The sequence below is a fragment of the Acipenser ruthenus genome, chromosome 3 (assembly GCF_902713425.1).
Source record: "Acipenser ruthenus chromosome 3, fAciRut3.2 maternal haplotype, whole genome shotgun sequence".
Classification (NCBI taxonomy): Eukaryota; Metazoa; Chordata; class Actinopteri; order Acipenseriformes; family Acipenseridae; genus Acipenser; species Acipenser ruthenus.
In genome coordinates, this window is record NC_081191.1 from 34,950,782 (window position 1) to 35,239,139 (window position 288,358).

General features: G+C 38.0%; 1 protein-coding gene across 5 annotated transcripts; it reads right to left on the minus strand.

Annotated features, from left to right (window-relative positions):
* Positions 1–74,855: 74,855 nt before the first annotated feature.
* On the minus strand, positions 74,856–196,199 carry LOC117435601 (zinc finger protein 385D-like). Of its 5 annotated transcripts, XM_059012829.1 has the most exons (11): positions 149,486–149,750; positions 149,291–149,376; positions 130,494–130,555; positions 127,061–127,197; positions 104,389–104,478; positions 96,270–96,374; positions 88,922–89,084; positions 82,578–82,832; positions 80,938–81,119; positions 78,135–78,236; positions 74,856–76,261 (listed from the first exon to the last, which is right to left on the minus strand). In XM_059012829.1, the coding sequence occupies exons 6-11, from the start codon at positions 96,372–96,374 to the stop codon at positions 76,025–76,027; spliced, it is 1,044 nt and encodes a 347-aa protein (XP_058868812.1). In that variant the 5' UTR covers positions 104,389–104,478; positions 127,061–127,197; positions 130,494–130,555; positions 149,291–149,376; positions 149,486–149,750; the 3' UTR covers positions 74,856–76,024. The 5 variants fall into 5 exon arrangements, with proteins under 5 accessions (XP_058868812.1, XP_033914812.2, XP_058868813.1 ...); XM_034058921.2 differs by lacking the exon at positions 130,494–130,555 and having other exon boundaries at positions 149,486–149,752; XM_059012830.1 differs by lacking the exon at positions 149,291–149,376.
* Positions 196,200–288,358: the final 92,159 nt, after the last annotated feature.

A 288,358-nucleotide genomic window follows, 5' to 3' on the forward strand; every position in this document is an offset into this window, starting at 1 on the left:
TTCCAGAGCTTTAAAAAGTTTTCCAGAGGCCATATGGAAAACAGAAATAATGTTAGTCTCTTTACTGTGTCAAGCTTGCTGTTCTTGGGTGGGTTTGGAAAAGAAAACTCCATACCTACTGATCCAATGGAATTTTGAGACGAAACAGAAACTTTAATATATTTTATGTTTGGGCTTAGTTGACTATAAATTAATCTCATCATAGATAACATAATGGTGAATCATTGCTATTCAGACCTTCTAGTTCAATTTACAAGTACTGAATGCTGCTGTTTCCATTATTGTTTAGTTAAGTTTTTCAGGATGTCTACATGAACAATGCACAGTGATCCAGGTCAACAGTAACCCATTAATAAGCCAACCAAAATGTATTTTAAACTGACAGAAGCCATCATCATTACTAAAGATTTTAAAAGTGCAACATGAAAATAAATAAGGATCTAAACTTAACTCAACATCTGTGCATCTCATATAGTGATTAAAGTCATGGTAACAAATAAGCTTTTATGGGTTTCTAATCAAGACTTCCAGCTCAAGGACTCCCATCTGCTTAAGATGAAATGAGAAAAACAATATTCCCAGTGAAGAATAGGAAAAAATATACTGACAGTGTGGGGGTAGTTTGTGTGTGGGAGTGGTGTAACTAAGGTAAATAAAATCTATATTTAAAGAAAACCTGATTTTCCTGACTCACAACCTCCAGAGTGTGGTGTGTTTACTGGGAATTATAATGACTCCCTCTTTATCTCCGCCTTATTGAATGACTAAATTGTTGGAAATCAAACTTACAACAGCACAAAATTGCCTCTTTATTAAAAAAACAGTACCTAAAACAAGGAAAAGTCTCAAATATTGAAAGTATGTGTATAAATGTATATATGTGTGTGTATGTGCATGTTTCTATTTTATTTCTTTATACAGCTAGACCTATATTATAACTACGTACATGCCATTTCCTAAATAATTAGGAAGTAGCGGATGAGACTATTTTTTTATATAAGCTAATTTATTTATTTTTTATTTTATATCTGTAATATAATATCATGGCGTTTGCAAACTGATGAGGAAGTGCTACAGGAGTTACTGATTTCAGATTCCTGGGCAGGTATATGACCAGCCAATCTCAGATACTACACAGTATGTTAGGACTGTAATGGACTGAATTCCATTCCCAACGCAAAGGCATTATAAACATTGTATATAGCAAACATGCCGCAATACTGACTTCCTTATATGTATACAGTTTTAAAAGAAAAAAAATTCTGAAAAATAATAAAATGTGCACTAAAAGATAAGCGTACTTACTCGGAAGGGGCGTTGGGGTCCGGGGTCCGGGAGGAGGTGGAGTTGATCGGATTCCTGGAAAAAATGAATACATAAATAAATAGAAAATCAAAGTTAAATACAGGTAGTAGTTGAATGGCTAGTCATACAGGGATGGTGATCTCAATGAATGGAGGCCTACATGCATTGATCTCGCAGCGTCTCTGTTAGCAAATAAACAATTTACTTTTAACTTTAATCTGGAGAATAAGGATTAGGTTCGTTTTTAGGGCAGTAAATGTGGTAATGCAGTGATATAATGTTATTAATGGAGATTGGGAACAGATAAAGAAAGTGAATCCACAAAAAGGGAGACAAAACCAAACCAGGTAACTACAGACCAATAAGCCTGACTTCTATTATATGTAAACTTATGGAAACTATAACAAGATCCAAAATGGAAAATTACCTATATGGTAACAGTATCCTGGGAGACAGTCAGCATGGTTTTAGGAAAGGGTGATCGTGTTTAACTCGCCTGCTTGATTTTTTGGAGGATGCAACATTGACAATGGATAATTGCAAAGCATATGACATGGTTTATTTAGATTTCCAGAAAGCTTTTGACAAAGTCCTGCATAAAAGATGAATTCTCAAACTGAATGCAGTAGGGATTCAAGGAAATGCATGCACATGGATTAGGGAGTAGTTAACATGTAGAAAACAGAAAGTACTGATTAGAGGAGAAACCTCAAAATGGAGCGAGGTAACCAATGGTGTACCACAGGGATCAGTATTAGGTCCTCTGCTATTCCTAATCTACATTAATGATTTAGATTCTGGTATAGTAAGCAAACTTGTTAAATTTGCAGACAACACAAAAATAGAAGGAGTGGCAAACACTGTTGAAGCAGCAAAGGTCATTCAAAATGATCTAGACAGCATTCAGAACTGGTCAGACACATGGCAAATGACATTTAATAGAGAAAAGTGTAAGGTACTGCACGCAGGCAATAAAAATGTGCATTATAAATATCATATGGGAGATACTGAAATTGAAGAAGGAATCTATGAAAAAGACCTAGGAGTCTATGTTGACTCAGAAATGTCTTTGTCTGTCTAGATAATGTGGGGAAGCTATAAAAAAAGGCCAACAAGATGCTCAGATATATTGTGAAAAGTGCTGAATTTAAATAACGGGAAGTAATGTTAAAACTTTACAATGCATTAGTAAGACCTCACCTAGAATATTATGTTCAGTTCTGGTCACCTTGTTACAAAAAGGATATTGCTGCTCTAGAAAGAGTGCATGTCATATGCAGACAGGCTAAAAGAATTGAATCTATTCAGTCTTGAACAGAGAAGACTACGTGGTGATCTGATTCAAGCATTCAAAATTCTAAAAGGTATTGACAATGTCGACCCAGGGGACTTTTTCGACCTGAAACAGCCCTAACAGCCCTAAAAATAGTCAGAAGAGGACACGCTTACCGTGTTATAGATTAGAAAATAATGATTTTTGAAAAATGTATTTTATTTGTTCATGAATAAAACTTTGATCATCTTATATACGATTATATTATATCCTACCGTGTCTGGGGGGTCTAAAAGTGGAAGACATAATGGAGCATATACTGTAGATCATTGTGGGGGCAGGGCATAACAAATGACGCCCCTCATTCCATGTGTATTCCAGAGTTGGGTGGAAATTTGCTATAGACTGAATGAACTATTTTAAATCTTCATTAGTTAGTTGAAATTCCAAAGATGTCGTTGACGTATCTGAGATATAGCTTTGGTGTGTTTCCATTGTATTCATTACCATTGGCACGACACCTAGAGGTTTATTGTAAACCCATCTTAAAATAAAAAACAAAAGGGTTGAGTGATTTTTTTTTTGTTACAATAGTGCATCTATCATAGCGTGCTACCTCTAATTTTGGAAAACTGAGTCCAATTTACAAATAATGAAGAATGATTTTATATTAGTGGACGCTTTTAATATCTGCTTTAAGCATGCTGACCCCATGTGACCTATCAAATCTAATGCACATATTATAATGATCAAGGACAAAGGGAATTCACTGGTCTCCCTTAGTTAACCAGCTACAAAATCAAACCACTGCATTTAATTTACAAAACCACATTTCCAGGTATCCTTGAGGACACAGATAAGATGCATGATATTTACACTAAGAAATAGAAAAAAGAGAAAATAACAGTTTTTGCAAATTCAATATACGGTATGTAGCAGTTAACCTTCCAGAATATTAAAATAATTCCTACCTAAAGGTTAATAACTAATACAGACAGAGTGGAATCTGGAGATTTTTTATGATAATCTCCAATGAAACTAATCTTATCTTTATGGGCTGAAAAATAACATAAGTATGCCTGACTTCTGAGGTTATAAGAAGTCTGTTCTAATATTGCTTTGCCTTTGTTGTTGTTAAATGTCGAATTCCCCAAAAATATGAAAAATGTATATACAATAAACGTTGGTAAAACCACTCACTATTTTTAATTTTCGTACCAAAAATAATCATTTAGAAATCATCTCTAGTTTGTGTAGTTTTTATACTTATGCTGTCTGTCCCGTCTCCGTTCCGCTGTTACCAAATGTTATTTCAATTAGAATGTTGGTAACCATGGTTTTGTTGCATGTTGAATATGATAAAGGGGTTTCGCTAAATGGCATAAAAAGTCTGTTTATTTTTTAAAAGCATAACGGTCAATTTCACTCATTCTCTGCTTGAATTGAAAAATAAAGATCGAAAGAAACGGTAAATTCTTTCTAAAATAAACGTTGATATTAGTAGTTGATTTGGCAAAAAAATTAAAATCGAACAGTACCAAGCTTGATTATGGTATTTCATTGTGGAAATGTTTTAAGATTCTTCTAAAATTCTGGTAATATTGTAAACAAATTAGTTGTAGTAATTCAGGTTTAAAACAGAGGCTTGTTTTCCAAACCCAATATATGTTTCACTGTGTAGTCACATGCAAGCAAAGGGAACATTTATTAACCTACATTTGCTTTATATAATTTGAATAGCTTGTTTTTCTGACCTCAGCACTTCACCACTGAGGCAGACAGATTCTAGACCTATTTTTGGATGGCACCAAAGGCATGTTGGCACAATATGCTACTATAATCAGCTGCCACTTTTCCCCAGGAAGGAATTAAGGAATTGGCAGATTTAATCTCACAATAAAATGATTAGACCCTAAGAACATCCTGTAATTTTATGTTGGCAAAGGATTTCGGTACCAGCGGACTTCCTCTCACAAAGGTGCTTTATTTCGTTGTTGGTTACAGTTAGGAAGATTAATGCTGTAACCATTCTTTTTGTAAGAATTGATGCCATTAAAAAGATGCATGTATCACTGTGGCAAAGTGCCCCGCCCCTGTGTGCATTTGTGTGTTCTATGTTGTATGTATGCGTGCGTATGTTAATGTTGGTGTATAGATTGGTACACGGGATATAAACAGGTCTGTGTTTCACGTGTGTTTAAATTGTATATTTGTATTTAGGCACGGGATTGCACATCACGCACGTGCATTTAAAATATAATATGTGAACACGGGGTTTCACGTAATGAATTCACGTGCTGGGATTCAAGTGAGTAATTAATTAGTAATTGAATCCCAGCACAACAGTATATATAGATGCACGTTTTAGTCACTCGGGGTTAGGTGTTCGGTGAGTGGAGAACGGGATTGGAGCTGAGGTAAATGTTAATGAAAAGAGCAAGAATTAGTAGTTGTTTTCACTCACCGTGTTTGTTTGTTTGTCTCTCCGTGTACCGTTTGTTAAGTGTTAGTTCGTTTTGTTTGTCTGTTTATTTTGGCTACCAGTGCCGTGTCCTGTGTTTCGTGTACCGTTTAAAACCTTTTATTTGTTAATAAACGCTGAGTGCAGCCATTGCACTCAGCTCATCACAACCAGTGTCTGTGTTTGAATTCCTGTCTGGTCTGACGCAACCCACTCTGGCCGTCTTTGTGACAATCACCCTCTCAATAACTGGTATGTTTTGGAAACCCAACTACACACAGCACGTGTTACTCAACCAAAGACACTAAGGGGTAGGTGTACTAAGATGGGCCAGTCGCAGCACAAACATACTGCAATTTTCATTTTTGTTACGACAATTCGCAAAGTGCACATTTTGTCATATGTACAACAAATATGTCGATAAAGAGAGCTGCAATATACTAATTTAAATATTATTTGCGTCATCTTAGCAAGAGTTGTGTGACATTTTTTTCAAATAAAATAATGGCAGTTGAGTTGTGGTTTGCTGCAGCAGAGAGTGCCCGAAGGCTAACGTCTATACATGGGTGCAAGAATCAAAATAACATTGTTTTTGTTAAATGTAAACGTCATCTGAACAATGCATTCTGTTCTGTCTTCATTTTACCTATTTTAATACTGTTATATATATATATATATATATATATATAAAATGAAAGGCAGTTTAATCCCATCAGATTCTATAGTGGGGCCCCAACCTTCACCCCCAGAACGATTTTCATAATCATACAGTAGCCCCTCGCTAAACCAGACATTATTGTCCGATTCGACATAAGGAGGTTGGGTTTAAAAACAATACAATAAAATCGTACACACATACATTTACAGTTCTCAATGTATTTTAAATATAAATCATTGTGCTGAAATAACACTAATGTGTTCTGGGTACTCTACACATTACATTATGTAAAAATATAAATCTGTACAGTAGGCCTATACAGTATACAGTACAGTAGTAAAATCAAATGAATAACTAGTGAACTTTTTTCTTTTTACTTTAGTCTACTGGTAACACAAAATAAATTATGCTGCTGCATTGTACACACTGGTGTACAATGCAGATACAAGATTATTTTAAATTGAAACTAAATGATTTTAGGGTTTTTTATTATTTTATTTTAATTATTATTATTTTTAACTTGGTCTAGTAGCCTAGACAATTAACACACAATAGATCACGGTCCTATACAGATGCTCTGAATGAGCTGGAGGGGTTAGTGGCACGTGTGTGCAGTCTATTGATCCCAACACGCTGGGAAAACCAGAAATGTCATAGAAATTAGTTTTCAAGGCTTGTAAGTACACCCTGACTTTAATGAAAATTCAGTACTTGGGTGTTTGCCTCAAAAATACATTGAGCACAACTGGCAACACATGAGAAAAAGCGGACTGGGAAATGCCAGCAGGAGGTGACGGCAGGAGGGGAGCCCCCAGCCAAGCAAGAGGCAGCAGGAGCTCTACTTCCACCCCTGGTGAGGCGGGAGCAACAGGCAGCCCTCCCATGGCGGTGAAGATAGGAGCGGCAAGCAATCCTACTCCAGCCATAGGAGGGTGCAAGTGGTCATGGCTCTTCCCGTCTGGACGCTGTGCTCCCTCTCCTCCTCCTCCTCCTCTCGGAGGGCGGGGCAGCTGACCACGAATTGGCTCCATTCACCGCAGGCAGAGAACAGGTTTTCAGCCTTGAGAGCGTTGAGATAGGCCTCTCAGCCACCCACCGGTCATCCCTCCTCCTATCCGGGCCAGAGGCAGTTGAGGATGGAATGGCCCTTCTCCTCAAAGAAAAGGCACCAACTCGAGGCCTCCACCAGCGGAAGTATTCGTCCCAGCGGCCCCTGCTGGGCACTGGATGCTCGTGTTGCTGCTGCCTTCTGCCGTGATTTCCCATTCTTTTTTTCACTTTCTCTTTCCCTTTCAAAAACAATAAAAAACGCAATCCTTCCCTGGTCTGACTCTCTGGAGGCTGTGGTTTATTGTCATTATTATTATTATTATTATTATTATTATTATTATTATTATTATTATTATGTATTTCTTAGCAGACGCCCTTATCCAGGGTGATTTACAGTCGTAAACAAAAATATATCTCAAGAATCTCAGTACAAGTATTAATACAATTAAGAGCAAGATAAAATACAATGACTTTGGTTCTAGCAAGTACAAGTATATGACAAAATATGATTCAATAATGGAGCAGATAACAGTGTCAGTGATAGTTACATTAGGATATAATTAAATACAAATGACTAAATAACAGATTACAGATTACAGGTGACAGATTACAGTACTCAAGTACAGGATTAAATGCAGTAAAATAGGGAGCAGATAAGAGCAAGTAAAGCGCATTAAGGAAGAGTGATAAAGTGTCCAGAGGGTTTATCCCATGCAGGACACCATATGTGGCAGTGAGGGCTGCAGGGGTGACGTCAGACCAGGGAAATGAAACATAAATACAAGTAACTGCAGGGCGAAACTGAAGTGCTATGGCTGCGTTCTGCGCATTTATTAATTAAACAACAAAAAACAAACAGTTTGAACAAAACACAAAACAAAGTGCACACTGGTCAAAGTAAAATAACACACACAATAATAATACTTTCTCAAAAATGAGTACCTTTGTCCACTTGGCATTCGCTTTCGCTTGTAACACCTCTTCCAAACTCTCAGCTCGGAGTGGGTCTTTTATACTGTGGCTGGAGCCTTAATTACCCATTTAACAATTTCGGTCTCAAACAACAATGACAGACGGTTTCGTCTACACGCACACAAATATATACAATAATAATAATAATAATAATAATAATAATAATAATAATAATAATACAATACAATTTCATACATGTAATGCTCATGTGTTTTATTGGCACCTGACTTGTAGGAAGGTGACAGAGAGTAATTTGATCTGCAAAGTCTCTTCCTGCATTGCCTTCTAAAAGCTGTAGGCTAACAGGGAACTTATTATCTTACTGTGGGAGGGTAGTGGGTGGAGCTTAGGGAAGGACCAGAAATGACAGCACACAGGAGCTGGAAGTGACGTTTAGTCCTGGAGCCCTGTACCAATAATGGTATCTGGGCAGGATTTTATTTTAACACACAACGAAAATAAACAGTCCAGTATTGCAGAAAACAAACAAGAAAACTACCTGGAATACCAGAAATGGTAAACTCAGGTTTCAAATAAAACAAGTAAACAAAAACTTTGTGGTTACAAAAACAACAAAGTAAGCATGGGGTTTTTCTGTGCTGCTGCAGTGGGTTTCCTCTCACCACCTCTTGGCTCCCTTCCAAGGAATAAAGACTAGTCCTAGGTTTTTTCCACCGCGGTAATCCATCAGGGTTTTTCAAAGCTTCAGGATTCTGTGAATTACAGCAGGTTTGTAAAAGCAAAACAACAAAGCACAGCGCGTCTCTTCCGTGTTTTCAGTTCAGGACAGGGAGACCGATTGGCAAAACCACCCTGCCTAAATACTGCTGAGTCCCACCCCTGCAATCAGTACGCTGCCCCTCATCAGCCAATCGACGAGCACAGCACAGCTGATTGCAATAATGGGACTCGTCGGCCACATGGTTACACCTTGGGCCAAGATGACCACCCGACCCGGAACTTCTGGTCTGGTCAGAGTTCAGCCTCCTGACCCAATCATGGTCAGCCCTACACAGCGCTGTCAGTGGTCGGGAGGGCGAATTATGACAGGGACTCCAGAGTACAGAGAGGAGAGAAATGAGAATAAGAGCACCCAGGAAGTTGGCCATGTTTTTTTGAACTCCAGCAAGGGGATTGCAAGGAAGAAAAGGGGAATCTGGCTCGGAGAGCTGCCCTTGATGAGGTGAATTATATACTTCCAAAGCTGGGATGGAGACGCACCCCCAGAGAACCTGAAATGAGAAGAGAGCCTCGTGTTACGAAGGAAGAGCTCCTACAGCAAGATTTAGCAAGAATAAACTTAGCTCCTCAGGTTGCGAGGGTAGTGATAGATCATGAGATGCTTAAAGCCTGGGTTTGGCTGGGGGTCCCTTCTGACACGTGGCGAACCGTCCTCTCAGAGTTAAACGAAGAGGAGCTTAACCAAGGGTTGGAGAAAGTGAGATCACTAACCCCCCAAAGAATGGACCCCTGGCTCCCCGCTAAAGATTCCTACAAGTGCATACAAACAAAAGAACCGCCAATGCAAATACAAAGAAACAAAGAAAGAAAACATTTAACACGACAAAGAAGGTTAGTGACTGGCTCCCTACTAACTATGTGAAGACCCTCCGCTCAGTGGAAAGGAAGACCCCCCTTTCTTTTTAGGGGGAAACCTTTGGTGGCCCCAGCAGAAGGGTTGTCCCCACTCCGGACATACTAGCAATAGACTGTTGTGCAGAAGATATCTCAGATGGGGAAGAACGTATGTAAGATTAAACTGCCGATGAGGACCAGCACCCCATATTTTTAATTAGATGCTGGTTAATCTTTGCTCTTGCTGCTGATGTGGCTGCACTGATTCTGAATGAATGAGTATAGAATTGGGTGGAGGGAGTCCTGCTCTGGAAATCAATGTGAACAGATGAGATGTGAACCAGATGTGTCTGGATATAATAGTCCGGCTTGAATTGATGAACAGGGGGTCGGGGAGGTAATGGACATCAAGCAAAATTACTATTGTATTCCTGACAGATAGGATTTGATTGTAGCTAGTGCAAGATATAGTCATTTGCATGTACTATAAAAGCCATACTCCAGTCCTGGTTGAATGGAGTCGGAATAATCCTGCTTTGGGAGCAGAAAGTCAAATAGGTGGTCGAGCCGATGGAATAAGAGGATCTGGTGGAAGGAGCGAGAGCTGCAGCCGTGTATGCTTGCGCTGCATTGAGTAGCCACTGATAGTTGGGTTCAGTTGAAAATTAGCTGGTTGAACAGGGGTGTCACTGCTGGAGTTGGCAGATCTGTAGGGACCAGACTGTGAAATCTGGGAATCTGTAAACAAGCAAGAGCGTCAGCTGCATTATTATAAATGCCCGGTAGATGGTGCACTTGGATTAGAAAATTATTTGATACTGAAATCCATATTAACCGCCACAGTAATTTCATAATAAGAGGTGAACTGGAATGGCCTTTATTGGTAATATGAACTGTAGATTTATTATCACAAAAGAAAAGTATTGATTTCTTTGACCAAAGATGACCCCATAGATGTGCTGCAGCGACTATTGGGTAAATTTCAAGAAGAGCTGTTGAATTTAGATGCAGTGATTTCTAGTGGCCATGCACTAGAAAACCATTGATTGTTTAAAAGACCTCCGAATCCCGTAAATGAAGCATCCGTAAATAAAGCCAAGTCGTGAGGTGCTGAAATTAAATCATCATAGAACATAGACAGGCTGTTCCAATGCTATGTGAGAGCAGACCACATTTTAATGACTTTCCTAGATTCTGATGGAATATGAATGTAGGAGTCCAAGTTTTTTGCTGTTGATGAAAGAGCAAGTAATCAAGATATAAATGTCTGTCCCTGGGGGATAATGTGAATTGCAAAACTGAAATGACCCAGCAAAGAAAGTTCTGAATAAGAGAACGAATATGATCAAGTTTATTCCAGTGAATGAAGTGGGTCGAATATTTTTTCATCTGAAAGCGGGACGCCAACCTCTGAAAATAAACTTTTAAGATTGGTGATCGCTTCCGCTGGTGGATCTGAGGGAGGAGAGATCAACTGAAAATCATCAAGTAGGTGGAGCAAAAATGGAACATGATATGAATTAAGAAGTACCCAGCACAAAGTGTCCGAGAGAGTATCAAATATTTTTGGGCTGCTTCATCAGTCAAAAGTTAACTGAGTAGAAAAAAAGAATTATATTTTGATATTATAGTCTGATATATAGTTTGATATATCTGCTTTTGCTAACCAGGAGCTGCGACCTGCCAATTTAATTGAATGAATTGCGTCTAATATGGTAATGTATTGTAGCGAAAATTGATCGTGAGGAATGAGCAAGTTGATGCTACTGGTGCTTGATCCCCGTGGTGCTAACAAGTCAATGATTAGGGTGTGACTAATTATTTAAATAGGAAGTAGATTTAATTGATGATAGGAGATGAAAGGATAGGGTGGAGCCCAGCTTCCGCTCCCCGAACCACAGTGATAGGTTAACATGTTATGTCTGACTATATATATACAGTATATATATATATATATATATATATATATATATATATATATATATATATATATACACACAGGTAGTGGACAAAAAATGAAAACACCTGGGTAAATGAGGGACACGAAGTATATTGAAAGCAAGGGCTTCCACACAGATGTGGCTCACGCGTTAATTACACAAATAACATCTCAGCATGCTTAGGGTCATGTATAAAAATGCCGGACAGATAAAGAAATAGAAGATGAGTCTTATTTTCATATATATATATATATTTTACTTTGCTTCCCTAACATGTACATATTTTCTGCCATTAACTCTTGGCTGTCTCAGAGAAGGGCTAAGATCAGGAACTGAAACCGTTTATCTTAATGCCACCACTCTAAAACTTACACAGACCTCTTTCCATAATATTTACATAGTTATTAAGGGGGCATTGGCTGTGAAATAATGTCACAGGTATTATATTGCCTGGTGAAACCTCTGAGAAGAGCTTACCAGTCCTACTGGATTTCATAGTTGTTTTCTAAATAAACCACATTCCATTGTATTGGTAGAGTTTCCAACAAACAATTGGAAAATTGACAACTTGCAGTTGTGGTACAGTAATAAAAACCATGTACCAAATTTAAATATTTTTCTCTCATTTGTTATTCTGTAATAGTAAGTTACTTGTATTAATTATGCTTCACAGACACTTTAATCAGCAAAGAATGAAGAAGTAGATAATTTTCTTTTAGAAATAGGTTTTATTAAACATTTCAGTCTGATCTGATTGCTAATTTCGCTTGAGGCACCCAATTTGCATTTCTCTACAGCTTATTGACTGCTTCATCTCATTTTAGTTGACACTTCACCTGTCACACTAACAGTCGCAGCCTGTTATTTTTAATAACTTTTTTTGATTGCATGTCAAAATTTCTGCTGATCAGTGCTCTACCTTAACAATTTTAGCTTCCATAAATAAATTTAACTTAAAAATTGCTTTGTGGAAATGGAGCAGATAAATTACCCGATAATGTTTTCTGACACAAATTGTCAAGCTATGGAAATGCTGTCTAGAGTAGTTTTTGCAATACCAAAGGAATTTACTGTAATTTAAGATGGGGAGCTGTAGCAGGCAACTTAGAGGGCATGTTAGTTTATAGGGTTGTGACAGAGCGAATGAATCCTAGTCAACAATATCCTTCCCTTCCTGTAAGGGTGTGGTATAACAGGAACAGTGTGCCCTGAACTGGATGGTTTGGCAGTTCATTCCGGGGTCAGTTGGAAGTCGGCCATCCAGAAAGGGGGCGGAATCACAAAATCAGAAGTCATCGCCTTAATGTGGTAGGCGATGTGTCAGTCATGGATTGGAGGATACATGATTGCATTCGCTACTGAATGGGTGACTGAAGGAATATCAGGGGAGCAGCCATTTGGGGTGGACAGATGAAGTGAGTGCTTATCATTTACAGAGTGCCAGGTTTCTGCTAGACAGAGAAGATCAAGATTAGTGTCAGTTATAAGTTTGTTGAGAAGCAGAGATTTGTTAGTCAGAGAACGGCAATTTAGGGAGGAAAATTTACAGTTTGTAGCAGGCAGTACAGGGGGAAAGGAGTTAGTAATGGTATCTGAAGCAGGTACTTACCAGTGTTCATTCTAGGAGAGGAGAAAGAGTGAGCATGGTTTGTCCAGGGGATCCAAACGTTAGGTGTCAGAGTGAGAATGAGGCCTCTAGTAGCGATTGGGAGAGATTTAGAAAAGGTCCGCGCTCTACCTGTCCTCGCTCTGACTGCCACAGCTCAGACTGCCCTTGGACGTGTGGCCCTTAGACTGCCACAGCTCAGACTGCCCTTGGACGTGTGGCCCTTCACCTGCCTGGCGCTTAGAATGGCTGGTGTTCTAAGACACTGTTTGCCAATTTATACTGTCCTACAGGTCTAGAGCTGATCCAGTTTACACACTATCTAAATTCAATTCAATCTACCATAGCTCTGAACACTTTAGAAAATGAATTACTTCACCCAGCTGATGTAGTTACATCAGCAAACAAGCATTCAAATTTCCTTACCAATCGTTATTCTGTTCCCTTCCAACTGCAAACAGCAACACAATCCACATTGGTGTGTAGAATCAGTTATTATTATTTAAGAGTTGCAAGCACGCAACCCAGCCAAATAAAAGAGCTGTTTTTCAACTGTCAACTGTCTTGTGTCTGGTATTACTGAGCACTGAATCACCTCTACACCTGAGCACTGCAAACCACTTTGCCACAAGGGTATACTATGGCCTCTTGGGGCACAATTGCTAGTCACTCCCAGGGAATACTTTTTTAGGCATTCTGGATGAAACAGAATGATTGAATTGCATACTGGCAACTGAATTAAGGTAATCAGCCAGAAAAGTGACTTCATAATATTCCATTATTTATGAATGTATGTGAGACACTGCTCATTGATATGGCTCTAGACCTGCAGAAAGAGAAAAACAAAACAAAAAATTAGACCAGATATTCTATAGGCATTTTTGTTGTTACATTTCACATTGACAGTATAAGCACTAAGTTTTTACTAAACTGATACAGGGAAGAAAACTGAGCCAGACAAGACAGAGTGAATTGTTTTCTCCTTTTAAGTCATGTGTGATTTATACCAAAACTAGAATAACTGGAGGGAAATCAGATTATTTATTGCATACAGCGGAGACATTAATAGAATTGATGGCTATGATAATGGAGTACAGTGAGAAAGTGGCCTAGTGAATGAGTTTCCTTTTGTTTATCAAAGCCACACAGCAAACCCCTTTGACAGTGACATACTTGCCATAATGTGCTTTGGTAGGTTTGGGTGTTTTTTCATGGTAATTGTGTACACTATACAATGTCATGTTATTACTGTACACTTTGCTAAACTTTACTATACCTTTCACAAATTACCATATTAAAACTGGTATAGAAGTGTTAGGATTAAAGTTATGTCTCTAGCTTGGTGCACATGATACTTCTGTGAATCTTCAAAGTAATATTAGGATGAAAAGGGTCACTGATATGTCACACCACTTTCAGCAGGTCCCTCAGGTCTTTTACCAACATTCATAATGTGTTCTTCCCTCTCTTATTTTGTATCCTTCATTATTTCTCTCTCAATATACAATAGGAATTGAATATACCAACTATACACATCAGTTATTTCCCTAATGTTAAAAAGGGTGGAATAGTGTTGTGACGATTAACTGGTGTTCGTAAGAAGCTGATAGGTTGTGTGGTATGGTGGCCATGTTGCATGATGCCCAAATCGCACGGTACAGACGTCATAATCACACACCGCTAGTCCGATTGAAATAAACCCAATGGCACATATGATCGTAGTGTGGTTGTCTTTAAAGGGTGTTAAAGGGACGTTACTACAATAATAAACATGGCAGTCACGTTGGATGATATCATCAACATACAAAACTGGCTTAAAAAAACGTCCTCTCTGAAACCGCTAGTCTAATTGAACCAAAAATTGGCACACATGATCCTAGTGTGGTTGTCTTTAAAGGTTGTTCAAGGGAAGTTGCTACAATAAAAAACATGGCTGCCATGTTGGATGACATCATCAACATACAAAACTGGCTAGTAACTCCTTATAGAGTACAGATAGGGTTATGGTTACTATGGAAAACATATAGTAACCCATGTATGCTCTATAAAAAAAATGTCATTGCCCGTGACCTCTGACCTTTCCTAAAAGTCAAATGTAAAACTACAAAATAACTCCTTATAGAGTGCACATAGGGTCATGGGTACTATGTAAAAATAGCATTCTGCACTATTCCTAAAGTGTTTGGAACTGGTACTGGCATTCTGCAGTATTTGCTAAAGTCTTTGATACTGTTACTGGTACTGGTACTGGAAGCCGTAAAGTTGCTGGCAACTCTAGTTTTGTAATTGTATTATTATTTAAAATGCAAAGCGGACGAAAATCTGTCCACCATTATTGTTATTATTTGTATTTTTGTATTTAGTACTCTCGTGAGACTGCGTGACTGTCAGCTACTGATTATTGAATTAGCTGACAGTCATGCAGATTTATTAAACTTGTGCAGACTATGGCTGAGGGGTTAATAAAATAATTAATAGTTAGTTAATCCCTGGGCCATAATATAAACGACCTGCAGCTTTGGCTTTACGAAGAGTGTGTTCAGAGTGGAGAACAGGAGAGATGGGAGAAAGAAAGAATAATCAAAACAATTGCTGCTCGTGCTAGAAGGACCAGCACGAGACTTGTTTGGGAGTGTTCTGTTTTGTCTGTTTCTTTTGGCCATCGAGCCATTTATTTTGAGTATTTTGTTTTTAATAAAACACACAAGTAGCGCTTTCATTACCGCAGCACTGTTTTCTGTGTCCACTGTCTTCCTGGTCTGTGACGTCACACCATAAAGCCAACCTGCCACAAGTGTCCTTCCAGTTAATTAATATCATTAATTTGAATTACTAGCCCAATTATTTTTCTTTAATAAATTAAAACTGAAAAAGGAATGGTATTACACTCCTGAATAAACAGTAATGAAATATCACATTTTTTCGTGTATGCTGTAAACCAGCGACTAGCTATTTATTTACTTACAATATGCAGGACTCATCCAAAGGGGATGACTGCTGGAAGGTCAGGCTTGCTGTATGCTCTGCAGCTGTTGTTAGTATCAGACATTATGTTTTTGCTGACTGTCTAATCTGCTTGTTGTCAAAAGCATTCTCATTGCCTGTGCACTAAAGAAGTGATATTCCCTCTGGGGCTATCCTTGCTATGACCGTTCGATATGTTTCTAAACAAAGATTTAATTCCAGATGAACACTGAAATACAACTGCAATTTGTATGTTGACTTAATAACTATTTTGATCCAAGAATTTGCACACTTTGTGCCATAAAAAAGAACATGCATTAATAGATCTCGATTCCATATTTGCTTAGTTGATGTGTTTTTACTAAACGTTACATAGTTTGCATTTACTGACGATCCCTAGGATTTCATTTTAATTTTGGCTCTGTAATATAGAACTGTGTATTTACTAAATGATAATGTTGAATAAAATGCCCACAATCATGTTATCATTTGTTATTTAGACTTGCCATTGTATTTATGTTATATGACAGAGGTGGCCAGACCGTGGCTCATGAGCCACATGCGGCTCTTTTGCAGTTCAAGTGCGGTTCCCGATGAAATGCTGGGCGACGTGCGCTTTGTGGCACAGCTAGAATATTTGCGAGCGTAACCGCGCTGAGGACACATTCCCAACAGGCACTGTGCGCAAGCCAGCTATGTCATCACCTTGCTGCCTTCCCGTGATTAACTAGGTGTGACAGAGAGAGAAAGAATCCAAGCTGCAAATCTCCCTCCCAACCAGAAAAGGCGCTGTGTAAGGCTGCAATCTACGGCCGGAGCTTTGTTTGTTTGTTCACTCATAACACTTCCTTCCAGTTTTTAGGGCCTTTAAACATGTCAGAGAAGCCATACAAGCATGAAATTGGTACTTTGTTTCCTGTACAACACAGTTGCAATTAGTATTTGATTTCCCCATTTTAACATCATAAGGATGTTTCTAAAGGAAAGACATAAAATAGAAATTTGTCACTATAACACAAATATGCTATAAGATGTTACCACGAGCTGTTGCCACGGAGCCAGCATGAATCCCTGATCACTCCCTTCACCACATGGCACTCGCAAGCTCCACCAGTTTTGTGCACTGGAGACATGGGATTACTGTATTTCTGGGTTTGCAAAGCCCGCCGTGTTCCCCCCGTTGGTAAAGGGGTGGTTGCAATTGTGTATGATTATTTTGTTTGTTAAAAATAAACACGGACATTTTTAGAGAACAATAACTTGGTCTGGACATTGTATTCACTGCACCATTTCACTTCCTGTTCACACTAGGCGATAGCATTAAATATTGTGATTAAATATTCACTGTGTTATACGTTACATGAACATAGTAAAAGTAAAATAAGATTAAATATATGTTGCTTACTGTAGCAGGGTGATTGCCCTGCACATGTCAATTAGTGTTGGTGTAATTTTATATGGGGAAATGGGTTTATTGTGTGTCTTTTTGGAATTGATTTGTGTGATTGAATTATTGTTTACAGACAGGCACTCGATTGAGCCTTGCTGCCTGCTAGGCTTGGTTGAGGGGAAGGGCAGCAAGTGATTGGCTGTGCTGGTCCTCAATCAGCAGGTGGGCAGGTCTTGACCGAGTGTCTGTCAGTTTAAAAACCTCCGCGGGAGATGGCTCGGGGCGATTGCAACGCCATGCCAGAGAGGAGCAGTGTATACTCGGGAGGAGAGGGTCCGCTCTGCAGGAACGACAGCTACGCAACCCTGAGACTGCAAGCGGTGTTTGTGAAGGCAATGCCCAGCCAAGGCTGTATGAAGCAGCAAGAGTCGTCGTATGAATACCAGCTCATGAGTAGGTTAATTTAGAGGATAGTAATCCTATGTGATGTATAGCAAGGGTTACGTAGAGTAGCCGGTTCCTGGAGCGGGACGCCTCGTTTTATAAGGCTAGCGCTCGCCCTGTGTGGCACCTTTTATTTGAAGTTTTTGTACTGTGTTTTATTTTGTATTTTTGTACAGCTTGCTGTATGTGTCCTCTGTGCGTTACCATGACCACCTTTATTTACTCGCTGTTTTTGAATAAATCCTGCGAGCCTGTGCCACCGTTTTCAACTCCACCTCCCATGTCTCTCTGTGTTGCTTGAACAGTGGCTACCCACACACGTGACACGAGCAAGACCTTGTCACACTTACCTTTCCAAAAGTTTTTCTAATCCTTTTCATCAACGTCCACCGCACGGACAGAAGGTAGGATTTTCAAATGATGGCAGTCGATGATGTCATAATTATACCATAGTGTCAGACATCTTCACCTTACAAAGTCTGCATGCTGATTCTCCTCTCCTGAGAGAAGTATCCCCTTTAAAGTATTGGCTGAATTGTTGAGTAACTAAGCTAATTCTTGAATGGAATGGAAAAACTATATTATGACCTCTTAACTTTCCTCGATTCCACATTGTACCTGGAACCATTCATACTGATCTCCGTTCTTTTAACCAATACCACATTTCCATGAACCACATAACTCGGGAACGTGCTCAAGGTGCCTGCATATCAATCTGCCAGATTATCCTTGTGGGTTGCAGCTAGCACACATGAGGGGAGGGTTGTTGTACCAAACACCATAGGTCTATAATTGACAGAGTGGAGAGAAGTGGGGGAGAGAAGTGCGGGGTAGCCAGAACTGAATGGTGGTTAGTAAAGAGGATCAACAAGAGCGGCACAAATACTATCTTGGCTCTGGTCTTGAGCTCTGCTATGTGTCCAGCTCAGAAGGCAAATCCCTGGCTTGACTTTTCTTTTCATTTTGTTTTGACCGGCGAAAAAGCCGGTCTTGTAATGTTTAGGTGGCATGGATGGGGTTAAATCCCCATCCCTAAAAACCTTGTGGGAATGTGGCTGGAGCCTTAATAAGGTAATTATTTGATTAATAGGTAATTAAGGCTCCAGCCGCAGAATATAAAAGGACCCACTCCGGACTCTTAAGCTCTCCATTAAATGGAGAGCTTAAGAGAAAGATGTGTGGAGGGAGGGAGAGAGGGAGAGAGAGAGTGTGAGAGTACTACCATGACTACAAGGTTCAAAGGTACTTGTTTTAGTAAACGTTTAGTATTGTTTGCGTTTGTTTTGTTTGGCCAATGTGTCCTTTTCTGTGTTTGTTTTATTTTTGTAATAAATATACGTCTGTGGTTGTTTTAGCCCCATACTCACGCCACTCAAGCCATCCTTGCCACAAGCTTGTAAATGAGTATTTCTTTATGCATATCATATCTGAATGAACATGCTATCATTTTTTTTTAATAAACTAACCCACAGGTTACTGATGGACTTGACATTTCTTTCTAACTTTGCACTTCTATTTTTATGTCCGTGCCTCTGTAACAATTTATTTTACCTTCAAGACTTTCAGTGAAGCTATTTCTTTTGAGTCATGATAGACAGTTTCTGTTTACAAAGTGTTGTATCATCTAGGAAATGCATCACTTACGTGATGATCTGAATAAAACAAATATATTTCATTTCAATCTTAACTTGCCAAAGGCATGTTTTGGTTTCAATGATAGCTGTATGCTTTGGACAGGTTCCTGAGACATCTCATTTTACCTTAGTCTTTCATATAGCGCCTTTCACAATAAGAAACTGCCGCAAAGCACTTCACATGAATAAAACATTGACAAATATTAATAAAAGAATGCAAGAAAGCAATAAAAAACTAAAGAAACACATAGAACAGTAAAACAAGGCAGAGAATAAAAGAAACATAATTTTAGCATATAATGCTACATTATAACATTGTGTTTTTAATCTTGTTTTAAAAGCAGTAACACTTGGTGCTTCCCTTACAGAGTTTTGGGGCACTATAACAATGTTCTGCCACGTTTGTTTGCAATATTTCCAATTCCATTCCCATTCCAAGAACAAAACAGCAAATACAAGTTGAACTCAGAAACATCATAATAAACTTTAATGATCTGCCTTTTAATATACTTTAGAATAATACCAATAAAATAATACCAATAAAAAAAGAGGTTCTGCCTGGACTTGTAAAAGGGTTTGCATGACATCATTTGGGTTAATTGAGGAGTTTCTAGTTTGGAGACAGTGGGAAGTAACAAGATGCTCTGACCAGTGGATCTGCTACATGAACTAATTTAACGTTTTCCAACCAACTAAACTTAGAGGTTAGAAGTGTGCAAGACATTAAAAAGGGGGGTTCCTGAGACCTTATTAAATGTGTTGGAAGAAGAGAAACTTTAGATGGGGCCCAGCCTCCACCCCTGTTACATTGTTGTTGTGACTTGGATTTCCAAGGTTAAAAAGGGTATAATTGTAACAGGCTGTGTTGTGTGATTATGGATTCGGTCCCCTATTGGTGAAAAAAGATGAGGTTAAAAACTTTATAAATCACAAATGCAGAAGAGTCCAGTGGGCAGGGTCATTGGATCATGGACAGCCTCCTGCCTCTTACACACACAAAGATTCTCCAAGAACTTGCTGCAATCATTTGGAGCAGCTAGTTGCAATGTATTGATTTTTCATATTTAGTCTTCAAAACTATTTGCAGTTTATATAAAAAACTGTATTTTTAATCTGGTTTAATGGCATCCACGGGACACTTTAAACACCACTCGCTGAAACATTCAACATGAAAGGATGAACAGTACCATACAGATGCCTTCAATGTGGATCACTGGGAAGACAAATTCATAGGCAAACCATACCACTTATAAAAACATACATCTTGGTTGCTCCACAAAGCAAGCTTGATTTACATGAGTAAATCTTGAAGTACTTTACTTTGAATGAAGACAGGTCTTTTTTTATTATAAATTTATCAACTTTTCCAGTCGCATTATGTGAATTAATGTTCACTCATAACACTTCCTTCCAGTTTTTAGGGCGTTTAAACATGTCAGAGAAGCCATACAAGCATGAAATTGGTACTTTGTTTCCTGTACAACACAGTTGCAATTAGTATTTGATTTCCCCATTTTAACATCATTAAGGATGTTTCTAAAGAAAAGACATCACTATAACACAAATATGCTATAAGATGTTACCATATTAAGAGGAACCATATTAGTTTCCATTCCATTTTTGTTAAACATAGTTTTATCATTGTGTCTGGCACTAAACAAGAAGAGTGTCATATAAAGTGATCCCATACATGAAATTCCTTTTCTAAACACTGGAACTGGTATACAAACAGTAATTCCTGCTGCATTTTTCCTCGCCCTAGTCAACACATGCAGTCACGCGGATCCTACAGCCAAGCTCCCCTTCCCAGACAGTTTGTATCCCAGCTTGAAAAGCAGAAACTGGCTTTTCAGCCCCCTTTTAAAGGCATGTGACCAGAGTTAATTGATAATTAGTCAATCAACACCTGGCCACATGCTGCACATGAAGTTCAATTCGGCAGGGAGGGAATTCTAGCCTCTCAGCCCTGCCATATCTAACACACACTTTATTTGGAAAAAACCTTCAAATTAAACACGTTTTATTTACAAACAAAACAAACATGTTATTTACATGTGCAGGGCCTCAGCCCTGCCACAGGCACCATACAGACTAATATACACTGGAAGGCGTGACTAGGTCTTTAAGTCTATATTAATCTAGCTAGGGGTTACTCCCAGCAGTGATCCCAGCATCTTATTATCATTGCTACATAAAATAAAAATCAGGTATACACATTTTAGAGCGTGGTATTAAGACCCATCATTGTTCTTAGATCATTAAAATCGATCCAGCCGTGCAATAAAATATTCTGTAACATTGCAATATTGTGCATCGGTTCAACCAGATTTGTAATCTTATTTTTAGAAAGAGTGGCATTAATGTGTTTATTTTTTCATATATACAGCATATGTACAATAGACAGATATTAGTCTTGTTCCTCCTCTAAGTTGATTGTACAGCATGAGATTAAAGTTTAAAGTTGCATAATAGAACATAGCTTCCACAAGCAATCTCTCCTCCTGCTGCCTAGAACTGTCAGGATTCTAAATTGTGATTTTTATGCTGACAAAATGTGTCATTTCGGCTAATCACCCTGTTTCACTGAAATGTAATGTATGTAAGGAAAAAATCTACAGTGATGTCTAGTTCATTTCATCAACAGCAATGCTGGCCAGTTTGTGAAATTCAGGCAAATATATATATATGTGTATAGGCCTGTTCTGTTTAATATATTACATACATGTAATCTTGTAATGCAAATATACTCTCATATACATACTGTACATTTAACATGCACATATACCATAAAAGCATCTCTTTCCTAAACATTAATAATACATGTTCTAGATTAACTAACATATTTAAAAGGTTTCATGGTGGTTGTTTATCTTAATAGATGACAAACAAATCTCTTATATATGGGTTAAAATGCAATGCTAGAAATGGATTTAAAAATATGATGAAGATCCCAGGAGGGCTCACACTGTGGTTTGAACATAACAGAAATTAGATTTCGCAGGCTGCCTAAAGCATTAATTCTTTAAATATTCCACATATATTGCCTGCTGAAAGTCCTTTTCTATGTCTACAAAGAGCAAGTGATGGAAATTATTGTAAATAAATTTGAATATGACTTTGTAAAATATAAATAGACCCAAGAGAATGGATGTGAAGCTTTTATATATTTAAGGATTCTTCATACAGTGCTTTCAAAACCATGACAGCATTGTTTAAAGCCCTTTTGAGTCATACTAGGTAAGCGTTGACGACCAAAAAGTATTACACTGTTGTTCCTGCTTGCTATGTTTACAATATTGTTGGATTTATGTGTCTCTCAGCACTTTCAGTTTGTTGTTTTGTAGACAGTAAACCATCTGTACATTATGGATCTCAATGTGTTATGTATTTAAATGTCAATACAGCACCCACATAATCTTCAGATGCAGTATATTTATTTAGAATTGTTTGCTTTGCAGGATGTAAATAAATTGTTGATGTTTATTGAATGATTCATGTTACTTTTTTTCAGCTTTCTTTCTATTTTAATTCGACATAACAATCTTTCTATTTGATCACTTTAATATAAAGATGGTTTTGCCTTTGAACACCTTACTGAAAATGTTTCTATTTTATCAACCTTGATTGGACAAATGTGACTTGTGTATTCATGACTTTAATATTGTTATGATGATGCTTAAAGTAATTGTAGCTACCAAAAACAATTCCATAAATCGTACCTTTTTTGCGCTTCCATTCGCTACATGTCTCAAATGTGCAGTTTTGAAAGAAACACGTGGTATGTGTAGTTTAGGATTTTTTTAACAATAAATATGTCGCACTTGCTTTTCCTGAATCATTTCACCTCAGCAGTGTCTTCTGGATAATAATATGTTGAGAGCTGAAAACATGTCAGTCAATAAGAGAAGCAGCTGATTGCTTATTGACAAGACAAGAACCATTGCCGGCGTTGGGAGAATTTCATCCTCTAGGTGAAATGACCAAGCAAGCTGAACACTATGTGAAAGCATTTATAAAGCAAGAGGTTTATTTCACAATGCCTAGGAACAGATACCATGTTTTAAAATAAAAAAATACATGTTTACAATACATTCTTTCAAAACTGAACAGTTGAGACTTCTATAATGAATAAAAGTGCACAACAGGTAAGATTTGTGGCATTATTTTGTTCACTACAATCACTTTAAGGGTCAATGTGGCCCCCTCTCAAAATTTTAGGGGGACATTTTTTTATTTCAGGAGGGCATTGGCGCAATGGCGCAGCTAGCGCGAACACTGCCTAATGCAGTAAGAAACTGAGTTTCTCACATGGTACAGTATCTCAGCTCATTAAACAAACCCAATGGAGCAACTCAGTGTTCATAAAATGTGCTTAATGTTATTTAAATGAAAATGAAATGGGCAAGAACTTAAACTATAAATAAATCTTACAAACGTTACCTCTGTGACAATGAAATGTGTTGCCACTCTTTTTATGATTAAATGTATAATATATAATAATTAATTTCCATAAAAAAATATTGACTTTACTTCAATAGCCATGCCTAGTTAAAAAGTGTTGTTATGGCTAGAAGAGTTCTCCATAACATACAGGTATGACACAATTTCGTTGGTGTGTTTTAGCAAGCCATAAAGGAATCAACCTACCCTTTTTGGTGTATCACTCTTTTTTATTATTCAAGTGTTTGACACAACAGTTTTTGTAATCATAGCCAGTGTACCAAGTTTCTATTTTACACTTGCTTATAGGCTGGCCTAGAAGCCAATACAAATTCCAGTGCAGAACAATATTATTTTTGTCGAGTACACATAAATGTTTACTGTAAATGTATTTGCACACTGTAAAAAAATACCTAAAGCACATTATATTTAAGTGGGCTTCTTAAGATGTTGTTGGCATGCTACAGTCATGGTATTGAGAATGATCATTATAATTCCACCGGGGAGTCATAAAACATGTGTTATCTACTGCAAGACCATTAGTGTGAGCTGAAATGCACCATGGGGAAGAACCGAATAAGCTAATGTACTGTTTTTCTCCAAGGCAAAAACTTGATCTTAACAAATATAACTAAAGCAAGTTTTCAATCTGCCATGAGCACATTAATCAATTGGCAAACACTCTCCGGTCTTGTTAATTTTGTTATTTGCTTAGAAAATACAAGCTTATTAATTACAATATTATTTAATAAAACATGTCTGGCCTAAAATTAATTTAAGAAAAATAAAATTAGAAAATGTAACCATTTTACATATTAAAATGGCATTATATAGTCCCTCCATAATTCCGCTATAGCAGAAAAAATCACGGAATTTGCTCTCTCCCGGGGAATTTTCAATTTTTTGCAAGAAAACGAAAACTCAAACATTTGCTCCCTACTATCACTGTACATGTCACTAGAGCTCACACATACTATTTGTTTCAAATACTAACCGCTTACACCCCGCATTAATCCAGTTACTTGAGTATCATTTGTTAGACATACAGGTCAAGTAATTAACCAGTTGCAAGCAGACTGATTGTTGTGTATACAATTGCGAAGAATGTGATCCCTTTTTTCCTTAATACTAGCAGCTCCTATACAATGTATAACTACTAATACAGTACAACAGTCTAGTCTTGTTAAGTGCGGTGCTAGATATATAATAGCTGTTTCTTTGTAGAAAAAAGGCTTTCACATTGTATCCCAAAATAAATATCATATTTTACATACATATCCTTAGGTAAATAAAAGGCAAATATTTCTGAGTGGTGTTCTGATATGGGAACTTATAATGTTAGATCGTGATAAAAATTTCTGGAGATGGACATGGTCATTCACTCTGGGTTCAAGCAGTAAAAGTTCAAGAACAATATACATTTTTTTGGGTCGTACACTGCTGCGAGGTGGTGGTCTGTCTGTCTTTTTTATCGCTGCTTCACAACTGTTGATGTACGTCCACCAAGCAAAGCAGTGCTTCGCCGCTCATGTGTGTCCTAGGCTTTAGACGACTGTCCACATGCCTTCCCAGAGAGCGACCATCCGGGCAGACTGAGAGAGCACAGCACACCAATCCAGCACTGTGTGAATGAGAGTGTGAATGCGAGAGCTAGTTATCCATTTTCCAAGAGCTAAAGATCCTATTCTAAAAGAGCTAGAAATAAACTGTGGTTCTAACTGCCTTCAACCTGAAATCTGCCTACAGTGTCTACACCCGCTGGGAACCCACACACAAGGCTGTTACAATATTATCCGATTATTTGGGATTATTAAATCATTACATTCCCATTTGTTTTGTGGTGTGTGATGGCAGCACTTTTACATCGTGGTCTTGGTCAAAGACACAAAAAAGCTAGTTTATCAGCCAATCAGTGTCGCCTGTCACTGTTTCCAAGCGCTTGTCACAGTTTCCAAACTATTTCTATGTGCTGTCTTGATGTGGATACGTTTTAAAATTACAACATTTTGGTGAACAACAAATGTTTCTAAAAATACCCTGTTACATTTGTACAAAATGCTCCATGTCTAGTACACATTTGTAAAACAGTGCATTTGTAAAATGTACCAATGCTAATTTGAGTCCCAATGCACAACTACAAGATTTTAGTATGTGATTCAATAAAAAGTTGCAGATTTTAGGAAATTGTACTGTGGATTTCCATGCGGACTAATTATATAGAATTTCTTATTTCCTATAGTGGTGAAGTCTGACAAGCCTAAATCCAAAACTATACTCATCATCATCCTCAGTTGTACGTGACTTTATTAGTATATTGTTAGTTGAAGGTATGCTGTGATTCTTGGGCCGAAGCTACAATCAGACTTCACTATCATCATTGGTTAAACTACTTCTTAAATACAGTGCCTGCTCACTCTCAAAATGTCCTGAAGTTCTTTCTCTCCTCTTCCTCCTTTGCAGTGGCATCTATCATCTGGGGTGTCGATGTTCCATCACCCCGCCTTGGTTGAGGGCAGCTCAGTCCAAAGTGCCAATCTTTACCACAGTTAGTCCACAATACCTATGTGAGTGTTGCCTTGCCCTCTGAATTTTATTCTAGAACAAAGAAGGTTTTGAGAAGTTTTTAAAACCCTAAGTTAACCCTAGTCACAATTTCAAGCAAAGTACAGAGACCAGCAGGTGACACATATAGTACCAGTACACACATGAGGTTCTTATGTCTAGAGACTACATTTTCATGTCTGCCATGCTCAACATGGTGCGTAACTTCTGCATCTTTTTCTTACCAACCTGCTGCTTTCCAAAAAGATTCACCTGATTTTCCTATAAATTATACCAACATTTAGTATTAGGTAAAATTATGAACTTGAAGAACCCAGTAGAGCACATTTATCTTTGTGTACATCAATTAGTATGTGTTTAAATAAATAATGACATGCAAAACATTTGCACAAATTACTTGGAAATCTAATGATCTTTCAGAACCTTTTTGACAGCATGATCGTCATGTCATTTTTGGTAGCATTTTAATCAGAAAGAAATAGGATAATGATGCATGTTGGTAGTTTGTGTGGGTATGGGCTATTATAAAATTCTAATATGCATCTGGTTGGCATTACTTTATTATACAAACTATGACATAAATTGCAGTGAAAAGACTTGATGCCTTATAAAGGTCTTTTAATTATAACAACTGTTTGACAAGTGATTAACACCGGTTTAATCACTGACCCACTGAATAACAAAATCAGTGGAAACAGAAGTGTGCCTCGTTCGTAATCGTTTTAGTTTTTCCAAATACATTACTGGTACAGCACATTTATTTGCATTATCCCTAATCAAATAATTGTCTGTTTTGGGTATGTTATTTAAAATTTTGAAATGTTCCATCACTAGATGGTGCTAGATGAACAATGCCAAACAAAAAAAAAAACTTTTCTGATCAATGAAAGTACTCATTCCATATAGTGTATACACTATTACAAGGAGAAGTTTTATAACTTGCATGCTTTATCAATTTATAAAAAGAAATACAGTAAGGACATTGAGAAACGTTTTCAGTAATATATATCCATGGTGATGACATAACAGAAAATCTACGGAAACAAACAAAAAAATACAACATTAATTGGACATGTCATTGTCTGCCATGAGCAAGGATTTGACAACAAAAACAATATTTATCTGCCATACATCTGTCTTGCTTTCTTGTCAAACTCAGTATTACAATGGCAAATCATTAAATACTTGTCACTTTCTCTGGGCCATACATATCATTATTTTCACAGTAGCAGCTCTGCAAAACCAGCATGCCAGGTTTTATAGTGCTTTGGTGGAAAAAGAGAAAGATGTAACGCTTTTGTAGCTTGTACAATAACAACAGACATGCCTAATAAAATGTGGGGCGTACTATTCCGGTTCTGTCTGTTAGCAGTTATGTGATCTTTCAGCTGATATTTCTATTACTACAAAGCTAATTGAGCTGCAATACAATATATGAATATGTTGCAGAACCATGAAGTGAATTAATTTAAATGAGCACACAATGATTGACCTTTTCGAGCTTGGAGAATAATTGGATGTACCTTATGAAATGTGTAGATTTCTCAGCAGGCAAAACAGCTCAAAGATTATGGGGGCACAGATTTACTGTTTTGTATCTACTTTACCAGATACTGCAATGGTTTGTAAATATGTTTCAGCACTTACAAAATGCAGAGGCGACCATGGGCCCTGTTTTATGAATCAATGCATTTGGATGCCAAATGTACCATTATTTTATAGAGGGCACATGGAGCTACAGACATCACCTCTTGGTCATTGCAAACTCCCTTTGCATCTCTTTTGATTAAAATGAAATGGAACTAAAGTACGCTATAGTATTAGTTACAGTGACAGAGGTTGAAATGACTTTACAAGATCAATTTATATGGAACAGTCTGATATTTTAAGTTAATGTGACAATCATGCCTGCAGCAGATACATGATAGATGCAAGTCAGGAAGGCGGGACATTGCCCAGCAGCATTGGGAAATGTATTTATTATTATTTATGTAGTAGGTTTTATTTTTTAATGGGTATAGGGTAAAGTCAACGTAAATTGATTAACCATTTCCACAGTTTTTTCGGTGCATTCCGGTGTTTATTGGCTATCCACCGATTTCATTTTTTTTTTTTGTATCGGGAGGTGTTTTATCGGGTTTTATCTGTTAAATCCAAACAGAGATGAGAATATATGTAAAATAAATAAATAAATAATAATACGTTTTTCCGAAATAATCATGTTTGGTCACTGCTATATATATTGTAATCATAGATGGCTAAAAAAAAACAAAAAAAACACTGCACCATTGAACCTCAATATGAAATTAACATGAGGGGGAAGCTGAGCTTCTCAGCTTTCCAATGATACTGCCCCTTTCAGTCTAGCTGCTAAGGAGCAATAGGCTCAAAAAGAAACCTAATCTGTTACATGATGAGAGGCTTAACTTCAGGCAGTCGTAGTTCCGGCTAGGAGTATCGCATACACACACTGAATACTGAATGGGCTCATAGTGCTTTCGTCACTGACACCCACTTCCTTATAGTAAAATTGGGTGAAAAATACAGTAGCTTGGTGTCTTAAAATATCTCTGCGGGATTTTCTCACACTTAAATGCAGATATACAGGAGCAACTTCTAAAATGCACGATTCCCGCAATCCCGTGCTGAAATTCAAGCCCTGATCTCTATTAATTTCTTTATTCTCACCCTCCCGAGCCATTGTTTTGTCAACATTCAGACTGAACTTACCCCTGGGATCCGTAGCAAACAGCTATTGGGTAGAAAGCCGAGTAAACTTATCAAGTCATCCATTTGTTGTAACTGCAATGCAATATTAAATAATGCAGGTGTCTTTGAGACTGGATAAAGTAGGACAGTCAGAAAAAAAAAATGGCTACAACAGGCTTGAAATCGTGTGTTGCTGAATTTGGCAAAATGCATTGCAATCTCAATGCTGAAAAATAAACCTAAATATGTTAAAGAAAAACAAGCTGATAGAGGAGGAAAGTGTTAATGGCCCAAGGTAGAAAACATTTTGTTTGAAAGGAGTACTTTTAATGATACATACTGTAACTCGTTCTACATGTCAGCGCAACTCAGTGGTACACTTGTAAAGTATGTGTATGGTTAAGGTTCTGATTAAAAACAAAACAAATGTATGTGTACAGCTGGAAGTTTAATGCAATTGTACTGCACCGTATGCAACACTAAGATGTTTTATTTACTGGTTATCAGATGGTGCACTGTTTAGTTCATTGTTTTTTTAATTGATGCAAGCAGCACTGTTTAATACTTTTCTTTTAAATTTGAATTAATACAACAAATTTGTAAAAGCCAATGCACCATTTGTCGGTGGTTTACACTGTTACTACTGGAATGTACAGTACCATAGTAGTATTATGTCTATATTTTGATTTATTTTGACATTGCTCTAAAATTTACTTGAACCAATTAATTAGAAATTTTGAAAAACTGAACAGTTTAACTAAAACACTGTAAAATATTAATGGAATAAAATATTGCAAACAACGGTTATTTCAAAATAAACCTGTGTATTATTCTTTATTTACCGGTGTTGAGCATGTAGGGAAAAAACACAAAAAATGTGTTTTTCTAAAATCAAAGTCTCAAAAAGGGGGTAGTGACTTTTAGAAATATAACAAACATAAGAAAGTTTACAAACGAGAGGAGGCCATTCAGCCCATATTGCTTGTTTGGTTGTTAGAAGCTTATTGATCCCAGAATCTCATCAAGCAGCTTCTTGAAGGATCCCAGGGTGTCAGCTTCAACAACATTACTGGGGAGTTGGTTCCAGACCCTCACAATTCTCTGTGTAAAAAAGTGCCTCCTATTTTCTGTTCTGAATGCCCCTTTATCTAATCTCCATTTGTGACCCCTGGTCCTTGTTTCTTTTTTCAGGTCAAAGAAGTCCCCTGGGTCGACATTGTCTGTACCTTTTAGGATTTTGAATGTTTGAATCAGATCGCCGCGTAGTCTTCTTTGTTCAAGACTGAATAGATTCAATTCTTTTAGCCTGTCTGCATACGACATGCCTTTTAAACCCGGGATAATTCTGGTTGCTCTTCTTTGCACTCTTTCTAGAGCAGCAATATCCTTTTTGTAATGAGGTGACCAGAACTGAACACAATATTCTAGGTGAGGTCTTACTAATGCATTGTAGAGTTTTAACATTACTTCCCTTAATTTAAATTCAACACTTCTCACAATATATCCGAGCATCTTGTTGGCCTTTTTATAGCTTCCCCACATTGTCTAGATGAAGACATTTCTGAGTCAACATAAACTCCTAGGTCTTTTTCATAGTTCCCGTCTTCAATTTCAGTATCTCCCATATGATATTTATAATGCACATTTTTATTGCCTGCATGCAATACTTTACACTTTTCTCTATTAAATTTCATTTGCCATGTGTCTGCCCAGTTCTGAATGCCGTCTAGATCATTTTGAATGATCTTTGCTGCTGCAGCAGTGTTTGCCACTCCTCCTATTTTTGTGTCGTCTGCAAATTTAACGAGTTTGCTTACTATACCAGAATCTAAATTATTAATGTAGATTAGGGATAGCAGAGGACCTAATACTGATCCTTGTGGTACACCACTGGTTACCTCGCTCCATTTTGAGGTTTCTCCTCTAATCAGTACTTTCTGTTTTCTACATGTTAACCACTCCCTAATCCATGTGCATGCATTTCCTTGAATCCCTACTGCGTTCAGTTTGAGAATTAATCTTTTATGTGGGACTTTGTCAAAAGCTTTCTGGAAATCTAAATAAACCATGTCGTATGCTTTGCAATTATCCACTGTCAATGTTGCATCCTCAAAAAAGTCAAGCAGGTTAGTTAGACACAATCTCCCTTTCCTAAAACCATGCTGACTTTCTCCCAGGATATTGTTACCATAAAGGTAATTTTCCATTTTAGATCTTATTATAGTTTCCATAAGTTTACATATAATAGAAGTCAGGCTTATTGGTCTGTAGTTACCTGGTTCGGTTTTGTCTCCCTTTTTGTGGATCGGTATTACGTTTGCTATTTTCTAGTATATCGGTACAACCCCTGTGTCAAGAGACTGTTGCATGATCTTGTTTAGCGGTTTGTAAATAACTTCATTCTTTCAGTACTATTGGGAGGATCTCATCCGGCCCAGGGGATTTGTTTATTTTAAGAGCTCCTAGTCCCTTTAACACTTCTGCCTCTGTTATGCTAAAGTTATTTAAAATTGGATAGGAACAGGTCGACATGTGGGGCATGTTGTCCGTGTTCTCCTTTGTAAAAACCTGTGAAAAGTAATCATTTAACCCTTTGCGGTCCATTGTCGGACCTGGTCCGACATTGCAATTATTCCTATCTGGTCCATTGTCGGACCCTGTCCGACATCATCAAAAAAACGCAAAAAACAGGTTTCTAGTAGTTTTTTCTCCGGAAAAATGCGAGAAAACCATTCAATGGCCGAGTGGGAGCGACAGGAGCCGAGACAAGCCGATTAAAAAAATAAATAAATAAAACTGGCGTATCTCATGATTAGTCATACCTGCCCCTGGCATCCCATATGGGCGGTCATAAGGAAACAAGCTGGCTGTTACTGTGTCAGCGCACAGAGACTATCACGGACATTTGCAGAGCTTTTTTGAGATGTTATAGTAATAAAATAATCTATTTTACTCCAATCTACTTCTGTTAGTCTCTGTTTCATACCTTCATAGTTTGCTTTTCTAAAATTGTAAACCTTAGCTTTAGTCATTACTTTTGGGGTTTTAAAAAATATTTCAAATCAGACCATGTTGTGGTCTGAGTTTGCCAATGGCTCTCTGACCTCTTTTTTAGTTATTCTGTCTAAGTTATTTGAAAAGACTAAATCAAGGCATGCCTCCCCTCTAGTCAGTGTCTTGACAAATTGCGTTAGGAAGCAGTCATTTGTCATTTCCACCATTTCAATTTAGTCCGTCGTGCTCCCCACCGGGTTCTCCCATTTTATACGGGGGAAGTTGAAATCCCCCGTTAGTATGGCTTCTCCTTTTCTACACGCATTTCGAATGTCATTGTATAACAGATTATTTTGCTCAGCATCTGAATTTGGCGGTCTATAGCATGCTCCTATTATTATGCCCTTTGAATTTGTGTCCATTATTCTGACCCATATTGATTCTGCATTGTTTTCTTTGTTCTGATTTAACACCTGGGCTTCAAGACTATATCTTATGTATAGCGCTACCCCTCCGCCTCTTCTGTCCTGCCTGTCTTTCCTATACAGTGTGTACCCACTAATATTATATTTGTATCCATCACTCTCAGACAACCAAGTTTCTGTAACACCTATCACATCGTAGTTACTTGTTAGTGCAGTAGCTTCAAGTTCTAACATTTTGTTTCTGAGACTTCTAGCATTAAGATAAATACATTTAATAGTTGTCTTACCTGAGTTGTTGCCCTTGTTTTGATGTGGTCTCCCTTCTGTTTTTTTATTTTCTCCCCCCTTCCTTTCTAGTTTAAATGCTTCTGGACCTCCTCAAGGATCCTTTCTCCGAGTAGATTGGTTCCCTTTCTGTTTAAGTGCAGTCCGTCCCACCTATATAGATAGTCCTTGTTGTAGAATGTGCTCCAATGTTCAAGAAAGGTGAAGCCTTCCTGTGTGCACCACGATTTCAGCCATGCATTTTGATTTTGTATTTCCAGCTGTCCATATGGTCCTTTGCAAGGTGCCGGCAGTATCACAGAAAATACCAGTTTTGGTCTTGTCTTTTAATTTCCTTCCTAGCTCTCTGAATTTGTTTTGCATGGATCTTGGTCTGTCTCTTCCAATGTTGTTTGTACCGATGTGGACGACTACTACCGGGTCGTCTCCTGTTCGTTCTAGGAGCCTGTCCACGTTCTCAGTGATGTGCTTGACAGAGGCTCCTGGAAGGCAGCACACTGTTGTAGTAAAGGGGTCCAAACTGCGAACTGAACTTGCTGTGTTTCTCAATATGGAGTCCCCAACAATCATGACCTCCCTTCTTTTTGCTGCCTGGACAGCACTGTTTATAGGGTCCTGGATGTTGTTCCTTTCATTCTCTTGATGTTGGTTTTGGTCATCTAAATGTTGAAGAGGCTCAAATTTGTTGGATGTTTGGATTTCTGGTGGTGTTTGACGAAGTTTCTTTTTTTCCCTGCTTCTGCCTATCTGAACCCAGCTATTTCGGCTCTCTTCCATCTCCCTGGTGGCTTTCAGTCTGCTAGGGGTGCAGACTTCCATGAATTGTGGGTGTGTCAGCTCCTCAAGATCCTGTTGCTGTCTCATTTCCTCCAGCTCCTTTTCTAACAGACTTACTCGTTGAAGCAAGTCCTGGATCGTGCGGCACTTTACACAGACTTGGTTGAGCTCTGTTGGGTTTTCTTGGATTTCCCACATCATGCAGTTGTCACAGATGACTGGCTTGAAGACCATGTTCTTTTTTTTTTTTTGGAAGTTCAGTTTAGCTTCTGCAGCTGTCAACCTGCTTTCAAACTGCCTCTAACTGCGTGTACTTGTCCACTCGTACTCCTCCCATGCTGCCGCCTCACTTTTACGCCAGTACGATCTGTACAATAATTTTTACTGTATGTTGCATCAGTCAGTACACTCAAGAAAGACGAACAGTTGTACAGTTCAGTTGTATTCAGTAAAGGGGTCGTCCACAATTATCATAAATGTTAGAGTTTTCATGCATGTTTTTTTTTAGCTCGAGACATTTGCTCGAGAAAAATGTCTTGTGTAAAATGCTTTTTTTGGGTTTCCATGCGCTCAGTTTTTACTCGAGTAAACCAGGCATTTCACCCGACATCATGCAAATGAATGGGAAAGGTGAGGGTTGATATGTAAATTAACTATGCGTAAGGTACTCATGCTGTTTTTGAAGATTACTAGTTAAATTTTATGAAAATGTGGTTTCCATGCGCAGAGAACTGGTACACGAGTGAATCTAAGCTGCTGTAATAAATCAAAATACCTCATGCCTAGTTGGTTAATAATGTGTTTTACTGCTCTTGCCCAAATTGTTTTTCAAATGTCATTAGTGGGGTGTCATGTCGTTAGTAGTGAATACTGTTTCAACTAATTTATCTTACGACTCATTAATTAAAAATGAACTTCGAGGTATAAAATGAAACTGACCAACAGGTATTGCAGATCACCATGGCTGAAAACCGGTGGAGATGTTTTATATACTTATATATACTGAACTTGACCATTGCTAGTTTTGTTCAGGAGTTTCTTTGTGTTTTTGTTTATTGCAAAGTATTTTAACCTGGATATAACCATTGCTGGCTAATCCATTTTTTTTTGTTGTTGTGTGCAATAAAAGCACCCTTGATATGTTTGAGGGGTTTATTTTGATTGGAAAGCGGCTGTTGTGACGCCATTTCTATTGCACCACCCACTACATCCTGACAAACAGTTACAAGTACACACTTATAATGTTAATCTGTTAATACACAATCCAGAAAATAAGAGGAATAAACAGTATTGTACATGTCTTTATTTCTTTTGTAATTGAAACGTGATGAAATGCAAGCCTGTGTCTTTAATATTTCATTAACAAGGAGGCATTACTCAACTTGACAGAAAAATTGAACGTACATGTTGCACCCGACACTGAAGTAAGGCAGCCTTGAAGGTGACTTCTCTAAGTTGTTGATTAGGCTTCCAGAAATACATTACTCACTGATAAGTCACTGAACATGAATAGTGAAAATGCATTGTTAACTCTGCGCTGCCTTTTACCATGGGGTAATAAGGTCAAAAAAATACACAAATCTGAAATTTACAGGGCTTCAAGACTTGCAGTTTCCTGACTGGTTTTCAGATAAGATCAAAAGTTGTAGCAAAGTGTTGATAAAGCTAACAGTGCAGGTGAGAAAGATTATTTGTCTTTGGGTACACAGTACTCCCAAGAATGAAATTTGATAAACTGTCTGGTATTCAGTTTGTCATTGTATCCAAGATGGAGATAACAAAAATGTTCATAAAATGTAAATGTTAAAATACATAATAGATTTTTTAGGACTGTTTTGCTTTTCTTATATAACCGTGAAAAATAGATATAGATACTTTCAGATGTCTAAATATTATTGCTAATATTATTTTCTCAAACCATTAAGCTGTATACTGGTTCTTGAAGTTTATTATATTTTAACTACATTCAGTCACAAGATATGGAGATTTTCCTAGGCAAAGGAAAGATTTTTCTTACAACTTAAAATGACAATTTCTAAACCCAGAATTATTAGCGTCCATCAAAAGAACATGTATTTTACAATTTAACCTAAGCCTCTCAGCACTACCAATCATAGTGTCAAAGTTAGAGACAATGCTCAATCATATACTGCCATATAATCTGAACCCTGGTGCTTTGAGACTGTGGAGAGAACAAATATAAAAAAAATGTGCATTTAGACAGTCTGGAAGGATGTGGTATGTAGGAATCAAATTGTATTTATTTTTGAGGCTTTGTGATTCTGCTCACTACAGGTTCTGGTGATTGCACCTCAATATAATGACAGTTCTGTCTACAAAGCATCTTTCCTGATGGATACAACCAAGGTTACCGGATCAGTGGAGCTCCCATTAACTTATCTAGAGGGATCAGGGACTTGCCCTTCACCAGATGTTGCAAACAGCATCGTCCACAAAGAAATTGTGAAGGTCGACATAATTAATTATTCAGCTATGGAGGCCTCAGTGAATGTTGTGAACTTTATTAACATCATTTAGAAATTAAACAGTTTCTCGCAATACATATTTAAAAAAAATATATATATATTTTTAGCAGATGCCCTTATCCAGGGTGACTTACAATATATCACATTATTTTACATACAATTACATTATTTTTCACACATTATTTTTACATACAATTACACATTTATACAATTGAGATTTTACTGGAGCAATCTAGGTAAAGTGTCCCCACACCAGGGATTGAACCCACAACCCTCCGGTCAAGGGTCCAGCGCCCTAACCACTACTCCACACTGCTGCCCCATCTCAAAATTGCCTCAAACCAGCAATAATGTTGGTCAAAGATTGAATACATTGAGCTCTGCAAGACACAAAGCGCATTACTGAGTATATACAGTCGTTCAACTGTAGGTTGGTAGAGAAAACTATTGAAAACAACCGAAGCATGAAGAAAGCAAAACAAAGACTAATCGTCAGGAAAAAATAAGAGGATGGGACTGTTATCAAGAACCGCAAATTAATTCTGAAGAGAGTCAAAGACTTTTACAGAAAATTATATCAAGATGAAAGAGCAATGTAGCAGATGATGAAGACGAGACATACAAAATGCAACCCGAGGAACAAGTTCCAGACAATCTACCGGAAGAAGTGAAACATGCTTTTCAAACATATAAAGACAGGAAAGGCACTCTGCGATGATGGCATAACAATTGACAACGTGAAAGAAGGCGGTGAAGAACTGACAAATACTGTTGCGTATTTTTACAGATTGTATTAAGCAAAAGAAAGTACCAAACGACTGGAGCAACGCATTGGTGATACTTTTACATAAGAAAGGAGATAAAGAAGACCTCAAGAACTACAGACCTATTAGCTTACATCCTATAATCTACAACATTTTTACGAAGATACTCACCAACAGACTTCAAAATAAATTTGACCCGGCACAATCAAATGTGCAAGCAGTATTCAGGAGTTGATTTAGCACAATGGATCATCTTCAAGTACGAGTACGAACTACCACTTTGCTTGGGATTCACTGATTATGAAAAAGCCTTTGAATCTGTTTACACAAGATATGTATTAAGCTCTCTGAAAAAACAAGGAATTGAGAAAACGTACAAAGACTTGATCATCACCATATACAAGAATGCAACATCCAGGGTAATAATCCATAACAGCGACAAAATCAAGATTAAAAAAGGAGTTTGTCAAGGAGATACAATTTCCCCAGAGCTCTTCACAGCCATCCTAGAAGACATTTTCAAAACACTGGATTGGGAAAATAAGGGGCTGAAGAAAATGGAGCCTACTTGAATCACCTACAATTTGCTGACGACATCCTCATATTTACAACATGCCCAGAAGAATTACAGACAAAAATGGAAGAACTACACAAGGCTAGCATCAAAGCGGGTTTGAAAATGAACCTAAAGAAGACAAGTCATGTTCAATAAATATACCACTCCACAGGCAATTGAAATCAGTGGGATCAAGCTTGAATCAATCCATGTTTATTTTATATATCTCCTTTCATAGTGGACCACCATCTCAAAGTGCTTAAAGAAGTCAATAAGTACATATGTGATCCTCAATTTAAATCATTAATAGGTTCCCCTCTGAGATTTGGTTTTAGACGGGGGAGAAATATTGAAGATTTTGTAGTTTCGTCTTTGTATAAAACACCAGCAACTAATGAAAATTGGTTAACAAACTCTCTGTATGGCAATTTCCGATGTGGTAAATGTACACATTGTTCAAATACATATAACACTAAGCATTTTAATCATCCACATACAGGTAAAATGATTTATTAATTGCAATACTACTCATGTGATTTATATGCTTAAATGTCCGTGCGGATTGGCGTATATAGGACAAACAAAAAGGAATCTGAAAATACGTATTGGTGAACATAAAGCTGCAATTCGAAACAACAACATGGATTATGCTATAGCACGACATTATAAAAAAACTGAATCATGGCTCTGCATCAAGCTTAAAATATAGCGATTGAAAAAGTGACAATCTCTGAAAGAGGAGGTAATATAATTAAAACACTTTTGAGAAGAGAGTTTTTTTTGATTTTTACTTTAAAAACAATGGAACCATATAGGTTAAATGAAACCCTGGATCTCAGTTCTTATCTCTAATAATCTAGATATATGTTATGTCATTTGTTAAGAATTGAACTGGATTATATGTTAAGTAGATACAGCTGATCTGTTTATGTAAAGGAGTGTTTAAAGCATAATTGTTATTTAACTGAAGTTGATGAATGCACAAATGAATATTTTGGTGTGTACGAGTACTGATAATGTGAAATGTTCATTTATTCGGTAACTTGTTGCTAATCACATTCTGTTTTAATATTAATGGTTGTAGGCTATACATGAGCAAGTATATTTGGTAATTGACACAGACATAAGATATTAAACTAATTTAATTTAATTGGTATAAATGTAAAGCCTACTTCCATTCACATTCAATGTGAACCTAATGCGTTTGTTGCTACAATCATGGTTTTAAATTAATAAAGATACATTTTATGAAGAACATAAATGAGCAGGAGTTTAATAATTAATCCTTTTGAAGAGAAATGACGAGAGTGCGACCATGAATGTCTCTACGAAAACTTTTTGGTAAGCCGTTTAAACTGGTAGTCTGGCTGAAAGAATTCTGAACTTTGGTTTTTCAGTAGAGACTTCATTTCTTGTTGCATGTAATTACCTTATACTGGTCAGCACCTCGTCAATATTAAGCATTGTAGTGCACAAATGCCTTTTTTGCTATAATATACATATATGCATCTTTATATATTATATATGCATATATATGCATCTTTTATATTATTCCTTTATATATCTAGATCTGTATTATAATAACCATGGAAATGTGTTTGCTGAATGATTAGGAAGTGCTATTTTTTATATAGACTCTCTCTCTCTCTCTCTCTCTCTCTCTCTCTCTCTCTCTCTATATATATATATATATATATTGTGAAAGATCTTCCAAGTTTAAGGTTTGTTTGCACCCTTTAAAAGCAGATCCACTGTACTTTTTAAAGCACTTTCGTGCACTTTTTGATATATACATAAATTGAAACCAAACAAAAACAAAAGCCTATCTCCACTTAGAGACCTAGACTAAATACAGCTTTTCTTAACTAAAGGGTTGGGACGGCTAAGCCATTTACAACAAAAACACTCTTAACTTTGAATACCAATAGACAGCTAAGCTGTTTACAGGTCACACACATTTACTTCAGGTATAACTAGGCTTGCTACTATTTTTTTTTTTTTGCCAAATCAACGATTAATATCGACGTTTATTTTATTTTTTTAAAGAATTTACTGTTTTTCAATCTTTATTTTTCAATTCAAGCAGAGCATGGGTGAGATCGACCTTTATGCTTAAAAAACCCCCCAGACTTTATGCCATTGAGAAACATCTCATTTAGAGAAACCCCTTCATCATATTCAAAATGCAACAAAACCATGGTTACCTTCTAGATGAAATAATGTTTGGTCACAGCAAAGCTATACCTTGTATAGCTGAAGTTCCTACATAAATTAAAAAAATGTCTCAAATAAACCGTAGGAAACGCAGCATATAAAGTATTACACAGACTTTTATAGCTTACATTTACAAGTAAAAGTAATATGTACAGAACAAAACATTAGATAGTTGAACAGAACTAACTTGCACTTATTATTCTGAGCTCCGCCCCTCTCCTGCTTCAGCACTCAGAGTCACTGGAGGCAAGACAGTCTGGCCTGCTTTGTCCTGCCACGGAGACTTCAGCCCTTGATCAAGGTATTGTGCACAATACTCAGTGTTTTCCTTTTACTCCCCGTTTTCAAATCAAACTAGTAACTGTCATTGTATATATCTATAATAACAAAAGCTTACCCACATCTTAACCCGCTAATTTCAAAGTAGGCACATGGCAAATGAAAGTGCACAGTCAGTCTTGATGATTGACAGTCATTTAAACAAATGAGAGCATTCTAGCGCTGCTTCAGCCAACAAACTCTGTCACAACAGAATGAAATGACTGACGGTGAAACTACACTAGCCTATTAAAGGGACCCCTAGCCATTCAGAGTGGAACAGAGGAAATAGCAAATCTATATCCTATATAGATTTATTTCAGTCAAACTGATATTTTTTGAGAATTCGACAATTAAAATAAAAAAGTAGCAAGTCTAGGAAGGTATAACACCTTATTTTCTGGACACACAGCACTCCTTGGCTGAACATACAGTACCAGCTCCCTGGCAGTCATCCTAAATGGAGCTTCAAACTCTCTTTTTATTCTCTGTGGCTGTTCCCAGTTAACACCAGTTATCTTACTTGGGAACAGCCACATCCTCAGATTTATTTGGCAGGGCTAGGGTTTAACTCCACCCCAGCCAACTACCACCAAAACACATATAAACACCAGTTTTATATATTATGTAAATTAGCCTTGCGGCTTGGGTTCATTTCACCCTTTAATAGATAGACCCAGACACAAGATTACACAAGATTAACAGTTTAAAGCGTGGATGCGCTATTATTAACAAAAAAAAAACGAAACAAAAATGAAAACAAACACCTAGCTCTTACGAGCCCTAACTAAACACCAGCAGGAACCTACTCTAAATAAGCCGGACAGCTAAGCTGTTTACCGGCTGAAAACAAAACATGCAGTTTTCTTTACGTTAAACAAAAGGAACACACAGTACCTCTCTGTGCCGGCTCGGCAGCAGGGTACATCTCCTGCTTACGTCTACTCAGCCGTCCAGTGCAGACTAACTGCACCTTTTAAATACCCTGCACCTGGTTCTAATTTACAATTACTTCCAGGTGCAGGGGATAATTAGCAATAAAATAATAATGTTTTTAGGCAGGGAGGATATTAACCCTCACCATGCTCACTATATATATATATATATATATATATATATATATATATATATATATATATATATATATATATATATAGTAACACATGCTACCTCATTTGCATGATGCCAAACTGGGCTATAAAGCATGACAGACACAAATAACTTCGGTTAGCCAGCAGAGGGCGTATTTATTTGCTTTCAGCACAAAGGCTTCAATAAAGAAAATAAAAACCTAACCCTCATTCAAGGCACGACCGGAGGGTCGTGGGTTCAATCCCAGGTGGGGACACTGCTGCTGTACCTTTACCTAAATTGCTCCAGTAAAAACCGAACTGTATACATTTTTAATTGTATGTAAAAATAATGTGTAAAAAAATAATGTAATTGTATGTAAAAAAAAAAAGAAATAAAAATAATGTGAATCTTGTAACAATTGTAAGTCACCCTGGATAAGGGCGACTAAGAAATAAATAATAATATATATATATATATATATATATATATATATATATATATATTTATATATATATATTTATATATATATATATATATATATATATATATATATATATATATAGTGATAGAGAGAGAAAGGATCGATGCTGTAAATCTCCCTCCCAATTAGAAAGGGCGCTGTGTAAGGGGGAAGGTAAGCTGCCTCCTAGATCTGCTACCTCGGTGGTAGGTGACCATATTAGGGGGGGGCGCATAGCTGCAAGTACTCAGGACGATTCCATTGCAGTCAGCTGCGGGGCAGCCCTCTATTGGAGAAACCATGGCGACGTGTTGACTGCAGGGAGGAGTTTGCTGGGTACAAAGGGGAAGCAGCTACATCAGTTCCTCCTCTTGCGCTGAGAAACTGAGCCACCAGTCGGAGCGTTGTATTTTTTGGATTACGTGTTTGTTGTGTGTTTTCAGAGGCAGAGTAGGAGCGCGGGACTGCAGCCACGGAGCCAGTTCCAGATCACAAAGCACTACCTTCCCTTCACCAACATCAGCACACCCCATGTGGATTACAGAGCACTCTCATGCACAGGACACTCGGGATTTCATTGTGGACACTTTCTGTTTGTTTTTGTATTTTTGTTTGTCAGCCAGCTGTGTTCCCCCCCATACCCTTGCAGGTAAAGGGGAGGTTTATTTTAATAAACACAGTTGTTTTTGTGGGAGAAATACTGTTTCAGGACTGTTATTTATTCACACACCACTCACATCCGTCACATATATATATATATATATATATATATTTATATTTATATATATATATATATATATATATATATATATATATATATATATATATATATAGTGCCGTGAAAAAGTATTTGCCCCCTGTCTGATTTTCTGCATTTTTGCATATTTTTGACACTGAATGTTATCAGATCTTCAACCAAAACCTAATATTAGATAAAAGGGACCCTGAGTGAACAAATAACACAAATATTTGATACATATTTCATTTATTTATTAAAGAAAGTTATGCAACACCCAATGCCCCCGTGTGAAAAAGTAATCGCCCCCTTAGACTCAATAACTGGTTACGCCACCTTTAGCAGCAATAACTGCAACCAAACACTTCCTGTAGTTATTGATTAGTCTCTCACAGCGCCGTGGAGGAATTTTGGCCCACTCCTCCATTCAGAACTGCTTCAACTCAGTGACATTTGTGGGTTTTCGAGCATGAACTGCTCCTTTCAGGTCCTGCCACAACATCTCAATGGGGTTTAGGTCTGGACTTTGACTAGGCCATTCCAAAACTTTAAATTTCTTGTTCTTCAACCATTCTGATGTAGACTTGCTTGTGTGTTTCGGATCATTGTCTTGCTGCATGACCCAGCTGCGCTTCAGCTTCAGCTCACAGACGGATAGCCTGATATTCTCCTGTAGAATTCTCTGATACAGAGCAGAATTCATGGTTCCTTCAATGATGGCAAGGCGTCCAGGTCCTGATGCAGCAAAGCATCCCCAAACCATGACACTACCATCACCATGCTTGACCGTTGGTATGAGGTTCTTACTGTGGAATGCAGTGTTTGGTTTTCGCCACACATAACAGGGCCCATGTCGGCCAAAAAGTTCCACTTTTGACTCATCTGTCCATAGAACATTATTCCAGAACTCTTGATCATCCAGGTGCTTTTTGGCAAACTTGAGACGAGCATTCATGTTCTTAGTGAGCAATGGTTTCCACCTTGCTACTCTGACATGAATCCCATTTTTGCCCAGTGTCTTTCTGATGGTGGAGTCATGAACACTGACCTTAGCCGAGGCGAGAGGGGCCTGCAGATCCCTGGATGTTGTTCTAGGGTTCTTTGTGACTTCCTGGACGATTTTACGCCTTGCTCTTGGAGAGATTTTGGCAGGATGGCCACTCCTGGGAAGATTCACTACTGTCCCAAACTTTCTCCATTTGGACAATATGGCTCTGACTGTGGTTCGGTGGAGCCCCAGAGCCTTAGAAATGGTTTTGTAACCCTTTCCAGACTGATAGGCATCAACAACTTTTTTCTGGAGATCTTCAGGAATTTCTTTTGTTCATGGCATAGTGCCTGTAGAACCTGTGTGCTGACAACTTCACTCTGATGGTAAGGGCCAAAGTTAGTCAGATTTATATTGGCAGGGCTGGCCCAAATCAGACCTGGTTGTTAACCAAAGTATTCAAACAGCTGACCCTAATTATCCCTTTAATTGGGTTGAGTTAACTAGCAGGGGCAATAACTTTTTCACACCTGAAGATTGCATGTTTGATTATCTTGCACACCAAACAAATGAAAGAAGCACCAAACTTTGGTGTCATTTTTTCTCTCAGACTCCCTCTATTTACTACTACCACCCACAAAAAATTATGACCAAATACAATGTGAAAAATGTGCAAAAATGCAGAAAATCAGACGGGGCAAATACTTTTTCACGGCACTGCATGGGCTGAGATGGTTATATAAATAAATAGCATTACACTTGCCATTTCAATGAAAGTACATATGCTGTGGAGCTTTTTAACATTGAAACATCTTTCTGCAGTTGCAACTATAACAGGTAGTGTGGGCAAAAGCACCAGTAGGTGGAATACATCAGGATACAGAAGACTCAGGTCGTGTTCTTTACAGACCTTCATGAGTTCTGGCAAAGAAATTGCATTGTCCGATTGCCGAGCGTTAAAATAGGCTCAATGTGGTGTACAAATAAATCACACTGCATTTCAGGGACTCTGCGTTGAAATTCTTGATTCAGATTCACAAGTGCTTTCCCTTTAGTATATTAACAGTTCTCAGGTTTTCAGTTCAGCATAAAATAGCATAATTAAAAAATGTGCGGTCTTTCCACTAATTGTACTACGGCAGTTCAGGTTGTGAGTGTCAGTGACTGAAAGGGCAAACGCAATACATTGATAAGCAGAAATCAGTATTTTGGAGATGATTATTGGAGGGGGCCAGTGCCCCTGCACTGATCCAATATTATCTGTAAAAACTCAATGAGTGACCCCCGAGTGAAATAACGGCAATCCAGCATTTTTTTTTACTTTTTATAAAACATGTTTTTAATAAGGATGTACCTGGTACATCTGGCAGCAATGAGCGAGCGTTTTTGAGCAGTCAAGTGGTTAAGGGATAAAAGTAGAGTGATAATATAAAAGTAAAAACCCTGTTAGGAGGAAACCCCCTTCCAAGCAAATTGATTACACTGTACAGTATGTAACCTTTTAATCACGGTGTGCCTGAGGGACTTGAATGATCCGTACTGCAAATGTCTTTTGAACTAACTCAAATTGCACACAACAAAGGCCATATATGGAAAATTATTAGGAAAAAAAACCTACGTCCAAAAATAATTGAGCTGCTTCTGTTGAGCTTTTTACTTTTTTTTTTTTTCTTTTTTTTTTTTTTTAAATTTAGTCGTTGCCAATTAGTTTTTATTATTTTCTCCCCAATTTGAAATGCCCAATTATTTTTTAGGCTCAGCTCACCACTACCACCCCTGCGCTGACTCAGGAGAGGCGAAGATGAACACACGCTGTCCTCCGAAGCGTGTGCCGTCAGCCGCCCGCTTCTTTACACACTGCGAACTCGCCGTGCAGCCGCCTCAGAGCTACAGCGTCGGAGGACAACGCAGCTCTGGGCAGCTTACAGGCAAGCCCGCAGGCGCCCGGCCAGACTACAGGGGTCGCTGGTGCGCGGTGAGCTGAGGACACCCTGGCCGACCTAACCCTCCCTCCCCCCGGGCGACGCTCGGCCAATTGAGCGCCGCCCCCTGGAAGCTCCCATCCACAGTCGGCTGTGGAATAGCCTGGACTCGAACTTGCGACGTCCAGGCTATAGAGCGCATCCTGCACTGTAGCGAGTGCTTTTACTGGATGCGCCACTCGGGAGCCCCAAGCTTTTTACTTTCAATGATGCATTCAGTCCTAGAAGCATTTTAGAATGCATATTGATTCAGAGCCAAATTTAGATTTTTATTACATGAGAGTAGCTGCTATTAATTTCATGCTAATATTGGACTCGGCTTTAGTCAAGACGCAGCTTTGCTGTAATATATGAGCCTTCAGTACCTTTCCTCCGCCAGGTAATGTGGATTTCCTATTGGCCTGGTGTTGATGACTGAATTGTAATGCTGGCTCCAGGGATCAGCCTATTTGCGGCCTCTATGGCACATCAGCATGGCACCCATCTGGAATGGGCTGGTTGGGGCACTCTGCAGGGGTCATCAGATGGGCACCGTCCCGTCTTCAGTGTTTTCTCGACTAGTCAACCTTACGCTGGTCCACATTCTCCCATCTCAACCATTCCTCCTGCTTAGCCTGGGACACCGCCTTGACACATCACATCCTCGCCCCCTGCTTTTGCGCTTCAGTAACTACCAACTTCCTCCTTTCAGCTGGAGATGACATTTGACTACATTTATCCTACAGTACTGTATAGACAAATTAAATTGAAAAGGATCATGTTAAATATACATCAAATATTATAATACCAAAAATATGAAATATCTAATTAATGCTATGAGTGGGAATATGCAAATTCCAGTTAATTTTCATTACTTCTGTGCTTATTGAATGCTGTTACATTCTATACTTTATCATTTTTTAATTTGCAGTTATGACAAGATACCTGATATGGTTTGCATTTACTCATGAGGTTGTAGATAACTGGAGGCTTATGGGTTACTCTGCCATCTTTATTGTATGATTACAGTACTCCATAAATGTGCAAATATTTATACAGCTGCATATTAAAATCTTGTTGTCAGAAAGATTATAGAACAAAACAATGTACAGAACACTCAACAGTGTATTATTATTATTTATTTCTTAGCAGACGCCCTTATCCAGGGCGACTTACAATTGTTACAAGATATCACATTATTTTTACATACAATTCCCCATTTATACAGTTGGGTTTTTACTGGAGCAATCTAGGTAAAGTACCTTGCTCAAGGGTACAACAGCAGTGTCCCCCACTGGGGATTGAACCCACAACCCTCTGGTCAAGAGTCCAGAGACCTAACCACTGCTCCACACTGCTGCCCTTATTATTATTATTATTATTATTATTATTATTATTATTATTATTATTATTATTATTATTATTATTATTATGTGAAAACCCAGCTGTGGATGCAAAACATATGTTTCAATGGCTATGATTCTTTTACTGTCCTTTAATCTGTGGGATCCCTCAGGTGAATTAAATACTCTAATTTGGAGGTCAGTTCTAAACAAAAGACAGTGAAGCCAGAGTAGTGAACAACAGGAAGCCAAAAGCTTCATACAGTATGTTAAACAGAATATCACTGCTGCCAAACACACAGCTTAAAAAACATGCAGCTTTGAAAAATTAAGGCAGCTAAAAAAAAAAAAAGCAGGCAGCTTGAACCAACATGAAAATAAATGTAAGCATGTTAGAGGTAAGAGTGTTTATATTTATTATTTGTGAGAAATGTTTACAAGCTCCTAATTTATAAATACAATACAACGTCGCACAGGTGTTCCAGCGGCCGTGTGCTCACTCAGGAAGTTGCATTCGAAAAGTATGGGATGCTGAAAGCGGGCAGACTTAACAATAAGGGAATTAAGAGCAATAAACACCACCCACCATTGCAATGGCAATGTAAGTAACCTCTCTGAAGCTTTGAACTTGTCGCATAAGGATATCATTGCTTTTTGCATCTTATTACTTGTTCAGTCAAGAGATAAATGTAATACCATTTTTATTTAGAAAACTAAAGACCATGGCCCATATGCATAAAACTTACCGTCTCCTTTACCGTGCCAGTAATAGTGTTTAACAAGACAGTATTTCATCGGGTAATGCATAAACGCTGTTTACCGTCCAAAAAACATCACTCATTGCAACGTTAGAATAATGTGCCCTAAGAGACCAATTTTCTCATTAACATATTATTCGTCTGATTCATAAATCTGTATTGTGCCGTTAATTGACCCTTACCGGCATCATAATTAACACATGCCTCAGACCAGGAGGAGTATGAGATGTGTCTTAATGGTATAATTTCCTAGCATAATTTCTGCATTTAGGAACATGTATTTAAACCAATAGTAATAATAAAAAGCCTATGTTTAATTATCCAATAATTATGTAATTTAAGTATTTTTATTTGTAACGCATACATGAAATTGCATTGTTAACTCATCTGAACAGGACAGACTGCTTACTGGTTGGAAAACATATAAATCACGTTTGTAAGCATTCGTTGCACTAAGTTGAGAAAATGCCAGGCTTCGGTGTGCTTGTGTGAGCGGTACATCAAGAGGAGGGAGAGATCTTGGAAAATGAGAAGACCCATCAGATTTGAGCTGCGACTTAATCTGGATTACTCTGATGATGTGATTCGTAGCAGGTTTTCTAATCCAATTTCGCTATGAAACCGAGTAGTATTCTGTAACGGGCAGGATTTTTTAATCTAGCTTTATTTATATATTTTAGTTTAATAGAAGCTTTTTGTATGGTTTGGTGTCTGCATGAGAAACAGGTTTGATATGTATTATTATAGTATGAACTGTATTGTATTTGAATGAATTGTAACAGTGTCCCCCAGCATGCACTGCTCCGCAGTTCATGCAAATGAGCCTCGTCTGTATGGCCCGGGTCCTGGCGGCTCTGCCACATCAGGTTCTCCCGCTGATGTATTTGTGGGGAGACAGTCCGACAGGTGGCGGTAGCGCGAGTGATCGCTACAACATGTTCATGTTATAATGCATAGTTATATACAGGGTAAAACAAAAACCTATTTAATTTACTAAAGGTTATAGTACCACATTGTGACCTCAGTTTTTTTTTAAGGTACTTGCACAACCGTCTGAGTACATTTAGCTTTTGTATAGTTAGTTGACATTTACAGTTGGTTAGATATGTGAGTTTAGCGTGAAACATCTTTTCCCTGCGCACGCAGCTGGTTGAGCTCAAGCACAGTAGAATGTTCGGCAAGACGCTTGGCTTCAGAGGAATCACATGTTTTAATTTAAACGGTCCAGTCTGTCAGGACCTAGCCTGTCAGAGGCAGCGATAGAGGAGCCACTCCTGAACTCTCCCAAATGTCATCCCGGCTATTCCCCATCACTCTCTTCCCTGGTTCTTCACCGATCAGCTGACCATCCGGCCTTCAGTCTACTTGGACTGGTACGCCACTAGTTATTTATAATATCACCCTTCTTGGGTTCTTTTTTATACTTAAACAGGGTTGGCTGATTTAAATCAAGTCGATTTAAATCGCTGATTTAAATCATGATTTTAATCACTTGCTTTTTAAATCATTTTTTCATTTACTACCAATTTTATATAGTTTCTCAAGGAAAAGACATGAAAAGTGTTTTAAAAACCTTTTTTTAACACAAACATCTTAAACTCTTAGGGCTGTATTCTGATCACAGCGCAAATGCGAGTGCAAGTGCAAACGACGCTTGCCCCAGATTCTGTGGCTCAAAAATGGAGTGGAGATGCAAACAAACCCCACTGCGCTGGTATTCTGAAGACATGTCTTCCGCCGTTATAGAGCGCCTGCCCCATCGCCACATGTCGGCACAAATTTTGGGGTGTGGTATCATTAACATATTCACCAAAGCGATTCTGATGACAGAGCAGTGGGGTCCCAAATAGACAATTGAGCACTGTGTTAAGACCCGCTGAAACCAGGTTTATTCAGTGGTGCAATCAGGAACTTTAACAATTAAACACACAATAAAAAGCAAAGTAATCCTAAGTCACAACTGCGTGTGTTTGGACTGACACAGAAAGAGGAAATCAAAGAAAGAAAAGTAAAAGAAAAGAATGACTGGGATGAGTGAGGGGGATTTTTCTATGGCGTACTCCATCGCTAAATTCTTGTAGTTTACATATTGTAGTTCACATTTAGAGGATGCCACAATGATAAATAATTTTCTTTATTTATGTATTAATTTAAGATTGAGTAATTTAGTTTGATATACTATTCACAAAACACAATTTCCAACATCCTTAAATTTACAGTTTGGAGGTACTGTAGAGTTACAACTACAGTACTACAAAAAAATCCATAATTAAAAAAAAAAAAGAAATAAAAAAAATTGATTTAAATCATATATATTTTTTTAATCAAAAAAATCGCCAACCTTGTACTTAAATAGTATTAATAAAGATATTTTGGACTCAATGTAATTATTCTCACTTATTTTCCCCATTGTATTCAATCATGCTAAAATGTTATATCTTATTTCATTTTCAGCTACAATACATCACCAGTTTTCAGAAATTAATGAGTCACAGATTAAGTCAGAAATTAAATACGTGTTCAAACATTGTTAGGAAAACAACTGCAAACTGTGAGAAGAATCAGAAATAAATTATCAATCATGAATTGCAATGAACTAATTCATGTTTTTTTTTGTGATATCATTTAAATATTATTGTGTTAGTTTATTAATTGATTACATATATATTTGTGATATACTGTAATTGTAATGTTCTTGTGACATTTTAAATGTTAATTATCTTATATTTAATAAATTTTCCTGGTTATTAAAAATGTTTTGTTCTGTGTTTGATTTTAAATTCTATCTATATCAGAAACCCTACAATATATACTATAGCACATAGTAGGTACTATAGTATCTACAACAGTATAGTACTACAGTACAGTACCCTCTGTTGTATTTACTACAGTATAGTACTGCAGTTCACACAATAGTATATACTATAGTTACTATAGTACTGTACAGTACTACAGTACTCACTATAGGAACTAGAGTATATACAACGGTACATACTGTAGTACAGCAGTACTACGATGGGTACTATATATATATATTTTTTTTTTTTATTATTTTTTTTTTAATTTTATTTATTTATTTATTTATTTTTTTAAATTTAGTCGTCACCAATTATTTTACCCCGGTTTTCACCCCAATTTAGCATGCCCAATTATTATCTGTATCCTCGGCTCATCGCTTGCAACCCCCCTGCCGACTCGGGAAACGGAGGCTGGAACACGCGTCCTCCGAAACGTGCTCCTGCCAAGCCGTCATTTTTCGCACTGCAGATCCACAGCAATGCCACCAGACCTATAGTGCCGGAGGACAACACAGATCTGGCGGCTCCACTGCAGAGCCACAGGCGCCCTATCGGCCACAGGGGTCGCTGATGCGCGGTGAGCAGTGGATTCCCCTGCCGACCTAAGCCCTCCCTACCCGGGCAGCGCTCAGCCAATTGTGCGCCGCCCCCTAGGAACTCCCGGTCACGGTCGGCTGTGACATAACCTGGATTCGAACCAGCGATCTCCAGGCTATAGGGCACATCCTGCACTCCGTGAGGAGTGCCTTTACTGGATGTGCCACTCGGGGCCCCACGATGGGTACTATATAATTCTATAGATTCCGCAAAAATACAATGGGTACAAACTGTAGTAAATACTACAGTACATCCTATAGATTTTTTTTTTTATGTGGGTATTGTAACTCCACAATCATCATGCATGTACTTTGTTGTAAAAGAGTAAATAAGAGAGACACAATGTAAAGTGGAACAGTGGAATGTAACTTATGCAATACAAATATGTATATAATGTTCAGGTCTGGTGCCAATATCCAAATGTTAGATTAGGTTTATTTTACAGTGAGTCGCTCACCAAAACCAAAAGGACTTAGTAGTGCTGATATGGAGACACTCAGACAGATATGGCACTATAGTACTGCAATGCGCTACAAAGTGTGTTTTGATTCATACCACTGTGTTACGATTCCACTAACACTTATGCTACTAAAATTGTGCATGTGTGCTGAAAATGTAAACTGATAAACAGATAAAAAACACACCACAAGTGACTGTCTTAATCAATATGCAGAAGAGTCAGGGTCATCTGCAGGTGTTGTTATAAACCTTTGTTATTATTATTTGAACATGTTTGTTCAACCTCTACTAGCTACTAGTAGTACAGTGCTGCCTGAGATGCGATGTTCAGTGAAGGTAAAGGGGTAATATTTTATAAATATCTTTATTATTTCTTTATAATCTGTATTTTCTTGAATTTCCCTAATAAGGTTTAAGGATTACAAATCTGGCAGAATTTCACTTTTTTAAATATGTGAGTTAAGTGTAACGTAACCCATAACACTGCCTGTTACAAAAGGTTGCAGAACCATTTAGAGGCTTGTCTGTTGTCTGAAATTATAGCAGACTTTTTGTCTGGATTTATTATTATTTTTATTAAGAAGCCTGTTCACCTCTTGATACAGTGCTCATAAATATTTGGCATAATTCTTGCTCCTGGAAAAGATGTTTTAAGATTTTTAGATTGCTTTTTTTGTAGATATATACTTTCTTCACTGTTCTTTTGGTATATGAGCTGTCACAAAATTATCCTGATATCTTTCACTGAGATTATTCCCTTTTCCTTGTGTTATGATGTTTTTCAAATTATTACCCTGACATGCATATTATGTGAAATGCTGTTTGTATTCTCAAATTACATTTATAAAAAGTATTTTTCAGATGTCACCATGAATATAATTAATATATCGACATTCTCATAAATGTATAAAGAAATGAAAATACAAGATCACCCACAAATTGTAAACAGGATAAACATGATTGTCATATTGTAATATTTTGGAAATGAATGGCACTGATGAGCATTCACCTCCTTCTTTCACATGATGAAATGTCGGAATTCTTTGATTTGCACTTTCACTGACCCTGTTAGCCCAACCAACTGAAAAATTGAATTTTAACAGCCACGTTCCTTAACCGTGATGTCATCTTGTTGGACAAGCTACAAACCATCTGCCTTTTGACAGGCACTTATTTAAAGTCAAATGATTTAAGTTGTTGGACTCTTACAAACTTCCTGAACAGTATAAAAAAGCTGTCACACAGATAGATTGTGGATTTCTTCAGTAAAAGCTTGAAAGTAATATCAATTATAACTCACAACTCATGACCACATAATACTTTCAGGGTTTTAAAACACAGTATTTAGCTGAAGATTTTGTTGTTTTCTCTTTAGATTAATTGCACATATGTAAAAAAAACAAACAAAAAAACCTCTCTAGATTAAGAACATTTTCACGACTGTTATGACCTCTTTATTGGTTTTGGTTTTAGCAGATACATATGAGAATTAAAAAATCAAATCAAATCAATGCATATTAAGCATTAAATAATCCAATTGTTTTGTAGTCTGTGGCTAATTCAGATGTGTTGCAATAGGTGGGGACATTCCTGTGCAACCTGCTTAGTGTGCAATTATGTTTAAAATCAATATATTACCATCAGTAAAACTATCAATAAGAACCCCTGTAAGATTAGAGTAAAAAAACATCTGGAGGATAAATGTGTTTCCTTTGAAGAATGTAGTCAGGAAAATGACCCAGCTGTTTCTCATTCAGTATTATCATGCCATAACATCCCCAGAGTAACACTCTAGAAAACATTACAGCTACATTTCCAAAACTAAAAGGAAAACAATGGTATGTTTCTAAAAGGAAAGCAAGATCATTTATGAATACATGTAAAGAACAATAAATAATTGGCTTGCTGTGCTTAGTATAGGGTTATTGTAAGGCTCAAGGTTCAAGTTAAGGGTCTTAGTGGACCAGCCTTTACTCATTATGCACCCACATTATGGAATACTCTCCCTTTCGAAATTTGTAATGCTGATTATTTATTTTTTAGCAGACACCCTTATCCAAGGCGACTTACAATTGTTACAAGATATCACATTATTTTTACATACAATTACCCATTTATACAGTCGGGTTTTTACTGGAGCAATCTAGGTAAAGTACCTTGCTTAAGGGTACAACAGCAGCGTCCCCCACCTGAGATTGAACCCACGACCCTCCGGTCAAGAGTCCAGAGCCCTAACCACTACTCCACACTGCTGCCTAATTCATTAAATATGTCACCAGGTGACTAATATTTATGCTGGCTGATGTTTTTTCTATGTATATGTATTTAATTATTCACTGTAGATTTGTGTTATTTGTATATTTAATTATCACATGTGGTTTAATTATTATTTAACCCTTTGTGGTCCATTTATTCAGCGCCTGTCAGGCACGTCAGGTCTAATTTATTTTCACACAAACTGTTTATTTTACATGCACTGTTTCAAAGTAATTTTATTCACAGTAAAACAGGTTTAACGGGCACTGCATGTCAACAGGACACTCAGTACTGCATCTCCAGCCCTGCCCCACCCCTTGTTCGCTGTATTTATCATATATCTCTTCATAGTCGTTCATACTGATAAATCATCTCCTGATCACTCAGTTTATCACCAAACTCCTCAATAATGCTATCCAAGTAGTTATTTTATTACTATAACATCTAAAAAAGCTTGGCAAATGTCCAAGATTTTCTTTAAGTGCTGGATGTGGAAGCAGCTATCTTGTTTGTTTATGCCACAGAGAGCTTTTCTCTGCTTTTTCCGGAGAAAAACCGACTAGGGACCTGTGATTAACGTCTTTTTGACCAGAAAGGAAAAATTTTAATTTGTAATTGCTTTGTATTTGATTTAATTATTTTTCACGTGCACTATTTTTGTTTTGTGTCAGCAGCAGCACTTTCATTTGTGCCGGCTAGTCTATGTACCGACAGGCAGTTTGAGTTAATTGACAAGTATGCAGCGACGATCACCTTAAAAAGGCAAGAGATCAGAGATCAAGAGAGAGAGAGAGAGAAACGAAAAAACAAAAACGAATGGGAGAGCATGGAGGAGAGATCAGGGAAGAAGGAAAGCCAACGGGGAAGGAAAACAAACTGAAAAGGAAAACAAACAAAACTATGAACTGGAGCAAAGAGACACACAGGGTGAACAGACACAGACAGGGCAAGAGAAAGCTGATGGTGAAAAGGAATGAAGAGATTGCAGCTGAGATGTATCGAAGCAAGCCCTTGGACCCTGCAGTATTTCAGCAGCTGTATAAAGCGTGTTGAGTTAAGTATTTGCTTGTAGCAAGTACTATTTTGCTGGTTTATATGCTCTTTGTGTGTAGAAAGTAAAGTTACTTTTCCTAGTTAAAAAGCATCCTACTATGTATATATAGTAGGACGTTAGTATTGCCTTGACTTGTATTAGCAGTGGTTTAATTGGTAATTAGATTTACAATAGTGCTTTAGTGATCTGGCATGGCTCACCCTCCGCCTCTTGCTCTCTTTCTCCATGTGTCCCCCAAGGCTCAGTCCTGGGACCCCTCCTGCTTTCTCTTTACACACGCTCCCTGGGTCCCCTCATCTCCTCCCATGGCTTCTCGTATCACTTCTATGCTGATGATGCCCAGATCTTCCTCTCCTTTCCCACCTCCGACATCTCCTCCCGTATCTCTACCTGCCTCTCGGCCATCTCCTCCTGGATGTATTTGCATCATCTCAAACTCAACCTCTCCAAATCAGACCTCCTTTTCTTCCCCCCTTCATCCTCCCCCACTGCTAATCTCTATCTCTATTCCTCTTGAATCCATCACCCTCCTCATCTAACAAGAACCTTGGTGTCACCCTCGACCCCTCCCTCTCCTACTCTCAGCACTTCTTTACTCCTGCACGCACCTTTCGCTTCCTCAGCAACATACTCAGAATTCGCCCCTTCCTCAAAGACTACTCCATGCAGCCCCTAGTTCAGGCCCTGGTACTGTCCCGCCTCGACTACTGCAACTCCCTCCTGGCCGGCCTTCCTGCCTGTGCTACCCATCCACTCCAGCTCATCCAAAACTGCTGCTCACCTTTTCTTTTCCCTTCCTCGTTTCTCCCACGCTGCTCCCACTGCTGCTCCGCTGTCTGCACTGGTTCCCTATCACTGCTTGCATCCAATTTAAAACCCTTTTACTTGCCTATCACTGTCTTGATCTTTCTGCTCCCTCCTATCTCCATACTATCATTTCTCCCTACACTCCCTCTCGCCTCCTCTGCTCCTCCACCTCCGGCAGACTAGCTGTACCCCCCCTCTGCTCCCCCGCCTCCAGAGCCTGCTCCTTCTCCACCTTTGCCCCTCAGTGGTGGAACAACCTACCCACGGATATCAGGACTGCTCAGTTCCTGACAACCTTCCAGTGCTTCCTCAAGAAACACCTGTTCACACAGGATTTGTAAACCTCAACTCTCAACTATACTGGACTATATGGCACCCAGTTGTACCAGTACTTGCACCAGGTACTTGCACTGAACTGCTCCATACCTTGCCGCATTCAACTACTGCTCCTAACTATAACTGTATCTTGTATTTTATTTTACTCTTATAGGTAAACATATACCAGTGTATTACACAGACCTTTATTGCATACATTTACGAGTAAAAATAATATGCACAGAACAAAACATTAGATAGTTGAAAAATAACTAACTTGCACTTATTATTCAGAGTCTAAGCTCCCCCTCTCCTGCTTCAGCACAGCCGGACTCAGAGTCACTGGAAGGCAAGGCAGACGGGCCTGCTTCGTCCTGCCGCAGAGACTTCAGCAGTCAGCCAGGATATTGTGCACAATATTCATTAAGTGTTTTTCTCTTGCACCCCATTTTCAAATCACTGTCACCGTATACCTAAAGCAAAAGCTTGCGTACACCTTAACCCACTGATTTCAAAGTAGGCGCTTTGAATGACAGGCACTGCAACTGGCAATTGAGAGCATTCTAGCACTGCTTCAGTCAACGAGATCTGTCAGAACAGGGTGAAGCTACAGTACTAATGGGCCACTGAGATGACTGACAGTGACCACCAGCCATTCAGAGCGGAACGCAGATGGGACAGACAGCAAGTATAAAAACTACACAAACTAGAGAGGATTTCTAAATTATTATTTTTGGTAAGAAAATAAAAAATAGCGAGTGGTTTTACCGAGGTTTATCGCATATAAACTTTATCGCATACGAACTCATATTTTTGGGGAATTCAACGTTTAACAAGCTTTACCGATTAATATTGAAAAGTAGCAAGCCTAGTGATAACTGCTCTTTGGAATGCCTCGGCATGAAAGACGCTATATAAAATCCATTTGATTGATTGATTTTACGTTAAGGCTTCTAAGCATAGATGTTCTGAATGTTTGGCAGCAAAAAAAAAAACATTATAAATGTCCAATGTATTTTACTGTATGTGATGTTATTACCTATATCACATTTAATGTCATGATTTCTCAGCTATTAAATAATCATAGCTTTTAAATAATGTGAGGAAAAAAAACACCTTTTTACTTTCCTCCGGATGAACAGGTGTAAGTCATAACTAAGGGACCATCATTTTAAACCAGCTTGCTCAATATGTTCACACTTATGAGCTGGAAGAAATGATGCACGCTGCTTGCTGATTTCAGAAGGAAGCTATTCATCTGGCCTGATCACTGCATCACACTCCAGTTGTTTCTTATGCTGTAAATAGCTCAGTAATTATACCAATCATACGGCCATGAACATTTTTAACAGGGCAATGCATTTATATTTCTAGTATGTCAAGAGCCTTTTGACAAAAGTGGCACTAAATAGAGGCTAAGTAGTGCGGAGAACACAGCACCTTCATATGTGCAGTGATAGTGGTTCCTAGATTGACGCTGGGGTCTAGCTCGTCCCTCAATTCAGCTATTAGGTCTAGGGTGACCTGTGGAGTAAGACAATAATGCTTTTGCACCGCATCCTCCGGCATCGCAAACAAAGTGACCCTGGGATTGAATATGTGGGGTCTTCTTCATCTCCGAACATGTTCCTGCCTCTCCTCAACAAGACCGAAGTGTTGCTGCATCAAGAAGTGTACCACAGCAGCCATCCTGAAACTGATGATAGGTCTCTGCAGGTGTGTGCTTTTATAAAGCTCTTAATTACTCACTTCTACAATGGTTTGCACCTTGTAATACATTATGGGGGGTTTTGCACCCACAAATCACTATGTATCCTTACATCTACCCCTAAATGTGCTGTTAAAAAACCATTAAATTAAATGTGCCCACTTTTGCAATACTGGCACTTAACACCTTTTGTCTGCTGAGAATGTGTAGCAAGTTCTCCTTTAACCAGTGCATCTGTATGCAGTTCAACTAATGATATAAATATGTTTCATTGGTTACTGTGACAGGTAGAGAAGCAATCTGAGCTGCAATTCTCCCTCCCGACCAGAAAGGACGCTGTGTAAAGTTTTTTTTTTTCCTCGGTGTGCGGATCTGTTCTGTGGCGTGTTACCTGTGTACTTGTGGAGAGTGACACACCTTAGGTATTGCCCATTGGACGTTGTTTTTAAGGCGCAGTGAAAACGTACTTTTTCATATGTTGGTATGCTTTCCTATAGACAGGTCGACTCGATGGTAGTTGGGAACTGGAAATCGGTCATTTAGGAGAAAGCGCGTAGTTGCAAGATTGCTAAACAAGTCCAGTGTGGTCAGCTGCGGGGCATGCATGGTAGACTGGTGCCAGACTGATCGCAGGGAGTAGTTTGGCAGTACAAAGGGGACGCAGCTACGTGAGTACGGCCCCTTATGCTGAATTGTAATAATGTGCCGGAGCTCTGTGCTTTGTTTATTTATTTGTGTTGCAGAGGACTAGCTAGTCAAGAGCGGCAGCCACGGAGCCAGCACAAAACCCAGAGCACGACTAGCACTGCAGAGCACAGCACAACATAAGCCAGCACACCCCAGCACCACCTGTCTTGGAGCACTTTACCTGTGCACAAAGGTGGATGTTTTGGGATTATTGTGAACTATTATTTTGGGACTAAACTGTGGTATTAGCTCCCAATACCACTGCTGGTAGCAGGGGCAGATTATTATTTATTGTTAAATAAATACGGACATTCTTGGGAGAATAATAACTGTTTGGACATTCACTTTGTCACCCACACCACTCACCTCCTGACAGTTACATATGAACTAAGTAAACTATAACACAGAAGATGGTGTACATATCTGGGAGGCTGTGACAGAGATCGAATGATTCTTGGTGTTAGATCTCCCTCTCAACCTGTGAGGGCACTGTGTAAAAAGAACAGAGTACCCTTAACTAAATGGCATGACAATTTATTCCTTAGGGTAGGTGGAAATCGGTCATTTAGGAAAGGGACGGAGCTACGGTACCCAAACTCAATGACCCAGACGGTAAATGAGCGAGGGTATAAATAGGGGACATAGTGTAAGTGATCTGTTCCTTGGTAAATGGCTAGTGCTTTAAACATAAAAGGAGTCTGTGTTGCAGTATCGTGAACCATGAGTTTTGTCTTGTGTTTGTTAGTGTTTGTTAAATGTCTTCTGTTTTTTAATTGACTACCAGTAGCACGATCTGGAACTGTAGCGAAAGCCAGCATAATCCCGGACAGCACTTTCACCCCTGCATTTCACGGAGAACTGTAATACACCACTTGCACTTATTCACTATCACTAGGAACTGTGTTTGTGTTTTGTGTTTAGAGTTGGTGTGTAAAACTGGACTTTTGGTTACGGGTCAAACCCGTGAATTTACAAATACAGAGTGATATACGCCGCTGTATCACTCCATCATTATTATTTACAGGTGTTTGCCATAAGGCTCTGGACATTGTTAATTAAATCAATAAACACCCTTGCACCTGGAATCATTGTCTGTCTGTTTTGTATCCACTCTGCACTGCACACACCTGTATTCACTCACCACTTTGCCACAGAGGCACATGGACAGCCAAGGCCGAAAGGACCATTACAGTAGATAAGCTATTGAGCTTATCTACTGTAATGGTCTATAAATATTTTATAAAATAATAAACAATATTAAAATGATACCTAATACTGCTTGTACTACCATAACTTTGTAAATCTCACATTTAAAAGACACAAATAATTGACACATGCATTTTATTTTTTTTTATAATTACTGAAAAAATGTATTGCCGTAAAAATATTTAAAATATCTAATGAATGTTTACCATAATAACGTGTTTTGTTTATCCAGGGCGACTTACAGTCGTAAACAAAAATACATTTCAAGGATCACAGTACAAGTAATAATACAGTTAAGAGCAAGATAAATACAATGACTTTGGTTCTAGCAAGTACAAGTACGATTCAAGAAAAATACGATTTTCCCCACTAGTTTAACAGAGATGTCCTGAAAGATTTTTTGAAGCATAAAAATGAATACCTAGTGCGGAGTGCACACTGATAGCAACTCCTTCGGGCGCCTGCTCTGAGTATTTCGCCAAACATACCACAAAGCATTTTGGGATATTGGAGGATACACAAAAAATGTAGTTTTGTTATTACAGCGTCCACACTTCTGATAAACCGCACTACCTGATGCGATCTAATTAGAACCGGACTCAAGACTACCTCCTGAGGTGGTCTCGAGTCTGGTTCTCAAGTACGGTATTAAATGCTGTGTAGTGTGGACGCAAACCATATTTAGCACTTTTAAGCCGGCTTAAATGCAACTAATACGGTTTAAAGGCATAGTGTGGACAGGGCCTTAGTGAGACCTTCAAAAAGAACGATTCGTTTGCGACCTACACATCACTAGTGCGGAAAGGGCTCCCTGGGTAAAAATATCTTGGGACGTCCAGATTTTCCCATCCCAGTTTGGCCTACCGCTGCGGACTCTTCTGCTATACTGTCGTCACTGGTACTGCGGAGAATTTGATGGCGAATTATCTGCAAGTTAGTTATGGCACCTTGTGACAAAGATGGCTGCAGGGAGGAACTCAGACCAGAGAGAAACACACAGACAGAGACGGTGGTGATGCTGAGCTGAGGGCAATGGCTGCACTCAGCGTTTATTAACAAAATAAAAAGGTTTACCAAACAGAACACAAAACAGGACACGGCACTACACGCCAAAATAAACAGACAGACAAAACGAACTACACAGACAAACACGGTGAGCTTCTTTTACTATTATTACTTTTAAATACCCTCCGTCTCCTAACCCGTTCTCCACTCACCGAACACCAACCCCCAGTGAGTGAAAACATGCAGCTTTTATGCAGTTGTACCAAGGTTCGATTGCTAGTCAATCATTCAATTGGAATCTCGGTACAACTGCACGTGAATTAATTAAAGTGCAATTCCCCGTGCTCACATATTACTTTTTACTTGCACGTGATGTGATGTGCCATCCCCGTGCCTAAATACAAATATACAATTTACACACACGTGAAACACAGACCGCTTATATCCCGTGTACCAATGCCTATACACCAACATTTACACACAACACGTAACATATAACACACACAGGGGGGGCACTTTGCCACATATACCCCCCCTTGTGCAACGCACACATGGCCTCAACGGCCACCTCCCCCCTTAAATACCCAGCAGTCCAGGCAAAAGTCTCGGGCTGGGACGGGAGGCTTCAGTGGGCCCATGGCTGGAAATGCTGTCAGCTCCCCTGCCGGTAGTGGCACGGCTGACAGCATGCTGGTCCCGTCCTGCAGCGAAAAAGCTGCGGAGGCAGGTGGTCCCCCGACCTCCCCCTTCTTCATAGCCGGCAGCTCCCTCCTGTGGGGCTCCGGCCACAAGAACTCCTGCAGCGAAACTGCTGCTGGGGAAAGTGGTCTCCAGACCTCCTCCCCCTTCTTTGTGGCCGGCAGCTCCCCTTTCTGGGGCTCCGGCCACCGTACTCCCTGCGGAGGTACGGGCAGCAGAGGCAGCTCCAGCTCCTCTGCTCCTGGCGGTGGTGGAGGCAGAGGCAGCTCCAGCTCCTCTGCTCCTGGCGGTGGTGGAGGCAGAGGCAGCTCCAGCTCCTCTGCTCCTGGCGGTGGTGGAGGCAGAGGCAGCTCCAGCTCCTCTGCTCCTGGCGGTGGTGGAGGCAGAGGCAGCTCCAGCTCCTCTGCTCCTTGCGGTGGTGGTGGTGGAGGCAGAGGCAGCTCCTGCTCCTCTGCTCCTTGCAGTGGTGGTGGCGGAGGCAGAGGCAGCTCCTGCTCCTCTGCTCCTGGAGATGGTGGAGGCAGAGGCAGCTCCTGCTCCTCTGCTCCTTGCGGTGGTGGTGGCGGAGGCAGCGGCAGCTCCTGCTCCTCTGCTCCTTGCGGTGGTGGTGGCGGAGGCAGAGGCAGCTCCTGCTCCTCTGCTCCTGGAGATGGTGGAGGCAGAGGCAGCTCCTGCTCCTCTCCCTCGGGTGGTGGAGGCAGAGGCAGCTCCTGCTCCTCTCCCTCGGGTGGTGGAGGCAGAGGCAGCTCCTGCTCCTCTCCCTCGGGTGGTGGTGGAGGCAGAGGCAGCTCCTGCTCCTCTCCCTCGGGTGGTGGTGGAGGCAGAGGCAGCTCCTGCTCCTCTCCCTCGGGTGGTGGAGGCAGAGGCAGCTCCTGCTCCTCTCCCTCGGGTGGTGGAGGCAGAGGCAGCTCCTGCTCCTCTCCCTCGGGTGGTGGTGGAGGCAGAGGCAGCTCCTGCTCCTCTCCCTCGGGTGGTGGTGGAGGCAGAGGCAGCTCCTGCTCCTCTCCCTCGGGTGGTGGTGGAGGCAGAGGCAGCTCCTGCTCCTCTCCCTCGGGTGGTGGTGGAGGCAGAGGCAGCTCCTGCTCCTCTCCCTCGGGTGGTGGTGGAGGCGCTGCCGGCTCCTCCGACAGCGGGGGTAGGGCTGGTGGCGCTGCCGGCTCCTCCGACAGCGGGGGTAGAGCTGGTGGCGGGCGTCTCCGCTGGGCTCCCTTCAGCAGCAAAAACAGCGGCTGCTGTGGAGCCTGAGCTTCACGCCCTCGTCCCTCCCAAAAAAAAATAGGGGTTTGGGCCTTCAGCTCCTCCCCTCCGGACACAGGACGCACCGACTCCTCCCTCTCGGGCCGTGGACGCACCGACTCCTCCCTCTCGGGCCGTGGACGCACCGACTCCTCCCTCTCGGGCCGTGGACGCACCGACTCCTCCCTTTTGGGACGTGGACGCACCGACTCCTCCCTCTTGGGACGTGGACGCACCGACTCCTCCCTCTTGGGACGTGGACGCACCGACTCCTCCCTCTTGGGCTGTGGACGTTCGGGCTCCTCCCACTCGGGCTGTGGACATTCGGGCTCCTCCCACTTAGGCGCAGGACGTTCGGGCTCCTCCCACTCAGGCGCAGGACGTTCGGGCTCCTCCCACTCAGGCGCAGGACGTTCGGGCTCCTCCCACTCAGGCGCAGGACGTTCGGGCTCCTCCCACTCAGGCGCAGGACGTTCGGGCTCCTCCTCCCCTGGCTCCTGCTCTGGGCAGTCCTCGTCCTCATGCCCATATGCAATGCACATGGTGCACCACCTTGGCTCCCTCTGCTTCCTCCTCATTTTTCCCCCTCTCTGCCTCCTTCTGCTCACCTTCCTCCTTTGGGCTGGTTCCTCCTCCTCTTCCTGGAAGGGGCAGACAGCCACCGTGTGCCCATACACCCCGCAGGCAAGGCACCAACCTTGGTCCTCCAACCTGCCGAGGAGATCCTCCAGCTCACTGCAGCCGTCTCTCCAGTTCCAGCCTTCCATTTTTTTTTTTTTTTTTTTTTTTTTATTTACTTTTCCACAAAAAAAAAAAACTGCGGTTCCCGCTCTGGCCTGAGCCCTGGAGGCGCTGTTATCCCACTTCTGACACCACGTGTGACAAAGATGGCTGCAGGGAGGAACTCAGACCAGAGAGAAACACACAGACAGAGACGGTGGTGATGCTGAGCTGAGGGCAATGGCTGCACTCAGCGTTTATTAACAAAATAAAAAGGTTTACCAAACAGAACACAAAACAGGACACGGCACTACACGCCAAAATAAACAGACAGACAAAACGAACTACACAGACAAACACGGTGAGCTTCTTTTACTATTATTACTTTTAAATACCCTCCGTCTCCTAACCCGTTCTCCACTCACCGAACACCAACCCCCAGTGAGTGAAAACATGCAGCTTTTATGCAGTTGTACCAAGGTTCGATTGCTAGTCAATCATTCAATTGGAATCTCGGTACAACTGCACGTGAATTAATTAAAGTGCAATTCCCCGTGCTCACATATTACTTTTTACTTGCACGTGATGTGATGTGCCATCCCCGTGCCTAAATACAAATATACAATTTACACACACGTGAAACACAGACCGCTTATATCCCGTGTACCAATGCCTATACACCAACATTTACACACAACACGTAACATATAACACACACAGGGGGGGCACTTTGCCACACACCTTCATCAATATTTTCATCAGTACATGCCAATATCTGCCCTATTCTTTCCAACAGCCAATCTACTCGACACAAAATAAAGTCGTCATTTACCGACCCACATTCAACATGAATTAAAAGCTCCCTAATCTTTTCTCGGATAAGACTCCTATAAGTCATATTGCACACATTTGTAACGTATGGAATATTCACAGCATTGAAACTGTACAGCGACATTGTAGCCCTGACTGCACACCTCTCCGCACTACTACCAGGCAAAGTTAGTAGATCACCGATTCACTTATTATCCCGCCCATCAAGCATGATTGACGGTAGCTCAAAAAGATTGTGCCAAAATTAAAAGACAAAATAAATAGTAAAATGTGAGACTTTTGTTCTGTCGCTGGTTCTTGCACGGATGTGTGCCGCTGGGACACGGAACAGGAGACTCATTGCTAGGCAACCAGTTAGGCTCGGCTGGTGCTGAGCTGATCTGGCGGTCCAGATTGGCTGGCGCACAGCTCAAAAGCTCAAAAGAACTCAAAGTTCGAGGCTACTGCACGGCCACAACCAATACAGACAGGCGCCGAGTGAAAGCTTGCTGTGTTTACATCGAGGAGGAGAGCGTCCGCTCCATGGAGAGAACTACTATACAAAACCCTTCCACTCCAAGACAGAGAAGGGATTGCCCAGCCGAGGCCATGAGAAATAGGCCGGAGTCGGCAGGAAGATGCCGGGACTTCACTAGGTCAGCTGATATTTTCCAACACGGCACAAAACAGTTGCGCGAAGTTGGAAAACAGCAGTTTTTTGCACAATTCGCAAATGTGTTTGTTCCTCGCAAAATCACCTACGCATTCATTACCAATATAGCAGAAAGAGCTACGCGTGAATGTGCAAAATTGGAATACTACACGACAATAGACTGTTAACAATAACATGCCAAGCAGCTATCATAGGTGTACAGTACATACCAATATTCCTCAGACTACACTCAAATGTAACCTGCACATGGAATGCATAATCAAAGCTCAACACACATCGGTAGCATTGGCACCCCCGAAGTTGCATGCCCACCCCCACAAATATATAAATAAGCTACTAAATGGAGAAATGAAACAATGGACCACAGGACAGTGTAGGCTATTCAACATATAAATTAAATAAAAATATATTGTAGCGATTTGCTAACTGGATAAGTGTCAACATGAAGGAGACGGATAAAATACAGTATTTCTGTAGCATCAAACTCCACTCTTTATTTTACAGAAACGTGCCTGTCAGCCGATGTTCTGAGCAGCTCCGACCCGTGCTCCTTACACTACACATCAACATATTGACAGACGTATGGACTGTAAAACAAACCCATAATAGTGAAAACTCTACCCTATTCGGAAGCCCCGAAGATGGAAATCTCAGCATGGAGCCAGCCAAGAATGTTGCCCGTGGATGCAGTCTGCACATGTGTATCACTTACTCATACTCCTGCTGACAGCCCCTTCCAACTGCCCCCCACTCACCACCCACCCTGCTCCTACCACACCTGTATGGCATAGTCAATAGCATGGAATGCAGATCATGTTAACTATTCTAATTAATTTACATTTTTTGACTTTCTTGTTTGCTGATACAGTACCATCCGTTTTGTTTTGGGTTTTTTTTCTCAGTATTAGCCGTGATCCCGCTTATCAAACTGCTATTGCTCTGTGTTTGGACTGCTCTGATTTTTGTCATGTGTTTTTTTGTAAGAACTTTAAGTCGCCCTGGATAAGGGCATCTGTTATAAGAAAATACACACATACATTAACAACAACAACAACAAACAACAATAATTAATAATATTAATAATCCAGCTGGAATCACCTGTTTTTTATAGCCTATAACTTGCTTGACAAACCTGGGGGGCAATTAATTCAACTTAAATGAAACGGGCTGAACGGGTAGTGGCTAAATGATTTTATTATTATTATTATTATTATTATTATTATTATTATTATTATTAGCCTACTTAGTAGCCTAGATAATTAACACAATTAATATGTTGACACAGCTTACTATATACAGCTCTTTTAATGTGCATTTTGCAATCATTTTTTGGTTAAAAGGAACAAAATAGCTTTTTTTTTTGGGATGGGGCGGTAAGCCAAATTGGTGCCATTTGTGTTTGCAGTTGTTAGTTATTATACGTGCATACCATAGGAAGCTATTCCACTTTTCTACCTGCATTTATTAAACCCAACGATGTACAGTGAGATACACACACATTACCATGCCCTATTCTTTCCAACAGCCAATCTACTCGACACAAAATAAAGTCGTCATTTACCGACCCACATTCAACATGAATTAAAAGCTCCCTAATCTTTTCTCGGATAAGACTCCTATAAGTCATATTGCACACATTTGTAACGTATGGAATATTCACAGCATTGAAACTGTACAGCGACATTGTAGCCCTGACTGCACACCTCTCCGCACTACTACCAGGCAAAGTTAGTAGATCACCGATTCACTTATTATCCCGCCCATCAAGCATGATTGACGGTAGCTCAAAAAGATTGTGCCAAAATTAAAAGACAAAATAAATAGTAAAATGTGAGACTTTTGTTCTGTCGCTGGTTCTTGCACGGATGTGTGCCGCTGGGACACGGAACAGGAGACTCATTGCTAGGCAACCAGTTAGGCTCGGCTGGTGCTGAGCTGATCTGGCGGTCCAGATTGGCTGGCGCACAGCTCAAAAGCTCAAAAGAACTCAAAGTTCGAGGCTACTGCACGGCCACAACCAATACAGACAGGCGCCGAGTGAAAGCTTGCTGTGTTTACATCGAGGAGGAGAGCGTCCGCTCCATGGAGAGAACTACTATACAAAACCCTTCCACTCCAAGACAGAGAAGGGATTGCCCAGCCGAGGCCATGAGAAATAGGCCGGAGTCGGCAGGAAGATGCCGGGACTTCACTAGGTCAGCTGATATTTTCCAACACGGCACAAAACAGTTGCGCGAAGTTGGAAAACAGCAGTTTTTTGCACAATTCGCAAATGTGTTTGTTCCTCGCAAAATCACCTACGCATTCATTACCAATATAGCAGAAAGAGCTACGCGTGAATGTGCAAAATTGGAATACTACACGACAATAGACTGTTAACAATAACATGCCAAGCAGCTATCATAGGTGTACAGTACATACCAATATTCCTCAGACTACACTCAAATGTAACCTGCACATGGAATGCATAATCAAAGCTCAACACACATCGGTAGCATTGGCACCCCCGAAGTTGCATGCCCACCCCCACAAATATATAAATAAGCTACTAAATGGAGAAATGAAACAATGGACCACAGGACAGTGTAGGCTATTCAACATATAAATTAAATAAAAATATATTGTAGCGATTTGCTAACTGGATAAGTGTCAACATGAAGGAGACGGATAAAATACAGTATTTCTGTAGCATCAAACTCCACTCTTTATTTTACAGAAACGTGCCTGTCAGCCGATGTTCTGAGCAGCTCCGACCCGTGCTCCTTACACTACACATCAACATATTGACAGACGTATGGACTGTAAAACAAACCCATAATAGTGAAAACTCTACCCTATTCGGAAGCCCCGAAGATGGAAATCTCAGCATGGAGCCAGCCAAGAATGTTGCCCGTGGATGCAGTCTGCACATGTGTATCACTTACTCATACTCCTGCTGACAGCCCCTTCCAACTGCCCCCCACTCACCACCCACCCTGCTCCTACCACACCTGTATGGCATAGTCAATAGCATGGAATGCAGATCATGTTAACTATTCTAATTAATTTACATTTTTTGACTTTCTTGTTTGCTGATACAGTACCATCCGTTTTGTTTTGGGTTTTTTTTCTCAGTATTAGCCGTGATCCCGCTTATCAAACTGCTATTGCTCTGTGTTTGGACTGCTCTGATTTTTGTCATGTGTTTTTTTGTAAGAACTTTAAGTCGCCCTGGATAAGGGCATCTGTTATAAGAAAATACACACATACATTAACAACAACAACAACAAACAACAATAATTAATAATATTAATAATCCAGCTGGAATCACCTGTTTTTTATAGCCTATAACTTGCTTGACAAACCTGGGGGGCAATTAATTCAACTTAAATGAAACGGGCTGAACGGGTAGTGGCTAAATGATTTTATTATTATTATTATTATTATTATTATTATTATTATTATTATTAGCCTACTTAGTAGCCTAGATAATTAACACAATTAATATGTTGACACAGCTTACTATATACAGCTCTTTTAATGTGCATTTTGCAATCATTTTTTGGTTAAAAGGAACAAAATAGCTTTTTTTTTTGGGATGGGGCGGTAAGCCAAATTGGTGCCATTTGTGTTTGCAGTTGTTAGTTATTATACGTGCATACCATAGGAAGCTATTCCACTTTTCTACCTGCATTTATTAAACCCAACGATATACAGTGAGATACACACACATTATATATATATATATATATATATATATATATATATATATATATATATATATATATATATATATAATTAAGACTTGCATTATTTTTTTGCATTATTATGTTTTTATTACACTGTTACAAGTGAGTCTGAATACTAAGTTTCATTCATTGTGTTGAGTTTGAAAAATAGTCGGACTGACGGACACAAATAAAAGCTGTAAACTGGATTCATTCTCCTGCGTCTTTTTGAGAACTTATACTGTATAATAATTTATAGCACAAAACAGACCCCGAAACCACTCATACTACATATATATATATATATATATATATATATATATATATATATATATATATATATATATATATATGCATATATATATATCTGACATTGGTTTTTTTTCCCCCAACATAAGGCGGCCAAATAAATGAAGTTTATCATAGCACTAGCTTGTACTTTAAAACATGTTATGCCTATTTAAGCAAATTAGAAAAACAATTGGATAACAAGTTGCACTGTTTTTTTTGTTTTTTTTAAACCTTTAAAATCCGTTAACCTGTTCTGCAGTCCTACAGTACCTACACCAATTTCGAACACCATTTCCATCACTTCACACCAATTTAAATAAATTATTAATACTGTCTGTTAAGCTTTTAAACACGCACTTACTATCATACTTCTAATCAAGGGGCATTCAATGTATTTCATAAGGTATATTTGCAAAAAAAAAATAACTGCACTCTTACCGTAAATTTCCGACTATCTATATGGGTCTCAGATCAACGTCAAGAATGGACGTTAAACCTGCCAAGCATTGTCTCCACGAATGACATTGAAATGCAACTAAATCCTGTATTTTGGACCTTGGTGATACTGCAACAGTATGCATTTTGATGCATTTTACAAGTACACGGCAAGTAATACAGAGGAAGCTTAATACAGCTTGTATCCAGTTGACAGATATTTATAATTATCAAAATGAATGGGAACACGATGATGCAGATAATACTTTTCAAGGCAATTTCATTTACTAGTTACACTGCTAGTTTATTGTTTTTGGAAAGGTGGCATGATGGGAATTAGTTTTTGGCTGAACAAACTGTATAGGGCTTTTATGTCTCGTAACCCCATTCTTAATCATGGACTAACTTCATATAAACCACCACAATATTTACTTTAAGAGTGAGAAGTGAAAAAATGGGTCTATACAAGGTCCAATAATTGTACTACTGCAGTAAATTAATCTTCTCAGCCAAAAACAATAGAGCAACAACTGGAAAGTGATCATCTGAGGCCTATACAGTATAATGAATTAGCTGACATTCTTTTATGGCCCAAGATGAATCTTCAGTGGAGTGATTTCATCTTGTTCATCTGGTCTTCAGTTTAGGTTAAAAGGGTATATTTAATGCTGTTTTTAGTTTGTCTTAGATTTACAAGACCTAGATCCAAAAGCAGCCACAAGCAGTTACTGAGAGCACTGTGGTTTTTACATGTTCTCCTGTGATGTGCTTTCAGTGTTTCTAAAAGCAGACAAGTGAACTCCTAGAAGTGTATCGTTTGACCATCAGATATAATTACAACCTAATGACAAGGTACATATTTGCCCATAAATGTGTGACATTTAACTGTGTATCACTGTAGAAAGTTTCTCATCTCACAGCAGCATACTGTAGTGTCAGGTTGAAGCAGGAACGTTTTCGAGAATATATTTTTATGGCTTCAGGTTTGGTGACAGACGTATGATGAGAGGTCACAGCACCCTGGCCAATGCAGCCACCATTTAAAGACTACTAAATAAATCAACAGAAAAAAGGACCAATCCACCAGAGATGAACGCATATATAATTTCCTCAATCCTATCACCGCTTCTAAGGTGGTAAATGGAAATGCATTAAAATGCTAAATGGCCCTGTTTAATTAAGCTAGACCTGGGGTAATTTGGATGGAGCAACTTCAGCCAGAAACATTTTCAGTGACACCAAGATAGAGGCTATACCAAAGTCAATATGGTCTATAATCAAGTTATATACATGTATGTACTGTATGTTTATTGTCTACATGTTAGCATGTATTAATTCATGTCGTTCTGTATATATATATATATATATATATATATATATATATATATATATATAAAAATTATATAAGCATTCTTCATTGTATATAAGCATTATTTCTCACAGTCCAAATCGGAAACTAACCTCAAAGATAAAGGTGTCTGATAAATAAATAATAATAATAATACATTTTAAAACCTTGTCATATCTTGTTTTAATACAAAATATATTTTAAAATCTAGTACAGTTCTTTCACGAAATAATTACTGAGTTAAGAACCTCTGTCACATCACAAAAAAAGCTAATATTTCTCTATGAGCAATACGGCAGTCCTAAGTTTAATGGTGTTTCATTTATCTTTATTTAATTAAAAGTTCCTCTTATGAAAGAAAAATAATTGACTTTCTATGTATGCTCTGTCTTGGAAGTTTTCTGAAATTAAACAAATTAGAAAATTTAAGATAAAACTATTTAATTTCCAAATTTCTCTGCATGGCACTTATAACCTAAATGGCACACTCTGTCCAGTATGATAAATGCGGTTTGGATCTGAAGTTAAAACTAAGCAAGATAGCTTTCCTTCAGTAAGCTTTCTTTCTGTGTACAGTTATTACTTCTAACATGCACAATGATGTAGAATCCATGGCATACATGTCCCTGTTGCCTGATTACATGCCTGTAATATGGTTTGATTATTCTAAATCTATCTTGGCAACACAGGAGATCAATCTGCCACTGTCTATCTTTAACAGGGCTGAGGCTCTTCATGAACTGGTGCAGCTTTTAACCTTATCTTACCATCAGGTGGCAAATTCCATAATGGCAGTGCATCACGCAACACCTCATAATAAATGGCTATACAGGAATTACATTTTAAATAGGAGCAGGTAGAATTTGAATGCAGATCAATAATACAGAGACATATTGTTGACTAACATCTAGTGCACGAGTATTTTACATATTTGTATTATTTAAATGACTGCAGTAGATCTGCTGTCATTTGATACTGTAATTAAAATAGTACACATTTCGTTATTCATCATATTTATGTGCATGGATTTACACACTATAAAGAAGATAAAAGATAAGATGAAGCAGTTATTTTGGAAAAAAAAGTTATTGTCTCAGTTTCATCTGAATACCCTGACTAAATACACAAATATATTTAACCTTTATTTCTTGACATCCTTCATCAAATTCATTTTATCTCAACATTAACATGTGATAACACCGTGTAACAATTTTTTTATTTTTTTTTGGTTCCTGGGTAGTAAGTGTTATTTCCTAATTGCTTATGCCTCAAAAGTATAGAAAATGGCTATTATTCCCCACAAACTTTGCTTTTGTGACCAGGACAGTGATATTTTGAAATTTACCTATTTTCCAGAACATTCCAGATAGATTCAGTGCTGAGTAAACTTGGAGTAACTTCAAGAACTTTCTAGTAATATAAATAGTAGTATAAATACATGGGCCTTAAGCCCACCAGTTCAGTTTAGTTCCAGCTGCCTAAGTGGATACATATCTGCATTTTTCTGAGATGGCATCAAGAGGCTGCAAGCATCCGGCAGGCGCATTTTGCTATGTCTGCGGCCAATTTATCAAGACAAGAGCGAAAAAGTACTCCGTGGAAGCATCTGCTAAGATGTGTGAGGCCTACAAGGCATATTTCGGCATGCCTGTCGGGGATCAAGACAAACCCTGGGCACCTCATTTCACCTGCGAGCACTGCAAAAAAACTCTGGAAGGTAAGATGGACAATTGTTGCTCGGAATTTTATGTTATAAAATTTGTTAAAATTTTTAAAATTGTAAAAGTTTTTAATTTTAAAATGTTTTACAATTTTCAATGTTATTGAAAAAATATATCATATATGAAAAATATGGCAGAATCTCTTACACATTAGTCATGGGTGAAATAAATGTATTTTTGTAGGATGGTACAGAGGGGAAAAAAGAGCCACGAAGTTCGCTATCCCAAGAATTTGGCGGGAACCCACTGACCACTCAAGCAACTGCTACTTCTGCATGGTGGACCCTTCCAAACGTCGGACTGGCAAGAATGCACCTGCTGTCACGTATCCGGACCTTCCTTCATCCATCGCCCCGGTGCCACACTGCCATGAGCTCCCTGTACCCACTCCTCGGGAGGGAGAGCAGCCATCTTTAGAAGAGCGCAGCAAGTCAGAGAGCGAGGAAGACGTTGTAGATCCAGATGACAATTTCAGAGGTGGAGCTGAGGAGAGAAACCCATACTACCCCAACCAAAAAGACCTCAACGACTTGATTAGAGATCTTGGTCTCACCAAGTCCAATGCCGAGCTTCTGCCACAATGTGACCAGTCTGTTCGAGGCTCACTCGGTGCACCTCAAAGAGGATTACAACAGCATCAAGACCTTGCTGGACGCCTTTTAAGTATGATGAGTATGGCTGGGAGGTCATAGGAGACTTCAAAATGGTGGCATTCCTGATGGGTCTCCAAGGAGGTTTTACCAAGTTTCCCTGCTATCTTTGCCTTTGGGACAGCAGGGACACCAAGGCGCCCTACCACAGGCGGGACTGGCCACAGCGGACCGAGTTCTCTGTGGGGAGGAACAACGTCAAGTGGGAGCCACTGGTGGACCCCCGGAAGGTGCTGATGCCACCACTGCACATCAAATTGGGCCTTATGAAACAATTTGTCAGAGCTCTAGATAAGGAGTCGGCAGCCTTCAAGTTCCTTCAAGACTTCTTCCCTAAGCTGTCTTAGGCAAAGGTCAAAGCCGGTGTCTTAGGCCGGACCACAGATAAAGAAGATCCTGGAGTGCAATGAATTCCCCAAGAAGCTCACTAGTAAGGAGAAAGCGGCTTGGAACAGCTTTGTCGCAGTGGTTCGGGGCTTCCTGGGCAATCACAAGGCCGAAAACTATGTGGAGCTAGTTGAGACTCCGGTGAAGAACTACGGCACATTTGAGGATGTCCCTCAAAGTCCATATCCTTGATGCTCATCTTGATAAATTCAAGGAGAACATGGGAGCGTACTCGGAGGAGCAAGGCGAGCGCTTCCACCAGGATATACTGGACTTTGAACGCCGCTACCAAGGACAGTATAACGAGAACATGATGAGAGACTACATTTGGGGTCTGATTCGTGAAAGTGATTTACAGTATAATCGTTAATCTCGAAAAACTACTCACTTCTAAATCTTTTGTAGTCATTTTTGTATTACTTTAGTATAAATACATGTTAATTTGGATTCATATGTTGTTTTTTTCTGACTTTATGTGAACGAAAAGACACAAATTCGCCCATTTTCTCATTGGAAATAGGTAAATTTTCTACACTTTTGAGGCATAAGCAATTAGGAAATAACACTTACTACCCAAGAACAAAAATTGTGTTACACAGTGTAATACATTTACATATATTGCGAGGTTTCCCGCCACCAGTGTAATATGAAAAACCACACGGTTTACCGCTTACAGCGTTCCGCTTTCCACTATCGCAATATAATGCAATTTCATTGAGAAAAATAATACATTTCAGTATTTAGAATTTAATATTCTCTCTATGTATTTTTTTTAATTTCACCAGACAAGGAAAACGCAGTAGTAGATTTAGTTACGAATCCATTATATAGAAGAGATTTGAAAATAGTGGGACAAATAGGAGAGCCAAGCCAAAAAAAGACAAGTTGAGCTACAGTAGCTTAGAAAGGCAGATTGATAAAGCTCTGAAAAAAAGGTTATGATGAAACTGAAGTTGTGGAAGCAGTCATTCAAGTAATTGTTCTAGAGTTAAAATTAAGAAACTACCTTGAAAGCAGAACTCATTTGACTTTATCAACATTGAGGCAAATCTTGCACACTCATTACATAGAAAAGGATGCAACAGAACTATCAATCGCTGTGCTATGTGCTGTACAAGAAGTTAAAGAAACACCAATTCATTTTTTTGTGCATATTATGGATCTGAGACAAAAAGTGCCTTTTGCTTCAGAAATAGCCCAATCTGGACTGTCCAACCAGGTAGAACAAGGCGCTTGCTTTTGTTGTGAGCAAAAAAATCCTGATGGCAAGTGTGAGCGCTGCTACAAGTGTGGGAAAAAAAAGCAAATGTTCAGCCGCTAGAAGATGAGATGAGCATGAATTGATGGTCACAAGTAGTGGGTGTTCAGGCAATATCAACATTTCTTAATTTGAGAGAGAGGTTAAATATTGTTGTTAAACTGCTAGGTGATTTGATAACAGAAAACCTTAATGGTGCACCATTTAAGTTTCAGTTCAATTACAGATACAGTTCTTTTTTTTTTCTTTAGCAAACCCTTGAAGGCTTATTTATTTTGTTTTATGAATTGTGCTCATGTTGATGGCAGCAGATGGGAAATTTAGTCTGCACACTGGCAGAAACAAAATAATGTGCCAGCCTTCTCATTTCCTAAATTGCCGTCTACTTTTCCAATGCTTGTATCTTCCAATGAATAGTATTCAAAATGTTTATTTTCTTCCAGTAAAATAGTGGCAGTTTCCACAGTTCATTATGTATGTTGAAAATGATGCCAAACTCCTTAAATTAGGTCTTTGAAAATTGTCAAAATGGTCCTTGAAAAGTCCTTGAAATTTCTATCAGAAAAAAAACTGCATGAACCCTGTTAATACCAATACTTATGCCATGAATAAATATTTGAAATTTCGACGTGCTTTTATTTTTATTTTTATTTATTTTTTTGTAAAGATTGTCGATTAAACTACCAGAAAAATTTGTATTTTGGTCTTTGTCATATCAATCAGTGACTAATGCCAACTAAATGCTTGTATTTAACATGTTTTCTTGAATAATGTTATATTGAGTGTAGGGTGCCAATACTTTTGTCTGCGACTGTATATATGTGGCAAAGTGGTTTGCAGTGTTCAGGTGTAGAGGTGATGCAGTGCTCAGTAATAACAACCCAACAACAGTTCAATGATGAAAAACAAAGCTTTATTATTTGCTTAAATAATAATACTGGCTATACACAGCGATGTGTAAAGCCAGTCAAAACCACAAGGTTCAGTCCCGAAATAATAACACACACTTTAAAACACCTACACGATCACCAGTCCAACAGTGAGTGCTCCGGGTGCAGGTGGTGTTGTGAATATATGAAACGGTGAGAACAGTGGTGCAGTGCAGTCCGGGTTTGATGCTGGCTTAACAGCAACAGCTCCCCGATATTTAGCCATCTACAATGACAAATAACACTAAACACTCACGGTTTCTTTTTACTCCTCCCAGTCGTTTCGTAACCATAACAGAGGAACAGATTGCTTTGCCACTTCCCCTGATATACTCTCAGTCACGCCCCCTTCGGTAGCGAGTGCAATCACGTATCCTCCAATCCATGACTGACACATCGCATACCACATTAAGGCGATGACTTCTGGTATTGTGACTCCGACCCTGGAATAAACTGCCAAACCATCCAGTCCGGGGCACACTGTTCCCGTTATACTGCGCCCTCACAGGTCGGGAGGGAGATTGTTGACTCGGATTCATTCGCTCTCTGTATTATACCAGAAATGCCATTTGCCAAACAAATAATCATCCATGTGTGTGCAACATGTTTCTGCATTTTTTGTACATGTACATGGACAACTCAGTGATCAATCATTCAGGTGGTCAACAAAGTAAGTATTTTTTATTTCAAAGTTTGCACTTTTAACACATAAACTAATGGCACAGACAAGCACCACACTAATGCTTAACATTGTTGATGTTGTTCTCCTCATTGTTGTTGTCAAACGCAGTTTACTTAGCATTAGGGATAATGAGGGTAATCGTCACAGTGTTTTATATACATAGAATGCAGAGCTAATGTCCTGTGACACACATACGGCTGCTTCTAAAGCATGGACTACTTGTAATGGGGTGGGTGGGGGTTGTGCAAACAGCACATTCACAAATGTATTCTAACCTTACTAAAACTATGCACTAGGGAGAGTTTCTCTACAATTTTAATTAGGAATGCTTTATGAGAATTTTAAGTAGTCCAGTCTCTCCTAATGCTTTTGATCCTATGGAAATATCACTGCATAGTTCCCTGTTTTCTCTTTAAGTTATTGCAGTACTTTATACTATAACAGTCTACTGGTCCAGACTCCGATCAGTATGGCGCAAACAGCACAGGTGTGTGAGGTGTTCGTATGGGTCCTGGTGCAGGTCGTAATAACGCTGGAGAAAGGGCTTGAGCTTGGAAGAGAGCACCTGCTGGGGTTGAGCGCAATGCGAAGGGGGAGCCGACAGCTGATGCTGCTGCTGTCATCGCTGCGGCTGTAATGTGATTTGGTAAAATTCTGGGGGTCAGTGTCTTTCCAGGTTCCTTTCTTAATGTGAGTTTTACCTGCAAAATATAAAAAATATGAATACCAATCTAGATTTGATATGCATTTCAATGATTTTTACATATGCCATCCATCCAGGTTTTACCAAGACAAGTCTATATGCAAAATATTTTCCTATGTCAAGGCTTGGCTGCTGGAAGTCCCTTGGTCAGAAATGTATCATCTGTCCTATTACTACATACTTTACTATTTTACAAAATATTTGGAATTTAGACTACACATTCAGATTGATGATCAAATTGTGGTAAATAGCAGTATATTTGAACCTCAACATGCCCCCCAAAAATTTAAATAAATATATTTGGTTAATATGACAATGGTATATAAAAACAAGACTGCAGGATATAGACAAATTAACAAACTGGTGTATTATTTAACAATAACATGCATGAAATGTGTTACTCCGACCTGCTTATAACTTATACATCTTTAAATTGCCTTGTTCCCCTTCATCTAAAAGATTTGCTGGCCCCATATGTCCCTTGCGCTCTCTTAGATGAAAAGATTAAGGTTTGCTTCCACAGATACAGAGAAAGAAGGCAGGTGGAAGAGCGTTCAGCTTTAGAGACCCTAAGTTGTGGAATGACCTGCCACGATTTGTAAGGGAGGCACCATCTCTCGCTGCTTTTAAAGTAAGAGTAAAAAAAAAACCTTTTTATAACTGAGCATGAGCATTTCAAAAGGGAAAATGCATCATCCTATTTTATTCTATTTCTTTTTTAAGTAAAATTAAAAAGATATATTTTATTATTTGAATGTATGTAATTTAAAGGTGTATTTTATCATGTTATATTTTACTATTTCTCAAAACTGTTTTTATATTATACATTTTTGTTACTTTTTTACTTACTGGTTTATCGCCAAAGGCGCTATATAAGAAATAAAGACTGATTGATTGATTTAGTAATTAAAAGTTGTAAATTATTCCAAATATAAAAAAATGTTGCTTCACAAAGTAAGATAACTAAGATAATTAAGATAATGTAATTACAGTATTGAAGCAATGCTAACAGCTATTATTCATTTTATCACTTTAGCAGCCAAGATTTATATCAGCGTTGTTTATTGCAGTGTAGCATGTACTGTACCTTTGTTGTGAGTACAAAAAACAAACAAATAAAAAAACACCAGTTACCTCACATACTATACTTGAATATATACAGTAGAACCTGCTATATCCGATTTAATTGGTTCCAGGAGTCATTGGATATGTGAAGCTATCTTATCTCAGGAGGGAGTTTTTATACTACATTGTAGTTATTAACGTTATGGCATTGTAAATTAACTAAGGTACATCAGTGTGTCTAAAACACCAAAGTATGAAAAAGTATTTTTTTTGCTCCGAAGGTGCGTGTTAACCCGAGACAGAAGAGTTTAAAAAAACACAACTAAAAAGAAGCATGCATCATCTTTTTAACAGGATAGTAATTATATTAGTCCATAGTTACAGCTGGCATATAAAAAGGTGAAACTGCACTCGTCTGCCTCCGGGTCTGCAGCACTAGCCTTCTCGTCTTTTCTAGCACCGGGTTTTAATATGCAACTTAATCCATTCTGTCTTGCTAAGAGCTGGATTCACTGTTTGAGACCCCTAATAAAATGTGCATTGATCAGTTTCCTTCTGTACCGTTTAGTTGGTAGCAGCATGTGTAAATGACAAATGGTATCCGATATGATAGGTTCTACTGTATAATGACATTCGTATTGATTTTTACTTTGCTTCCAGTTGAAAGCTTCAGCAGTTTTGCTGTGTCATAATAATGTGAAAAAAACTCTCAGGAACTGATTCAGTCCACGTTACCTTACTTATAACATGCAAACTGTTTTAAAGATTAGTCCAGTGCTATACAAAGAACTGTAAATCATCCTTACCGCATGTGCAGTTGTTCCTCTTTGGGCTTTGTTATAAGGGCTATATTTGGGTTTTGGTGGTTTTCCAGCAGCACGGTCTTTATGCCGTCTACTGCTAATGTGCTGTATAGAAGAGACAACTTGTTTAATTCATGTTGTTGTTACCAGTAGAACAGTTCTAGTACAATGCTTGGCACAAACAATGTACTGTAATTATAATTAGGGCTTCTGATTTTCAGTGTTTTACCCCGCCTTTTTACTCACCTTTAAGAATTCAGTTGATACCTGTTAAGCCATTTGTGTATCTCAATCACAACTTAGAAATGTGTTAATAGTAAAACTGATTTGATTTACAGGGTTTTTTCTGTGAAATAACTAAATGGGCTTTTAAATCAGCCAAGCCTTAATTTGTCATTTACAAACATAACGTACACACGAGATCACAACATTTTAATAAGTGACTAATCTTTATTAAAGCTAGAATGAAAATGTAAGTATTTTATCCTGGACACACTCTATTACAATCATTATGCGTAACTGTATTTGTAGAAACTTGGTGTATTTCAGGGGGCTGGAGCTGGGGCTCCTCCCTTGTGTCATCCCGCTAAAATACCTGTCAATCTCCCTTTAATTACCCGTCAGTCACCCTATTTAAACTGATTTAAATAGGGTGACTGACGGGTAATTAATTTGTGTCTTGCTTTTCAGTTTGCGGTTACCAAGCAGACTTGCAGACCCGATCTTAAAACAAAAAACTTTGTTTTCAGTCTGTTTAAAATGACTACTCACCCGAGGCAGCTTTTGATTTCATCTGACTCGGATGAAGATTTTTTCTCTCCTGCTTACTAGGATTGGCCGATCGAAAGGATTGCCCATTGAAGTAGGGAGTGATTGGGCTCCTTCCTCCGATTTGCGTTATCAGATTTTTGTGATTGAGATACACAAATGACTTAACAGGTATCAATTATATTTTTTAAAGGAGAGTAGACAGCCAAACTATAATGTAGGGCTAGTAATTTTCATGATCTTCACTTTGTCAACTCATGTTAGCTTTGTCATTTTATTGAAGTTCATTCATTTAAATTATAATTATAAAATAACGAGTAGATAAAATCTGAGAAGTAGACAGATCTTATACTGCATAGGGAGACTGTTGTTACCAAGTAGATGCTTCCAACAACTATAGCAATAATATGATAAGTGTTGTGGATTTTACTTTTTTAAGGACCTGGTTGTTAATACTGTTAGAGCCACTTATGTTTTACTGAATGTGTCATTTAGTTGAGTGTCATTAAGTTGACAGTGTTCTAGATATCACAGGGTTATATTGATTTAGAATACTAATGAACGTCAGAAAAGAGTCTCATTTTGCCTCATTTATCATCTTGTACCATTTTCACACTGGAGGGCTGGACACACATGCAGTACAAAACAATAAAGAAGTCTCGTATGCAGTGTGATTTTCAAACACATTCATTTCAATATTGCACAGGGTGTGTGAATGCAAATATAGCCCAGTAAAAATAATGTGAACTAAATGTAAAATATGGCAAATATTGTATTCAGTATTTAACGGTTGATTTCATGCTGTATTCTGTATATGCTACATCAGCATTGAAAATAGGATTTGTGGCAATGTTTGGGAGCATATGTATGTAGTGGAGTGTAATGTCTGGCATTACATTTGACTACTTTTATTGTTAAAAAATCCCTCCCCTAGTATTTTCAATGCACTTTCTTGTCCTTACTTCCTACATAAACCTCCACTCCAAGCTACTCTGTTCTGGTGTTTGTGGATACTTTCCTAGTTTGTACTGAACCAAGAAAGAAAGATCTTGGACAAGATTTTAGAGTTAGACATAACATTTTAACATATTGATACTGCTAAACAATCACTGAAGACTCAAATCTACATTACTGTAGGTAATATCTAACGTCTTTCTGTATAAACAACCCGTTACATGACACTTGGTTACTGGTAGTGGTGTGCAGTAGCCAGTGTATAAACAAACAATGACTGCTAGTTGAGAAATGTATATCAAATACAGCTTTGTGTGTAAAAGGACATTGTGAAAACGATAACAAATGTACAGCCAGCCAAAGCTGGTAACAACAGTAACTGTTTGAGTAAATCTCTTAATTCTGAGCACCAGGTTAAAAACATATGTTCATGCAGCTTTATTGAAGGCTTTTTATTTATTTATTTATTTATTTTATAAGTTTAGTCATTGCCAGTTATTTTTATTATTTTCTCCCAATTTGGAATGGCCAATTATTTTATTATGCTCAGCTCACCGCTACCACCCCTGCGCTGACTCGGGAAGGCGAAGACGAACACACGCTGTCCTCCGAAGTGTGTGCCGTCAGCCGACCGCTTTTTTCACACTGCGGACTCACCATGCAGCCACCCAAGAGCTACAGCGTCGGAGGACAACGCAGCTCTTGGGCAGCTTACAGGCAAGCCCGCAGGCGCCCGGCCAGACTACAAGGGTCGCTGGTGCGCGGTGAGCCGAGGACACCCTGGCCGACCTAACCCTCCCTCCCCCCGGGCGACGCTCGGCCAATTAAGCGCCGCCCCCTGGGAGCTCCCGTACTCGGTCGGCAAAGGAATAGTCTGGACTCGAACTCATGACGTCCAGTCTATAGGGCGCATCCTGCACTCTACGCAAGTGCTTTTTACTGGATGCGCCACTCGGGAGCCCCTATTGAAGGCTTTTTTTGTGAAAAGTACTTTTATATACCATTTCACATACTACAGCACAGGTTTTCAAAAGATTTTCAGACACAGCTGCTTAACCTCTTACTGTTTAAATTTTATACTGACCTGTTTCAGCTGTGTTTCTGAGTTGACGTGAACATTACAGACTTCACAGTGAAATGTTTTGTTCTGTAGTCCAGTAATTGCCTTGGTCGTGGAAGCAACTTTGCCTTTTATGGCAGGCCTTGGGAAAGCTTTAATAGTTCCACTGCCACTTCTGGCTTCTAACATAGTTATGTGCTTTGTACCTGTTCGGCAAAAAGATGAGAGGGATAAATAGCACAATTACGTACACAGTGCACATGTAGGTATACCCCTGAGGTATACATTTTGGATATCCCTCCCATTTAGCATGCATGCTGTTCAGAATTTTGCATTTCCTTTTGCATAATATATACAGTATTTCTCATGATGATATGCAATGTAGGGATGGGCTATGAAGATGTCTGGGGTCATGAAATACAGCATGTTAATCAGAGGCATTTACTGCATTGTACTTGTACTGTTACAGCTAGCAGAGGGTAATCATAACTTCATAGAACTAGAGGATATACTGCTTACTAAGGGTTTCTTTTGTTAGCATTCTGTAAGTTTAAGGTTTTATATTTCATGTCTTTATTCACTGTACTTTATTAACAGATATAAGAAAATTCACTTTGTAGGACATATGTTTAATATTTTTAGTTATGATTTAGGCCAAAGGCCAAAAACCAGTGCTATTCTATCACTTTCTGTACTTACACATGTATTCTTTTTAATGTAAAATGTGTTTTATTTGCATATCCTTTCAAGTTCTTTATATGATGGGGTAATTTCAACACTGCTTGAAAATCAAGCTTACAGTTCCTAAAATATGTCTTATCTACTGTCTTTGTGCCTTATGTAACCAGTCCCTTTTCTGTGTGCTAGATGTTAAGTACAGTACCTGTTCCTGCTTTTGGTTTGACCACCAAATTTCAAACTGCCATCCCGCTTATTATTCAGACCTCAATATCTTTACAGATGTCCTTATTGCGTTCTCAGTATATCTTCAAGTGATGCCTTATTTAAACACCAGTTTATTTAGTAATCAAGCATACTAAGAGAGGTAAAAACTGCCAGAATAATCTTTAGTCATACCTCTACTATTGCAATAGCTGTCCATGGACCGCATGCCACCATACAGGGATGTTTAATTAGAAAATGCAAGGCTGAAAAGGTTGTTTAATTTCTGTTAAGTCTGCAAATCAGGTTAGAACACCTGCTAGTAAACATCACTGAATTGATTAAATTTATTTTCTAAAATAGCTACTTAATTATCAAGACACAAAAAATGTAACTTGTCATAACTGAGATGTGTAGTTAGGGGCTCATTGGTTACCTCAGGTTGCTGACCCCTGTACAAGTCAGATACATTTGCTGAAGTAAACTCCTGAAATTTAAAACAGCAAAAACATGATACTGTAATGGCATAACAATAGTGCCAACAAAACAAAAAGTGGGCTTAGATTTTATCAGCTATTTCCATTTTCTAACTGTCACGTGGTAAATATAAAAAGTGAATTCCCACAACTTATGTTAGCTTCATCAGACTGCAAACACACATTTACGTGTTCTGTATGCTTCAGAACCTCTCAGTTAGAAGCCTAAATTGCCTAGAGTAAAGTCTATTCCTGGAAAGATAATGACAGGGCTGCTGAGATGAAATTGAAATTGCCAAGGCTTACCGCTATTGTGTGCTTCCAGCTGTGAGGCAGAGTTGACAGCTACCTTACATAGAGAGCAATAGAGCAGTCTTTTGGCTTTTTCGTCCTCTGTCTCCATTGGAAGGCAGGAATTGCTGCCAGTTGTTGCCACCTCTTTCTGGTTGGCCCCCAAGGTTGTCTCTGTACTTGTCTGCACACTACAGTTTGTCAGGGCTGCTGCTGGTTCTGCTGCAGTTGCTGTTGATAATCGTAATAATGGTATTCCCGTTGTGCTGTCTGCAGTTAAAGAAGGAATAAAAAGAGGGATATGATAGTTGATAGTGGTGCTATGAAAAAGACATGTGATTATAATGTTGCATAATGAAAGACTATCAGTGTATTTTTCTGCTTTGACTAATTTAGAACGCACCACTTAAAATAATAAAAAAATAAATAAACGCTTGAAAGCAGATTCATACATTTCTTTCCCCTTATCAGTGTCATTTGACATAGCCAAGCAGCAATCAAATTGATAGCTCATTACAGACTACAAATTAACCAGGACTTTTGAAGGCTCCACATATTTGCCTATAATGATAGACTCTCATCCCTGTGTTACGCAACCATGCACAGCTGTTCTCTTGCAGCATTTTGTAAGGGAGGTTTAATGTAGGTGCATTGTACTTGAGTTTGCAATTAGGGGGTGCATTAATTCAACCCCCTTGTCATTCTATGCTCGCTATTATGCAGATGATAAAGGTATACAATGAGTACCAGTTGTCAGAGATAGCTTCCTCACCATACCGATTAAAAAAAAAAAAAAGCTGTATTTGACTCCCCCTCAATCAGCACACTGTTAAATATTTTTTCACAGTTAGGCATGACTGCTTATGTATTTACGTTTGCTGATGACACTGGTTTGCTTTGATTTTTCAAAAATCCTGCTCCAGTTACCTTATTAATTTTGCACTAGTAACTGATTAACTAATAATCACTGTACGGTTATCCTGAACAATGCACACAGTCTGTGCATATTTGCATTACAATCGCTGTTTGATCCTGGGTCTTGCATTAACTTGCCAGTCTTAAACTGAACAGTAATGTGGATTCTAGAAGACAATATCCCCTGCCTTGGCAGAGCTGCTGCAATTTTGCTTTGATTTTTTTTCACCTTTTTGAAAACAAGTCAATAGCCAGTGTAAGTGTAACTCATCTAATTTTAAATGTGTTATTTAGAATAAGCAATTAAAGCAAAGCAATTTAACACATGTTCTACTTGGTGTTAACATTCCACTAACATGCAGTTATATAGTAATTATTTTATTTTACCATTCACACATTTTTTTATAACATACTTTACGTGGTTAACTGTAACCTGTATTTACCATCCTTAACCTGTGCTTTTCTATGATTTTGCTTCACAGCTTACATTCCTATATAGAGGGAGTCTAATTAAAATTTTTAAATAAAAAGAAACCTACAATGTGAAAAAAGATGTTTGTGTGCAATGTCAAGGTCATAGTTCAGTAAAAGGTATTTCCTCAGTACTGCCATTCTTAGATACGTGACACAGTAAATCAGTCTAAGAATCAATAAATCAATCTTGTGTTTCATGCAGCTTAGCTTTTTCCTCCCGTAAAAGATTATTCCTGATTAGAAGATTCGTTTTCACTTGTTCAGAAAATAAAAACAAAAATAATCTATGGGCAGGGTCATTTTTGTGGTCAAATGTGCATTTAATCTCGGCTTCTATCAACCATTACTGACAACAGTGTGATTAGGAACTCTGTTATATACTACATTCCCTATTTTGTGTTTCCATGGAAAATATTCTTAGCGCTGTCCAATTGTACAGATATGCCCTTTTGACCTGTAGCTGTCACCCTCGTCTGTGTCTTAGGGCAACTCAAATTATTATTTTCTGTTTAGTCACTGTGAAAGGGTAGCGTTGTGGTTAAGACTGGTTACTGTCAGAAAGTAGACCCTGAAAGCTGCAGTTTAAGCGCGGATGCACAAACAAAACATGATCAAATAAACAAGGTACGGGGACCAAAATAAAAAGGTTTAAACAAACCAATCAAAAAACAAATCAGACTTTCTTCCACTGTTCAGGCTGGGCAATTGCTTTCACTAAACCCTCCTCCTCAAACAAAGGATCTGGTTCCCTTTATATACCATGTGACTGAGGCTTGACTGACCATCAGTTATTCAGTCAAGACCCAGCCACATTCCACATCTGTATTTGGCAGGAATGGGATCCAAATTAATTAAACTTTATTTATACATTTTAAACAAACCACACTATTTACGTGTGCAGGGCTTCCGTACTACCACAGTCACCAATTAAATTACAAGGCCATTCCCATATTTAAGGAGCAACTTCACTGATGTATTCTTCTTCTTGTTTATATTCTTAATGTTTATCATTTTCTGTTTCAGTCTTTATATTCTGGAGACTTCTTAAAACTCTGAAGTACCCCTGCAAGCTGTCCTGAGGCCTCAGATACTTCTGAGTTTTAAAATGTCAACTGGCTGTGATGACTGAAACAGAAAAATATATTTAAAGTGAATCAAAACAACATGAAGAGTGCATTAGTTAAGATAACTGGTAATTCATACTTGTACTCATTTTCACTTTAAGGAGGGTTTTTGATACATTCTTAGTTCAACTCATACTGCAACCAATCAAAAGATATGATTGATGTTTTTCTGTATTCAGTACCCAAGTAGTACAGGGTTTATTTGTCAAAAGAGAAAGAGAAACTTCCATGTAGTGAGCTGCAAATGTTACCTTGCAATTCTTACAGTTTAAAATACTTTTGTACTAAAAAAGCATGACAAATGGCTAATAAGAATCTTTAGTTTCACCTTAAATCATTCGTATCTTTGCTGGAAGCATTAATGCTGTCTGTGACTCTGTTTCTCATGCCTAACAAATGACAGACTTACTTCTGTATGAGTAACTTCAACATACTTTGACAATTCTAATTATAATTGATAACAATAGGACAAAATGAAACACCTGTCAAATCTGCCAAGAAGCCAGCAGGATTGAAAAATGTCTTCAGCTTCATGCCCATTCAGATCACCTGACAACCAGAATTCAGGGGACACGGCATTCAAAATGTGAACCCAATTTACAATAAAATGTTTATCATGTCAAAGGAGATTTTAAGCACAACAATACTGCATGATTGGCAGTATGTATATGCAGAGGAAATTTCATTTGAAGTGTTTTGTAATAATCCTCTATGTCTGAATCCCTTCTTTTTGTGTCAATTAACACAAGAAATAACCTTTTAAACTAACAGTACACAAAGTAATGAATGGACAAAACCTCTTTTCTTGGTGTTCCAATAATCTATCCTGCACAGCTTTTGTGACCTGGGCTTTTGGTTTAGGTTGTGTAGAGAATTTAATCCATTCTCATTACTTCTTTCAATTAGTATAATCAGGTCAGAGTAGGGCCTTTCAATGAGAGCTGTCTATTACATCACTCACTGATGACTCGAAACACCTTCCAGCCACAGTAAAGTGCTACTTGTCTTTTTATTTCAACCACGTTACAGTGTTCCCTAGGGAAAGGGCCAATCTGAGTTTTCTTAATTACCTTTTAGAAAAAAAAGCTATTTATATTTCTGAAATTCCTCTGCATTTGTTAGTCTTCTAAGTAATCAAAGGGAATCCATGAGATCTCAATCCCTTTTTAACTGTTTCAGAATTAAGTTCTCTAATTAAAATGATTAGGCCCCATTATATGTTATTATGGCTAAAATGTAATGGTTCCCTTTAGGCCACTTTTAGGCAAAAATTATCATTCAATATTCAAAAACATATAAAATCTGGACTATTTTTGTTTTATGATCAGTATACAAGGTTGATTAAAGACATAAGGAAGTTGGAGGCCAGCAATAAAATTGTGCACACACCTTGAACTTTATCTCTGCAGTTTTGTGTGTTTCCTGTTTGCCAGCTGACTGACTAACAGCATCTTTACACTGCAACTGGAAATCCTACAGCACGGGCAACATAATATAAAAACAAATGAAGAGGAGGGTTCTCGAATCCAAGGTCGCCAAGTTAAAAGGTTGTATGCTTGGACAGTACAACCTCTTTTTGGTAAGTGTCCCTAGTCATATATTATGGTGGCATGACCCGTAGCAGCTGTACTGGGCCAGAGTATAGTGTTTATATAATTAACTACAGTATACAAAGCTTTGTGAATAGAGGACTGTATTGCATACTGTTTATGAGATAAGAGCTGTTTAAAAAGTGGAAGCAAAGGTGGCCTTTGATACACATACCAAATAATGATTACTGTTCAATGGATGTGGTGTTTTAGTTTTGTTTTAAATTCCCACATCTACAGTGCTTGGATAAAAATAATTAATTATAGAACCTATGTATGTGAAAGGTATGTCAAACATATGAAAATAATAAACCGGCAATGTATATTTTTTTTTACAAAACAGGCCTTTAAAGTCATAACCTTGAGTGTTAGTCTGAGTTTGATTTAAACCAGTATTGATGTAACTCTTTTCAGCTTTGTGTGACTGCTCTCAGCAGATCTCTTATTACAGCAGTGACCTCTTCCTTCACCACTTTGGTGTTCATACACAACAAACAGAATGTTCTGCAGGCCCTAACTCAAACACCCCTATCTGGGTTCAGCAGCTTTTATATTACTGTATTACCAAGTGATCTCAGTTTTCCATTAGCATCACAGGAAGGAATTAATATATGGTAAAACGTACTTCAGTGTCCCAGTTAATACTACATTTACATGCCTCTATAATTTACTCCACTTAAGGCTGATTCTCACATTAATATTCATTAGAAATGATTCCTGGAAACCCTTTGACAGAAATGAAGCTGTGACTAGTAAACGTAAGACAGAGTGAATTGTATTATAGCCCAAACTCTGCAACAACAACATCAAAAATAATAATAATAATAATCAGCAGCAGCAGCTTAAAAATAACTTAAGTGATGTATTGTGCCATGTTGAAAAGTCTCTAGGGAGGCTCTGTGGTATCTACATGTACTGTATGCTAACAAGACCCAATCAAATTCTGCCAATCTTAATTAGCAGTAAAATCTAACTGGAGTTAATACTGTACAGTGGAGGAGTATCTAGATCCAGCCTGATTCGAACAATTTTTTTTTCTTTAAATCGTCCCCTGAAGAAAACCATCGCTTCTTACAGTTATTGAGCAAAATAAACAACTGAAGCTATCTCTGCAAGATGATTTGTACACCCTGTAAAATTGTTACTTAAAAACATGCACATTAAGAGCAATCAGTAATTTAGTTAATATCAAATGATGAATTTTTTTGACAAGAATTAAATGCTGGAGTCTTGATTGCTATTCAAACATTTAATCTAATGGGTTGCTTAAATGGTCTTTTAGACTCATAGTTATAATATAAATACAGTATTCAACATATATATATATATATATATAGTAAATGGTCATTAAAATTGTACTATGTATTAAGTTTTTTAAATTATAGCATCCAATGGTAAATTGTCTAGAAGGCTTTTTAAAAAGGTTAGGCAATAGGTTATTCTTTTGTGTACACACAATTGTATACATACTTTTGTCACTTTGCTATATATATATATATTTGTCACCTAAATTATTTTTCAGACATTTTTTTAATGTGCTTTGTCTCTGCTTTTGGGTTTAATAATGGGTTATATTTGTTTGTCTAGATTAGCACAAACCAAGCGCAATATATATTATATACAGATACAGAGAGAGAGAGAGAGAGAGAGAGAGAGAGAGAGAGAGAGAGAGAGAGAGAGAGAGAGAGAGAGAGAGAGAGAGAGAGAGGTAGATATAACCTGAAGATAGCATTGCTATAGTAATTATCATGCAGAACTAGCACAAATATAGATTTAATGGTATCAATACCTTACCTCTTAATATTTGATTTATGCATTCTAACATTGTACATTTAGTAATTGTAAATATACTTTTCAGACATTCAACAGCACTTACCTGTTTTGTTACTGTACTGATTTTTATGATGTGAAGGATTTGAGTATGCTCTTGTCAAAACAAGGCGGCCCTGCCCACTTAGATGATAGACGTTGGCTGCAATCATAAGATTAGACTTTTTTTTCCTGTCAGATGCCATGTCATATACAGTACTTCGTATATGAAATGAAACTCCCTCTTTTCAGAGTCAGTGCTTGTGAAACACACAAGCAAGTTACAAACATTAATATTAAGTAAACTGCAAGGTACAAGCCTTATTCTGACAAAAAAACTCAAATTGTGATCAACAGCCACAAATCGATAAAGCAGAACGAAAATCTGGCAAATCCAGCTGAAATGAAAAACAGGAGATAAATAAACAAAGATTTTTTTTTGCTTAACCTGTTCTGTCAGTGTTGGTATTGATGGTATTGGTAGTGATGATGGTGAAGGTGGTCTTTGCGCTGTCCTTGGTAGCAGCAGCTTTCTGCTTTTTTTTCGGGGCTTCCCGTGCTTTGAGCTTCTTGGCATGTTTAGTGCCTTTGTAGTGGGCCGATGCCTGGCTCTACAAAGGAGAACAAAATGAACCATGCAATCAGGCTCATTTCAAAACTGGCACTCTCTGTATTGTTGCAAATACAGACCCCTTTCAATAATAGGCACCACATTCCCATGCTTCTCCTCATCACTAAACCTAGTGAGTTATTAGAGTAATGCTTGGGTACACTTGCTGGTTGTCAGTCAGGCTTGCCATAAGGTAGTTCATTTTTGTTTATGTCATAGTGAAATCATGTAACCCTGTCATATGGTTTGTATATAACAAAATATCATAAATGATAAAGTTACCCACTTACGGGTGTTTTTCACATACTTGTAAGAATCAGTCACTACAAGTTCACTACACACACATCCTAAATAAGTTATCCTTGTATTACTCATGTCACACAGCAATATTTTGTTCTGCGTCATTTAATTTGATCAAGCAGGGAATTTTGGGGGCCTTTATTGAAAGAATACTGGATAATGGTTTGTTTCCTTAGAAACAAACACAAATAGCATATCCAAGCAGTTTTTACAGTTAGTAAAAAATGACACATAACATTGCCACACACACTATAAGCAAAACATGATCTATTAAACAGACATATATATTTTTTTTTTACCAAACACTGTTTGATCTGTAAATCATGCTAGAAACATATCAAACATTATAACAACCATAGTTCAATATTTTTGGATGCATATACTTATATTTTAGTTAATATAGATTAAGTTAATGGTCTCAGAATGCATACCTTCATAATGAATCCATAATGAGATGCAGTCAATGCTGATGATTGAATTACTTAATGAATACTTGGTTTGTCATGATATAATGTTTATTGCAATTATGATATATGTCTGTAACTCATTCTCTTGACATGAGAACATGGATCAAAACATGAACATGCCTTGCAGGAACAGGCCCACCTCCCACTCTCCATAGAACATACATTGCTAGTATTTGACAAGTTAATGAGAGTGTGGTTAATTGCTGTAGCGTATTTAAACATGATTTAGATGGGCTTCTTCGAAATATCACCAAAAAAAAAAAAAAACAGAAATGAGAATGGGCTCTTAAAAAATAGCTACTATTCATTTGAATATGTTATGCAGTTACACATGAACATTCAGTAATCACAGTACAATACTTTACAAATTTGAATCACCTAAAATCTAAAAGCTAACCAACTATGGCTTTTTAGGCCTGAGCCCTGGACCTTTTCTTTCGTCAGCAACTGAGAATACTCTGCTGAGACTGGTGTCTACTCAGTGCTGCCAAATAAAAAAAGTCAGCTGGCAAATGCACTGGCATAATAAACATTGTTGCACTACCGGTATTTGTTTTATACTGTAACACTTATGTTACTCCTCTGGAAAACTTGTTTTATAAAACTAACAAATGGTAGCCACTCTTTACAACAGAACAGTATTGATAGCAGTGACCATAATCCTTTCTGGATTATTTTTATTTCATTATCTGATCAAGTAGCAACAAGGGATTACAATAGAGCTGGGTTATAACTTTTCTCCTGGATAGGCTCTCAGCAACTACTGTAAAAGATTACTGTGTTGAAGGACATTGGCCATATTAAACTGACAACTTGCAATGCTGTTGTGTGGAACTATATACAGTATGTTATTTACATGCATGTTTTTTCATGATATACAGAGGCTGCATTTTAAAAGACCAAGGGCTATTTACTCCAAAGTGTCATTAGCAATTTGTTTTTCAGAAAGGAGAAACACATCCAATAAAGAACTGAGACCTTTAACTTAGGAACTTGCAAACAGTTTTAAATTGTTTCTTATTCATTTTAGAATTGTAATGGTATATTTTTTTTTTCTTTCAGATAAAAATTGCACTAATGACGATTTGGATTAAATAGCTTTGTGAATCCAGCCCATATTATCATAGAAAAGTACAAGTAAATTGTTCAGTTTTGCCCATTTATAGTCATCATTTTGTATGGAGCAGGAGTATTCCTAATTTTTAGTATAATTAATGTTCACACATTTCAATATGTATTTTTCATACACACTTTTCTCCTTTGTATTGAGCGGTACCAAAAAGCAGAGGGAGGATGTTGAGAAATCATATGCAAATGTTAAAGTTCTAGACTTTAACAAAATGAAACAGACGCGAAAACAGATGGCTTGAACTACCCACCATAACTGTCTACAGTACGTTGTTGGTCTTTTCAAGAGCTTTTCTGAATCATGATGTAAAATTGCTATAGTGAGTAACTGTAAAAAATTAGTTACTACTGCCAACCCACTGTGATGATGATTGTCATTTTACGTTTAGAAAACAAATTTGCAATTTCGCCAGGAATATAAAAAGTAATTGTATTTTTCGGTGCTTATTTTTAGCTATTTTTATCGGGGCTTTCATTTTTGATATACTGTATGAAATTAGTGTTTTCGGTTACTTTCCAAAATGCTTGAGCGTTTTTTTGTGTGTGTGTGTGTGTGAAAATATGAATAGTAACTCGACAGTACTTGCACACTTAAGCTGTACCTTCTTTCCTTTGCTGTCTTCCACATGAAATCACTTTAGTCACGGGCACATTCTTCTGGGGTGTTTGTGTGTACGCATTTTTGTACGTTTCACCACAATTCTGTTATGAATCCTCCGTGTCTTAACTGTAATACAGTTTTAAATCCCGCTAACAAGCCGCCATCCTGATTGTAATCTCGTTTTAAATCTCGCAAGCGGATTCTCCAATGGAAATGTAGGAATGTGCTGTCACTCAGTAGTTGGGGCGGGTTTATTCAGAACGAATCAATGATAGATACAAGTCAGGAAGGCGGGACATTGCCCAGCAGCACAGGGAAATGTATTTATTATTATTTTTGAAGTAGGTTTTATTTTTTAAATGTGAAAAGGGTAAAGTCAACGTGAATATATGAACCATTTCCACAATTTTTTACTGTGTTTTCCAGTGTTTATTGGCTATTCACCGATTTTTTTTTGTATCGGGGAGTTTTATCAGGTTTTACTATTCAATGGCCAAGTGAGACCGATAGGAGCCGAGAGAAGCCGAAAAAAAGGGGGGCGGTCTGAGCAATACACATAGCCCGCCACCACAGAGATAACATGGCCATAAACAAACAAGATAGCTGCTTCTGCATCCAGCGCTCAAAGAATATCACGGACATTTGCAGAACTTTTTGAGATGTTACAGTAATAAAATAATGACGGATTGCATTATTGAGGAGTTTGGTGATAAAATGAGTGATCAGGAGATGATTTATCAGTATGCACAACTATGAAGAGGTATGTGAAAAATACAGCGAACAAGGGGTGGGGTGGGGCGGGGATGGAGATGCAGTACTGAGTGTCCTGTTGATATGCAGTGCCTTTTAAACCTGTGAAAAAATACTTTTAAACAGCGCGTCTAAAATAAACTGCTCATGTGAAAATAAATTGGACCTGACGCGCCTGAGACGCACTGAATAAATGGACCGCAAAGGGTTAAACCACTATACTTGAAAGACTGTCATCCGTTAGCCATAGATTACAAATTTACTGCACTGCCCCCAGTAGAATCACTGGAGGAGCCGCCTCAGCGTCTTTGTCACACTGAAATCGACTCCAGCACGCAGGACCAGCCTAGTCCACTGGGCCCACAGCCCCCGAGTGGCGGTTGAAAGGGGGGCCACCTCCCAGAGAGACCTCTCCTGCTCCTCCAGCCATTGCAGCACGGGGCGGATGTCTGGGTCCTGGTCTTGTTGGGCCTTTCATTCCACCCTCTCGGCCGATACTCCCATCCGGCATTGTTCCTAACCCCAGCTGGCCAGCTCTGCTTCCCTCTCCTCCCTCCTGTTGCAGTGGGTACATCCCCCATCGGCACAGGGTCGACGGGACAAGGCATCTGGATTGGCATGCTTTTCCCCAGTCCAGTGTTGGATCCGGTACTAGAACGCCTGGAGCTGCTCGATCCAGCGGGCGACCTGTCCCTCCGGCTCCCGGAACGTCATGAGCCACTGAAGGGCAGCGTGGTGCCTCCGGATGATGAATGGGAGCCCGCAGAGGTAATGGCGGAAGTGGCGGACCCCCTCAACCACCACATGCAGCTCCCCTTGGGTGACGCAATACATATTCTCCTGTACTTGTATTCGTAATGAATCTAGAGCTGCTGCTGCATTTTTTAACATGTGTAGGGGTGTTGTGTTAATTTAGTTTGACAGCTTATTAACGTTAGTTTATCTGTTACTTTAATATTAGTTTATTAACATACTTTTACCTATTGTTCTCTTACTTATTCTGTTAATGTCATATGTTGATGCATGTGCATCATGACAAGTAATAAATATTTATTTAGTAATTGATTCATATTTTGTGGTCAACTCCATCTTAGAGAACACTTCGGCTAAGAGAACACTTTGCTTGCTTGGGTGTTCTCTTAGCCAGAGACTGCTGTATTATTATTATTATTATTATTATTATTATACAAATATTATGTAGTAGGAAATGTAATTTATTACCAGTGTTTGAAAAATGTACTGTACTAAACATTTTGACTGAGCAATTTTTGTATCATTAACCTAATGTGTTGGTATTTTAGCTCCATTCACAGACTGTCATAAGGATCAGAATTGCTCAAGCTATGGTTCTGTAGGAAAACTTGTATAAATGATATATGTATGTGTATAATAACAACACACAGATAGTACACAGCGCTTTCTTATGGAGTATACATTTTTTTGTGTAATGCTATTTCTGGTTTTTTGTTTTGTTTCCTGTGCTTTTTTAATTACTAATTACATTTTTTGGTGGCCAAATGAAGCAGGCTGCACTTGCAGTGCTTCAACACAGCCTGAAAACATATTGGAAACCAAATTTAAGACAGCTGCAGGATATCAGACAGAAACTATTTAAATATATCCTCCTGTATTTTAACATGAATTAGGTTATTTGCATTTGGAAAGAACATTTCTCTGGCTAAAAGAAAACTACATGTACTGTCACACTACCCAAAATGTACTACCAAAATAGCATGAGAAAAAGATGAGACTGTCCTTTTCCAGGGAAACCCAAGCAGTGTTAATACTCAGCTTTGCATCTTGCTCCATGAATTTCAAAAATCCCATCAGTAATACGCAGCATCACCAGAAGTGCCAGATCTCATGCATTAATAAAGTATATACATGCATTCAACTAGATTTTATTACCCAACATTTGTAATAAACTAAATGGAAATTAGATTTATTGTGTTTTTCCTCACTGGAAAGGAAATGTTCTCGCTGGTCTTCAGACACATCAGTTGTGCACTGATAGGCTTGATGAACACAATAGAACCTTTTACTCAACTGTAAAGAATAGTGATTGATGACTGAGATGAATGGTGATTGATGACTGAGATGAATGGTGATTACCATGACAAGATCTCTGATGCGGAGAAAATGAGTTGTGCTTAGAATGAATAGCACACAGAATAAATTGCTTTTTTAAAAAATTTTCCTTGGATTCCTAAGGTATTTTTTTTCTGTACTGATAATAAAGTAGTAAAGCACTTTTATCTGACCACAGTGTAAACAACATTGTGGGCAAAATGGATGATCAGTGACACTGAAATGTTAAAAGTGAAAGCACAGACCAGAACACCCAAAACAGGTATGAGTCTTAAAAAGCATGTGGTGTATAACATCTTTCTTCACCTCAGTTTCCACTTGTCACCACATGAACCTTTGGGGTTTTGAATACTAGTGTATTTTATATAGATATTCAACTGATACTATTAAAATCACCAAACACATTTGTGTTATACTTCTTGCATCTGGCCCAGTATGGCTTATCCTTCTCTACAATTAAATGAAATACTAGCCTCTATTAATTGAAGCAGAGCTTCATACACTTGTAATTGTATGGAATTTATTGGATGGCACTGCCCATTGAAAGCGTTCTAGCTAGCTATAGAAAAAAAAACTGTGTTTGCAGATGTTCGTTAACTAATACTTTGGTCATAGACTGAAGTTTGCAGACCAATAAAACATTTGTAGATGATCATCTGTCCACAAGCAAGATCCAGTAGGATGGTGCCACTCTCTACGGAGGCGGAGCTGCAAATGCAAAACTGTACCCTTTGTGGATCTAGATTTACAGTGAAATTAATATTGTTTAAAATAAAGGTATTCAGTTTCAGTGAATACAGAGAGTATCCGTGCCAAATACATGTGCAGACTGTGGCTGGGACTTTATTAATTAACAATCAATTGAGCCCAGCCACAAGTGTATAAAAGAAGCAGTCTCTCCACTTGTGGGTGGATGAACCCTGGGCAAGGAGCAGAGCACAGCAACCAAACCAAACCAAACCAAACCAAAAGGAAGGACTGCAACTCTCCTTTATATTTTCCCAGACTAAAAGCAGGTAACTACCTCCAGAACACTCAGCGATGATTACTTGCCAGCCCAGCATCGACAGCTGTGCCTGTTAATAAGTATACCACTTGTTTATAACCTTGCTCTGCCAGGGCTCTATTGTATATAGTTGTGAGCTATTTAAGGACGCACTACCCTTTATTTGATTAACTTTTTTTTTTTTTTTTGTAAATAAACACACACAAGAGTGCTTAAACTGCCTCATTTCACCTCTGCCTGCTATTTTTACAGCCATTAAAGGCTGCACCACAACGCTGCCCGTTCAAAGTATTGTATTCAGTTTGTATTCGCCGCAGGAGGAGCCCCGCCTCATAAGGCGAATAAAAAAACATATACCACGAATGAGCATTCAATAGTCTGTTTATACCACACGTTTATTTTTTAAATAAGTAACAATCAAATTTGTACATTTTTTATATTAAATCAATTCATTCAGGGATTATTTTACCTGGCAGATCTTTACTTTCATTTTCAACAGACTATGCTTTGATGCGGATTCATTACGAACCCTGTTCATGTACACCACTGGACTGGATTGTAAGCAAAGACAAATTCGAAACTAGTCCCACTAAGCATGTTATTCCACTTACATGGAATAACACAAATGTATCCTACACTAGATATACTCATGCTCCTTGTATAAATATAAATCATTAATACAGAAGATCCACCTCAAAGATACCTGCAGGGACTGGAAAGTGTGCTATTACAGTATGTTGCTTCTCAAAGCTAATAATTTTGTAACATGATTTGCATAAACTGTATAAGTAGCCTCAGTGTTTTAAATAATTTATAGTCGCATATTCTCAAACCCATTTCACTCACCTCTGAATTAAATCTTAACTGGCAGATGTTGCATGGAATGATGTGTTTTCTTTTTGGAGGGACTCCAAATGTGTGATTTATTACTGCCTTCTGAACAGGGTCCATCTGTAGAAAAACAAAATGAGAAAACCAATTAACATTGGTTTTACAGCATACAGTACTGTATAAAACTTCCATCATTAGAATTAGCTTCAATTGCTTCTGTCCGCTCTTCACATTTTAGCATTTTGCTACCTTATTTGTGTCTGCTGTGTTTTCATTATTTGGATGGAAAGAGGATCATACACTGTATGAAAATATTATTATTATTATTATTATTATTATTATTAAATCTTTATTTTACTAGGAAATCACATTGAGATCAAAATCTATTTTGTAAGTGAGACCTAGCAAAGAAAGGTAGCAGCAATACAATACAACATATTACAATACAAAAATACAAATACAGAAATAAAATAATTTTAAAACACAGACAAGTCATACTCAATACAATAAACAATCAGTTAGTGACAATCAATACAGGTGTAATCAACTACTTAAAACAAGCACAACTCTCAATTAAATAATCATGCAGCTTACTCTTGAATTGTAGTAAAGTTATTTGGGACAACAACTTAAGTTTAGACTGTAAGTCATTCCATGACCATGGAGCAAAATATGCAAATGATCTTTTAGCAGCCTCAGTATGCACTTTAGTAACCGTAAAATACAAAAGAGTGTGATCAAAGACTTGTAGTTACTACAAGCGAATATAAAGTATTCATTTATATATGGAGGTAGCTTACATAGTATAGCCTTGTATAAAATAATATACCAGTGCTTCGACCTTCACAATGCCAAAGAGGTCTGGCCAACAAAACCATATAACACACAATAATGAGTACTATTAACTTGTGTTTGTAATATATCTCAAGGCTGCATGATATGTAGGATCCAATTTGCTTAATGTTAAGGGTGATGCAAACCTATAGACTGTGTCACCATAATCAATTTGTGGTAGAAATATACAAGCAATTAGTCTTTTTATTTGTAAATGATCAATTTGTGTTTATTTAAAATGTTTGATTTTGCATTACATGCATTACTTATTTCAATTAAGGAAACAGTGGGTATTTAAAGTCCAGTGACGAGTTCCAAATAGTAAATAGTAAAACTAGAGAAATACATTTTGAAAACACTTCACTTTGAAATGTCTGACTAAAAAAACTATCAGCTAAAAATACTGGATTTATTTTACCGGTTAGCCAAGCAACTTTGCGACTTTACAAATGATGGAGCCTAGAGTGATGTCACAGAGGTTATGGCCTAACAACTAAAGGAATATAATATTCTAAGCTTGTCCATGGCATGTTAGATATACAATGCTATCATTGAGAGGCAGTGAACATTTAGTTTGAACCCTTTCGCTACGGCACCACTAGAAATCGTTCATATATGAACCATGATGTAATAGTGACGTTAGACTCCCATTTTAAGCCTTTTTAAACATCTTACATCTCCAAAGGCTCCAACAACCAATCAGTGATGGTTTTATATACTTTCAAAACTAAATTAAAGTTAGATAGACAGAAATGTAGATGAGTCAGTTTAATTTTTATAGTTTTTTTGTCGGGAGATTTGGCAATCACAAGTGCAAGCTTACCAGAAATCATACTAAATCATCCAAAATCTTTATAAACCCCAAAATAAATTAACAAACTATTAACTGTAGTGAAATATTCACAGGATAAACTTCCAGGATGACTCTCCAATCAAAGTTTTGTATTGTTTTGGAGAACTTGGTCAGTGCAGGCGAATGCCCAGCCTGACAGCAAAATTGTTTTGTTTTTTATTTGTTTGTGTGTTGTTGTTTTTTTTGTTTGTTTAATAAAGTGCGTAACAGCACTTTAAAACTGTAGCTTTCTGGCTCCTGGTGGTAGACAGCCTAGACAGTGATGCTACCCTGTCACAGTAAGATGCTAGAAAATAAGTCAAGTAGACAAATGTTTCAGCTAGTTGCTTCATCAAGTTAATATAAATACAATTGACTGTGTATCAATATATACAGTAAGACACTCATTTTTTTGCCTTTATTTTACCAGTTCAAACTGCATGACATGCAAGTGCCCATTACATTAGTATGCACATCTACATATACAGTAAAAATAGTCACAGAAGAGTAAAATAAATGTTTTGCTGTGCTGCCGCTTCTGACCATGACAACAGCATGAAACCATCAAAAACGATTCTATATAAAAATAGATTAATATAAAGATCAAAAAGCATCAAAAGGAAGACTAACACAGCTAATCCCTTCATACAGTAAATAGTATGGCATTAGTTTTAAATTGTGTGCACATCACATTGCAATTAACCTGTTCAACTCCAGATGAAAAAATGAATGTGCACTCCAGGTACCAGATTGTAATTGGCAATTTTATCCATGAAATTGGTATAAAATAATAATAATCTGGAAAAAAGTCAATGCAAACATTTTTGTTACCCTTTAGCTCCTGTTTACAAGATAGCCACATTCAATAAAGCAAAACAGACACAAAAGTTTTATCTTTTTTTACATTTATATTTTGTATTAACATTGACTGTTTGCTGTGGTATCTCCAACTCTTCTCAATGTTTTCACAGACAGATAGGGATTTTTGCACAGAACACAATTGGATATGTCACCTGATAACTTCCCGACATCAAAACATATATCACATTAGTAACACTGCCTTTGAGCATTGAGACACAGAGACATGTAATCTGAGCTGCAAATCTCAGTACAAAGGGGACGGTGCCAGCACGGACCCCATAGCACGACTAGCACTGCAGAGCACCACTGTCCTACAACCGGAGCACTTTCCTGTGTACTTATGGATTAATGCACTGTGTTATTATTTTGTGAAACATTTTTGTTTGGTACTGAACAAAAAGGTTTCACAAAATAATAACACAATACAGTGATTATTATTAATTAAAAACAGACTATTTTGGCAATTATAAGACTGTACATTCACGTTGTCACCCACACCACTCACCTCCTGACAGGCATGTATACAAAGTGATCAGGTTGAAAGAAAAACATATAATAGATGCAAACCTTGACACATGCAGGTACGGCATGGTACTGCAAGTGCTCTTTCATTTGACATATGTCCTGGAGCTGAAGTGGTTAAGAGTTTGATTCATTCTTTTAACCAGTCTGTCGGTTTAAGGATGGTATGGAGTAGTTTTAATGCCCTTTATTATTATTATTATTATTATTATTATTATTATTATTATTATTATTATTATTATTATTCATTTCTTAGCAGACACCCTTATCCAGGGCGACTTACAATTATTGCTGGTATAAATCTTGCATTACCATGGCCATAAAGCAAGTTCACTGGTCAGTGATGATTTATATGGGTCTTGTTATTAAATGGCTGTTTATTAATATTGTTTTCTTTTTGTTTTTTTTCTTTTTCAGGACCCATTTGGCAGGCCTGGACTGGACAAACAGTGAGTTATTTTCTTTGATGAATGTTATTTTCTCCCAGTGGCAGATTGTTTTGTAACTGGCTGACGTGTTTTAGCCTCTTTGCCATGCCAGATGTTTGGTAAAAGGTAAAGAAACCCTAAAGCAGACAATCTGTTATAGAAGACAGATAACTGCTTTCAGTAACAACAAAAAAAGAATTTGAATATGATGTGTGCCAAATTGTTAGTGATGCAGCCTTACAGCCTTTCTTCTCTGCTAGTCTAAAATGTATGTCTGAAAATAAATTATGGATCTTATTCATCAAATGATTTAAGATGATAATGGAAATCAGTTGCTAGACTACTAAAATTAACCAGCATCATGCTTTCCATTACATGAGAGCAGATGTTAAAACTTCATGCTGATTTGAACTCGGCTCTCGCCAAGATAAGCACCAACTAAGACGTAGCTTTACAGTAAACTAATGTGATCCACCTGTGTCTCTGTCCATTTGTGTTTCCTTCCATATGATGATGTAGATATCCTTCTGTCTGGTGTTGATGGCTGAAGTGTAATGTGGGCTCCAGGGATCAGCTTATTTGCCTCCCTAGCGCATCAGCACACACAATGGCTGTGATGCTGGCTCCGGGGATCAACCACAGTGCGGTCTTCCCAGCGCATCAGCATGACAACCATCTGGATTGAGCGAAGTAGGGTACATCTCTGGGGTCTTCAAGTGGGCACCTTCCATCCTCGGTGTTTCATCGACTAGCCCACGACACCTCAAGAGGGCTCGATGGTGATTCTGGCATCCCAGCATCACCCCCCTCTGTCCCCCACTCAACTCAGCCCAGCTTACTTACCCGTACATCAGAGTTTCTTTCTTTCTATTGTGCCTGAGATCCCCAGCCAGAATCTTTCCGTCTCAATCACAGCCAGTTGCTGCTCCTCTCTGCTGCTTCAGATAGGTTCTTCACTGTGCGACGCAACTCGTGGCCACTGAATCCAGGTTGTAGAGTGTGCCACAAATCCTCGACAATCCACCTCCACTGAGTAAACCCAGACTCTCCATCCTCGCTGTTCCGCTTCAGAGGCTAGTTGAGCATATCGCAGTTTCTTCCTCTCATATGCCTCATCTACAGCATCCTCCCATGGCACTGTTAACTCTACCAGGTGGACAAGGCGTGCTGATCCAGACCACAAGACAATATCTGGTCGAAGGTTAGCGGTGGCAATCTCAGGTGGAAAAATAAGCCGTTGACCAACATCTGCCAGCATTTTCCAGTCTCTAGCAGCTTCCAGTTGTCCTGGGCGAGGATTGGTTTTAACACCTTTTCTTGGTGGTTGCTCTCCTGGGCGGAGGAATGTTGCCTTTTGTGTGTAATGTTTTGATGGACCTGGTGGCAACTTATTGGTCATGTTACGCTTGTCTTCCAATGCTAAGGCCAAACATCGCAGCACCTGGTCATGGCGCCAAGTAAACCGTCCTTGGCTAAGAGCCACCTTACATACTGTCAAAATGTGCCAATGTTGCAGGTGATGAACACAAAAGACATGAGGGATCCTCTCATACCCAGAGGTTTAGGTTCTGTGGTGATGGGAGAACATCATATGTTGACCTGATGAGGAAACTGATCCTGCTCTGTTCCATTGACCATAGGTCTTGCCAGCCAATCTTGTGTTGTTCCACACTCTCCCATCTCATCCATTCTCCCTACTTGGCCTGGGAAACGGCCTTTACGCACCTCATCCTCTCCTCCTGCTTTTGCACCTCGTTGATTCATATTTATTCCATTTTTATTTTATGAAAAAATGGTTGCCTCCTCCTACCCTTCCCATGTTTAACCTATATAACATATTCATTATGGTTACTACTGATATCATATAAAGTCGCTCGAAATGGTAACCTAATTTCTACAAAGCCACCCACTAAAATAGACTCGGATTGCTTTCCCCATTATATAAACATAAGCAGCTGTTATTTTCAAGTGGGTGCTTCTGTTTATGACAGCAGTTTCTAGTGGGCTAAGGATTTAATTGGAAGAAAAATCTAAATAGGATTAAAGAGAAAACACAAGAAAAGCTCAAAAGAACAACATGTTAAACATTTTACATAGATAAAGAAAGAAAAACATAGAGTTACATTTGATTAAATGTATATTTAAGTTTTATTAAATTGGTCTTTTTACTTCAAGAGGGAACCATCAACCTGTTGTCCATTGGCACGAGTGAAGCAAATGGTTATATAACAGAATTCCAGCATACATTTCACACACTGTTTCACAGTTAGGGCTTTGTTCAAGGAAACTGGTCTGACTCCCGTGAACACAGCACAGCTGACACTGCAGAGCCGCCCAAGAAAACAAGCCTGGCATGTGTTACTAAGCATACAACAGGGACTAGCAAATGGAATGTTCTTGCCAAGCACAGGGAAAACACCACACTGAACCCATGAGGTTAAATTCCACAATGTATTTTTAATATTGGATTTTGAAAAATAATGCAAATAATAAGTGTTCTAGATCAAGGTTTCTCAACCTTTTTTTCTGGGCCCCCCTTTTGAAATGTTTCAAGCTGTGACGAATGCATACTGGTCTTAGTGTTGCATCTCAAATTGCATTTTAAAATATCTTGACATATTTAGATATCTGTAAATCATTTGCAGATATTTAATTAATCTGAGATATCTGTAAATAAACCATTTTGAATCTTCATTTCATTTTGAGACCTGTAAGTAATTTGAGATATCTCTAAATTAGTTCCCATGAAAATGTTCTGTGTTTTGATTGGACTTCCTGTCAGGAACAGGAAGTTATTTTAAGATATCTTAAAATCATTTACAGATTATTACTATTAATATTAATTAGTCATTTAGTAGATACTTTTATCCAAATTGACTTACAGAGACTAGGAGGTGTACTATGCATCACAACTGCTGCTGCAGAGTCACTTACAATAGGACCTTGGTTTTACATCTCATCCGAAGGATAGATCACAAGGATGTTAAGTGACTTGCTCAGTGGCTGAGCTGGGATTGAACTGGGAACCTCCTAGTAACAAGCCCCTTTCTTTAACCACTGGACCACCAAACTATCTGAAAATGATTTAAAATGATTTAAAGATATCTGAAAATGTATTTTAGATACCTTAAAATCCTTTAGAGATATCGTCAAATGTTTCAAATATTTAGAGCTATCTGGAAATGATTTAGATTTATCTGGAAATTATTTAGAGATATCTATAAATTAATTTGATATATCTCTAAATGATAATTTGGCTTGCCATACTTATTCTGCATTTTGCATGCTGTCAATAAATTGTATTAATCTTAACCCTTGTGTACATGAACAAATACTTCGAGTCAATCCACAAAATACCACTCACTTATGTGAGGTAGGTAACATTACAGAAAGCATACAGTATACAAACACAATACAGTACTAATATTTGCACAAAGGATCTTTTCTTTTACAAAAAATATGAAAAAAGATACTGTGCAGTTTGTTTCAGCACCATTCTCACATAGGCAAAATATAGCAATTCCGATCTTTAAATCAAAAATATTTCATTATTAATTCTTGAATTATTGAGTTGTTTAAATCTATTACTTCATTTTCTATTCTAGTACATGAAAAAGAAGAAACATCTTTGTTGGCTGCTTTTCCTTACAGTGTCTCACCTTTTATTAACAACAACTTGTGTTTTTGCACTGTTTTATCTGCTCACTGATAATAATAAAATACCAACTTAAGCCGGTCTCAGCCCTCACAATGTTTGAATGAATGCAGACATTTAGAAAACATGTAGAGAAAAACGGATTCTTAACACACACACAGGCATTGGCAAATTACATAGAATTTTCCCATTCAAATAATTGTATTTACACTATTGTAAATTGTATTGTATTGATCCAAGCAGCATGCTCATGCCAATACATCTTGCTGCCTTGTCCAGTTTGTCTAATTTGATATATCTTATCTTTTGCTGACTGTGATGTGAAAATCACAACAAAGTCTCTGGGAACCAAAAAAACATGGTGCTACATGAAGGGCAATGAAGAAACAAGGGCCTTTTTAACACTCTGAACAACATGCTCTTCTAACACAGAATTACTATGCAAATACCCTATAATTACCCTTGTCAGAATCTGAGCATAAAACCAGTTAGTGGAACAGTTTGCATGAATTAAAAAAAAAAAAAATAGAGGAATTTTTAGTGTAGTTCCTTCTTCTTGCTGTGATATACATATTTGTTAGGTATACAGGTATTAGAAAATATAGAACAGTGTAGGCAAATATGATTTTTCTTCATGTTTGCCTGTAATATCTCCCTAGCATGTTTCTATTTTTGCAGTTGATGTGTTATCTAATATAAATCAGAAGAATCAATGATGCATCTTATAGTCTGAATACAGCTGCACTGTACTCAGTAACTTAGTGCTATTAGCCTTAAGTGGGATTAATGGTCTGTCCTTGGTGATCTTCATACCTATCAGTTTCAAATTAACATTCTCCTTGACATAATCAAAAATAGAGGGCACTGTTACAAAATGTACCACAAAGGTATTTTATTGTAGGTATATATTAAATGCTTGTAATCAATGTCATTTTTATTGGTTTCACTATAAACATTTGAAGTAAAACACACAAGCACAGGAACATGCACACCCATACTCACACTGACACATAATTGACTTGCCGAAATCCCAGCCTTCCAGCTGCCAAAGGGTTGAAACTGATCTGTCCTGGAAGAAATTCCAACCAAGCTCTGAAGACAGAACATGGAAACCAAAACGTTACATACAAGAAACTCAATTTAAAAAGAGAGACTGATTGATGAATACATATATACATACATTCAATAAGTACAGAAAGATTTATATAAGTTATCAACCTGCTAGAGAACAACACTCAAAATCATATTGATTTGTAGTCAATGATGAATAGGATAGTTGTTAACTCCCAACTGAAGTCTCAAAGAGTCAAACATTTTTTGCTAGTCAGATGAGGGGAGGAGGATCAGGGTCATCCAAAGGTGGAATTCTCACTACTTGAACATGAGATGTTTCATAGATTTTTGTTTCAAGTAACTACATTACAGTGAAATTAACAACACTATGGCTGAATAGACTTATACAAAAACTTTTTTTCATCATTGGGTTCATAAAAGTTCTGTGGGTTAAAGTTCAGACATACTGTATTACTATAGATTTTTTTTGTTTTAATTTTAATAAATTGAAATGCAAACAAAAATGGCAAAGGAGCTGCAAGCAACATGTAATTTGAATATGCTTCCAGTCTCTACTATGTTGCTGCTCTCTGCAAAATGCATATTAATTCCTTCCTAGCTGTTCAGAGATTCCAGACCCTTCCCTTATTAAGATGTCAAACCACGTAAGGGAAAGATTCATTTTGAGATAGGCAACAAACTTGGCAAGTTGGCAGTCCAGGAGTCCATCTTACTGTACGTCAAACAACAATGTTACCCATACTCCACTATTTCTCACTATTTGCTCTGCTGCTTTGATACTGTGGATGCTAGCTTCTTTTATAAATACATTTGCTTGAAATAGAACTAAGGGATTCCAATTCCCCTGGGTTCAGCACCTGCACTACTGACCCTGTAACACTATCACAATTCATCACAGTATCTTATAAACCTTTCTACAGATGAGTTTGACCTAAGAATGCCTTTCCAGTCACCCAGCTGTTTGGAATTTAGCTCTTCTTATCTGTTAAACTATATCATTTCAGCCATGTCCCCCTAAAAAATAACTGCAACGTAAAAGATTTCCCTGAACAAGAACAGATGTTTCCTCTTACACATTCCCAGTTCTTGTGGCAGGCTGAGTCATAAGCGTATATACTCATAATGCAAATGCTTCCTCTGACTCTCATGTAATATGATTAGGGCTTCTGTTTTTCGGTTTTTATTAATTGTATTTTTCGGTGCTTTTTTTTTTTAGCTGTTATCGAGTTTTATGTAAATCGTTTTTTTTGGGGGGGGGGGCTTTTGTTTTTGATATACTGTATGAAATTAGTGTTTTTGGTTACTTTCCAAAATGCTTGAGCGTTTTTTTCTGTCAAAATATGTAGAAAAATTTGACAGTACTTGCACACTTAAGATGTACCTTCTTTCCTTTGCTGGCTTCCATAATGAAATCCCTATGGTCACTGGCACATTCTTCTGGGGTTTTTGTGTGTAGGCATTTTTTTTTACATTTCGCCACAATTCCGTTTTAAATCCTCCATATCTTAACTGTAATACAGCTTTAAATCCCACTAACGAGCCTCCATTCCTGATTGTAATCTCATTTTAAATCTTGCAAGCGGAGTCTCCAATAGAAAGAAAGAATTCAGAACGAATCAAAAGTCATGTAAACACAGTTTTCGGAAAATGTATCGGAATATTCCGAAAGTCAGTTTTCGGAAAAAAGCACCTAGAAATTTCCGATTAAATTCCGAAAACTAACAAAATGTATGTCATGTAAACACACTTTTTCAGAAAACTTATTCCGATAGCGTACTGCACATGTGCAAACTTTGACCTTCATTCCTGCACGTGGTTTTAGAAAACAGAGAAAATGATAATAATCTGTAGTCAGTCTGCATGCATCCATGTGTCTAGTTCAGGATGAAGTAATACATTTGTTAAAGTCTGTATGTATTTATTAACAGCCCATACTGAAGCAGCACATGTTTTCCAGCTTTAAAATGACGTGATAATTTAAAAGAATGTCTGCAAAAGAAACTGATAATATAGAACAGGATGAGCTGTTGGAAAGGCTGATTGCACATTGTGGGGAATCTGAATAGAGGTATAGGATAGTAATCTTTGAATTTAAGACCTGACACTTCGATAAAGCACTATATTGGATTGGTCTCTGTTCTGTCGCAGAAATGTCCGGTCTGTTCAAATCATACCTAGGCTACTACAGTACTATGCATGCGAAAATATCCTGCATTTTCCAAAAACTTCAATCCATCTATACAGTTGAATTCTAATTAGATTTTCTATTGTTAATCATGTAAACATAGAAAAGTGACATTTTAAGAAAATCAGTTTTCTGATTCAGTTTTCCGAAAACATTAGTTTTCGGAAAACGCTTTGTCATGTAAACATACTGAATGATAGATACAAGTCAGGAAGGCAGGACATTGCCCAGCAGCACTGGGAATTGTATTTATTATTATTTTTGTAGCAGGTTTTATTTTTTAATGGGAAAAGGGTAAAGTCAACGTGAATTGGTTAACTATTTCCACAGTTTTTCCGGTGTTTATTGGCTATCCACCGATTTATTTATTTTTTGTATCAGGGGTGTTTTATCGGGTTTTATCGGTTAAAACCGAAAATCACAAGACCTAAATATGATACATACTATTGCCTAAAACAATGGTGCATATAGTGTATATCTTCAAAAAATGTACAAGGCATTACAATCTTATTGAGAAAAAGGCAAAATAATAAATGAGGTTGTATTTGCCTGGTTGGACCCTGAAACTAGCAGTTAGGAAATTATGTTTTGGAGACAGCTTAAAACAGAACAAAATGGATGTGGCCCGAAGCTAAGACTCATCTCAAATAAAACTACACTGACTCAAAAAGAAGTAGGCCTATTCATCAGCACTTTACCCAGTGAGCTGCTCAGACATTGCTCAAAGCGGCAGAAAAGTGGTAGGACAAATATATTCTAGTAACATAGAACCTCCCGCAATACGTCATGACGCTTACAAGCATCAGCTTCATTTATAAAACAAGCCGCCACCATTTGTTTTTTTCACTCATTTTAATTCACTACAGCAACATGGGGGTCTATTTTAATGATGTAAGCAGTGGTGCCACCGGAACATTTATAAACCTGATTTTTCACGAACCTCATTTAACTGTTTTTTTTGTATATAGTAATGTTAATTATGATAAATCACCCCAGAGGCAAAACCCCAGCTGGATTAAGATTCTCTGACAAGATTCATAATAGTCATTTCAGAAGCGGTTTATAAAAGAGGAAGAACATTAAGTGAAATTGATTGCTGATACAAAGTGTAGGATATAGGACACTTTCATTGCTTAAATTTGTGGATCTGAATCTTTTGTTTGTTTGTTTTTACTATTGTTTCTCGTAATGTACACGCCTCCCTAATTCGAAATCTTCATTGCTAAATGTTGTTGTTTTCGTTCCAGTTTCTGCAGTTGCAGTGAGCATTCCTATCCTAAGGCCACACTGCAACACCATCTAGAGACAAATTACATTTAGGAATTATGGAACGTAGTTTTCCAAATTTTGCACTGGCTCACGCCATTTCAAACACAAAGATGACAGAGGTAAGTTTGTGCATTGTGGATCGTACTGTAGTAGTTCCACAGTGGACAAACGTCTCCATGAAACAACCTTACAACTTTCAAGAAAACATACTGTAGAATATATACTCATCCTAATTTGTTTTCCCATATGCAAAGTAAAGAAATTGATGAAAAATCTTATAAATGTGGGATATTATAAATAGGATATAACCAATAAGTCATCATATATCATCACACAAAAAAATAAACTCATTGGTTTTGAAGTGGTACATACTGTACTACCGGTGTTTCCCATTTCTAGCTACAGTGTAAAATTCCCTGTTATTTGGTGTAATCCTGCTTCCAGTCTGCTTGCCTGCATAGTTGTTTCAGCATCTCTATCTTTTTAATACATTACATTAACATTTCTATAGCATTAAGTTTCACAATTAAATAAATGTTCTCCACCTGTACAGGAGACTTTTTGCTGCAGCAATAAAGCCAGAACATCTGCACTACACTACAGAGTAATTCCTGAGTTCATAAAAAAAATTAATCACTATGCTGCTTTTATATGAAATAGCATATGAATTATTCAAAGTTATTTTGCAAGAAGATTATAGATAAGATTTTTAATTAACTCACAAAGACTTTACATAAATTGGTTCTTGAAAAATAATGCCTGTTATACTTATCTGTATTTATCTGGTGTGAAAATGTACTATTATACATTATCATTTTATTAATAATAATAATAATAATAATAATAATAATAATAATAATAATAATAATAATAATAATAATAATAATATATGTATTTTTATATAGTGCCTTTCATAGTGGACCACCATCACAAAGCACTTTACAGAGGTATGCTGTGAACTGTGCATTATATGCAGAGTCACTTACAATAGGACATTGATTTAACATCTAATGCTTAAATTATAACTGCAGGTTGCTTTATTTTGGATACTAACAGTGAAATCGCACAAAGCTTTCACAGACTGAACCGATGTTTTGCGAAAATGTTCTCAAAATAAATTATGCGTACATTGAGTACATTTGTGGATACTCCTTTTTTCAAGGTAGTTTGACACCACAGCAATCTTTTTCTAAAAGAAAAGAAATAAACAATGACATACGAAGTATATTATCTGCTACTAGTCTTTTAAATAGTAATTTTACAAAATGTAAAAGCAGTAGATATGTTTTATGTAAGTAAATATAGCACAGTTGAAAAAAAAAAAAGACGGTTCACCGGTAATGGCTGCCACTGTGTGCAACTGCAAACAAGAAAACAATTATGGCCAGGGTTACTGGTGCAGCGCACCAAATGAGCAAACTTCTTATGCATTGTGATGGTTTCTTTTACTGCAGTTTATCATTATAATTCTTAAACTCAATGCATGATGTAATGTGATTCGTTTACTGTAGTTTAGCATTTGAATTCTCAAACTTAATGCCTGATTGTGGCAAAGTGGTTTACAGTGTGCAGGTGTAGTGATGATGTGATTTTGAAACAGAAGACAGACAACACAGTTCACGATCCAAACAGGTTTTATTGTTTATAATCCTGGTCTGGCGATCACAAAGATCTTGTGGTGATTTGCAATTCATGAACAAGGTGCAGTGTTGTCTGGGTTTAGAGCTAATAACAACAAACAAGTAGATTTTGGGTACAACAAAACAAACAAAACACTCACAATAATTCCACAGAACTCCTTCCGGTTCATCTTAACCATTACAAAGGAAAAGATCACCTAGCCACATCACCTTTTTGTACCTTCAGTCACGCCACCTTGGTTAGCGAGTGCAACTGTTTCTCCTCCAATCCACGGTTGCAACATCGCTTTCCCTGTGGAGTGATGACTTAATGTACCGCAGCTGTTCTCACCTAACCCTGGGAATGAATTGTCAGGCCATCCAGTCCAGGGCACTCTGTTCCCTTTACACAGTGCCCTCACAGGTCAGGAGGGAGATTCATCACCAATAACCAAGAATCATTCTGTCTCTGTCTCAGTGATGAAATGTGATTTATGTATTTTACAGTAGTTTAGCAATCTAATATTCAAATTATGTATTTATTGTGTGATGCACTATTATTCTTTTACTGTGCTGTGAAGTGCTTTGAGATGGTGTTCCACTATGAAAGGTGCTATATAAAATTACGATTGATTGATATTACTTGAATAAGGATTAGAAATTCTCATTGCCCAAAATAAAGAGGGACATATGCAAAAGTTGATGTGTCCCTGTGAGGTGCACTATCACTATTGCTTTTTTATGTCTGTAAATTTACAATAAAATATAATATAATCTGTGAGCAAAAATGGAGTGAGGGATGGAAAGAACCAGCATATTTCTAATCTTTTTTTTCAGAATTTGATTAGTCTTGCTGCCTCGCTTTGTCTCCCACTGCCTTCTACAACTCTCCGGCCGCAGTTTCCGGCAAGAACAGCATGTGAATGTAGATTAGAATGTGGCAGTGTACTAAAGGGGCAGGGAATGTAAGGGAATTGCTTAGAATAGATTGCAAGTTCTCAGGGATGAGTGGAAATTATGGGAGGTGAGGGGAGACCAGCATTGAGTGCCCAGCGAAGTATAAAGGGGAAGAGGAGTGGGATGGGGTTTAAGACAGAGTATATGTTTGGCCATGGGCCTGGCAGTTATGATAGGAAGGGGGTAAAATGTGGTAGGTAATATTAACCGTTTTTTGTTAGGTATGGTGCAAGCTGCTGTTGCATAGAGACCTGTCCTGAGGAGATAGTAAGACAACGTGTTTCAGCGTGCTTCTGAAAAAAAAAAATTCTCATTTTTTACCTGAAAAGTGAAGTGAAGTTTAGGAAAATGAGCACGATCAAAAATAATTCCTTGAAAGGGCAGTGAGGAAGTATCAAAACCAGACTTGTTTTTAATAATTATCTTAAAAAAAACAAGCTTCAAATGACCTAAGTGCATTGCAAAGCATGTCAAGCCCTTGTCAGATGGTGAATATATCAAGAGTGCCATGCTGGCTAGTGCTGGTTCTTTATTTCATGGCTTCCCTTACAAGGATAAGATTGTGCAGCGCATCACAGATATGCCACTCAGTAGAAATACTGTCAAAGACAGAATCCTACGCATGGCTGAAGATGTTAGTCACCAACTCACCACTGAGTTGCAAAAGTCAGAGTTTTATTCACTATGTCTGGATGAAAGTACTGATGTCAGTAACCATGGAAAGTTAGCAGTAATTGTATGTTGTGTAGCTGGTGAAAGCATGGTGGAAGAATAGGTGAAACTTTTATCTCTGCCAGGGAGGACAACAGGGAATGATATCTTTAATGCTGTCAGAGGGGCATTTTTGGCTGAAAATACCAGCTTGGAAAAAGTAGTTTATGTTACAACTGATGGTGCACCTAGCATGGTTGGTGCAACATCAGATTTCATTCAGTACCTTGTGCAGGAAGCAAAACATCCAGTTGTCCAGTTTCACTGTTTGCAGCATTTGTTCCCCCACACCAGCTCTCCAGACAACGGAGGGGGGAGGGGGGCTCATGCTGGGGGGAGGGGGGGAGGTGGGGAGGTGGGTTGGGGAAGAGGGCAGATGGAGGGGGTTCTATCTAGTTCATATAATGTTATTGATTATTTTGTATTGTGGATTGCTTTTTTGTTCGTGTGTTTGCTTAGTAAAAACTACAAAAAAAGGAATGCAAATATTGTTTTAAAAAGTTACCATTTAGCCAGCGTATAACCTATTACATCCCTAATTAATCATTGGCACCCTTGGCACTTAGTGACGTATATAAAAACAAAAAATCAAACTTTAAGCACTCCAGCTAAAAGCGGTTTGCCTTCCTTATACTATAGTCTTAACAATGTATCATCCAGGTATATTTCATACATTAGTGAAGCCATGAATATTACATAGTTAATCAGGTTTTAGCCTATGAACTAGACCCTCAAGTCACTGGTGGAGTCGAATTTCACTTGAGTCAGTTGCCGCCGAGATTCAAATTTGTTGTTAGCCGCCATCTCAATCGGATATTTCTGACTGACAGCGAATGCTGATATCTTTCTTCTTAACCCTTTCAGGACCTTACAATACTTCAGTTTTGTTGAAAAATACTGATGTTTGGGCAAATTACAAGACATTGGGACCTATTTAGCAACATTTGCAAACCCCTAAGGCAATCGCAAAACACTTTTGCAGACAGTTAGCACACCGGAATCAGGTGCACGTGTGGGCAAACAGACTTTGTGATTGACATGGGCTGAACTTTAGGGGAGTGTCCTCATTTACATACAAATGTAGCGATTTAGCAAAACATCAACAGTGTTAACGTTTGCGTTTCGGGTTGACATGTGAAAACCACGTCTAAACTGTGGGCAAATTACATGGTCGACTATAAATACCGGTGAAACTACCAGGGAAGCGGGCAAAGAAAACAGAGAGAGAGAAAGAAAATAAATATGGAGTGCGCACTGGATTAATGTGATATTTTATAATGTAATACTTTGTAACCAGGGCCGGATTAACCCATCACGGGGCCCTAGGCAAACATACACTTCTGGGCCCCTTATCTCCTTATATAAATAACAACAAATATATGATTATATATATATATATATATATATATATATATATATATATATATATATATATATATATATATATATTAGCTTAACTCACAATCCACCAATTTGCAACATTTTCGTTTTTAAGCTATTATACATGGTTTTGATCAGAAATGGTCATTTATGGTTATTAATTATGACGAAAATGTCACGCACTGCTCTGAACTGAACGACTGACCGAATCTGCCAGAAACAGTTCAATTGAAGGCGGTGTGCTAAATACATTTCAAAATAAATTCGGAAAAACCTGAAGCCTACGTCAAATCCCATAGTGGAGCTTGATAATCACCTTTCACGATTTACTGAATAAAAATACAACAGTTCAAATATGGACAAGAGTACCATGTTGATTGTTATCTAATTTAAAACAACAAAAGATGATATTTCTATATAAGAGGGTGCTCAAATTGTTGTCCACTAACTGTAGGTTCCCCATAGGCCACAAAAATATATATTAAATAAACAAACACACCTGCACATTGTCGTGTAGTCAAATCAAGGTTGCCAACCTTGTCGTTTTGTTTTTACTGACACTTATAGTGGCCTTTTTTTTTTTTTTTTTGATCTGACAATGTATTTTTTTACTGACTTGATTTAAAAAACAAATAGGAATAATAAATACAAATACATTATAAAATAGTCTAGTTTTGTGTACTTACATTTCTTTAGGTCTTATTTACTTCTTATGGTCATACATGGACACATTTGCAGACTGGATTGTTGGTCTGAAGCTGGTGCTGTTTTTAACAGCAGTCTTGATAGACAATTGATTTCTTACGTCTGTTTTTACAAGGATCATCCGAGAAAAAAAAGTGTGTTCTAATTCTGCAGTGCTGTGTGGCAAAGTCAACATATTAATGGCAACCATGGCAAGTGTAGGAAACATGGCTCTCTGCTAGGTATATACAAGATCGCAGTTATGTGCCAGTTTTCATCAGCTGCCAGATCACGTCTAAGATCCGTCAAGTCAGTCAGTCACTTGTTATTGCATAAATTGCAACTACAAAAAAGCATTGCAAGTTGGACATTGTCTCCCGAGCTCGCTATGCTTTGTTTACTTACTTGGTTGAAGAACGCGTATACTCATTTCAGCACAGTATTGTTAATTGGAATTCTTCTTTTGGTACTTTTCACTGCCATCACGTAAGGCAGTGCTGCCCAAACACGGTCCTGGAGAGCCCCTATCCAGTAAGTTTTGTAGGTCACCCTAAATCGCTAATTTCTAAAGACTGGGAACACATGGAAGTTATTGATCAATTAAGCAAATAACTTGTTCAATTAAGGGAACTCTGGTCACTGGGCCAGTTTACATGCTGGGAAAATGTCATGACTTGTTTACTGTCATGACTTATTTAAGGTGGTACGGTCTGGATTACAATTTTAGTTAGTTTTGGTTTATGTTTAGTTTATGTTTGAATACAAATATAATACATTCTACAAAAATCAAATACAACATGAAGTTTCAAAGCAGGAATTGTTAAATTAAACAAACCAAAACTATCTAAAATTATAATTCAGCCGTACCACCTTAAATAAGTCATGACAGTAGACAGATAAGTCATGACATTTTCCCAGCATGTAATCCAGGCCATTGAGGGCTCAAAAGGGTAGTTCATTTTTTGTACCAAATGATCTCTAAATGACTTCATTTAATAAATCACCTGCTTAATTGATCACAATGAAATTGCTGATTAAAGGTTACCTATAAAACCTGCTGGATAGGGGCTCTCCAGGACCGGGTTTGGGCAGCACTGACGTAAGGTGTAGGTATATGTCATCGAGCTGATTGGGAAAGCCGCAAGCAATACAAAATATACCATATTTATTTTGATTCAAAATAACATTATTTTATTTATTTATTTATATTTTAGTGTCAAAATGTAATTTTATTTTACTGAATTAAGCCAAATGCAGTTTAACGTGGCTTACTTCTTTCTCAGTTGCCCATACAGCAAAGGCAGTGAGCTTTCCTTGCTTAACTGTTGATTGGAGGTGTTATTTGACAGGCTTCATTAAAGAAAATGCTCTTTCTCCAGAGTCACGGATAAGGTCGGGATAATGTTTTCAGCTTTCAGCACAGATTTGTAAAACATATTTCTAATGCCCCCCTTTGCCGCTTGCATTCTTCTTCTTCCCGTTTCTTGTGTTTATGTTTTGCTGTCCATGAAAGAGACATAATTTGCTGTATTCAAGCAAAATCAAACTGACTGACCTGGAATTTACTTGTGTCGCCACACGAAAGTGAGCAAGACAGTAAGTTCTGGGTCAGCCAGTTTGATTTAGTGTTAACAAAAGTGAGATACACTGCCTCGATTGAAATGTCAGTGAGTGCAGTTCTTCCAATTTGTGCACAATTCCGTAACTGTTTTTTTTTTTTACTTTTAGTTTTGGGCCCCCCCATGCCTTTTGGCCCTAGACAGGTGCCTAGTTTGCCTATGCGTTAATCTGGCCCTGTTTGTAATGTGATACTGTGTACTGTGATTTTGTAACAATTGTCCCTGGATAAGGGCGTCTTCTAAGAAATAAATAAATAAATAAATAAATAAATAAATAAATAAATAAAAATTTCTACGTGGTCAGACAAAGAGAGGCAGAGACGTCCCCAAATATTTAGAAGTCATCTGTCTGACACACAATGTATGCAGTAATTTCACCTCAACAGACAAACAATCACTGACATCTGCCAACTGCTTCAGGCTGACCTGGAAGGAGACATGCACTGTTTGTCTGTAGGCACTAAGTTACACACACACCAACACAGTTACACACACTACATCACAAATGTGTATGCAAACTATGTTGCTCCACTCATGACTTGTTTATCCTCGCTAATTCACAGATGGCAGCTGTGTTTCAGTGGGATGACAGTCTGAGAGTCTGGTTGATAGGGGACAACGGGTATCCACTGAAGCGGTAGCTACTGACACCACTGCTCAACTCCACGACCCCTGATGAACAGAGGTGTAACCGTATCTTTAAATGTGATCATACTGTAATTGAGCGAATATTTGGAATCCTCAAAATGTGATTCTGTAATGCAGGGGTGTCAAACATAAGGCCCGCGGGCCAAATAAAGCCCGCCTTTGTATTTTATTCTGCCCACACAAAGTTTACTCATTATAATGTAAAATGGCCCGACCCGGTTTGCGCTGTCAGCTGATTGTAAGAACGCCAATTCCCATCAGACTTTCTAAAATTACAGGGAAATCAACAGAAAACGGCACGAGCGTGACTGTTGATCATATGATCATAAATATCCACTAAGGCAGTGTATTATGGGATGTGCATATGATCATGCACTGTGCTCGTCATATCCTGTTTTCTGCAACAGTCATACAGTGGTCAGAAATGTGTGAAGCTCCAGCTCTCACAATGTCAAAAAAAGAAAGGTCAATAAGGAAGGCAGACTGTTTAAAAAAAGGTGGGAGACAGAATTTTTTTTTGTCGAGCACAAAGAAAAACCAATTTGCTTGGTATGTAAAGAAAGTATAGCAGTGATGAAGGAGTTCAATATAAGGTGCCACTATGAAACTAAACATAAAGAAAAGTATGGCGAGTTAGAAGGACCTGACAGGCAGGAAAAAGTAGACTAATTACAACAAAGCCTTGGTTTTCAGCAAAACATGTTTAAAAGAACAAAATGTGAAAGTGATGCGGCAGTAAGGCAAATTACGTTGTGACAGAATTAATTGCAAAATCATCAAAGTCGTTTTTTGAGGGAGCATTTGTAAAAGATTGTATGCTTAACCCTTTGCGGTTCTATGTCGGACCTGGTCTGACATTGCAATTTTCCCTTGCCGGTCCAATGTCGAACCCTGTCCGACATCATCAAAAAGATGTAAAAAACAGGTCTCTAGTTGATTTTTCTCCAGAAAAATCAGAGAAAACCATTCAATGGCCGAGTGAGACCAATAGGGGCCGAGAGAAGCCGGAAAAAAGGGGCGTATCTCATGAATACAGATAGCCCTGGCACCACATAGATAACACAGACACAAACAAATGAGATAGCTGCTTCTGCGTCCAACGCTCAAAGAATATCACAGACATTATCAGAGCTTTTTTTTAGATGTTATAGTAATAGTATAAATAATTAAATTTATCTATACTATATTGTATTTATCTTGCTCTTATTGTATTACTTGTACTGTAACACTTGAAATGTATTTGCTTACGATTGTAAGTCGCCCTGGATAAGGGCGTCTGCTAAGAAATAAATAATAAATAATGATAATAAAATAATGACTTGGATCACATTATTGAGGAGTTTGGTGATAAAACAAGTGATCAGGAGATGATTTATCGGTATGCACTACTATGAAGAGGTTTGTGAAAAATACAGCGAACAAGAGGTGGGGCGGGGCTGGAGATGCAGTACTGAGTGTCCTGTTGATATGCAGTGCCTTTTATACCTGTTTTACTGTGAAAAATATACTTTTAAACAGCACTGAATAAATGGACCGCAAAGGGTTAAACCTTTTTTATTTTCTGTTTATTAATAATAAAAGTGCCACAGCGCATTCATTACACCAATCTGCTGTGGATGTCCATTCCTTTCACCCTCAGTACTGTGTGTTGTTCCGGGTCTGACGTCACCACTTCAGCCAGCCTGTTCACATATGGATTACCTGTGGATTGGCCAGAGATTTCCCAGGTACAGCAAAATAATGGTATAGCTCAAGACATCATACAAAATATAGCTACTAGTAATGTTCGTGCGGGACGCATTACTTATGTTATGGAGAACGGAATCCTGTACCTTCAAATTCCTGGAAAATGTAATAGGTTTAAATTCCAACTTTTCATTCCTGCTAGTCTTTGGGAGCAGTTTCTGAAGTATTTTCATGACAGTCCTCTAGGAGGCCTCTTAGGATGTCTGAAGACACTCCTATGCCTACTGGATGTCGCTTGCTGGCCACCTGCAGGAATGCTTCAGTCAACATCTGTCAAGGAACCCAAAGATATGTTGGGGGTTGATGGGTCCTTTTCCCCATAGTAAACAATGGCATCAATATTTTTTGGTTGTGGTAGACTACTGCAGCAAATGGGTGGAATCTGCGATTCAAAAACCCCAAAAATTGCCACTACTCTCACCCAAGAGATCTTTATAAGATGCAGCACTCCATTATATTTGGTGTCTGACAGGGGAGCACAGTTTACTAGCCAGTTGATTAAACAGGTTTGACATGAGTGGGGGGTGGTTCAAAAACCTACTACCAGCTACCAACCCCAAACCAACCTCACTGAACGGATCAACTGTACTCTCAAAACTATGATAGCCTCTTATGTCAAGGTGAATCATACCAACTGGGATCTATGGCTTTCAGATTTACCATCAACCCAGCCACCCATGAGAGTACCGGGTTCTCCCCTGCCGAAATCTCTCTGGGACATAAGCTTAAAGGTCCTTTAGAAAGCCTTATAGCAAGACCTCTAGAGCCCAAGCAGGATTCTTACACTCTGGTAGAATGATAGCAGAAACTATTGGAGCAGGTAAAAGAAAATGTATACCACGCTCTGTTAAAACAGGCTCGCTATTATAATCCAAAGACGTGCCATCACTTTTCAGGTTGGAGACAAAGTGTGGATACATGAACATCCCATATCGGACATTAAGACTGGATTTATGGCAAAGCTTGCTCCTAAGTGGAGAGGTCCTGCCACTGTTAAAAGAAGATTGGGACCTGTAAACTATCATTTAGCCTTAGATGGTAAGGCCAACCTAACCGAGACCCACCACGTAGAGAACATTAAAATGTTTTCGGTTCTGCTGCTTAGGACCTCGGTTGTATTATTAGGGGGAAGAACTTTTTTTTGTTAAAAGGCTGTTAGTCCAGCTGTGTAAAAGGCTAGCTTTCAAACAAACACAGAATGGGGTTTCTGGCCTCCCTGTTCCTTTCTTAAAATGTAAAAGTTTAATTACAATCTTTTTATGTAAAAACTAAAACTTTAATTATTTAGCTAAATAGTTTGCTGAACCTGATCCGCATAATTGTCTTCACTTTCAGAATATATATTTTTCCTTTTTTGACTCTTTTTTTGTGGATTTTCCTTTTTTTGGGGCAATTCACAGAGGAAGTATCTCAGCCGTACCATATTTCATCCTTGGGGTAAGATCTGCCTAAAATGTTACCATTTGTGGAGTGTGATTTTTATTTTTTATTTATGGGTGTTTTTTTGTTGTTGTTTAATTGGAATGTTCTTTGGAGAAGGCTCAATGCAACTAGGACTATTTGTTAATTAACTTTTCTTGCATATATATTATGTGTTGTTTCTTTGTCTAAACAGGGTTTGCTGTTATTCAGTTATATAAGGAATAAGTCAACATTAATTAGTTCTCTTTTGTGCTGTCTGCTGGTGGTGGGATTTGCAATATATTGGTGTTAATGCCTGTTTTTCTGGTACAATACACTTGATTGTTTGTTCATTGAAATTCTGTGTCCTGAACTTATTCCTTTGGATTTTGCTGATGATTACACTATTGTTGATTCCCTGATCCTTACAGCACAAGCCTGTCACTTTCAATAACGTATTACAGTTCCTGCTTCAGCTGATTCCCATAGTGGTTTCAGAGGAGAACTAATAGCATATGAATAAACACTGAATGGTAAAACTGTAATAATCCAAATAATATAGGTGCTTCAGAGTTAAATGGTGTGTGTGGGGGTGTGGGGTGTTGTCAAGAAAACCAAATTGTGGAGTAAGTTGAATTTTCACCAGTTAGTTGAAGTCATATTTTTCAAACCAGTTGGAATAAGTCAGTTGTATTCCCTTTATGTCAGTCTGCAGGCCTAGAGAACAAACAGCTGTGCGTAATGACGTCACGACGTAAAAAAATGTTATTGCATACATTTTCTTGATCTGAACAAAACCATGTTTTTTCTATTCGCTCGCTAGACTAGCATATAAACTCTAGCGAATAACCATCCTCGCTGAGCATTCTGGTTATATAATGTGCAGCTGGACTGAAAATGGACCAAGAAGGAACAACGTATTTTCAAGAATTAACTGAAATTGATTTATATATATAATTAGGTTGTGACCTGGAACTAGGGAGAGACAGCGTTACCATGGGGTACTTTGAGCAAGTGTCTTTGAGCTCTGTATTGTAATGCTTGTAACCAAAAGCAATAAACCTGTGAGACCAAAAAGACACACAGAATGATCTCTGTCTTGCCTGCACTACAGTTTGGCAAAAGCTGTTACAATTTACAACAGGTAACGTCTTCAAAGAAATTGCCACAAAAATGACCCCCAATTCCACTGCCTTTCAAAGATTGCACTGTTACCAGACAATGAGAAATTTGGCGACTACCTTTTCAGTGAAACCCTGTAATCTCGGTAGATCTACCGTTTGTGCGCATAATGTATGTTGAAAGCGCCAAGAAAGATATAGGAGGCATTGAAAAGAGTACAGAGGAGAGCAATACGATTGATTCCAGGATTAAAAGGCATGTCATATGAAGATACACTGAAAGAGGTGAATCTACTGTATATAGCCTAGAAAGAAGGAGAGTCAGAGGCGACTTAATAGAGGTATTTATAATTGCCAAGGCGTTTAACTGCTGAGAATTATTTTTCACGGGTCACAGAGAACAGAATTAACTGAATTTTGCCTGTTTCCATCACAGTTGCCAACAGCCAGCCCAGTGCCCTACCCTAGATTCTGTTGTTGCTTTGGAGGAAGTACTGTTCTTCATTGCTGAGAAGCCGGTTTTCTGAAAAGTAGTTCCAAATGTAAATAATATTGCCCTGGTACTCTCCTGCTCTCTCTGCAGTACTTGAGGAATCTGTACTAAAGCTATCACTATGGCAGTACTACCTATCTCAAGCACTTTATTCTGGTGAAATGGTATAAACTAAATACAAATGTAAAATAATATAAACTAAAATGGAAGAAAACATTTAAAATGTTCACACATAAATACAATTATAATTTTTCCAAAACTAGCAGTTCTGAAGTAATATAAAAAAAGCACCTATACTGAGCCAGAATAAGTAAGCCTGAAAGCTAAATAATCTTGCAAAAAACATCCACACTGATCTCATGATGTCTAGACAATGCATTAGTAAGACCTCACCTAGAATATTGTGTTCAGTTCTGGTCACCTCGTTACACAAAGGATATTGCTGCTCTTGAAAGAGTGCAAAGAAGAGCAACCAGAATTATCCTGGGTTTAAAAGACATGTCGTATGCAGACAGGCTAAAAGAATTGAATCTATTCAGTCTTGAACAAAGAAGACTACGCGGTGATCTGATTCAAGCATTCAAAATCCTAAAATGTATAGACAATGTCGACCTAGGGGACTTTTTTGACCTGAAAAAAGAAACAAGGACCAGGGGTCACAAATGGAGATTAGATAAAGGGGCATTCAGAACAGAAAATAGGAGGCACTTTTTTGCACACAGAATTTTGAGGGTCTGGAACCAACTCCCCAGTAATGTTGTTGAAGCTGACACCGTGGGATCCTTCAAGATGCTGCTTGATGAGATTCTGGGATCAATAAGCTACTAACAACCAAACGAGCAAGATGGGCTGAATGGCCTCCTCTCGTTTGTAAACTTTCTTATGTTCTTATCTTCTTATGAATGGTGGTTAGGATGATCGCCCGATTACACAGCCATATTAGATTACAGGTCAAAATGAGTTTCCAACACACTAATAATATGTACTTAAACCGTTTATGAAATATGAATTGCTGAAGAAGCAGTAGTTGCGGCAGTGGTGAATTTTTTTAATTAAATCAAACAAGTCACTTACAATGCAAATTTTCTTTATTTAAATAATACTGTTTTGTCTTCTTAATCTTGTAGTATTAAATGTAAGCTCTAGAACTGTACTGGTATTCATTTAACAGTTAGCTGTAAAGTTTTAAAAGCCTGGAAAGTGGAGCTGGTGTACACATTGTAGCGAACTTGGTTAACGCAGGCAGGCGCATCACACAGGGCGAGGCAATCCACACACAGGCGGAGGGCGGGCGCGAACCTGGGACCTCTTGCACTAAAGCATAGCACCGATACCGCTGTACAAAAGAGCCGGCTCCTTTGCAAGGAGCGTATATCGGGCTTATGTCTTTGTGTGCGATTATTACCTACCAACCCTACTGCTGCCTTCCCCTGTGCACGCTACACTCCTCTCGCACTAAAGCATAGTGCCGATACCACTGTACAAAAGGGCCGGCTCCTTTGAAAGGACTGTATATTGGGCTTATCTCTTCATGTGTGATTATTGCACCTACCAGCCCTGCTGCTGCCTTCCCCCATGCACGCTACAATCTCCCCTGCCAGCCTCAAGTCCGCCCTGCACTTGCTCACCAGGCTACAGTCCAATGAGTGCGTGCCGGGGTACCTGCGTCCATTTCTGATACCAATGTAGCAATCTCGGTTAACGCAGGCAGGCGCATCACACAGGGCGAGGCAATCCAAACACAGACGGAGGACAGGAGCGAACCCGGGACTTCTTGCACTAAAGCATAGCGCCGATACTGCTGTACAAAACAGCCGGCTCCTTTGCAAGGAACGTGTTACGTCACCTACCAGCACTGCTGCTGCCTTTCCCCGTTCACGCTACAATATGTTTAGTAATACTAAAATAAATATATACAATTCATTACCTCAGAACTTTCATCCACCAATCAGGAAGCTCTTTTGCAGAGTACTACTCGGTAGATGACTGAAGAACATAATTTGCTACCATGAAGTACAGGAGGAGGACTACTCAAGAGGCTACTTTTAACCCTAAATCACTTCGGGAGAGCAGGGATTAATTGTAATGTATATGCAAAGCCTAAAAACTACCCTATATGTTGAACTGTAAACACCACATGTTACTGTATCAAAAATCATCAGTATGGGCTTTCTCTGTCTGCATTAATTCATGGTAGATAATCAGGAGTGACACTCTAGTTGAATGCCACAAGTTAAAAAGTTTGCTGGGCACTCAGGCTAGTTTCACAGCAGTAGGTAAGTTAGTCCAAAATGTGTTCTATTTCAGTGTTAAGTTACTGTAGCTTTAAAAATGGATGTGATTAATTCTTAAAAATTCTCAGACATTCAATCTGTAATCAATTAATCTACTACATCATTTGCATATAAATGCTGCTTAGTTATTATGCAACATTAATCAACAGCAAGATTAGAACATTACAAATCACTCTAGTACTTTTACAACATTCTAATTTCCTCTTGCCACGGGTGTGAAATAATTGAAGACTCCTGGACAATCTTGAAGACGTCACACAGTATGTTTTATTATATTACAATGCTGTCCACCTAGCAGCTTATTAGGCCCCACTAGAAATAATTCAAGCTCATTCTTGGATTCCAAGTACACACTGTGCCTGATAACACTATGGTTGTACATCAGCTAAGGGTCTTTTGAATGATATTATATATCACTTTGCTCTAGTTCACCATACTTACCTATATTTACAATTAGCATCCGATTATGTGTCACTACATTTGATTTTAATGTATCCTGATAAGCAAACAAAGGTAGTGTATGAGCATGCTTTTCCTCATGGAATTACATATTAGCTTTATAATGTCATTCATGCATTCCAGTGTTTATTACAGGTCTTTTGGCAGATAAGGGCACCGCTTCATCGTACAGACATAAAGCAAATCTTGTGGCCGGGTGCCAAGACTGTGTGTATTTTCATAAATGGAAACATTTTGGTATTCAGCATTCTGCAGTACTGTATATCTGTGTTGAGAAACCACATCAAAAGATATCGGTATTGGTGTTCTATCATCCCGCCTTGGAGGCTGAATCATGAGTCACAAGACAGGCTGTGTTAGGACAGATGCCTCTTTTCCACTGTACAACCGAGCCGCGCCAGGGCCATACTGAGCCCTCACAGTGCATTTAAGGGGAGCCTGGGTTGTTTTTCGACTGCAGAGACGAGCCGTGCTACTGACATCACATGTAACGAAAGACAGTTGTTATTAATTTTTGTTATTAAATAACTCAGTTTGTAAATATATTTAGGAATTTCTTTATAATCTACAAATGTTACTGATTATATCGACTAACTAAAGTTCAATTAGTTCTGTTGAAGGGGGGAAAAAAGGCTCTAAAAATAGGCTTTAAAGATAGTTGTTGTTTTTTTCTAGTTGTTTTTTTTTTTTTTTGTTTTGGTGCTTTAAAAAAAGAAGCTGTGCGAGCGCAACGAGAGCCGTAGTTGTATGTCTGGTACAGCTGTACAGTATTTAGTTTGATTATATTTTTGTAAATAAGTTTAGAATTGTTTTATTTTCCACTTTTTTTCTTTATATTAATATAATAAAGGTCAAGGATGAGACATTTGGTAGAATTCTGTGTTTTTGAGAGTGTGAGAACCGGCTCGCAAATTGGATTCAGATGTCTTGTGAGGCCAGAGTTTCACGGTTTGGTTCTTGCTCGGCTCGACAAATAGCCAGTGGAGAACCGCCCGTACCCGTACTGTACAGAGCCCTCACGGGTTGGATGTGCCAGTGGAGAAGGGGTTAGAGTGACCTGTGTGGTGCAGACCTGGGCTCACTGACTCCAGTCTCGATCTGCAGTTCTACACATGCCCATGCCCACAGACTGACCCCACCCTCTTTGCGGGCACAAACACACACCAGCTTTGGGTAGTTTTAAGTGTGTTTATGCTAAGTATTTGCTGGGGAACATTAATCAATTTGCCCCACAAAGGCATTGCAAACTTTTAAAAAACAGATCTACGTTTTGCTGAAACTTTACAAATCTGGCTGAGGCAAAGTGATGACAATTTGTACAACTCTAACCAGTAGAGCACACATTTACCCCCTCAAAAATTATTTGATAACTTGTTTTCAATCAATTTTTAGTTATACACAATTATTCACAAAATGTGTATTACTGTCAGCAGTGTTTCTAACTTATACTGGTTTCTATCTTGCATGCCCCTCACTTACAATAATAGTACATATAATAAAATATACTTAACATTGTACCACAGATTTAAAAGCTTCATTGGTAACTAGACCACGTTTTCAAAACAATACTTTAGTTACTGTTAAACTAAGATGTTGCTCAAGACATTATCACAGCAGCATTAATGAAAACGTTGTAAGTATTCCTAGGCTTAAATTTGGTATTTAGAAAAAAAAACTAAACAACAAATTTTCCATCTGGGAAACATAAAATATTTCTGACAGAGTGCAGTATTCTAGGAACCATAGTAACCAAGATACAGAAATAAAACAAACTTAATGGAAACCATAGCAATTCACACTTTTATATAAAATATGTCAAAAACAATTGATTTCATTAACATACCTATAGTTATTAAAAACATGTGTGATGTAAGTAGCAGCAGAATAAACAATGGCTTGTATTGGCATATGGCAAAAAAATAATTAATAAGCCATTTTTCAGAATTAAAACATGTGTATTATACTTAGGGCTTCTGTTTTTCGTTTTTTTATTAATTGTATTTTTTCGGTGATTATTTTTAGCTATTTTCGAGTTTTATGTAAATCATTTTTTTCGGGGCTTTCGTTTTTTATATACTACATAAGAAGAAGAACATAAGAACATTTACAAACGAGAGGAGGCCATTCGGCCCATCTTGCGCGTTTGGTTGATAGTAGCTTATTGATCCCAGAATATCATCAAACAGCTTCTTGAAGGATCCCAGGGTGTCAGCTTCAACAACATTAAGTCAGCTTCAACAACATTAGTGTTTTCAGTTACTTTCCAAAATGCTAGAGCGTTTTTTTTTCTTCTGTCAAAATATGTATAGTAGTAGCTTGACAGCACTTGCACACTTAAGTCTTCCACAATGAAATCCCTATGGTCACGGGCACATTCTTCTGGGGTTTTTGTGTGTAGGCATTTTTGTACATTTCACCACAATTCTGTTTTAAATCCTGCATATCTTAACTGTAATACAGTTTTAAATCCCACGAACAAGCCTCCATTCCTGATTGTAATCTCGTTTTAAATCTCGCAAGCAGAGTCTCCAATAGAAATGTAGGAATGTGCTGCCACTCAGTAGTTGGGGCGGGTTTTAAGTATTCAGAACAAATCAATGATAGATACAAGTCAGGAAGGCGGGATATTGCCCAGCAGCACTGGGAAATTATTTATTATTATTTTTGTAGTAGGTCTTATTTTTTAATGGGGAAAAGGGTAAAGTCAACATGAATTGATCAACCATTTCCACAGTGTTTAATGGCTATCCACCGATTTCATTTTTTTTTGTATCAGGGGTGTTTTATCGGGTTTTATCAATTAAAACCGAAAATCAGAAGCCCTAATTATACTTAATACTCTACCTGTGATGCACAGTGTAAGTTTGTTGCTACAACTGAGGCTTTTACAATAATGTTTTGTAACATAACGGTATTGTATTATTTTTAGATAATCCCCTAATCTTTCAGCTGGTTGCCTTATTGTAACTCACTTAACACTTTTCTAAAAGGCACAGAAAACCCTAATTTTCCTTTCAAAAAGCATCCTACAGATTTATAAGGCTTACAGACATTTCCAAGGAGGTTACCTCAAGCAGCAAGGTTACCATTTTTTAAATAAAGTGCTTAAGTATAAGGTCTGATATTAGATGCATTTACACTTACAACTCAGTCAATGCGGTATGCTGTTTAGTTAACCTGTCCCGGATCTTCTGCATGCTTGGAGACGTTATCTGACTAGAAACTGCTTTTTTACAGATTACTATTCAAATACAATGTTTCATCAGCAGGTGTCACATGCTGAAGCTTATGAATACCAAAAGCGCAAAGAGTACATAGAGTTAAAGTTGTTTTTATACTGTAATGTATGATTGCGGTAACAGCTCAAATATGCTGAAACCTACAGTATAGCAAGAAGTTAAGCAATGCTTTTGCTGTAGAGATGGATAAATGCAGCATGCTCGAGCATTTAAGGGAAAAAATAGGGGATGAGGGAATCCGCCAAGAATTTTAACATAAGTTGAACAACAATCGATTCTGTTAAAACATTGGCAAATAGTAAAAAAAACAAATCTGTTAAAATTGTGTATGCACACCAAGAATAAGCAGAACAAATTCATAAATATCCCGCTTCTCATCGGATGTTTCATTTTTCGTGTGTTTATGCAACTACAGTAGTTGTAAATGCATGTTATATAAGAGGCTGTGTGGTCCAGTGGTTAAAGAAAAGGCCTTGTAACCAGGAAGTCCCCGGTTCAAATCCCACCTCAACCACTGACTCATTGTGTGACCCTGAGCAAGTCACTTAACCTTCTTGTGTTCCGTCTTTCGGGTGAGACGTAATTGTAAGTGACTCTGCAGCTGATGCATAGTTCACACACCCTAGTCTCTGTAAGTCGCCTTGGATAAAGGTGTCTGCTAAATAAACAAATAATAATAAATTAATAATAATGTTCATCATGTATTTAAAAATAAAACATGCCCCAGGAATAATGAGGCATTTCAAAAGGTCAAATGTAGCATGATGTAACTCACCGCATTAAAGTTGGGGAAGAGGTTGACCGCAGTATCCAATGGGAACGGAAGAAAAGGTTTTAAATCCAAGGTCGGCTGCACAGGAGGAAATGGTGGTCGCACCAGGGCAGGTAAGACTGCATTTTGACAAGTACTGCCTACAGTGGAAAACAGAAATAGATTTTGTGTTTTTTTTTTCAACACATTCTAGGTTATGTCTTGTCTCAAAAAGGTTATGTTATTAATTAAAATGTAATTTAAACACTTAATCAAAAACTACATAATTTTAATAACAAATACATTTCTTCTGATGCACAACCAATTATTGGTACAAGATAACAAAACCTCAGTTTGGAAAAGTAATAGCTACAAATATAATGGACAGTCTTTCATCAAGCACTGGTCCCACCACAGTCGAATATGAAAAATTGCTTTTATAACTGTATAAGCCAGAAACATTTGGCTTTGTTCATCATTCCACTCCTATACCCCAGTGGTGTAGTCAAAAATCTAAAGGTTCCAGAACACCACAAAAAATACATAATTTACAAAAAAAAAAAGATAATGTATGAACATAATTTAGATATTTTATTTAACATCATGTAATCAAATAAACTACAAAATTATACTGCAAAAGTCTATTGGAAGGCATATAGTAGTACAGTATTTCATGTTAGAGTTCGAAATGTCACATTTTTAAGTTTTTCATTAAGTATATGGAAAACTACAAAGCAGTATGTAACAATATGTTAACATAACGTTATTTAGCAGGTTTCACTCAACTATGAAGCAAAATTTGTTAATTCTATAGGCTGATGCAAAACTTTGCCATAGCTGAGTATAATCAGTAATGCATTTATCTAATTTTTATTAGTATTTCCACAAAGTGACTTTCTCCATGTTTTCAGAATGTTTTACTTTACATGTGTCAGTGACAGAACGATGATGTCTGAGCTGCCTATAGAAAATAGTACCAGCTTGACTACACCACTGCTCTACCCTACACCTAGACAAACAATTGATGTCATCAGATAAATGGTTTGAAATATTTATTCCCATGCTTCCAAAAAGAGTCTTGGGAGTTGTTCTTTGTAGGTAGACTAGCCCATCCCTTAAACATTACCACAGTAAATGTGCATGGATATTTTTCATTTTTCTCATTATTATACTACAGTATGTGCTTATATGCTTTCCTGTACCTATATGGATTTTACAATGCTTAGCTATGCTTTACAATGCTTCCACTATACCTTACTTAACTGTGCCATGATTTAAATATAGTAAACTCTCTCAGAGATCAACAGGATTGATGACTGCACATAACAACCACACACTGACCTTGGTATGTTACTGTAAGGCCAGACTGGAAAAGAATACTGTACATACTATAAATTATTATTATTATTATTATTATTATTATTATTATTATTATTATTATTATTATTATTATTATTATTTATTTCTTAGCAGATGCCCTTATCAAAATATCACCTTACAAAATATCACGTTATAAAATATTACAGTACAGAGTATCACATTACAGAATATCACATTGCAGACTATCATATTATAAAATATTACAGTACAGAGCATCATATTACAGAATATCACATTACAGAGTATCATATTACAGATAAGAGCAGTTATAAAAGTACAATAAAATCAGTGGCAAATAAGATCAAATTTGAATATAAGAGTAAGATAAAGAATACAGTAAACAATTACCTTTAAAGGGTACATAAGGACCTTTTTATTTTATTGTGTTACATGTTCCCATGTGTTGCTACAACTGTTTACATAAGGTGTGTGTATTGTTTTAATTTTTTTTATATATATATTTTGACCACTTTTTTAAAATTTTAAATTGCATTCCCTGCCTTAAGATGGCTTCCCATGTATCTGCATGGACCTCTCAGAACTACATTTCCCATCATCCTCCTGCTCACTGGTAAATCCATCTCAGTTACATATGTGAGCAGGAGGATGTACCCATGTGGGCACGTGAAGCCATTTTGAGGCAAGGAATGCAATTTAAAAGTTTAGAAGTTTATAAAAGTGGTCAATTTGTAAAAAAAGAAAAACAATGATACAAACCTCATATTTACTATAAACTGAACTTTGCTTTACAGTGTATGTGCATAACGGCTAGAAACATCAGAATAGTTTCAGAAATATATAATAAATCTTGGAGTATCGTTAACTGATGCAGGTCAAGTTGGTCAAGCACAGACAATAAACATCAGTCTAATCCTGGATTTACACCAATTTATTGTACAAGCCAAAACACAAATGACATCAAACACTTAAAGCGATAGTCTTACAATACAGATACACACAGTTATGTTCCAGCTTTAAGGTTTCTGAAGTCAAAAACCATAGTCTACTAAAATAATGGATAATTCAACTCACTCAGCTTACATACAGCACCACCCCCTTTATAATGTTACAGTCGAGAGCCATAGTTATGAGAATGCGCTATTTATGTTCCAGCTCATAATGAAAATTAAAGCGCTAGTGGCAGTGGAATGGCATCATGGGGTACATAGTGTAGCATCAGAGTGGGTCATAATATCATTCTGTGTATGAAATTAACAGAATTGGAATATACAGGGGGGGGGGGGGGGGGGGGTCCTAAGCCATTCTCTGTGTCTACTTGGTTTCTGGTCACAAACTCCCCCACTGACAAAGAATGCTTTTAAAAAGAGTCGTAAACTAAATACTGGACAAGTGGGCACATTTTTTCTCTCAACAACCCACAAAAAAATCTGACCAAATACAATGTGAAAAATGTGCAAAAATGCAGAAAATCAGACAGGGGGCAAATACTTTTTCACGGCACTATATATATATATATATATATATATATGCTTTAATGATTGAGCATCAGTCTGGTTCTGTTTTTGATGGGGACTGATCCTCTGAAAAAATATCTTCAGGTCCTCAGCCTCCAAATATAGTTATGTTTTTAAACTGATAGTGATTATCAACATTCACAACATCCACAGTATGTAAAATGTTTCAGATATCCCCAGATGTCGATACTCTCAATAACCTATAATATCCTTTCATAACAACTACATAAGATGTTCTATTCATACAATATACAGTATATGCATGTAATGACACCTCCCTATGCATTTTATGTGCACGACAATACAACTGCATTAATCCTTATTATATATATATATATATATATATATATATATATATATATATATATATATATATATATATATATATTAATAATCCAGGGCTGGCAATGGAATGTGAAACAAACAATGTGATTGGTCGAGCAAGGTTCCAGCTGTCCTTGATGGATATGGACAGTTGGAGTCTTGTAACATACTCTAAATCACTGCGCTGCTTTACAGAATTTAAAGTATCGGACGGTGGCCACCTTGCTTTTACAGTTACAGATGTACAGCTGTAACTATGAAACTGAGTGACCAATTACCTGAAAAGAATTCCAAAGTAGTAAGTAGACATGCCGATTTGGATGAAGGTCAATTCAATGAACTGGAAGATAACAACAACAAAAAAATACAACAATAAAAAAAATACTCATACTTTATATTCAGTTACCCCGAATAATGTATTTTCAGTGGTTTGTAAACGTTACAGAAAAACACAAAAAGACACTTCTGCACCACCCTTCTCAGACATATACCTTGAAAAATTACTGAAATCCGAGACGTCGTTGTATTTATTTTTATTGTGTTCTGCTCAAACAGTGTGTGTCTGCACTGTCAGTGACAGGGGAAAAAAAAGAACTCAGTGCCAAATACTGATTGCCATCTCAACTCCGCCCCCTGGTGTATCTTTTCAGTGGCACTGTACACGATATCAAAAATACAGATGTACTTTTCATTCGTTCCAATAAAATTAATTTTCTCAGCTTAACTTAGGGTGTAGTTCAAAGTTATAAATGGGACCTCTTTATTGGCGTAAGGATATTTACTAAAAAAAAAAAAACTAATAATTTTTTGCCCTAAACATGATTTATGCTTTTTTTTCTTCAAATCCACTGTTTGACCTGGATTATAAATACAATAAGGCCCTTCAGGGTGTCCGTATACGTTGAATATACAGACTTCGCTTCGAGGAGTCCATACATTCGACGTATACGGACGGCCTGTCGGGCCTTATTGCATATATCTATCTATATATATATATATATATATATATATATATATATATATATATATCTCTATATCTATATATATATATATATATATATATATATATATATATATATATATATATATATGTATATATATATTAAAATAAAGCTTAATGCTCTTTTCCTACACTGTCCTGTCTGTGATCCATGAGGTCTGTGGTTATGCTCAGCTGCTCATCACACCACCAGAAACAGTGAATCTCCAGCTGTTTGTAATCAGTGTCTGGAGCTTTGCTACCCTTTACATGCAAAGCTGATCACTGTGAAAGCTGGGATTCAATCGCTCTTGACCTGCTGAGGCCTGGGGTGATGGTGATTTACCACACCACCCCTGCAAACAAGGTGTTATTCAGCACCAATTCCATCAACTTAAAAAAAAAACTAAAACAAACAGGCAGTAAGCTTTTTAACTGCAAGGCAAATAAGCGAGATTAATGAAGCTTTATCTGAAAAAAGCTTTTGTTTTCAGAATATTTTATTTCAGTACTCTGTTACATTTGTCAAATGCTCGACTTCAGTTTCTTATACTCTGGGTGCCCAAATGGAAAACCCCTCCTAAATTTGAAATTCGTAGCACCACCCCCCACCCTCCACCCTCCGACAGAAAAGGTTTAACACATTTTTATGAAGGAGCAGTAATTTTAGGGGGGATGTGGTATTATGCAGTGATAACTATGAAATATGGACGTTTTTCTAAATAATGTAAAATTGCCATAACGGATTTCTTGAAAAGGTCAAAATAACAACTCTCCTTTAACTATAATTGTTAGGGCTGTCAAGCAATTCAACAAAATAATCATGATTAATCTAGCGATTAAAATGTTAATCTTGGTTTTAATCATATATTTAATTGAAACAATTACTGCATACGTCTCATTTGTTTGTTTGTATTACTGATGCTATTATTATTATTATTATTATTATTATTATTATTATTATTATTATTATTATTATTATTATTATTATTATTAGTTCTTCTTATTACCTACAAGGCCTTACATGATCTAGGACAATGGTCGGCAACTGGCGGCCCGCTGGCCAAATCCGGCCCACTGACCTGTGCTGTCCGGCCCACAAAAGCCACCTGGCAGGGATATAAAAAAATAATAATAATAATAAAAAATTTGCTACAATTGCGACCCCTACACTCAACATCGCAGAATGAAAAAAAAAAATAATCCATTGCAAAAGCTTAACTGCGTCATGGCAAATTCAATGAGCAAAATTACATGTTCCTTCTGCGGTCAGCTTTAGAACATCAGGCGTGACAGATGTGATGGCGATACGTAGGCAGTCCTCCAAAGATTCTTGGGTCAGCCTGTTTTGTGCATCGGTTTTGATCGCATTTATTGTGGAAAAAGACGCTTTGCATGTGTATGTAGAGCCAAACATGCAGAGTACAAACAGAGCCAGCTTCTTCATGTTCGCATAGTTCTCTGCACGTATATAGGCGGTCCAGAAAGATTCCAGATTTGCTGTAGTGAATTCAGTTTTCACCAGTGACGATCCCTGGAAATCTACTAGTTCTAATTGCAGAGCTGCTTCGTCGATTGCGGGAAGCACTTGCTTCACATGGGATGAGAAATCGCCATCGGGTTTGACTGAAAACGGATCACGAACAAAACCAATTACATCCCTGGGAATGCTGAACTTGTCAAAGCGAGCACTGAAGTTATCTTTCATCTGTACAATCAGGTCTGTCATAAGGTCAGTGACGACATCGTTAGTACCAGCTTCCTCTTGATGCTTGCGTAGCCAGTTGAAGTGCAGCAGCCTATGTGATGTTAAGTCTGACAGAAATATATCCAGTTTCTTCCCAAAAACATCCAGTTTTTCCACCAGGTTGGTGATGGTTTTGTTTCGTCCTTGTAGTTGTAAATTGAGAGCATTGAAGTGGCAAAATATGTCTGTTAGGAATGCAACCTTTGCAATGAACTCTTTGTTTTCAAGTAGTACGCAATACTCAGCCGCTTTCTTGTGACAGCTTCTTTGCAGAAAGTCACACACTTGATTCTGAAGCCCACAGAACTGCTCCAGTGATTTGCCCCTGCTCAGCCATCGTACATCGTTATGGAGGAGTAGATCCTCATAGTTCGCTGAGGATTCTGCAACCAGCTGTCTGAAGAGGCGGTGTTGCAAGCTTGATGTTGCCCTGATGAAATTAATAACTTTCATTATTGTCTCCATTACTTCTTTAAGTTCACCACTTAGCCGAGCACACAGCACACTTTGGTGAATGAGACAGTGCAGAGCTTTTAACTGCGGAGCTACTGCAGAAAGTCGGGCTATCAAACCTTTATGTCTGCCAACCATAGAAGGGGCGCCATCGGTAACAACAAGGCAAATATTTTCGAGTGACAGTCCTGGGATGTGCATGCTGGGATGGCAGGTCAGACAGAGAAGGTCTATCGGTAATAATGACATGATCGTTGAGCTGTCAGATAATTTTCAGTTTCAATAGTTTGTAAATTTTAGTTAGGCCGTTACAATTTTAAATCAAGTATGAACATATGTACAGTGCCTTGCATAAGTATTCACCCGTCTTGGACTTTTCCACATTTTGTTGTGTTACAACCTGGAATTAAAATGGATTTAATTAGGATTTTTTTGTCACTGATCTACACAAAATAGTCCATAATGTCGAAGTGAGGAAAAAAATCTACATATTTTTCAAAATTATTTACAAATAAAAAACTGAAAAGTCTTGATTGCATAAGTATTCACCCCCTTTGCTGTGACACCACTAAATAAGCTCTGGTGCAACCAATTGCCTTCAGAAGTCACATAATTAGTTGAATGGAGTCCACCTGTGTGCAGTTAAAGTGTCACATGATCTCAGATTAAATACACCTGTTTCTGGAAGGCCCCAGAGTTTGTTAGAGAGCATATCTAAACAAACACCATCATGAAGACCATGGAGCTATCAAAACAAGTTTGGGATAAACTTCTGGAGAAGCACCAATCAAGGTTGGGTTATAAAAAAATATCCCAAACTTTGAACATCCCCCGGAGCACCGCTAAATCCATTATTAAAAAATGAAAAGAATATGGCACAACCGTGACTCTGCCTAGAGAAGGCCGTCCACCAAAACTCAGTGACCAGGTAAGGAGGGCATTAGTCAGAGAAGCAACCAAGAGGCCAATGGTAACTCTGAAGGAGCTGGAGAGATCCACAGCTGAGATGGGAGAAACCGTCCATGGGACAACTATAACCCGGACTCTCCACAAAGCTGGGCTTTATGGAAGAGTGGCGAGAAGAAAGCCATTGCTGAAAAAAAACCCATATCAAATTTGGATTTTGCCAAAAGGCATGTGGGAGACACAGCAAACATGTGGAAAACGGTTCTCTGGTCTGATGAGACCAAAATTGAACTTTTTGGCCTTAGCGCAAAACGCTATGTGTGGCGCAAAGTCAACACTGCTCATCACCCTGAGAACACCATCCCCACGGTGAAGCATGGTGGTGGCAGCATCATGTTATGGGGATGCTTTTCATCGGCAGGGACTGGGAAACTGGTCAGGACTGAGGGCAAGATGGATGGAGCCAAATACAGGGAAATTGCAAGATACCTGGGACTGGGACGGAGGTTCACGTTCCAGCAAGACATTGACCCTAAACACACAGACAAAGCTACACTGGAGTGGTTTAAAAACAAGAACCTGAATGTCTTAGAATGGCCCAGTCAAAGCCCAGACCTCAATCCGATTGAGAATCTGTGGCAAGACTTGAAAATTGCTGTTCACCAACGGTCCCCATCCAACTTGACAGAGGTTGAGCAATTTTGCCAAGAAGAATGGGCATAAATTGCAGGATCCAGATGTGCAAAGCTGGTAGAGACTTACCCAAAAAGACTCACAGCTGTAATTGCTGCCAAAGGTGTTTCTACCAAGTATTGACTCAGGGGGGTGAATACTTATGCAACCAACAAATGTCTTTTTTTTGTTTAATTAACTTTTGTGTCACAATAAAAAATATTTTGCACGTTCAAAGTGTTAAGTATGTTGTGTAAATCAAATGGTAAAAATCCCAATTAAATCCATTTTAATTCCAGGTTGTAACACTACAAAATGTGGAAAAGTCTAAGGGGGGTGAATACTTATGCAAGGCACTGTGTATATCTCAATGATTACAAAAAAAATCCCTCGTGTCGGGGGGAACGGCAATTGGCTGCCAAGGGATCAATTGGCCCGCTATTTAAATTACTTGCCGACCACTGGTCTAGGACCTTCTTATCTTCAAACAAAGAAAATAGCACCACAAAGACAGTCACTTGAAACTCCTGCAATGTGCCAAGCCATTCTGGATACAATCCTCTAGGCAGATGCCCTGCTCCAAATCTTGTGGGAAAAGTAAAAAATAACTTTTATACTGATGTTGAGGCTTGCTGACAAACTGCCAACCTTAATTTTAAGATGCTGCCCAAGCAAACTATTTGAGGTTGATTTTGAAAAGGTAAATGCTCAGCAAATACCATGATGGACAGCATTTAATGTGATGATTTCATCTACCATACCAATGCTAACATCTATTGGGTATTGTCCAATGCTGTCTGCATCACCTACTGAATGGACTACAGTTTTCACAGTCTTCAAGATGTCTAGGATACTTGGTCAAGATTACGTGTGTCTTGACATTTAATGAGGCTATATATTGTGAGACAAAAGAAATTCAGTGACGGTGCCCAGAGGAATTTCAGAAAACGATCTTGAGAATGAGTGGTTTTTCCACAGCGCAGACATTTCTGGCTGTAATTGGAAAGAAGTATGAAGAGTGGTCTAGAAGACATCCTTATAGAATCGCACGTGTATGGTAGCAACACAGCAAGCAATCTACTTAAAGGGAAATCATACAACCGTGGAGTGAGGGCCAACAACCTTGTAATGGAGGCTATGTCCAGACTGAGGTGGCACTCATTTTGTAACTGGGTACAAAACAATGAGATTGATTGTGATATAGACCTCATCAACAGCAAGCTCCAGGAACGTCAAAATGTGGTATCAAACAACTATGCAACAAGCCTAACAGCAACACTTTCCCAGTTCAGTGATGCCCTCAAGAATGTACAGGATACATGGCACAGATTCTGCAATTTTGGAAGAGCAACTTCCCAAACCTTTGCATTCTGGGATGATTACATTGAAATGGTTAACATCCAAATGCAGCTCATTAGAGTAGAACGTGAAATCAACTGGGTCATGCATCTTGCAGCAGTTGTAGAGATGCTACCACTATTTTTGCTTTTGACCGCATCAGCTATGCCCCCTGGGTATCTGTGTTCATCAGTGATATGAAGCTTCCACGTGATTATATTGAGTAGTTTGTGCAAAGAAACCGTGCTGTGGCTTGGTCTAGAAATAAGTCTGGACAGACATGGCACTTGAACAAACAGTAAACTGTGATAGTGAAGTAAAAGGGGGGTATAGTCGGTTTAACTTTAAATCCAAGAGCTTTGGCTAGATGGTTCATCACAACTTCAATGAAGGTAATGTGTGATATGGTAGACTCACAAGGAAAACACAAGGAGGCTGCACCATGTCGCATACAACAAGATGAAGGAGATGTAAATAAGATGGTTAACTCCATCACCAACTCCATGACAAACCCATTTGACTTGAATGCTGACTTGATAGCACTCACCAACATTCCAACTGGCATTGTTGCACCCGTAGAGGTTGCCACCAAGCGTGTTACTGCGAGTTATATAGGAATCAAAAGCAATGAAACAGTTTGTGGAAGACAGACTAAATTCAAATACCACTGGATGCTTGAACCATTGCAAAAGCTCAACATCAAGACATGTTAATCTCTAAGCAAGAAGATCAGATCAAAAGTTAGTAGTGATAGTGACTATCAATGCAGACAGGGAGTTATTTAGCTGTCTTGTAGTATATGCATAGTTCCATATTCTCTAGCATACTCTGATGGTACCCTGAACAAAACTGCAACGAGTAAGCTATTACCTGAATTACAGAAAGAAACAGAGTCAATGTATCAACTGCCGGCATCTAACATGCCGACAGCTTGGATAGTGGATGGCTGTTATACAAATGGTTGGGCAAGGAGGTGCAACTAACTTTGGAGAACTTGCTGTTGGTCTTCAGAAAAGTACTGCTGTGAAGGATAAAGACAGGTTTATACCAACCCACACCATAGCAGCTGAACTTGGCCAACAACTATGCAGAATGTTGCCAGCAGTACACACGCTGACTGGGTCTGATTCAACCAACAGTTTTGCAAGGGTTGGCACACTAAAGCCATGGCAGCTTGTCAAGAAGAATCCACACAAATTTAGAAGCCTTACCAAGTTTGACACTACAGTGGATATACCTCCTGCACAGTTGAAATCAGTCGAACTTCTGATAACCCTTCTCTATGATATTTTGTGCGATATAAGCTTTTCTGTCACAAACAGGCCCAGAATGAAGCCTCCCCCAACTTATGACAGTCTTCTGCAACATACCAAGTGTGCAAATTACCAGACCCTTATCTGGAACCATGCCCTGGAGGCTCAGCCTTACATCCCCTCCCCAACTGAAAATGGCTGGCATCATGACAAGGATGGACACATTTCTCCAACACTAATGCACAGACACCTGTCCCTGAAGCACTCCTGGAACTCATTACAGACAGTGCACGACATGCACACATGCTTGCTTGTGTACTGGTGGTGAGGACTATTATAATCCTCTTAAAGTTTCCAATGTGGATCCAGATGAGTCTGACACTACAGATGATTCAGACATAGACATGTAGCGTATGTCAAATATATTGAAAAAAGGCTAGACACACATATATATTGTCATGTTGCCCATCGTTGAGAGGGAGTCCATTGACTATTAGTGTTTTCTTAGCACCATAATGTGCAGTTGTATACCTTGCTTCTGTTATAATGAATAATCTGTGCTTTAGCATGCTTTAAGTAATGAGCTATTAATATATTTGTCAAACAAACCTTTTTTTATGACTAGAATTTGTTTTTGTCTTTTAAGATAAATTAGTAATAATTTGTGTCAAAGAAACCTTTGCATGACTAAAATGTGTTTTTGTCTTTGAAATATAAAATTGCATTGGTCATTTGGTCTTGACAACTTAAGTACATTTTTGTGGCCTTTTCACTTGCGCAAAATGTTGTTTTGACATCGTGTGGCAAAGTGGTTGCTGATTATTAACAGGTGTAGAGGTGATGCAGTGCAGGAATAAACAGACAGAGATTTGTAATCCGGTATGGAAAATAGTTGTTTTATTTTTTGTTATAATCCAGGTCTGGTGACCAAATAATAAACTCCGGTTATACACTGCGATGTGTAAAACATGGAGAACATTAACAGGGATTGCAGCCCTAAACAATAAACACAGTATCTCTCCCACAATATACAACCACGGTCACCAGTCCTCGGTGCGTGCTGTAGTGCTTGTGGTGGGTGATACAGTTTAAAGAGTGACAAAATGTGCAGTGCTGTTCCAGGTTCAGTGCTGCCCCTTAGCGACAGCTCCGGAACGTGTTAGCCGTCTATAAACACACAAGTAACAATTATAGACAAGACAAACAAAACAAACACTCACGATACTCTTAATACACAGTGCACGGTTCCTTCCGGGTCTATTTCAAAACCAAAAGCGAAGGAAAAGATTTACGATTATCCGGCCCCTTTATGCTATCACGTATGACCCCTTGGTAAACGATTGCAGCTGACTCTATTGCCTGCAGCTCCTACCTTGTTTACCTTCCGGGTCAATACGTTCCTGCAACAGAGTCTCGCCTTCTTCCAGGCTGACCGACTTCCCGACCCAGGAAATGAACTGTCAGGCCAGCCCGTCCAAAGCCTTTCCCTACTTAGCGCCCTTACAGGTCGGGAGGGAGATTTACAACCAGAACTCATTATATTTCTGTCACACATGGGTACAAAATCTTGCATTGGCATACCTTGCTACCACTTTACAACACCACATCCACCCTAGATAACCACCTAAGGGATGCTTATATCAAAATTACATAGTTTTTGCTGTACTGGGGGTGCTACATCGCGAAACATTTCTGGCCTGGTCCCCCAGACCATTAATTGAGATTGTTTAGACCAGTGGTGGGCAACTGAAATTAATGAAAGGGCCACATGTGTGGCTCTAAACAGCCCTGAGGGCCACCAGACCCAACAACACATCCAAATGCCAGAAACCAGCAATTAAAATACATAGATGAAGAAATAATCAAAATAAATTAACTGACTAAAATATAAGCAATGTTACCATTTCAATTGAATAACAAATATAATGAATAGTAATACATGTTCAGTTCCTACCATTAATGTGGCTTTTGGGAGACCATAGTTTCCACCAGCTTTTTGAAGTCAGACGTAACAAACGCATCGTACCTCAGCAGACAGATTTCCATCAGTCTGTTGCTATTTTATTTATTTATTTATTTTTTTAAATTTGGAGTAGGAAATAATTTTTCTTATTTTCTCCCCAATTTGGTAAGCACAATTACTGTTTTTGTTTCAACCCGGTCTGGCAATTCTGCACCGTCCCCTGGGAACTCCTATCCACAGTCGGCAGTGGAATAGCCTGGAGTCGAACCAGCGACCTCCAGGCTATAGCACATCCTTCAATCCACGCGGAGTGCCTTTACCGGATGTGCCACTTGGGAGCCCCCCAGTCTGTTGCTAATTTTACACTTTAATTATTCCAATGCCCTCACCACTTTTTGAAGCAGCTGGTGTGTTTGACTCTCCAACACCCTTTCCACCTACTCTTGTCACAAATGTATCCATTTTAAACCCTCTTTGCTATCGCTAACTCAGACCTTCTCTTCCCAATTTTACTGCAGCAAAATTGTCACACAAACAAATAACCATCTCCAGTCCTAGCAACAGACCTTGCAGTAATCCATTACGCGGCAGTCATTCTCATGGTGCGACTTGAGTATTAAAACGTGTACAGTTTTAAAGATAACCAATGTTTTCCTAAACATGCAATATCTTCAAGGTTTAACCTTCTTACAAAATCGTTGCTTTTTTGGTTTAATAAATTTTAATAAGTAATAAATATTTACAAAATATAGTGAAAATCTTATATTTGTGATCTCATTGTTTGACATGCTTTGTAAAATAAGCGACTGGGTAAAGGAAAGACAGTGCTTTTTTGTGTAAATGTGTGTGTTAACAAACATATTGCAGGAGCAGTGCTCATGTAGTTACGTTTTTATAATTTCTGATTACCGCTGTTCATCACATGCTCCGTGCGTTGACAAGCATGGGTTTTAAAATCATAATTAAAAGGTTTTTGTTTTTGTTTTTTGTTTTTTACAGTGGTTTGGTATAGTAAAGTTACACCATCTGAATCACATATCTAAAAAGAAACTCTGCTGCATAAGTTATGCTGGGACAAGGGCAGAAACATGTGAATTGGAGCATTTTCTTCCACTGAAAGGTTACAATGTTTCATTCCTGCTTACCATCAACAGCTTGTTTTTCTGCACAGATCTGTTCCACAGCGCTACAGAGTATGCAGCTCCAGTAGTATAAGGTAAGGCTTGGCAAAGTGTCGAGGGCCATTATTGCACCCAGCGGGCCCACGGGCCGCAGTTTGCTCACCGTTCCTTTAGACTAAGAAAGAAGATGTGGTATTCCAATTGATTTGTTGTTGCTATCGTTTTATACATTTGTAAATATATTTTGCATTGCTGCATAAAAAAATAACAGTTTAAAAAAAACTATCACACAGTAGAATTTTTATGCACATTTTTTAAAGCCAAGTTTTGATAATTGTCTTGGTCCTCCTAATGAATGGAATTAAGTATACCGAAGCTACAAACTAAAATGTTACAAATATTTAAGGTAAGCAGATTTTACTGTATATTTCTTTGGATGCTTTTGCTAAAATAGCATAACACAGTAGTTACTTTGATAATCTATATGAAGCAGAAAACCAGGTCATGTCATCAGTGAAACTCATAAAGACCTAAATCAAAACATCTGCCCACGTGCCTTATTTTGCTATACTGTAGTTTGGCCTTTGAATTTATGATTGAGTGTCTTGGTTCAGTTAGAAGTTGCAACCCGATTAGCACCTGCAAGCCACCCTTCTCAATTGAAAGAGGCTTGCTGTAAGGAAAGCAGCTAAACAAAGTAAAAGAAGGACGTCCTTTACATAGGGAGAAGCTGATTAGAGATCATGCCCCACTAAGAAAATCAATCTCAGATTCCTAATCTTTAAGGTTGCAAGGAGATACTCATCAATACAATGACGGTCCTGAAAGTCTGATTTGTATGGTGCCTTATCGACTGAATATTAAAATGGAATGTTTTGTTAAAAAGGAAAAGTTTAAATGAGACATGGTTGTTTCAAATGTCATAATTTTGTATGATGTGTGTATTCTGAGTGGTTCTTGCAATTACTCAAATACGATATATTTTTTTATTCTGTTTAACCCTGTGTTCAGGAGCGGCTGTTCAATTCTTGTTGCCAGATCAGCAAAAGTGTCTAAGAACCGACAACATCTAGCGATCTGACATTGTTTCCTTCTGTTTTGCTGGTAATACACTGCAGTGCAGTAGATGGTGCTGGTGCTTACGAATATAAAGATACTTTTAGTGATCTAACCTACATTACATACGGTATGTCTATAGCAGGAAACTAGTCCTCAAGAGCAGCCCCTGAAACTCATAATAAAAGCACCTTACCACAGAATAAAAAAACTAAAAAAATAAAGTAAAACAAAATACTTGAATATATGCATAAAATCACTCAAACATCATAAAAAGGATACATTAAAAATAAATAAGAAAATGTAACTGGTAGCTATTTACTTTTTAAAATAATTTGAGATAATTTCGCCATATCCATTTAATCTCTAACTTAAATGGCTGCTAATTGTGCAATTTACATTATACGATGCAAGGCATCCTTGTTACTTTTTGTCCTTCGTGGCTAAAATTGACTGGGTCTAATTTTGAGCTTATTGGGAACAGCTGTAAAAAAGAGGCAGATACAGGTACAAAGGGATTTACAGCATAAGAACATATACTGTACCCTTTGTATCAGAACATGTATCGTGTATGAAGTACCATGCCCACTTTATTGATCCTGAGCCATGGTGTAAGTACAGTACCTCTGTGGAGGGCATTAGTTTGCTGAAACAATATAATTTTGCAGTTAATCCCACATACTTTCACAGGCGTGAAAGAAACAAACAATTAGATGAACTTAAATGATCAAAGCTTGTGGTGTTGGCTGAAGTGGGCTGCAAAAATAAATTATCTTTATCAATCCACCCACTCATTATTCCACAGCCCAAGGCAAATGCGCCTTGGTCTTTCTCAACTAACTTCACAGCAGAAACAGTAAGAGCCTAAACTAGTTCTGAATAATACATTGCCATAATTGTATAATACATGTAGGACTCCAACTTTGGCAAATCTTGCTCTGCTTTAAATATTTATTTGTATTTGGTGAGATTCAGAAAACACAGTTAGTGCACATGTGTATTTATTTTGATTCAGGGAAATATGTAATGCTCATTTTAGAAGTATATCGAAATGATATATTTGCAATTTGATTTAGCATTAAAAACCAAACGTCCCTTCTTCAGTTTTCCAAACAGTTGGCTCTGTTACTCACACTGCTAATAAATTATATGTCATAAACCATTTACTTTATAATAGCTTAGGACAAGTTTTGTGGCACACAGACACGTTTTGTGGGTCTCAAAGGTGCCATTCAATGTTCTATGTTATTTTGGGAAAGGACTGAATTGCTGGAATGTTTGAGTAAACAAGTTATCGTCCGATGCATAGGAATTCTAGCAACAGTTTTGTTAAGAATACAGTGCAAACAAACACAATAATAACCCATTAGGTTGTTGCAGTGAATTCTTATTTTGCTGTTTTTATGAAGTGGAAACTATTAGTTTGGTAGTGCTTATCTTACTGAAGAATTCCCAAGAAATGTTATATTTATTTTTACCAAAAGCAAATATTTTTTATTCAATTTACTTTAATCTAGAAAGTAGACCAGTGTTACATAATTAGCTACATCCACAATGACTCTCAGATTTAATGAGCTCAATGATTAAATGAAAGGCAACCTTCAATGAATGACAGTATATTTAAATCAGAATGACAGTATTTTTTATACTGAGGCTGTCAGAACCACTGTGGCAGGGAATAGGGTAGCGCAGCTCAGGCAGTTTCTAATATTAACACAGCCATCTGCAAAGATGAAGCATTCTCTGTTTATGAATACTTCTAAGTAACAATGTAGGTCAACCCCCCCCAAAAAACTGAAAAGATCAAAAACAAGATTTTACATTAAAAAAAATAAAAACAAGACAAGGAATGATTCAGTTCTTCCATCTCTAAAATGACAACATTCAAAATATAAATTCAAATACCGAAGCTCCGCATTATAAGATGTAAAGTGTAGTGTTTTCGATGATTGACTGTTTGGCCCAGGATCTCGTCTTCTGGGCCGGGGGACGGAGGACCATCGACCTCCCAAAAGAGTATCCTGGGTATAACGCACAAAAATAAATAAATAATAATAAAAAAAATAATAGTGTTTTTTTGTGTTTTTTTTTTATTTTTGTCTACATATATCAGGAACTACCATTCTGGTCCAAAGGAACTGCCCTCGAAGAGGTGTGACCTCTAACGTCGGTCAGAGGTCAACCAAGGCCGGGTGGTGGAGCATCGACCAACCCAAAAGTGGATCCTGATAAAAATGCTTTATATAATGGATCTGAATCTGGATTTAAGCATTTTTAAGGTCTGAAACTGAAGTCCTAATGTACAACTGTACTGCAGACGATGTCCATCTTCCAAGCTTTTTGATCAGATATTGGTTAATGTTAACTTTTGCAAAGGTTGTAACTGCTCCGATTCTGAGGGAGTGGGCGGAGTATTGAGAAGCTGGTAAGTGAACTCTTGAAGTAGGTTCAACAGGTGGGCAGAAAACTATCGACGAGTGCCTTGTGCTTGGTTATACAAGATAAAGAGTGGTGCTAAAGAAAGAGATGGATGTCACGCTGCTAAGTATTTAGTGATCGCAGAATATGGACATAGGAGAGTTTGTTTGGTGGAACTGGATATGGTTACCCTCTTGCTTGGAGTCTGTTTTTCAAGATTGTAGGTGAGAGGTTAAGCTGTTTTGATGCAACCTTGAAGGCATAATCTGGAATTGGGAAGATGACTGATGGAGTTGCAGGTGAATTCTCCACATCTCATAAATCCAAGAAAGAACATGATAGCATGCACATCAAAATGTCCTCATAGGGTGTGAAGCAACCGTTCCTTAGAATCAATATTAATGTATGATGATGTAGTCTGATGTAGTGGGCAGGCGTTTCAAGGTTGGTGGAGGTTCTGTTTTTTGGATACCTCGGAGAAGAAGTTTTATAGAGGGTTGAGACTGGAGAGGTGGGCATGGAGATCCAGATAGATGGGTGTAAAATGAAATGCTATTCCAGTTCTGTAAAAAAGAGACCCACATCTTCAAGTCTGATAGGTTAACATGATGGTAACTAATCACTAACAGATTTAGCAATATCCCGCAAACGAGATATAAATGCTCGGCCTGGATGAATTATTCTGATGGTGTAATTTAAATAACCATAAAGATAGCAAATGCCTTTTCGTGCACGTTGAACAAATTAGAAATTTGGAAATGAGAATTTTGAGGGGATCCAGTTTTTCTTGGGGTAAGCGAGTTTCCATGGCAACAGAATCAAGAGTTGTTCCCAAGAATTCCAGGCAGGTTGAGGGGCCTAAGTTTTTCTCACCTGATAGTGGAACCCCGAATGAAGAGGTTGCTTTGAGTGTTGATATGGCCTTGATGGGGGCTGCATCAGGGATGTCTATAAGGAGATAATCATCCAGAAGATGAAGCACGAAAGTTAGTTTATGCATATTCAGAAGCATCCAGCACAACGCTTCAGACAGAGTGTCAAAAATCATTGGACTGCTGCGGCAACCAAAGGTTAGACACACTGAAAAATAAAACTTGTTTTCCCAAGAATGTTTTTTGACCTTTTACCTGGAACCAAGATGGCGGCTTGGGAATACAGGAATTTCTGCAGTAGATTTGCACATTAGTTTGAAGAGAAAATCCCTGTCTAGATTGGCCAGGATTAATACTTTAAAATGATGTAGATGATTTAAAAGTTTTGAGATGGTCCAATCTTTTAAATGCATCTCCTTTGGAATGTTCTTTGATCCCTCTTTGTTCCCTCCCGAGGGTCCGCACCTGCCATCACCTCCCAAGGGACTGCTCCTGCCCTGTCCTGCAACGCCTAGGACTGCCAAGCCTGCACTGCCTAAGGCTGCCAAGCCTGCTCTGCCTAGGGCTGCAAAGGGGATGCCTGCACGTCACAGTTCGGGGATTATTATTTATTTCTTAGCAGACGCCCTTATCCAGTTGTTACAAGATATCGCATTATTTTTACATACAATTACCCATTTATACAGTTGGGTTTTTACTGGAGCAATCTAGGTAAAGTACCTTGCTCAAAGGTACAGCAGCAGTGTCCCCACCGGGATTTGAACCCACGACCCTCTGGTCAAGAGTCCAGAGCCCTAACCACTACTCCACACTGCTGGGGATGCCTGCACATCACCGCCTGGGGATGCCTGCACAACACCGCCTGGGGATGCCTGTTCGTCATCGCACAGGGATTTGTGGTGTCCACCAGCAGCAGCAGCGCTGCTGGAAATTCTGGGTCCAGAGCCCAAGAAAAGGGAGCCGCCAGCTACAGAGAAAGGGGGGGGGGGGGTGAGGAGACCACCTCCACCTGTAGCTGTTTCACTGTCCGAGTACGCTGTGCCGCTGCTACTGCCGGAGTGTCCCACGCTGAGGGCACCACCACGGACAGGATTGCCCCTGCCGGAGGAGCCAGCCTGTTCGCTGTCAGCATGGCCACTGCCAGTGTTGTCATTGGAGGAGGGCCTCAAACCAAGGCCACCATCCATAGACCCATTCTTGCCTCTGTTCCTGGGCCAGGACTATGAATGAGACTTTTGGGACGTTGGGGCCATGTGTGCTGCACATAAGATATAGTGTTTTTATTTATGATTTAAAAGAAATGCTTTAGTATTATTATTGAATGTATTATTTTGGGATTATTTAAGAACATGGATTTGCATTAGTGTTTAGTTAAAAACACGGGGGAAAAGACGTAGGGCGAGAGCCCTACCTGTATAATCACTGTGTGGTGTACTGGGCTTTAAATGTATTGTGTGGGATTTATTTTAAACAGGTTTTGTATTTAAATGTATTATTGTTTGGTTTGGATGTGGTCAGGCAGAGGCGATGGTATCAGCTCGTCTCTGTCAGACAGCTCGTGAGAGTGCGTGGTCGGCAGCGAATTAATTAACAGAGTTGCTGTCGACCATGCAGATATTAAAAACTCATGTAGAATGGACCATTTCCAGTTTGATTAATTTATTACTAATCTGGAGATAGTCATATGTATAAAAACCTGTAGCATTTGCTGATCTGGGTAGGTGTTTAAGAGGAGGAATGTGAGCGAGCGAGAACTGAAAGAGAACAAAACAAAAGTATAAAGAGGAAAAACGCGTGCTGGAAGGACCAGCGCGGTAGTGTTACAGGATCAGTGAAGGCGACTGCCCAACCTGACCTAAGTATTGTTTTGTTTTATGCGTTTGAGACTTTGTTTTGTTTAAGCCTGTTATTTTGCTTGGTGAGCTGTGTGTTTTTGTAAAAGTGTTTTATTTATTTTTGGTTGCAATAAATATGCGCGCACCAGCGCTTTCAACTCCGCAAGTACCTGCCTCAGCATCCTGGTCTGGGGACGTCATCACCATTCAGCCCTACTGTCACACCTTGATTAATAGATTTCAAACCACAATGAAAGAAACCAGTAATGTCTTTGGGAATTCATGTAGAAGATTACAGCACTCCAATCATTATTACTACAGCATGCAGGCTGAAGTACCCTACGGTGTACAAATTACTGACAGCATTACCTGAAGAATTTCAACACACACAGAGTTGCCTTTGTTGTTAAAATGTACAATTTTACAGAGGAATATACATTTGCTGTAACTAAATCAATATTTTTCAATCAAGAAAAATACACTCTCTCAAAAAGGTAACACAGTTACACCCATTCACTACAACCATGTATTTTGTGGTAAACAAAAAATATATATTTCTGTGCAACAATAAACAAAGAAAAAAATAAGGATGTGGTGAAAGTCAGTTTATCTTTGTCCTTTTTAATTTACATGAGAATAAAGGGTAAAGATGTACTATTAATACAAGGTTCAGTGTCTATTTTGATTACGTATAGCTGTTCCATGTTGGCGGCACAATTTAAAACAGCATGAAGAAAATGATTCTGATTTCTTCCTATGCTGATATCAACAATGTCTTCACTGATTTTGATTGACAGTACATTAAGTACATTGTAAGCTACAAAAAGCCTATTGAAAGATATAGTTTTTGCTCTGTAAAAAGGACGACTGTAATTTAACCAGCCCTTTTTAATAAAATAACAGAACCAAAGTCTTCTAAAAGCTTGCTTAGCTATACTATTTAGGCTTTGTATTCAGGAACCTGCCAAGCTACAGTATTTACTAGAACACATGTTTTCACCGACTGCTGTGGTCTTGGAAGGAGTTCATTTAAAATATAACAATAGTTGTGTTCAGTTCATCAAGATGTGGCAAAAGTTCTGGATATCTAAAACAAATGCATTTCACTTGGAGTAAGACAGCTGTATATTTCTATAATAATTTGTCACTCATTGTATACAGACTGTTTCCAGTAATCAAAACATAACAATAACAGCTTATTTTGAAATGTTGACTTCAGTGACGGTTAAACAAGTGTGACGCATATCTGATTATTTCATTTTGGCCCATTCCAACCCTTGTCCATTTTTTAGGGAACACAAAAAAGTACATATCTAAAAGGACTGTGTTTTAAAATAAGTAGGCTTCCATTTAGATGTACTGTAGTTGGTTTTGTTGGTACAGTACTATATTTTCAACAGAAGTATTTTAATTCTTGGACACGTGGACTGTAATACAGTACATACTTTCAAGTCTGGTACGTATTGTAGCAGGATGAAAAATTCCCCATTAACGACCCAACCGCAAAATGAAGTCAAAATGTTACCCATGCACAGAACTGCATACAATGTAAAAGGTAATGCAATTTAGCAACAGATTAAAAGAAAAAACAACAACAACAACATTTTCCAGAATTAAAACAGTATCCAGTCAGAATATAGTGCTCGATAAGGCCCTAATGTCTCAGTTCACTTGCAAATGAAAATGCACAAAAGCAACTAAAGATTGCAGTATCTAAAACTGTTTAATGATTAACTTTTACATGACTGTAGCTTGTCTCGTTAACTTTGTTTTTGCTTCATTTTCGTCATGTGAAATTGGAGGAAGTGCTTTGTAACTGCAATTGGCATGTAAACTGATTTGGCATATGAGGAAAAAAAAAAAAGCTGTGACAGATAAACAAGTACATTGAAAACTAGTGACAGAGTCAGAAATCACATGTGACAAGTAAGTGCATTAATTTGTTACATATATATAACGGGGACTGCTTTTATTCTTAATACAAGGGCGGTAAAACGCTACTGACCAAAATCAATGTTCAATGAAAAAGGGTAAATACTTATTTATGTATTGGTGCTGATTTTTATATTTAAATTACATATTTTTAAAGGTAAAAAATCAAAAATCAATGCAAGTACTGGAAACATTATAAACAAAAACAGTAAAATGTTCTGCAATCTATACAAACCCTATATACTGAAATTCAGTGAGCACTCACTGTAAATATATCTTTATGGCAATATTAAGTCATTGTATAAAGCTGTTATTTTAATCTTTAGAAACATTATTAAAAAAAATATTAATCTGATTTAAATGATAAACAGTGCTAGTTACTACATTATGTCACACTGTCAGTTACAACCCAGTTTCAGATCATTGTCAATACAGCTTAAAACAGAAAATAGTAACGGAGGCATGCACATTTCTAAACCTGAAGCCAAGCGTTTAAAATAAACAACATATCAAAAGATGATGTTCCTTACCGAAATTAAAAGCCATTCAAATCGCACTGCAAGGATTAAATGCTTCTTCACTAGGACCTGGAACACCACACTGTCTAAGGATGAAACTGCATATACCCAAATCAGATTTTCTTTTAGATGAAAATTGAAAATGTCCTTAACAAGAAGCCAGCTCAGTTTTTCAGGCACAATCAATTCAGTGTGAGTAATACTTACCAAAATACATACTGTTCCCCATTAATCAAACAGACACAATCCCACTGTTTTCCCACTTTAGCTCCAACATGTGCTGACATGTAGAATTGGAAACTTTCATGCTACATTCTCTTTCCCAATCCATCCAACATTCAGTGTGGTCATTACAGCTCTGCAGCCAGGTTGATTATACGCTGTCTTATCCTCAACACAATCCTTGCCTGATTATCATGTACACTGGCAACATACTGTTCTGCTCTTACTGAAATCTGACTCCTCCTTGTGATGTTCTTTTTGTGCTTGTGACATCAGTGCTGTAAGAACACGATGTATTCCAGCAGTGTGCTTCCAAAGTGTTCTGCCTGTGCCTTCATTAAATAGATGACTTCAGTCGTATTTAAATGACACCCAAGCTCTTTTAATGCTCATTGTGGTTTGCATCTTTGTATTACCGAACTGTAAGATAGAGAGGTGATCCTCACAGCTTGTCTATAATATTATAAAACAAAGGCACCCCCTGTCTCTTTCAGTTTCCATTTATTTATCTATTGACTGGACTGTACATATGTTGACTGTTATGCTAAATTAAGTATATACATGCAGCAACTCTTTGGAAGCATAGCGACTAGAACAATGCAATGATGTCTTTATTGATTACAAACCTGTTTTTTTTTTTTTTAAATAAGGCACATTGATGTGTATTTGATCCCTAACCTTAGTTGAGCATACTTTCCATCTAGCTGCAAAGCCGCTATGGTTGATGATTTGCCTTCAGCAGCTGTTTTTAATGAATTTTGAATTCTCACATTCCTTCTATCTTCTGAGCCTACATTAAGTACATACGTTTATTCCATATCTAAAACCAGCCAATCTTCAATTTCCCTTGGCCCTGTTCCACTGACAAAAGTCACTAAATGTGTTTTTTAACCTTAACTCAGAAGTGTCTGTTCTGGAAAAGTGCATTATTTGTCACCATGAATACCATTTCATCGCGTGGGTACCCAGAGGAACTCTGCAGTGCTACATGTGAATGCAGCTGGACAAACTTAATTAATCTTGCTGTCACTTCAGCAATGCTTTTCATTAGTTACTGTACTATCTGATCAACTGGCTTTGTCCGTATCTGGAAAACCTTTTAACTGCTCTGTGGAAAGTCCTACATGTGATTTGAACAGAGAAAACAAGCTTTCACCTTTGATGTTAAAAACCTAAAATAAACTCTGCAATAGATTTTCATTTATGTTTTGTAAAGATCTGATAACTCAGAAATAATACCTCTGCAGAGATCATCAAACTATAAAACTGCGGAACAGATAGCAAGGTTTTCATTTACTCACTAGCAAGTCCTCTCAAGGTCAAGTACTGCGCAAAAAATGACCCTGTCAAGCCCATTCCCCCACTCTTCATATCTGAATAATACAGCAGTTGTGTTTTTATCACATTAAGCTACATTTCAATTATGGTCCTACATGCAATAGAAATGTCTCAAGTGTATCTTATTGTACATTACTGTATCCTAATAGCAAGATTCAGATCAGTTTCAATAGCATTTAAAATTGTAATTAAAAGAGAGGCGTGACTGCTCAAGCTCTGAGTTGGTGTGGATGCCAGTCTGTGATTAGAAAGCCGTGAGATTGTGCTTTTTCAAACATAGTAATAAATAATCATCACAAATAAATAAATACAATATTATCAATAGAAATTGATTCTGCTATTCATGTGTTATCTATGAGTTATGTTCCTGATGCTTCTTTTCAGCACGCTGATAGATGTGACTTTAGCATCTGAGAGGCGCACACTTTACAAGTGACACTTTTTACACTTTTAAACACGCATGTATTTAATGACGTATAAGTCGTCTTTTTTTTTTTTTAGCTTTTTGCTAAATTAATAATTTTAACTCATCTAGTTTTCTCATTAACTTGTTATAACTATAAAATAAATTGAATTCAACAGTTTTGAGCTGGACATCCTTTTCAGGACCTTGGACAGATCACTTGAGGGCTGTTACCCAAAGCCTTTGATTGGCATTGGGAACTATGCCTATAGTGTGTTTGAATTAATAGAATTACAGATTTGTCATGCAGATGACATCCCTGAAACATAGTTTATTGATGCAGTACATCGGTAATATCACATACTAATGATACACTTTACCAATAGTAAATAGAGAACATTCAAAGAGGAGGTTAAATGTCTAAGAGACACAAATGGCAAAATCATAGATGAAGAAAAAAAATAACAAATATATTAAATGATTACTTTTCACAGGTTTTTACAAAGGAGGACATGGACAACATGCCCGACATGTCAACCTGTTCCTATCCAATTTTAAATAACTTTAGCATAACAGGGGCAGAAGTGTTAAAGGGACTAGGAGCTCTTAAAATAAACAAATCCCCTGGGCCAGATGAGATCCTCCCAATAGTACTCAAAGAAATGAAAGAAGGTATTTACAAACCGCTAACCAAGATCATGCAACAGTCTCTTGACACAGGGGTTGTACCGACAGACTGGAAAATCAGACCAGAACTCTGCTGCCCGCCTGGTGTTCTCTCTGCCTCGCTTCGCCCACGCTACTCCACTACTCCGCTCGCTCCACTGGCTTCCGATCACCGCTCGCATCCAGTTCAAGACTCTTGTACTAGCCTACAGATGCCTTGACCAGACTGCACCCAGCTACCTCCAGACCCTCATCTCTCCCTACACCCCCACTCGACCTCTCCGCTCCGCCTGCACTAGAAGACTAGCTCTACCTCCGCTACGCTCCCCTGCCTCCAGAGCCCGCTCCTTCTCCACCCTTGCTCCGCAGTGGTGGAATGACCTTCCTACAGATGTCAGGACTGCCCAGTCCTTGACCACATTCCGGCGCCTCCTTAAGACTCACCTCTTCAAACAGCACCTGTAGAACTCATCTGTTTGTATCCTGGGACACTATCACCCTTCATGTAAATGTGCTTTATTTTGCTCTTATCTGCCCCCTATTTTATTGCATTTAATCCTGTACTTCAGAATACTGTAATCTGCCAAGTGTTTAACCTGTAGTACTTTGTATTTAATCATATCCTGATGTAACTATCAGTATTATCTGCTGTATTATTGAATTGTGGTTTGTCACACTTGTACTTTGCTTGAACAAAAGTTATTGTATTTCTTGCTCTTATTGTATTACTTGTATTGTAAGACTTGAAATGTATTTGATTACGACTGTAAGTCACCCTGGATAAGGGCGTCTGCTAAGAAATAAATAATAATAATAATAATAATAATAAAATAGCAAACGTAATACCGATCCACAAAAAGGGAGACAAAACCGAACCAGGTAACTACAGACCAATAAGCCTGACTTCTATTATATGTAAACTTATGGAAACTATAAGAAGATCCAAAATGGAAAATTACCTTTATGGTAACAATATCCTGGGAGAAAGTCAGCATGGTTTTAGGAAAGGGAGATTGTGTCTAACTAACCTGCTTGACTTTTTTGAGGATGCAACATTGACAGTGGATAATTGCAAAGCATACAACATGGTTTATTTAGATTTCCAGAAAGTTTTTGACAAAGTAGCGCATAAAAGATTAATTCTCAAACTGAACGCAGTAGGGATTCAAGGAAATGCATGCACATGGATTAGGGAGTGGTTAACATGTAGAAAACAGAAAGTACTGATTAGAGGAGAAGCCTCAAAATGGAGCGAGGTAACCAGTGGTGTACCACAGGGATCAGTATTAGGTCCTCTGCTATTCCTAATCTACATTAATGATTTAGATTCTGGTATAGTAAGCAAACTTGTTAAATTTGCAGATTACACAAAAATAGGAGGAGTGGCAAACACTGTTGCAGCAGCAAAGGTCATTCAAAATGATCTAGACAGCATTCAGAACTGGGCAGACACATGGCAAATTACATTTAATAGAGAAAAGTGTAAGGTACTGCAGCAGGCAATAAAAATGTGCATTATAAATATCATATGGGAGATACTGAAATTGAAGAAGGAGTCTATAAAAAAGACCTAGGAGTCTATGTTGACTCAGAAATGTCTTTGTCTGTCTAGCTATAAAAAAGGCCAACAAGATGCTCAGATATATTGTGAGAAGTGTTGAATTTAAATCAAGGGAAGTAATGTTAAAACTCTACAATGCATTAGTAAGACCTCACCTAGAATATTGTGCTCAGTTCTGGTCACCTCGTTACAAAAAGGATATTGCTGCTCTAGAAAGAGTGCAAAGAAGAGCAACCAGAATTATCCCGGGTTTAAAAGGCATGTCGTATGCAGACAGGCTAAAAGAATTGAATCTATTCAGTCTTGAACAAAGAAGACTACGCGGCGATCTGATTCAAACATTCAAAATCCTAAAAGGTATAGACAATGTCAACCCAGGGGACTTCTTTGACCTGAAAAAAGAAACAAGGACCAGGGGTCACAAATGGAGATTAGATAAAGGGGCATTCAGAACAGAAAATAGGAGGCACTTTTTTACACAGGGAATTGTGAGGGTCTGGAACCAACTCCCCAGTAATGTTGTTGAAGCTGACACCCTGGGATCCTTCAAGAAGCTGCTTGATGAGATTCTGGGATCAATAAGCTACTAACAACCAAACGAGCAAGATGGGCTGAATGGCCTCCTCTCGTTTGTAAACTTTCTTATGTTCTTATGTTCTTATTTTAATTTACAGCATATCCCTTTTTAAATCCTATTGCTCAATAGAACATTAACTCAGCACTTTTAAGGAGTTCCTGGACATATTTATATGGTTCGTCATCACTGCATTTCACCCTGAACTGCATTACAATGCCCTGGAAATAAATTTCCATTTACACCCTGACACACACCCTGACACCTGATTAAAAAAAAGAAACATGTCTACAGATATATGAAATTATTATTTAACAGTGATATGCTTTGCAATATCCAGAGACACCTTTGTTATATTTTTACATGCTTGGTTAGCGCAATGAGATGCTGCATTTTAATTACTGTATGAATTAATTGTTTTCGGTCACTTTCCAAAATACTTGGCTGTTTTTATTGTCACAATAGTAGTAACTCGACAGTACACTTAAGTCATACCTTCTTTCCTTTGCTGTCTTCCACAACGAAATCCTTATAGTCATGGGCACATTTTCCTGCAGTTTTTGTGTGCAGGCATTTTTTTTACATTTCGCCACAATTTGCAATTCTGTTTTAAATCCTCTGTATCTTAACTGTAATACAGCTTAAAATTCTGTAAACAAGCCTCCATTTGGGTTTAAAGTATTCAGAACAAATCAATGACAGATATACAAGTCAGGAAGGATCGAGGGACATTGCCCAGCTACACTGGGAAAGGTAGATTGTTTTTTGTTTTTTATGTGTTAGGTTTTTGTTTTTTAAGTGGGAAAGCAGTGATGAAGTCAATGTGAATTAAGTAACCATTTCCAGTGTTTTTCCAATGTTTATTTTACACCGATTAAATTTTTTTGTATCGGTGGTGTTTTATTGGGTTTTATCGGTTAAAACTGAAAATCAGAAGCGCTAATTATATTATTATAGTCATTTATATTGGATGTATTATTGTGTATGTGTATAAATGTGTAATATGAAAGCATTTATTAAAAATAATGTAGCACCCAGTGCGCTGGCGTAGTTCAAGCAGAGGCAACAGACAGGATCCTTAACAACGGCTGCTCTTTATTAAGCTGCCCAAGCAGCACTTCTGCACATGCGCTTACAGTAGCACTAAGTGCTAGAACCAGGCAGTGACAGAGACACACACAGAAACGAGAGGGGAAGGCCATCCCTGAACGGAGACAGCCAGCTTGGGGTGGGAAACATACGGTAGGGGAGACATGGGGACACAACAGACAACAAATAAAAGGCAACCAAATAAACACATTCAATAACTCATAATTAACAAACAACAACAACAACAAGGACAGTGTGGTTTGCTTGACCGCATGGCATTCTGGGACGCCGCTGCAACAGTTCTCTGTCAGTCCTGCAGACGACAGTAGCAGGCGTGCTACAATAACATAAAAATATAAACCTGTATGCTAGGGGTACGCAGACAGTTAATAGATCTGGAAGGGGGTACGCGGCAATCAAATGTTAGGAACCACTGCTGTAGCGTAAACTTGTATTTCACCATATTCAACAACAACAACTGGAAACGTGAGCATCCTTCTTGGGCAGCATAATCAAGGGCTATGTCATATCAGATTTGTAAACAATCAATCAATCAATCTTTATTTTATATAGCGCCTTTCATAGTGGACCACCATCACAAAGCGCTTTACAAGATACAGTAACAACAAGAAAAAAAACCCAAAAAAACATGAAGTACTGTGAAATGTAAATGCAAAAAAAGATTGTATCACTGGAACTTTATCAAGAGAGTCATAGAATACAACTGTGTAACTACTATACAGAGGTGACAGTTCAAGTGCGGCTCCCGGAGAAAGGCTGGATGACGCACACTTTGCGGCTCGAACTGAAGAAAGAATAAATAAGCTAAAATAAGATAGAAAAACTAAAAATAAATACAACAACCCTGGGGTGTGTATCCGGGGATCTCTTGTACTCCCACAGACATACTCTGTGTGTTTCCCCCGTGATGCTGAGACAGCGCAGAATGGCTTGCTTTACCAGGTCGTTACTGGGTGGCTTCAGCATCTGTCATGGCCTGGTAGGCTGCCTTAGCCTCAGCCTCAGGCAGGGTCCCAGCTGGCTCTCCAAGAACTCCTTTGGCCATGACATGGTGGTAGCCAGCAGCACAAAGGGAACCAGGTAAGCTTCCGGGTCATCCTTCATTGTCATCTTTGGTGCCCTTGCCTTTGGGGCCGTCATCACGGGTCCTGCTGGTACATTGGACGGTATCGCCAGACCGACCCTCTCGATCAGTGCCATGTACTGTTCCTCTCTCCGTCTCTACTCTCACGATAACAATTACGTTCTCCTTCCGGTTAAGCGTTAATCATACAAAGGAACAGATCACCTCGCTACGTCCCCTTATGTACCATCAATCACGCCCCCTTGGTTAACGACTGCAACCGCTCCTCCAATCCGCAGCTGCCTTATCGCTTCCCTTCCAGGTTGATGACTTGGTGTACAATAGCTCTGCCCCCTTTCTAGATGGCCGAATTCCACCTAACCATGTGAATGAATTGTCTGGCCATCCAGTCCCGGGCACTTCAGGGCGTTTTCCCTTTACACAGCACCCTCACAGGTCGGGAGGGAGATTTATCACCAAGAATCATTCTGTCTCTGTCACACAGATACATTATAACAGGGTGAGGCCATTTTGACAGTAGACTGTACATGTACTATACTGTATCAGTCCTTCACTAATTCATGGTTTTCAGTATTGCATCTTCTTTATATGTAAGACGCTGCGAAAAAACAAAAAAAAGCCCTGCATTACTACAATATATGTGCTACTAATGAAATATACCAATGTAAATAATGGATGAATAATAGAACCTCACAATATTCACCGTATTAACATGAAATGTATTTTATTGGGCAATTACTTTAGTATTACTTTTACACAGCTATGGAATTCAAAAAGAAGAACCACTGAAACCAATAATTATAAAGAAAGCATGTACAACAAAATTATATTTTTAATTAAGTTTTAGTTAGTGAATACAATATATTCTACCTTTTAGTTGATGAAAGTGACAGGGAAACAGTGTAAAAAAGTATAAATAAAAGAGTATGAGTTAATGTGTTAAACAGTATCAGTATGGATGGGATTAATATCCAAAATCAGGTTCTGTATAATGGACTGATAAGAGACTTCAACAATCTGATTACCGACATGTTAACACTAGAACGACCAAGGTGGTAATTTTGACCATTTTTGGAATTTAAATTTAAATTGCGGTGCATGTGTTTAAGATACAGAGCTGTGCTTTCCTGACTTTTCCTAAATATATGTACTAATTACCCTGACAAAGAAAGAATCGCGGAGCTGCAAAAATACCTATTCTGACCAGCAGAGGTCAAACTGACCGATACATGTAAAACATATTATAACAATGAGATGTTGTGGTATTATTTGTGTTTATCAGTCGGGACTTGCAGCCATGTATTGAAGTTTGATTATATCAATCTGCATTCCTCAAGTGAGAGGCCTGTTGACATTTCTATTGTTTCAATGACCCTATTGTTTCAATGCGTAAAACAACCAATACGCAGCTTATCTGGAGCACTGAGTAGGCCTGTGTTTTTTTTTTTGGTTTGTTTCATACAAATCTTTATTTTTCACAGCATCACTGAAGTTTATTAAACCACAATTCAAATCGCAGTTTCCATATACATCTTAAATAAGCATATCGCAAAAGGCTGAAAGTATTAACAATTATTCATGTTTATGAATATAACGAAACACTGTAGTCAGATATGCCAAACATTTTCAATGAATGTAAATATTTCTAAATACTGCATTAACAAATAGTGCTATGGCAATAAGAGCAAGGGCAAACGCTAGGGCAATTGTTTTCTTAAAGAGGGTGTCAGTTGCTGCTGATTTCCTAGCCGCTTCTGACTCCCACTTTCTTCCTTGGTCAGCGCTAACAGAATTACACCAGCGCCCAGCTCAAACTCCCTTCAAATTCACAACATGTGAAGGGGACGGTGCAATCCAGCACAAATGTAAAGCACTTTGCCCTTAAGTTTGTGTTGTACCACGTTTGCTCAAAATTGGGCCCTGTCACTTCTCTTTTTCTTTTTATCCATCTTACACAGCATTGTCCCGATATTCAAAAAAATATTTGAATACGTATGATGATCCAATTGATTTTGTGCTGCTGACATAAAATCCTCATTGATCCTGTTTCCCTAGGGCTGCCTAGTAGCAGCCTAAATCAATATACTCACAGCAAAGCTCCATTTCAGCAAAGTGATGCATTCTAGCTCTTTCCCAGATTAATGTACAAAGCAATATTTACAGTGCATTCGTTTTGAATTGATGGTGAAAACAACTGAAGAACAGAACAGGATGAAAAGCAGTCTAAAAAAAGAAAACTTACCGAAGGTCTCACTGTACAATCACACTTAAAGAATAAGGTAACTACTAAAAAACATTGTGGAAATCCTGCATTCTTTAAAACAGAACATGTGTCACATCGAGAGGACTGCTAGAATTATTTCCTGCATTTTACAAGCACCCAAAACTGAAAAGGGTTGAATCACAACAACGAGCCTTTAGAAAGGGCTCTTTCATTCTGATTGGTTTTCTACATCATTAAAAGCTGCCATGCAATACAATATAGGAAACATCTACATTATGGTAAATTCAATGACAAATGTTTCAACTGGAAGCCTTTTTTAATGTCTTCAAAATTCACCACTATTGAGTGTCGAATACTTGAGGATTATACAGTATATAGCACCTTTCATGTCAAATATCCCAGTAAGTTACTTCCTCACAGAATAAAAGTAAAGAGCATGGTGGGAATGATAATACTTTTGCTTGCCTTATCTTTGCATGTGTTTTTCTAAACATTTAACACTGCATTGTTTACAAGAAACACATTGTTTTACCTTTGTTGTATCATAAGAACATAAGAACATAAGAACATAAGACAGTTTACAAACAAGAGGAGGCCATTCAGCCCATCTTGCTCGTTTGGTTGTTAAGTAGCTTATTGATCCCGGAATCTCATCAAGCAGCTTCTTGAAGGATCCCAGGGTGTCAGCTTCAACAACATTACTGGGGAGTTGGTTCCAGACCCTCACAATTCTCTGTGTAAACAAGTGCCTCCTATTTTCTGTTCTGAATGCCTCTTTATCTAATCTCCATTTGTGACCCCTGGTCCTTGTTTCTTTTTTCAGGTTGAAAAAGTCCCCTGGGTCGACATTGTCAATACCTTTTAAAATTTTGAATGCTTGAATCAGATCGCCGCGTAGTCTTCTTTGTTCAAGACTGAATAGATTCAATTCGAGGTGACCAGAACTGAACACAATATTCTAGGTGAGGTCTTACTAATGCATTGTAAAGTTTTAACATTACTTCCCTTGATTTAAATTCAATACTTCTCACAATATTTCCGAGCATCTTGTTGGCCTTTTTTATAGCTTCCCCACATTGTCTATATGAAGACATTTCTGAGTTAACATAAACTCCTAGGTCTTTTTCATAGTTCCCTTCTTCAATTTCACTATCTCCCATATGATATTTATAATGCACATTTTTATTGCCTGCATGCAATACTTTACACTTTTCTCTATTAAATTTAATTTGCCATGTGTCTGCCTAGTTCTGAATGCTGTCTAGATCATTTTGAATGACCTTTGCTGCTGCAACAGTGTTTACCACTCCTCCTATTTTTGTGTAGTCTGCAAATTTAACAAAATTGCTTACTATACCAGAATCCCATGTTGTCTGTTTCACAGCAATATCTTTTTCAACATAATCCCAATTGTTTTGATATATTTATTAACACATCTTGTGTTACAAATCAACAGGAATTACATTTCTCAACTTTTACCTGGAAGTGTTTCACAGGACAAAGGAATTTCTCTTATGAGCAGCATAGTGTATCCAGATCAGGCTCCCTTCTGCAGCAATGTTCCACATCTGTTACCACAAGCAATTCATTTCAGTCAGAACGCCAGTTGTAGAGTGTTCATAGCACCATATGTGGGAGTCACCAGACAGATACAGATAGGATAATAATGTAAAACATATGTTCACAATTGAAGCAAATTTTTTATAATTTTACTGGTGGATTACTTCAAAAACAACAGCAAAATATTATGTTTTTATCATAAAGCTGATTAATTTAAAATGTTATATTAAGTGAAATAATGTAAATGTAAATACATTTCTGTAGCTTCAGGACATGTTTAACAGTAAGAGATTTGTTTCTTGCAACTGCTATTTTATAGTTTGAAAAAATAATATCACTTCAACTAAATCTTAAAGTACAGTAGTCTCTGCGTATAGCATTAGTTTGTCTTGCTGAGCAATTTGGTGTTTCCGTTCTGGTGAGGTGCTTCACCAATCTGTTAAACACTGTGCATGTCTTGTATATTGCTGTTGCATTTTAACGTGTGTAGTTGCTGTGTTGATTGAGTTGGACAGTTTCTTTATTATTATAGTTTCTTAACATACACTTGCCTATTGCTTTTCTCTTACTTATCCTGTTCATTTCATATGTTGATGCACGTGCGTCATGACAAGTAATACATATTTATTGATTGATTCATATTGTGTCTGGTGGCTAACTCCGTCTTAGAGAACACTTTGACTATAAGAACACATCGCTTGCTTCCCGAGGGGTGTACTCTTAGTCAGAGACTACTGTATTTTGTTATAATCATGCTTATATATATAATCAATACATTTTCATTCATTCTATTTAAATGCACGTTGCCTGCACAAAGTTAGACCTACAATGAATGGAGCACTATGCTATACACTTAAATGTACTGTATTTAAAAAAACAAAACAAAACAAAAAACTCTATTAAGAAAAAAACATGTCATATAATACATGCTATAGGTTTAAAGTGTGCTTTACGTTTCTTTTTAAGCACAGCAACAGTATACTTTCTTACCTATCAATATTTACTTTAAACAGCAAAATAGAATAAAATCCACATTGGAATAAGAAAGACGTCCACATTGTCAACTACTTTTCTTCTCTAATTGTAAAAACTTCCAAGTTTGACATATGTTCAGTTATTTTTGAAGTTCATTTTCAAAGTAATATCATTTGCCTATGCACAGTGACATAATTACTGCAATGAATCACTGTGTGTCCCAATAATTAAGACACCCTCTGCATTTTATTAAGGCAAGGCTAAATTAAAGCATACATTTTTTCTTTTTTTTGTGTCATTTTCAGGTTAATCTTTGCATACATGTACCATATATTGTATACAAATTAAAATAAAAAAAGATTTAAAAAAATAAGGGAACTACATTTTTATGCTGTGTTGTGCTTTCTAAAAAAAAAAGTACTTGGGATTCATCTTGGATGCCACCCTTTATCATTCTTAATTATCAACTATTATTGTACAATAATCTGTCTATCAGACAAAATGGTAAAACCATGGTCCTATCTGTTCTGTTTGTGGGCAGTGAAGATCCCGTGGCACTTTTGAAGAATAGCAAGAGTGATAACCCTGGTCTGCACTATTATCCGGGATAATAAAGGGAAGCTGCTGTGTTGTGCGTTCAGATGTGAAATGTGCTGCCACCTTTCCAAACCATGCTTGGATATCTGTCAGTGGTTGCTCTGTGATTGTGAAGCACTTGCTCATGTGAAAGATGCAGACATTGAGACATGTGAAAAATAGGTGTGACTGCCATGTTTGTAACATCTCTAAATCATTTTCACACAGTTAAACATGCTGGTTAAAAAATATGACTCAAAGTCTTCATGGGAAATGCAGTGGAAGTACTACACTTGATGTAGGCCGCACTTCCCACCGTGTGTTTTGAAGCAAATCTGCTTGCATGCAAAAAACATACATTTCATGGCACTCTCTACTAGTTTGGATGTTGTACATTAGCTTTATACCAAAGGTTTGATAACTGCGCACATTTTTATAATCAGTAAACACCAGTGTTTAAGAGAAAAAAAATATAGCCTTTCCCCTTTAGTAAAAAAAAAAAGATGACAAAAAAGATGTAAACAGTATGTTTATGATCTTACTGCTGGTTAAAGAACGTTGTTAATTGTATTAACTGTTTATGTTAGCACGGGCAGTTCAAACCATTTTTTGAGACTGGACTTATTTTTTCTTGTGTTTAAAACCATGACCTAAAGTAAATAATCAACAACATTTGCACAAATTACGTAAAAAAAAAATTGTTTTGTTTCAATTTGAAAAACTTTTTTTTTTTAATACTTATTACTAAGCATGCTTAGCATACAGAAAGCAATAATTGTCATATACTAGCAAAAATCACAATTATGAAATTATATTATAATATGGATATTGTTCTTGCGAATTGTAATATTACCCCAAACCTACTGCTAAGAGGTACTACATTATTGAGGGTAAAATGAAATGCAAATATCCCACCCAGACACCGTGGTTTGGGAATGAATATATCAAATTTGAGGTAAATTGAGGTACCGCTGCCCTATGGGGCATCTTGCTTATTACAATCTTTTGCCCCCTTTAAGAGTGATAATTTTCTATTCATGGATACCAAAATATTCAGTGAAACAGTGGGTTGATTGGGGTTAAATGGGAAAAAAATACCATACCCTAAGTGGTTTTTGCAATTCTTAGAAAATTGATACATTTTGGGGTAGTACAGCACATAATGTATTTACATATATACCACAGGCCAGCGTCACAAACTAACAAAGTGTTTTCAATGTTTGGTAGGCCATGGTATAATTTCTGTTACTTTATACCTATGCTAATAAGACATTATTAGCAAAATTAGTTCATTTGACTTTGTATTGGTGCTGTTAATGAAATGATTAATAGCTGTACTTGTGAATTATATAAAAAGATTTAATGTATAGTAAACTAGGACACTTGATTTTCTTTTTCTTTTTTTCCCCACTGGTTTCTCCATCCCCTGAGTTTTGGTCCCTGGGATTCTCGTAAGCCCTGTATCAGTAAAATTGGAATTGGAATGTATTTTTCTATTTATTTTTTAAACAATGTATCTGCAGACATATCTAGACAATTTCATTTTACAATGAATTCTGAATAAAAATACCTTTTCCTGGTCCTATCGCCTTTGATCTCATCAGATAAACCACGGTGCTTGTAATGTAAATTGTGAGAAATTATTTTTGAAATAAACAAGCGAAGCAGATAAATTAGTTTTAAAAAAGTAACATTACTTACCTGTTTTTTTAAAATAAATATGTAGCACACATTTATGCTTTTGTAATATATATTTAAGTATGATATTTAATATGTAAAGAATGCGTATAGCAATTTTGCTGCCCAGCTTGAGTTTTTGAGTTTGTTATCAAGCTTCTTGTTCTTTGTTGGTTCCTGGTGTCTCAATGGTCAATTGTGAATATACTGCATGCGGTAGGTAGAGAATCAGTCATAGAAATGCCAGGACATATAATTGTAAGCTGCCTGGGAATTGCCAGAAACACGTGACCAATAAGTCTGGGTTTTAAAAAAAAACGCACGGTTGAATCCACTTACTTGCAATGCGTGTTTGTGACTGGTGAGTAAGTGACTGCTGGATTCTTGATCCATAGGCTTTCTCGGCACTGTCTTAGTCCCGCTCAACTTAAGCTACCAATTTACCTATCTGTCAACCACATTTTTGGAAGGTAAATCTATATAATAAATACAATATTCTTTGTTTGGAGAGAGTTGGGATGCTTTATATTACAGTACACCCTCACTATAATGCCCTTCATTATAACAAACCTTTGGCTATAACGAACCTGGCCCATGGACCCCCCCCCAAAAAAATAAATAAATAAACTAAAAAAGATAATATAAACACACACTGTCAACACCCCGGTCTGTATGCACTGGATGCCACCTCCTCAGTGAAGTCAACACTGAAGCGTGCACTGTGTAACTGTCTCCAAAACTAAAATCATTTTATGTTGCAACAAAGCTAGAAACTATATTGATGTTTGAAAAAAGTAGCAATGCAGGCATATCTCTGTAGTGAATATAGGTTGTCAAAAAGCACTCTGTTTTTTTGGCTTGTTCAGCAACCATGCGGCCAAGCAACATTGATTAAAACAACAAAAACTTGGAAGATCTGATGAACATTTCATGTCAAACTTTTCTTGTCGGGTTTGATTTGGAATAAAAGATCAGTTTGGAATTCTTGCGTGTTGGATTAATATTTGGTGCACTTTGAAACGGTTCATGTCAGATTGATTTTGAATAAAAGTTCAGCTTCAATGTGGGATTTCTGCTTTTTGTACTGCATTTTAATTCTTGAACAAATTGGATAGAGCAACGGCAGAACACGGCATACATGAGACAAACAGGTACATGTAATTCTACTTTTGTTCATAATCTAATTTCATTAACTTACTCCTACAGTTTATCGTTCATTTTGATTGTCCTTTCGCTATAACAAACCCCTTGATATAACAAACAAAAGGCTTGGACCCCAACAGGTTCATTATAGCGAGGGTGTACTGTACTAGGCAATCAATAAGGAATACAATATTATCGTTTCTTTATTTGCATCAGTGCAGTGTCAGTACAGTTTAAAATATATATTTGTTTATTTGTTTTTAAATGTTTAGGGAGTGTGTCTGTCAACTTGGAAAGGGAGAGCACAAGACAGAGAAAGGAAGATTTACAGAAAAAAAAAAAAAACATTAGGCTGTTATCATAACCCTGGTTCCCTGAAATAGGCATTACCATATGGGAATGTACCTACTAGAGACCCGGAAACCTGAATGAGATACCAAAGCTGCTCGCAGAGCCTGTGACTTCAGTCGTGGCCGCCCCCGAGGGCACAAAGGCACTGCGCTCACAGATCTCAAGCTAGGGTGAAAAAATGGAGGGAGAAACTCACCTCTATGCCTGTGTTGTAAGGATAGACTGGGAAGATATTCTTAACACTATAGTTCCAAAACCAGGGTTTTGAGGATCCACGACACTAAGTCTGTAGAACCTAGTAAAGGTATGGGGAGTAGCCTGCACCGCTGCATTGAATATGTCCTTCACAGATGCACCCTGGAATAAAGCCCACGGAGTTGCCATGCCCCTGGTGGAATGGGCAGTGAGCTTTTCTAGAAGGGGCAAGCTGTCCAGCTCATAGGCAGTCCTGACTGTGTCTGCTATCCATTTGGACAGCTGCTGCTTAGACAGGGCTTGACCATGGTATTTCGCCCCATAGCAGACACAAAATTGTTCGGACCGCCTGCAACTTTTCGTCCTATCAACGTAGTACGCCAGGGCCTGCACTGGGCAGAGCGTATGGAGCTGCCGCTGGAGAGAGAGAGATAGAGTCAAGGATTACTGAGATAGAGAGGTCAGAGGAGGGAGTGGAAGCAGAAGGAAAATAGAGGAGGTCAGATTTAGGGAGGTTGAGTTTGAGGTGGTGAGAATGCGCCCAGGTTCAGACAGCCGAGAGGCATTCTGAGATGAGGGGGAAGATTGTGGGAGTTGAAGCAGGAAAAGGAGAGGAAAATCTGAGCATCATCAGCATAAAGGTGGCAGGAGAAGCCAAAAGAGATGATCAGTCTACCTAGAGAGCAGGTGTAGATTGAGAAGAGGAGGGGTCCCAGGACAGATCCTTGAGGTACACCTGTTGCAAATGATTGCAACGTTTAAGAATTAAGTGACTCAGCCCCATTGTAAAGTAGCATTTAAGTGTTTGGCCAAGATACCTGAGTAAATATGTAATGCATGCAATTTTCTTTTCTTTTTTTTTTGTGAATTAGGTACAAATAGTTTACTAACATGTTGTGGCAGGGTACACCCCGCCCCTGTGCGTATTTTGTTTATTTTGTATTTGTGTTGTAGTATTATTATTTCAATTTACTGCTTTATGTGTGTTTTATTGTTACAATTTAATGTAGTTTGGCAGAGACGATGTTTGCTTCTCGTCTCTGCCAGACTACATCTCGTGAGAATGCGTTGTCAGCAGCTAATGAGTTATTGACAAATTGGCTGTCGGCCATGCAGATGAGAAAATCTGTGCAGAAGGTGGTTGAGGGATAAATTAGGTAATTGATGGCCAGTTAATCCATTGACCACAATATAAAATTCAGCAGCTTGTGCTAACTGGGGTTGGTTGTTCAAAGGAGGAACGTAAGAGAGAGATGTATAAAAAGTACGAATAATAACAATTGCTACTCATGCTTGCTATAAACCAGCACGTTACTTGCTTAAATGTACTGTCTGTTTATTTTGGCCAATGTGGTGTTTTGTTTTTGTAGAGCATTTTCATTTTTTTTTTTTGTACAAAGCTTTTATTTACAATAAATACGTGCAGCAGTGCTTCATACCTCGCAGAACAGTGTCTCTTTTCCTGGTCTGACGTCACAACAAGTCATCCTTGTCACACATGTATTTTTAGTACCACAATTACGTTGTTATCAACTGTTATACTGTTTAAGCTGTACTGTATATAAAGATATGCCTTAAAACAGGTGTGTATTTTAAATGTACTACAAATGCTTCTATCTACCTTGTGTGCACATTATGGGGTACTGTAGATTCTCAAAGATTTTTACTCAAAATTTTTTCATAAAGAAAAAACTCACCCAATACACTTGTCAAAAAAATATCACACCAGAACTAGTTTCAAAGAATGTCAAAGAATGTATTATTATTAGTTATGGTAGTATCCTAGTGGTAAAGCTCAAATTCCAAGCCCATCACATTCAGTGTCCTATGATGACTACAGTATGAAAGGCAACTATGCAGTGATAGGGTTAGCACAGTAGATGTTCCGCCCATTGTGTAGTTATGTACATAATCTTACATCCCATCTCTCTGTTCCAGTACTTCACAGTAGGGCTTAGTGGTACTACATTGTTTCATACAGCATATCTGGCAGGTGGGACTACTGTAAATGCTACAGCAGAAGCTACAAAAATAAAAAAATAAAAAAAAACAAAGATGTATGTTTTTATGGGTAGTTTTAGCTTTTTCTGAATAATTTACTTGACTGAGACAATACAATTGTCAGAGTTGCACTTTCCCCTACATTTCACACTACAAAATACAGCACATGGGTTAATCAATATAACATAAGTTAATTAAAAAAATTGCTGTTTTGCTTTTTATTATAAACACTACACATTTTGAATTGCCAGTAATAGGAATATGTATTGTGCATTTGCATTCATACATATTGTTATATCTATTATATTTAGATGTGCCTACTGCAGTCACCCAAACTACAGTATAAATATTCAATTAATTTGTGAAATTATAATACAATGTTCGATACATGTTTTAATAATCAGGACAAAAGTGAAATGCTGGATTTGACAAATGCAGTCTTATTGGTCTTGAAGTGGTTTGGGAGAAAAACATAAAAATACATCAGATTATTAGATTATTACGGCTATTTTCGCTGGCCTGGAACCATGAAAAATCACACTTATCAGACAATCAGCTGATAAGGTAATTTGCCACCAACTGCTTGAGGATTAACTGATAGCAAATCAGTTAGCTTTCTGTAGTATCATGTCACATTAGCAATTAGTGGCCCCTTGACTCGTGAGTTTATTTTCATAAATTATTCCTGCTTAAATGTGAATTTGTCTTGGTGACAGTAAGTAATCTCCTTATGAAGCACGAGGGACTGGTTTATTGTCTTCCTCCCTGTGATTATCCTGTTGCCTCTCTGCAGTCACCGCAGCTGCCACTTGCCTCTACAGCTAATTTTAGACTGCCTGCAATCAGAATTGTACCACCCTAACACTTTTACTTTGTTCTTCCTTATAGAAGAATTCATGGAGGGGTTTGAGTATTCTCTGTTCATTTCACTGTTCCCAATAGAATTTGTGTATTTCTTTCTTTATCTGGTTGTATGTTTGTACATATGGATATTTGTGGCGTAGCATCCTTTGCAATATGCGACCCAGGCACGGAACTGCAGTTTACGAATATTTTGCGCAGTTTTAATAAATCACAAATAATACAACAAGCAAAACATAGGAACAAAAATAAAGGTTTGAACAAAACTGCAAATAAAAAACTTCAAAATAAACACCATACCACACCCAAGCTATGGCTTTGTGGTGCACTCTTTCTTGCTTTACTTTTTCTCTCCACTCTGCACTCACTCTCTGTCTCGCTCCAACACAACACAACCTCACCTCACTTTACCTCACCTCTAACAAATCTCTTTTGTGGCCAGGGCCCTGATTGATTCAATCAATCATCCAATCACCACCTGGCCACATTCCACACTTCACTCTCAATCAGACAATTATTCATTCAATCTAACAATCAAACCATGTGGCTGTGCAAACGGTGGCCATCTTGGCTACAGGCTGTCCCTTCACCAAGATGGCTACTAGCCACCAAACTCTCACTCACAGACAAACACATGCTCACCCACACACACCTGGGCACCTCCATGTGCACAGCCTTTGCTCTGTCACAATGTTCTACAACAAGGGTAGTGTATCTGCTTCAAATCAGTCTCCTGCTCAGTTTAGTCCAAAAATTCTGCAGAACCAAATGCTGAGTACAGTGCTCCCCGTTTATAAATATGTAATCGGGGGTTGTAGTTTAGATATAGTGCTATTAGTGTTCTGCCTTATACAGAGAATGAGTAGTTGTGGAATAGCATTATGGTGGTGTAAGGGGGCCATGACTTATAACTGCTTCTGAATGAATCATTTTTATACTTTAAATTCTTACCACAGATACACGCAACAATATTTCAGTACCATTATAGTAATCCATTGCGTATCAGACTGCGGTGGGACCAGAATAAGGGTGGATATGTAAAAAGGTGGATAAATGAATCCTGTTATAAATACCATTATACACAGCTGTAACAGTTACTGTATTGGTACAATTATTGTTTTGAGATTCAGCTTTTATTAGGGAGCTTCCTTAAATCCCTTGTTTATGAAGATGTCTGCCATGTGGGTCCGTGCATTTGCTACCGAGTGACAGGCAGGAGATTGAGATGGAGGTTGAACAGGATTTATTTACATATCAACACACTGAACAGCTCATGTGACATTCCCAGCAATGGCAGAGCACAGAGCACATACAACACAGTGTACGAAAACTTTGGTAGGATCTACAATCTCTGAACGAATCTTCTCTGTTCAATAATAAACTAACGTTGCTGAAGAGATTGATCATGGCGGATAAACGGTTGGGGCGGATATGTGACAGGCAGATTCGCGATGGATTACTGTACTGCATTTTTTATGTTGTCAGAACAGAAAAGCGACCAGTGGCATTTGACTAATTTTACAAAAATAGATTTTTAAGGGTATTCCAGCAAACACATAAGTAATATTAATTTAATATCACTTTCCACAAATATTACATCATATAACTAAATCACAATTGTATTTCAAAGCTTTAAAACAATAAAGAAAAACATATATATTTTGGTATTGTTCCTGAAATCTATCCTACAAAATTTGTTTAACCTTGGCCATTAGTCTGTGTTTAGTGGAGGCATCTGGGTTATTGATCTGCAGCACTATTATCTCCCAGATGCCCTGGTCAAGATTGTTCAATGGAGCTGCAGTACTGTAATTGAATTCTGAACAGCTATTCTGAATGTCACAGTGATCCATGAAACAGAAAAACAAAACTTTAACATAACCTCTATTTAGACAGCCAATGTAAATGGGAACAGGCCCTTAAGGTCAAACTTCAGCCAATGCCCCTTTATTATAAGAGAGTTTAAGTGTAATGATATTTTGGAGCTTTATATTTATTTGGGAATTGAGCTTAATAAAACCTAATACATTCTGTGTTTTATAGTCCAAAATCTTATCTCCCCCTTAAAACACTTAACTTGCATTTGTTTATGTAAAGAAAGAAACAGATCTAACCTCTTATCTGCCAGACCACAAGGAAATGTCACCCTATCCAAGCTTCAAAGGGACTTGATTAATTTATTATACTGGAAAGAGACTTCCTAGAACCAGGAAATCGAAAGGACGCATTTTAAGGGTTAATGGGCAACAGCGACATCTAGTAGATAAAACAGACAGTACACTTTGGTAATATACCCACCCCTCGTTATATCGCCCCTCGCTATACTGCGGATTCGGATATATCGAGGTCCTGGAGTTGGCTCCCCATTTTTACTGTCTAACTGCGTATGCCTTAGCTGCAATATACATAGGCACTTAGAATTACTGTTTGTTTTATTTCATTTTTATACAAACAATATACAAAACAATTAAAAACAAAGCATTAATATCGTACTGTTATCATATACACACATATTGCATAATAACACAAAGCAAATTAAAGATCTATTTGCTGAAGCAGTTTTTATTTTAGCCAACGAGGTGTTCACGTGTGGCAGCAACGCACCAGCAAAAGCCAAAGTGACCTCAGCTCCCTGCAACAAGACTCCTATGTTGTTGTTGGGAATGGATTAAAGTATTTCAATGCAGCTGGTTTGTGCATTTCAGAAAGGAGAGGAAGACTCATGAAATGAATTGGAGACTGAAGTTGATGAGAAGCAATTACCCTCCGCAGTACAAATTAAAACTGCTGCTTTTTATATGAAAAATGAGAAAAAGCAGGTTGTGTAGAGGATGTATACTGGACCCTGACGCACCCGAAAAAATGAGGGAGTGGTTGTACAATATTTATTTGTTAGCGTATTTGTTTTTCTATGGGTCTCTATATATAGCGGATATATACTGGACCCCGACACCCGCAATATATCGAGTGGGTGGTGTAGTCTCAATGGATGGAGATAAAAGAAACTTGGTATGACTAAAAAAAATATTTGTTGTTGTTTTGTATTAAATCTAATGCAATATAAATGTGATGGCAAAGCTGTGTATTTTGTATTGTTTTATAGCGTGGATGGGAAGCCCCATCCGCATTTAAAAAAAACCTTGTGGAAAGGGGACCATCTCCCGAGTTAATTAATTGTTGCTAATCAGGAGATGGTCACCTGCATATAAGCCTGCAGTTCTCCCTGCTCTGGGTGGGTTGTTCAGAGGAGAGAAGGGAGTGAGAGAAAGAGAGGAGAAAGAAACGAAACAAGGCGATGTGCCCAGCCTGACCTGGATCATTTGTTTGGTGTTTTGTGTTTGTGATTTTTGTTTTTGTTAAAACCTTTATTTTGCTCTGTGAGCAGTGTTTTTGTTTAAATATTTATTTTATTTTTGTTATTTAAATAAACGTACTGTGTACTGTGTGTTTCTTCCTGCGTCTGGCCTGACGTCACCACTTAGCCATCCTGTCACATATAGTTATTAAAATACATGACAATCAAATATATATATACAACCGATACTTGTTAAGTATTTTCTCCGCCGTACCCCTTACCTTTTTCACAGCGTTCGCAGTCATTCAGATACCTTCTTATTGTACTTTTTAATTTCCACATTCCCATAAAACCAGCGCACAGAAAGTACCTGCAGTTCACCTTTCAGGGAACAGCATACAAGGTCCAGGTCTTGTCGTTTGGCCTCTCTCTACCTCCCTGTGCCTTTTCGAAGTGCATGGAAGCTATCCTGGCCCCACTGAGACAAAGGCATCAGAGTACTCAATTATTTGGATGACTGGCTAATTTGTGCCCATTCTCCAGCACAGGCATATACCCAATTGCTATACCAATATAAAGCATCCCAACTCTCCCCAGACTCTGCTAAGAAATACATAATAATAATATTATATTTATTATATAGATCTATCTTCCAAAAATGTGGTTGACCGATAGGTAAATTGGTAGGTTAGGTTGAGATTGTGCACATACTTTTTTCATTGTCAATATTTCAGTTTTCTGAAAGTCAGATATTGAAATAACAATTGATGACTACTCTGAACAAAAATAACCTTTTGGGGTGTACAGATTGATGTTGGATAGGGCAACTATATGATCTGTAAATGTAACACTTTTGAAATATCAAGTGTTAAAAAACTTACAATATCAACACTTTCTCAGGTCTGCAAGTACTGTAAAAAGGCTGAATTGTGCTCATTGATAGTCTATAAAAACAGCTTGCAATTATGAACTGTGGCAGCTTATACAGGCAGCAAATAGGGTTTCCGACCGGCCTTCAGCTGCTGTGTATTGTTATCGGTGTAAAATTAATTAGCTTCCAATAAATTCGGTGACAGAGTTGAAGACTGATACAATAATAGAGGAGCTTCACCATCATTTACTCACAATGTACTGTATCATCTTGAAGAAGTATACTAGTAGCCTGCTAAAATTGCCAACCTTAAAGCATTATTTTATGGCAAAAAATAATTTCAGAAACCTTTTGGCTTTCTATGTTTAGGTGACTTATGATCTGTGCCTTCCCCACAATATTAAATAAATGACAACAAGGCTTACAATGTATCATCAGCAGATTAGTCTGTAAGAAGATAAGCACGGCTTTCCTAATCTTTATGGAGGATTTATGCTTGTGGTTTGATAGCATAAGATGTCATATACATAAATGACACTTTTATTTATAGCATTGCTATTTGGCACTTTCAAAATTGGAGTTGAGAAAAATGGTGAGCATAGGATTTATTCTTGATGTAGAAGACAAGCAATGACTTTAATATATCTACAGTATATGACTTTCCACTGAAAAACGTGTTTTAAATTAACAAGTAAGGTTATCAGTAGTCTGTCAGGGTATCAAGGCTATTTAGGCAAACTTGAATAATCAATTAGAATCAGATCATAGACAATCTGCTGATAAAATGTATTTAAAGTGCATACTTTATTTTAAAATTAAATACAGTACTTAAACAGAAAGCATTGTTATTCCATAGTCGACTACATCCAGAGGACAAGTTTTAAAGCTAGTGATGGATGAATGTACAGATTATTAAAAAAGACAAGTCACCGGGCAGCTTTGCTTTGCAGGGGAAAAACAGATACAACAGTTATGACTATTTCAGCAGAAGCTTTAGTGTAACACTAAGGAAACACAGTGTTTGGGGCTATGAGAAGAATGCTAATGTTTAAAGAAACATTTAGTGTACAATATGTGTGCATGTATTGCTGTATCTTTGTCAACTTACGTTCATCTGAATGTTCAATTATTCAAAATATCTCTATGTCCCCCAAGCTGTTCGGATGACTGGACTTTTACTGTATATGTTGCAGTTCATGTGTAAAATTGGTAAATCTATAGATTAACTGATAAATGTGTAGATTTACAAGCTCATCAGTCAATCTTTAAAATAACCAGTGTATGTGTAGATTAACCCGCTCACCAGTCAATGTATAAAATAACTATTGTCAGGAAGATTTTTTTTGCTGCTGCTCTGTATCAAAGTGCAACATAAATAAATACAAATATGTACTCACTTTATTCTTATGTGTGTGTGTGTGTGTGAGTGTGTATCTCCTCCTCATTGTTAACTGCAAGATTTGTCAGAATGACTACATTCATTTAAAGAAATAAAATACTTTCTTGACAGCAGTCTTATTATAAAATACTGCTGTTTAATCATTGGCACAGCATGTAGAGTTGAGAGTTGCAAGGATTCTGTGGAAAGATAAGGATATGCCGCTGGGCACAAATATGGTACCTCAATGGACTGAATATATTAATATGAACCTTTTTTTAAGAATATTTTGTGCAATGTCAAAAGCTGTGATAGTTTTACATTTGCATTTGATTGATCATGAAAGAAGAAATACCCTAAATGTGATATCAACAAAGGACTATTTGGCGGGGTGCCACATATTTTAGTTTTGTTTTTTACTGTAGGGTTCAGCTTTTTTAGTGTGGAGGTCATTGGACTTAAAATACCCCCACTCTCAAATGGCTAAAATAAATCTTGTGTCTCAACTTATTACCCCAGTATTAAAAAACAAAGAATATAAATGGCCTTGACATTTGACTCATACCTAGCACCACAGGCGGAGTCAGATTCCTGGGGGGTCCGAGTTCTTTCTACACCTATGTCTTTAGTTTCATAAAAAAGTGACATCAAACTTATGCAATTGATTTATCAATATAATGAAACGAAACTGCTAACATTACCTGCAAGTATTTGTTTTCCTTACTTGATGTTTGGTGTATCTGCCATTAAGAGAATTAAGCTTTTTTTTTTTCCTTGTGTGTGTCTCTGTATAGAGTTATTTTAGGAACACACTGAGTTTTGCACATCACTGCTTGTATTAAAAGTTAACACTCGTGAATGTAAGCAACCGCGCCTGGTATGCTGACCTTAGCAGTGCCATGGAAACAGATATAATAAACTCCTCCCAGTCTTGTCATCTATAGTTCTGTTTAGGGGTTTTAGTCGATTAATGATTAATTGATTAATCACACTTTTGGGCTTGATTGATTGATTAATTTTGTCGACCTGAGTGCAGTATCAAAAAACGATGCGCGAAACATAAATCTTGAAAAATGGCAGAGTACTTACTGGAAGGTATACCCAATATTTGACATTATCTCACAATGAATAAAAAAAGACTGCAACATTTGCTCAGCGGTGCTTTTCTTTCATGGCTGTACTACGAGTTTATTGCAAGTAAGTTGATTTCTTTTTATTCAACATATTTCTTTCAAATGGTATCAAAAAATGAATATTGCAGAAAGTGTTTGTCTGAAACTACAGTGTACATATTTAGTGATTGCTGTAAGGAGCAGCAAAACTTAAGCTGAGTATACTTTATTATACTCTGTGTGGCAAAGAGGTAATTAGTAGAGCAAGTGAAGTGCAGGTGCAGTAATCCCGGGAAACAAACAGACAACAAAGTACTGGTGAAAATGGGTTGTTCTATTGTAATCCAAAGATCTGATGACCAGGAAATAAATGATAGTGAGCTTGCAATACACAGCAATGTGTATTACACAGTAATGAAAAAGGGTTGCAGTCCCGTAAATAATAAGCACAGTACTAAACACACAATTGGACACAAACACGGTGTAATGAATGACCCCTACTGGCTGAACAGGCACATTGTATGTGTGCATAAAAGACATGACTACAAAAAAACCCCGCTAGGGGGGATTCCCCTTTAGCGAAACTGTAGCACGTCTGCCTTTAGTGCCGAGGGTCAGCAGTTCGAATCCAAACCACGGAGGAGGAGGAAAAAATATAATAAATACATAAAAAGCATTACAACAGTCACAAGTCCAAAGTGAGTGCTCTAGTGCTTGAGGTGAAGCACAATTTATTACGTGCAGCAATGGTGAACAAGTAGTGCAGTGTTGTTCGGGTTTAGTGCTGGCCGTGGGCAACAGCTCCGGATCGTGTTAGCTGTCTAGTCTAGTGAACAATAACAATGAACAGAGTTTTAGACAGACAGACAAAACAAACCAAACACTCACGGTTCTCTATAAACAAAACACAGGTCCTTCTGGTTTCAGCGTAACCATAATAAGGAACAGATCACGTCACTATGTACCCTTTATATACTGTCAACCATGACCCCTTGGTTAACAAGTGCACCCGTTCCTCCAATCCGCGGATGCCACAGCGTTAACCTTCCAGGTCAATGATTTAGTGTACTGTAGCCCCACCCCCTTTCTAGATGGCCGACTTCCACCAAACCCTGGGAATGAATTGTCAGGCCATCCAATCCAGGGTACTCTGTTCCTGTTACACAGCGCCCTCACAGGTCGGGAGGGAGATCTAACACCAAGAATCATGCTTTCTCTGTCACATCGGTCAAAAAACGCAATTAATCAATCATTAAAAACGTGCAAACAAGAGAGAATCAAATAAACAAGTAAATCTTGACCTTCCAAACAATCAGACATGCATCTTCCCTCTTTTTCGTGCTTTTAAAAGCAATATACACTTTTTATCCCATCCTTCGCACCATTGATTAAAAAGAAAAAGAACCCCCTCCATTTTTAGTTCTCTCCCTCTCCTTCCAATGAAATGTTCAAATTAAAGAGAGCCAGGTGTGAGCCTCCCAGCACATAAAACAACACAAACAGCAATTACAAACCAAGTTAATAATTTAAATGACTCACTTTATCTTGTTAATCAATGGTGCTAAGGACGGAATGTAAATGTATTTGTTTATTTGATTCACTTTCTTTTTTATTTGTCTTTCAATATAAGTTTATATCACTAGCAAACAGATGTGATTAATTGACCGCATAAATTGGATTATTACTCGTTCAATAGAAAATGTCAAAATTAAACCCCCTAGTTTTATTTATTTTGTTATGTATACAAATATGTTTCTTTGAAGGTTTGGCGACCCACGCTAAGTTTTTTTTGTATCTTTCCAGTCTTTATTATTATTATTCTGAAGGAATATAAGGAGGTAACCAATAACCCAGTGTGGCTGAGCACCCTTTTTATTTCCACTAACCCTGTGCACCAAATCACAGCTTTTCATGTTTAAAGTAAAGTATTGTAATAATTTTCAGTCATGTTCAATGCAGTACATTTCTCTCAATCCAGTGGTATTGCTAGGGTTCTTGGTCATCTGGGATACCAAGTGGGTAAAAATATGTGACATACAGACAATTCGACAGATGGGCATCTCCAGTATATCCCTTTCCCCTTTCTATTGAATTTATTATGTGTTTTTTTTTTTTTTTTTTAATCTGGTCTTATCAGCAATTGTATATGTAGTGCAATGACATACACCCATGTAAGATACATTCAGCTGGTTTGGAAATACAAAACCTACAAGATGGTGGCCACGCAGTTAACAATTTCCCCAAATGTACATTATACAGATACTGGTTTGTGAAACAAAAACTCCCACAGACACTATAAAAGCAATTATTTTTTTATTTGATTTGATTTGATTTTTGGAAATGGTGACTTTCAGAAAATACAATTAATCCATACAAGCATCCCATAACAATAGTTTTATCAGCTGCACTTTCCAATGCTGTGGAGATTCCTTGCTTGCCATTCTGAGGCAGCTTACTTCAGTTTTATCGACATACTGTATACACAGACTGTACTGTAGTCATTAAAGTAAGTTATCTACTAATGATGATATACCAAGTTATTGTATTGAAATAAGAATACAATTATTTTATTCATTATCTTATGTCTGATGAGAATAACTAAAGCAACAAGCAACTTCAATGCTATTAACCCAGTTCAGAATATTTTGGTCAGATCAGAAAGATTAAGGCAGTTGAGAGTTGCACAATATAGAATAACGGCTAACAGAAAAAAAGTCATATAAATTAAATTAGATAGTGTTTCATGAAACTATCCATCTTGATACACAGAATAATTCCTTCATTTTTTTCTTTTTACTTTCATACCTGTCATATATTTCAGAACTAAATGAAAATACAAAAACTCAGTGATTCTTGCTGGCATGTTCAGTAATAATTTATACAATTTTGTGTAGGTCTGCTAGGTGCTGGGTGGGTTATTAAATTGACACTGACTGAATGAAGATGTATTCAGGGCAGGTACATTGTGATAAAAAGATGAATCTTTTTTGTTTATGACTAATTTCACCACAACTGGCACCAAGCGTACATTTATTTCCAGTGTTTGGGGTATATTTTCGAGAATCTCTAAAATCACAAAATCTTCAGTACTTTTAGTAACCCAAGTCATACTTTTTGACAGAAATTAAATTTCCAATATGGGGGAGCAACATAACATGGATCTATCTTGACAAGAACTTAAGCACATCTTGTGCATCTGGCTGCAGTTCCAAGTTTGTAAAGGAGAAACTGTAGACCTTCATTTGATGTAAAGCATTAAAACTAGATGTCATTGCTAAGAAGCAAATAGCATGCTTGTTAAGATACAGTGTTACATGTCCTGTTGTATACAGTCAGGATTCGTTTATCCAATCCATCCGATCTTACATCTTACACCATACCAGAAATAATTGCTAAAAGCACATATGTTTTGTATAAAAATGTAATTTCATTACATTTACAATAACATGTATGCAGTTTATATTGCATTTAAGTTACAGTACTGGCAAACAGCACAGTACAATTCTGTATTGTGCTGTATTTAAATATTTCAAGCAGTGAAAAACGCATTAACACTGTGCTTGCAAAACTGAAAACTACAGTAATGAAAAAATGGGGCAATACAAGTGCACTTATGATACGAGCAGTACTGTCAGTTAGCACATGCTTTTATGTTATCAAATGCAATATCGGCAATGGCACGGGACTGTAACTTTTAAATGTGTTCAGTTAGTAAACAAATAACAAAAACCTTTTGAATGGCTTTTCAAAACCTATACAATAAAGCAACAAACAACAAATATCAGGAGGCTACTTAAACGGTTGAGTAGTAACGGACGTATTCCCGTCACTTCCTGTTTGTTTTTAACCCAGGCGCTTGTCCTAGTAAATAACAAGCACTATGATGTAGACATAGTCGGAAAATGCATGTGGTGGTTATAACTGTTATATTTTAAAATAGAATCAATCTGTTACAGTGCTGACCAATGACTAAATGAGAGTGAGGAACAAAAATGGATAAATATAGTACCATTTTAGGAGTATGGAAGAAGGTAGATGGAGTCCACATTTTTTAAATGCTAAACTGATAAGATAAATAGAAACATTATTGGATATTATGTAACTACATTTCATTTGAAACCTTACTTAACAATCTAAGCCTACAAAAAATAATAAAAAACATCTATATTAAAAAAGTAACTGTAAAATCATGACGCCACTGATATCTTTTCTTCATTATTTCTTTGACCCAGTTGCTTACCAGCATGCAGCCAAGCACCACAAGCTGATAAGGTTTAAATCACTGAGCAAAAAGCTCATTTCATGGCTTATTTATTAAATGAAAAGCCATTAGATATTATCTATTACAAAGTCTGTGTTCTGTGAAGAACTGAAATAAACATACGCATTTTGAGATTCTAAAATTCTAATTTATGTTACTTTATACAAAGAAAACATTATAAAAGGAACACAAGAATGGAGATTGGTACTTCTCATTTAAAGGCCATGATTTTCAAAAGCTAATAAAACCATATAATTGGCAGGGTTTCCATGGAAAAAGAAAAATAAGTCTCAGCTTTTTCTCACGCTATTTTGCTAGTACCTTTGATCTCCTGTTATCAATCAAATCTACTTCCTATTTAACCATTAGTAACACCCTATACTTCCGCCTTGCGTTCTTTCGTTGTGATTCTGAATCTAAGTGGATTGCAAGACCCCCAACGAATTTCTTTCAGTGTAAAGATTACAATCAAGTATCTCTTCCTCAGATTCAGAGGTTTTGGAAGATGTCTACTGTCTGTATCATAACATTCTCCAACAGCTCCAACCCAGAGTCTGGTCAGCTCACCATTCTCCGCAAGATCTGAACAGGTGCCTCCCGAGAAAGACAACATACCAGTACCTGCCATCCAAGAAGTCAATCCCCGTCAATCTAAGCGGCTCTGGCCCCAGGATACATCTCCTGAGCGACTGTACTTTAAGGACTGGACTTTCAACGAGCCGATAAAGACCCTCCTTAAAAACATCAGCGAGATCCCAGCAGGGAGCAATCAGGAATCTCTTTTCATTTTGTATTGCAATTCCATCTCAGCAGAACCATGTTTTCCACCCAACAAAACTCCCCAGCCACGCTCGGCTGTTCAGCGGCCAAGGTCAGGCAGCCCCGTAGCCAGCACATGAGGCCAGCAGGCAACCATTCCAGTCAGCGAAACTCAGCAGGAACATTCTCGGATTTTTGATGAAATAAAAGCATTCATGTTACCAAACCATTCGCAATACCAAACTCAGCAATCTGGATAAACGGGTGTCCAACATCGAGCAAGTGAAGCAAGGTTCCGCAGTTATAGTATTTTCCTCTATTCTTGCAGTAGACTCAGCCGCTCCAGCAGCTACCACCAATTCCGGTTTTATACCAACCCCGGTCCCTACAGTCGAGTCGCCGATCTACAACCTTGCAACTGCCACAATATATAGTTCCGCCGCCTCAACCACTGCCCGTCGTCACTCAATATCCCCGCATATTTGGCGAAGCGTAGTCGAAGGTAAGGACGTTAACCTGGTTTCAGTATATGCTCTTTCAGACTGTGCAAAAACATCCATATGGGCAGTTTCTGCAGGGACGCCCATAGCTACCCTGTTTCCAGTATTCAGGATTAACCCCATAGGCATCGCCACTCTGAAAATGTCAGGAAAAAAGCATCTCATCATTGACTTTTCAGCATCACAGGGATCAAGCATGAGTAGCATCAATTGGCTTATTCCTCACGATCAATTTTCTCTACAGTGCATTACCATATCGGATGCAATTCATTCAATTAAATTGGCATGTCGCGGCTTCTGGTTAGCAAAAGCAGATATATCAGACGCATTTAAAGTAATGCCAATCCATCCTTCTCTTCGCCACCTGTTAGGGATATGCTGGGAAAATAAATTATATTGTTCTACTCAGTTAACTTTTGGCTGCCTCAGCAGCCCAAGAATATTCAATACTCTCTCAGAGGCTTTATGCTGGATACATCTCAATTCATATCATGTTCCATTTCTGCATCACCTACTCAATGACTTTATCTTGATCACCAATCTTAAAAGTTTGTTTTCAGAGGTTGGCGTCCCGCTTTCAGAAGAAAAAACAATCGACCCCCTTCATTCACTGGAATTTCAAGGAATCATACTGGACACAGAAAAGTTTTAAGCCAGCCTTCTAAACTCGTATCTAAACTCGACCATATTCGTACTCTTATTCAGAACTTTCAGATCAGTAAAACGATCAGGAAACATTGACTACTCTCTTTGCTGGGACATTTAAATTTTGCAATTCGCATTATCCCCCAGGGATGGACATTTATATCTTGATTACTTGCTCTTTCATTGAGAGCAAAAAACTTGGACTCCTACATTCATATTTCATCAGAAGCTAGGAATGATATTAAAATGTGGTCTGCTCTCATACAACATTGGAACAGCCTGTCTGTATTCTATGATGATTTCATTTCAGCACCGCACAAACTGGCTTTATTTACGGATGCTTCATTTGCGGGATTCGGAGGTCTTATAATCAATCGTTCTCTAGTGCTTGGCTACTAGAAATCGAAAACCCATCACTGCATCTAAAATCCACAGCTCTTCTTGAAATGTACCCAATAGTCGCGGCAGCACATCTATGGGGTCATCTTTGGTCAAAGAAATCAATACTTTTCTTTTGCAATAACAAATCTACAGTACATATTATAAATGTTCCAGTTCACCTCTTATGCAGTTACTGCGGCGGTTAATATGGATTTAAGTATCAAATAATTTTCTAATTCAACCGCGCCATCTACCGGGCATTGATAATAATGCAGCTGACGCTCTTGCTTGTTTAGAGATTTCACAGTCTGGTCCCTACAGCTCTGCCGACTCCAGCAGTGACACCCCAGTTCAACCTCTCTAAGAGCTCTCCGACCACTTTTCCTTCTCGCCTGCCTATCTCTGCAGATATTCTGAGCAATTTGATTTCAATTCTCCGTCAAGGCTGCTTCTCTACATTTGATGACCTAACAATGGAAACTATGGGCCTCCTTCGCTAAACAGCGGTAACGTGTTTTGCACGCAGTAAGCCCCTTTACTGCGTGCTTTGCACACCTGCTGTATTCACTAACCGGTAGCAGGCAACCTAACGCATAGAAAAAACAGAGTGGAAAAAGTAACGCGTACGAGTCATTTAAATATAATGAATAATGTTAATATGTGGAAATATATGCAAATCACGTCACAAAATACTGTGAGGGAGGTATTTGATATGCATATTCACTTAAGGGCGCTAACTTTACTAGGTGCCTCAGCGTGCGTTAAAAGTACCGCTTATTGAAACCAGGCAGTGTCACAGAACCAGCAGAAGACCTGCACAGAAGAGCGAGAAGTCAGGTAGAGAGTATTTCGGACCAGGCAGATGTTACTGGGGCTGTGTGAGGAGGAGGTAATAACTAGATACAGATTAAGCACAGATCATACTAGCCTTATATGTACAGCCCCAGAAAATTCACAATATCATGAATTTCAAAGAAAAATATGCCTACCTACTGTAAAAAAATATGCATTTTATTTTCCTTACAGTATTTTACATTACATTACTCTTCACCTCCCCTGTTCATTTCATACTTTTATCAAGTAGAAACAGCGCTACAGTAGCTGTACACAGTCCGGTGTCAATGCCATGCATTTGGTTACTACGGCAACGGGGTCAAACAAATACTGGCTTCATGATTGGTGAATTCCTCATACTGTACAATAACATGCGAGTCAGAGGCGGGAAGTTTAAGATCGTTGTTTAAATAGTGTTGATTTTTTAGCTTGCAGTGTAGGATTAACATTAAAAATGCAGATTCATTTCAACAGAACATCGCGTTCAGAGATAACAAAAAAAGGGGACATTGCATGCAAGAAACTCAAAGTTGACGTTCAGGCTAAACAATTACTCAACAAGCAGGTTGCAATCACAGGATTGTTTAAAAAGAGCACAGAAACTGGAGAAACATGGAATGTCAACACATTTGAATTAGTGGAAGCCTTTGTGCAGCCTTTTTTAAAGAAAAGAAAAACACGAAAGCTTCGGTTTTGTCATTTCAGGTTTGTAGTTAATGTTTCTCCTGTGTAATATTTTGGGATTTGAGGCAGCAAAGTAGTCTATGGGAATTACACGGTCATTGTAATTAATGTGTCAACATACATTTTTAAGGTTTACAAAACTCGAAAATGCTGCTGAATAAGTCATTCAAGGTTGTTTTTAAAAAATCTATTTTGTCTGCTTGTCTGCTTGTACAGTGAGAAGATTACGAGGCAGGTGTATATGCAACACTTTCGGCTATGTTAATATATTTATATAGTCGCTATGTACTTGTGGTATTTAAGTAGGCTATGCTTAAAATAGCTTTAAAATATACAAAATAAACTGTAAATGTCCAATAAATGAATGTACACAGAGTGTGAGTTGAGGTGCAGTCATAAATACAAACAATCAAATGGCATCTAATGTTAAAAAAGTGACTTTCACCAAACACTGAGCGAGCGAGTGCTTTGCTGACTTGATTAATATTACAAAATAAATCGGAAGGAGATCAAGTTGAACAAACACATATTTATTAGATTTGCAGAGTTACACATTAATGTTTCATTAACAATTACTTTCTCTGTTTTGACTGCCTCGCAGGACGCTGTGATGTGGAACAAGACCCCCTACGGAGCGCATTTATTTTGTCCTTAATGTTTCATTCAAGTTAATGTTCTCACTGATTCAGCACCAAAAACCCTTTCATAATTCCCCAATATATTTAGCTCCTGGTCTGTAAACTTTAGATTCCTCACTCAGTCCTCCTTGGTCACTGTCATTGTGACAAACTTGTCACAATGACACAATGAAACCGTACTTTTCTTTCAATAAAGTGTGTGTAAACCTCATACATAATTCCACGTGTTAAATTCTACATGTTGTGACAAGTTGCAAATGAACCATTTTGTGTGCTTTATTTGTGCATATAATTAGCTTAGTGAATAGAGCTACCGCTGGTCCATTTTTGCATGTGGTGTGGCTTCCCCCTGTCACGCGGTAATTCTGCTAATTTACCGCTGTTTAGTGAATGCGGCCCTATATGTCTGACTGCATATTTTTGTTTTTTTAAGATGCTCAGAATTTGCAGTTCCTTCTATTGGCAGCTTTCCTAGGCTAGGTATTTGCTGCAGTGATCTCACACTCATCTTAGATTCCCACTTTATCCTCTTCCTGTGCATTTCCAAAACGGATCAGCTTCGGCAAGATCAATTTATTTAGCTATCAAAAATGGATTCTCCTCTATGCCCACATGCATTCATGTAGAAATATATTGCAGAACACAAACCTATTTAAAATTCCGACCCCTTGTTCATCGATTCAAGCCGGACCGTTATATACAGACAATGGTTCACATCTCATCTGTCTATGTTGGTTTCCAGAGCAGGACTTCCCCGCCTCAATTCTATACTCCTCATTCATTCAGAATCGGAGCAGCTACATCAGCAGCAAGAGCAAGGATTAACCAGCATTTAATTAAAAATATGGGGCGCTGGACCTCAGCAGTTGAATCTTACATACGTTCTTCACCATCTGAGATATCTTCTGCATATCAGTCTATTGCTAGTGGGGACGACCCTTCCGCTAGGGCCACCAACGGTTTCCCCCTAAAAAGAAAGGGTTTTTTCCTTTCCACTGAGCAGAGGGTCTTCACATAGTCAGTAGGGAGCCAGTAACTGCCTTTCTTTGTTCTGTTAAATGTTTTCTTTCTTTCTATATGCATTGGCGGTTCTGTTGTTTGTCTGCACGTGTAGGAATCTTCAGCGGGGAGCCGGGGGTCCATCCTTTTTGGGGGTTAGTGAGTCACACTTCCCCGACTTTGTGCAAGCTACGCTTCCTTTACCTACATGAGGGAGGTTCTCTCAGTGGAGTCAGAGGGGACCCCCAGCCAAACCCAACCTTTTAGTGTCTCAAGCGCTATCGCTCCCCTCGCAATCCGACGATCTAAGCTTATTCTAGCTAACCTCGCAGGAGGGGCTCTTCCTTTGTAACACAAGGCAATCTTCTCGTTTCAGGTTCTCTGGGGGTGCCTCAGCTTTGGAAGTCTATAATTCACCTCATCGAGGGCAGCTCTCAATGAGTTCCACTTTCTTTCTTCCTTTCAGGTTCTCAAGCCTCTATTTTATGTTCTGGGGATCTCCCCTGTGTATCTGGCCCCCCAAACGGTGGGGACCCCCTTCTATATGTTTTATGTGAAGGGGATCTCCCCCGTGTATCCGGTCCCCCAAGCGGCGGGGACCCCCCTTCTATTTGTTGGGCCTTAGCAAACGGCGGGCCCTCTCTTATATGTTTTCAATCTTTACTAACTCTATGTCCCTGAAAGTGCCGAGCACCAAGCCTTGGAATTAGCTTCGTCACGACGCAGCCCTCTCATAATCTGCAGCAGTGACATCACCACGACACAGACCTCGTCCTGCCGAGGGCTTGGTCCTAACGGTGGGCTGCTCTCCGAGAAGTCAGGTGACATCTCTACACGTAGCCTGGCTCCCGCCCCATGAACCAGGTACACTTTTAGTAAATTCATACACTCTTTTTTCTTGTGGCAGCATCTGCCTGAATTTCAACAAACATGTCTCTGTCTTCATCAGTAATATTTTGAAATCTGGGCGTCATTTTTATTAAACTGCCAGTCTGTGTGCTGTGCTGAAGTCATTTAAGATGCCCATGTGACCTGTACATAATAAACCTTATATTCTTTCAGCTGTACATAATAAGACTAAACTGGGAGTTCTAATAGAATATATAGGGCTGTAAACGGTTACTACTGATTATAATAATAATAATAATAATAATAATAATAATAATAATAATAATAATAATAATAATAATAATCAGGGTGTGATTTGATGGGGGGGGGGGCTCTGCTTCTTCTTTATCCCTGGCTCTGCATTTTCAGTTGTCATCCCAGGGAGGGGATAAATGTATCCCCCCGATAAAAGATTTAAAATGATAAATGTATGCTGCATCATTTTTACACAAACTGACTTCATTAACATGATTTAAAGGAATGGAGTTTAGTTTCACTGGAGCCGGATCAAAAAGTCTGGCTGTATAAAGTGGATCAGGCTCGGATTCTACTCACCCATCATTGTCATCCAACAGTAGTGCTGTATGCACTGTAGCAAGGCAAATTGACCAATGAAACTCAACTACGTCAACGTAATTCAGTTGCTGTATTTCTCTTATTTTTTTATTATCATTGGAAGTACATACTATACTAAAGAAAAAAGAAATGAAGACAGGACACAGGCTTTTACACAGGCTGGAACGTTTACCCTCCAAGTGGAAAAAAGACCAAGATTAACAACAATTAACTCCTGCAGATTAAGCTGTTAAAATATGTATTTTGTATTATGTTTCATTTATTGTTGTTACACTCTGTGCAGTTATCAATGGGGTTATGTGCAACAATGCAAGTACTTGTCATGAGTGCATTTTAACATTATTGTGGTTGTAATGTAGGTAGTTTTTGTTATTGCCTTTTGATACCGTACATACATGCCAACAGTCCCTATATGGTCGGGACAGTCTCGAATTCCTAGCAAATGTCCCGGGTCCTGATGCATAGGAAGAAAGTCCCGATATTTACCCATAGAAAAAAAATCATTTATTCTGCACAGTAGAGTTAGTGAAAACCACACGCTGTGCTCTTCATGCAGCTGACACATCCGTTGATCACTAACTTATACAAAGGTAAGAATGCTTCATTATGTCTATTTTTACCGTCATGATGGTCGTGTGGTGTTGAGTTGGGGGGATATGTCTATTATATGATAATATATATGATCAGCGTCCCGCTGAACAGTTTCCAAATGTTGGCAAGTATGACCATATCCATTAAAAATAACTGCATTTATCCTGCATGATGGCAGATTTGGCAGATGTGTGATTCCTAAACATTTGTTAACAGTTGATTCGGTATAATAAATAAATAACTTGGCAATTCTCGTAACTGTTTACATTGTGTACTACACATAACTTGTTTACATTGTGTACAACACATTTCTCAGTAAGTGCTCATCTACCCAGGACTTTCTGAAACTTTGTTGTGTAAGTCTTGCAGCAATCTGTGGAACCAACATTAAACAATAATTGAAAAGTGCACCTTTAAGACAAGTAAGAGATGTGTAACGTTGTGAATGGAACTGTACATTGTATATCAAGCCAAAATGCACAATATAAAAAATAAATTAAGATCATGACAACATATTGCATTATGGGAGGACAGCATACAATTCTGGCTTGCTAAAAGTCATTGTAAACATACTAACCAGTTTGGTACCAGTCGTGTTACTGCTTGTTGTGTTGCAAGGAAACCGTCAAATAAATAGCAGTTTGCTTTTGTAGGTTTCATATGAGTAGAACAACATGTTCTGAATTCATTATCAAATCAGCTTTTGGTAAAATAGAGGAATTGTGTAAATGAGCTGTCAAACTGTGCAGAAAACTGGGATCTCTCCCAAAGGCAAAGGGCACTGCTTTGATAAACATGTTTTGCATAAAAATTGATCTAATGTCCTTTGTTTTCGTTTTCTCATTTTTGTTGGTTATTTGAAGAATGAGCTAGTCCCTTAACAGGAACTGCATTTTTAATTATGCTAAAACATGCCAGACTGTTTCTGTAAATCATGGTCAACTGGTTATTTTACTGCACAGACATATGTTGAATCAGTAAAACAATTCAATCTTTCTAGTGCCATTATGCAGTTTTGAATCATAGAATTATTAGAAAAACTAAGGCTGACATCATAGAAATATTTTATGTAAGGAAATTACTAATTTGAATGTTCTATTTTTATTAATGGAATTTAGCAATTATAATATATGATCTGCAAAAATAAATAAATAAATAAATGAATAAATAAAACTTACGTGAGCTCATCATTTCTTATTTTATTGTCTACATCAAACCCAGCAACTGAATCAATGAAGAATTAGAAATGCATTAGGAACCAATAAATGTAGGTAATAAGTGAAACTGCTGATGCAAGGCTGTTTCACTTTACTAAAATGGTTTTACTGTAGTGCTTGAATCACACTTATTGGTAACCCCTTACTTTGAACTTTCTTGATCTTTGAGAATTAGTTATTCTTAGTTTCCTTTGATCACATTCTTGAAGAATCATACCTATTAGTACTCCACTAAACATTTTCTCATCATCAGTGTTTAAAAATGAAGAACAGATTTCTTGGTGGGTTGTTTTTTATTCAATTCCATGTTACTGTCAGTGTGGATTATACAGCCTTTCATACAGTTTCCACAAATTTGCAGCTTGGTTGCTTTATCTTGCCTAATGCTTATGGGACAGCTGTTAGGCATTTAGCTAATGTATTTCTAGTTACACAGGGAATCTCTTTGGTCTGTTCAAAGTTGGAGAAGTGTTATACTGTGCTGCTTCAGAAAAAGTCACTCTTAATTCCTTTCTGATGCTTGCTCCAGTCTTTGTTACAGACAGATTCCTTATGGCACAATAACTTATCAAGCTTAATATCTCCTGGTGATAACAGGAATTATTTCAATATCATCCTACAGAAGTCCCTCACTGATGGAATTGTGAACTAGAATGTATTATTATTATTATTATTATTATTATTATTATTATTATTATTATAAAAAATGAAGTTATTCATGGTGCATGTGATTGATTTTTACATCATACTTCCTGTGTTCAATCAATGTATTCCTATCTCAATTTGCCACAAACAGATTTTGTTACAAAGATTGGCAGATCTGTCATTTGTAAATTGTGTATGGTTTATTTGTATACTTTTTTTCTATTTTGTATTGTAAAATCTGTGATTTTAAAGTGTTCTTCATCAACCACGTGAGTTTCAAGAATATATTATCTTGGTCTCCCATTGTTCATTTCAGTGGTAAATCTCATAAGGTGTTCAACAGATTAAAGAGCTGAATCTGTCACAGCATTTCTCAGTTGTGACCACCAGGGGAATTTTGTGCGGCCACAGCTGATCCCCAGTGCATAACCTCTGTAACTCATCTTTAAATCCAGCCTCTATTCAATCGTTTCCAATGGCTCACTTTAACTTCTGAGTAAATGTTGTTTGAACAACAGGATACTATACAAAATATGTGCAGCCTAAATACCTAGTGTAAAGACACTGCAAAATAAGAAGTTCCAGTAGCAAATAACGAAATACTATTACTTTTTATAGTTAATACAAAAACACTCAATGTGCAGGAACTTTGTTCATGTTTAACCCTAACGGTATGTGTAAGGTTGTATTTTTTTCCTGGTTATTACAGATTTCACGATTTCCGTGAAATTTAACCATTGCCATGTAATATGCAGTTCCCTGTGACAATTCAAATATCTGAAAGAACAGTGTAAATATACATATTTCATATCACTTAAATAAATACAGCAAATGCTTCCTTATTAATACACTACCTGTAGCACTGCATTAAAAGCATAATGATTTAACACACTGCATAGAGCTGCGGAATTTCTTTCAATGTCTTCAAAGAAAAAGACACCAGCTGGATCAAAGAATGGAAATATTCCTGCTAAAGATCAGTCTGTCCAGTACAAGAAGGGGACATTTCAGAGTCTGTTATTTTTACATTTATTTGTGTTTTTGTTTTTATAAGATTACACAAAATACTGCCACAGACGTAACAGCAGTCTAAAAAATGCTAAATGATTGTAATTTTGTACAGATGAGGTATCCCTGAAAGTTTAAGATATAGTACAATAAAGCTCTTTGAACCAGAACACCTTCATCATAAGCTCTTTTTCTGCAATGTCATCTAATTTCACTTTTTGACCTTCGAAGACTAATAATATTGATGACTTTAAAGTTATATGCCATTTCAGGGATTGTAACGTGATGCAAAGATAATGACTTAACAATGAACTTTTCTATTTAATTCTCGAGGAAACACAGAAAATCATTACAAACCAAAGTAATTAGAATCGATCTGCTTTTAAGTGTCATTACTAAAATGTTTGTATCCTTTGGGTGAATATTTAATCTCAACAGTGAGATGATACGCACCTCATGAAAGAGGCACCATATTTATCAATGTGCCACTATTCTAGAACCAAACCTTTTCCTTTCTTATTGTCTACAACACATATGTGGTACTAGTCCAGTTTAAGTTGTACCTTTATTATATACATGTATCTGATTAACTTGACCTCCATGACAGAGAAATACATCCTCATATTTAGAAATCCCATGTAAAGTGCTTTAAGGAGTCTGGTTTACTTTTGTGCATGAATAAATATCTACTTTAGTGCTAACCTTAATTACATTACTTCCAACACATGTCATGAATATGAAGATCGTGAGGTGTGCCAAATACATACAAATAAATGCACACCGGTAATAAACGGTATACATAAAAAAAAAAAAAAAAGAAAACATTTAAAATCTCATAGGTTGTTTCTATAATTTCATAATAAAAAATCTGCAACTGTCAGTTAATGATTCAGTATATGAAGACAGTAATTGTCTGCATTGTGAGTTTGTATTAGTATTTGCTTATCCAGACTCCTAATACTTTCAAGGTTACTGTGTGCAACCTGCCGACACCTCCAGAAGAGCTGAGAAAGAAGACATTATCCTTTTGTGGAACAGCGTTTGGCCATCTGCACATATTAACTTGTTTCCTGAATGATTATGTTAACAGAAATCTTCTTTCCTTAATTTCCAAAGCCCGCTATGGTTTACTCACCATGTGAGAAAAGCACTTCAGATTAGAAAAGTGTAATTAACGTGGACTGTTGTCAATATCAACTTTCAGCATTCACAAGCTTTACCGTGAATCTGAAGTACATTACAAGTGCATGCTCTCATTTAAAACTTAAATGCATTAAATTAAAATATCCTTTAAAAAAACTCAAAATCAGCAACCAAACATATTTTCTGATTCCGGAGATATGTAATGTACAACAACTTTACACTAATCCTCTTTTAAAGTCGAATTTCTCTACGCTGATTCAGTCAGGGGTTGCTATTTTCTTATTGATTTTTTAACCAGGATCTGTTGTACTATAATGCTTACCGGTAAAAAGAAAATGCTTTAAAACCTCTGTCAACCAGGCCAGAGAAAAAAACTGTACAGTACCATCACACACAATATAATCAAAGGCCTACAGTACATGATTCTATGTATGGAGCACTGTGAATGTATGACTGCATCTGGACCAGATAAAAAAAATGTCTTTGATATTTCTACATTTTTGGATGTGTAACAGATAAAAGGGAGAGGGTATGGTATTTTCCACTTTGAGACCATAATTGACTTAAACTGGTCTGTAATCCTCAAAACTCATTGTACTTTGTAAGACCTCATCTGGAATATTGTGTTCAGTTCTGGTCACCTCGCTACAAAAAGGATATTGCTGCTTTAGAAAGAGTGTAAATAAGAGCGACCAGAATTATCTGGGATAATTCTGGGACACCCTGGGATTCTTCAAGAAGCTGCTTGATGAGATTCTGGGATCAATAAGCTACTAACAACCAAACGAACAAGGTGGGCCGAATGGCCTCCTCTCGTTTGTAAACTTTCTTATGTTCTAAAGGACACATCATACTAAATACAGAAAACCAGTTTCTCAGCTTTCAACTAAAACCAATGCCAGCAGGGCACAGCCAGCACAGCACACAGTATAAATTATGAGTATCTGTTTGTGAAAGGATAGTGCTGTGGGCCCAGTGTTAGGCAGGAAAGAGACAAGGAAGCTGGTTTAAGCACTAGAGTGCACATTTAATAAACAGACAAATACAGCACAAGGGCCAAAATAAAAGGTTTAAACAAAAGAATAACTATGTGTAGGCTGGCCATTGGCCTTCACTACCACATTGCTAAACAATACAAAAATCACAGCACAAACGCTCACCCACACTCCTCTCACCCATAAAGGATTTCTGGCTTGTTTTATTATAATAATAATAATAATAATAATAATAATAATAATAATAATAATATATATATATTTATTTTTATATAGCACCTTTCATAGTGGACCACCATCACAAAGCGCTTTACAGAGGTAGGCTGTGAACTGTGCATTATAAGCAGAGCCACTTACAATAGGACATTGATTTAACATTTCATCTGCAGGATGGAGAACAAGGAGGTTAAGTGACTTGCTGAGGGTCACCCAGTGAGTCAGTCAGTGGCAGAGGTGGGATTTGATCCAGTGACCTTCTGGTTACAAACCCTGGACTTTAATCACTGGACCACACTACCTCATTTTTGAAAGCTTTTATGCACTCGCAAATCTCTTTCTGGAACTAAATCAATAAAAACTAATCAATAAAAGCTATTTAAAAAATGCCTACATTTTTTTTTAGGAGGGTAAAATTAACCCAATAATGCTTATGCCTGATATTTTCATTAATTCAACCAATACAGTACCTACAAGGTGGAATACTATCCAAATATTAAGACAATAGGGAATTTTATTTTTATTTTTCATTAAATGAGACTGATCGTTTCTTTCTGGTATTGCCCATAAGTATTCTTCTACAGTTCTAATGTATTGAGGCACCCTGACAACTGATAACAGCACAAATGTGACACTTTGTGGCAGATGTACATATAGGCGCAGTGCAAATAATTGCGAATGCAAAATTCAAATTGCATTGCGGCCAGGCAATTATTTTGCACTGCGCCCTATGTAAGCTTAAGAGCACAGAACACAACACACACAAATAATGAGCTGCAATTATGATAGTGAGGGTGTCAATGAGTGCATCGGTCTATTTAGTTGCTGTCCTTTCAGCCCAGAGGTGATGGAGTTAGGAGTACATAGATCAGTAGGTGCTGTATGTGTGCATTTGTTGAGCAAAAAAATACAAACCAAAAAAATGTGTCAGCGGAAGGGCAGAAAATTCCTCTTGGCGCACGGAAAATAAGTTTTTTGAGAAGCAGCTGAGAGTCCTTATGGCTGAGGTCACTCAGCATGAAACAGAGTTGTTTGGAAAAGCCTCAGCCAACATCAGTTATGCTAGTATCCTTAGCAAATTATTTGTATTGGCCTGCCCTTTTCATCATGACATCCAGAAATGTGTCTAACACTCTGGAAAAGGTGGATTGGGCTATCCCTCCAAACATTCTAACTGTGTTCTGAAAGGAACCAGAGGCTAAGTTGTGTAGAGAACACAGCACTTTCACATGTGCAGGGATAGCGGTCCCTAGATTGACACAGGGGTCTAGCTCATCCTTCAATTCAGCTATTAGGTCTAGGATGACCTGTGAAGTGAGACAATAACACTTTAGCACCACATCCTCCGGCATCCCAAACAAAGTGACCCTGAGTCCTTTGCGGGTCCAATTTTTACAACCTGCTTCCAACCCGGACCCGCAACTACAGGCTCTGACCCGAACCACCGACACGTTGCAGTACCTTCTTTTTTTTGACCAATTATTATTTTTATTTATTTTCCCCCAATTTGGAATGTCCAATTATGTTTTTTCCTCCTCACCGCAGCGAGTCCCCACACAGCACAGACGTTTTGAGGGCGTGTGCGCGTCCTCCAAACTCACAAGCCTAAAGCCAGAATAGCTTTTACACGAGCAATCCATAACAGAGGCTACTGATCCCGGAGAACAGAGACCAGCCCTGCCTCTTATCCACTCTTTGAATGTGCTCAGGGGCTGGTATGGTTTGCTGTTGTGCGATGAGGAGAAGGAGTCCCTGTCGGTTTCCCATCCCCCACCCTGGGAGCATCAGAGCCAATGTGACCCCTTCGGAGACTCCAGCAAAGTTCGGCCTCTTTGCACAGCCCGGACGCAAACTGGCGCCATCCAAGCTGTGTAACTCATCCTGCACTCACAGCGGCAGCGCTTTAACTGGATGAGCCCCTGCACCACCTTCTTTTTAACCGCGACCCGACCCGACACGACCCGAACCCACAAGTGTTTGTCCTTTACCTACTGCCTGTGCCGACTGACTCTCTCACATTCACACATCTCTATATAAATATAAATCTCTATCATTCTGGATGTATTTTAACATAGTAACATATTAACTATCTCTACTTACTTTACTATAAAATTCCTGTCTATTATTTTCATGCGACCAGTTGAAAGGGAGCGACACCTGTGCTTTTGCAGAGATGATGTAGCAGTTTTGTGGCTGTCGTACACAAAAACTTAATGACAGGTTTTACAAGCAACAAATTCAGTCACATGTTCATTATTTTCATTCGCTATCGAACTATTGTCCACTACATGATATAAATCCTGCGCGACCTTTTGTTTCACCTCGTTCACATACATTTTTAATATCACCAATAAGCAGAAATGATAAAAGGCTCTTGCGACATCAAATAGCGGCAATAAAAACTGACAACACTGCTTAGTCAGCTGACTCCTCCCTAATCGCCTCCTGCTTTAGTGCATAAAAATACCAGTGCATTTACCTTCTAATATACGTTATTTGGGGAAAGGGTTACAGATGAGTACACTGAAAGGACAGAACATGTTTTTGATGATTCAAATTCAGACCCAAATTCAGACCCGAAAATGACATTTTCTGACCCGCATCCGAACCGCAAGCTGCGAAAAAGTTCACATTCCGACCCGAACCCAACTCTCTTTGCGGGTCACCCGCGGGTACCCAACCCAATGCAGGACTCTAACCCTGGGATTGTTTAACATAAATCATATATGGTATATTTGCAAGAAAAACAAAATCTTTGATAAATTTGATGAAAATGAAATCTACTATTTGCGTTAAAGTAAATGTATATTTTAATATTTTATGAACATGTAGTGGAATGATACATTAATAGAGTATTTTTCACCTTGAGAAACACAATTAATTGTTGGAATATCTATCTACTTCAGCATGGCCGCAGGCTTAATGAAATATAAATCATTCCTGCTGGTGACTATCCTGTGTGTTTTTTCGTGAGATAACACTTCCACAGGAAGGAAAGTGCAGCCATGCACTGTAGCTCGCTAAGAGCATTTAAATGAAAACATGGCTCATCATTTTAATTTACAATCATTTTAGATGCCCCTCATAGCAGAGATGTTCATAGTGACTTATTTTATATTTTATCAGGCAATTCAAAAACCTGTGTCATTCAGAATCTTAAACAGTTGAAAGCAACACATATTTTTTTCCCTCTGAAACCAAGACATGTTTACATACATTTCCAATCCTAAATATATCATTTTAAAATGGCCTTTCTGGAAGTGTGAATACAATCTTTAGAAAGGGTAATGCTTTAGTTTAGGTATTCATTAAAAGTGATTATATACAGTATATGTGAATCATGCAATAATATATACAACACATGTACTATAACTTTCTTTTATCATGTAATAGCAACAAAATATGTTTTATGTGGATTGTAATTCAGTGTATTTATTTACAAATAAAATAACTGTCAATAGCATACTTAACATGTGTACAGATGTTACATAACCACTTTGGATACTAAACTAAACAGTTACTGAAACATGAAAATAGTACTGTAGCCTGTATAATCAACTTACAATCATCTAATCTTTGTAGTTCATAATTTTAGCAGATAATTAGCTCCATCTAAACCTACTTTTAAAGAAACCTACTATTGCATTTGGTACTATGCAACTGATTGTTGCTAAAGGTTCACAGAAAATTAGAAACATGCACAATGTAATGTAAAAGCTTTATATACTGTTAACCACACTCTGGATTCAATTCCATAGCCTTCAATACAATTGTCAGCAGTTCTTGCACGTCTGCTACCATTGCTGATTGTGTTTGCTCCTTCTTTCTTTGTTTATCCTTACACAATGCAACACTTTGATTTACTGTACTAAAACTATAGAAATCCACTGCTGCACAGACCAAGATCTCAGATTTCACAAATGAAAGAAAAGATACAAATCTAAATAATAATAATAATAAAAATGATAAATCACAGTTAAGGATAAAAAACAAGGCTGGGTCTATAAATAAAATATAGGGTGTTTATAAACAACAACTATCATTTACATATGTTCAATATATAAACAAATACAGCAATAATTTTATCATAGAAAGCCAGGGCATTCAATGGATTTGTAACCTGTATTCTATAACATCTGAACATCATATTAGGCTGCTGTTGTGTACAACAGGCATACTGTTTTTGCCGAAGAACATCTGAACTACAATGACATTTATATTTCTGAAATGAAAGGTTCAAACAGCCCAGTCTGCCCAAAACTAATGAACTGTAGCAATGTATTCAGCAGAATACAAACCGGCATGTTTAGAAGCAAACACAAATGCACAGTCTCAATTATGTTCAAACATTGGAAGCATTTGCTCTTATTAAACACTTAAATACAAAGAATGAAAATAAAAAATATATATTTTTATAGAATTGGGCTTCTTACCAAATTCTTTCACATCAACTTACCCAACAGCATTGTACTCATTGATAATGAAAAGGAAACACGCAGTACAAATCTTCTTAAGCCTCCTGTGGCAAGAAAACTATTACCGAGATGAATAGAAGCAAGTCTCTTGAGCTTTCTTGCCTGCCTGCTGTACAACAGGCAGTTAGGATCATGCTGAGAAGTGTCAGTGTTGAATAAACCACTAGCAGTTTGGTCTTTGCCCTTCAGATGTCTAGTCCTTCACAAAGGATGATTTGACTTTGTCCAAGACCAACAAGTAAAACAATGCAGAAACAACCAGAGAACCAACCAATACAGCCAAATGAGCTATTTACATCTTAAGGTTTAGCCAGGGGAGGTTCATCAAAGAACATAAACTCAGGCTGTTTGAAAACACAGCTACCTGGCTCTTCTGAGCACTACTTTAGCATGAAGACCCTTTTGGGCGTCTAGCTTATGACCACGAGAGCTTAGAAAGATCCTCCTTCAATTACGCTACAGTATTTTTGGGACAGTATGTACAGTAACATGTATTTCTCTTTCTTTGCCTTTGATTGATCTTTTTCCAAAAATATATAGCTTCATGTAGCTGACAACATTATTTTCTAAGCCATGCTTTAAGTTGCGAGCATCATCATTCCCTATGTATTTTGCATTATATATTTAATTTTGTATTTAAGTAGAAAATTAAGTGACCTGGTAGCATGAAAATAGCGGAGCTGAAGACTTTTTATTTTGACTTGCTATTTATACTACATATTAAACCACTGTGGCATGAAAAGGATTTTGAAACCTGAGGAACTGGCGACATCAAGAATTTGCTGTCCAGCAGAAAGTTGATGACTTCAGTCTATTGAGAAAGACAGATGAACATAGAACAACCTGAAGCGAGGCATTCTGTTTATATAGTAAGAACAATGTTTTCAAAAGAAAGTAGTTTTAAACAGCTGAATACATGGAAATTACTTTCCTTACACTAGATCATGATTAAGGCCCTGTGTAAAATCGCGATTTCACAGGCTGCGCAGAAATCGTGAAATTAGCCCAATACCGCCATTTTTACAATATTCTTAAGAAATCAAAATAAATGTCAAAATTATAATTTGTATTTCATACAAAAAAATCACATTAACGAAACTGTACAGCTCTGCTGTGTGCTTGCATGTACTATTCGCAATGCACAGTGCTGTGCAGTGATTATGTCATGTGACTGTATGCACTGTAATAATACACACTGTAAACAAGAAACTGGCTAAAAATGTGTCTGCAGCAGATCACGTAAAGCAGTATCCAGCAGGAGTTTTACACAGTGATGGAGGTAAGCTATTCTGTACGTCCTGCAACGTTACTGTAGATCACTACAGAGAATCGGCTGTTGACAGGCATTTAGATTCAAGTATTCACCAAAAGAGAAAGGCGGATAACCAGATATCCAATTTACTTGCAAAGAAACAAAAAACGGAGACTTCCATGTTCCAAAAGTCAACTGAAAACTGTGAAGCATGGAACACATTCAGTTTTTACCTGACAGAGGTGTTTGTTTTCAAAAATATCCCTATTGAAAAATTGGACAACCAAAAGTTACCTAAATTCTTCAGAATGAGTGTTGCAAATGGTGGAGCAATTCCTTCATCAGCCCACCTGAGACATGGATACTTACCTAAAGTCACCGAATATCAGGAGATTATGGAGATTAGCAGGAGATTATGGAATTGGTAAAACAGTCTGGTTGGGTTACACATTGTATTTGTTTTGCAAGACCTAAATGGTGAGCATCTGATGTTACACAAGCTGCTGTTCTAAAGTGCTTGAATAACTTTGATGTTGATTTTGATGTCAGTGCATTTTCTATATTTGATGTTTAAAAAAATATTAACCTGTACACATAATTTATAAAATAGTTCTGTGCACATTCTGCGAAATACAATACTTTACCGGAGACACTGTGAATTTTAAAGAAAATGTCTGCAATTTTCACAGGGCCTTAATCATGATCCTCATCTGCTTAGCAACACAGTGCAATTTAGAACATAAGAACATAAGACAGTTTACAAATGAGAGGAGACCATTCAGCCCATCTTGCTCGTTTGGTTGTTAGTAGCTTATTGATCCCAGAATCTCATCAAGCAGCTTCTTGAAGGATCCCAGGGTGTCAGCTTCAACAACATTACTGGGGAGTTGGTTCCAGACCCTCACAATTCTCTGTGTAAACAAGTGCCTATTTTCTGTTCTGAATGCCCCTTTATCTAATCTCCATTTGTGACCCCTAGTCCTTGTTTCTTTTTTCAGGTCAAAGAAGTCCCCTGGGTCGACATTGTCTATACCTTTTAGGATTTTGAATGTTTGAATCAGATCGCCGCGTAGTCTTCTTTGTTCAAGACTGAATAGATTCAATTCTTTTAGCCTGTCTGCATATGACATATGCCTTAAAACCTGGGATAATTCTGGTTGCTCTTCTTTGCACTCTTTCTAGAGCAGCAATATCCTTTTTGTAACGAGGTGACCAGAACCGAACAAAATATTCTAGGTGAGGTCTTACTAATGCAATAAAGTTTTAACATTACTTCCCTTGATTTAAATTCAACACTTCTCACAATATATCCGAGCATCTTGTTGGCCTTTTTTATAGCTTCCCCACATTGTCTAGATGAAGACATTTCTGAGTCAACATAAACTCCTAGGTCTTTTTCATAGTTCCCTTCTTCAATTTCAGTATCTCCCATATGATATTTATAATGCACATTTTTATTTCCTGCATGCAGTACCTTACACTTATCTCTATTAAATTTCATTTACCATGTGTCTGCCCAGTTCTGAATGCTGTCTAGATCATTTTGAATGACCTTTGCTGCTGCAACAGTGTTTGCCACTCCTCCTATTTTTGTGTAGTCTGCAAATTTAACAAGTTTGCTTACTATACCAGAATCTAAATCATTAATGTAGATTAGGAATAGCAGAGGACCTAATACTGATCCCTGTGGTACACCACTGGTTACCTCGCTCCATTTTGAGGTTTCTCCTCTAATCAGTACTTTCTGTTTTCTACCTGTTAACTACTCCCTAATCCATGTGCATGCATTTCCTTGAATCCCTACTGCGTTCAGTTTGAGAATTAATCTTTTATGCAGGACTTTGTCAAAAGCTTTCTGGAAATCTAAATAAACCATGTTGTATGCTTTGCAATTATCCATTTTCAATGTTGCATCCTCAAAAAAGTCAAGCAGGTTAGTTAGACACGATCTCCCTTTCCTAAAACCATGCTGTCTCCCTCCCAGGATATTGTTACCATATAGGTAATTTTCCATTTTGGATCTTATTATAGTTTATAGTTTAAAGTTTACATATAATAGAAGTCAGGTTTATTGGTCTGTAGTTACCTGGTTCGGTTTTGTCTCCCTTTTTGTGGATCGGTATTACGTTTGCTATTTTCCAGTCTGTCGGTACAACCTCTGTGTCAAGAGACTGTTGCATGATCTTGGTTAGCGGTTTGTAAATAACTTCTTTCATTTCTTTGAGTACTATTGGGAGGATCTCATCCGGCCCAGGGGATCTGTTTATTTTAAGAGCTCCTAGTCCCTTTACCACTTCTGCCTCTGTTATGCTAAAGTTATTTAAAATTGGATAGGAACAGGTCGACATGTGGGGCATGTTGTCTGTGTCCTCCTTTGTTAAAACCTGTGAAAAGTAATCATTTAATATATTTGCTATTTTTTTTCTTCATTTATGATTTTGCCATTTGTATCTCTTAGACATTTAACCCCCTCTTTGAATGTTCTCTTGCTGTTATAATATTGGAAAAACATTTTAGAATTGGTTTTAGCCCCCTTAGCAATATTGATTTCTATCTCTCTCTTGGCCTTTCTAACTTCCTTTTTGACTTGTGTTTGCAGTTCCAAGTACTCTTTCTGTGTACTTTGTTTTTGGTCCCTTTTAAACGCTCTGTAAAGTGCCTTTTTTCGCTGAATATTTTTTTTAATTGATCTATTAAACCATTTTGGCCATTTTGTTTTAGATTTAGATTTGTCTACTTTTGGGATGTAATTGTTTTGCGCCTCTAGTACTACATTTTTAAAAAACAGCCATCCTTTTTCTGTGGATGTTTTCTCTATTTTATTCCAATCTACTTCTGTTAGTCTCTGTTTCATACCTTCATAGTTTGCTTTTCTAAAATTGTAAACTTTAGCTTTAGTCATTACTTTTGGGGTTTTAAAAAATACTTCAAATTAGACCAAGTTGTGGTCTGAGTTTGCCAATGGCTCTCTGACCTCTGATTTGGAACAATGTGATTTGCCTAGTTATTCTCATATATCAATATCCATTTACTACAGTACTAATAAAGATGTGAACAGGAACACATTTTTGTCCACTATTAGACATCACAAATATTCCAGATGTTTTTTTTGCAACTGATGCTAGAGTGCCGAGCTCTGTACAGAATATAACCAAGAATGGAACTAAAGGGTGTTTGCGAATCACAGCAGTGTGCTCACAAATTAATCTGCTTATCAATCTTTAAATAGACAGCATACTGTTTTTTAAGATTCTGAATCCTTGTTATATCAATTTGCAGCTGTGCGGATGTTTTGTCACGCCACCACTATAAAGCCATGTACACATGTTCAGATCAATTTCAGATGAAGTTATAAGCCTCATAGACTTTCATAAAAAAAACACAAGCAAGTCAACGTAAAAATGCCACGCGTAACCAGTATGCATGCAATTCTTTTTTTTTGTTTTGTTTTAATCTTTTTATATATCATTTTATAACTTTTAGATTCAGTTGTATCTACCGGTAAATATAGGTGTGTTATGTTAAATGCATCATAAACTGTTAATGTTACAAAATTGGTCACAAAGCAAAAAAGCAATTTCGAGTCATTTTGTTAGTAAAAACAAACAATTTTATTTTCCTTTAACAAAACATATTGCACTTTGGAATAAAGACACATATGGTCAGGAATAAAACTTGTGTGGAGGTGTGAACAGGCTGGCTGGTGGTGATGTCAGACCCAGACACACACAGTACTGAGGGTGAAATGTGAATGAAATGTGCTGATGCGCCAGTTTATTGTAAAACAGTGTGACAGAAATGGCGGAGTGGTGACATCAGGCCAGATGCAGGAAGAAAACAAACGCAGTACCGCAGGGCAAAAGGCAGGGCGTGCGCCGTTTATTTAAACAATAACAAAAATAAAAGGCTTAACAAAAAAAACACACTGTTCACAGAGCAAAATAAAAAGATAAGCAAAAACAAATCACAAACACAAAACTATCAATACAGGTCAGGCTGGGCAAACGCTGTCACTGATCCTATATAAGTTTTAATTTTTAACGTTCTCCTTTCTTTCTAGCTCTCCCGTACTCTCCTCTGTACACCCACTCTGAACTGAGAGCGCTGCAGGTTTATATACCGTGTGACTGCCGACTAGTTTAACAACGCACTAGCCGACAGCCACACATTACCACAAGGTTTTTTCAATACAACTGGCAGAGGACGAGCTGCTGACCTCACCTCTGCCAGAACACATTTAAATGAAAATAACTAAAACATACGGCTTCGTCGTCACATTTATAAATACATAAGTCATAACAACAACAACAACAATAATAATAATAATAATAATAATAATAATAATAATACAAAACAAATACAAAATAATAAATTGCACAGGGGCAGAACAGGGTATCCCGTTCTAAAAATAAACAAATAATCATGTACAGGGCTCCTCGCCCTGTTACAAACAGAAAATAAAAAGGTTGAACAAAACACAAAACCCTCAACAAACAGCGCGGTGGCCAAAACAAATAGACAAAACAAACGGTGGACGAACCCCAAAACAAGTATCGCGCAAGTCCTCCCGCATGAGTAGCATTTGTTATTTTCAGTTTTTAAAGTTTACTCCCTAGTTTCTCTCTTCCATTATCCACTCCCGAACACAAAACCCTGAGTGAGTGTTTCATGCAATACTAATTAATTATTCACTTGAATCCCAGCACATCAACTAATCTGTGCACTCCCTGTGCTCACATATTAATACACATTTATCTACAGCTATTGTGCAATCCTCATGCCTAAATACAACTATATAATTTAAATCACTCATGCTACATAACCCCATTATATCCCATGCACCAATACATATACACCAACATTAACACATCACATGCAACATAACACACACAATACGCACAGGGGTGGGGGCACCCCGCCACAGGAGGAATGAAAAATGATGAGCTACTTCTCTCCGCATTTCAGGGGGAGCGGGTGGGGGGTTGTATACTTTCTGGTATCGTGTTCACAGACCCATTATATCTACGTCTGACCCTGGAACATCAATTAGTTCTGTAACACCTGTCTTCAAAGCAAGAGTGAGGGAGGTGAAATAAATCACTTTATTTTATTTGCCGCAGGCTGTGGTGGGGCTGGTTTGTATACATGAATATAAATGATGGGTGTTAAAAATACTGCATTGCTCATTACACATCACAAATGTGTTTATTCATTTGTGGATTGCAACATTGTTACAGCCCTTGTCGTTTTAAAATGTTTCATCCAATTTTAATTGAACCACTGTATTTCAACCACGGTATGACTAATTATAACCTGAGACACAATGTTGAAATTTAAAACAAAAACAGGTTGAAGTACTCTGGTTTGAAAATAGGCTGTTAATAGCACATCAATTAAAAGTCCCCACGAAATAACAGAGAAGCAGCCATGTATTATACATTTTATAAAGCAATAGGGAACGTTTGTGCAAATTGGCATCCACATTTACCATATGTAGCTTCCTGAAACAACACAGAACTAACCACTTTATTGTTCTTGGCTGCAATGTACCTACCATATATACAGTATATAATAACACTAGATAGTGCACACTCCTTATAAACTCAAAGCTGGGGTTTGTTTCTATATACAGTACCACTACAATATCATATCAGGCTAGAACAACATCGGTAGAAGAATGCATGACAGAAATAACATTTCTACCCCGTCGTATTCCACCGACACTTACCTGCCTGTGGCGGAGTGTCCTGCCCCTTTGTTTATTATTTATTTATATTATGAGAAATATATATATATATATATATATATATATATATATATATATATATATATATATATATATATATATATATATTGTAAGATAGAGGGTTGTGAGAGACAGCAGGGAGGGGGTTAAAACCTCCCTGCGAGAGAAATGCACAGTTCTGATTTGTGTTGCTTTATTGTTTCATTTGATTTTCTAATTGATTTCTTAATTGTTTAATTGTTTTATTATTAATTATCATCCGCACCTGGGCGTTATTGGAAAATTAGGCCCAGGTGCGGGGTTTAAAAGGAGAGCAGGCAGTCTGCTCGGGGCTGCTAAGGAGAAGGAGGCAGAAGGGAGTGCTCTGCTTCCTGGCAGTCCCGAGGTAAAAAGGTATAGTGCAAACCTGTGTGGTTAAGTTTTGGGACAGGGAAACGGCTTAGCCGTCCTGTGGTAGTTAGGTTCCTGCGTGTGTAGTTAGTGCTCGGAAAGAGCTAGGTGTTTGTTTTGTGTTTGTTTTATTTTGTGTTATTAAAAACATAGCGCGTCAGCGCTGAAAACTCAATTTCTGTCTGCTGGGTCAAGTTCTTAAAGGGGCAACGAACCCGAGTGGGTGAGTTGTTTCACAATATATATATATATATATATATATATATATATATATATATATATATATATATATTTTCTCATAATATAAATATATTTAAAAAATATATATATATATATATATATATATATATATATATATATATATATATATATATATTATATTAAAGCCAATATTATTTGTTATTGTTTTGTATTTATATTTTAAAAACCTTGTGAGGATGCGTGACTGATCAGCTACTGATTATTTAACTAGCTGACAGTCACGCATCCTTATTAATAAGATAATTACTAGCTAGTTGACCCCTGGGCCAGAATATAAAAGATCTGCAGTTTGGCTGCACGGACGAGAGGTGAGTCTGAATCAATAGAGAACAATTGCTATATTTAGAATATACTTGTTTAGTGTTTCGTGTTCTGTTTTGTTTTGGCCCTTTTGTTTTGAGAGTGTTGTTTATTGTTTAAACCTTTTGTTTTTGTTATTTAATAAAAAGCTGAGAGCCGTTGCATCTCAGTTTCACCCGTCAATACTTATGTGTGTTAATAAGATTCAGCATATAGGTCTGGAGGCAGCTGGCCTAGTCTCTATGACAACCAGAAAGATGAGAGTAGACTTTTATTCTTTCTGTTTTAAACTTATTTTTAATTGTACTGAATCTGCAAACTTGTTATAAAAGAGATGAAATGGAGTGAGCCTAGCTCAGTAACCTTAGCTAACCGATAAGTGAGGCCAACAGGCTTGACCAAGTCTGACTCCCTAGAATTTCTAGGTGTTGTGACTAATTCAATACAGTTATTGTGAGCAGTGTGAGATATTGTAAGTTTGGAAATCTTCAAGGGCAACCAAGAGGCTGTCTTTGTTTTAGAGTGAGTTTTGTAAAGTCAGTCAGAGAAAGGAAAGAGCAGAAGTAACATCTTGAACTGCAACGCTGCTATCAACATCAAGCGAGCAAAGTCAGAAAAAAGGAGCTTGCATGTAACATCTTTAACCAACAGCTCCAAACATGAACGAATAAGTCAGAGAAAAGGGAGATTGCTTTTCATAACTGGACTGCAAGTTCTGAATAACATATAGATAACACAATAATCAATAAAGATTGTTTAAAGGACATTAACATACAGATAACTTCACTACCTGGGAGGAGGACAACTAATGATTTAAAAACTGATTTAATGATTTAGAGAATCAATGGACTGAACTGACCTAACGGGAATGGTAAATTTTACTGGAAGAATTTATGTTTTGTAAAACAAAGGCTGAAAGGGGACACCACTCTACAAGACGTCACGCATGCTCAACACTGTATCAACTCTGCAGAACAAACCGAGTATTCCCAATTAAACTAAAGTATAGAAAGGGTTACAGAAACTATACTTGGGGAATTAAATAAATGTATATTTGCAGAAATGTTGATAGTGGCGTAATGTAAAAAGGGTGTGTGTTATATTTTGTTTTCTTACAAAAACAGGGTTTGAAATTAACCCCCGTCAACCCGCCAAACGTGGGTTAATTTGGTCTGTGGCGGGTAAATGTCACATACTTATACACCACAGTGGCGGGTACGTTTTTGTACACTTAACATCGCTCGACTGGCAATCATTGCTGTCGTGTCGCTGTGCAGTTTATACTTTCTACCGGCAATCGTCCTGCTCAAACTGCAGTCGCTGACAGTTCAAATCAACTGAACTTTGACCTCGTTGCTGACCTCGTTGCTAGGGTTATTACAATGCCAAAATGGATGACCGGTTGTTTGCTGAGAAGGTGCTCAGTGTTTATCCCTGCATGGTTCATGTATTTTCAAATAGACGGTATGTAGAGTGAGGCTAATATTTGCTAGCCAACCTGTCGTTTTGAAACACCAATTCCGATTCGACTGGGATACAGAAACAAGTGAAAACTGGTCGAGATAGCAGGTGATAACTGGTTGAAAGGTCTATTGCATTTGAACTTCCGATCTTGCAATATAGAAACGAGGCCCTGTGTTCAAACCGGGAGGCCTCCTTACATGTAGGTTTCAGAAAATAATGTGTACAGAAAGTTCACATCAAATGTAAGTAGGCTATGAAAGATAATTTAATTTTAAACTACAGATTAATGAAATCTCTAACATTCTAAATGTTAACAATAATAAAAGTTATAACAAACTTGTAACAGCAGGATACATTTTACAGGAAACAGTATAACTGAAACAGGCATTTAAGCAACACAAATTTAAATATGTTAAAACTATTTTTATAAACCATATGGGTGAACTGAACTGAAATGAACTGGAGATTAAATATATTTGATTGTGCGTGGCTTGCATGAATGCATTAATAGACAACAATTTAACCCACTGAACCAGCCAGCTTGATAGAAATCTTTCAGGTTTTTTTTTTTGGTGCAAAATGATATACAAGTAACATTTAAAGTTGTTATCACACTGTACCAATGGCTAACCCAATGAAAATGCTGCTTTACAGATAGCTAACATATAACTGACTTGAATTTTTCGGTTTTTATTTTTTAAATCTCTACCTCCCTTTAAATGTTAATTAGTAGTTGTCAAGCTGTCTCTGCATTCAAATAAAGAGAAAGCTACTAATTAAAGACAGAGTTTAAGATATTTTTTTTCCTTTCCTACAAATCAAGATTTGAAATGATGGACTTGCTATCAGTGTACACTACGTACTTGGTATTTTATGCTGAAAAGCAAATCTGTCAGGACAACTCTGTTAAACAAGTGAAAATAACAAAAGCACAACGATACACTAGGCGACTGAAAGAATGAAATGCAATTCGGATCAGCGATGAGCAATTAACATAATTTCTCACGTCTGTTTGAAATAAAAATTAAGCAAAACAGAATCAGGCTCAGTTAAGATAATAAGGTAAAAGCAAGTGACATTGTTTTGTGACTAAGTTTAAAAAGGGACGTCATGTGATCAAAATTAAAAACCCGAAAACTTCTAGCCCTAAATATAACACAGTACAGCAAATACCAATAAAAAAACAACAATTGTGATGCAAATAACAGATGTTATTTGGGGATTTTTGTTGTTACACCCCGTCCCATTCCTATAATACTGTACATAAATAAAAAAATTAAAAAACCCTGACCACGATTTCAATTTAAGTAACATTTAATACTGGCAGCGGTACTTTTTTTTTTCACTATAGATTTTTTTTGCTTTAGTAGTCTCATTGTGAATCAACAAATTCATTTTAAAAATACAGTATGTTTGTTAATACAGTACCTAAGACAGGGAGGGTATTATTAAACAAATCCTCAGCAGAAATCATCTTATTAATGAACGCTATACAGCCCATTAAATTCCCAAAAGCTCTCTGTCGCACTCTGCTGAAATTTTTTTTATTGGTTTTACGCTTCAAGCAGCAGCACACAATAACCACGGTTTACCGTGGTGACCTTACTGTGGTACTAGGGACATTTTCCATGAAAACTACTCTAGCAGATTTATTTTTTCACCCTTTCTCTTTTTTAACGCTTTTGGCCCCTTTTAGGAACAGTATTTTAGGTACGCAGTTATCTTAGGTACAGTAGTCCATGTTAGGAATTTTCCTGACTGAATTTTTATTTAGGCAAATCAACTGTTGCTAGGTCAAGACATATAAAGTAGTGCAGAGTTGCCTTGCCACATGTTGGATGTCATAAGAAAAGCAAATAACCCATTAGAATCACCGGGTCTATAATTGAAGACTGAGAGCATTTAAATATTGAATTCAAGTGTTTGATCCAGTGGATGGGTATCAAGTCTATGGCTTCTCTGTTCTATCAGGAGAGGTGTGCAAGGGCATTTTAATGAGTTACTTACTTCATTCACATAAAACGCAGGGGAGATCTGCAGGAGTTAGGGTTAGGGTTAGGACGCATAGCTATAAAATGTTGTAAAAATAAAACAATAAAATAAGAACTGTTTATGGACAGTGTGCTTCAATATATTGTATGGCCTTCCAAAAATGTTAGGTTCTAGAAATACTTTTTCTCGAATAGGAATGCCATTCCTATTAGCTTTAACATAACCTCCAGCATGGCCACTTAGGATTCAGAGTGTGAATTCAATCTACAGCCTGAGTCCCATATGATTAAGAATAAAAAAAACAAGGAAGCCAATATTCTGAAAGCAGTGCTGTTCATTACATGGTTCACTGAACACACACACACACACACACACACACACACACACACAAACATATCTGTGTTATGAGCATAAAGAAGCTGGTGCAAAGATGAGACAAATGTGTCAAGCCTGTATGAGACATTTAAAAAGTAAGATGTCAATGACATTTTTTGAATAACGTATACGCCAGCGTTGCTTTCTATACAACCCCTTATTATGATAATCAAACATGAAGACCAAACTGTGCTGGGTTGTGCTTGCTGTATCCTCACTTCTTTAGTGTGCTGGGAACTGAGGTGGCAATTTTATTCTTTTAGAATTGAGTTAGTTAATTTTGTATCAGTAACTATGTTTATAACGTCATTTGGCACCCAGAATGGAATTTCCTTTTTCAAGATGCGCATTACTCCACAGAACACAACACATGTGTCCAATTACTGGCTATCCAGAGGATAGATTTCACTGAACTTACCCTTCATTGATGCAATCTTATTATAGTACTTCTGCAGCCAGTAACAACAACAGGTTCTGACAAAAAGAAAGTGGTTTGCAAGTTAATGTTTTTTTAAAAAAATCTATATTTTTTAAAAAACATGGTTATGGCTGGTTGTACCTTGGTATCTTTTGGATGCAATACATTTATCATGGAAACCTTTTATGTTGCAAAAGAGTGTTCAATTTTCAAATAATGCTTAATTAGCAGTTATGGGCCGTCCAAAAATATCGGGGGGGGGGGGGGGCGGTTGAGAGGCAGTGTAATATATCAAGCATTTTTATATAGCTTGATATATTCACATACGTTTGTGACAGAGAGCGAATGAGTCAGGAACAGTGTGCCCCGGGCTGGATGGTTTGACAGTTAATTCCAGGGTCAGTTGGAAGTCGGCTATCCAGGAAGGGGGCAGAACCACAATACCAGAAGTCATCACCCTAATACGGTAGGGGATGTGTCAGTCATGGATTGGAGGAAAGGTGATTGCACTCGCTACCGAAGGGGGTGGGACTGAAGGTATATCAGGGGATGTGGCCAAGCGATCTGTTCCTCTGTTATGGTTACGGACTGAACGTGAGGAGTAAAAGAAACCGTGACTGTTTAGTGTTGTACTATTTGTCTATAAACTGTTCTTGTTTGTCATTGTAGACAGCTAAAGATGCAGTATCTGTCGCTGTTAAGCCAGCATCAAATCCGGACTGCATTGTACCACTGTTAAGCACTTGTTTCACATTCACAACACCATTTGCACCCGGAGCACTCACTATTGGACTGGTGATCGTGTAGGTATTTTAAAGTGTGTGTTTATTATTGTTATCGTTTCTGGACTGAACCCCGTAGTTTTACTGACTGTACACATCGCTGTGTATAGTCAGTGATATTATTTAAAAGCCATAAATAAAGCTTCATTATTTACCATTCAACTGTTTTGGACTGTTGTTTCTAAGCACTGCATCACCTCTACACCTGTGCACTACAAATCACTTTGACACAGCCTTCTTGGAAAAGAACAGTAACCACCAGGAATGTCATTTTTTACTTTTGGTTGAGAAAAAGATGTTAGCACACGTTTCCTTTCCAGCGTACGAGAAAATATATTAGACAATGGAGCGTCAGCAAGGTTATTTTTCTCATGTTTAAAAAGTTCATGTGGATGATAAAAGGTACAGAAAGACAGCATTGCACAGTTCCATTAGAATACAATTCATTGTTAAATGGCAGAAAAAAATATGTTTTTATTTGTTATTGTATTCCCCTAGTTTGTAAATACAATACATACAATAATATGTCTAAAAATCTGTTTCTCATACAGTACACTGTACCATACAAAAAACTTCTTTTAAACTAAAATTCTAATACAGCTCGATTGAAAAATCACACCTGTCATGCAATACTACTCGGTTTCATTCTGAAATTGGATTAGAATACACAACATGTTTCTTGCAATGTATTTGTAGTTACTAAAATACAAATACAACCTCTTTAACTAACTAGACCTACAACAATATGACCTTGAAAAGAGCATGCTATGTATGCTTGCTATAATTGACGAATGTAATAATGATATGTTAATAAAGAACACTTTGCTAATGTTAGAATAGAAAATGTGCGATATGACCTGTAATGTCATGTGTTTGGGTGCCGTGGTCTTCTTTCTTATGGGATGTATAACACTAACACTTCATGAACACCTCAGGACCACCAACGCCATAAAACATTATAAAAAGGACCTGCCAAAGAGATGTCGGATTCTCCAAGGAAGAACATGTCACAAAAGAGATGTTCACAAGGAAGGTGATGCGAGACAGTTACAGAACATTAATGATGTTACAGTGTTCTGTGCAATTGACTATTGACTATACTGCAATAGGCACACATTTACTAGTTCTCTTTGCCTATTGTACATTGTTGGGCCATTCCAAATTTGTTGAACAAAAGCTGTAGGCTAATTTGCAGTTACCTACTGAAAACTGGTGCAATAATTTGGATTTATATTTAAGAATTGCTGACTGAGTACAGTACTTCCCCTAATTCCTACCATTTGTATTGAATTTTAAAAGTAATACTTGATCTGGCAGGAAAGGGCAACAAATAAATCCATGAACCAACACAGCTAGTCTCTTGAACAAATGAGCATCCTGGATACCTCAGTAGATAATCTTTGTTTGTTCTTTAAGACAGGGGTTCTGAAACATTTTTTTCTGGGCCCCCCTTTGGAAATGTTTCAGGCTGTGACGACCATCCAAATTAAGATTTAATTTTGCCATCAGAAATGGAACGAAGCAGAGGGACCACTAGGGGGCCAGCTATTACAATTACTACTACTATTATTTTCTTAGCAGACACCCTTATCCATGGCGACTTACAATTGTTACAAGATATCACACTATTTTTTTACATACAATTACATTATTTTGTACACATTATTTTTTACATACAATTACCCATTTATACAGCTGGGTTTTTACTGGAACAATCTAGGTAAAGTACCTTGCTCAAGGGTACAGCAGCAGTGTCCCCCATCTGGGACTGAACCCATGACCCTCCAGTCAAGAGTCCAGAGCCCTAACCACTACTCCAGCTATTGAGTAGAGACAAAAAAAAAAGTAGAGGTAAAAAAGAGGTAAAAAAGTAGTGCTCCTACAACTTTAAACAAAATCCTTAATAATTCGATGTAATCCATTTTTTTTTATTTTTTCTAAAAGCTAACTGTTGCCGGTTAAATTTAGCTTGCAATGCCACCAAAACAAGCCAGCAAAAAATTGTGCCGCGCTGATCTGACTATCCCCGCTCCCAGGTCAGAATCCGATACAGGAGAAAGCCCTGCGGGTCCCAGTTGCAATTCCACTATGCTTGATGATTTTACACGGATCGTCAAGGAAATCATAAGGGATGAGATCGCAACCCTTCATTCCAAGATTCAGAAGGCAATACGCCATGAAGCGAAGGTGAGATATGGTCTTTTGCACCCGGCCCGCCTCCGAGTCTCCTTCAACGGCACCGATAAGATATTTGACACTCCGCAAGCAACAATGGATTTTTATTCAAGAAAGATTCTTCCTAATCTACCCGACACTGTACAGCACCAGGGTTGAATACTGAATAGTAGTGCGGTAAACTTGAACTCTTTCAATCCCTTCCTTTTTATTTATTTTATTTTTTATTTTATTTTTTTTGGTAATACAGTACTTTGTGCTGCGGTCATTAACAGTGATAACAGCTGGTATTAACAACTTACATTTTGTGCATTTTTTTCGTTTGTTTCTGTTTCTGACTTTATAAATATACTTATGTACAGGTGATATAAATAAGAGTGTACATTTCGAGCACTCAGCGATGTGTTGGGTCTATATATGGGAAAAAACAATTATTATTGTTAGCTTTTATTACTATTAGTGTTACTGTTCTGTGTGTAGGTACACATGTATGTATAGGCCTTTGAGTGTGTGTGTGTGTGTGTGTGTGTGTGTGTGTGTGTGTGTGTGTGTGTGTGTGTGTGTGTGTGTGTGTGTGTGCGCATCTATAACAGAGTTGTGTCTCCGTTGTTGGGATGATTGTTTTGTGCGTTCGGAGTGCTGGGGTTGTATGTATATACAGTATACTTATTGTGTGTGTGTGTGTCTATAAGACAGTCGTGACTTGTGTCTCCGTTCATCCACTGTTGTGTTGGGATGACTGTTCCACGCGCTTGGAGTGTACGTAAGTCCTGGGTGGGGCAGCTGTTTCATTCCAAGTTTAATGGCAATTCACAAATCTATTCCCTTTATTGCCTCACAGGTGACTGCAGACCCAAATGGCCGTTATATTGTTGTCACTGGTACACTTTTTGTCTCCCCATTCATTTTAGCCAACGTATATGCCCCTAACTGGGATGACAGCCAGTTCTTCATTCACTTTTTATCTTCTTTACCTGATATGCAGACGCACCACCTATTACTCGGGGGGGGGTATATGAACTGCGCTTTACACCCTAGACTAGACCGCTCTTCCTCAAATCCTACCCCTCCCTCAAAATCTGCCTTGACTATTCATGCATTTCTTGACACCTATGGTGTCTCTGACCCGTGGCGCTTTCTTTTTCCATCAGCCCTTTTTCCATCAGCCCAGCAGTACTACTTTTTTTCGCCTGTCCATCAAACATACTCCTGTATTGATTAAAAATTGCTTCCCACTGTTCGCTCATGTACTCACCACAGCATAGTCATTTCAGATCATGCCCCCTTGGTTTTGGAGCTTGAGTTACCCAAACAAACGACACCTTGCCACTCTTGGAGATTTAACCCCCTCTTGCTGTCAGATAAAAAATGTGTCCAATTTATTTTTTCCCAAATAGACTTTTTCCCAGATATCAACTCAACTCTAGGGATATCCTCAGCCACGCTTTGCGAAACTCTAAAGGCATACCTGCGTGGCCAAATAATTTCGTACAGTGCTAGAGCCAATGAAGTCCGAACAGGTCGAATGTTAGAATTAACTGACCTTATTTTACAGTTGGATCAAGCATGCAAACTCTCCAACTCCAGATCTCTACAAACAACGATTGTCCCTTGTGACAGAAATATAATGAATTTTGTTTGTAAATCTCCCTCCCTACCTGTGAGGGCACTAAGCAGCGAGTTCTTTGGACGGGCTAGCCTGACAGTTCTTTCCCCAGGTCGGGAAGTCGGTCAGTCTGGAAGAAGGTGAGACTCCGTTGCAAGAACGTTTTGACACGGAAGGGAAGCTGTCGCTAAAGACCAGCATAAAACCCGGAACAGCACTGCACTATTGTCACTCATTAAACTGTATCTCCCACCACAAGCACTACAGCGCACACCCAGGACTGATGACCATGTTTGTATATTGTGGAAGAGTTACCTGTGTTTATTGTTTAGGACTGCAACCCGTTATTAACCCAGTGCATTACACATTGCTGTGTATTGCCGGGAATCATTGTTTTGGTCACCAGACCTGGAATATAAAAATAAACCATACCCTTTTCCATACCGTATTAAATCTGTTTTCTTCCTGCGCTGCATTACCTCTGCACCTGTACACAATCAACCACTTTGTCACATCCCTGCAAACTGAATTTAACCTACTGTCCACAAAACAGGCAGAACAATTAATGATTAAGGTCCGACATCAAGATTTTTCCTTTCTGGTCTGATGTCGGACCCTGTCCGACATTATCAAAAAGACGTCAAGCACAGGTCCCTAGTCGTTTTTTCTCCGGAAAACGCAGAGAAAAGCTTTCAATGGCCAAGAGAGGCCGATAGAAGCCGAAAAAAAAACAGAGACAGATCTGAGCAATACACATAGTCCCTTCACCACAGACATAAACAAACAAGATAGCTGCTGCACTCAAAGAAAATTGCTGACATTTGCCAAGCTTTTTAGAGATTTTATAGTAATAAAATAATGACTTGGATAGCATTATTGAGGAGTTTGGTGATAAAACAAGTGATGAGGAGATGATTTATCAGTATGCACTACTATGAAGAGATATGTGAAGAATACAGCAAACAAGGAGTGGGGCAGGGCTGGGTGTCCTGTTGATATGCAGTGCCTGTTAAACCTGTTTTACTGTGAATAAAATTACTTTTAAAGAGCGCGTGTAAAATAAATAGCTAGTGTGAAAATAAATTGGACCTGACGTGCCTGGCAGGCGCTGAATAATTGGACCGCAAAGGGTTAAATCTCGACATGCAATATATGAACATGGTGATAAGGCCAGCAAAGTTTTGGCACACCAGCTGTGTCAGTCTGCAGCCGTACATCTGATCCAACAAATTAATTTACTGTCAGGCCAGCCTACAACAGACCAGCAGGAGATCAATGACCAATTTAAACATTTTTACTCTTCTATTTACAAATCTGAATCACCTACAGATCATTTGTTAATTGAGTCTTTTTTTGAGAACCTTTCTATTCCAACTGTTGATCCACAATCTAAAGCACACCTAGAGGAGCCATTATCTCCAGATGAAATAACTGAAGCTGTTAGATCAATGCACAGTTGTAAATCTCCTGGCCCAGATGGGTTTCCTATAGACTTTTATAATAAGTGTAGTTCTAGTTTATCTCCTTTGTTGAGCGCTGTGTTTACTGAATCTTTTTTGACTCTGTCTTTACCCCCAACGTTGCACCAAGCCTCCAAATCGCTACTGTTGAAACAGAATAAAGACCCTCTCGAGTGTGGCTCGTACCGCCCTATATCTCTCCTTAATGCAGACTTTAAAATTCTTGCCAAGACCCTAGCGCACCCTAGAAGCCCTAAATATAATATATACTGCTACTTCCCCCTTGCCAGAGGTCATTGTTTCACTTGATGCAGAGAACACACAACCCTGAGCGAATGAAATGTGCATCTATATATACTGTTGTGCCGGGATTCAATTACTAATTAATTATTCACGTGAATTAATTATGTGCAACCTCGTGCTCACATATTATATACTTTAAATGCACGTGAAGGGGCCGCTGTCATCCCGTTCCTGACACCATATGTGACAGTCTGGCTGAGTGGTGTCGTCAGAACCAGGAAATGAACACACAACACTACGAGTGAAATAGTGAATGAAAGCGCTGCTGCGTGGTTTATTAATTACGGGCAAATAAAAGGTTTTAACAAACACAAAACACTTATTGATAGTGCAATCCCGTGCCTAAATACAATTATACATTTTAAATAACTCGTGCTGCACACACCCATTTATATCCTGTGTACCAACTACAATACACCAACATTAACACACGCAACATACAACATAGAAATGCACACAGGGGCGGGGCACATTGCCACATGGGAATACTTATTTACTACACTGCACAGGTTTGGCTTTGGTCACAATTTTATTTCTTGGATGAAGCTGTTATATACCTCACCATCAGCCTCAGTTCGCACAAAACACATATTCTAAATACTTCCCTCTCCACCGAGGTACAAGACAGGGTTGCCCCCTTGATAATTCCCCCTTCAAAATGGCACTCAATAGCTTCACCTACCTGGGTATTTCAGTTACCAACTCACACAATGAGCTTTTAAAATCTAATTTTACTCCCCTACTGGAGCGCAATAAACAAGACTTCCTTCGTTGATCCACTCTTCCTCTGTCACTGGCTGGCCGCATTAACTCTGTCAAGATGAACACACTCCCTAAATTACTCTCTCTCTTTCAATGTATCCCTGTTTTTATCACCAAAGATTTCTTCAACACCCTGGATAAAACCGTTTCCTCATTTATTTAGAATAAAAAACATCCCAGAATCTGCAAAGACTTCCTCCAGAGAACAAAACCAACAGGGGGTATGGCCTATGACCTAGTTTTCAAATTTATTATTGGTCGGATAACATTTGTAATTTATTGCACTGGTTGCAAACTCATCCCCAACTAGACAGGCCTGCATGGCTGGTAATGGAAGCTGCTTCTTGTCAGGGTACTTCACTGCCAGCTCTTTTATGCCCCCCCCTTCCCCTCTCTATCTCTCAGTTTAGTGTTAATCCACTGAAGTGTCAATCCCTCAGTATTTGGGCTCAGTTTAGGCAGAAATTTGGTCTACAATCCATGTCTACGTCTGCCCCATGTGTTCCCTCCTTTGGTGCTAGGTTCTGCTTTTAGTGTATGGTGCAGAAATGGTATTAAAGTCACTGAGAGATTTATACATGACAATAATTTTTCATCATTTCACCAAGTCTCCCAGAAGTTTTACTTACCACAAACACACTTTTTCCGTTATTTGCAAATACGTGACTTTGTGCGTAATAAACTGTCTCAATGTCCTCTGCAACCTCTCAAATCCACTACTGATTCCTTACTGGATATCCACCCAGATGGTAGAGGAGTTATATTTAAAATGTATAATATTGCGGGCTCCCAAGTGGCGCATCCAGTAAAGGCGTACTGTGTGGAGTGCAGGATGCGCCCTATAGCCTGGAGATTGCAGGTTCGAATCCAGGCTGTGTCATTGCCGACCATGACCGGGGGTTCCTAGAGGACGGCGCACAATTGGCCGAGCGCCACCCGGGTAAGGAGGGCTTAGTTCGGTAGGGGAATCCACGGTTTATCACACACCAGCGACCGATAGGGCACCTACGGTTCTGCAGTGGAGCCATCAGATCTATGTTGTCTTCCAGCACTATAGGTCTGGTGGCCTGGCTGTGGATCCGCAGTGCGAAAAATGACGGATTGTCAGGAGCACGTTTCCAATAATTGGGCATTTCAAATTGGGGAGAAAACCGGGGTAAAAAATTGCCGATGACTAAATTTAAAAAAAAAAAAAAAAATTCACAAAACAATGGCTACCAATTCCAGATCTTTCAGGTAGCAAATGATCCACACTACACTACACTGACCTGGTATCTACTCACTTCAAATGGGGATTATTCAATGCATCCCTTCTTACAATGTACACCGGTCAATTTTCAAAGATGTTGTTCTCATTTTCTGTATGCTAATATACTCCTCTCTTGCTCTATTTTCAACAGATCCATGACTGTTTTTTGTTCTGGTACATGTGGGATCAAAGCCTCTTCATCTGATCTGGTATTTATGTATTAATTCCAATGAAAGGACACTCCCTTTTAAGCCATGTTTGATCTGTCAAAACTGGAGCAAACAGCAATATTTATTCAAACTGAGTTGAAGGAAATTATAATGAAAAACATAATGTTCACTTAGAATGTGTGTCGTTATCACATTGTGGTTTCATGTAAATAATTAGCCTTCAGTATAGTACATTTAGAATAATTAAAAAAAAAAGATTTCAAAGATTTCTGAACATAAAATATCTCATTCTTAATGCAAATGTACAATGGTTATGTTTAACAACCAGCACAGGTAACCTGTAGTAAAATAGATAATGTTGGGGTTATTATCATATCCCTGGTTCCCTGAAATAAGAATATTAACCATTACAAACTGGGTGCTCCCCTTTAAGACACCCGAACCTGAAAACTTTACACCAAAAAACACCCATCAGAGGAGGGTGATGTAGTGCTGCTCTGCCCCCACGAACATAAAGCCACTACTCACCCTGACAGTATCACCATTTTCCCTTCAATAACTGCGACCAAGGATGCCTCGACTTTGAAGTTAATGTTTAATATTTAGTTCTGTCCACATAATAAGCCACTCTGTTTTGGAGGGGGGGAAGGTGAAGGGGATTTGGAAGAAGAGGAAGAGGAAGACAAGGAACTAGATATCTCGGCTCTACTCTTCTTAGCGCTGCTCCTCCACCCTTTGGCACAGAGCCTCGGGAGGAGTGTCCAGCCTCACTCATTGGTGACGCTGAATGACACGCAGGCGTGGAGGAACTCCTTTGAGTGACGTGCTACCCCCTTCTCCAGCTTACGCTTGGAAAAGGGAGCACACAATTCACAAAAAAGTGACGTCAGTCAAGGCCCTATGCGCATGCTCGGGACCCAGACAGACAATGCATTTATCGTGTCCGTCACTTGCAGGCATGGTAATAGTGCTGTGTTCACAACAAACAGTGTATAGACCACGCAGTGGAGTATTGACACTTTGTGTTCAGAACCGACAATCGGTACCGACACAGAGCTCAGAACCGACACTCTGTACCGACCTGGTTGCACATGGTACCGATACTCTGTACCGAAGCTCGATATCGATGGTACACTCGGTACCGAAGAAGTAACCTTGAACTCTCAAGCGAGAACGGGAGCGATAAGCACAGTTACTGCTAGTGGCATGTTAGCAGGAATGCCCAGCTGCAAGTCAGCCACTGGCTAACTACTAGTCACTTCAAACATGAGACTAGCAGTAACCTGCACCGGAACAGTAACCTCGGTCCCTTAGGATCGATAACCAGAACCTACCTCCACTGATTATATGGAGCTGAAAGCTGGATATTGAACCTGTTCAGTTTCACACCCTTCAAATGACAGTTCAGAAGATTATTCAATGAGGCAAATGGGGAGAACATAAAAAATGACTTTTTCAACATGTGTGTGATAATACATGTTTTGATACTAGTAAAATGTTTGCATCCGTAAGTCAGATGATAGTGTAAGGTTTATTAGATCCCTATGGCACTGTATTACAAGCAGTGCTTCAAATTCACTTAATCCCTCCACAATCTGTAACCATTCTCTCAGACTCAAACCACTAAAGCCTGATCATTGCCAGAGCTGTAAACCCCAGCTGATTTATTCCTCTGCTGGGAAAGTCGATAAAGCAGTAGAGGACTTGACACCTAACATATCATTCAGCCAATCAAACTCCTGACTACTGTTCAATTCAAATGTAAATGTTTTTTTTTCTGTTAGTCTAGCCCCTTGTCCTATTCTGTTTATTATCACTCCACTTGAACTGCATTTTGAACAAGCTTTACAACAATGTGGGAAGTTTGTGGCAATCAAGGTCAAACTGATAAACAAGATTGATATTATCCAGAGTGTGATTATAACTAGAGTTATCCCTATTTACTCCCATTATATTCTATCCGACAATTCAACGAGGTGATAAGGATGACACAAAGTATCTCTTTAATTATTCTTTACAATGTGACATTTTGTCCAGCCACTACTAAATGGGTAATACCCATTTTTTTACTTAATGTTCTCACATTCTCATTAGTCCCAAAGTATTACAGTAATGTTACTGTAGTATAATGAATCTGTACAAATATTGTTTTTAAAATCTTTGTTTCTGTTATTCCCGTAATGTTACCATGGTCTAATAAACCAGTACAAATAAATCAGACACTGCATTGCCTGTGTATGTCTTTGATAGAGATACAGTACTGCACAGTAGGAGAATAGTTTGAAATTGAGTTCTGTTTCCAGTTGATGGCTTTGTTTATGGAATTATGTATTTAGCTAGAACCAATTTAAAAAGACATTATAAGTCACTTCCCCACTGGAACCTACAATTATAATGCCATCAACAGTATGGATCTCGCACTCAGAATGTTAATGACAAGACATTGGAAACACTTAAGCCACAACACTTTCTATATAAACAGTTTAATATGTTAATGCCAGCTTTGTGTTTTTTGTATTTTGATTCAATGAAGTGTTTGGTGGCAGCGTATAATAATTTTGAGAATGCATTCTCTCTTGCACTCTTTGGGTGAAAAACTCTGACACAGCAAAGCTTGTGCAAAAAATACACTCTCAATTAGATTAGAGGTAGCCACCAAACACCTACAAAACATAGCACCTGTTTAGCTGTGCCGCTGTTTAAATTACTAAAAATGACGCAAATCAGGATCATAATCCCTGTGTGAAGATTGTCAATTCGTCCAGCACTAAATGCTCCAGAATCATCTGCACTTTGAATACCAATTGTTGTATAGATAATGTTTATATTTTTAGGAATGTGGTAAAATTGGTTAAAACTGTGAAAAGAAAATTATGAACAGCGGTCCATAAGAACAAATTTATGATCAAATTCCCATGCGGCTGATCAATGATTGTTCAGTTACCTAATCAGATATCCAGTAAGTAAGCTTATATTAATAATTCATAACTCATATCATAATAATGTGACAGATTAACAACTGATGGATGACGTCATATATCCAAGTCTGATGAAATTCTATTGACAAGTAAATAAAGAAGAAAGGTGTGGATCATTTGTCTCCTTTTCAGAAGCATTAATGAAAAATCATGATTTACTTTATGATGGATTTATAGTATATTTAAACAAAATGCAGAATGGTTCTTTTTGTCATGGCATTTGCTGTTATTGCTTTTCTGGGGTATGGAATATGTCTCTTTGCATGGTGGGGGCCTCTGCGTTGGTAGCAGAAATAATAATTTAATAAAAAGTCCTGTGTTAAAAAGGAAGCAAGTTTCCTGTATGGATAAAACATTTTGATCCCAGTATGGCTAGGCTAGTGTAATATTTGTGGAAAGTACCACCTTGGTATGCAGGTACAATAAATACACTGACATTTTGATTTTACATTCAATTGCTTTAAATATGTTGAATTTTGAGCTGAAATTCTAGTGAAAAATGGCAATGGCCCTAAAAGCATGAGCAAAGTTAAATATGCATACGTGGGAGCCAGCTAGCTGCTGCTCTCATGCATTTTATTTAGCTCAAACCCCCAAGGAAATACTCAGTTATGTCAGAGTGCCAAGAAATCCATACGGCCTATAGCGATACCCATAAAGCTCTGAAGTCTGCACATTAAAACAAATTGGAAAAATTCCTTTGCTTTTCCTGGAAAAAGCCAATGATATACTCAAGATGCAGGCTAGTCACTGGATGCTCAAGTCACAGTATCAGGCTTTGACAATCACCTATTGTGAATAACCCAACCCAAAACTGCAAAATTGGTGGAATTACAATCAATAAACATTCTTCCAAAGATTGATTGGTTCTACGAAGCACAGATGTGCTGCAGCACGTGAAGCGCAAGGCACATATATTCAATACTGTCTGGCAATGATTACCATATCTGGAACTGGGGAACAGAATTCACTAAAATGACTAGGGTAACCTGGGCTTCAACAGGCAACGATGTACCACCCATATTATCATACTGCACACACGGCTGGTTTCACAGACCCTATTAGCTCTAATTTTGGACTACCTGGACTAGATAAAATGTTGTTTAAATCCATCAAAGGGATTTTATGAAAGAAATGTAGATGGAAATATATTAATGTAATGCAGATAAGAAATATTAGGACGTATTTTATAGTGCCAAACACCTTGGACTCCAGTGTAAGCTTTGTGTCTGTGCATCTGTGAATGTGTTCATGTTGGTATTTTTGGATCTATGTAGCGCAACATTTGGGTTAACTTGGACAGACTGGGTCTTTGAAGACCAGGGTACTATCAAAATGTACCTTGGGTATATTTCAACATATCAAAGTGTACCCTGGCACTAATGTTTGGTACCTCAGCATGTTACAAATACACCCTGGTTGAAGTCTCATTTTGTGTTGCGAGTCGTTTATGACATCACCTTGTTATGGCATTTGTCAGACTTGCATATGGTAGCAGAAGGGCCATAGCGAATTGTTGAAATACTTTTGGATGATTTATCAATGATTTATGCGTCAATATGGACGATAATCATGAACAGGAGATGAAACTTTATGATGATCCCCTCCCCTTACTCACCACATTGGCAGCAGCATATGTCTGAATGCTCATGAGATAATCAAACAATTTACCTGAGGCACACTAGGCCAGTGGTTTTCAACCTTCTTTGGGCCAGGACCCATTTGTAAGCAATGATGGTTAGTCCTGACCGAGTAAATAGCTTAAGTAGAAAACACAAAATACTTATTACCCACCACATGTAATAATAATAATAATAATAATAATAATAATAATCATAATAATAATAATAATAATAATAATAAAAGCAGCTCAACAATCTGAAAGTTAAAGATGTCAATCAGAAATCAACATGAACACATTAACAACATCAACATGTGGCCCTCCATTACTCCCGAGTGACATTCCTCATTGTGAACGAAGTGCAATTTGAAAAATATGGCCACAAGAGGGTTAAATACTACTGTACTTAAATACGGTACTTATGTTTTGTTGTATAAATCCTAGGTTCCACTTAATGAGAAACCTGAGCTTGCTTCTCTTCTCTATCAAAGTCTGGTGTAATTGAAGTCAGCGCAATCTGAAGGTCGTGCTCAACATCCAGTCTGTTTTTTATTCTTCAGTTGAGTCAAGGCAGGGAATCCAGTTTAAATTCCAGTATTAGAAGTAGGTAAATCCGCACTAAACAAGTACTGTTCTTGAAAATCACTTTCCCATACATGCCTCACATAAACCAGCAAGATAGCGTGGTTTGATACATCTGTAGATTCATCTAATTGTACAGCAAAACAGCCGCTTACTGTAAGATGATCAGTTGTTTGCAGTTTGATGTCTGAGATATAGCAAATTCTTCTCCATATTGTTTCATTGGAGAGAGGGATTGTTTTTAATTTTTTTGCAGCTGACTCGCCCAACAATTCAGTGCACATGTCAATAACAGCAGGTAAAATTAACTCCTCAGCGACGGCGTGAGCTTTTTTACAATGCGGTGTGCAACAAGGTAAGAGGCACACAATGCTTGCTCCTGGACAGTACATACACCAAGTGTTTTTTGTGACGTTTCCAAATCTTTGCTTTTTCATTTTAAAGGCTTGTCTTTATAGCTAGGGTGCTTTGTCTCTAAATGCCTACGTAACTTTGATGGTTCAGCCTTTCGGTCCTCAATAAATGAAGACCCAAACTAAGTAAGCAGGGTCGTAATTACAATTACTTTTCTTCTCAGGTTCTGATGAATTCAACTGAGGACTTACTTCGGAACACTTTCCCAAAGTTCTTCACGTGTTTATATTACTGGTGTAATGTTGCATTTGATTGGCTAATCGGTGTCACCTGCTTGTTCAAATTACTTTATTAGTGTGCACAGTGTTACTATGCGGTAAAGCACCAGCGGCATCCATTTAAAAAAAGGGAAAATATGATCTATTTTTAAAGTTTGTTCGCGACCCTTTCATATATTCTTGCCACCCACTTTTGGGTCACGACCCATGTGTTGAGAAACGCTGCACCAGGCCATATTGGGAGCTGTAATTAACTGTCTGCTCAGAAATTAACAATTTGCGGCAATTGCTATTTCTTGCAGAAGTTAAAAAGCAGGCTACATTTCTAACATGCCCAGGTACCAAATGATAGCTTCATCTAAACCAGGGTACATTTAAATAGTACCACGGTAGACAAAGACCCAATCTGGTTAACTTGGATTTACTTATAATCTGAACCATAAAAAAGTACCTACATTCTGAATGTCTCTGATGACTGAAACCAAACACAAAGAAGTTTTTCAGTAGGACGTGAATCCAGTTCTGCTTCTTACAGTAGTAGTACACAAATTGAGATGTTTAAAAGGACATGCTTTTGCCATTTGTTTAAAATACAATTTCTCAGTAAAACCAACCATAAAAAGAGGAATGATAAACTACAATAAAAGATCAAAAGAAAACATTGCTAACATGTTTTTTATAACTACTTGATTTTGCTATTGCCAAGGGAAAAAAAATACTAACATTTCTATTGTGTAATATGAACTCCTGTTGTATAAATGTCGGCAGTTTGTCAAGCTTAAGGGTGTAAATATCGTTTTGATAAAAATATCTGTTTAAACTTTGATTTCTATCGGTTAACCGTTTAACTGTAGTTACACCGTCACACTAAATACCCTTTAAATAAATACCCTTTCCACATATTTTTAGTCTTTGTAATGCATTAACATTTGTTTACCAAACATAAAAAGAGTCAGCTTAAGAGCACAAATCCTTTTTAATTGCATCACAATTGTATCACATTGATGATGTGTGTACCGGTACACCTTTCTAAGGCCCTGTCCACACTATGCCTTTAAACCGTACTAGCTGCATTTAAACCGGCTTAAAAGTGCTACATACGGTTAGCGTCCACACTACACAGCGTTTAATACCGTACTCGAGAACCAGTCTCGAGACCACCTCAGGGGGTAGTCTCGAGTCCGGTTCTAATTAGATCACATCAGATAGTGTGGTTTCTCAGAATGTGGACGCTGTAATACCAAACTACATTTTTTGTGTATCCTCCAATATCCCCAAATGCTTTGTGGTATGTTTTTGGCAAAATACTCTGAGCAGGCGCCTGAAGGACTTGCTGTCAGTGTGCAGCACAAAGGAAAATCTACTAGAAAAAGTGTCCCAAGGGCATCAAATGATTTTTACTGGTTAGGAAGTGAAAGGTGGGAGTGCTTGGCAAATGCCCTAGAATCATCTGATGCCCTCAGGACACTTTCTAGCGGATATTCCTTTACGCTGCTGTCAGTGTACACTCTGCACTGTGTATTCATTTTTATGCTTAAAAAAATACTGTCAGGACATCTCTCTATTGAACTAGCTGGGAAAATAACAAAACTGCAAAAATGAAATGCGAGTTAAAAGTAGGATCGGAGATGTACAATTCACGTAATTTGTCAGCTCTGTTTGAAATAAATTTAAGGGCGCCAGAATTAGGCTCAGGAAAGATATGAAGGTAAGATTGTTTTAATTAACAGAGTTTAATTATGAAAGCAGAATCAGCTCAATTTGTTGGCACCCGATTAAAAATATAACCTGAAAATTTCAAGCCCTACTTGTGTGTGTTCGCATTTACTTTTTTCCAAAATACTTGTTTTTTTTCTTTTTAGCAATGCGCACTTCTATTAATATGAAGCATAACACATTATTTTAAAATAAAATAGCGTGCATGGTGGGATACTATCATATTAATTTCCACTGTCCATTACACTGCTAGGAACTGTAACCAAACTCTTTTAATAGTGCGTGGATGCATTAAGCATGACTAAACATGAAACGGTACTTCAGTGTGGACGCTTTGAGCTGGATTAATTAAACCATTTGAGTATGGTTCTCGAGTTCGGTTATGTAGTGTGGACAGGGCCTAAGTTTCTGGTATCTTCTTCATAGTTAATCTCGATCCACTACAGGGGACACTGGTTTCACATAAAATAAAATAAATTATACACAAAATAGATATTACCATAATTTAATTTCCATTTGGATGCTGCTCACAGGTGAGAGAGCCGTCTCGCTGTATGTTAACATGCATTTTGATTAACAGGTTCCCCTTATTTAGTCGTTGAGACAGGAAGTGATGTATGTGACCTGCGACAATTAATTAACTACCTCATCGACTCAATTTCAAAGCATTAACTGATTGATTTAATTAACACATTTTGTTTGAAAATCACTTGCTACTAAAGCTCTTGTTACTATACCATGAGTTTGATACAATAACACTGGTTTTTGGAAATCCTGCGCAAAGTGTTTAAAATGGCTACATTGGTGTTCCTGATTTATCTATAACTGTGGGGTGCTTTAAACATCTGAAAAACATGTGTATTTGATACATGAAGCTGGAAATGGTCCAAAGTGATAATACATTAGAAAATATATTTTTGTAGGGAGTTTAAAATGTTATACAGCATACGGGCCTAATGCTTCTGGCAGAGGATGAAAATAACAACACGTACATTTAGGTGGCAAAACAGCTGACTCGCATTGTACAATTAGCAGTTTCTAATTCCATTTTAAATGACAGTAGAACATTCATTAGTTTCACTTTACAAGGACACACATGGTACATTCAGCTGTAAACCTTAGAGAGAAATCTGCTAGAGAGAGAGAGCAATTGGAGACTTTAAATTAGAATGATTGGAAAGAAGAGAAAAGGAAGTGGAAGAGGGGATGGGAAGATGAGAAAAGAAAAGTACTAAACACGTCATGGTGCGGAAAACAAATTCTCTCTTTGTGACCACATTTAACATCATGTGACTTCCAGTGTAGGAATAAAATCACCTTTAAATCCGTCAATCTCTCGGTTTAGTTTATTAGAAAATAAATAAACTATAAACGCCTGAATAAATAACGGGAAACTGTTGTATGCCTTTGTCAATCACTGACTGATACTGACTGGAGATCTACAAAGGTTTGTTTGTATTTCATGTTTTGCTTGCAACGGCCACACTGTTTGTTTCACTTTTACTGCAGACGTAGCAGCCTAAATATTTAAAAGTTGTTGCTACTTTTCAATCAGTGTTTATAACAATTAAGCAGCTAAATTGAATAAGGATACTTTGCTGGGATGGCCAAAAAAATATCATCAACAATGAACAAGTACTAATAGTGTCTCTCTAAAACAACAAAGGAAACGTTTCACAGAACAAAGGGCTATTATTGCTATGGTTACAGATATTATGTTATGCCAAGCAACCATTTCTATATCAGCATCATTATGTTATTTACATTTTTATGCTATCAGTATTGCATTCTGTACAACAAAAATGAGTACATGTGTACACCTCATTAAATTCAAGTAAATGAGCTCTTAAGGGTAAGCACTGAAAAAAAAAAAAAACATAATGAACCCCTTAATTTTCCATTTCTGAAATTTTCAGTGTGTGTCAAAGGGTTACAGTAGCAGACACAAATGTGTGGATTCAGTACATTTGGTTGACAATCACCTTCAGTTCAGCATTACATTTTTCTCAAAGAAACTAAATAAACTATAAACGCCTGAATAAATAATGGATTCAGTACATTTGGTTGACAATCACCTTAAGTTCAGCATTACATTTTTCTCAAAGAAACTAGAATTCCATGCCAATCAAACCCTAGCAAATAAGGACGATTTCTGTGCAACATGCCAGGAAAGTTTATTTATAATGTTGTAAAGCTAAATTATTTATACCCATAACAGATAAATGTATGTTTAAAACACTTAAGTACTCCCTTGGCAATGTAGCCAAATGTAATTCTCTTTGAGGAAATGCTGTTTCAGTTATCTTGCTCCTTGTCTAGGTCATGTACTTGACTCCATTTACTGAGTAAATACATGATAAAACGAAAACGGAAATAAAACAGAAATGTGTTTTATCAAGACCTGAAGTGGGAAAGAAGACGATTTATTTTTGTTTAAGTAATTCTACATTGATAAAAAAAAACAGCCAATGCCAATTTTGCCTTTAATGTCATTAAATAACATTTGATACACAAGTACAGTTACATGTTAGGCACTCAGAACATTTTCAACAGTTACCAAACTTTGTGACAACGTCCCATTTTTGTATTCACTGTACTTTATTAAACCAGGGGTTCACAATTAAAATAAAAGTCTTCTTTCCAATAAGGCAGGCATAAGGTTACTGCAGTTCATACATTCATTTGTAATGAGAGATTGGTTAAGTACTAAGCACTTATTCCATAAGTGAACAAAGATAAATAAGAACATAAGAACATAAGAAAGTTTACAAACGAGAGGAGGCCATTCAGCCCATCTTGCTCATTTGGTTGTTAGTAGCTTATTGATCCCAGAATCTCATCAAGCAGCTTCTTGAAGGATCCCAGGGTGTCAGCTTCAACAACATTACTGGGGAGTTGGTTCCATACCCTCACAATTCTGTGTAAAAAAGTGCCTCCTATTTTCTGTTCTGAATGCCCCTTTATCTAATCTCCATTTGTGACCCCTGGTCCTTGTTTCTTTTTTCAGGTCAAAAAAGTCCCCTGGGTCGACACTGTCTATACCTTTTAGGATTTCGAATGCTTGAATCAGATCACCGCGTAGTCTTCTTTGTTCAAGACTGAATAGATTCAATTCTTTTAGCCTGTCTGCATATGACATGCCTTTTAAACCCGGGATAATTCTGGTTGCAGTAAAGCACAATGATGAATACCAGCTTTCCTACCTAGCTTATAGCAAGCAGAGCCATAATAAAGGAGTAATCTGCTATGAAACTATTAGATCAGCATAGTGCACCCATCTTTTCGGGCAACCTCTCAACTAATATTTATTTGCTGAAAGCACTCAACATTTTTTTATTATTATTAGTAAACAAAAGGTCTAAATGTACTCCTAATTTTAAAGTGAAAATACAGTATAGTATATTTCTCTCTCTTTTAAAGGCTTAAGTATAACTTTTGATTTCAGTAAGCTGGGTTTCTTCTATCTCTGACCTTGATTGCCTCGTGTTCTGCAAGCCTTCTCTTGCAGTATTTTATTTTTTTATCAGCCAAAGATTTCAATAAGTAGTTTCCCCAAAAATCTAATCATGTCTCTTTTTTCTAAAGACTTACAGTGTTTTTGTGACCTATTTTCTAAGCCATCTTCTTTTTCAGCTTCTCGTTTTCTAAAAGTAATTATTTGCCTTCTACGCAGTTGCTTCTGCCTTGATGCCAGCAAAAAGTGAAATCTACATTTGTTCAACTGGTACTGCCCAGAGCATCTCATCAAGATGCAAACATTTTATTTTCTATCCAGTCCACTGCACTGTTATTTGCAGTTCATGGTTAGGTCATGGTTAGTTACAGGCAGCAGGCACAGCTTGCAGAGAGCTCCATTCAGAGAGTAGATGTTTGCAAATGATCATTTTCAGAAGATAATGCACCTGTCCACTGGGCTACACACGGGAGGTTTGAAGAGCATGATACCATCTTAACTCACTCACGTCTCCTGCCTTAAACCCTATTAATCTTTGGAGTATGTTAGGGTATCTGGACATCACTTTTTTGAAAGCAATGCAATGGGCTAAATTCTCAAGGCTCTTAACGCTGTTGTTATTATCACACTATATCCATGAAAGAAAAAAAATATTACAAATTATTAAAAATATTCTGAAACTACTAAGAAAATATACAAAGCCCCTAAACTGAACACATTGTATCAGTGCATGCATTGTAGGTGAAAAGCAAACTAAAGATGTCAATACCAAGTTTGCTCATAACTTAATAAACAGTTTATAAAGAGCCTCTACTATAATGGTATCAATTATAATGCCCTACTGTTATATCCCTTAGGAATAGTAACTGTTCATACAAAAAACAGCAGCAACAACATCACAATATGATTGATCGTTTTCTAAAGAACTTTTAAACAACAAATGTGTGTTTTTGTTAATAAACACAAACACTGTCCCATGTGGTGACACGATATATTGCAAACCACAAAGCACTGCATACGTAGATCATGTTATTTGTTTCAAGAGCCTGAATGGAGCGCTAAAGTAATGACACTGTACTTGAGAAACTACCATTATAACAGTTATTCAAAAGCTCATACCCCATGTACAGTAGGAGTCTTCGATAATATTAAACAAAGGGAACCAATTAAATAGAAGAAAAAGTATTATGGACCTTACCGCATTATAGCTAAAAATAATTGAAGAGAAACTCATTAGTGCTGCCTTGCAACACAGTTGTCTTGTTAAGGTACAGGAATGTCATTTTCATGAAGTAAATCACTTTGACACTACACGCCTCCGCCTTGCACTTTACAGTTTCCAAAACCTTGAGACACCACAAGCTATAAACACCTATTAATGTATTTGTAATTTTATAATGGGTATAATCTGTTGAAATCTTTGCAACACAGAATGTTGTAATGCATTTGCATTCTCTAGTGCCCTCTTATGGCTCCTGTAAAACACTATGACATATTTAGAGTGAAAAGAGTATTCAACCATTTCTCTTAATGCTAGTCTCTTAGTGGTTCTACCAAAAACAACTGTTTGACCTTTTATTCTTTTGAGCCCATTAAAAGCTTTAAAATAAAAAATAAATACTGGTACTTCACCTCTATAAAACAGAGCCATACGTTTTGGACAACCCTGAGAAATATGTCAAAGATAAAAGGTTTCCCTCTTTCAGTTTAACATTTCTGACAGAGCAACAGAGAACTGTAACACATCATGGGAGAAATCCTTGGCAGTTGAAAACATATTCATAAAAAATAAGCATTAAAAAAAATCATTGACAGTTAAATACATTTTCCCATTTGTCATTTTTTCCAAAGCTACAGATTTAACATAAATGACCTCATTTACTAAAGAGCACTAAATTTAAAGTTAACACACATATAGTGGTGAGCCTAACGTGCACCATAAATCTAAATTCACTGCACCATTTACTAACAGAGAACGCATTAATTTATGTGCACACTAAATTTAGTGTGAGCAATAATTTAAGGTGCACGAAAATGTCCGAGACTACACGTGACCACCTTCATATAGAAAGCCCCAGCAGTCACAGTAGCTTACATTGACCGAAAACAAGCGATCAACAGACACAGATCTCAGCAGGGGACAGGCAGAGGCAACATAAAGTGAAACTGCATGGCCTACATTTTAATTTTAACATGTATTCCTTGTCTGATGTAAAAAAAAAAAAAAAAAAAAACTTTTCCTTTCTCCTTTAATGCATATACAATAAGTCATGTTGTGCAGTCGCATATCTTTTTGTTCTGCTTACTTGAGAAATATTGATTGATGAGACGTAGCCTCAATTCTTCCTTGTCTGCATTGTCACCCTGCAGAGCAGGCTCCATTGATTGGGGTGACAGTGCTATGCGAGTACAATCAATAGAACCCATCACACTGGGGAAGCCAGCAACGAAACCCTGGAAGACTCACTTGCTTTCCGTACTTAACTGGCAGAATAAATAACACATATTATTGCTATATGTGTGATCCTATCTGTATAATCCTGTATAAAAAGGAAATAAATAAATATTACTTCATACACTATAGCTGTTACTTTTTGTGTAAATTACAGGTTATTAAATAGGTTTCAGTTAAAGCTGAATGACAGTTTAAAATAAATAGTTAATACTCCAAAGCAGGGGTGTCAAACATACGGCCCATGGGGCAATTATTGGCAACCCGCCCATTCGTTTCTAAAATTGCATTGATGTACTGTATCATTCTGGAATTCTTCTTTAAAACAACCCGCCTCATTACAACACATGCATTCCCATTAAGCCAATCACAGCTCACAGAGGTAGTAAAATATCCAATCAAATGGCACACAGGATCTGTTTTCCTCACGCACACATGTAACAGCACACAATTATTTTGTCACTGAATAATTGACAGCAAGGCAATGTGTGATTTGCAGTGCAATGATTGCAGTTATGAAAGATTATAACATACAGTGTCACTAGGACACGCTGCACAAAGCAATGTATTTTGAGTTTACTGGAAATAAAAGAAGTTATGGAGTCTCAACAAAAGGTTTTTCTGAAAATAAGAAAAAAATGAAAGTGCTGTGGGTGACAGTTTTATTGTTATCAAAGAGATTGCATGTGCTGCCAAACCTTTCAGATGGTGAATTTGTTAAAAGGTACATGCTTAAAATAGCTGATGTAGCATGCCCTGATAAAATAGAACATTTTTCTAACGTCAGACTGTCTTGTAATATGGTTGCTGAGTGTACTACCGAAATGTTAGGTAATATTAACTTTAATGTTGCTGAAGCGCTTTTAAGTTTAAGCATGAACAACACAGGAAAGGGCATTTTTAACTTCAAGAAGCCATGGAAAGTGCAGCATTACCTTGGAAGAAACTAACTGGGATTACAACAGAGGGTGCACCATACTGTATATGACTGGGCAAAAGAGTGGACTGGCTAGCAGAGTGCTGGAAAAAATTAAAGAAAGAAATGTAGAAGTACCAATTTACTTACACTGCATTCTGTATCAACAGGCATTATGTGGAAAAGTTGCAGAATTAAAACCACGTGTTCAAAAGTCATAAAAAGTAGGGGTGGGCAACGATATGAAAATTATATATAATCGATATCATGCACGTATTTCGATAGATAGTATTGAAGTCTTCCAAAACACAGAAATATAATAACACAACTGCAATATCAAACATATATAGACATTAACTGCAATAACTTAATTTAACTTCGTGGTGCTTTGCTTCACAATATCCATAGAGAAAAACAAGGTATTGTCATATTGTTTTACTATTCCATCAGCCACCTCAAAACCGAAATATTTCTACACTTCACTGCGCACAGACTTTAGCCAATCCAGAAGTAATTGAATCATCAGCTGTTCTGCGTGTACATCATGCTGACTCACAAAACCTCTAAAGTATTAAGTACGGTGTCATGCTGAATTTTGCATTATTTTGAGATATGGTTTGATGTTTTAAAAGTACATCTCATTTATAATACAGAAACTTCACATTTTAAAAACACCACAATAGCATAAGTAAATAAATGCTGGAGCATGCGTATATCTCAACATAATGCAAAATGGATGGACAATGGTGTTTATGCAGCATGTAAATAACATAGCTACCTCTGTGATTATGAAGGGGAGTTATGTTTAAATCAATGTATTTATTTAAATTGTGCTATCTTTAAAACAAAATGCGTAATTAGTTTCAGCATTGTTCTATTAAATTTTTTCAGTTAGCATATTCTGTTCATGTGTCATTATAATGACATTAGAGCATAGTCAGTTTATAAAAGTGCTTTCCAAACTAATCCAATATTTTTTTCTGCTGCATGTTTGTAGTGTCAAATAAAGATAAGGTGACAGCATAAATCATCATAAGGACCTGCTGTTTTAGATCCTTGAAGAAGAATGAGAAGCTGCATTGTTTAAGAGTAGGGAGTAAAATTCAGAGTTCCAGTTACCATAAGTATTATGTCTAACGCTTCTACTAATACATCTAATACGCAATAATAAAAATGTTGTTTTACTTATCACAAAACTGCTTAAGTACTAATGTGTTATACGCAACTGAATTACCATATTACTTAAATTAGGCGCTGCAGCATTTATTTTAGATTGATCAAAATAACTGTGGCCCTTAAACGAGGGCGGCGATTATATGAGGGTGGCCTTTATTAATAATATTATGCTTTACAAACGCTGCAATATTTTATTACATGAGAGCTGTGAGAGGCTCCAAACTGCAGCACTATGCTCTTGTGTTTTTGGGGCTTGAATACAGTACATTTACTGACAGTTAACAAGAGCCTATTAGATGGGAGTTGGGAGGTCAGGGTAGTACTATACCAGCGAATCAGGAGTGTGTATTGGTTGCTATGGGGCGGGACAAGAAGGAGAGAGAACGGTAGTTGAGTGTGATGCAGTTGTTTTTCTTAACGAAAAACATTGTCTCTGAATATCGGTTTGATTTCTGTAAAACTAAAATATATCCTACTCTGTTATTTTTTTCTCAATGTAATTTACCTGCTTGTTTATAATTTCTCTGTAAGAGAAACTGAAAGTAAATCTTCTCATAGATAGTAAGCAAGCTTATATATATACAGTATATCCCTTGGTGCTGACTGTCCCCGTCCGCTTGCTCTCTGCAGCACCCGGCTCCCACTGCAGCCGTCTCCATCTAGGTCTCCCTGTCTCTCATCGCAGCCAGTTCCCAGCGACTACATCATCCTGGCCTCTCGACCCCTTCTGGTGGTGGTGATGTCTCCATCCCCACCCGTATCATTGCCTTCATTTACCACAGTGTCTGGTCCATAATGCCACTTCTCTACACCAATATAGCGTTTGCGGGAAAATGAAGGAGGTTCACACAGGATTTGCAGGTTCTTGAATTCACGGTTTATTAAGCCGGGACTCTATACTTTGCAGGTAAAAGCGCACTGCTTTACCTGCCAGTGGTACTCTTACAGCTTAGCAGCATAGGCTACTCAGACTGTGACATAATTAAATAAAAGACAAGAAAGTCCAAAAACACACTGTTAGCTACAGCCACTAAGTGCAGTCCCTGGTTCCTTTTTTCTGTAGTCCATCTTATCTCCCACTCTCCTTGGCTGTTTCTCTCACTCCAAATTGTCTCTCCGTCTCAGCAGCAGCAGCAGCAGCAGCCAGCTACTTACCCCCGTGTCCAGGGCATGCCAATCCCAAGCAGATTCAGCTTCCTGCTCTCAATCCCGTGTTGCAACATCTCGTCCCTTGGTTTGTGCCAACAATGTTGCAACTGGGTACCACTCGCACGGCAAGCTGAGCCCCTGATTGGTGGTGAACCTTCCCAAATGCGGTTACAGCAGACCCAGGGTTGTTACAGTATATTCAAACAAGAACATTTCATGTATATTGTAATTATAAGTGTAATTTATACACTGTAGCTAAGCATTCAAAATACCAAATATGCATATATATCAGTTACATCAGAAACCCTGTATTTTAAATTCTCCAGCAAAATCCTGCCTTTCAATTGCAAGTGCAGACTGGCAGAACAAATTGCAAATCAAAGTAAGGCAACTGCATCCATTATTTATGGCCAACATTAACTACTGTGACACCTATAGTTTTAGTTTATTGAAAGTATGATATATTGCATTTTATTTTGCTTTGTTACAGAGGTATTGAAAGGAATATATTACCTTTGCACATATTTGAACAAATAGTCATGGCAACGAAAATTGCTTTATCCACATAATAGATATTGGCTACATTTACAATGACTGTTGGCACCCAGAGTAGAATGTTCTTTTTCTAGATTTTTGATGTCATCATACTACTGTACTATACTTCTGATTTAGATTTTGGAAATGTGCATTCCAATTGTGGAATGCCTGAAGAAGGGTAGGCCAGTGCCAGTTTAGTTCGACTGAAATCGCTCCATGGGTCAATGTGTCAAATTCAAGGGTCAAAATGAAGAATCATCATCTTACTGAGACAGATATACCTTATCACCTGCAATTCTGATGCAAATATTATGTTACGAGATGCTTATCGTCCAACCAGGACAAGGGCCAGTGAAAGTCTGTATTAAAAAACAAGCCAGCCAGGAAAAGAACACAAAGCCCCCCCGATTGTCAAAAGTACATTCTCAGGAATTTCACAAAAGACTTATGTCCAAAAAGATCAATCTGTTTATACTATACATTTTTAATAAATATAAATTACAAAGATTTGAGATCTTGCGTACAATTTCATTTAGTATACACACAGAAAACACTGAAGCTGTGTGCCTGTAAAAGAACTAAAAACCCTGCTTTTAATTTACTTTGCACACACGAGCTATTGTCTGTTTTGCATTAACTTTTAAGAAGACATATTTTTATGGCAAAGAAATGTTCTATGAGTTGTTTGTGTTTGTTTGTTTATTTGTTTGTTTTCCCATGAGTTCTGTGCATTGTTTTCATCAGAGATACAACGAAAATCACCTTCCAAAGTTTTAGGAAAACATGTGTTTGTGCATCTCTGAGGTTGCAGGTTCAATTAGCAGACATAAGCCTAATTGTAAGAAATACTCTTTTTTTTTTAATTTAGAGTGAGTAACTCTTATTCTTTTGTTTATTTTTTGAAATGTCCAATTATGTTTTTTCTCATCACCGCAGCAAGTCCCCACACAGCACGGACGTTGTGAGGGCGTATGAGTGCCTGGGAGCATCCGAGCCACCCTGGGAGCGTCAAAGCCAATGTGACGCCCCCCTCTGTGTCCCCAGCAAAGTTCGGCCTCTTTGCACAGCCTAGACGCGAACTAGCGCCGTCCAAGCTGTGTGACTGATCCTGCACTCTCCGTAGCAGCGCTTCAACTGGATGAGCCACTTGGGGACACCTGATCTTTTCTTTTTTGTAGACAAGCAGCATATACCATACCTAAAATCTCCACATACAGTGCCTTGCGAAAGTATTCGGCCCCCTTGAACTTTGCGACCTTTTGCCACATTTCAGGCTTCAAACATAAAGATATGAAACTGTAATTTTTTGTGAAGAATAAACAACAAGTGGGACACAATCATGAAGTGGAACGAAATTTATTGGATATTTCAAACGTTTTTAACAAATAAAAAACTGAAAAATTGGGCGTGCAAAATTATTCAGCCCCCTTAAGTTAATACTTTGTAGCGCCACCTTTTGCTGCGATTACAGCTGTAAGTCGCTTGGGGTATGTCTCTATCAGTTTTGCACATCGAGAGACTGAAATTTTTGCCCATTCCTCCTTGCAAAACAGCTCGAGCTCAGTGAGGTTGGATGGAGAGCATTTGTGAACAGCAGTTTTCAGTTCTTTCCACAGATTCTCGATTGGATTCAGGTCTGGACTTTGACTTGGCCATTCTAACACCTGGATATGTTTATTTGTGAACCATTCCATTGTAGATTTTGCTTTATGTTTTGGATCATTGTCTTGTTGGAAGACAAATCTCCGTCCCAGTCTCAGGTCATTTGCAGACTCCATCAGGTTTTCTTCCAGAATGGTCCTGTATTTGGCTCCATCCATCTTCCCATCAATTTTAACCATCTTCCCTGTCCCTGCTGAAGAAAAGCAGGCCCAAACCATGATGCTGCCACCACCATGTTTGACAGTGGGGATGGTGTGTTCAGGGTGATGAGCTGTGTTGCTTTTACGCCAAACATAACGTTTTGCATTGTTGCCAAAAAGTTCGATTTTGGTTTCATCTGACCAGAGCACCTTCTTCCACATGTTTGGTGTGTCTCCCAGGTGGCTTGTGGCAAACTGTAAACGACACTTTTTATGGATATCTTTAAGAAATGGCTTTCTTCTTGCCACTCTTCCATAAAGGCCAGATTTGTGCAGTATACGACTGATTGTTGTCCTATGGACAGAGTCTCCCACCTCAGCTGTAGATCTCTGCAGTTCATCCAGAGTGATCATGGGCCTCTTGGCTGCATCTCTGATCAGTCTTCTCCTTGTATGAGCTGAAAGTTTAGAGGGACGGCCAGGTCTTGGTAGATTTGCAGTGGTCTGATACTCCTTCCATTTCAATATTATCGCTTGCACAGTGCTCCTTGGGATGTTTAAAGCTTGGGAAATCTTTTTGTATCCAAATCCGCCTTTAAACTTCTCCACAACAGTATCTCGGACCTGCCTGGTGTGTTCCTTGTTCTTCATGATGCTCTCTGCGCTTTAAACGGACCTCTGAGACTATCACAGTGCAGGTGCATTTATACGGAGACTTGATTACACACAGGTGGATTCTATTTATCATCATTAGTCATTTAGGTCAACATTGGATCATTCAGAGATCCTCACTGAACTTCTGGAGAGAGTTTGCTGCACTGAAAGTAAAGGGGCTGAATAATTTTGCACGCCCAATTTTTCAGTTTTTTATTTGTTAAAAAAGTTTGAAATATCCAATAAATTTCGTTCCACTTCATGATTGTGTCCCACTTGTTGTTGATTCTTCACAAAAAATTACAGTTTCATATCTTTATGTTTGAAGCCTGAAATGTGGCAAAAGGTCGCAAAGTTCAAGGGGGCCGAATACTTTCGCAAGGCACTGTACCACTAAAATAATAAATAGTATGTCATGCAAATGTGTTGTCTTCTCTGATTAATCATATCATTCTTAGCTGTGCACTGTACACAAGCTCATTTCTCTTATTGGGATCATAAAGGAGATTTTCACGCTTTATCACACCAAACTCTCTTGTATAATAATTTGAACAGAAACTAATTTACTCATTGAACACAATGAGAACGGCTTATAGTTGAAACCGTTCTTTTGACATTATTATAGTCATTAAGACATACACTGCAGTTATAAAGTCAGTAGGCAACATCACGCTGCTGTTGTGGAGTAAAACACTGATTTCAGAAAGCGGGCATCCACAAGATTTGAAATGAAAGTATGGGCACTATGGGCCATCTACCCTCAAAAGGACGAGGCTGCGTAACCTACCTTGAAATACAAAATCATCGCAAAGCTCAGGATTATGATAAAGAGGACTTTTTGTAAAACTTATTGATGAATTCATTTAGGGTCTGATCACTGGAGCCCAAAATACAGGCCCGCTTAGAATTAAAACATTTGTGTGGTCTGGGCCTGTCCACTGAAGCACAATAGCCGCCCCTTTTTTTAGCCGAACTACCTTATAAAGAGAGAAGAAAAGAAAAACAAAACAATAAATAAATAACTACAAATAAAATATCAAACATCTTTCCAGTGGGCAGGACAAGCAAAGCGATTCCACTTTACCCCGGGACAGGCCCACCTCAAGCTCCTTCACCTTGCAGAATTAAACCGCCCAGCACTCAGGTAAGGATAAACCCCTACTCACCGTGAGGCGACAGGAGGAAACCTTATGGAAACCATGGCCGAGGGTTACCCTTCCTCCGGGTTCAAAATAGAATACTTTTTATTTTTTATACTTTCTTTTCCTTTCCTTTCTTTAGTAACATAAGTTTTTTGCGCTGCTAAAATGTCCAAGTCATTTTTTGCAGCTGTAAAGTTTGTATGCCCCAGAAGTCCATCATCCCTATGTTTTGATCAAGTGTGGAGAAATGTTCCTTGAAGCAGCTGAAGTGGCAGCGCTGATTCTGAAGGAATGTCTGGAGTCATTATCGGGAGGAAATCCAGCACGTAGGAGAGAGAGATGCGCATAGATGGTTGCAGAACCAACAGGTAGCTTTGTGAATTTGAGCATGGAGATCATTGGAACGAGGACATTCGACAACAGAGTGGCTGGAATGGTAATCGCTGGTCTACCAGAACTGTAGGAGGGAGAAACGCAGCAAAATGAAATTGCAGCGCTTGAAAATGGATGTAGTGCCCTAGGTCTACGATTGGAGAGTCGAGTCCATAATGTGAAGGTAAGAGACACCACCGACACGACATGTGGGGATACGAAACCAAACCAAACAAAAAAAACAAGGAGGCATAGACAAGAGGGCTATTTATGGGAACAGTTTGATTACATATGTGATTAGTGGGTGGATTCCCCTTTCAGAAAGACAACATAGTTTCCAAGGAAATGATCTGTCATGAATGAAATAATACAGTGAAAAGATTACCAACCAAAGTTTCTAACTAAATAGTCCTTATGAAGAGAGCATGACAAATGATCTTTCTCAGCATGTTATAAGTTCCAGAGGTATTTGTTGTAAAAGCAAATTGGCCTGGGTTGAATGAAAAAAAAAGACTGAATGCTGATTTTGCACTTCATGAAGTTATTATGGAAAAAAAGTAATAACTAAAAGCCTGCAAGTGAAAAAAACTAAAATTAAAAACTCTACATATTTCATCACTGTACTAGACTCTGAGATGACTTTTAGAACCTAATTGCGTATCAGCAATTTTATCAAGAAACATATTTTCAGCACCTGCCACATGTATCTATTCTGTCTCATACACACTGGCATGCATTTAACAGAATATTGCATTCCTGTAGTTTTGACAGTGATTTGATACACTTAGAAGGCTTATGAATATGGCCATGTGTGTCTCTTACATCCCAGGTTTTCAAGGCTAACTACTGTATGACCGACACCAATGCTACCACCTACAGGCACCATTACAGGGGTGCACTGTGGATAATATTAACCATTTATCTGATGTTCTGTAGCTTTGATAATTTAATCACCCCATTAAAACAAGCATGCTTAAAATAATCTATAAAAGTGGTATATGGTGCCCTGTTTTCACAAGGTAAAATTCCCATGTACCATCTATGAAGCTAAAGAGCCATGGAAGACAAATCCAGAGACATTATTAGCTAGTTGTAGATTTTTATTGACTAGATGGAATCGACCTACACTTTTAATGACCTCCATGAATCCCTGAAAAAACATTTTAATTATCAGTGGACAGGAATTTAAATTCTATCGACACCCTTTGGACATAGATTAGATGGGTGTGTGTGTGTGTGTGTGTGTGTGTCTGTGTGTGTGTGTGTGTGTGTGTATATATATATATATATATATATATATATATACAGCTCTGGAAAAAATTAAGAGACCACTGCAAAATTATCAGTTTCTCTGGTTTTACTATTTATAGGTATGTGTTTGGGTAAAATGAACATTTTTGTTTTATTCTATAAACTACTGACAACATTTCTCCCAAATTCCAAATAAAAATATTGCATTTATTTACAGAAAATGACAACTGGTCAAAATAACAAAAAAGATGCAGTGTTGTCAGACCTCGAATAATGCAAAGAAAATAAATTCATATTCATTTTTAAACAACACAATACTAATGTTTTAACTTAGGAAGGGTTCAGAAATCAGTATTTGGTGGAATAACCCTGATTTTCAAGCACAGCTTTCATGCGTCTTGGCATGCTCTCCACCAGTCTTTCACATTGATGTTGGGTGACTTTATGCCACTCCTGGCGCAAAAATTCAAGCAGCTCGGCTTTGTTTGATGGCTTGTGACCATCCATCTTCCTCTTGATCACATTCCAGAGGTTTTCAATGGGGTTCAGGTCTGGAGATTGGGCTGGCCATGACAGGGTCTTGATCTGGTGGTCCTCCATCCACACCTTGATTGACCTGGCTGTGTGGCATGGAGCATTGTCCTGCTGGAAAAACCAATCCTCAGAGTTGGGGAACATTGTCAAAGCAGAAGGAAGCAAGTTTTCTTCCAGGACAACCTTGTACTTGGCTTGATTCATGCCAAAGCTGCCCGATTCCAGCCTTGCTGAAGCACCCCCAGATCATCACCGATCCTCCACCACATTTCACAGTGGGTGCGAGACACTGTGGCTTGTAGGCCTCTCCAGGTCTCCGTCTAACCAATAGACGACCAGGTGTTGGGCAAAGCTGAAAATTGGACTCATCTGGGGGTGCTTCAGCAAGGCTGGAATCGGGCAGATTTGTCTTTGTGAAGGACGCATGAATCAAGCCAAGTACAAGGTTGTCCTGGAAGAAAACTTGCTTCCTTCTGCTTTGACAATGTTCCCCAACTCTGAGGATTGGTTTTTCCAGCAGGACAGTGCTCCATGCCACACAGCCAGGTCAATCAAGGTGTGGATGGAGGACCACCAGATCAAGACCCTGTCATGGCCAGCCCAATCTCCAGACCTGAACCCCATTGAAAACCTCTGGAATGTGATCAAGAGGAAGATGGATGGTCACAAGCCATCAAACAAAGCCGAGCTGCTTGAATTTTTGCGCCAGGAGTGGCATAAAGTTACCCAACATCAATGTGAAAGACTGGTGGAGAGCATGCCAAGACGCATGAAAGCTGTGCTTGAAAATCAGGGTTATTCCACCAAATATTGATTTCTGAACTCTTCCTAAGTTAAAACATTAGTATTGCGTTGTTTAAAAATGAATATTAACTAATTTTCTTTGCATTATTCGAGGTCTGACAACACTGCATCTTTTTTGTTATTTTGACCAGTTGTCATTTTCTGCAAATAAATGCTCTAAATGACAATATTTTTATTTGGAATTTGAAAGAAATGTTGTCAGTAGTTTATAGAATAAAACAGAAATGTTCATTTTACCCAAACACATACCTATAAATAGTAAAACCAGAGAAACTGATAATTTTGCAGTTGTCTCTTAATTTTTTCCAGAGCTGTATATATATATATATATAATGACCAAGTGGATTTGAATACAATTCCCATTAACCTGGACAGGCTCAGAAAGGACTATGACAAATAAATGTCACTGAATGCCTGTGATATTTCTGATGTCATCTGGGCTTGTGTCCTAATGGTAAAGATAAAAGTTCCACATTACTTTTAAGTTCAGGTCAGTTCCTTATAGACAACTTGGTCTGAAACCTAATGCTGTAAGCATGTAAAATCACAACTGATTGTATTTATCAGAGATTTACAATAATAATAATGAAAAAAAAGAATATCTGGTAGTTAAGCAGTCTTAGCTAGAATTTACTCTAAAACTGCAGGGGATTTTTTTTTTTTTAATTATTATTATTATTATTATTATTATTATTATTATTATTATTATTATTATTATTATAGTTCCAACTCAGGTTAGGTATTCATACATAGTCAATATAAAAAATACAACTTCTAAAGTTTTGTAATAATTCATGTTTCACGGTTTTACTAGCCTAATGGCATTCACAGCCTTAGATGAAGTTGTACTCATGTTGTACCAATGATTCTCAAAATGTTCACAATACAAATAATCTGAAATATCATGGTACTATGTAAAACAGCTGTGGATTTGTTTCGTGCAGAGACCTTTTTTTTCTCTTTGGGCCATAAATCATGTCAGCTGATTGCAAAAAGAACTCTCAGAGATAACCACCTAACCAAATAATATACTTTGAACAATATTCTCAATATAATGGACAAGACAAATGCAGACTCCTCAGTAAATGCAATGTTAAGTAGAAGTAATACAGGATGAATAGTCTGAGATGCATTTAGTGACACATTTCTTAGTACTGTGGATAACACAGCCACTTGAAGAAAATGGCCTGTCAATTAAAGTAGGTAAGAAAATAATATCATAAATCATACCTGTTGTGCACTTCTATGTATTATATAGGTCTCAAACATGCAGTTTAGCAAGACACGCGTGTTATAGCAAACATGTGTTTTCATTTTAAAACGTGACATCTGTTACTGCACTGGTTTTAAGAAAACCCTCTGTTTGCTTGCCTTACCTTCCAGGAAATCTGTTATTGCTTCACTTCTTAGGTCAATTCACCACAGTAGTAACATCAAGGTCAACCCGGCCCTGAAGGGAAGGGGAACAATTTCACAGAGCCTGGCAAGGTCTTCAAACACTGATTTCTTGAACCTAGAGTTGTGTCACATATCATGTTTTAAATTAATAAAAAAAATGTTTACTAAAACATTTCTGATCTACAACACAACTGATCTAAAACTACACATGCAATATCTATATAGTGAATTGATATGCATGGTGTGTAAAATGTATTTTTCTTTAGCTTTAAACATCTAACATTAGTAGGTAATAAATCACACGCTCCTTATCACTTTTTTCATACTGTATACTGTCCTTTATAAGTCTATTTTTAACCTGCAGATTATCTTCATTAACAATAAAAATAATGTATACACAAGCAGACCAATTGTCCAAGACAGTCTCAAGCTGATTCTGGTCTATAATTAAAATGGAATCAACAGCTAATTATTGTATGTATTGTGTTGCTAAGCAAATAGACTTTCTTTCTGCATATAGTCCCTGGATTCTTCTATTTTAACAATTTTGGTCAATGATTTATAATTCGGGTGCTGATGTATGTTTATCATTTGTTAGTTACTTACCTGTATCTTAATTTCAAAATAACAATGAAAAATCACATTTAATACTAGAAAGTCAACTAACTTCTTGTCGTTTATTACATTTATATAATGTTCTGTTTCAGTAATCACATTCCAATGACATTTTAAAACATTCATGTGGCTTCTATAGTGTTCCCAACATGTCTTCTCTCTCTAAGTACAGCCAGAACACCAGAGTGTAACCATTAACCTGCACCCCCTGCAACACTCTGCTCCCAGTTTATCTAAGACATACCACATTTGTTCTATTTCTTCCTGATGTATTTCTTGCATCCATTAGGAGCAGAGTGTACAAAGCATATTTCCACAACTTAGTGAAAAACCCTGATGTAATTCCTCAAATAATGATGGGGAAGGCAAGCCTGAAAAAATCTGTGGCTTGGAGAACTACAGTACACTCAGCCATCAATGAGGGGGAAAGTTACAATTTGGAAAGACCAACAGCCCTTGATTAAACTTACAGCAACATTAGCCAACTGATCTCCTAGGGGGATAAGAGCATTTATCAACTATGTTTTCCAGAAAAGGAAAGAGTGGAGTGTAGAAAATATTACACATGTACATTTAATCCTTGGGGTGAGGGAGAGACTGAAGTTGAGGATGTTGAATCTGTAAATTCTGTTCCTTGCCAAAAACCACAAATACTCCCTGTGGAATATTTTAAATGCCACATCAAAGTAGGTATGAACATTTTTGTCAGAAATTCAGTTCTGTGGAATATGCGTTGTGCATAAGCTCCAATGCAAAACAGTAACCATCTCAATTTTTTTTTTTAAATGTGTCGCTTAGTGCATCATGATAATTGGTGTCCAATGAACATGCCCTATATTTTTCCAGTTTACTTTAACTTGCTTTTGTGCAGTCTTTGAATATTGTTCTCAATTATTTATGTATTTTTTTCATAACTTCATTTTTACCAATATAAACTAGAAGGTCACACATGGGGCCCTATTTAGCAACATTTTCAAACCTCTAAGGCAATCGCAAAACACTTTTGCAGACAGTTAGCGCACCAGAATCAGGTGCACGTGTGGGCAAACAGGCTTTGTGCTTGATATGGGCTGAACTTTAGGGGAGTGTCCTCATTTACATACAAATGTAGCGATTTAGCAAACCATCAACAGTGTTAGCATTTTAATTGACATGTGAAAACCAGGTCTAAACTGTGTGCAAATTACATGGTTGGGCATATAATGTGTGTGTGTGTGCGTGTGTTGATATGGTTATATAAATAAATAGCATTACACTTGCCATTTCAATGAAAGTACATACGCTGTGGAGCTTTTTAACATTGAAACATCTTTCTGCAGTTGCAACTATAACAGGTAGTTTGGGCAAAAACACCAGTAGGTGGAATACATCAGGATACAGAAGACTCAGGTCGTGTTCTTTACAGACCTTCATGAGTTCTGGCAAAGAAATGGCATTGTCCGATTCCCAAGTGTTAAAATAGGCTCAATGTGGTGTGCAAATAAATCACACTGCATTTCAGGGACTCTGCGTTGAAATTCTTGATTCAGCTTCACAAGTGCTTTCCCTTTAGTATATTAACAGTTCTCAGATTTTCAGTTTAGCATAAAATAGCATAATTAAAAAATGTGCGGTTTTTCCACTAATTGTACTACGGCAACTGGACTCAAACATTAAGGGGACAAACACGCCAGTCCTTAACTGCACGTTATGGGGGGACGTTTGCAAACCGAGTACACTCTTATCCATAACTGCATGTTATGAGGAAGTATGTTCATTTGTGTCAGTGACAGAAAGGGCAAACACAATACATTCATAAGCAGAAATCAATATTTTGGAGATGACTGATCGGCCAGTGCCCCTGCTTGCCCCCCACCCTTGTGCACGCCCCTGAATACCAGTGAAACTACCAGGGAAGCAGGTAAAGAAAAGAGAGAGAGAGAAAAAAAGAGAAATAAAAGAAATATGGAGTGTGCACTGGATTTCTATGTGGCCAGACAAAGAAAGAGGAGGAGGAGACGTCACCAAATACTTGGAAGTCATCTGTCTTTTCTGAGCCTGTCTGACACACAATGTATGCAGCAATTTTGCAATCACAATCTACTGACATCTGCCAACTGCTTCAGGCTGACCTGGAAGGAGACATGCGGAGAGCACACCGTTTGCCTGTAGCATAAGGCACTAACATTTTATGCAACTGGCTTGTTCCAACGTACTGTGGGTTACTGTAAAGCCATAAATATTTGTGACCAAAATATTTGGCAAATCACAGCCATAAAACCTATTTTGCTCCAGAAATGTCGGCTGTTGTAATTTTTTCATACACAAAAAACACATAATAAAAATATTTATGGCTTTACACTATACTGCAGACAATGAGCCAGTTGGCTGTGCAGTGTGAGAAAAGCGGGCAGGAGAATTCATCCAGTTCCCTGTCTCTCACGAGCTGCAACAAAATACAAAGCAGTTTTCCTGGGAGGTATCGGTTTCCTGGCTACGCGCGCCAACACAGAAGGCACCTCTACATAAATTGTAAGGGGACCTATCCTGTCAACGTGCAAGAAGTGTGTGATGCCAACAACTACATTACAGATGTGTATGCAAACCATCCTGGCTCCATTCATTTTATCCTCGCTAGTTCGCAGGTGGCAGCTGCATTTCAGCGGGATGACAGTCTGCGTTTGAGCGGGGTGACAGTCTGAGAGGCTGGTTGATAGGGGACATGGGTATCCACTGAAGCGGTGGCTACTGACACTGCTGCTCAACCCCACGACCCCTGCAGAACAGAGGTATAACCATACCTGTAAATGTGCTCATACTGTAATTGAGCGAACATTTGGAATCCTCAAAATGCGATTCTGATATTTGGATGTCTCTGGGGGAACACTACAGTACACTCCTCAGAAGGTTAACAATATCATCCTGGTTTGTTGGGTTTTACATAACATAGCTCTCCGTAATGGATGTTGAAGTTACAAAGGAAAGATTACAGGGTTTGAGGAAAGCAGATGCTGAACTTGATGCCCCAGTGGTGGAGGTTGCAGATGCTGCAAGTGCCAGGCAGGTCAGACAAAGCCTTATATATTACTTTTTTTATTTTGTAAGTATTCACTCTCCACTTCCAGTCTGCTAAAAAAAAGAAAATCGTAGCCTTGCTTGAGGAGCTTGGTCATCCTCCTCACTTGGGCTGCAGGACATTTCTTTGCGCTTTTGTCTCCTTTCTTCTTTTTTGGGGTTTCAAAATGCCATTTGTTCACTAGCGCAGACGCACAGGTGCTCTTAAAAGAGAAAGTCGAATTCTTATTGGTTGTAACCTTATTCCCCCCACTGTGCTTTGATTGGCTAGGCACATGATTCGCTATTTGATGTGCATTAGTCCACGCATGAGACCCGACATCTAAATCACATTTTTGTGTGCGATCACGGCAGTTTGCCAACGCTGTCAGTTTTGCCCTAGCAGAAGCGGTTGCACAAATATTTGCTAAATAGGGCCCATTAAGTTTTCTGGGAAGGGGAAAAGCGCTTGTGCTAAATACTTTTAATATCTGAGCTACTGCAGTCTGGAGGTTTGATAAAATAATGAGTATAGTTGATTGTACAATGAATAATGTACACCAAGGCATGTATTCTCAAAAGTTTACTTCCAATATTGAGTTTTGTAAACAGTGTTGTTTTTCAGTAATATGCAGCATGCTTAGCAATAGAATGTATTTGTGGTGCAGATCCGGTCGATTACCATAAATATAACTCATGGAAATGTAGCCACATCAGTGGTATGAATAAAAATACATCACCATGTTGGTGTTCGAACTCTCAAGCATAATTTATGTAAAGCGAATAGTCATGATATGTTCACTCTTTGCTGTTGCCTGAACAACTGATATCTCTCTTTTTGAATGATACTGTATTGCCGCCTTCACAATAAAATGCGAGACCTGCATTGCACGCGAAGCTCCTGCAACCTCACAATGTTGTCACAGTGTGTAATATAATAACAATTGAAAGCAAACAAAAAGTCAAATCCAAATCATTTTTTGTGCTTGTTGAAGTGGTTTCCATTGCCATGAGAATTAACTGTTGATTGACAGGTTTGAAAGTTCATCTCTCATGATCCTTTTAGTTATGTGAAAGTGTGACAGTATTACACCAGCATAGATGGCGCAATTTTGTGCTGTGAATGGATCTTTTATTAAGAATTTTTGAGAGGTCCCTGAGGTGGGTCAGTACTGGCTTTGGTGCTGAAAGAGTTGACAGGCAGTGAGAAGACTGCAATTTAAAAATGATATGATCATTCTCTTATTAGCGATCAAAGATACAGTAAGGTAAAGTTTATCATTTTTTCAACCACCTCATGGTATTCTATTTAGCAGGCTCTTTACTTGAAGTCAGTACTGTGAGATGAACAAATAATAAAGCTGAAGCAGTTTTATCTGTTTTTATTTAAAATCTTTTACAAAAAGTTATCATTTTGTACATTGCACTTCAACACTTTCAGCAACCTAGTACGAATGCATGTGAACAAAATGTTGTTTGTATTTGTTTTATTTTGGTACTTTCAGTCATGTCTACTATATTACAGTACTGTATATCAATTTCTTAATGCACAGTGTTGTACTGCAGCCTGGCTAGGCACAGAAACAGAATAGCTGGGCTCGCTCTGCATGTGCCCAGTGTGTGATTAACACTTTCTACTAATTGGTTGCTATGTTAGTTATTGAGTGGCTGGCGTGCATGTGCGCTACACATGTAATGAACCCTGGTTATATACATTCTTGTTGTGAGCCCACGAGGTTAGTTGAGTAGCTGCAAGGATGGTTGTATAGTAGACAACTTTTGTGAATGGATATGTTAAGTAAGCTTTAACAGTTATTGCAATAAAGTGCCATTGCACAGAAGAAACAGTGTGTGAGTTTTACTGGATACACAACACAAATATTTAAAGCATGTCAGTAGGGTATGGAATGTGTGGTATGTCCTGGTCACATGGGCTAGTTAGGCTGTTCATAGTGACCTCCAAAAAAGGTTAAATAACTAATGAGTTAAATCACTGTATTGCACTGTGATTGTCTAGGTGATTTTGCTTTCAAGCACAATTATAATTGTTTGAGCGGAAAATGTGTTTACTTTGCAAAATCCCTACATCCTTTTGCTGTTGTGTTGGATTCCAGTCAGCGCATGTTGCTATGGAGACCAGCTGGACCTATACGTTTAACTAGAAATGTCTCTGATTTCTGACCGGACAAGAAGAGGTTATATAATTATGGGCCAATAAATGTATTGTTTTTTGTTTTGTAATGATCTAAAACTATATCGTCTTGTATGATATCAAGCATGTAGCTTAAAAAAATAAGTCTAAATGGAATAAGAAGACCCTTTTAACAACAGCCGATTACTGTTCCCCAACATACCTATCGGCGATGGGTTTACTATCTATCGTTAATAGGTTTAGATGGCAGGAATAAAGAGTTTAAATGTCTTATGTGTAACACTGATCATCAATACGTTTACATGGCACAAGTATTCGGAATATTGAGTATTCAAAATACTACAATATTCTGAATGTTCTCTATACATGCATGCGGAATTCTAGTATTCCTTTCATATTCCGCTTTGTTACTTGGTAAACGGAATATTCACTTTATGCCATAACGCCTGCGTACCTTGCTTCCCACTACAAACCAAAACAGTGTTTGCAGTTTGGTTTCTTGTTTATGGTAAAGATATGGTGGTGTTCACGTATATTTCTCTTTTTTTCAGATATAGAATCTGATATTTTGAGATTGTGTTGGTGTTGTGGTTCTTAATTCGGTGCAATGTGTTCACACAGATATGCACGCTTATGTCATAATAACGAGGTGACAGATAAACAGATGGAATAGTAGAATAATAACAATAGTAAATAAATACCGTGTGTATATAATTATGTTATCACATACATAGCTCATATGAGTGTGATGGCACTATATATAATATACCAATATAATTATTTACCTTCAGTCTCGTCAGTTACCAACTGGTCTGGGTAACTTTATTCTTCAAACTCGATATCCACGCCATGTCGGGTCGGTAACGACAAAGGACGATTACCCAGTATAAGGCTGAACTAAGGAAAAACTGATGGATTTGCCTCACTCCTGATTTTTTTTTTAAATTTATAGTACTGTGTTTTTAAAACTTTCCATCGATGACGAACTTTATCCACAGTTCCCTAAACCCTGCTTCCAGTTTTTTTTTTTTTTTTTTCCGGCAGTCTTTAACACTTCTGCACATCTCTGTTTCTTGCCATCAACCGTTTTTATGACTTCCAATTATTTTAAAATCCTTAATAAAAGCAATGTCTCTTCAGACCAAAAGTAGCTGCGATTTCTAGATCGTGAGGTCAAGTTTACTGCTATGTGAGTATTTCGTTATTGCACGTGACTGGTGCGGGTTATTTATTTATTATTATTATTTATTTCTTAGCAGACGCCATTATCCAGGGCGACTTACAATTGTTACAAGATATCACATTATTTTTACATACAATTACATTATTTTTACATGCAATTACCCATTTATACAGTTGGGTATTTACTGGAGCAATCTAGCTAAAGTACTTTGCTCAAGGGTACAGCAGCAGTGTCTCCCACCTGGGATTGAACCTACAACCCTCCGGTCAAGAGTCCAGAGCCCTGACCACTACTCCACACTGCTTCATACTCGGATTATGCTGTTTACAAGGCTTTATATTCCACTAGAATTCCTCATACTAGTGGAATATGCCACCTCCAATATTCCGAATATGCATAAATGGAATATTCCTCTTCATATTCTGAATATGCTGTTTACATGGCGGAACATATATTCGAATTATTCGGTATTCCGAATATTAGTGGAATATTACTGGCTATGTAAATGCACTGACGTAATAATTAAAAACGATATAATTTGTTACACTGTTTGTCCACTAGACTGTAGGTTTTCCACAGTACTGAAGGGAAGGAAAAGTCACTAATTTCATTAGCAATACTGGATCTTTTCCTGTATTTATTGAAATGTGCGTTTAGGGTATAGCTCACTTAAAAGTGTGAGAGGAGAAAGTACTAATTAATACTCTTGTGTATAAATGCACTTTCATGACTTTTTATTAGTGTATTTTGGAACTATATCCTTTAGTCAGCTGAGGGTGGTAAAGAATCCTTAATGTAACTGCAGACTTATATAAAACACAGCAGACAGCAATGTTAAGTCATGTTTTTTTTTGTTTTTTTTTCCCTCTAAACTTTACAGCCTATTCAGTAACACCTGAATTCTGGTGTTTGACTTGAGACTTTGCCTCTGAGACCATGTTAGATGTTTTTTTTTATCAACTTTGTGTATTTTTATCATTTTAAGTTTTTGTCTTTTCCACTATACTCTGTGTGACTGACAGCAGGAGGTACTCACTCGTTGCATCCAGGGCCTCTGGAAGCTGATAGCGCTACATGTGGTTTTGAAAACAGAGATTAATGAACCCTCCTGTGCATTTATCATTGCCCCTTCCATAACAAGCAAGCACCCCCCTTCAGACAGTGAGGGAAAGGGAACAAAGAATCATTCCATCTTAAAGTGTTGCACACTATTCTGCAGTGTATCCTGCCATGTTCGTATCGCAGCAGTATATTTTAAAACATGATTTTTTAAAATATATATTTTAGTCACACATCAAAGTTCTAAATCAACTGGCGAATACATCTCATAGCTTGTACTCTGGAGCATTTGCATCACATATTAACATTTTATTCTCTATATCTGTCTTTACCTGGCTTTGCACTTGCCTGGAGATCCTAAATGCATGTGTTGGTCAGACTTCAAATGATGTACACTATTTTTCAACGCTGCCAGACCGACCTACTCAACATATATAGACAGAGAGTGATTGAATTGGATCCAAGTCGTACTCCCACCTGCAACAATGCTGATGTTTTGATTGAAATGAGTGGTGCATTGTGGGAACATAGCATGATCATTGTTACAGGAGGGAGCATGATCTGGATCAAATGCGGTTTAAAAGAGTAATTCTCTTGAGAATGTTATTGCCCACGTGATTCATGACCCATTGGATTAGAACCACTAGCACACATTCTTTATCACACATTCCAGATTTTACTAGAAAACAGAATCCCTCTGTGGCACGGCAGAAGCCCTGCTGCTGTAAATAATGTGTGTGTGGAATGTAAGGTTGGCAGGGATGGGGTTAAATATATCCCTAAACAAAACAGCGAAAAGTCTGCACTCAAAATGTCTTTATTTTTATTTAATTTAAAACAAACATATTAAAAAAACACAAACATGTTTTGGCCCTACCGCCCGTCCTCAGCGTGTATTAAGTGTTTACCTACATTACATAGATGATTTAAATCACTATATAATTACCAATTAAAAACAACAATCATTGTTAACAAAATATTATGCAATTCAGAATTAGAACAATCACTGACATTATGTATTTAATTAATGCATTGTCAAGGCAAACCATCTTTCCCCCTTGACGATACATTATTATTTAATTATATCAAAAACACCAACCAATCTATCTCCTCATTGAGACCCAAAAGGGATAAAGCATCCAATGTATCTATCCAAAACGTTTCTCTTTTCAAAAGTTTGTTATCTAAATCACCTCCTCTACATCCCAGTGACACATTTTCAATCCCTATACATCGCAAACTGGAAATCGGATAGAGGTGTGTTTGAAAGTGTCGTGAAACGGAAGATGTTTTGTCTTTACGCCTAATTGCACTTTTGTGCTCACTAATTCTAGTTTTTAGTTGTCTTTAGTTGTATGCTTACCTACAAAGCTCCAACTACAAGGACATTTTAAAAGATATATGACACGTGTTGATGTACATGTAATCCTACTCTTTATCGAAAACACATTACCCGTTCTAGGGTGCGAAAATGTATTAGCCTGTATCATATTACTACACTGCACAGCTATAAAATCCTGGTTTCGGTTGAAAAAATGGTTTCAGGGGAATATATGAATCTGATCTGACCAAATTCTGAAACCTTTTCTACGAAAATATTTTCACTATGTACTATATAAGTGGAAACAAAAACTGTAGAGAAATCATTATCTCTTTGTTTAGATTTTTGTAACAATTTTCTATCCAAATTATCTGCTCTGACCCTAGCTTTTAAAAGCCAATTCTCTGGATAACCTCGGACCCTGAGTTTGTTTAACATTTAATCTAATTGGGTTGTCTTGTAGTAAATATTAATATTCATGATCTTTAATCAAACCATGATCTTTACCATTTCCCAAAACCAAATCAATTTCTCACTTAAATTGCAAAGTCGGATCAATATCCAGTCTCAGACAGAATTTCAAATCTGTTAATTGTCTTTCAATTTCATTATTATAATTAATCTTATCTTGAATGATGATTGCTCGCCCTTTGTCTGCGGGTTTAATAATTACATTTGTATCATCAATTAGAGATTGAACCACTTGTTTTTCATCAAAAGATAAATAATATTTTATATCTCTCTTTTTTTCTTTCAGTTTCTGCACATCCATATCTACCATTCTACAAAAAGTCTCAACAGAAGCATTAACAACAGAATACACTATATCCCTGCCAGCAATCACAGGTGTGGCCATTCCCCACAGGTAATTGGTGCTGATTGGGGGTGTGGCCACATGTATATAAGGAAGGAGAAATCCTTTGTCTGGTGGAGGTGAGTGAGTGAGTGAGTGAGTGAGTGAGTGAGTGAGTGAGTGAGTGAGTGAGTGAGTGAGTGAGTGAGTGAGTGAGTGAGTGAGTGAGTGAGTGAGTGAGTGAGTGAGTGTTCTGCAACTTGACAGTGAAGGGTAATGTCCAGCCTACAGTGTTACTTCTTTTTTTCCAGTTTTAAAGAGCTCTTGTGTGCTTTATTAAACAAACTAACACAAACCACAGGAACAAACAAAACACGGCAGGAGGGCCAAAATAAAGGTTCAAACAAAAGAATAACACACTTGTAGGCTGGGCATTAGCCGTCACTACCAAGTTAAAACAGTACAAAAATCACAGCACAAACAATCTTTGTTTTAATAAAATTAATTAATTAATTAATTAAATAAATAAATAAATAAATAAATAAATAAATAAATAAATAAATAAATAATAATAATAAAGGCCTTAATTCTGCAATAAAATGACATTGTAAAGTACAACATGTAATTTAACTCATTATAAAGTATAGAGTAAAGCCCATCGTACATGGGGCGATTTTGTCACGATTTTGGGCGATTTTGTGTATGGTGAAAAATCATCAGTTGCCGACTACAAGTGAGAATGTTGTCCACAAGGAAATGGCCAATAGGAAGAAGCTGGTTTTGTTATGTGATAAAACTGAAGGTTTTGAATTGAAGTTAAAACAACATCAACACACTAATAATATCCCCAATCTTACAGAGAAGAATTACCTTCAACCTTGACTTAACTGGCAATTTTTGTAGAAATAGATTAACCATTAGCCTATATAAGTGTTCTTTTCACTCAAATTAAATAAACTTAAGGCTACAAAATATTCCTGAATGATACGAAACCTACCTGTTGTAATAATTTTGTGTTTTTTGCGAGAAAGTAATGGAAACACGTCGGGTGTGTGAATGCAATATGATAATACAACAGCCCTGTGAGAGTCTTCGCTACAGACTTCCTCCAGCATTTTTTACTCAAACAGTAGCTGTGCATGCAGACAGGCATTCTTTTTTTTTTTTTTAATCTTTGTTCGTACAGACTGTGAAAATGGCTTGGCAACGGGAGCATATTGAAAAAACGAATTGACCTCTATGAGAATTATCCATGCCTATATAATACCAAAATCAAAATATACCATGATAGAAATGTACAGAAAAGACAATTGAGAAAATTGCTGCTGACTTAATATAACAGGTAAGTTTTTGATATGAGAAAATAGCAAATGCTAGTCAGTCCTAAATTAGAATGTCTACACGTATTTCAAAAACAAAATTTTAAACAGAAAAAAAGTTAAGCGTGTTATCTTTCTAGAATACAGACATAGATAAGTCTCCTTAGAAGCAGCCTACTTTAATAAAATAATGTAATGTTGTATTGCAAATAAAATTCTTATCGTTGTTTATTTATTTTCGTAGCACCATTGTACGTTTTGTTAAATATAAAAATACAAAGTACAAAATTGTAAATATAGTTAAAATTAGTGAAATTGCTACTATACAGACACCAAACATGTCACCAAACAGTTCAAATATGTGTAGCTATGTTAAGCGATCATGCATTAAAAGCAAATATGAAAAAGTATGGGATGTTGTGGCAATGCGCCCCGCCCCTGTGTGCATTTGTGTGTTTTGTGTATGTATGTTGCGTGTGTAAATGTTGGTGTATAGATTGGTACACGGGATATAAACGGGTCTGTGTTTCACGTGTATTTAAAAATTGTATATTTGTATTTAGGCACGGGATTGCACATCACGCACGTGCATTTAAAATATAATATGTGAACACGGGGTTTCACGTAATGAATTCACGTGCTGGGATTCAAGTGAGTAATTAATTAGTAATTGAATCCCAGCACAACAGTATATATAGATGCACGTTTCTTGCACTAAGGGTTAGGTGTTCGGTGAGTGGAGAACGGGATTGGAGACGGAGGTAACTGTGTATCGTAAAAGTGAATAGTAGTGAAATCTGCTCACCGTGTTTGTTTGTCTGTGTAGTCCGTTTCGTTTGTCTTTTTATTTTGGCGTGTAGTGCCGTGTCCTGTGTTTTTGTTGTGTTTAAAACCTTTTATTTTCTGTTTATTAAATGCTGAGCGCGATCACGCGCCCAGCTTATACCAAACCACATCTCTCTGTTTATTTATTTCCTGCATCCGGTCTGACGCCACCCACTCCGGCCGTCTTTGTGACACGTGGTGTCCTGCGTGGGATCGACAGCGCCTCCAGGACTCAGGCCAGAGCAGGAACCGCACTTTGGATTTAAAAAAAAGAAAAAAAATAAATAAATAAAAAAATGGCAGAAGACGCCATCAAAGTGCGGGACTGGATGCTGGAGAATGCTGGGCTGGAGGCCCAGTCTCTGCCCATAGTCGTCCAGGCCCTGTGGATGATGGACTGTGAGAGATGGGAGGCCTATCAGGAGGAACACACCCCAAACACCTTGGAGGAAGGTGTGGAGTTTGTCCTCAGCTACCTGGAGGCAACCATAAGTGGAACAGCAGCCCAGGTAGCAGTCCCACCAGCAGAGGAAGAATGCCTGCTGTCCCCGTCTCCACCAGCAGAGGAAGAATTCCTGCTGGTTTTGCCTCCACAGCCCAAGCGGGAGGAGCCCGAGCGTCCTACGCCTGAGTGGGAGGAGCCCGAACGCCCTACGCCTGAGTGGGAGGAGCCCGAACGCCCTACGCCTGAGTGGGAGGAGCCCGAACGTCCTACGCCTGAGTGGGAGGAGCCCGAACGTCCTACGCCTGAGTGGGAGGAGCCCGAACGTCCTACGCCTGAGTGGGGGGAGCCCGAACGTCCACAGCCCAACAGGGAGGAGTCGGTGCGTCCACAGCCCAACAGGGAGGAGTCGGTGCGTCCACAGCCCAACAGGGAGGAGTCGGTGCGTCCACAGCCCAACAGGGAGGAGTCGGGGCGTCCACAGCCCAACAGGGAGGAGTCGGGGCGTCCACAGCCCGAAGAGAGGGAAGTCGGGGCTTCCACAGCCCTAGGACCCAAGCTGCCAGCAGAGGGTGAATACCTGCTGGTCCCACCTCCACCAGCAGAGGGAGGACTGCTGGCCCCTCCCACCTCCACCAGCAGAGGGTGAATACCTGCTGGTTCCACCACCGCCAGGAGCAGAGGAGCTGGAGCTGCCTCTGCCTCCACCACCGCCAGGAGCAGAGGAGCTGGAGCTGCCTCTGCCTCCACCACCGCCAGGAGCAGAGGAGCTGGAGCTGCCTCTGCCTCCACCACCGCCAGGAGCAGAGGAGCTGGAGCTACCTCTGCCTCCACCACCGCCAGGAGCAGAGGAGCTGGAGCTGCCTCTGCCTCCGCCACCGGCCGGAGCAGAGGAGCAGGAGCTGCCTCTGCTGCCCGTACCTCCGCAGGGAGTACGGTGGCCGGAGCCCCAGAAAGGGGAGCTGCCGGCCACGAAGAAGGGGGAGGAGGTCTGGAGATCACCAACCCCAGCAGCAGTTTCGCTGCCGGAGATCGTGGGGGAGGTCAGGAGACCTGCTCCCACTGCAGCAGTTTCGCTGCCGGAGATCGTGGGGGAGGTCCGGAGACCTGCTCCCACTGCAGCAGTTGCGCTGCCGGAGATCGTGGGGGAGGTCCGGAGACCTGCTCCCACTGCAGCTTCTTCGCTGCCGGCAGTACTGAGGTCGGAGCCCCACCAAAGGGAGCTACCGGCTACAAAGACAGGGGGAGAGGTCAGGAGACCACTTTCCCCAGCAGCAGTTTCGCTGCAGGAGTGGACCAACAGGCTGTCAGCCGTGCCACTACCGGCAGGGGTGCTGACAGCATGGCCAGCCATGGGCCCACTGAAGCCTCCCTTCCCAGCCCGAGACTTTGTCCTGGACTGCTGGATTTTTAAGGGGGGAGGTGGCCGTTGAGGCCATGTGTGCTGCGCACAAGGGGGGGTATATGTGGCAATGCGCCCCGCCCCTGTGTGCATTTGTGTGTTTTGTGTATGTATGTTGCGTGTGTAAATGTTGGTGTATAGATTGGTACACGGGATATAAACGGGTCTGTGTTTCACGTGTATTTAAAAATTGTATATTTGTATTTAGGCACGGGATTGCACATCACGCACGTGCATTTAAAATATAATATGTGAACACGGGGTTTCACGTAATGAATTCACGTGCTGGGATTCAAGTGAGTAATTAATTAGTAATTGAATCCCAGCACAACAGTATATATAGATGCACGTTTCTTGCACTAAGGGTTAGGTGTTCGGTGAGTGGAGAACGGGATTGGAGACGGAGGTAACTGTGTATCGTAAAAGTGAATAGTAGTGAAATCTGCTCACCGTGTTTGTTTGTCTGTGTAGTCCGTTTCGTTTGTCTTTTTATTTTGGCGTGTAGTGCCATGTCCTGTGTTTTTGTTGTGTTTAAAACCTTTTATTTTCTGTTTATTAAATGCTGAGCGCGATCACGCACCCAGCTTATACCAAACCACATCTCTCTGTTTATTTATTTCCTGCATCCGGTCTGACGCCACCCACTCCGGCCGTCTTTGTGACAGATGTATATAAAGTTGATAAGAAATTCTATTATACAGGTTCAAAGGATCTAGTTTTCAATAAGTTCAGTAACTCCTCAAATTATATATATATATATATATATATATACATATACATACATACATATATTAGTTCAGGAGTTTTATTAGAAAGTGTAGCTGCATTGGTACTGCAGTCCTGAAACCTTGTACATCAATTTCTATGTTAGTTATTTAAAATATATCAAAACCTGTACAGATTTCCTAGCAATGATTAGATTACCAAGATTGCAAGTTTTGAAAAGTGTAGCAAAGGTTAGAAAACCTAGTCAATATACTTTTGTCTTTCCTAAGTGTATGTGTAAACACATTTCATGTTTCTTTTAACAGAATGTGACCCATCCCAGAACAGTGAGGATGAAAGTGGGGGGTCAAGTGCAGCTGAGACAGTGCAGCCAGAAGCTAGTCAGGAAGATGAGAATAATGTTGATGAAGGGGAAGAAGACAACACAGTAAACATCATAGGCTTGATCTTACATAAGCTTGTGAACACATCAGCACCTTCTCTCGATATGAAAGCCACTATACTAGAACTCATGAAAAGTGTTGAATTTAAATCAAAGTGAGAAAAGAACAGTCAGAAAGGGAAGTAAGTGCACTAGAGATGTAGCTAATTGGAAAGCAAATCAGTTGAAGTTAAAGCGAAATTCAGGGGAAGCCTACATAAACTACAAGGGAAAAGACATTCCTGCAAAATAATTAAACCCAGCTGAACATATATGTAGGTGTAAATGTGCTAAAAAAAGTAAGTGAGGGTGAGCAGAAAACTATTCACCAAACATTTTGGAATCTTCAAGATTTCAATGGACAAAATGCATTCATTTGTGGCAGTGTGAAACAAGTACACCCTAGACAGAGGCGTTCTGATCAAGCAACAGATTATCGAAAGAACATTTCCATATTGTATACTTTATCCACTGCAAGTGGAACTGTAAGCATGTGCAAGAAGTTCTTTCTACAAACAATACAAATAAGTAATGGGCGACTGGACCGTGTCTTGAGGTCACAGCTGTTGAATGATGGTGTTCCTAAGCCTGATGAAAGGGGAAAACACGGTAAACATCATAGGCTTGATCTTACATAAGCTTGTGAACATATCAGTGAAAGCCACAATACTAAACTCATCATACAAATGAAAATCGTCGCCAGTACTTACCTCCTTACCTATCCATTTCACAAATGTATGTGCTGTATTGTACACGGTGCCTAGAGAATGGCATTGAACCTGTGAAGGAGTGGGCATACCGTAAGGTTTATAATGAAGAATTCAACCTCAGCTTCCATCAGCCACTGAAGGACTGGCGAAGCATGTGACAGCTACAAAGTTAAAATAACTGCTGAAATAACCACAGAGGAAAAACTATGCCTGCAAGCTGAATGGAAGGCACAAGAATCAGAAAGGCACAAAAAGCAAGAGATTCTCTGAAGTTTTCAAAAACAAACTCAGACCCAAGTCTGGACATCTTCACCTTTGCTTAGAAAAGACATTTCCTACTCCTGACATAAGCAATGGCATTGCCTATTATCTCTGTCAACTCTGGACATACAATCTAGGTATTCACAAAATGACAGATGATGATGTTTCATGTGGGACGAAGGGCAAGCATCCAGAGGCCCAAATGAGATTGGATATTGCATTATGGATTACTGCACTAAACGTCTTCATGAAGGAAAGACAAGGTTTACAATGTTTTCAGACAGCTGTGGTGGACAGAGCATGAACTTTCAAATTGCAATGGTTTGCTCTTACTTGGTACACAGTGTTGCAGATGTGGTTAACAGAAGTTTATGACACCTGGTCACAGTTATCTTCCCAATGATGCAGACTTTGGGGTTGTTAAAAGATCTAAATCTAAACATCATTCCTGAACACTGGATGAAAGTAGTTGAAACTGCCAAAAAGAACCCATTCAAGGTGGTAAAAATGACACAAAATGAGTTTGTAAGTTTGCAAGAATGGATTAGCTCCAGTGGCAATGATGTTTAAGTATACCTTAGAACAGGACGCACCTTGGTTTGAAATGTATTTTTCAAGAAAAACACGAGGAAGGCCGGGTTCAACAACACCAGCAATTGTGTTACTGTACCCATCGGGGCGACCAATCAAAACACTGAAGAAACCTGCTTGGACTCCTTCAGTATATCCCTCCAGTGTATCACAAGTTCTACTGGGATCTACCAGTAGATGGTAACAATTGCAGCCAGGAATTCCATCCAGATGTTGTACCTAGTGACTCAGAAGAATGCAGTTTTGATGATGAGTCCTAGAGTGAGAAGATTGAAAATTATAATGTAAAGGCTGTAAATTAATCAATCCTAGAGCAAGATCTCCAGCTAGATCACATCTTTACATTGGAAACACTTTGGAAATAAATCTGAAAGACTGTCATTTAGTTGTTTTAAAGCTACCTAAAAAGGGAAAACTTTCACAACAAAAGTTGACGTTTCTTTTTCACAAAGCTTAAGATGATCCACTTTATTATGTTATGGTTTGATATTTTACTAACAAAAATGCAACTGTTACAATATTATTGTTCACTAAAATGTTGATTTTTTGGACATAAACTTTCTTTATATTGCATGAGAACAAAAAAAATCCTTAGAATAAAATTGGACTGTTATATTTTTGGACAAAAATATATGAAAATATTTCATTATTTTAAGTTTAACAATTAGAACTTAAAGACCACACTGTAATGTTCCTCTTCACATTAAAACAAATGTTAAAATATAATGCAGTTACCAGACTGGGGACCAACATACATTTTTAGTCATGAACTGCTTTCACAATCCTTCTGCTTAACGCTGCTCATTGACTGAACATGATTTCACAGAACAGCTCACCTGCTGCTTCAGCAAACTCACTGACTCATTTCCACCGCTGTGCAATTTCACACACATACAGGCACTGAACCCTTTCCTCACACCTTTCTCCAATGCTCTTTTCGTGGTCCTGTCCTTTATAGAATACTATTGCCCCAAGGTTTAGAGAAAACAGCAAGACATATTGTCTAAAGTCAAAGCCTAAGAGCATTATTGTCCACTGTTTTTTTTTTAAATTACTGTTTCTGAAAGTATTGGCCTTGTTATGCTCTTATACAACACCTTGGCCCTGCCACTGAACTGCTACTGACACCCTACCTCATTTTGATCCTCAGGTGTCCCTCTGTCAAAGCTGTATTCATCATGGGGGGCAAGAAAGCCTTCAATAAGTCCCTTGACTATCCCTGAGAGGAAATAACATTCCACTTATTTTTTTTTAAACTAAAGCCTATATTTGTGTAATAGTAAAATAATTACTGTTCTGATTTTTCAGCAGTCATTAAACTTTAACCTTCATTTTTTCAAAACTGTGAAAATGTAGTCAGACCACTTTAATACTCATGGGCCCAAATATGTTGTAGGTATGTATTGTGAGTGCCACTCCTGAGGGGAGTGGAGATACATTATTTTGTGTTGTGGTACATGAAACTAAGTGACAGTTTGACAGATGCAGTTAAGAATAATATGACGGCTCTGTAGATATTATTGACATGCTGTTTGGGCTCAGGTGCCAGAATGCCAGTTTATCTAACAGGGTACATGAGATTTGTTGTCTCGTGTACCCTGTGGTTTCTGTTGACTGAATGTTTTTTTTTTTTTCAAAGTATTCACTGATTGTAAGTGACAGGCGACAAACCATGTAAAAAAGAAAACATAGAGTTCTCTTGTATGCTTGTGTTTAATTCTTAATTTGAATATGTGTGCTAGATTGACGCTCCTTATGAACAATATTTACTCGTGCAATATCCACATTTTCTTTCAGTAACCTGCTTTTTGAGTTAATGCTGAATTGTACAACATTCTGAAATAAGCCATGTTTGTGTTTGTTGATTTAATATCCTTCATGCTGATTTGATTTCCATTGTGCAGTAATAAAAATATTTTTGTATTTTTATTTTATCTTATTGTATTTTTATAGAGAGCATGAGAAGTATTTACTGTAAATAGGCAGTTAATTAAGAATAGTGGAGGACTTCACGTACGTATCCATTACCGTCGCTAATGAGAAATTATGGTAACTAAATTATTTTTCTGTGCTAGTTCTGTTTGTCCAAATAATTTTTAAAAAAGGGATACTGTTTAATAAAAATATGTATATATGTATATATATGGGCAGCAGTGTGGAGTAGTGGTTAGGGCTCTGGACTCTTGACTGGCGGGTTGTGGGTTCAATCCCCAGTGGGGGACACTGCTGTTGTACCCTTGAGCAAGGTACTTTACCTAGATTGCTCCAGTAAAAACCCAACTGAATAAATGGGTAATTGTATGTAAAAAAAATAATGTGATATCTGTATAATGTGAAATAATGTATAATGTGATATCTTGTAACAATTGTAAGTCGCCCTGGATAAGGGCGTCTGCTAAGAAATAAATAATAATAATAATATAGTGAAAACATGATGTATACATCTACTTGAGTTATTTTATTAATATGTGAAAACAAAGAGCCCTATATATACTGTAATAGATTGACAATGCAGTAAGGCAAGGTCTATTTCTTGCATTACCAGACTGGGGACCAACATACATTTTTAGTCATGAACTGCTTTTCACAATCCTTCTGCTTAACGCTGCTCATTGACTGAACATGATTTCACAGAACAGCTCACATGCTGCTTCAGCAAACTCACTGACTCATTTCCACTGCTGTGCAATTTCACACACATACAGGCACTGAACCCTTTCCTCACACCTTTCTCCAATGCTCTTTTCATGGTCCTGTCATTTACAGAATACTATTGCCTCAAGGTTTAGAGAAGACATATTGTCTAAAGTCAAAGCCTAAGAGCATTATTGTCCACTGTTGGTCACTTTTTCTACAGAGTTGTGGTTTATGTTGTCCTACCCCTTTTTAAAATCACTGTAATTCTGAAAATATTGGCCTTGTTATGCATTTTGGCCCTGCCACTGAACTGCCACTGACACCCTGCCTCATTTTGATCCTCAGGTGTCCCTCTGTCAAAGCTGTATTCATCATGGGGGGCAAGAAAACCTTCAATAAGTCCATTGACTATCCCTGAGAGGAAATAACATTCCACTTTAAAAAAAAAAACAACTAAAGCCTATATTTGTGTAACAGTCAAGAAGCACTAAGCTCTGTCCTTCTTCACTGTTTTTAAATTTAAAACCTTCTTACCCAATCAACATATTCCAGCATAATTGGTATAAAATATGATACAATGCAAAATTGTTAACCTGCTAATCCAACTTTTGCTTCTGGGGTGATGATATAGATGTGTAATTCTGATATTTGTAAAACCTGAGTGAAAAGCCTAAAAGACTGGATCACTGTTGCTCTGCTCTTATGTTTAGCGCTATCACTGTGGCAGAAGTTCAGTTACACACTATTATCAGTCCATTTCAATGATACGCTCTAAATTGGTTATTGTCAGAGGAAACTTGTGACTGGAACTGTAAGCTGCTGTAATCAAGTAATCATCACTCTGAGCCACTTCCAGACGGATTTCTGGTAGCAATTTAGATGAACTGTCAAAGCTCAATCCAACCCCTTCGTTAAGCTGCCAGCACCACTTTTAATAAGTCCAAGTCTTCAAGCTATATAAAATGCATCTGACATATTATAGAGGAAAATAATATTTACTCGTGCATCGTCAGGTGATGTAGGGGCAAACATGCCTGCATTACAGCGCATTTCCCAAGAAATACTCACGCAGACCAACTACCGGCCACAGCTGACATTCAATTTCAAACCAGATGGGCATCCTTAAGAACCAGCAGTAAGAAGAGAACTCACTAAACCCTGCATGGCTCACTCAGTTTCCTCCACACCATCACCTTGTAGGAAAGTGCATTTAAGGGGTTAATATTATTGCACATATGTTCTCTATTCTCAGTTTAGCTGTCAGCAAAATAAGCTTGAGATAGCAGTGCCTAGTAACCAACTGACAAGTGTCTCAGTCAAAACAACGCCCCAGTGCACCTTAAATAAGAACATTAAGACATTTTACTAGCGAGAGGAGGCCATTCGGCCCATCATGCTCGTTTGGTTGTTAAAAATCTTGCAAAGAATGTAAATCAGACAAAAGTCAACCACTTTGGCTACTATAATAAACTGTAAGTACTTTTTATTGCTTTCATGCTGAACCTGTAGCCATCTGCATTGGTGGACTTTTGCAGTGTGACTGTGCTTTCCTCTGCAGGTGATGCGTCATTGATAGCTTGATAGCAAGGTTCTTAGCTTCCTCAGCTAAGAACCTTGGAGTCACCCTGGACCCCTGCCTCTCTTATTCCCAGCACATCTCCACTCTGGCACGCACTTGCCGATTCTTCCTGAGCAACATCCGAAGAATCCGACCCTTCCTCACCAACTATGCTACCCAGCTCCTGGTCCAGGCCCTGGTACTCTCCCGCCTAGACTACTGCAACTCCCTCCTGGCTGGCCTCCCTGCGTCCGCCACCCGTCCGCTCCAGCTCATCCAGAACTCTGCTGCCCGCCTGGTGTTCTCTCTGCCTCGCTTCGCCCACGCTACTCCACTACTCCGCTCGCTCCACTGGCTCCCGATCACCGCTCGCATCCAGTTCAAGACTCTTGTACTAGCCTACAGATGCCTTGACCAGTCTGCACCCAGCTACCTCCAGACCCTCATCTCTCCCTACACCCCCACTCGACCTCTCCGCTCCGCCTGCACTAGAAGACTAGCTCTACCACCGCTACGCTCCCCTGCCTCCAAAGCCCGCTCCTTCTCCACCCTTGCTCCGCAGTGGTGGAATGACCTTCCTACAGATGTCAGGACTGCCCAGTCCCTGACCACATTCCGGCGCCTCCTTAAGACCCACCTCTTCAAAGAGCACCTGTAGAACTCCTCTGTTTGTATCCTGGGACACTATCACCCTTCATGTAAATGTGCTTTATTTTGCTCTTATCAGCCCCCTATTTTACTGCATTTAATCCTGTACTTCAGAATACTGTAATCTGCCAAGTTTTTAACCTGTAGTACTTTGTACTTAATCACATCCTGATGTAACTATCACTATTTAATCATATCCTGATGTAACTATCACTATTACCTGCTGTATTATTGAATTGTGGTTTGTCACACTTGTACTTTGCTTGAACAAAAGTTATTGTATTTCTTGCTCTTATTGTATTACTTGTATTGTAACGCTTGAAATGTTTTTGCTTACGATTGTAAGTCGCCCTGGATAAGGGCGTCTGCTAAGAAATAAATAATAATTGATCCTGTTACTCGGGAAAATGATATGCTGGCAACGAAGTCTTTATTCATCCTGGACTTTTTTTGCAGCTTCTAGCAAATGCACTGTAATGACGAAATAAACAAGCATCAATGAACTCCCTTTTGATCAGCTTCTAGCGCATTCCTGCTTTACTTGTTATCTTTGCTGTGACTTTTTATAAGTAATATGCACTGGGATTAACTTAGCTAAACTAAAAGAACGGAAGAATCTACAGTAAAAGTAAACTTCGACAAAGAGAAAGGGGTGGCGATCTGAAAGATGTTTAAATAAATTGGTGGTATTTCCTCCTTTCTTCCACTTATTTAAAACACTTTCGACATTTTGACTGTCCGCCTTCAAATCCAAAATAGTTCCACACCAACTTTCTCTCCGGCATTCGCCATGACTGCTGCAGTAATTTAATTTTCCCAGAGAGTGCAGTGTAGTTGGCCACTTCCGCTAAGCTGAAATGAGTAAGATTAGTTCATATTGTTTTTAAAGAATACAATTACAGAGTTTTGTTTTAAAAGCGCAAACAGAAACCCAAAAAAACACGGTATCGAAAAATGCAATACTTCGATATTTTTATTTTACCCCAATATTAGGTGTCGTAGAATTTTGGTATCATGATATACCATAGATATCAATATACTGCAGAACACTAATGTACATCCATGTAACTGCATAAGATAAACTGCTTGTGTTTAATTTCTGTATACTGGAGTTCTGTATCCCACTGTGTTGGGATTCAATAAAAGTGTTTACATTTTACTAATTGTCTGTAGTATTTGATTCCCTGGAATTATAAGAATTATAAATGGAGACAATTGAATGAACAAACCCCAAAACCCCAAAACCTCTCTCACCCATTCCGTTCAAACCACTGGTCTGTGCAGTAACTCACAGTTTTGAGAAGGTTTAAATAGAACCAAATTTAATTGACACTTAATTTACCATTCATTACTACAGCACATTCTCATGCAAGTTGTTCCTTAAAACAGAAACAATACAATACACATGTGCAATAAAAAAAAGTAAATACAACAAATAAACAATAAATAAAGTAAAAATAAAATACCTGCCTAATGAAATCCCAATAAAAAATAAATCTACATGTGATCAAATACACCTACATAAAGTGAAATATAATTAAGGTTCAGGGATGTGGAATTCATATTGCCCGATAACAAAAAGATTTGTCTGAGGGGCAGCAAGTTTTATCGTTATACTTTTCCTGTTGGATACATTTTATTTTCTCACTGCATTCGTTCTGTTGCTAGAAAAACAGTCCTAGATTTCTAGAAAGCCACGCAAGTTTCTGAAAACTCAGAATTACGGAAGTCTAGCACATACACACAAATATTTAAAAATGCGTACCTCTGAACCTCAAACCAAAACTACATACTCACATATACATATCCCTTTAATTCGATAGCATTACTAGCTTACATTGCTTATGTCTACAGTATAGAACATATAACAAAATAAAAATTACAAAAAACATTACTGTTGTCTATATTTATATATTGATAGTCATATATATTCTCTGACAACCGACAGAGAATATAGCAAAAAATAATCCATGTTTCAGTGTTTTGCATGTTATGAATTAGACCATTTTTAAATAAGTTCCTGTGGCAAGGTGGTTTATAGTGCGAAAGTGTAGAAGTGATGCAGTGCTCCAAACAATGACAAATCTTTTATTTTTAATCCAATCGTCGAAACAGAAACAGAAAACGATAATGAAATACAGGCAGTACCCAATGCTTGTCCCAAATGATAACACACAAATCCACAAACAAATAGACACACACAGACAAAACATACACGGTCACCAGTCCTTTAGCGAGTGCAGTAGTGCTAGTGGTGAATATAAATACAGTGTGCTTTAGTGCAGTGATGTTCCGGGTGGGTGCTGACCTCTGGCGACAGCTCCTGAACTTGTGTTTAGCTGTCTAACAAACAGACAAGTAACAGTTAGCCAAACGAAGACAAAACACTCACGGTACATTTAACATTACGGTCTCTAATACATTTACCCAAAACTAAGGAACAGATTACGATTCTCCGACCCCTTTTATGCTGTCATACATGACCGCTTGGTAAATGAGTACAACCACCTCTCCTGCCACATTGTTTACCTTCCGGGTCAATGCATTCTTGCAACAGAGTCTCGCCCCCTTCCTGGCTTCCCTTGAACCCTGGGAAAGAACCGTCAGACCAGCCCGTCCAGGGAACTGTTCTTGCTGCTTAGCGCTCAGGTCGGGAGGGAGATTTACAACCAAGATTCATTGTATTTCTGTCACAGTTCCATATTTACACACTGTCATTTTATTAACTTTTAAAAATTACTCTGAGTAATTATAGTAACTGTGCGCCGTGTCTGTAAAATAAGGCATTTACCATAAATATTATGATAAACATTATAGATTTTAATTTATAGAAATTATGCAAACAACTGTGTCGTCAGTGCATCTTTATCTCGGGGATTATACTAGGGATTAACCTGTTGTAGAAAGACAGATCCCATTTACTGACATCAGTATACAGAAAAAAAAAAAATATGGCCTATCTATCATTCTGAAGCCTAATAAAGAAAAATATTTGCCAAACTAGTGCTCCCATAGATATAAAAATATAACTCAGGGGGGCTCCAATTAACCTATAAAAACCTATATCATAACCCTGGTTCCCTGAAATAGAAATGTAACCTTTACTGAACAGGACATATCACTGGAGTGAATGCAGCGACCTTGAAGTGTAATGGTTACATTTCTATTTCAGGGAACCAGGGTTATGATAATAACCTAACATTCCCTTTCAAGTACAAAATCTAACCATTACCGAATGAGATATAATACCCAAGCAGTCACAAAAGGACTTGTAGCACCGGCAGATGTGCTAAAAAGGAAGGTAAACAGCCTTTAACATTCTGGCCGAGGACAGATAAGGGACACAGTACAGTGAGGGAGAACACTCATGCAGTGTATATGCTGCAAGGTTACACTGAGTAACCTCAGCATTTAACACCAGAAGTCCAAAGAGGAGTGTGCCTAATTACACCAGGGCAAAGTGGAACATAATAAAAATGTGTTAAAGAGCACACTAGTCCCAAAACCAGGATTCTGATGATCTACAACATGCAGTCGGTAGAACCTGGTAAAAATATGAGGCATGGTCCATATTGCAGAACTGCAAATGTCTGTGACAGATGCACCCTGGAGTAACGCCCAACAGGTTGCAAGGCTTCGTGTGGTGTGAGCAGTGACCTTTTCTGGTGGATGCAGGTTGGCTAGATCGTATGCAGTCCTGACCGTGTCTGTAATCCACCTTAACATCTGCTGTTTAGAAAATGCTTGTCGTGGAACTTAGACCTGAAGCAAATAAACAATTGCTTGGATTGCCACCAACTCTGGGTGCGGTCAGAATAATAAACCAGTGCCCTAACTGGACACAGCATATGGAACTTTCTCTCCCTGTCAGACTGTAAAGGAGATGGATGGAACAAACAGGCTTTTGCAGTTGAGAATGCTTACATTTCACCTACCTGCTTGGCTGAGGTAATAACAATCAGTAAATCAGTCTCAAAGGACAGGAATTCCAGTTCTGCTGAATGGAGGGGCTTGAATTGCAGTCTTGTAAGAGCTGCCAGCGACGGACAAAGTCAGGAGCTTGAGCTTGAGATTTATACACTTGGGTAAAAACCCAAGTGTATAGATGGGTAATTGTATGTAAAAATAATGTGTAAAAAATAATGTAATTGTATGTAAAAATAATGTGATAACAATTGGATAAGGGCGTCTTCTAAGAAATAAATAATAATAATAATAATTAAATATTTATCTAAATGCTAGAAGTCTCAAAAACAAAATGTTAGAACTTGAAGCTACTGTACTAACAAGTAACTACGATGTGATAGGTGTTACAGACACTTGGTTATCCAAGAGTGATGGAGACGAATATAATATTAGTGGGTATACACTGTATAGGAAAGACAGGCAGGACAGAAGAGGCAGAGGGGTAGCACTATACATCAAAAATAGTCTTGAAGCCCAGATGCTAAATCTGGAAGAACAAAACAATGCAGAATCAATATGGGTCAGAATAATGAATAAAAATAAGAATAATAATAGGGGCATGCTATAGACTGCCAAATTCAGAAACTGAGCAAAATGCCTCGATTTAATCTTTTCAAATAACGAAGACAGAATAACTAAAACAGTAGATAGAGAAGCATTGGCAAACTCAGATCACAACATGGTCTCATTTGAAGTGCTATTTAAAATCCCAAAAGTAACGACTAAAGCTAAGGTTTACAATTTTAAAAAGGCAAACTATGAAGGAATGAAACAGAGACTAACAGAAGTAGATTGGAGTAAAATAGAGAAAACATCCACAGAAAAAGGATGGCTATTTTTAAAAAAATGTAGCACTAGAGGCACAAAACAATTACATCCCAAAAGTAGACAAATCAAAATCTGTAACAAAAATCTGTGGCCAAAAAGGTCTAAAAGATCAATTAAAAAAGGCACTTTACAGAGCATTTAAAGGGACCAAGTACAAAGTACACAGAAAGAGTACTTGGAACTGCAAACACAAGTCAAAAAGGAAGTTACGAAGGCCAAGAGAGAAACTGAAATGAGAACTGCCAAGGGGGCTAAAACCAATTCCAAAAAGTTTTTCCAATATTATAACAGCACAAGAACATTCAAGGAGTAAGTGAAATGTCTAAGAGATACAAATGGCAAAATCATAGATGAAGAGAAAAAAATAGCAAATTAAATTATTACTTTTCACAACATGCCCCTGTTCCTATCCAGTTTTAAATAACTAGCATAACAGAGGCAGAAGTGTTAAAGGGACTAGGGGCTCTTAAAATAAATAAATCCCTTGGGCTGGATGAGATCCTCCCAATAGTACTCAAAAAAATGAAAGAAGTTATTTTCAAACCGCTAACCAAGATCACGCAACAGTCTCTTGAGACAGAGGTTGTACCGACAGACTGGAAAATTGCAAACGTAATACAGATCCACAAAAAGGGAGACAAAACTGAACCAGGTAACTACAGACCAATAAGCCTGACTTCTATTATATGTAAACTTATGGAAACCATAAGAAGATCCAAAATGGAAAATTACCTATATGGTAACAGTATCCTGGGAGACAGTCAGCATGGTTTTAGGAAAGGGAGATTGTGTCTAACTAACCTGCTTGATTTTTCTGAGGATGCAACATCGACAATGGATAATTGCAAAGCATATGACATGGTTTATTTAGATTTCCAGAAAGCTTTTGACAAAGTAGCGCATAAAAGATTAATTCTCAAACTAAACACAGTAGGGATTCAAGGAAATGCATGCACATGGATTAGGGAGTGGTTAACATGTAGAAAACAGAAAGTACTGATTAGAGGAGAAACCTCAAAATGGAGCGAGGTAACCAGTGGTGTACCACAGGGATCAGTATTAGGCCCTCTGCTATTCCTAATCTACATTAATGATTTAGATTCTGGTATAGTAAGCAAACTTGTTAAATTTGCAGACTACACAAAAATAGGAGGAGTGGAAAACACCGTTGCAACAGCAAAGGCCATTCAAAATGATCTAGACAGCATTCAGAATTAGGCAGACACATGGCAAATTACATTTAATAGAGAAAAGTGTAAGGTACTGCATGCAGGCAATAAAAATGTACATTATAAATACCATATGGGAGATACTAAAATTGAAGAAGGAACCTATGAATAAAGATCTAGGAGTTTGTGTTGACTCTATCTATCTAGACAATGTGGGGAAGCTATTAAAAAGGCCAACAAAATGCTTGGATATATGGTGAAAAGTGTTTAATTTAAAGCAAGGGAAGTAATGTTAAAACAGTACAATGCATTAGTAAGACCTCACCTAGAATATTGTGTTCAGTTCTGGTCACCTCGCTACAAAAAGGATACTGCTGCTGTGCAAAGAAGAGCGACCAGAATTATCATATGCAGACAGGCTAAAAAAATTTAATTTATTCAGTCTTGAACAAATAAGACTACACGGCGATATGATTCAATCATTCAAAATTCTAAAGGTTATTGACAATGTTGATCTGAAAAAAGAAACAAGGGGTCAAAAATGAAGATTAGATAAAGGGGTATTCAGAACACAAACTAGGAGGCACTTTTTTACCAGAGAATTGTTGGAGTCTGGAACCAAGTCCCCAGTAATGTTGTTGAAGCTGACACCCTGGGATCCTTCAAGAAGCTGCTTGATGAAATTCTGAGATCAATAAGCTACTAACGACCAAACAAGTAAGATGAGCCGAATGGCCTCCTCTCATTTGTAAACTTTCTTATGTTCTTATGTCCTTTCTAGGAGGTCTTAACCTCTGAGTACCATTCAAAAAACTGTCCCACCCGGAAGTGTGGTCCTGGAGAGACTGTGTCAGTTTAAATATGGCAAGCTGAAATTGCTGCCAGGTAGACTTTAAGTGTGGAGGGAGATTTCCCTTCATCAAGCAGGTCTTGAAAAATTGCAGTATATCTGTGTGGCAGGGCGGAAGCCCTACACATGGGGAAATATGTAGTTTTATTGTATATTTTTGCATTATTTGTTGCAAATTGATTTAATTAACTGTTTAATTGATGTTGCGCTCCGCCGTGGACGATTACCTGTCTGTGTGGAGCAGCAGCTGAAAGCAATGAGCTGTTCCAGCAGGCAGGTGAGCGTGTCTCGGCAGAGCGTTAGTATAAAAACATAGCGATCACTGTGATCGGGGCTGCTGCAAGGCCTGCCGTTTTCACGGCACCTTTGATTTATAGTTTGTTGTATTGTGTTTTATTTTTGAGTGTTTGTACAGTCGTGTATCGTCCTCTGTGCGCTACCATCGCTGGTAGCGTCACATGACATTATTGTTTACTTTTTGTTTATGTTTATTGATTAAATCCCGTGCGCCTGTGTCGGCGTATCAACGTCAATCTCTATCTCAGTCTCTTCTGTGTTCTCCTCGGCCACCTGAGGCAAGTATACCAGGACTCTATCACAATCTGCCATGGGGTAAGTTGTGGGGTCCAGTGCGCGCGATTGACACCATGTCTGGAAGACACCCATTTGTATTCATACTGGGAGCAGGTAGACTCTGCCCTGGCATTCTGAAGGGTGACAATGACTCTAATCTACATTAATGATCAGTGGCTCAAATTTCTCCGCTCAGGAGCCAGACCCAGAGCTGCAGAACTCTTGGATCTGGATTCCACAGTGCCCCGTGCCTGACTCAGCAGGTCACGATGGACCAGCAATTCCCACAGCTGACCATACAGTACAGAGAACCAGGTCCTCCTGGGCTACTTTGGGTCTACCAAGACCAGCTGAGCCCAGTCTTGCATGATCTTCTTGGGCAGAGTCTTGGACCACCTGTGAGCCAGTGCGTCTATGCCAAGAGGGTGTCCACGTTTCATTAGGGGATGTCTGAACTTCTCCCAGATGAGGTTCACAGCCTCTGGGTGAAGTGCCATACCGAACTGTGGGGGCCACCTCTTGAGAGAAGGTTCGCCGCCCAGTTCCTCACCCCTGGCCAGTGAACTGCTCTTACTGAAAACAAGTATTCTTGAGCCCATAGGTGAAGGACCCCTAAAGAGAGAACCAGAGATGCTACAGCCATCAGGCCCAGAATCTCTGCAAGGTCATTACCATCACTGCTACATTGGGCTGAAAAGCTCCAAGCAGACAGCCTCTGGATCCTAAGTGGCGATCATGTTCATAGAATCAAGACTTACGCTGAGATAGACAACCCCCCTGAGACAGACAACCCTCTGAGAGGGTGTCAGATGGCTTTTTGAATGGTTCACTGTGAAGCCTAGCCATTGGAGGTGGCTGGTGACCAGTCCCGTGGACAACACTGCCTATGCTGGTGACTTGGCACATATCAGCCAGTCATCCAGGTAATTGAACACTCTGGTGCTTTTGAGTCTCACAGGAGCCAGTATAGCGTCCATGCACTTTTGAGAAAGTGCAAGGAGCTAGAGAAAGGCTGAACGGCAGTACACAGAACTTGAGAGTTCATGACCGTTGTTACAATCATACCCTGAAAGGGAGGATGGCCGAAACAAAACTGCAGAGACTGTGGTACTGACCAGGTCACTGGTACCGGCTCTGGCACTGACCAGGTCACTAGAACAGCTGTGGTACTGACTAGGGCGCTAGTACAGCTGTGGTAGTGACTAGGTCAGTAGTACAGGCACTGGGTCACTGGTACTGACCGCGGTATTTAAAACAGGTCACAGGTAGCGGCCCAGCCCTGGTACCGGGAGCGAGGTATGGGCTCTATAACCAGGACAAGTTGCGTGCAGGTGAAGACCTGAAAAAGCCACTGGCAACTGAAAGTATGCACTGTTAAACAGACAGGGGCTGCAGATCTCCTGCTACTACAACGTACTAGTAGCCTTCGTTATCAGTGATGTAAAAAGCAGACACAGCAACGGCAAAGAGACACTCGAAATATTTTCTGGTTGAAAAGGCTCCTGCCAATTCGACAGCACAGTGTAGCTAAAAAGCCCTTAACACTGGTTGTGTTTCTGCAGCGCAAAAGCTGACTGAAAAGACCAGACAGCTGCGCAGGTACCGTCTGCGTACAGATACAAACAGGCACCTACGCGCGCTGGGATTCTAAAAGAAAAAAAGAAAACATTCAAAACTTGCTAAAAAATGATATATAATATTCCGACCCTACCTTTCCCTCCTGGATGTGGAGATACTTTGTCATGCATTTGTCTCCTCTCGACTCTACTACTGCAACTCTCTATATGGTGAGCTCCCGGCACGCACCATAAACTGACTGCAGCTAGTCCAGAATGTCACTGCCAGGATCCTTACCAGATGTAAAAAACGTGACCACATCACCCCCCGTCTTCCCCAGCTGCACTGGCTACCTGTAAAGTTCAGGATTATTTTCAAAACTCTCCTGCTCACCTACAATGCTCTTCATCACACAGGTCCCAAGTACCTCCTCAACCTGCTGACCTGCTATGTCCCTGCCCGCAAGCTGAGGTCCTCCGACCTGCTTGTTATCCCCAAGCAAAAGTGCACCACACTTGGAGACCGCTTGTTTAGCTTCATGGCTCGAAGTCTTTGGAACTCTCTCCCAGCTTCGGTGCGTGATGCTCCCACCGTCGCTCACTTTAAATCAACTCTCAAGACCCACCTGTTCTCTCTTGCTTTCCATGCGCTTTAAGCCTGATATCTGCTATTAGCTGCTGTGTTGCTGCTACTATTTCATGTATTATGTTACTATAATGTATTATGCACTTTCCACTGTATATCATGTATTATGCATTTCTCTGTATTTAAAGTATTATGGATTTTCTTGTTGTTACTGCATCTTGTAAAGCGCTTTGTGATGGTGGTCCACTATGAAAGGCGCTATATAAAATAAAGATTGATTGATAAAGATTGATTCAAAAGTGAAAAAAAAAAAATTTTAGTCGACTAAAACTAAAACTATGAATGCAATCCAGTACCTTGACTAAAACTAATACTAAAATGTGCATATTTTAGTCGACTAGATAAAAACTGACTAGAATAAGGAGGCCGACTAAAAAAAAAAAAAACTGATAGTAACACCTTGATTCAGATGAAGTCGATTTAGTTAGTCCCTCTAGGATTCCACGGTTGCAGAAAAAATCATGGAATTTGCTCTCTCCCATGAAATTTTCAATTTTTTGCAAAAAAACGAAAATTCAAATATTTGCTCCCTACTATCACTGTACATGTCACTAGAGCGCATACACGCTGTTTGTATAGTGAGAAGTGTGGCGGGGTTTCAGTGCGAGCTTTAGTTCAGTCATGGTGAGATTCCTAAGGCCATCAGTGAGCTCTGGAAACAAATCTAAATTAGGACCGAATACAACGGAAAAAGATAGGGCACAAATGCAAAATGTAGTCCAGTACTTCCAATAACTCACCATCATAGCTTCTGTTAAAACAGCAGAAGACCGTGACAATGACTATGGCTAGACAAACAATGGCTACTGAAGAACGAAATAAGGCAATTATTATTATTATTATTATTATTATTATTATTATTATTATTATTATTATTATTATTATTATTTTACAAATGGATTTCATAGTTTAGTCACAAGGTCAAAGTGAAGTGTTGTTCTGTTACTCCTATGTGAAAGGTCAGAGAAAAACAATTAGGACCTTGCTTGTACTCCCTATGTTGCAGGTCCTGAAAGATGTCATTCTAATTCACTCTGCAATAAGATTTGTCACTGGTGCTCCCTACCGCTCTCATCACTGTGATCTCTACACTTTGGTTTGCTGGCCCTCACTTCAAACATGTCGGCTATGTCATTGGTACAGACTCATTTATAAAACCCTAATCGGGAAATCACCTCTCTATTTAAGAGAATTGTTGACTATATCGGTCTCCTCTTACAACCTTCGATTCAGCAATTTGATTAGTTTAATTGTCCCTCGTGTTTTTACTGCTGTTGGGCATAACTCATTCCAATATGCAGCTGCTCACAACAGGAATGAGTTACAATCAAGGCTTAAACTCCCTGGTTTTATCTCAGAGGGTGCTTTCTTTTCTACACTTGAAGCTCTTCTCCCTGTTTCATGTGCTTGTCAGAGCAGACACTGATTTTATTCGTTTTTTTTTTTTTTTAAGTTTTTTTTATTTGATTTTGTATTGCTGTAATGTCTCTAACTGTATGTATTGTTATTTCTTGTATTTATGTTGCCTCTTGGCCAGGTTGGCATTTTAAATGAGAACTTGTTCTCAGTGTCTTTACCTGGTTAAACAAAGGTTTGAATTGAACTGAATTATATATGAAATAATGTTTTTTGTACATGGTGTAGTAATATGAATGCTCAAAAAGGAAGGGGTGGCAAACTATATTAGATATTATCTGATTACTTGGGCTGACTTAACATTTTTGTGAAAATCCTCTATTTTTAAATTGTTACTTTCCTGTTTGTTTTGTGGTATGTGATGGCATCACTTTCACATTGTGGCCTTGGTCGGAGAAACAAAAAGGCTAGTTTATCAACCAATCATCGTCACGTGTCACTGTTTCCAAGCGCTTGTCACAGCTTCCAAACTATTTCTGTGTGCTGTCTTGATGTGGATACGTTTTAAAATTACATCATTTTGGTGAACAACATGTAAAACAGTGCATTTGTAAAATGTTCCAATGCTAATTTGAATCCCAGTGCACCACTACAATCTTATTCTGCTAGGCAAATGTTATTATTACTGATGTGATTACATATAGTCATATGTTTTGGCCATAACTGTATTTAATTTATTTTTTAAGAATTGTTATGTTTTATGTATATTTAAAAAAATTGCATTCAATACTCAGTGCTGTAAGTGTTTTTTTGTTTTTTAAAGTGAACTATCTTTGCTTTATTGTATGTGTTTTTTTTTTCTTCTTTGATTTCCATAAAATATGGCAAACGTTTGTTCTGGGTTTGTTTTCTGATTTTAGTATGCGATACAATCAAAAAAATGAATTGAACCAGCTGTGACTTTTTCTTATTTATTTATACTCATTAACACTGTTTTTCATTCACTCTTTTCTTGTTGCAGATTTTAGGACATTTTACCGCAGATTTCCGTGAGGACTATTTAGTATGCTACAATACTATACTCCCTTTCCAAAAGGCACATTTTCTGAAAGGAATAAAAAACATGTTGGTTTACAGTAGAGAGAGGAATTCCTCAGAAAAGCTAACTTTACCCTTGTACTCGTTGCTCTCTCTACCTTTTAGAACCCAATTTGACAACCTTTTTGATCTCCAGTAACAGCTACAGGAACCGACTGAGCACAGATTGGTCGACTGGTCTCCTCTCGTTTGTAAATTAAATTATGTTCTTATCAGTTTTCAGTTTACTAGTTTCCTCTCCCTATTCATCTCCTGTTTTCCTGGGGACCCATACCTGACCAAACATTATTTCCAATGTATAGTATGGTTTCCTATGCCAGAATGCTATGTAAATGCGGGGCAAGATTATTTTCTTTAAGCCTTTAAAAAGTATAGTAAAGGTTATTATATCTTTAAATTACATCAATAGCCAAATAACCTTCTATGTCCACATTGTCTATCAGCTCTGGAATACACACAAAAAAACAGCATTAAAGGCACAGGAACTTAATCTTGCAGCTACTTAAAATTGCTGACAGTGAGTGATTTTGACAAATCATATTCATGTGCTCAAAAGATTTAGCTGTTGATACCTATGATTGTGAAGTACTCCCTAGCCTTGTGAATTAAAAACTTATATTGCTTCATTGAGCTTCATCTTTTGTTTTTAAGGATTCTAAACAAATATTGAAGGGCCATGTGACTGGGTTCGCTAATTGAAATGCATAACCATTTATATAAAATTTAAATTGATCTGATTTCCAGTGGGAATGGAAAACACAGTGCACTAAAAAACAGAAGCCAGGTGTATGAAAAATGGATGAGATAGAGGCACAATTTGCCAACCTATAAATATAACTGGAAAAACACGTCAAAACCTCTAAGGTTTTTTTTTTGTTTGGTTTTTTTTGGAGATTAAGAAAAATGGCTATCTATCAGAAAAAGAAAAAAAAACATTAACTATAAAATAGCCTTGAAAATGAGCTTGCTTTAAAGCAAACCCTATTAAGATCAAGAGTGAATCCGTTACAACGCATTGCACTGAAGCAGGTGATTTGAAAAATGTCAAAACCACAACAACAAAACTCTACTCCCCTGCCTCTATCATAATACAGACTGCAACTTTACACTGGCTTGGTTTACATGTAAAAATAAAAATACGTCTCACCTTTTTGCCACACTACTTTATAGTAACTTTTAAACAATTTCGGTTTAAGGAAAATAAATTGTCCTTCAAAATACAAATGGCCCAAACAAATGGGAGTGTATATTTAAATGTGTCTGTCAGTGTTGCAATTTGGCTACTTTTGACAAAATTTACTACAGCATAAATTACTGCTCATTATAAAGGAGAGATCAGAATTTGCATCTCATTATAAATAGATTGGCAATGCCGAAAGTCAAGATTTAGAACTTCCTTCTGGCCAAGATAAATGAGTGGTATGGTAAACAGAACGAAGTAGTAGGCAGGTATAATAGGATCGAGCTATGGCTTCTGCAGACTCCGACCTTGATGAAACTATGGCACCGGCCAAAAAGAATTTGACGAAATTGACCTGTCAATGAAAAGGAAAAAAAATCTGGAAATATTATTTAACACTTCGCAGGGCCAAAAACATGGAAAGAAATTACTAACAAAATAAATTCACTGGGACCACTGCTGCAGCTAGGATTTACTGGGCCCGGGTGCAAGACTGTGAAGTAACCCCACCCCACAAAAAAAGAAAAGAAAGCGCGGAGCGCTGCTACAGCACAACCTAAAGAAAACCTTTTGAAAATAAATACGTCAGCAGCAAAATCAGAATCAGTCAAATACATTTTTTTTCTTCAACAGAACATATTCTAAGAAGTCAGTAATCAATCAAGTAACAGTATTTCCAAACATTTTAATAAATCAATTATTTAGTAAGATTAATCAATTTGATTAATAACTAGTTAATATTGAAACATATTAATATAATCAAATTAGTCACAAAACATATTAATCATAGGCATCAATTGGATTTTTAAATGATCAAGTACAAAAGTTAGTATGAAAATGTTTATATATAAAAAAAACATGCACGTGCATCTCAAAACCTAGCCTGCAGTACAAATCCATTCGTTACAACTCATAAGCGAAAACGTTAGGTTACTTACCGTAACCCTGGTTCCCTGAAAGAGAAGACGACCACCAAAACATTATGTATGGGATATGCCTGCCTATTGGTAGGTATTCATTGAGCTCTCTATACCAGAGCTGCCGATAGGCCCCTTCCTGGATGACATCCTCGGTCCCGCCTACCGAGGGGTTAAAACCATCATTCCACGGAAGCCATGTCTCTTTTTGCATTGAAGCCGCGAGGGCAATCGATGCGACCTCGTTGGTTGGTGGTCGTCTTGACGTCACCCCTACAGCCAGCCTGTCACACCGCCGTACATTTATTGGACAGTGAGGCCCCTCTGATGAGGGCCCAAGATGTAGCCAACCCTCTAGTAGAGTGTGCAGCTACTCTCCCAGGTGGGGGTAAGCCAGCAATGTCATACACTGCAGAGACTGTATCCTTCTATATTATAATGAGATTCGTACATTTGAAAATGAAAGTAGTTTGAAACAAACAGTCGTAACTAAACTACCACAGCAGGGATGAAACTTTTACGGGAGTGAAAATGACTTTAATACATCGCGGGTAGGTCTACGAAGTCACAAAAACCTACGAAAAGTTAAGAAACGAAAGGAAAATCAATGATACATAGAGCCCAAAGTGTTTAATCACAATTTTAATGGTAAAAAGTGTGACAAAGATGGATGGATTAATGGACATACAGCCACCCCCTATAGCCCCAGAGTCCTTAAACTAACAATGTTACTAACAAGTTTCTTGCCAATTAGATAAGCGGTCCTCCAGATATATGTATAAATGTAAGATAGACAGACAGACACCCCTTTATATCCCCAGCATGTAATATTCTCAATAGCTTGTGCTAAATAAAGTTACAATTAAGTTTCATGACAAATGGATAAGTGGTTCTTACGTACGACCGCCTCCACTATATTCCCTTCACAGGGGATTTCGTCCACCGGGGGTGATAAAATATAATAATAAAGGGGATGAAACAAGAAGATTATTAGTTCAAGCACATCTTACATCACTCATTTAAAAAAAACACTGTTTGGATGACTTATAGATTGCCCAGAATGCTGGACAAAAAAAACAGTACAGTGTGCATCGTCAGCTGTTCAGGAAGTGGTATCACTGTATCAGAGGATCAGAAAGAGTACACGTGAAGGTGGAGGTGACCTCCTATTGTCTCATTTTCTATACCCAAGTGGAGAGTGTAATCAATCTTCTCTCATCTCATCTGCAGGCTGGTAATTCAAGATCACAGCTAGAAGTAATTCACTCACTCCCTGAGACAGAGTAGTGTTTCGGGTTAAAGTGAGCAAAGCAGGTCAATCCACAAGAAACTCTCAGGACATAACAAAGACAAAGTTGATGGCTTGCTGCTGCTGAAACAACTCAGCTGATGATGTTACTGAGAGTTCAAGAACAAATTGTATTGCAGCCTTAAAAAATAAGTAGAGGGGTTCCGAAAAATATAGTGTAATACATCCCCACGTGTTGCTATAACTGTTTAAATGACGTATCTGTCATGTTTCTTTTCATTGTTAACATCCTGACAACATTTTACACTTATAACTTTAAAGTCTGTTTCAAAGTTATGTTCAAAATGGCCGCTCTAGTGCACTGGGGTTTGAGATCAGTCCTCTAAATCACTGCAGCAACAGCAATTAAAAGAAGAAAAAAAACCATAAAAAGTGCTCTGGCTTTTCTGTTCCGTATCACATCATGGATTGTTATTGCTGTGCTACCTGTTTGACAATGTGGGCAATAATCCTTACACTATGAGTGCACTAGAAAAGAGCTTTGAAACAGACTTTAAAGTTATAAGTGTAAAAAGTTGTCAGGATGTTAACAGTGAAATGAAAAATGACAGGTACGTTATTTAAACAGTTGTAGCAGCACGTGGGGACGTGTAACACTGTATATTTCGGAACCTAGCTACTTACTCTAAGATGATTCAGTTTCTATTGGTCAGTAAATCTGGGGTTGGAAATGCAGCAATCACCTTATATTACATAAACTACTTATATTATATGTTCTTAATACTACCTCCCTAAAGTATATCATTCTAAAACATCATTGTATTATATTTTATGTAATGTTAATAAATGGGTCTATAAATTACCCAAGGAAAAACCCCAGCTGGATTATTACAACGGTAAAGAGTGACAGTATTTAGAACTGCCTCTGTTAGGTTAATTTAATAGGTAGTTTTAATTTAATTTAAGTGCAGTAGGTAGTTTTATAGAGAAATTAGTGTTGCTACCTATTGAATCTCTATGAACACTACAATAGACCCCCTCTGACCTTCAGTAACACCTTTGCTGGTAATGAGCAATACATTGAAGGCATAAACTTAAAAGTTTTTTCAGGAGTATATAACAGTTAAAACAAAATGTAAAAATAATGAAAAATGTTAAATATCTGGTATTCTGTATTCATAGCAAAAAAAGCTATAATTATATAAATTCTACAGTAGAAAAGGGATTGAAAAATCACACACCACAACTTATACAGAATCCAGGCTGTCTTTCTCAGAGCCAATCAGTGATTCCTTTTTGCTCCTTGTAACAAGTGTGCACTGAATCATTTTACTTGTATTTATTTCCTAAAAGCAATGTTTGGGAAAATCTTTCATAACTTCAAAATGATCAATAAAGGTTCTAAAGTAAATGTCTCTGGAGAGCTGCATCACCAACTGACCGTCTCTAGACTAGTCTAGCCACTATACATTTTATTTTGGCACTGCGGATCTCAAAAAATAAGGAAACAATTTACATCTTTACATCTCAGAATGCTTTTAGCAGCCTTTTAGTTTAAAATCATTACAAGAAGTTGACCTCTACAGAAATGTGTAAGTTTCCAGTCATCCAGGTTTTAATGCATATATTGAACTGTATAAAGAGAAGGTAATTTGGTTTGTGTGGCAGCTGCACTGCCATATAAATGCAACTACTGTAAGTTATCACAATCAGTTGGTGTAGTTTTCTTTATACTGTCTTTCTTAAACAAAGAGACCATCCACCATTTTATACATCTTTGGTGAAACAATATCTTTTAAATTGATGCATCTGCAAAGAATTGAGGATCCAAAGGCAATTTAAAATACTGGTGATTCATTTTAAGCACTTTATAAACAAAGATGTTTTTGAAAATATAACCATTGCTTAAATCAAAATATTGTACTGCCAAGAATCTACAATGATGTACAACACACAAGTTATCGGGAGGCTTGAGCTCTCCTTTTGTGATGGGATTTTATGCTATCTACTGACCAAAAAAAATATCTCAAACTGTGGTTTATGAACATTTTAAATTCTTTTTTAAAACAAAACAAAATAAAAATGTTTCTTATATAAATATGTAATAGTTTCCAAGTGAAACTGACACATAAATAAATATTAAAGTAACCCTCTCCATTCTTATTGCCTCTTTCAATCACAGGAATTGAAACACTCTTATTTGTATTATTGCTGTTATTTAATGTGTTTAGACAGCCAGAGGCAAAACACATTAACATGCATTCACAAAGCACAGCCTGCAATTGCTAAGTATATTTACATGGTAATTTCCTTTTTTCAATAGTATTTTAAATTAGGAAGAGCAGGTACAATGACTTGGTTGATTCAATACCTGTAACAGCAATACACCAACAAGCTATTAACATTTACATTTATGTATTTTTTCATTATGTATAATATTATTATATGCTTTTCTTTTTCAAGTTTCTAAAATGTACAGTGTTGCAGGTAGGTTGATCAATGTCTCTCTAAAGCTGGGGCCCTCTTGTTATCCTGCAAGCAGATCTTTTTAAAGAACAAAAGCTATCGCAGGCAAGCTACTGAACACACAATCAATAAGCAGCTGGCGAGGGATACAACTAAGGAGACAGTGTAGAAAAAAACTAACAAGCAATTTTACATTCAAACAATTTATTATTTATTTTAATTAAAAACAAATCTGTCAATTGTATGACAAAACAAGATCAACAGTTGAATATTCCTGTGACAGAGAGTGAATGAATCAATCTCCCTATGACAGGAACAGAGTGCCCTGGACTGGATGGTTTGGCAGTTCATTCCAGGGTCAGTCGGAAATTGGCCATCGAGAAAGGGGGCGGGGTCACAATACCAGAAGCCATCGCTTAATGCGGTAGGCGATGTGTCAGTCATGGATTGGAGGATACGTGATTGCACTCGCTACCAAAGGTGGAGTGACTGAAGGTATAGCAGGGGATGTGGCCAAGCAATCTCTTCCTTTGTTATGGTTACGAAACGACCTGGAGGAGTAAAGAGAAACCGTGAGTATTGTTATTTGTCACTATAGATGGCTAAATATCCGGGAGCTGTCGCTGTTAAGCTAGCATCAAACCCGGACTGCACTGCACCACTGTTATCACTGTTTTCTTATTTACAACACCACTTGCACCCGGAGCACTCAGTGTTGGACTGGTGATCGTGTAGGTGTTTTAAGAAGAACATAAGAACATAAGACAGTTTACAAACGAGAGGAGGCCATTCGGCCCATCTTGCTCATTTGGTTGTTAGTAGCTTATTGATCCCAGAATCCAGAATCTCATCAAGCAGCTTCTTGAAGGATCCCAGGGTGTCAGCTTAAATAATAATAATAATACGCCAGGAATACTAAATAATACATATAAACACAGGGGCGGGGTGTACCCTGTCACACAGCTGCACCTATTTTCTAAAGTAGGATGTGTCAGACAGGTTTTCAGGTCAGTAAATGCCAAGGTCTGTCTAGTGTGCAATGCTGTTTTTAAAAGAAAACAAACTGAATACAAAATGATCCAAAGAATGTGTTTTAGCAATATTTTTTCTCTGTATTCACTCTATAGCTTGCCATTATATCAATTTGTTTTGTTGAAGAAAATTTAATTTTTCTTGGGCGCATAATGGCATCTGTAATTGAATGGGGAATGACATATCTAATGGAATGGTTTGTTAATATTAAGTAAAATGGATATGTGAACAAGAGTGATCTGTGTCATTGCTAAGGCCGAAATGCAACAGTGAAACTGTACATTTTTACTGGCAAAACCTAATTCACCTCTACTGACCAAATCGCAATGACAGCTGTGTTCCAAATCTAACACTCCTGCATTATCAATATATATATTGAGGTTAAAACAAAGAGGCAATGAAATAGTAAATTATCGCATACAACCATATTAGCCCATTGATCAATGCCAATGTCACCAACACCTTTAGTATGAACAGTTATACAGTTTAACCATCAGCTTTGTAAAATTTCTGCCACAAAAGGCTTAATTGTTGTAGTACAATACCCCCAATCAAATGTGGCCTTCACTAGAGAATCATGGAATAATACAGTCACTGCTGTTGCTGCTATGAATGCTTTAATATGGTGAATAATCAAAAGGAATTTAACATTCCAGTTTTAATTATATTTTACAAGGGAAAGATAGCTAATTACAAAATGTAACATTCTTATTTTTGACATCATTTGCAAATCTACTAGGTCTTTGAATATTTTAAATGCAAATCACTATGTCTTTCATGCAGGAATTCTGATTATCTGTTTTGTTGCTTTCTGTCCTAAATAATATGCTTGCACTACTATTTCCTTTTAAACACACGCTAATGATCTGTGAAATCTTAACTCTTTTTTTGCCAGTTGCTGCTGCACAAACACAGCCCTTAAAAACACATACAATACCCATTTATAGTCACAGCAAAGAGCTTGCATTGGTGTACTTTCTGCACCTTGAAGTAGTCCATTTTTGACACTCAAACGGAGACTATTGCTTGGTATGAGATAATGATAATGCTGCGGAGGAATAAATAACAATTTACAATACACAGTTAATTTAATGTGAAACAGAACATTATGTGATTGCACGGTTTTGCAATTCAAGAAATACATGCTGAATTCACACAAGGGTGCAGAATTCAGAGCTGGCTGCAGAAAACCATTACGATTCATTGGAGTTCTGCTGCATTGTACAAATATCTGCAAGATGGTAGTGGTGCATGTTTTTCAGATGTCTTTTCAGATTACAAAGATGATTGCAGAAGATCATGAATTTCACAAGCGTCCTGTCTCAGCGAACAATCCATTTTTTATATCTTGTATCCATTATTGTCGAAACTAATCACATAATTATTACAACCCACCCACACAACATAATGACCTAATTTCCTTATTTATATTGATGATACTGTACAGTCTCCGAAATAATATGAAGTAGCCTGCCAATTACACTGAAAAAATGTGTATGTAATGGGCTGAAGGGGGTCCAGTTTGAAATTCGGCCTCCCAACACTAGGAGGCACTGAACCAGGTGGGAGTTTTCCTTTACCGGGAGCTGCAGGACCGTGATGTCTAGCACACTTAAAAGCCGCCATCTTGATGAAGGAGAGCATAAGTGCGCCGGTCTCTTCAACACTATTCAGCCATCATTAAAAACACCTGTCCTCCAGGGGATTGGGGTTTGGCTGATTACAGGGGCGGAGCTCTGTACTAAACGGAGAGTGCAGTCTCATGACTCTCAGTTGGATAGGATCTAAGAAGAGGTTGGATGTGAAAGCCGTCAGTTCCTTAGGGTGTGTACCCTGTTGTTTGTTCCAGACTAAGCGGAGGAACCCTGTGGATGGGCTGCGGGCAAAAGATCAAAGAAGAGAGACATCGGGACTGTTCATTTTGAGTTTTTTTTTCATTTGTTGTTGTTGTTGTTTTACTTTGAGAGCACCTGCACCAGCCTTCACTGTGGCACCCACCTCCTTGAATATATTGTACTGTGTGCATTTAAACAAATAAGCCACCTTTTTGTGTTTTAAAAGACTGTGGCCTATGGAATGTGGACCTAGCCCACCTAGGCCTCAACCACTAAAGTATAAGTTGCTGAAACACTGTCTGTGATTACAAATCACAGATAAGACATTTCATAATTGTATGCCCATCTTCTGGAAATCCCTCTGAAGTCAGCATCTCACAGTTTTGAGCTTCAAAAAGGCAGTAGTTCTGACCGACAACATGTAGAAGGTGAGTATTATATTTTCATATGCATATATTTAACTCAACACAAATGTATGTATCATCAGACATCCACAGTACATGATAAAACTATTTCTTTAAACATTATAGTGTGTTCTATAACACTGTATTGTGGACATCAGTTCACTCACTTTCAATAAGCAATATTTCCAGCGGTGTGTTTGTTGCAGTACTGTAGCTGCACATTAACCTATTACCTTGTAATAACTTCAGCCAAAAGAAGCAATTCCAGTCAACAAACAAGAATTTCAGCCAGGTGTCATCATCTATCTGCAGTCCCTGTGATAGGAAGAAGTATATGTTTTGTTTCTTTACGATTATTATTTTGTAGCCTGGAACCATGGCTGACAGAGAAAAAACTTAATAATTAAAGAGACAAATACAGTACTGGATGCTTTCATGTATTACAAGATAAAAGCATTAGAAGTACTTGTGTGTATGTGTGATCTTTTTAAAACTGCAGGAAGAGCAAACAGACTGTCAATGCAGCCCCAGAGAGACACACATAATCAGGAATTACATTGTATTTTATGGTACCATTTGATCTTGCATTTATTTCAGTAAAAATTGATCTTTAAAACACCTTTGATAAGGTATATATATATTCTCTGTGATCAATACTGAATAAAGAAAATCATTTTGAAAGCAGAGGATGAAATTGCACTCCTGAGATGAGATGTTAAATCAAGGTCTGATACATTAAATACCATTTTTTTTTTTTTAATTACTTTGCCTTTCTAATTTTATTCTACAAACATCAAACTGTAAATTAATTTGGACCTACAAAAAAAGGACAAATAAATCTACTAACTTGGTATGGTAGAACACTTATTTTATATGAAGTCATGCTTCAATTTGTTTCACTTCACAGGAGTAATGCCTCTATAAAGTCTGAGCTATCTGAGCTATGCAGAGGCCACCAGGGGACAAGTCTGAATTTAGAATTTGTACTTTTGTATACCATATTACATTCACCAGGGATTTCGGTTTAGAATACCACACGTGGTTCGATAGATCACTTTTGTGCTCATGAGATGGAAGTAATTCAAGCATGTATCGGTTTCTTTCTATTTTTCTTTTTAGATGTGTAGCCCCTGTCTCCTCCTGATAAAAAACAGTAACAAGAAGACGTTTTTGCAACTCCAAAGAGGCTGCCTTTTTCAGCATGACTGGGCTTCCCATTCGCTGCTCTATTTCATCATAACAGGTCAGACAAGCCTGAGATACGGTAAGGTGGCAGAAAGCTTACTTTATTTTTGGTGACTTGTCCACATGGGATGCATTCTTCTCAAACCAAGCAGGGCCTGCCTTAAATTATACTGAATCGACAAAGACTATATTCCCTAAGCTATGCCTTGCACTACTTTTTATCAATTGAATGTAATTAAAGAGTATAGCAGGGCAAAAGAGCCCTACGTGTAGGAATGTGGCAGGGGTATTCACTGTATGAATTATTGTGGAGGTGGGTGTATTGGGTGATTTAAATGTATTGTTTGATGTAACACATTTATTAATTTATTACTAATCTGGAGATGACCACATGTACAAAAACTTGCAGCATTTGCTGAACGGGGTGGGTGTTCAGAGAGTGAAGAACGAGAGAGTGGAGAGAAGTAAAATGAAAGTAAAAAGAGCAAGTAAACAATTGCTACGCATGCTGGAAGCACCAGCACAGTACTTGGTTTTGGTGGAGGTAAGTCTTTTGTGTGTGCAAGATTTGTTTTTGTTTAAATGTTTATTTTGCTATGTGAGCACTGTTTTGTATTTCTTTTTGTGGTTTAAACAAATCCGTGCACCAGCTCTTCAACCTGCAGTTCCTGTCTGTGTCTCTGTCAGCTTCCTGGTCTAGGTGCATCACCACCGAGCCATCCTGTCGCAAATAGTATAACAATATATTTCTACTGATTTGTTCTGATTTTTAAGTAAGACTCAGTTATGACATTATATTACAGTATCAATAACTAATAAACTCTGACTTGACCCTAAATCTTGTCATTCTGATAATATTGTCTCACTGTTTTTCAAAAATGGAGCCTCTGCAAATTGTATTTGAGTAATACACATTTTCAATCATGTACAAATCATAGGACAACATCTGACTCACTGAACCATTTAATATACTACAATTAGTGACTACTTTATAATTAGTTAAATCATTAGGTGTAAATGCCTGAGGCATTTGTTCTGATTCTTTCAAATCTGTCCAGTTTCAGGGGTGGCTTCTAAACAGAACATTGTGGAAAGAATAGCTTCCTATTTTTGGATATAATTGATTCAGATCACATTCAGGGGATAAATGAGACCCGGGTAACCCAAAATAGTAAATCCAATGCCCTAAGGTGGTGAATTGTCAGAAAGGAATAAGGTGACAATTATTGCTGCAACACAAACCACCTGTCGATAGACTTCTTAGAGTATTCTTTCTGACCCCACGTAAAAAAAATCTTTCCATAACAGCTACTGTATACTGTAAATTATAATTTAGTACTATTATTTAGTATTATAATTTAGAGGCTAGCAAAAAGTCTCTTGACAGTGAAGACATTTTCACAATTTGAACAGCAAGTCATAGGGTGAGTGTCCCTGTGGAAATACAGCATTTTAAAACATGCTTCAATTTGGGTGAATGCTGCTGTCAAACAGCAACTTCCATCGTTGCTAGGCAATGCTTCTTGGTCATGCCAATTTCCTCTCCATTCATTTTGTAGACAGCGTGTGGGACCAGTTAGAGATTGTTGATTGGAGGAGTTATTCATGGTTCTGAGTGACAACATCATGTGTCTGAAACTTCTTGATTGCTTATCAATGAAACTAAGGCAGTCATATGTTTTGGAAACCTAAACATGCAGATATTTAGATAGTGTATTGAAGAAACCTCTTTTGAATGATTGGGCTGCAGGAAAAAAAATATTTTGGCTATATACAGAAAATCTAACAGAAAAATAATTTTACAGTGTTAAAATTACATTATCAAATATTGTACAGTATTTAATCTATGCAAAATCTAGGCTGGCCAAACTGCCTCATATTGGTTGATGTGACACATGACACAAGCCTATTTCAAAAAAGATTTAGTTTGGGATTTCTTAAATTTCTCTTAAATAAAACAATAACTTATTTTTCAATTAAATAGTTGCATTCTTCAATCCTGCTTGGAAAATGAACCCATCCATTTTCAATAATATATTGAATTGCTTACAACGTAAATATATTTATAATTTGTGATTTTAATATGCATTTGCAAGATAAACCAGCTCAAGGTGCATTTCATACATAACTCAATGTAATCAGAAACTGTATATTGAGGTTTGTTTATGTAAACAAACCTTATGGTAAAACAAAACTGTCTTCATCAAAACACATGCTGAAGGGGAGCTTGTCACTATTAATTAGCTTTTTCATGCTAAATGATTTAGCACTTACAAAAGCCCATTATAATAACACGAGAAATCTTTGCTTTTATAAAAACTTGGATATGTCTTTGACCTTCTCAATTAATTAATATTTCCATTATTAGGAATACAGTTTGAATGTTTACTGGCATCTAAAACAGGTATTTTTTAAGCGAACTTACTTTCACTTACTTTCCAGGGCCTGGGAGACAGTGTTACAGACAGATGCTGTAAATGTACTGTGGTCTATTAGTCAACTTCAGGTGGAGCAAACCTCTGACTGACTGAACAGACGATTGAAATTGAGAGGAACAGTAGTTCCTT

What these genes read in the sequence shown, in the direction of transcription:
- LOC117435601 (XM_034058918.2), bottom strand. Translation starts at nt 149,507, where the DNA reads ATGGGGAACAGTATGTATTTTG. An exon ending in AGTTAAGATTTAATTCAGAG is followed by an intron (nt 89,085 to 96,269) that starts GTGAGTGAAATG and finishes TCTCCTTTGTAG; the next exon opens with AGCCAGGCATCGGCCCACTA. An exon ending in CAGAAACACAGCTGAAACAG is followed by an intron (nt 78,237 to 80,937) that starts GTCAGTATAAAA and finishes TCTTCTATACAG; the next exon opens with CACATTAGCAGTAGACGGCA.